At 43.7% G+C, this 288,358-nt stretch overlaps 2 protein-coding genes across 4 annotated transcripts in view; both read left to right on the plus strand.

The window, feature by feature from the left end:
* Window positions 1-56,074: 56,074 nt before the first annotated feature.
* On the plus strand, window positions 56,075-232,671 carry LOC119650403 (uncharacterized protein DDB_G0271670). 3 transcript variants are annotated; one of them, XM_038053188.1, is made up of 3 exons: window positions 56,075-56,137; window positions 57,746-58,506; window positions 229,433-232,671. In XM_038053188.1, the coding sequence occupies exons 2-3, from the start codon at window positions 58,086-58,088 to the stop codon at window positions 230,971-230,973; spliced, it is 1,962 nt and encodes a 653-aa protein (XP_037909116.1). In that variant the 5' UTR covers window positions 56,075-56,137; window positions 57,746-58,085; the 3' UTR covers window positions 230,974-232,671. The 3 variants fall into 3 exon arrangements, with proteins under 3 accessions (XP_037909116.1, XP_037909114.1, XP_037909115.1); XM_038053186.1 differs by lacking the exon at window positions 56,075-56,137 and adding an exon at window positions 56,165-56,330; XM_038053187.1 differs by lacking the exon at window positions 56,075-56,137 and adding an exon at window positions 56,386-56,564.
* A 47,578-nt stretch (window positions 232,672-280,249) lies between these two features.
* LOC119648299 (UDP-glucosyltransferase 2-like) overlaps window positions 280,250-288,358 on the plus strand; it is a 10,774-nt gene continuing 2,665 nt past the window's right edge. Inside the window, exon 1 of the mRNA XM_038049957.1 lies at window positions 280,250-280,406. Within this exon, the coding sequence (XP_037905885.1) occupies window positions 280,294-280,406 (113 nt within the window). The 5' untranslated portion in view covers window positions 280,250-280,293. The remainder of the gene's footprint in view (window positions 280,407-288,358) is intronic.

A 288,358-nucleotide genomic window follows, 5' to 3' on the forward strand; every position in this document is an offset into this window, starting at 1 on the left:
AAAAGTGTAACAAGTCTCGATCTCAGGACCGATCCATCCAAAAAATCTGAAAAAAATCACACTGGTGCATCCGCACACAGACCTCAAAATGCTTCCGGTATTCCGACTTGTTTTTTATCAAACCGTTGGTAGTTCGACGCCCGCATAGACTGTTCTGGAATATCTTAGCTCCCTTAGAGATTTTGTTGACTTGATGCGGTTGTGATCCTGAAATTGACGATCGGTTTTGGGTTTTGCACCTCGCGCTTATTAAGAAATCATTCCCAGGTTACAATTCGCCGTAAGTTTTCTGGTCGGCATCTAAACTCAACTTTCTGTCAACTTCATATTTCCACTTTCGTAGGTTGACATGTATTTATGGCAAAAAAAAGTGAAGAATGTGCTTATTTATCATTTCACGTTACTCAATTCAAGTAGTTTTGAAAAGACCGTAAAAGCGATAAGTCTGATGGCCCAAAGTCAGTCGATTATGCTGGTTGACGACATTCCATCCAAGATCGATGAAAAGACGAACCCAAGGAGTTTGCTTAACTCGGAGAAAAGGGAAAACCCGAGTTGCATTCACTGGTCGGCAATTATGATTGCCGGCACTCCATGTCGTAGAATCCACTCTCGACAGAGGGTCTCGGCGTAAAATCGTACAGAAATGCCATTGAAAGGTATCGCTTCAGACTACACCCGAATTTGCCGATGATTGTGATTTGCGAATACCTGAAACCATACATCTCGCTAAAGGCCGAGGTATGGATTGTGTGTCAAGATGGATTATGTGAAAGCACTTGGTGCACCGAAGGAACACGTCTACCTCTTTTCCCACATACTTCGATAAAGCTTAGGTGCCTAAGATGGCGAGAGGACACTCTGAAGAGAAAAGGTTGCAACCTGAACACCATCCAGATATGCAAAAAAAGTGAGGTTTCTTAACATAGAGTCGATGAATCTCTAAAAAGATTGCGCCGCATTGCACAGTTCAAAAGTCATCCCAGTGAATCCGAAAAGTCTGATAGTTGAGATTTGGTGATATGCCTTCACTAAGCTGAAATTCAAGAAAATATGACAGTCTCTGATAGAGTACACAAAACCGTGAACAAGTGAAATGTGGTGTCGGTCTGGAATCGTCTGAGCATTCAGACGTTTGTAGTTGCCACAAGGTCTCTATTCACAATTGCGTTTAGACATCATATGAAGTGGCGAAAAGCAAATGCTGTCTGAAAGTCTGCAAAACTTCGAACTCTATCCGCAAAATTGCAAGCTTCTCTGGTGGTAATGAACGTACCTTCAGAGAGATAGGGGAGTCCGTAGTGTTGCTGTGCTGCCGAACATCATACTTAACTGGCCTAGAGAGACTACGTTCAGTAGTGATTTTGTGGTATTTTGGAAAAAATATGCGAATCCTTCCCAATTATCAAAAGAAAGTTGTGGAATCGGCTGTGTAGATCCACTAGAAGTCCATAGTGGTACAGGAAGTCTGCGCCTAAAGTGGGAGTGCTCATACACGCTATCATGAAGTGCCAAGAAAACCGTTCGTCGAAAGCCTTGACTTACATCTGCTTGCCCGTAGCCATAACTGTGGATCGACGAGGAATTTTCTCCCGCGTATTTTAAAGATCATGGTGTTAGTCGATTATGCCGACATGTGGCAAGAACCGATACTTCAGCGCCTGTATGATTAGGCAGTGGCGCCAGTTCAAGGGGTCGTAAATCATTAGGTGACGAAATATTGCACTTCGGTTAATCGTCGACAGAGCCCTCAGCGAAACTAACCTTTTAGGGAAAAACTATAGGGGTGGTATGTTTAGTGACCTTTTCCTAAAAACCTTCGGTGGTATGTACACGCCCCGGTACTTCTCAAAGTTTCTGACAACATACTACCAAATGGCTTTTTACAAGGAGCGGATCTAGATCTAGACCTAGACAATCTAGTCTCACCACCAGAACACAAATCACCAGCCGTCTTTGGTGGCGCTGCAGAAAACGTTCAACTAGTTTACCTAGTCTGATGGCTCACGCAACACCTCTTCAACCACGGGTCGCTCGTGAACTTCTTACATCTTAGAAGGGGTGGCGGCCAATGCATCCAGGGATCCCGAATTCGCACGTACGACAATTGCCTACGTGCTCTCGGGAGCCTCTATAACCACAAATACTGTAACAGCTTGGTGCTGACTTTTGGCTTGGCATTACCAAGCATTAGCTTAGTTATTTCCCTATCTGATACACGTTTAATGAACTTCTTCTTCAGCCGTGTCCAAGAGCCGTATTTTACCACGTCGGAGACCAGCTCAATCGTCTCCTCATCAATCATGACGAACGCATGGTTAAACCATGTGTCATCCATGGTGATGCCAGCGAACGCAAATTGGAGATCAAGTTGCAGGAACCTTGCTGCCTGGTCCTTCTGCCAAAATGGTGGCCTCCATGCTACCACGGCATTTATTCATGCTGTTGAGGGTCCTGCCTCCGCTTTGTTCGCTTTGTGTACCGAAGCGATGACTGCAAAGTACTGTGCGTATGAAAACAGTTTTTTGTTTTCTCCTGTGGCGTTTTTTTATTTCCATATCTACTTAAAATATGCTGGTGGTGAAGGCCGGTGCTAGGTTAATGGCAGAATCTGTCAGAACTTCACCGCAACATCGAACACGTTAGCAGAATGGTGTACTTCCGTATAAGGAACCCGTAAGGTATTTAGCTCAATGCCGGTAGCCGACAATATTGTGGAAACTGCAACCACTTTTTCGAGACACCAAATTCCTTTAGTTTCACGAACCAGTGATTACTAGTTCATCATCTCCTCCACGTTTTCGTTCAATTCTACCATTATGGGGTAATCCAACACCAGTAACCTATGCAGGACGACACATATTGTCAACTGTCAGCACATCATGCTTGTTATGCAGTACATGGCGATCAATTAGAACTTGCTGGTCCCAGGATATCCTGTACCCAACCACGCTTTCTGCACTGGTCATTCTCCACCCACTCTTTCATTAAAGGCTCTTATAAGCTTGGGTGGTGACCACGAGTCCTGAATGGCACACATGAATCCCTCTGCTTCGACGAGGAGCTCCCCAGCACACAGTTAACTATTTGACAAAAACAAATCGGCAAACGGCTACCAGAGAGGATTTATATGTTTATCGTACATTGCCTTCGACTTTGATTTATCAATATCCTCTTGGTCTAACTTCACACCATTCAGAGGATTGAAAAATCGACCCTTCAAATTAAGTGGAATCAATCCAATATCTCCTCAGAAACAGCCTGTGAAAATAAACGCGTAGCGCGTCGACTTGGCGATGATGTTGTGTCATGATGTCAACTAGGCTTCTGCCTCCGATGTCACGAGGCAGGTTCATTCGCTCCACCGTGAAATTCAGATGATGAATTCGGAATTTGGACATAGTAGTCCGTATCCACCGCTGGATGTTTTCCAGATTGGTCTTCGTTCACGGCAATATTCCAAATGTGAAAGCCACCGAAGGGCTAGCAAATATACTCAGCGTGCTTATTTTATTCTTCTCCAACAGATGCGATTCCAGTACGAGCAGAGCCTCCCCGAGATCACCAGGTCAAGTATGAGTTCCTTGCAGAATTCTTAGGAATTTGTATGCCTGATCCAAGTTCCATCCGAATATCACCGCTGAAGATGTTTACTATTCGTGACAGACTTCTTACGAGTCCTCCCGGAAAATACCTCTCCATTTACCAATGGGCCTCTGAGGTGTTAGTGCCGCACTGACAACGTTATTGTCGCCAAAAACTTAATAGTTTCGGGTCAATGTGCTTCTGCGTAATAAATATAGCAACTAGCGAGATTTCTTTGCTCTCTAGTCGCTTGTCCTACAACTACCGAGTCGGTAATGAGTTGCTCTTTGGAAATAAATCCAACTCGGCAGACCTTCTGCTCCGCATTACGATGGAACTTGCAGGTGATCGTAGCCATCCGGTCAAGAAGACTGACACCAGGCTCCTCCTCCACGTGGTGAGCAATTAAGGAGGGTAAAGGAGTACTTCACTACAGATCCCAATTACATAGCATCCCTTTAAGTTCCGCCTCTTGTAGATAATGTCGTAAATCACATTAATATAAGAATTTGCCTGCTCCTCTAAATAGAAGCATTCTGTTCGTTGCCAACGGCTGAAACTGATGCATCATCATCATCAACGGCGCAACAATCGGTATCCGGTCTAGGCCTGCCTTAATAAGGAACTCCAGATATCCCGGTGTTGTGCCGAGGTTCACCAATTCTATATCCCTAAAAGATGTCTGGCGTCCTGACCTACACCAACGCTCCATCTTAGGCAGGGTCTGCCCAGTCTTCTTTTTCTACCATAGATATTGCTCTTGTAGACTTTCCGGGCTGGAACATCCTCATCCATTCGGATTAAGTGATCCGCCCACCATAACCTATTGAGCCGGATTTTATTCAAGCTTCTTGCATGGAGGATATAAATTAAAATAATCGAAAGTTTGATAGAAAGAGAATAGGCTTGCTTCTCCTTCTATTTCCTTCAGATCGATTGTGGCATTGTATAGTGTTTAAACCGATGGATGACATGAAGACGAAGTGTATCTGGAATGCTCTACGAAGGCAAGGCATTTCATAGTAACTAATAACTATTATCAGAGGCACAAAGCATCACCATCAACGGCGCAACAGTCTGTCTCTAGTGGAGGCCAGCCTTAGTAACTCAAAACAAATGGCAGACCGACTCCCTAATAGTTTCGTTATTGCTCCACATGAGTGGCTTGACACGTTTTCTTTTGCTATCATAGATACAACCCTTCCAGTTTTTCCGGGCTCGATCGTCCCTACGCTTACAGATTGGGTGACCAAACTACCGCATCCTATCCACAACCAAACACTTGGTACAGTTGATCACCGCTCCTGGTGACTTATACTTATACTACTTTTTCTTCTACACTTGATGGTGGAAGCATTTGTCCCTTATCTTCATTTGGTGAAACCGCCAACTTGCCGATATTCAGGTTGCTTAGCAGTTTACCAAAGTACTCAATTCGTCGCTCTAACATGGCCATACGGTCGGAAATCCGACTTCCTTCTTTGACTCGACAATGTAAGCGTCAAGGTATATATGGTTATATCCTTCTTTCTTGTCGGTAAAACTGGTGCGGTTGCTCCCTATATTCATTGAGTTAACAGACCTATTGGTTTTCCCTGGCCTTCCTTGTTCTGTCTGTAAAGTACACGCTGCATGGACCTTACGGCAAGTAGGTGGAGGCTTCGTCCCTCTCCGCATCCCTAACTTCTCCAGGTGATAGTTTAGTCGACAGTGATCAGCGAATGTTTCCACTATAATCGGGAGGTCTTCTTGGTCAGGTTTAAACAGTCTTTTAAGCGCTTGTGTTCGTATTCCCACATGAGCAACCCAAGCTAGTAGATTCGCCCAGTATAGTTCCCTCAGCTTTTTATCTTAAATTTTTCAATATCGTAGCCATGAGCCCGTTTCCGATTTCGCAGAATGTAGAAGAAGAATGTAGTCTATGTAGAAGCGTCGCCGCTCCCTTCCCGCCCAGTTTGTCCGCTTCCTCATTGCCTTCTAAGTGCACATAGTCAAGAACCAAGAGTATTCAGGTCTAATTGAACCGACATGTTCAGTCACTCAAGGTAATCTCTCACCAGTTTGCAGTTCACGTGGTTGGACCTCAGTGCCCTGATCGAAAAGCAATGATCTGCTCCCAATTATTCCTTTGGAACAGTATTTTTTTTTTTGGGGGGGGGGTAGTATGGGCGAATGGGAAGAGAACGGCCACTCGTCTAGAGGGCGGAGCCGTTTTTCACGGGCACAAACCCCCCTTGGCTCGTTTCTCTTACGCTTGGATATAGCTTGACGCTCCTTAGCAAGAAAGGCAACAGAGATCACTCCCGCGATCACCATCACGGTCAGTTCAGAAACAATTCGGTACGCAAACGCCACCCACAAAGCTCCCCGTCTCTGTACCTGCCCGAGATGGTTACGATAACTCTTTGCCAACGGTGTCAGCCCATAACTCTGCACCGTAGATCAGGACAGACTGCCTTGAACTCACCAGGAGACGCCGCCTGCACCTCCAATGGTTCCTCAGAGAGTCCTTCAATATCAGCAAGAGATAGTTCGGCATGTAGAAAGTATTGTCTAGTGTGCCTAGAATGACTTTCCATCTAACGGAATTAAAGGCATTTCTGACGTCAAGCGTTACGAGAAGTACCATTCGTCGAGCTGGGCGGCCATGTGCCTCCGCTCGTTGAATGGCATCCACGACAGCATCAGCTGTGAATCTCTCTACTCTAAAACCAAATTGCCGTATCGCTTCAGCGATTCTACTTCTGATGAGCTTTTCGAGCACTTTTCCAGCAGTGTACAGCATACATAGTGGGCGATATGAAGGCGGCAACTCGGAGTCGCCTCGGAGTTCCTCGCCACCTTCCAGCGAGCAAGGAAAGTGTCCTCTTTCAGGCAAGCGTTGAATGCGCCGAGTAGTAGGTCTGACCGGTGTTGGAATACCAATTTGTATATCTCTGCTGGAATACCATCGGGTACTGGCACCTTGTTGCTTTTCATAGATAGGACTGCCTGTTCCAACTCTTTTATAGAGAAAAGTGGACAGTTCTCTGCGCTCTCCTCGCCGACGTTATCATCCCATACGTGGTGCGCAGAGAATAGTGCCCTTACAATGCGGTCCATCTACTTGGCCATAAGTGAACAGGGTTTCCGCAGAGCCCCGATTTTTCGGGTTACCAGTTTGTAACCGAGTCCCCAAAGGTCCCCATCCACCTCATCGACCAGATCCTGCCAGCAGCGAGCTTCGCTCTTATTTATTGCGCTGCGGAGTCTCCTTTCAGCTCATTTGTACTCTGTCATTATGGTACATATCTCCTCCCAGTCGCTTAGACTTTGTGTTAAGCGGCGAAGTCTGTAACACTCCTCCCGGAGCTCTGCGATTTCCATCGCCCACCAATACATAGAAGGTTTGTCCTCCTGGGCATGGACGCTCCGCAGGCCGTCAGTATCAGGTTCATAACGGAATTTACGACAGTGTCGGCTGCATCGTCACCACCTCCAGGAGTATCATTCAGTGCGGCACCACGTGTTCCAAGAGTTTCGATAAACATCCTGGTGTTCACTTTCGCGACGTTCCATGTACAGAAAGATCGCCGGGAAGGTGTACACCGAGAGTTTGTGTCCACTACATTGAAAGCAATGTATTAATGGTCGCTTGCCTAGAAGTCACCAGTGACTCCGTCGCGAATGTTATATCTGGAATGCTTCACTCGTAGCCCGGGTGCCGGAACGTTGAGGTGGATCCGGTGTTAAGAACTACCAGTCTTGTTTTTGCGGCCATTTCCAGAATTCGTTTCCCTCCCTAAAATTAAAGTCACCCCCGACCAGGATCCATCTGTCCCTAAGATGGCATCCTTCAAATCATCAAGCCTGCGTCGAAAGTCCGGCATCGTCTCATTCGGCGTAAGATTGGTACTAAAAAACGTTAGGTCTGAACACCGAATGCAGACAAAGCCGTCCCCTCGGCCTTGGGTAAGAACCCTAAACAGAGCGCCGTCTCGAAACCAGATGGCAACGGTACCTGATATGTCAGGGTGCCATGAAAGTGGATCCTTGTTCTGGTAGAGAACACGTGGTTTTCAGGTTGAAAACCAGAACTTTTTCTCCCAAAAGCCTCTTGACTACTTCACAGAACATAAGTTTATTTATTGTCTTCGGGCCTAGTTCGACTAGGACTCCACCACCCTTCGTTTTACGACTGCAAAACACTTCTGCTCCGCTATCTTCGGGTTTAATCTTGTAACGAATTTCACTGAGGACTTCCGCAAAAGCCTTGCCTTCCGTCGGCTTAATAAGCAGAGCAGATGGTCTAGTCCTCCTTCGTCCCCACCTTTTCTCTGGTGCTCCGTCCTTCGTGTTCGCCTTAATTTTAGACGGAGGTTTTTCTGATGGCGCGACGTATTGTTGTCTCTTGTTCATCTTCGTCTTCTTCTTTTGAGCCCTGGAGAGTACCTGAGCGAAGTCTCCTTCAGATGTCTCTTCCCCTGGCTTTTCCCCCAATTCGCTCTGCAATGGGCTGTATGCGATGCGTTTGGTACTCGTAGAGTTCTCGCCGAGAGGCGCGGTTGTTTCTGCTTCCTACGGATTTTCTCTTACTCTCGATGTCCGCCTATAATATGAAATCCTTGCCGACGTTTTTCCGGAAGAGCGTCGCAGATTGTATATGCTTCACGACTGCCGCGTATTTCTTAATAAGCCTTTCCTCTTCAGCTTGCGCCAGAGTAGTCAACATCTCTCCCACTCGGCTTATATTCGAAACCATTTGGTTAGTTTTGGCAGTTTCCACGGTGCCTCTTTCCGCCATTATAACATTGCGTTGTATGGTCTGGATTCCTGTCTCCGCATCACTTTGCGAGTCCTTCTCTCCGTCTGCACGTCCTGATATCTCATCGGGTATTTCAGCCCTTGTTGCGTCCTTCGCTGGGCGCTGGGGGGAGCAGCGGATTTTCGTGCTACGAATAAATGCAGCCAGGTTACTTTCCACTTCTACTATCTCCTCCTTTGATTTGTTTTTTTTTCTCCATTTAAGTTGTTTACTAACGATTCGTGTGCAAGGGAGCGGGCCACAATAATCAGAAACGGGTATACTCTCGGGGACAAAGCCCCTACCCCAGTTCCCTGAAGCCTAACCTACGATTGGCTGATCTCAGAACTCATGGATGGATCAGCGCTCGCTCGGGGCAACACGGTCTACTAATACCGGTTCAATGCACACTATTCGACCACCTCGGGATCGCCATTCCCCGTATCGCAAGCGGGGGAGCGGGAATGAGGACGGTATACTGTATACAACTACCGACTCAAAGCGAATATTAATGTCTTGCGAGGATGCAGCTCTTACTGCTAGAAAGAGTTTCCTCCAAAACTGTCCGCACTCCTCGGTATCTTAACCGGATAGATTGGTGTCGTCATACAAAACCCATCCATTGGCTTCGATAGCCTTGGCTATAAGTGCAGCCTTAGCCATTACTGGCTGCGCATTCTTTGCAGCCCTTTGGCCGGAAAAATTTGGATCTTAGAAAAACCGCTGCGCCCTTAGTCGCAGATGTAACGGACGATGCTTTCCAAAAAACTTGGCACAATCCGGGGGTTGCGGTTTACCCGGAGGCGATTTGTTCCAAGTCGGTTTGCCAGGAGGCTGTTTCCTGCCCGAAGTAATGTGCTTACTCGTTAGCAAGACATTAATCTCAGCAGGTGTACGTACGATAATATATAATGGAGTGCGAGCGGAGGGACAATTGACCACATATCAACGGGTACTTCTGGTGACATAGGTTTAAATACATATTGAATCGATGGTTGCTCTTCATCAATATTTGGAGATCAATGAGGATTCACAAAAGTAGATTCGGGAATACTTGTTGATAAATCTAATTAATTTAAAGTCATTTATTTTACACGGAAATATTCTATAATTCCAAACTAAAAAGGGGTAAACATCTTGAAAAGAAGTTTTCGAATGCCTAGATGTCCTTAACAATTGAAACTGCCTTACACATTACTTCAAAAGGGGATCAACCCTTCCGTGCTCCAATTAATCATATTCTTATAGCCGGTAGCGTTCTTAATCGACCTTTTCATTTGTTGCACGCAATTTGAGCAAACACAAATTCCGCATTCGAGCCCAAGTCGAAATCGAAAAAAAACACCCACCTTCTAGCAGAGAAAGCGACAACAACACCCGAACAGGGAGAACTACTGAATTAAAAATGACCGAAAACATTAAATGATTGCGTTCAGGTGCCTATTTATTCATTCACGTGCCACATGAACTTCTTAGGTGGCTGCAAGAGTATGTTGGCCCCCAACTACCCCAAACACAACAAGTCTCCCTGTTGCTTGTTAAATTCGTCTTCATGAAATGCTAAAAGAACTGTCGTTGACAACGATATGAGCAGTAACAATTCTTACGTCCTTGCGTCAGAAAATTGTTGAATATTCAAATAAAAACGGAAATTGGTTTCGAAGGCACGTACCTACAGCGGTCCCCATAAAAATTACATTAAAGAAATATTTTGGCGATTGCGTGCTAAATATAAAATAAAGGAGCAAGAAAAGGAACTATGAAATAATAATAGCAAACGCGTCAAAGGACACGAGAACGCAGGCATAAGGAGCGCTACTCCGTCGCCTGGTGTCAATTTAGTTGGTCGAATCCAAGGATCACTGAGTGCCTTTACGTCTAATTGAGTAATTTGTGTTAGACGCTGATGAACCTTTAATTGCAGCACAATTTTCAGTTAATATTCGTAATATCCTGTGCATACGGTATGAAGTCCGACGGGTGGGAAAACGATACCGTCGATAGTCGGAGAATGATTTTATTGGAATGAAATTATCTGTCTGTTAATGGCGAACAAGGTTGACAGCGATGCCACTGCTTTTCAGGGTGTCAAGGTAATAAAATATGTGGAAGGTCCTAGACTGACATTCAGGGTTGCTTAGTAACGAAAGGCTTCTTCCGAAAATCTAGAAAAAGTTTGGGAGAAAACATGATTAACGCGGATTGTATGAAAAAGTGAAGCTGGTGTTGTCCCCAAGCTTTACTACCGCCAGGACTTCGGTTAGAAAACTCAGAAAGGCTCACTGAAATCGGTAACCCCAAAATTAGCTATTTGATCAAGCATTAGCACATACTGCAAGAAGCGTTTGGTTAATTGCTTTTACGAACTTGCCCACCAGCCATGGCCAAGACTATGGTGACCCATGAGCCTTAATTATCAGCAATTTATATCCCATTACCGCGTAATCCACTGCTCGAAATTTCGGATAATATCGCGCTGGGAAATTAACGTCACAAAAAACCCCGCAACTACTCGGCCGGACTTTACGATTTCCCAATGTCTCGGCCATTGTAGTGGTGCGTTGTGCGTCGTTCGCTTTTAATTAATCACAAAATTATGTCCTGGAATTTTCGCAAAATGTAGCCGCAAGCCTGTTTTTGTTTTTTCGAAAATCTCGAAAAATCCTCGATGAAGAGAAGCCCTCGAGTAGGCAAATGTTATATTTAATCTAATCGCTCCATTTTCCGCCTTACAGGATCTTCCTGACTTTAATTTATTGCATCGGATTTTATTAATGAAGTACTGCTACCAAGCTTATGGCTTATGTAATGATTACGAAGGACGAGGTGGCTGTTCAGGGGGCGATACGAAACGTTTGATACCTGTTTTTGGAGGTTTTGCTATTTAGAGCACAATTTGGGGGTAAGGAGCAACACATAAATTTTAATAGTTGGAAATTTTAGTTCCTTCCGCCGTTAGGCCAAAAATTGTCCGACCACTTATGTCCTGCTAGAAGTATGGGAGTTAAGGAGGGTCTTCCTGTTTTGATAAATCTTGAATTTGAATAGTATCCTGCTTACTTTCGGCTCCGACATAATTTAAAATCAATAAATTACTTGATAAATCCAAAGCCTGACTTCCTTTTTCTTGGCTTATCAAATGACTAATCGAACCTGCCTCATTTCGAAAAATGCTCAATTTTCCCCAGTTGCAGGTATCCTTAAGCAATCACCAACATACTCATCGTGCGACGAGTGAAAAGTTGCATGTAACTGGAGAAAGGTTTCACCTACAAAATTAAAGGATATACGAGTGAATAATGTATGACTCCCGAAGCGTTCAAATTGGGTGGGTGGACTTAGGCTTAGCGTTTTGAGGTAGTCGTATCCGCATCCGTTCACTTTGTAATATGGAGTACGCCAGAGATGGGAGAAGACGAAACGTTTCCTCAATGTCCGGGGCCACAATTCCCCGAAAATATATCTACAAGCGCGCGTATAGTAAGTATATCCTAAGCCCTTTCGGTTCGTAAGCCAACGGAGGGAACTGGTTGCATTTCGCAAATCGCACCTACCTTGCAGGTATAAATCAATTGTGTAACATCTGTGCTATAAATTTTCTGTCATTTTCTGCAGGCATAGTTGAATTTCTGTCCAAAAAGGACTTTTGAAATAATTTCTCTTCGTTTCGTTGTACGCCGGGACTAGTGTGTGACGTTGGCTGTAATGAAGCCTTTTTGGATTTGGTTCAAAATTTTATTGCTTTGTTGAGAAGTCGCCAGAATATCTAAAAGGATGAAATTTTATTAAGTCTGAATAAATCACTTCATAAGCAGGAATGGTTGGTTGTTATCGTAAGGATATTCGATATCAATGTAGCATGTAGTTGGAAAATTCAGCTCTTTCGGATTTTGGTAAAAGGCCCGGTGATGGATGACTACATAGATCTGTCCATTGAATTGTTCAGCTATAAAATTTAAAACTATTTAGGACTTTCATGACCTAAAGCTGAGGCGAAAGTTAAGAGTCTAATATTTTAACATTCACTTTGTATTCAATAAACTTATGTTTCAGCCCTTCGTTGAGCGGTCCCTCAACGCAAGGGATTCGCGCCCATTAAAAACCACCACCACTCTTTCCAGCCCAGACCCCGTGGAACCACCGTTTAGATATTACTTCGCAAAGTGGCTTTGCCTTTAGGAATTCACGCTTCTCGTCCTTTGAGCTTTCCTCATTCAGTTCAGTTCCTTCCATATTTTTACGATCGAGGAAACCGAAAACCATCAGTCAGTTCTCCTTCAACTCCAGCATCTAGATAACCATACTCTCAGGCCTTTTAAGCGCTTCATTCTGGTTAGTTCTCTTCATCACGAACCTGTTATGTAAAGAAACATCACATCTGGATCCTCTGTTATATCACTGCATACATGCTAATTCAATGAATCATCCAGCCGAAAACACGTTGCCTATAGTAGCCACTGTGTCCTGTGAGGAACTGGGTAATGTGGTAGTTGGTCTCTCAGTGTTTAGTCATACCCTAATGTCGGAAATAAGCCGACAGAATCTGCAACCGCCTCCACACCACACACATAGGTGACGCGTAAAGCATATGACTCTGATAACAAGCAATTTTCAATAATGTTTCGGCCTACCAATATTCGGCAACGTTTTTGCAAGTGTGCGCTGGTAATAACTGCGTCTTGACATGCATACCCTAGGTACTCCCTTTAGTTTAGTCCACCTTTACAGAATTTTCTTTCTTTCTACGAGCCATTTTTAAGATCGCTTCCGTCTTCTCTTACCGTCTCCGTTGCTAAGATCTCCACTTCCTCTGGGTGTTTTACAACAGGAACAGGTTATAAGCAAAGTGGACAGTCATAGCCTCTTCTGGATGGAAAGCACGAACGCTCCATTATTCGTGACAATCTACAGGGTAAAAATCAGTCGCGAGCACTGTAGTACCTCACTGTAAAAATGTGTTCTTAAAGGTCCTTATCTGTCCCGCAACAGCGCTCTTTTCGGAACCCAATTCGCCTTTGATATTGTTATAGATTGCCCGGTGATCAAAGAGTAACATAGGGTCCCAGGGCGAAACGTGGATTGGTACCTACGATGGAGCATAAAACCTGGGAAATGCCTGCTGAATCAACACCAACAGCTATACTACCAACCCCTATCTCCACCTCTACATGGTGACCGCTGGGAACTCTTCCTTAACGAAAAATTGCAGACGGAGAAGAATCAAGGGGAGTCTCCACCGCCTAAAAACGGAACAAATTGTACAAACTGGTCCTCCAGGTTGGGGGTTGGGTAGGGCTGACAACTCTACACGGAAAATAACCTGTTACGAAGCCACAACAGGAGCCACGGATAGGACGGATTTTAAAACGACGGACCCGGCAACGACAAAGGAATAACGATTTGCGCATTTTCTCATGGAACGTGCGCTCCCTGTACAGAGATGAAGCTGATAAGCAGCTAGCCGATACCCTGTCCCAATATAGGGCTGATGTAACAGCGTTGGAAGAGATGCGATGGACAGGGACCGGTTTCCTAGAGCAGAGCCACTACACCATATATTATAACGGTCATCCAGTAAACCATGTGCTCGGAGTAGGTTTCTTGGTCAGCCAAAAAATGAAACCTGCTGTTATCGGCTTTGAAAGCACTCTGCGCTTGCGAGGCAAGTTTAGAAATATAAGCCTCATAAACGTTCACGCCCCTACAGAGGAGACTGCAGAGTCGGAGAAGGATACCTTCTACGAGGCAGTAGAAAGAACCCTCGAAGCCTGTCCCAGATATGATATCAAAATCATACTTGGGGATTTTAACAGCCAAGTAGGGAAGGAGCCCGTATTCAGGCGATACGTTGGCTCCCATAGCTTACACGATAAAACAAATGATAACGGACTGCGGACTATTCAATTAGCAGGGTCATACGAAATGGTTGTTGGAAGTACCTGGTTTGCGCGGAAAGCGGTCCACAAACATACGTGGGCCTCTTCAGACGGGACCACTTTCAGCCAAATTGACCACGTGTTGATCGAACGCCGCCACCTCTCAGCCTTGATGAATGTCAGAACATATAGGGGGGCCAATATAGACTCGGATCACTATCTCGTTGGCATGGTGCTCCGAGCTCGAATAACAATACCACCTAGAATCCCTTCTGACAATCAGGTGAGAGTGAACACTGAAGCCATCCACAACACAACCCTCCGCGACACCTAAAACCAGAACGGCTGGTTTGACGATGAATGTAAGCTAGCAACGGAACGGAAAAATGCCGCATACCGAGCAATGTTGCATTCTCAAAGAACGCGGGCACGCGCAGAGACTTATCACGAACTCCGTCGAGCGGAGAAGCGACTTCACAGACGGAAAAAGGAAGCCTGGGAAAACCAACAACTCTGTGAACTAGAAAAGTACAGGGAGCAACCGCATCAGGCGCGGAAGTTTTACCAACAAGTCAGCAGGATGAAGCCTTATACACCTCGATGCTCATCCTGCCGAGACAAAGAGGGAAATCTGATTTCCGACAGAATGGGCATATTAGAGCGACGAGTTGAGTACTTTGATGAGCTACTGAACAACCTGAACATCGGCGAGTTTGAGGTCTCCCCAACTGAAGACAAATACTGCCACCACCAAGTGTAGAAAAAACAGTCTGTGCAATTCATCGGCTTAAAAATCATAAGTCGCCAGGAGACGATGGAATTACAGCCGAATTGGTTAAATATGGAGGTGACCAACTGCACCGAGTGATTCATCACCTTGTGCTCAGGGTGTGGGATAGCGAATCAATGTTTGACGACTGGCAGAGAGGCATTATCTGTCTCATATATAAAAAGGCGATATAATACAGTGCGGCAATTATAGAGGTATCACGTTTCTGAGTACCATCTATAAGATATTCTCCACTATCTTGCTAGGCCGGAAGCCCCATAGGCCCACAACATCATTGGCCCATAAGAAAGAGGCTTCTCTACCGGGAAATGCTGAACTCACATTAACTTGCCGGTCGTGATGTAGTAAGCGAATTCTCCAAAGCTTATTTAAGTCTATCACACCAAGTCTCCACGGGGACTCATCTGAAACGGCATCGGCCACGAAACTTCACCAGAGGTATATTGGTACCATAGGAGCCGAGATAGCACTCTGAATTTACATATCTCAGAAGAATTGCTGGGGCATGTACTTTCAACCCGCTTTTTTGCAGTTGGCCCTTTGTGGGAGTTGCGTGGGGGTTGTTGGTTACATCCAAGCGGACAAGGGACCATCGGGCCTCAAATGTGGAGTTGCGTTTACAGCTCGGGTGTTGTATTCCTTCATCATTATCATCAATTCCGAGACTTCTAACTCATCGTACAGTTCATACAACTCATGGTTGTACTGGATGCGCCATTCCCCATGGTCACGTACCGCTTCGAAAATTCACCGAAATACTTTCCTTTGAATGTGCTTAGCAAATTTTCAGAGGCAGGGATTAGGGTCCAGGTTTTACACCCATAGCAAACGCTAGTCGTATGATGATTTTTTATACACGGAGGTGTGTGTTTCAGTGCACGATATAATGAATATAGGAAGGACCAAGAAGAAAGTCTTATTCGCCAGCCGTATCCATCGCTTGACCTCGTCAGTCTCATTGGCATCCTTTGGCAGGTTGCTAACCAGATAGATAAACCTGTCTACGAGTTCGGTGTTGAGGTTCCCAACGTTGATGTTTGAATGAGCTGGGATCCTACTTCTTGATTCCATCATTACTTTCGTTTTATCCTCATTTATGCGTTGTCCAACTCCTTTCACAGCAAGAGTATGCAAAAGTGCCTCTGTGTCGGTCAGTTTTCGGATCATGATGTTGATGCCATCTGGGTACGATAGCAATTATGTCGCCTTAATGAGTAGCGTCCCGCTGGTGTTGGTATTCATTGCTCGGATACCGTGTTCGAGTACTAGATTGGAAAGCGTCGGCGCCATTCCGTCGCCCTGCTCCAAAGCGGTACGTGTTTCGACAGGATCAGTCAACCTGTTCTGGATATTGACCTGTGAGATAGAGTTGGTCATAGTCCTCTTCGTCAGTTGAACTGGTTTATTTGGCATACCAAATTGCAGCATTATGTTGTACAGTACTCCATGATCTTTACTGTCGTATGCCTTCTTGAAGTCGATAAAGATTTGGTACATGTAAACGTTATATTTACAGCACTTTTGGTAGATAAGTTTAACGGTAAAAAGCTGGTCGGTTGTGGAACGACTCGACCTGAAACTGCCTTGGCAATCGCCAATAAGTCGCATATGGTCTTAGTCCATTCTCCAGAATTTTCTTCAGTATTTTATAGGACGAACGGACTAGTGAAATGGCTCTGTAGTTTGCACAACGCAATCTATCTTCCTTTTTGTGGATGGGACAGATGATGCTCCTGCGCAAATCATCTTGCATTTCCTCGTGCTCCCAAATTCGCAGCAGTACTTGGTGTGTCGTATTTAGTAGTTCCACCGGATTTTAACTTTGCTTTGTTAGATTTCAGTGATCGCACGGCGAAATCAACTTCTTCTGATGCCGGAAGATGTGTGTAGGATCACCAATACCGCCATCGTTTTGGGCTACTTCGAATTGATGAGCCAGAAAAAACGAATCCTGATGCGAATTGCGCACAACCATAGGTTGGAAGTCGGTGATGGACGGCCTGAGCTGTTTGCTCACTATAAATGCAACTCCAAACTCCTTGTAACCCGATGGTTTGCCACTTTTGAAAATTGTGTGCGAATTCATATTGCTTATTTCGTTAACAATGTTTCCTGGATTGCAATCATGCTTAGTTTGTAAATCGTCAACTGTTGAAAGAGTTTGTTCTGGGAACGTATATGCCAGGGTCCGAAAGAGTAGTTCGTTAGACGTTTGCTTGGTTGCCGTCGACTATCCGTCCAATCCGAGACAAATGTTCAAGGTTTCTTGACATGAACTAGTTTGATATGGATGGGTTGTCGGCTTAAAGGCCTATCCGTATTTGAAAGATATCAGAGTTCACTCAACTATGTTGGTGATCTGCCTACGTAGTTCGTGACAACCTACTCACCTGAAACGGTTGATTATAACTTATCCATTCAGGCTACCGCTTTCTCTCCCTCCTCCTTTCTCAATCGTGCCTTTGGACAGGCTACGGTGGAGCTTGTCGTACTCCTTAGTTCGGGAGAGATTTAAGTAAGTCTTGCATCCACCAGTGTGAGCCATGTAGTCAGTATAGACTAGTACTGTTATTCTTGTCACAGGGTGGCTTTGAGTGTGGTCATAAAGTCAATCTTAGCTCTAAGCAATGGATACTCACGCAAACCCACTAGGACGTAACCGCTTTCTTCTAATTCATGTGGTTACCACATTCCTATGTGTTGCGTGTGTGTGTGTGTATGGTGAGGGAGAAGCTACAGCTTCTGAGCACTCAGGTCGTGTTGGCCCATTGTACTCGCCTCCCCCGTCTAACGGAATATTCCCATGTGATGCTACACGTCGCAATTAGAGAACATCGGCACCAAAGATCTGATGCCTGATACGTCCATAGGCGGGGCAATCACATAGGAAATGCTCCGTGGATTCCGCTTCCTCATAACAGTAGGGACACGTATCGTCTTGAGTAATTCCTATTCTGAACATATGCCCAGCTAGTGAATTATGGCCTGTCAGAATGCGCACAAGACACCTGCAAGCCCTCCTCCTCCTTCGACAGAATAAACTTTCCGGCACGTATGTTCGGTTCTGGCAGGAAAAGTTTGATATGTCGAGCAGCATTGAGGCTCAGCCACCTGTCATTATGGGAAACTTGTTCCCAGTTTTTGAAAACAGACTTAGCCAATGCTACCGATACTCCAATTGTTGGCTCCGGTCCCGGCATAGGGGAGATTGACCCCCCTTTCGCTAAAGCATCCGAGATTTCATTTCCCTCTACGCCAAAGGGACCAGGTACCCAGAGTAGTTCCACCGTATTGAATCTAGACATAACGTTCAAACGGTTTCTGCATTCCTGAACGATTTTTGAGCTGATCAAAGGACTGCTCAATGCCCTCAATGCTGCTTGGCTATCACTGCAGATTCCGATTTGCCTGCTCTTCAACCGCTCGCCAATCACCCAGTTTGCCGCCCTTAGGATCGCATAAACTTCGGCTTGGAAACCCGTTGCATATTGTCCCATAGGAAAAGCCCACTTCTCGTTTTTATTCGAGAGGTAGACTCCGGCTTTAGAACCCTCGTCTGTTTTAGAGCCAACGGTGTAGAAGACTTTCGTATATCCCGCCACGCTTTCCTCTGGGTCTTCCCAGTCGTCTCTACGCTTCAGGGTAACTTCATATCTTCTACAAAATAGATGTATGGGAACACGAGAATCGGATGGCATTGTAAGAACTGGATTCAGTCCTCCCAGTAACTTTTCCAATGCGCTGTGCCCCCCGCATCCGTTGTTTCCCCATAGATCTAATAGAATTATTCTATGAGCTGGTCTCACTGCAGTGCTTTGAATAAATATATGCAGTGGCTGCAAATTGAGTAGTGCATTCAGAGCTGCGCCGGTTGTGGTGCTCATGGCACTAGTGATACCCAGACACACAGTTCTTTGCAGTGCGGCTAGTTTACGGTGAAAACCTTTTTGTCTCACCTTAACCCACCACACTATGGATGCATATACGAACATCGGCCTAATGATGGCAACGTATATCCACATTACCACATGAGGTCTGAGTCCCCATGTCGTGGCAAAGATCCGTCTGCACAGCCCATAAGCTGTGAGAGCTCGTTTCATCTTTACCTCTACATGTTTGTTCCAAAGAAATTTTTTATCTAGAGTGACTCCCAGATATTTCAGTTCTTCGGAGAGTTGAAGGGTAGTACCCCTCATCTCAGTGGAGCAAAGTCCATCCAGCTGTCTATGAAATCAACGGCACCTTGTATATTTCTACACAGTACCAAGATCCCTATCAACATCAAGCACAGTCACGTCATCAGCATAAGCTTGAGCGTGTATTGGCAAATTTTGCAGTTCGTATATTAGTGAGTCGATCAGCATACTGCATAAAAGTGGCCAAAGCACACCTCCTTGGGGGCAGCTCTTCGTTGCTTCTGCAGTTAGGTAGCGATCGACACCCACCTCAGCGCACAGCAATCTCTGCGATAGCATACCATGGATCCACTTAATTAAAGCATCATCAACATGCTCTGGCGGCATTACAAAGTTTTTGAAAAAGCGCACAGTCAAAAGCCCCTTCAATGTCCACGAACACGGGTATTCACCATTCAAAATTGCACCCGCTATCTTTGTCAATGAAGAATTAAGAGCAGACTCACAGGACTTTCCAAGTTGGCTGCGTGTTGATTTTCACTAAGTGGGTGTGACCTAAGTGCGTTTCCACGAATGAGACGCTCCACCAGTCTCTCAAAACCTTTCAGCAAGAATAAAGTCAAGCTGATCTATCTGAAGTTCTTTGAATTAGAATAGTCATCTTTCCCAGGTTTCGGTATGAAAACTACCTTAACCGGTTGCCAAGAGGAAGGCACGTAGCCTAGAGCAATACATCCTAGAAAAATATTTCTTAGAGGTCGCTCTACATGCTCCGTACCCTCTTTTAGCATTGCCGGATAGATGTCATCCATGCCAGGTGCTTTGAAATGTTCAAAGGACAGTATGGCAGCTCTCACCTTTTCATGGGTAACAACCGCTTTCGCAGTGTTCCAGTTCCCCTTGCAACACTTGCGTGTTGAAGGGGTTGCAAGAACCGTCAACGCTCCCTATACCACTTCTCTCACCCGTTCTCCCGGGTGGTATACTTGCAGGAGGGTCTGTACTGAGTCCAGTCTCGAGCTCGTGAAAGTATCTTTGGTTTTTCTAAGAGAATCCAACTTGGCCGACTCATCCCTTTTTGATGACTTTGCGCAGCCTTGAAGTCTCCCTTTCGCCTTTCAGTTCCTCACAGTACGCTCTAAAGAAGTCTCGTTTCGAACACCTCACGAGCCTCTTATATTCACGTTATGAGTTCCTGAAATTTAACCAGTCTTCATTCTTATTACTTTAGACGGTTTAGAAGTCGCCAGGTTGATTTCCTGAGTTTTTGCAGTTCTCGGTTCCACCAAGGAACCGTTTTACCGCTTTGGTCTCGGGAAATAGGACAAGCCTCTTCATAGCACTCTAAAATTGCGCAGTTCAGAGTTTTCAATTCATCTTCTAGCGCCAAAGGAGTCCTTAGTCGCCTAGGGAAGTGTTTTTTTTGCCAAGAAGTTAATTGAACTTTGTTCAATCCCTTTTCCTAGGGCTCCGTCTTTGCATTGCAGACTGTTCGCCCGTAATAGTCAGATTGAATTCTAGATATCGTTGATCTGACAATGAGACCTCGTCCAGCACTCGCCAGTGTGTAATCAACTCTAACAATTTTGAGGTACAGATTGTTAGGTCAATTACTTCTCTTCTTCTTGGTCCCACGAACGTAGGGGCGCACCCTACGTTTGCACTCATAAGACCAGCTGAAGTGATGAAATCAAATAGCTTCTCTCCTCTTGGATTGCATTTGCTACTGCCCCAACAAATATGTTGAGCATTCGCATCGCAACCTATTAAGAGCTCGAGACCACTGGATTCTGCATACGCCACCAGAACCCTAAGCTCTTGCGTTGGTGGAGGACACAAAGAATCATAGAGTAAATAAGCGGAGGCAATTATGATGTTTTTCCTCTCACCATTTATCTGGTATTGTATGATAACCGTAGCTAAGTCCTGGGAACAATACTGTCTCAGCATAGTTGCCTCTAGCTGTCTTGACATCAGGACGCAAGCTCTCGGTCTTATGGATCGCCGTAGAAGATCCTAGCCCCCTTTACTGATCCAATGCCACAGATTCTGTTAAATCGAACCCACGATTCTTGTACCAGAAAGATGTAGGGGAAATCCTGCAGCTTTGTCATTCTCGCTGCCAACAGGTAGGAGAGAGCTTTGGCATGCTGCAGGTTGATTTGACAAATCTTTATGTTTTTCGACATAAACTTAGTCTATTGTATTATGGAAAGCAGTTAGCAGCGTAAGCGGCAGACCACGTTTGACGGGGTTGCCCTCACACTGTACCGCCAGAGACTCAATCCCTCGTGATTGATTTCTCTGAGAAAAGCCGTACTAGGAAGTACCGCAGTTCCTATGTTCTGATCCATGCAAGATCCCTTCTCATCCCGCAGAGCATTCGTCTGTTTTCCACTTAGCACCTTAATTAGTTTGCGGTGTCCGGGTTGCATAGATTCGATCACTCGAACTGGCTTCAAGTCAGTTCCGTTCACGTCTCTGGCTTCCCTTCCTTCCCCCTGTTCCTTGGAAGGTGTAGAGAAGTTACTAGCAGGTAGGATTCACTCTGAAGTCCCATCACCAATGCGAGCCCCGTATAGGGGTTCCGCCCCTGTATGCATTATCCTCCGCGCGCAGCGCCATTATGCGAGACCGCACCGAAGATGCTGCAATTTGCTCTATGTCGTGTGAGTCGAAAACCATCATTGTCCTTCGCTCTCAAAATGGAGATGATGCCCTACAGTTTCCTGATATGACTGAATTTCAGTCTATACAGGAAAAAGTGGAGCACCATATGGTGACTTCCCCGAAGCACATTCAGACTCTTTTGGTCCAGTTCGAATACCAAGTTGAAGCCCTCCACGTTTGTAGATTTGTCATTCCTGGCATTCATGAACTTTACCCTCCAGTGTCCAAAGTACTTAGAGCGTTGGCCACCGCAGATGTGTTGGTCTTACACTTCCTGCGCACATTACCGCTGACAGAAGAGTCTGGTGCGTCCAGTGTGAATCTTACCGGGGTTTCCAGTTTATCCCCACCTTCCGCCGGAGATTCCGCTTCCTTACGTCCAATTTCTCTGGATGTTATCGCGCCTAGTGGTACAGCCACGTCCATGTTCTCATTCCCAAGGTGTTTCATCTTCCTTCGTAGTACTCTCTTCTGCCGTCGGCTTGTGGCCTTTCCAGGTTCACGGTGTCCGGGCCGCTCCACATAGTGGCGTGAAACCAGTAGCGCCCACGTCACCAGCTTCCCGTTCTTCTGCTCTTCCCGGTAAGGATGAAGGAGAAGGTTCTGACTGGCAGAATTCAGCCTGTAGTCCCCCCTCCTTAGTGGCCGAAGTTTCCTTCTGCCGTGCTTTCCTCTTCCGTTTCTATAGATTTATCTATAGGCGAGTATGAATGTGGTGAGGGCTCCAAAATCCGCGCCTCGGCCGCTACATGATTGCTCATGGTCGCGGGTGGATTCGATGTCTGTGACTTCTTATCACTTGGAGAGTTTATATCCTTCGTTTCCATATTCATATTTTGGACACCCTTAGTGTAGCAGTAAACCACTACAGGCTTCCCCACTACGACAAGGTGGTGTCCAAAGGGGAGTATGTGCTGAGTACAATATTCTAATTTTGATGATCACCATCACAGCAAACAAGAGAACAGCAAATCACGTTAGTTACAAATGAAAAAGTCTGACAATACCCATCCGTGATTAAATAAAGGATTGTCCAATATAACCCTCTCCAACTCGACCCAGCTACAATTCCAATTATCCATCTGATTGAATAAAATGTATCCACCCTCTAAACGTTCGCCATAATTTTATCCAATTATTTAAGCATACATTCATGTGTCAGCACGAAGAACGTGAACAAAATTATTTCTATCCCTTGTGTAATCGTCACCTTTTCTTTCACTTCACATAAATTTACCTCTTGTGTCCTGCATGTCCTCTTTCACAAGTTCTCCAAGAACCTTAATTATGGCCTCACAAGAGTACTGATTACTACCGATTATGGCACATATTAAGCCTGATCCTATCGGATTACAACGAGCAAAATAAAAATCGATACGCTTTTGGCTCCATCTTTTTCGGGATATGCTGGTCTGTTTCCTCCTTTCGACAACATTCTGATCAAAAGGCTCGAAATTGTTCTTAGAACTGTCGGAATTTTCTCCTGTGCCGTGTTAGTGATGCTTGACCAGGAGTGGTGGGCGGTTGCGTAGGGTGGAAATGGGTTCTTTTGTGGCAGAGATTTTATTCAAGCACCCTCACTTCTGCTATATTTTCAAAATATTTGGATGGAATAATGGAAAATCTTTTTGAGAGATTCGCACTTTTTCGACCCAAGAAAAATTTTTTAATGGTTTTTCTTGCATTCGGAAAAAGTCTGAATTGCTCAGAAACGCACTTGGCCTATGCGGAAAAGGTATAATCGGTACGCCATTACCTTGCGAACACACTTACGCTTGCACGTAGTAATTTCATCCCATATGTGTCGCCTAATCTCCATCCTTGAACTAAATCACGTTTTCTCGAAGCAAAAGTAGACTTTATGCGTGCTACGTGTTAGTCAACAAGTAAAGGTATTATTGCCACAAAGTGAAATGAGAAAGGCCTATGGGTAGTTGAGGGTTAACGGTAACGGGTGGAAAATCGAGCCCAAGGGGGAAGAGGACCAGGCAAACACATCCGAAAAGAAACACCGAATCCTGTTGGAACCAACAAGTGGTCAGACAAGCCCCGTTTCCATTAGAACGTTTTAAGGTCGCACTTGAGGGGGTTTGTTATCCGGAATTTTACTTAGGTGACAGCCGACCAAACTAAAAGGATAACTATAGTTTGTAGACCTATAAACTGTTTGCCACTGTTGCTACTGTTCGGTTCGGCCCCTCGTTTTGTTTGATGAAAATCGGATCCGGGAATTTTTTTCTCCATTTCTGGTTAACATTGACTTTGTAAGCAGAAAAGTTTTTTTGTGAATGCTCCTTGGATCTTCCGTTTCCTTCGGTACCCTTTTTTCTCATTCTTATTCCGACTCACGGTGCTCCAAGGGTGCAAAGCTCTTCCGAAAAAGAAACATGTCCTATTTCACTTCTCTTCGAGAAGGGAAAAAATATTCTCATAGGATTATCAAGAATTGCTATAAATTACTCGACTACCCTCCGATTTTTTGTTGTTGGGTCAACGAATGTCACTATTGGGAGCTTAATTTCGAAAGGCAGCATTTTTTTGCCTACAGACGCCTTCCGGTTCGGTTTCGGATACATGCTGTAAAGATTAGTTTTGGGGTGGTCCAGAGTATAACAGGTGCGATATATATTCATTTCAGTGTAATAGGCAAGGAAACGTGGCACAATCTTGAGTGTAAACGTTTGAGAAATCCTGTGTTTAAGTGGGACAATTTATTGCGTTTGCCCCCAAAAGAATTAATAGAAAGCATGGATTTGTTTTAGCAAAAAGTTTGTATAGGAATCGATGTCGGAATTCATTTATTTCGAGTAAGTGGGATTTATCTCGGGCGCAGATTCAAAGTATGTGGGATAACTCGATGGAGTTCGTATATCACCTCTATAATCAGCACTTCAAAAGAAACAGCAGGCTGAAGATATTTCCTGTATTAAGCCCCGGCAAGCACGCAGACATTTCCTGTCAAAGATCCTTATTTTCTTCATTTGACTAGCACTCAAATTAAACCAGATAGTACATCCGTAGCTGAGCACCGGTCTAACCAAAGTAAGATAGCAAATAATCTTAACCTTCCGCTAAGATGTGGAGCATAAAAGAGTCTTCGAAGAGACATGAATGCCTTGCAAGCGCTTTCTAGCGCGACTTTAACGTGCTCATTAAATTGGAGACACTCGTCAAGACGCACACCCAGGTATCTAACTTACTTCTTATGAGGAATACGCTCAGAACTATCCTCGTTCGCAACAATGTCGAAATCTTTCCAATTCGTTTTCAAGTTCCTACTGGCCAAGGAATTTCGAAACAGGATCGTTTCACACTTTTACGCATTAATTTTCATCCGCCAACCGTTCGTGAAGAAGTTAATATCATTGAACATCCTCTGAAGCTCAATTTGCACCTCAGTTACCTTCTTGTGTGCCGTGTAGGCTATCAGATCGTCAGCAAAGGCAACCAACGACCTTTTAGGAGGTTTATTAAACTCGGAAGAGTTGAGTAATTCACCGGCAAGTACTGCAAAAAGTTTAGGCGCAGTCACTGTTCCTTGCTGTAATCCATTCAAAACATGACATTCTCTACTAGTAGTGAGATTTCCGTCCGTAATGACAAAGCACCTGCCATACAGCATACTACACACCATCGCTACGAAGTGGCTGGGAAACTCATTCTTCAGGAGTCTGAAAATCAGTGCATCCAACCAGGCGGTATCAAAGGCCTTCTCCATGGCTATAAGGTAAGCGCCTACGCACTCACCGTTGTTAATCCGCCAGCAAATATCAGACGTTACCTTCGTTATTGCATGTATTGTCGAATGTCCTGATCAAAATCCGAATTGCGCATTCGACAATAATTCCTTCTTCCTGAATTACCCGTTCAAGGCTTTCAATACCAAAAGGTCAAACACCTTGCTGATGTTAGGCAGCAAACTGATTGGGCGGTAGCTCTTAGGACTGGATGAATCCTTCCCTCTTTTTAAAATCGAGAACACTCGGGCTTTCTTCCATTTTCCTGGAAAGAAGGAATTGTTCAATAAATTATTGAACAAAATGCAATAAATACGAATGGCAATGTCTGGTAAATGCCTGAGGACCACGTTGGGAATGCCATCCATACCGGATGATCTCTTATTGTTTACTCTTCTAAATATGGAAGTTAACTCCACACATGAGAAAAAGTAATCAAGCAGATTATCACTCCGTATGAGATCAGCCTGCAACGCAGAGTTAAACTGAAGAACTGTGGTGCGTTTCGGCTGTATTTGAAATTGTGGACATCTCGTTCTACAATTTGCGAATGTTGCGTTGGCTCTAAGTCCGTTCTGGGCCAATGAACCGATTCAAAGTGCTCCCCTACAAGTTCGAGTTTCAGAGTATCATCCATCACGACGTAATTGCCTTGCGCATCAGCAGTTACACTATTTGTGTTTATACCTGAGTCAATAATGTGTTGTATCTCGCTGCCACCGATTTTAATTCTCGGCACAGTTACTCGTGACTTCTTCAGGAATAACGTATTTATCTAGTAAACATGGAATCTGAATCGCTTGGTAAAATACCCCCGCCCCCCCCGCCATTGGTTCATTTACGTAATATTGACGGATAAGATTCCGCGCGATCTTTAGAAGTGATTTGAACTCAACCCATATGGGATGATGATAGTCCCCATATCTCCGATAGATTTTGTTGATGGGAGTGAGCAGAAGGCTTTTCACTTTTTTCAACCGTTTTATGGCTGCAGTTTCACATCCTTCCATATTATTACGAGGTTTAATCTTAGGGATGACTTGTTCAATTGTATCCAAGTTCTCCAAATTGAGAAGATACTGAAGAATTTCCTCGTTGCTCAAGTTCCTGTCACCTGGCGCAATTGTACTATCGTTTTCCCAATCAAGAGGTGGGCATTCCTCTCGATAGCCCCGAATAAACCTGTCTTGGAATTTCTTCCAATCTGTTTGTTTAAAGTTCAGCCTGTGGACGCCACTGTCCATCGGTAGGTAGATAGGAATGGCCCAGGTTGAACTCTCTGACCCACATATCTGGTATTGCTCTAACCAAGATTTGAGGAATACCCTTCTGGGATTGTTTGTGGCGTTTAGCCACGAGGTATGCTTAGCGTTCAAGTCGCCAGCTATAATATAATAATTATGCAGCCTGTTCAGTTCGAGTATCGTAAACAGAGAATGGAATTCCTCCTTGAACTTGGCTCGATTGTTTCCCACTGCATAGACTGACAGAATGTATAAATTCCTTCCTCTAGGCAGTGAAAACAGAATACAAGAGACTTCGATACATTCAAAGGTTTCAAATCCAGACCCAATTAATATGCCTGAAACGATAATGGCGACCCACAAGTATTCCGGTACGACCTCCCTCATCACAATTTCGTCTATCGTTCCTCAAGACTTCCAAATCCTTGAATGTTAACGAATGCCTCGGACTGAGGTGGGTTTATGAAATCAAGACAATGTCAGGCTGTTGCCTGGCACCGAAATCAAGGAGCTCCTCTCTTCGGTGGATTCCTACAATGTAATGGGATTTTGACACCTGCTGCCTTGTGACCTTAACATTGCGGTATGCGGGCATCCACGGTACGAAGTCGGATGCCCTCCGCTTCCGCAGTTGACATAGAAAGTTTTTTCCTTGCCCTTTGCTTCAGTCAGCGAACATTCGGCTGGGGTATGGCCTTTCCCGCACTTTATACATCTTAAGGTCATTTAACAGTTCACTGCCGGGTGACCATAGCGCTGGTATCTTCGGCACTGGACTATTTCGCCCCTCATCAGGCGCTCAAAACGAATGGTGCGGATCAGATCGCTTCCCCGTCTGTTTGGGCTTATCTGCACGAGGAAATGCGGCAGGATTCGTTTTTCCGAAACGGATCTCCTCGTACTAAAGCGTGACACTGAGAGGAACTTGACCTCCCGTCTCTCGGAGCATTTTGAACACCTCATCGGGCTCTTCTTCCGCATCCAAGCCTTTCAGGAAGAAGGCTTCCACCTTCTCTTACTTTGGAGTGTCGGTGAAATAAGGAGCCTTCACTCTCTCGAGGACCTCCCGTGCTTTCTTGTAATCTGCTATTTTGTTACATTTGACTTGGACTCTCTCGCCCCCCGTCTTTTTAATAATAAAATTCGAGAGCCCCGCGCTCCCATTAAGTAGAGTGGCTATATCTGTACCACCTAATTCATAAACATTAATGGGGGCACCTCTTTTCTTTATTTCAGGTGCTACTTGTGGTCCCCATTGGACCATTTTTTAAATTTTCAATCGTACTTGTATTATTTTTTACATTAGTTAAAATTTTTTCGTCAATTTTGTTTTTCTTTTTTAATTTTTTAAAAACATAGAGCAAAAACTCACCCAGTTTCCCTCTTCACTACTACAACTAGCCTGGTTAGCACCCCCTTCTGGAACATTTCCATCGCCACCGTTGTCGCTGTCTCTCGTATCGTCAGCTTGATTGTTTTCTATGTCGTCCATGCGGACAGATTCGCTGCCGAAAACTTGTTCGCCCTCAAAGCAGCCCAGCTCTTCCATGGCTGCAGAAGTATTTGAAGAAAGCTTCACTTTTTCCTGGCTACCTTTGGAGACGGCGGGCCCGCCTCCCCAGCTATTGGCTGCTCCGTAAGCCTTCCATTTTTCTGGATCAATAATGTCATTTGATTTTTCACATCTTCGAGTGTCTTCGCCAGCTCGCCATTTCTTCTTTCAAGATTGGCTATCCTTACTTTGGCTCTTTTGAAGTCTGGATCCTCCTCGTTACGGACTCCACGACCGATCCGAGTGTCCTAAGCCTTACGATGGGGAGCTGGTCTGGTCCGCCATCTTTCGGCGGCTCGCCGCACATTCCCATCAACAACACACAAGCCAAAAAAACGATTTTTTTCTCAAAATTGTTTTGTTGGCAAGGTAAGAGTTGTGGGGTATATCAGGAGCGAGCCCCTGGTCAGGTAGTGTGCATTGCGCTGAAATTAGTAGACTGCATCTGTGAGTTTCGGGAGTATGTTAGGCCTCAGATAACTGGAGTAAGAGTTTAATTCTTGAGTGTACACTCATTGCTGACTACTGTTCCTTTACACACAATAGTCAGGAATGAGTGTACGCTCTAGTCCAAATCTCTACTCCAATTCTCTCAGGCCTGACTTACTCCCGAAACTCACAAACGCAGTCTACTAATACCATGGAGAATAGAATACCACATACAAAAAGTGGTAAAGGGGGCCAACTAGCAGCTCAGATAACTCTCCAGAGCCGAAAGGGAAAGGCTTGTGCTGTCTGGAACGTTCCTCCAGGAAAACGCCAGCAAAAGCTTGAACAGCGGGGGCATGAACAGCAGCGAAAGACATGCAACTACAAAACGAACTAAAGAAGAAGGAAACCACCATTGAAAAGGACTTCATCCAGGTAGTCTTTAGGATACAAAAAGGCAAGGCAAAGAGGGACTAGAAGAAAGGAGAGGATGGAAGAAACTTATGATGGAGTAACAAAAGGAGAAGCGAAGAGCGAAGCAGGACTAGATCGACAGATCCGCTCATTAAATGCGCTATGTGTAAGATCTATACGAAAGTGCTCGGTGAAATCTACCACAAGATCAAACTCGAGGCAGTAAAGCTAAAACGCCTTCCATACGGAAAACCAAGACTGGAAAAATTCTGGTCAAATTAGGAATACAACTGACAAATGTACCTTCTATGATATGGTGTGATTTGTAATGAACTTAAAGGAAATAGGATGATCAAACGATAATCCTGATTGGGCGGAGACGACCCAGGGGGAAGAGCTATCACAGAAACCTAAAAGATGGGCGAAATTGACGGTGAAGGTCCGCTCGCAAAGACTGAAGCTCCATCAAAGTACTCGGTTAACACATGCAACTCTGTGTTAACCAGGCTTGCGAATGTGGGGGGATGGTGCTTTGAACTCATTGATCCCTAACGTGTCATTAGTACAAAATTAACGTGTCTATACCGATGCGTGGATCCGCACCGGATCTGAAAATATACAACAAAAAAAGGAATTCGTGACGGTCTAACGAAAAAAACCAGAACGCGAGCTAAACCTGGAAAATAAAACAAAAGTGGCTCGACCGCGCGCGTAGAGCCAGAAGTCCCCGGACCCGAGTGCCGCGTGCGAGAGGGGAGATCCACGACGGATCACAGTCACGTATTGAGGTGCGGCCCCTGAGGTTCCCTTCCATCCTTGATATCCTCAGGCCAATATTTTAAGGATGTCCCTAGTAAGATTTTGCGGGCTCATGGAGGAAGAGAAACGGAGGAAGTCCTCCAATCAAAAAAAAAAAAAAATAGCTCAAATTCATTGTATCCCATATTATAATTTTTTTCTTATATAAACAAGAAAGATAAAATCAAAGAAAAAATACAAAGGGAAATGAAATAAAAGCAAAAAACTTCCACGTTTTTTTCACTCCGACGTGACGTGTATCTGTTGTAGTTTTGTTTTTTTTTCTGTTTGATAAGAAAATGGCTTGGCTCAAAAGGAACAAACAAAACATATATATACAGAAAGGCTACTGAATTTAAGGCAAAGAAAATATATCGCAATACTTTTGTTTTTCTTTTCTTAGTTCTCTTTAAAGAGGCCTCCTAGCGGCCAATCGCGAGGGGGGAAATTTCTCGCACCCACTCCGACCAGAAATTCTCCGAGGCTATAAATGCAACCTTCTACGGATGTTGCACATTCAATGGGGAAGGTCTCCCGCAGCTCTAAACTAAAACTTCATCACAAAATCACTATACGATTGTTCCAGCCAGAAACTGATGAAATTCAGGTTAGCGGCAGCAAAGCAAGCTCCTCTTTGACAAACGTTTCACCGTTTGTTAATCACGTCCTCTTGGCAGACTATGTTTAATGGGGTTTTCTATCTTGTCGCCTCACGCCCATGCACAAATTTAGCAAAACACGATTAACGTCTTTACAATATCGAAACTATGCACCGCTATCTCATCAAATTGCTTTTCCGAATTCGAGCGTTTTCCAATTCTCGTCTTTTAAAAAAAATTACTGGGATCCACCATACTTAACGCCCCAAGTTAAAATTCGGAAGACCAATAAATCACTTCCAACGTACTCGATTCGACAACTCCATTCTCAACAGCTCCAGCAAAAACAATCATATTTTTAAATCCCACCGACAGTTAATCAGCTGTCCACCCACGAGCCGGTCCCGATGCCGCAACGCTCGCCTTGAACTCGATTGAACTCTCAGAGTTCATGTTGCAGCAACACGCGCGTGTGCCTACAGAGGCGGCAAATCATTCCCCTCTGCCAAGATCAATTCGCCTGAATGCATTCAATAATGTGCAATCTGCGGCGAAAATTGTGCACATTATGGAATGCATTATTTGAGCAAATTAATTGAGAAAAAGGCGAATGAGATTCCGATCCAGCCGCGAAGCCGCGGTCACTATAGATTGCTAACTTCGTCTTATAGAAAGGGCCGAAATGGAAGAAGACATCGACCGTGAACCCCGAAACAACCAATAGCCGGTTAGGCATCATCTTTGGGAATCGTCGAGGCCCAAAAACTCCCTGAACACCGCGAGGAAACTCGTTAGCGTTCAAAGAAAAACAGTGTTAGTTGGGTAAAATGTAGGACATAAGTACACTCAGAGTGCTACAGATTTTTGGACTATGGACGTACCTCTGGAATCTGCCGATGATTTGACAGGAGAACAACATACCCTAAAAATCGGCACACAAAGCAAGGACTTTCAGTGAAAAGGAGATTGTATGATTGGTGAAGGTGATAACTTGAAAATCCTAGGATGTAGCTTACATGATCCGCATCCTACAAAGTCGCTCACGTGTTGCTAGTTTAGTACAGAGATGATTGGCGACTTTGAGTTCATCAGTTTTGGCATTACGTCCTTGAGCAGACGCAACAAACCAGTAGCGTTGAGTCCCGACTTGATGTCGAGAACAGAATCGTTCGGGAGTCTCACATTCTCCCCGTATACCATCTCCGCGGGACATGCAGCAAATTCTTCGCTATTGACGACGGTGGCGGGGATCTTAACCTCTGCAACACATGACAAAGCGTCAGGAACTACGTTTTCTTTTCGAGACACGTGTTGAATTTCGGAAAGGAAATGGTTGATAAAGCTTAAGTGCGAAAATTGACGGGGGGACGGTTCATCGGGCTTTTGTTTTAAAGCAAAAGTGATTGGCCAATTTTCAAGAACAATGTGAACGACCTGCCTTCAAGGGATTGCCAGAAGTATTTAATTGCGAGATACACGGCGAGTAAGTCACGATCATAGATGCTGTAGTTCCCTTGAGTGGGATTGAGCTGTTTGGAGGAGAACCTCAATGGCTGCTAGATTCGAATCACTTTTTTGTGAAGAGCAATACCTATGACAATCTGTGAAACATCAGCGAATACAGCTAGGGGTGGGTTTTGCTAAGCGAATGCCAGAAGTGTAGCATCGACCAGCTGTTGCTTGGTGATCTCAAATGCCTAGACAGCCTATGGGGACCACACAGTCAGACAGTCAGGGAGTCTTAGATTTTTGGCTCAATCCAAAAGGCGTTAAGGATCGATTGATGGTGGACGGCAAGGGGGGCAAGAAACGACGATAGAAGTTTAACATGGCCAAGAACCTTCTAAGTTCCTTAACGGTTTTTGGAAGCGGGAAGCTGGAAATTACTTGCGTCTTGACTAGCTTCAATTGGATGTTTTCAAGGGTAATCAGGTGGTTGAGGAATCTCATCTGCGATTGTAGAAATTTTCACTTTTCAAAGCTGAGTATGCCAAGGTTGAGAAAACACGGCAGCGTGGTTATGCGCAAAATCGTTAATGAGTTGATAAGATAGCGGTTTGGAATGTTCTGAGCATTCAGACGTCTTTAGTCGCCACAAGGTTTCCATCCGCCATTGGATTTAGGAACCATATGAAGTGGCAACGAGCGCAATGCTGACCACATTGCCTCCTAGTGCACCGTTACGGTCTTGAATGAAGTGCTCTAACACACTTCAAGGCCCTGATCCAATATGGATTGTTGCGCCAACGATTATTATTATTATTATGAAGTGGCAAATAAGAACAATTATCTGAGGGTATGCCAATACCCTGCTTAAGGAGTCCTTCGAACTCTTTCCGTACAACTGCGAGCTTCTGCAGTGCCAATTGCTGGACTTTCGAGAAAAGTGGGAAGCCGGTAATGTTGATGTGGTGCTGAAGATTATGCTTACCGAGCTCAGGGAGGCTCTACTCGGTAGTGATGTTGCGGTATTTTTCAAGAAGTGGGTGAATACGAGCGTCGGCAATGTTTTCAAAAAAAAGCAAGGGAAGTTGTGGTGTCATAGAGTGACCCATTATGAATATCCACTGGCAAACCATAGTGGCTTAGGAAATTTGCGCCTTAGATGGGAATGCTGATGTCTGAGATTATGAAGCGCCAAGGAAACGTTCGTCGTCCTTATCTTAAATCTATTTGCCTGTAGCCATACGTATGGATCGAAGAAGAATTTGCTGCCACGGGTTTAAACGATTGCGATGTTAACTTGTGATGGCGGAGTACGGAGAGATCCGAAACTTCAGCGCCTGTGTCGACTAGGTAGTTGCGCCGGCAACTAAGCCACCTGATGCCGGTGTTGAGATAGCTGCATTTGCAAAACAGCGACGGTGAAGTTAACACCGATGATACGTCGAGTGATATCAAGTCCGATGCCGCCGTCGGCAAAAACAGTGCTTTCTAGGTATTCAAACTGACCGAGGAGTCAAATCACGATACAAATCCCACTGCCGCCAACGAGATTTGAACCGCGACCTTCTGTACGACAGCCTTGTGCTCTAACCACCCAGCTATCCGGACAAATATAACCTTCTTCCAGCTAAGTATTCACTCCACAGGGCAACGAAACCGGATCTAGCGCCGTTAATGCGTCGAAGAACATCCACCGTCCACAGAAACCGCGCTTCTTTGATATACAAATTGATCAAAGCATTCGATTATCTGGCCATTGATGCACATAGGAAAAGTATGATGGCCCGTCAGATTGAGAACCTTGGTTTTGTTCGTGTTTATTATCAGTCCAATTCTACTAGAATCACTTTCCAAATCCAGAGCCAATTGGACAAGATGCATGCCCCGATAAGAGAGTAAATAGATGTCATCAGCGTAGTCGAGGTGTTTGAGGAAAGATGTCATTGTCCATTGAATTCCTCGACGTTCTCCGGACATGGCAGCATGAAGAATACCACCGATAACAAGAAGAAATAATTTCGGTGACAGAATGCAACTGATAATAATTATTAGTTTCCCTGAAATACCCTTGCTACGTAGAGCACTCCGGATGCATTCTCTAGACGCACTATCGAAAGCTTTCTCGAAATCAATGAAGAGCCGGTGCAGCGAAGATCTTTACTGCTTCAAAATAATCAGTGGGTTGTTGATGTTGTCAATGCAGGAGAATCCGGAGCGAAAACCAGCCTACCCTCGGTCCATCAAGCCTTGGAGATGGTCTTTGATGCATTCCAGAATTATTTTAGCAATTATCTTTATAACGGCAGGGAGCACTTAGATACCCCTCAAATTGTCACACTCAAAACGGGTACCTTTCTTAGGGATCTTGACGATTATCCCCTTCTTCCACTCTCTGGAAAAAACTTCGGATGTTAAAGATTCTTGTACGAGTGGAAGCAGCAGACCAGCAGTAACTGCTATAAATGACTCTGTGGGGAGACCGTCAAGCCTGATGGCTTTACTCCACTTGAGTGTATTGATGGCTGAAATGATTTCTCTTTCATCCGTATCCGCATATTACGGTGACTAGCCATTTCACCCACAAGAGGAGGAACTTCCTGGGATGTGATACGGCTAAAAACCGTGGTGGTGTGAAATTCAACATAAACGTCCTTCACATAATTCGCCTATAATTCCTGTAGTTTAAAGTAGCACATTAATGCAGTAGCATATAAATTTATGCCGTAGATGTGACCATTTCTGGACTCTCTCTGACTTCGTTTTTGAATATTTTGAGCTTCTGAGCCCGCACTGTATTATTCTCTCACGTAAATTCTTTACTTGAGGATGTAAGCCGTGGAACTTGCTCTCACTGTGAAGAGATGAGTTGACAAAAACTGTAAAACAGAATAAAGAAACAGAGTATCTAACGTTTTAGATAGAATCCTGTGACATCTTTCCACTTGAAGACATTTCCCGGAAAGAACTAGGTAGATTTCTTTGAGAACTTTTGAAACGGCCTGCCTTAAGCGACATTTTCCACCTTCCTGAATCAACCAAACCCAAGTTCGTGGCGACTTGTATTATATACAGGAATATTTCCTCGTCAATTATTCGCCTTTCTATTTTATTGCTGATATCAACAAGTCAACTCGAACTCGACACTTAATGATTTCCAAAAAACTCCTGACAGTCCTTTCGTTTTTTCCGTGGGTAGCGTGAGTCAGTGAGTTACGGGTAGGCGCGTCAATTTTAGTTTATATGACTCAAGTCGATTTCAATCGCCGTCGGTTAATTGTTTTTTGATGACAGGCAAAAGAAAAATTAGTAATTGCCTGACTTTACGAGGGAGTCCTTTCTTTTCCTTCGATTCTTCCTTGCATTTATTCTTGTGTGTGCCTCCCTGTCTACAGCTGGATCCTTCCTATCGTCAAGCTTAGTCGAAAGTAATTCCAAATGCTTGATGAAGTTCAAATTCTAAGAGTAAATAAGTTTTCTATGTAAATAATTTGTCCTTATATACAGGAGCATTTTTTGGAGGTTTATTGGCAATAAAGGTGTAATTATGAATGTAACGACGACTCGTAAATGGAATGAAGTTAACAATTACAGCATAAATTAGTAATATCCATGTTATAGTTGTAAGGAAATGTTTATGGAAAATAATTAAGGGTTACTTTAAGGCAATGAAGTGGGAACTCATGTTTGATGCTCAATAAAGACGTCCCTCCAGGGGTGGTTGGCTTTTATTGATGACGCTAACAGAAGCGTGTAATTTTGGGACGAAGGACGAGCTAGGTTATACTTCAAACTTTGGTCAGACTGATGAATTCGTCCCCATTTGGATTATCATTTCGGCGAATCGATACCTCTTGTAGAATCACTGGGAATTTGAGTACTAATTATATCGCGTCACCGCACCCGATGCGAAGCTGCAGCTCCTCGCTTCCCTATTACATGCTGTCAAGTTCAGTATTCAACCCCAAATGTGAAAATACCCAGAATTTTCTTCATATCCACTGTTCCGAAACGTTGGTTCCGCGGATATTAACCGCACGCAGAGTCCCTGAAAACACAGGATACCATTCCGTGGATAGAACGTATCCAAAGTTTGTCTTCCCGATTCGGAGAATTCCAATTGCCAAGCTTGTGTGCAGCGTGAGATGATCGATGCATTTTGCATACTTCTATATTTTATCACACTTAAATCTTGGAGGAAAAACCGAAGAAAAATCGGTGAAGGAAAAAAACAAGTGAAAAATTTACTGCGACGGATAAAAGTGGTAAAACCATCTTTCCGGCAACAGCGGGAATGGCGTTTGCGGAAGCATAAAATGAAACAGCGTGGTGCAGCGCAATACCGCGCGCAACGTTCCAATGCACAATTGCAGCTCTTTATGGAATCCTTTTTCGGTTGGTTCGCAGCGAAATTTATTACCACTTTACTTCCAATAAATTCAACATGAGATATTTTTTCGATCGACGACGGTTTAGCGCTATTCCATTTGCAGGCATATAGGGAGCCAGCTTTACGGGGGTAGAGTGCCAGCAGTACTTAAATGCAAATGGAGTTTTCTTGCTGCAGAGATGGCGAAAACGAACACAAAATTTACGCGGTAAGTAAAACGCTTTGATAGTAATTTGATTTTGGCTATAAGTTAACCCAATGTGGGGCGGGAAGAAAGGCATATCGCTTATGTAATAGATATTAGGGGACGCGTTCTACTTTATGAAGAATTATTTAGCTATTAACCTATTTTGGAGGGGATGAGGGAAAATCCTACTGAAGACGAAGCCATTGTTTGCAAATATCTTATATCGATGACAGGTTAAACTTTAACAGAAGATTCCAAACATTGTACACCATAGCAGAAAGGACTATTGAAGAGACCAGGTCATATAGAGAAAGTAACTAAATAATCCAGCATAAAGCAACCTCCACTTTTACTTCTTTCTGTTTTTCGACTGTGTTCGGGTCCAACGGTACGGCTATATTGATTTTGAAACACGCTTGTTCTTCCTTGAGAAGCAGGACTAGTCTATGTGCGCAATAATGTCGCTTTACAATTGCTTCATTTGATTATTTCCAGAAGCGCTTTGCTCCAACGTGCGGGTTGGTGTAAGCTTCTTATAGGCGAAGGTCATAGGAAGAAGTTATTGGATGAGTGCGTGAGATTCGCAGCATCAAAGCAACTCCTACTCCGTGCCCATATTAGGTTACCGTATTACTTCGCAGGAAGTAGCACGTTCAAATCACATATTCATCGCACTTACTGAAGTCTGAACTGTTCCACCACTATTCTTGCTTCAATTTGCTCCCGACTTCAAAATATCCTCCACAGGGCTATCAGGTTAAATAACAACGTCGAGAATACCTTTTATCTACGAATCACAAACAGCGAAAAAAAAACGCGCTCCTGGTTCTCAAGTCTAACAGCCAATTCAGGGCAGTCAGGAGGCTCCTCCAATCCGAAGCCATGTACATACCTCCTACAATCATCGTATCCCGGAAGGAATTCTGTCAGGTGTTAATTCAATTCTGCTTGTTTTCACTCGACCTATCTATCAATACACAGTATCAAAGCTTAGGTCCAACGGGTTTTTCATGTATAGCTTCTTCGTAGTGGCTTTTCGAATGTTTGGGGCCAAGTGGGATGGATTTGTCATCCTCGTCTGGTTGAATTAGTTGGACACATTCTTCAGAAGATCCAAGAGGTCAATTCCAGCAAAGACCCATACCGTCTCACCTGATGCTGGCCTTAATCCAGCCCTAGTGGCTGTGAACTACTTGTGTCCGTTTGTTCAAAATTCTAGCCAATTGTCCCCGAAGGGACACTGATGCTCATCTCCTACGCCGAAGCTTATACCCAATACGTTCACAGATCTCCGTCATTCCCTTTAGGTAACTTCGGCGATCGAGAAGACCATTCGAACCTACTTCAAAGATATTGACATTGTATAAAACAAAACCTCATTAAAATCTGTCTATCACACGCCTTTTTCTCGTAAGCGGTTACACTGATTGAGACCAAATTTGGTGAAAAAATGGGAACTGTGAACGCTATGTTGAATTCAAGGGGCAATCCGCATTCAAAGGGTGGTGTAAATTTTTATTTCACGAAATATAGTCATATGGTGTATCAAATGAAAAGTCTCGGTTATTACTTTCCGAAACCTGTCTTAGTTTTGACATTTGTTGGAAAGGTGGGGACTACGGGGGGGGGGGGGGGGGGGGGGGTCGAAAGAGATAACATCTTTTACGGACCCGTTCTTAGAATCTACCCAATCCAAAAGTCAGAAAAAATCCAGGAGGCTGCCATTATATGGTTTCTAGATTAGGAAATATCCTTCATACCGATATCTATTCAAAGAAATAATAATAATAATAATCGTTGGTACAACAATCCGATTGGATCAGGGCATTAAAGTGTGTTAGAGCACTTCATTCAAGACCGTAACGGTACAGGATTACAGTGCCCTGCAGGAGGCAATGTGGTATTCGACGTCAAATCACGATACAAATCCCACTGTTTCCAGTGAGATCTCAACCGCGGCCTTCCGTACGACAGCCTTGTGCTCTAATCACTCGGCTATCCGGGCACAAGAAAGTTAATAATATATACTATAATTTTTAGCAATTGACTACGAAACATGCCTTAAGTTCATCCTAGAACCACGAAATTGCAGCAATGTAGGCTATAATATAGACCATGTTCCTACCAAGTTTCGTGAAAATCGAACTATTATTAACAAAGTTATAATAGACCAAAGTTGTCCTTTCTGCACAAATTCAAGACTATTACGCTAAAGTGCACATTCTCTCATAATATATGCATATATTACGTGCTAGGTACTAATGGGACAAATGTCCCCTGAAATGTTCCTATATATGAAATGCACCAAACCTTTTATACCTGGGAAGTCCAGCTTCCGGTTTCGCGACTTTTTAAGATTTTGTTTGCAAAACAAAACCTTATTAAAATCGGTTCAATGTCTGTCTATGTGTTTTTTTTTATACGTTAGAAGGTGGAAAGGTTCAAAACCTACCGCTGGCTTCTGCCATACGGTTATGTGAGACTTTTACTCACTAAAACCACCTCCTTCCACTTCGCTTACCCCGCGGGACTGCCATTTCGGTATTACATCGCGTGGCAAAATCAGTTATGAACTGCGTCTTCTGTCGTTATTTGTAACTTTCCTCCGAAACTCCTCCCTCCTCAGCAGATTGTGGATCGCCTTCATTAATTTTTTCACAGCCCTCAAGATGTTTCAGAGGCTGGCATGTAGTCCGCGATATTCTCGGGTGTCAACCGTGCCTCGGCGTCAATTTCCGCCTCCGCGGGCAGTTAAAAACAACATGCTCTGCACCTTCGGAATCATCACGAATGTTGGGCAATACGGGGAGTCGTATGCACAGTATCATCCGTGTTCGCTTAGGAATTGAGTTAGGTGGTAACTAGCCTCACCGTGCCTTCGCTTGATCCAGTTAGAAACATCTGGAATAATCCTGTGTGTCCAGCGTCCTTTAGGTGAATCAGCCCATCTTTTTTGCCATTCCAAAATAGATTTACTTCGTGCCAATTGCCGACGATAGGTATAGGACTCGCCGATTGCATACGATGGGTCATAGAGGCGTCAAACAAAACCTTTCATACCTGAAGTGCCGAGCTTCCGGTTTCCAGACTTGTTTTTGTTTACAGGATGATCCCAACATCGAGATCTGATGATTCCACCAGTCGATTAGTTTACTGCTGTAACGAAAACGTCGTCGTGGTATTGTAGCGCCTCACGCCTTGGTTACATTTTGTCTCAGCTTTTCATTGCTGCTCCCATCGGGTCACGGCTTCCTTCTAGAGCCACCTGGAATTTTCCAAGCTCAAAAAGGTCGGTAGATTATACAATATATATATATATTAGGTATTAAGTATTATGCGTACAGTATTCACTCACTAGCTAGACTATTCCTCTCCCCGCTCGACGGAAAGGTTATGGTCATACACATATCCGCAGACCGGATACTCATTAGTAAAAGAAAATCCTAGTCTACTCAATCTACCACAGATTTTACTCAAATGAACTCATGGCTTTTGTTACACAAATATGAGCAGTTCTGCAACTTCGGCATCCTTGTTGACAGTAGATCAGAGGAGGCTTTGGCAAGCTCCAGGTTAATTTGACTAACATTTATGTTTCTAGACATAAACGTTGTTTGACGTGAAAACGCCACTAACTGAAGATTCCGCTGCGTCCAGTGTAGATTTCACCGGGGTTATCAGCTTGTCCTTATCTTTCCCGAAAATTCCCTCTTGTGTCCGATTTCTTTGGATATTTTTGCACTAAGTCCGCCCATGTCCTCATTTGCTTGAAAGTTTCCCTTCCTTCGTAGTACCCTCCGCCATTGTTAGCTGGAAATCTTTTGAAATTCACGGCGTCCAGGCTGCATGGATCCGTTTCCACATATCGGTATCAGGGCAATTGCATCCACAAAAGCACCTTTTTTTTCTTTCGGTTTTCCTGGTAAGGGCTAAAGAGAAAGCAAGATTTTGCCTGAAGTCCCCTCTGCTTTGTGGCTGAAACTTTCTTCTATCGAGCCTTCCTTTCGCGTTTTCTGGAAGAATTACGCGACAGGTCGACCGTTGTCAGATTTCCAGTTTCCTTCATTAAGGGAGTAGCTGTACTTTCTTTCTGCCTGACCGCGCAGCAGACACTCGGTGCAGACTTTCCACTGAAGTGGAGAACATGTCATCCACAGAATTACACTTTCAAAATCGTGTTTTGGCCGCGACCTGATTGCTCAAAACTACGGATGAATTCGGACTCTGTGACTCATTGCCAGTTGGGGAATAACAGTCTGTTGCTACAATCTCCACCTGTTTTGCACACTCTTAGTGACCTAAAAACTTCTCCATCATGCTAGCACTTGATTTTGGTTTTCTCCCTAGTTCAAGAATCTTGGGCAGTAGAGGAATATATGTTCTGGTTCCTCAGGGACCTCGTCGCATTCTGGAAATTTGGACAAAATGGTTAAACCTGTGGATTCAGTTGCAATATTCCTCTTATTTTTTTCTTCACCCTTTGTCTCGTTCATAAGCGCGGTCGGCTCGTTTTGATCGCTTTCGCCATTTAGCGCTATCAAATGCCCGATCTGGATGCAATCTCGAGGTTTTTAAATCCCCATCCAACGTATCAAGCCAGGGCTATTTCGTTTTTTCATTCAGACCCTTTTGGTCGTTTACCATCGACTTCGAGGTTCAGACCAATCTTGGCAAGTGAATTCTCAATAGCGCGAATTACGTGATCATACCATCGAAAACGCATCTCTCGCAATTTTTCCACGATCGGTGCAACCCCATAGCGACCGCGAAGGTCCTCATTTCGGATGTGATCAAAACGTGTCACGCCACTAGTCCAACACAACATTTTCGTCTCCATTACCAGGAGACGATTGTCTTTTATAGTCGGCCAACACTCGGAACCATAGAGGGCGACAGGATGAATGACATTGCGGTAAATTGTAGATTTGAGACGTTCGTTGATACGTTGATCACAAAGAACACCAGTTGTAGAACGCCACTTCATCCAGATTGCGTTAATGCGTGAAGCAATTTCATAACGTTCGGAAACTAGTTGCGAATAAAATGTTGGAGTCACTGTCGTTTGCGTTCTTTCCAGTTCTCGTGATGCGTTAAATTCAAATAGTTGCGCAAATTACGTCAGACCACCACAATGTTGCACATGTTGTTTACCGCTAAGCTTCTAAGAACGATATTACGTCACTTGCAAGTATGAATCCAGTGCTTTTTAACCGAGCCTGAACAGCACTAATTGCTTCGCATGAACATAACTCAGCATCCTCAAGATGCTTTACAGCCATAATCACCGCTATGACGTCGGCGTAACACCTATCCTAACTGTCAGATTGGGTACATCATTGTTATGATATTCCACTGCAGTGGATGCAAGACGGGGTCCTAGAGGCTACCCGTAGAAACAACTTACTCCTTAAGTCCATCATCGGTATCAGTTTAGAGCCACTTAATTAAAGCATTAATAAAACTTAATCCGTATGGATGAAGATGATCCCACCCGGAAAGTCTATAAGGGCAATATCTATGGTAGGAAAAGAAGACGAGGCAGACCCTGCCTAAGATGGAGCGATGGCGTGGGCCAGGACGCCAGACAGCTTTTAGGGATATCGAATTGGTGGACCTCGGCGCAAAACCGGGATGTCTGGAGTTCCTTATTAAGGCAGGCCTAGACCGGATACCGGTTGTTGCGCCGTTGATGATGATGATGATAATTAAAGCATCATCACCACCATGCGCTCTGGCGGCATCACAAAAACTTTTTGGAAAGGCGTACAGTCAAAAGCCCCTTCAATGCCCACGAACACCGCCATCGCGTACTCACCATTCAAATTTACACCCTCTATCTTTATAACTAAAGAATGAAGAACATACTCCCAGGACTTTCCACGCTGGTAAGCATGTTGGTTTTCATTAAATGGGTGCGACCTAAGTGCGTTCCTACGAATCAATCTCTCCAAACCTTTCAGCAAAAATGAAGTCAAGCTGATCTATCTGAAATTCTTTGGATTAGAATAGTTATCTTTCCCAGGTTTCAGTATGAAGACTACCTTAACCTTTTCCCAAAAGGAAGGCACGTAGTCCAGAGCAAGACATCCTAGAAAAATATTTCTTAGAGGTTGCTCTAAGTGCTCCATTTCCTTCTTTAGCAGTGCTGGATAGATGCCATCCATGCCAGGTGGGTAATAACCGCTTTCGCAACTTTCCAAGTTCCTTTGCAGCACTTGCGTGTTGAAGGGGTTGCAAGAACCGTCAACCCTCCCCATGCCACTTCTCTCACGCGTTCTCGCGGGTGGTGTACTTCCAAGAGGGTCTGTACTGAATCCAGTCTGGAGTTCATGAAAGTACCGTCGGGTTTTCTAAGAGAGTCCAACTTGGCCGACTCATCCCTTTTAAGGACTCTGCGCAGCCTTGAAGTCTCTCTTTCGCCTTTCAGTTGCTCACAGTACGCTCTAAAGGATTCTCGTTTGGAACACCTAACGAGCCTCTTATATTCACGTTGTGAATTCCTACAATTTAACCAGTCTTCGTTCTTATTACTTTTGCAAGCATGGTTGAGAAGCCGCCTGGGTGATTTCCAGTTCCCGGTTCCACCAAGGAACCGTTTTACCGCTTTGGCCTCGGGAAATAGGAAAAGCCTCTTCATTGCACTCTAAAAGTGTGGACTTCAGAGTTTCATCCGCCAGTATGTAATCAACTCTAACACTTTTAAGGCACAGATTATTTGGTCAATTACTTCGCTTCTTCTCGGTTCCATGAAATGAAGTGATGAAATCAAATAGCTTCTATCCTCTTGGATTGAATCTGCTACTGCCTCAACAAATATATAGAGCATTCGCATCGCAACCTATTAAGAGTTCGAGACCACTTAATTCTACATACGCTACCAGATCCCTAAGCTCTTCCGTCGCTGGAGGATAACAAAAATCATAGGGTAAATAAGCGGAAGAAACTATGATTTTTGCTCTCGCCATTTATCTGATATTGTACGATGACCGTAGCTAAGTCCTGGGAACAGAACTGTCTCAGCATAGTTGCCTCTAACCGTCTTGAAATTAGGACACAAATTCTGTTAAATCGAACCCACGGCTATTGCACCCGAAAAATGTAGGGGAAGTGCTGCAGCTTTGTCAGCCTCGCTGCCAACAGATAGGAGGAGGCTTTGACATGCTGTAGGTTAATTTGACCAATCTTTATGTTTTTCGACATAAACTTAGTCTGATGTGGTATGGAAAACAGTTAGAAGCGTATGCCGCGGTCCGCCTGTGGCGGCAATTCCTCCACACTGTACCGCTACAGACTCGATCGCCTCGTGTTTAATTTCTCTAAGAAAAGCCGCACTTGGGAGTACAGCAGTTCCCATATCCTCATCCATGAAAAATCTCATCTCATCCCGCACTGTATTCGTCTGTCTTCCACTTAGCACCTTGATTGGTTTACAGTGTCCAGTTTACATATATAGATCTGATCATTCGAGTTGACATCAAGTCAGTTCCGTTCACACCTTCCTTCCGCCTGTTCCTTGGAAGGTGTAGGAGAAGTTACTAGCAGGCAGGATTTACTCTGTAGTCATCAGTGCGAACCTCCATATGGGGTTCCAGCGAATGTATGCACTATCCACCGCACGCGGCTCCATTGTGAGAGAGCGCACCGAAGATGCTGCTACTTTGAGGCAGCTCCGTCAGTGCACTCCAAATGGAGAAGCCCATCGCAAAAACCTTGATTGATAAAGCGTGGCTTCGTTCCAGGCTCCAGCATTTTTTTTCCACAGACATTCCCGGAGGATGCTAAATTGTCCTCTGACATTTTGCCACCCTTGGAGGAAACTCGCACGGCAGCAGTTAGTACAGAAATTACAACTTGCGCTGCGTCCTCTTCTTTCCCGCCTTCGTGTCCGTATTCCTATGGGAGGGACCAGCTTCATTGAGATCTCCCTCGCTGATTTGATCACCTCCCGGCATACCGTGGATATAAGCCCTGCTAGTGTGGAGCCGAATAGAGCGTTGGCCACAACAGATGTGGTGGTCTTACGCTTCTTGCGCGCATTACCGCTGACAGAATAGTTTAGTGTATCTAGTATGGATCTCACCGGGGTTACCAGTTTATCCCCACCTTCTGCCGGAGTTTCCGCTTCCTAGCGTCTGATTTCCCTAGACATTACCGCACCTAGTGGTACAGTCACGACCATATTCTTATTCCTAAGGTGCTTCATCTTCCTTCCCAATGCCCTCTTCTGTCGCCCGCCTGGGGCCATTCCACTAAATGCAAACTTTCCACTGAGTCGGAAAGCATGCCTTCTACAGATTTATCTATAGGCGGGTATGAATGTCGTGAGAGGTCCAAAATTCGCGCCCCGGATATTAAATGATTGAGGGAGTGGCAAATTATTGTTTTTTTTTTTGCAAAGTCAAACTTTTTGACACTATTCACGAAAAAGGCTATAGCTCTTTATATGGATAATATTTTGTTTCCTGAGAAGGCCCAAAAGTCAAGGGTCAGTAGCCATTTCTGCCTTTATGAATAACCTCGAATAGAATAGATTCTACTCTCCCATTCTTCCTATTCACTAATATCAAAAATACATTCTGAATTCAAAGTATTCATAGAACATGCTTAATTAATTACTTGAAATTATGAAGGTAGAACTGAATGAACTTCGTTGCATAAATAACGTTTAATAAAAACTTGAGATGTTTTTCGCAAACTAACTTTCAATCAAATTAACCGGACAAGACCGCCAACTTGCAACAGTAAAAGGGCTTAGTACTCACCATCACAAAGCGTACAAACTCCCAAACTTGCCCAAGCTCATCCACATCGAACATTTCTATTTACTAAAACAAATTCATTTTGAATTTACTTCAGTTCCTCCTCCCTGCAGCCTGGGACTTCTACAGTTCGCATTTACCACATTATCCTGAGTATAATGGAAGCAATAGCAAAGCCAGAATCCCTAGCAATAGTTCATTCCCATATTCTGTTTGTTTTGCTACACTTGCCGTGTAGACGTTTAGTAAGGACGAAAAACTGGAGCAACCAATCTTTAAGGATATGCTGGTAACAGTGCTTTAAGGAAGCCGCATATTCTCGCTATTATGTATTCTCTTTTAATGCATTTGCTTATATGTTTATGCGCATTTAGAAAGTGTTTAATGAAATATCCTTTTCATGGTCCGCATTTCTGTTATCGAGGAAGGTAAGAACATAAGAGTCTTCTATCGCTAGCACCTTTTGAACTCGGCTATATAAGTAAATCTGATTTATTAACCGCAAAACCAGAAAGAAGAAAAGAAATCAGACGAATGCAGATCGTTTTTTTTTGTCGGAGCGTGTGTGATTCGCACCCACTAAAACAACCCCCGGTCTCCAGCTCCAACCCGGAAGGACTACCATTTAGGCATTACTTGGCAAGGTAGGTTTGCTCTTAAACACTCGTCCTTTCGCCTTTCCAGACTCTCTTTCAGCATCTCCTCGTGTATTTTCATGATTACGAATCATAAGCCAGGTCTTTTTTGACCTCAGCATCTCCGCAACTAAATTCTCCGGGCTCACGCTCCTACCCAACACTTGGTTTAGGTTCCTCCTCTCCACTACGAACCATAGGCAGTGAAATACCACATGCCCTGGATTCTCCTTTATACCACCGCATCTAGGACAATTCGGAGAATCAAGTAACCCAAAGCGGTGCAGATACTGCAGTAACCACTGTGCCCCATGAGTAACTGGGTAATGTGGTAGTTGGTCTCCCCATATTTCCAATCAAGCCACACCCTAATGCATTGCCAGAGATTATGCGACTCTGAACTTGTCCCATTACCATGTTCCGTGTGCCCCTCTATACATGATACAGCACTCTCATCTCCTGTGTCAGAATGTCGGAAGGGATCATGCCGGCTACCACCAATACTACCTCATTTGATTTGGTTGCAAAACTTCACCTGCTTCCGTCTCTGGGAGTTTACAAGCGCCTGTGCCCACACAGGTGACGAGTAAAACAGGATGGATCGCACCACCCCAGCTAGAAGCAAGCTCCGACTTTATCTGGCTGCCATTTGGCATGCATATTCTAGGTACGCCTTAAAGCTAAATTTGATGTCAATTATAACCTCCAGGTATTAGATAACCGGCTTTGATATGACCGTATATCCGCCGACTTCAATTTTCACAGTGTTCTTTTTCCTGCGGTTCGTTATTAGGGCCACTTTCACAAACACAATGTACTCTTTGGAGCCATCATCCATCCCATACTAAAGACTCCTTTCGGAGAGGTATTTTTTCGCCAAATTCGTTAAATATTCGGGAATACCAATGTCAGCCAACGCTCCACTAATTTTGCTCCAATTTGCTGAACTGAATGCGTTTTTGATATCCAGCAGCCGCCAGAAATCAGTACGTCTTTTGCCAGGTTCGCTACCATTTTTATTATATCCACCGAAGAGTGGGCACACCACAAACCAAACTGGCGCTCTGACAAACCATTGCTATTTTCGACGAGGGGTAGGAGCCTATTGTAGATAACTCTTTCTACCATCTTCCCCCATCTTCCAGCAGGCAGATAGAATCTCCAGGTAGCTTGGCAGATTTCGGAAGCAACACCAACTTTTGCTTCCATCACCCATCGGGTGATTTAGGTGGCTTTGTCTTTAGCCGTACCATTGAGAGATATATCGCGAAAAACGTATCCTCTTCAATAGCTTTCACCGTCCAGCCAAGCAAACCACCTGGCATTCTGCGAGAACTTTCTTCCGAACTTGTTCCGCCTTTTCATGCAGGTTGTCTGGTCGTCGCTGCGAGTATAATCCTCCCTGACATGCCAAGCGACTCTACTGGTTAAAGCGGCACTCATGTATGTCAGGCCCACTATAGACCCCAGGTCCCTTCCCCTGAAGATTTACGAGGCTCCAACATTCACGAGTGCCACATCTAACTTTGCGCATGCTTCGAGGAGAACACGTCTCTCACATTCGTAGTCCGGCTGCTTCATTCAAGAACCCATGCATTAAAATCACCTGCTATTATGGTCGGCCAATGCCCACGTACATCCAAAACCAGGACGCTAGCATCTGCTCATACTTCCGGATCCGACTTTGAAGGTCTGGTCAATCTTTTCTCAGTTTCACCGGCAGCTCAGTTGTAGTCCTCATGTGTTCTACCTTTTCAGGAATTAAGTCCTTTTTTTCTTTTTGGGACTTGCTGGCCTATTGAGTCATTCAGCTTTTCGCGCAACCTCTTCCCCGGTTTCTCCCCTATCGTATTTTGAACAGACGTTGCTTGAATCACTTTCATTAGATCGCCAAACATTCCTTCATCGGCACGAAAGGACACGCCTGATGGGAGATTTTGCAACTCCACTCACATCCATATATACAATATATACAATTAAAAAAGCCCACGAATCCTCTTCCCGCCCAACAGGACCTAGGGCGATCAACTTAAGGATGGGCTGAAGGCAATATCCAAAGGCCCGCATTGCAGCGATGATGCATTTCAACACAAAGGGTGTACGACCATACGAAGATGTCTTGCTACATCCCCGAATGTCGCAAATACTTCAAGCAGTGATGGCGTTGTTCTATACTACAGAGGCTTAGATCTTAAATGGAAGACAGTAGAAATCGAGACTGAAGCCGAGTAGGCCAGAATCTTACCGGACAGGACTCTTTAGACTATACCATAAGTTGCAAGGATTGTCGCTTTATGCATTTCCATGTATAGCCAGGCTCTTGGATGGAGCATTCCTAGCGGTTTATGTAAATTTTTCGGGACTAATTCCGTCGTTGAAGTTACCACGGGACTACTTCGATATTTTGTAGTCTCCAAGTCTGCATCATATCGTCCGCCAATGGGCCATACTTTCGGATTTTTTCTAGCTGTTTTTCAACAGTTATCCGGTGCAATGGTACGGCTACATCGATTATGAAGCACGCTCGTTCTTCCTTGAGAAGTAGAACTACATCGGATCTTTTGTGATTAAAACTGTGGTCAATGGCAATAGTGTGATGCCACAGTAGTTTGGCCCGTTCATTTCCCGAGGTTCCCTGCGGAGTATACTTATAATAAGGACTACCATCCTGGCACTAAGTTATACTTCAACGCAAGATTTTGATGGAGAATCTTGCAGACGGAGTTATGGGAAGTGGTGTACGCGGTACTGCTCCATATCCTGCACGCTGATGTTATGTGCTGGATGGTCTCCTCTTCACAGTTGCATAACCTTCAACTGGAGTTGGTGATTGAGGAGTCATGAAGGATGTGCCATTCATATTTTTTTGTTGGGAGCGAAGAATCATGAATTGAAGTGAGGCATTCCTCACTGGGTCTCATAAAATAGTACATCATTAGTCAACCATTTGTTGCAGACTTCGATGTTTCTGTTGCCACATGTCGATCTTCTGAAGTAACATTCGATATGGCATCCCATGCTTTTCAAGTTCAAAGGAGACATTGTGTTATCTGCCATGACGGTAGTCTGATGTAATTGGCTGGAGAATTTTTCTCGAAGAAAAACTCACTAAGAGAATTGTAAATAATCTGCAAATTGTCAGCAAATTGGCTTCCACCAGCTTCAGCTAGATCAGCAATCGATGCCGCCAAACTGTTTTAACCAAAAATGCGGAAAGGGTAGTATTAGCAAGTATAATATTATACAATATAGAATATTAGGCGGTGACGGTCCTCGATCTACAAAGTACCTTTAGCTCGTCTAGTTGAAGCGTATATTAGTAAGAAGCTCTCTGGCGACGATTAGTGTACCTAGTTACCTGGCAGCAGATTATCGAAAGTTACCTAACAGGAAGAACGATTATAACAGAAACGGTGGACCTAACGAATACATTATTTCCAATGACCCTGCTCTGGGACCATTATTGTGGAATATCATGTGTAATGATATCCTGAAAGTTCCAGTTGCTAGGGAGACCACGATAGTTGGTTGTGCCAACGATGTAGTGATTGTATTTGCCAACCTGCAACATACAAATATCTAACGTCAATATTGCCTATCATAGATGATGCGAACTATTGCGGACCGGTAATGACCCCCTCAACTGCCAGTTTGGGGAAAGAAACTGCATATCGCATGCAACACGCAAAAGGTGAGTACGGTAAACATGAAGAGTGAATTCAAACTTAGGAGCCGTCTCAGATGGGGTTGATGCACATTAATGATAGGCCTAATTTTTGCTCTGATTCGCACGTGAAATATGTCAAAAGGGACGAATCGTGGAGCAGGTGGGCAACGATAGAAACAGGCGGAAATAGGTGCGATCTATGATGTCAGGCAGTTTCTCACGGGATGTGGCGGATACCGTAAATATCTGTACATCTTTAAACTAGACAGCTCACCTAACTGATCCAGTTGCCATGCAATTCCAGAAGAACTCAAGCATGTCTTCTTCGATTATCCTTGATTCGTAGAGTAATGGAAGAGTCTAAATAATCGAGGCTCAGTGTCAAGGAGTGCAGCGACGCATAAGAAAGTGCTATGTCGGAGGAGGAGGGTGATACTCCTATAGTGGAGAGGAGCTGCAAACAATAATGGATAAACCTCCACCCTGCGAAATTCGCATCTGCAGTAATTGCAAGAACAAGTTGCAAGGAGCACATTGGAATAGTGCCGGTTCGGAAACTCTGGGTGTACCGGAGGCAGAATCGCGGTCTGCAAGGAGGAAACATGCAAACTTGGGACTCATTTTGTGAAAAACCATGAGCCTGCATAATTCTTAAACGTAATTTAAAATATATGTGTTTTTCCAAGTTCCTGGCCGGGGACCTGGTGGCTGTGCAAGTCCCACTGGAAGCCGGGAGGAGCACTTAAGAGGCAGTTGTGGCATCGGGCTTGTTCCAAGGAAACGACATCTTGGTTCCACCGAAGCTAGTCGCTAGACAGGTGAAGTACTGTGAGAGGAGGGCGGTACCACTTCTCCTCAGTTGCGACGCTAATGCCCATCACGGAGTCTGGGGAAGCAGCGGCACCAATCGAAGAGGTGAGTATATTCTTGAATTTATTTTTAGCAATAAATTAGAAATATATAACAACAACACCCCAACATTTGTGATCAGCACTAGACAAGAGGCACTAGACAAAACTCTAGGAAATACTCTTGTGGCACAGCGGGGTTCTTCTGAAGGACTGGGGACCAGATTTGTAGTATCTGGAATCTGCACCGTTGGATTGGTTTTGAAGTTCGGGGTCACCAATTGTCGTTCTACCTTGTTAGGTAAAGCCACACATCATTTTGAATGTCTATTGAAAACTCTTCCGTTTCACTAACTTCAAACATGTTAGCCACTACATAGCACTTTGGAGAGATAGAGGCGGGACATAATCTTTTTTTCATTTTCTTAAACTGACATTTTCCCCACTTCAATATTCATTTTTTTTTTCACAAAGAAACTGACATTTTTCAATTTATCAATATTCATATTTTTCAATTCAAAAATTAATTAATCATAGCCTAATTAATTTCGAATGTTGATAACCCGGTACGCCACACTCTAATGAAAGGGCTAGTGGGGAATAGGAGGGCGTCGGATGAGCCCTCTGTGTCAGATCACAAAGTAATCAGATTTAAAATTGACGGTAACTCCGAAATAAAACAAGGAAGCCCAGGCGAATGGAGGTACAACAAGGCCCACCTTCAGGGGGGGGGGGGGGTGACCTCACGAGCGAACTGAAATTACAAAAGACGTCCTTGGCGCAAAGGAAGCCAGCTGTCCGACTAAGACAGTTAAGTCAATCAAGGGGGCGGTGGCATAAGGAACGAACTGAAATTACAAACAAAGACGTCCTTGACCCAAATGAAGCCTGAAGCTGTCCGGCTAAGATAGTTAAGTCAATCAAGGGATTTACCCTGATGGAACAGGAACTTAGCCAGAATGAGAACAGGGATATGAAAACTCTTCAACCGGGAAAAAGGACTAACTGCGTATAACATCGCGATCAGGGAAGCAAAACGGAACAATTTCATCCTCCAATTCTGTGAAAAACCACAGAAGCAAGTAAGATTTACACAGCTGTGGCCTAGACAGGGCAATATCTTTCGCCCGTTTGTCGGGACGGAACATTTACCGAGATTGATGAGGGCAGAGTATACCAGCTTCTCAGAACTCATTTCCGGGGTCCTATTACACATCGGCAACACTCTTCCTGATACCCCAACAATGAATAAAAGCGGAAGAAAGAAGAGCTGGAAACGAGCAAAAGTGTTATGCTGGGAAATGGGAACCCTTAAACCACTGAAATCACCCGGAGTAGGTGGCATATTCCCAGTCCAGATAGGCCTAGAAATCATCTCAGAGTCCCTTCTGAGGGTGGTGAGGGGCAGCATAGCCCTGGGATATACACCAAAGGCATGGAAACGGGCAAAAGTGGTTTTAGTTCCGAAAGGGAGTACAAAGGATCGTTTTCATCATACAATTTTCAGACCAATTCATCAAACATCGTTCATATTCAAAACGGTGAAGAAGGAAAGGGACAGCTATATTAGAACATTTAAAACGTAATCCCTTACATCAGTATCATTAGGCTTACCGGGCAGGACGGTCAACCAAAACTACTCTGCATCAGCTGACAAATGTATTATGGAATGCCATAGAAGCAAAAGAAATAGCATTGTGTGCGTTTTTGGATATCGAAGGAGCATTTGATAACACATCGCACGCAGAGATACAAGATGCCCTGAGCGGTGAGGAAGTGCAAAACACCCTGGCTTTCTGCATGTGCAAAATGCTAGATAAATAAAAATAGCGACAGGTACAAATTGTCTTGCCGTGAATGCTACTCAAAGTTGTCCACATGGCGGGGTACTATCGCCACTTATGTGGAGTATGATAGTGGACGAAATCGTGGATTGCTAACAAATACTGGAATACAGGTCCAGAGTTACGCGGACGACATTGTTTTAATGTGTCAGGGCAAATATGAGGATACTCTATGTGATAGAATCCAAACTGGATTAAGGGTTACTAGTGTCGGGTGCAAGAAGTTGGGACTGCGAATCAATTCAGTCAAAACTACCATAGTACCGTTCACTAGGAAACGTAGCCTTGATCACCTGCAAGCTATAAGGTTACAAGACATGGAGGTGAAACGAAAAACAGAGGTCAAATATTTGGGAATTACGCTAAACCAAAAACTACTCTGGAAGATACATGTCGGAAGCACTTGCCGGAAAGTTACAAAGGCTTTGATGACTTGTAGGTCCATAGCAGGAAAAAAAATGGGGTTGAAGCCCGAAGATACTACTTTGGATATACACTGCAATAGTAAGGACAATGATTACTTATGGGGCGGTAATCTGGGCAGAAAGAAATGAACTCAGCACGCAAGGCAGGGAGTTACACAAAGTTCAAAGATTGGATTGCGTGTGTATCAGTGCAGTAATGAGGACATGCCCAACGGCATCCCTAGACGTCCTTCTAAATTAACCTCTCTCCATTTCCGCATATAGATACAGGCAAGGAGAGCAATCTTTTGGATGGTCATGAGTATCAGTCAGGTCGAAAGCTTCCTAAAATGATTGATATTCTTCTTTTTCTCTAGGCGGTACCCCGAATTATTGATACCAAGGGATAACATGAAAACGGGGTTTCATTTCGATAAGAAGTTTGAAACACGTTGGAGTAGCAAGGGAAACTGGGCGAAGTGGCTATGACATACAGCTTAAACCAGCAGCTGATTATTTGGTACACTGACGGATCCCTCACAACAGAGGGAGCGGGTGCTGGGCTCATTGGTCCAAGAAAAATGTACTTGGAGCCAATGTGTAAGCACGCTAGCATATTCCAGGCGGAAATATACGCCGTAAGCAAATGTGCCTACTTTAACCTCCAAAGGACAGCAAGGGCAGAACATTGCTATTCTTATTGGCAAACAAGTAGCGATCAAGGCACTTCGGTCCAACCAGGTGAACTCTAAACTGGTATGGGAGTGCCTTGAGAGACTGAATACGCTTGGCTCGGTCAATAAGGTCTGTTTACTTTGGGTTCCAGGCCATGTTGGGTTGGAAGGCAAAGAGGCAGCGGACGAACTACCCAAGAGGAGAGCAGGGGCGCCCTTATACGGGCCAGAACTGTGGAATCGGAAATGGGTTCATGGCTATAACATTTTAAAAATGAAGAAGAACAGTTGAGGGAACTATATTGGACAGGCCTACCAGGAATGCAGCAATCCAGGATGTTTATTGGGAGATACGAATCCAAGCGCGAATCATAGTGGGAATTCCCACTGGTCACTGTCGACTAAACTATCACCTAGGCAAGCTAGGTATGTCTAGGGACTCTACCTGCGAGTTCTGTGTGAAGTTGATGAAACCTCCAGACACGCTCTGGGACAATGTCTAGAACTTTTGTAAAGTAGATGGAGGCATCTGGGAGAATAGTTAATACTAGATGAAAAGTTGAAATGTTTGGAAGTAGGAAATACACTAAAATTCTTAACGATTATAGGCATGCTTGAGATACAGTGATTAATAGGTACACTATAACCAGTAAAAGGGGCACAATAGTCCTTTATGAAAGCACAATAGTTATAAGAGTGATATCCTAGCCGATGTGTGAGGCCAAATAAAAGCAACAAGATCATTCTCGAGACCATTCCCTGTCATGGGTCCTTTTTAACCTTGTCCTAGCAAAAGTGATCCGCGAAGCAGATGTTAATGCAAGAGGCGTCATCTAGAAGTCCAGCAAAATATTGACCTATGCTGACGATATTGATATTATGGGGAGAATACCCCGAGATGTACAAACTGCCTTCATCCATCGAGTAGGCAAGCGGTACGAAATCTGGAGCTATACAACCATGAAGGCATTAGGAAGCACATGATGGCAACGTTGTCAGCACCAAAGAACAGAGAAGTGTCAACATTAAATCGCACTGGTCAAATAAGAACGATAAAGATAGGAAACTACGACTTTGACGTTGATAATTTCTCCTATCTAGTGTCGAAAATCACAACCGATAACAGCTACGATGATGAAATCCGCGCACGGTTTTTGGCAGCCAATAGAGCATATTTTAGCTCACAAAAACTGTTCCGCTCGAAAAGTCTCACTATAGGGTCAAAACTCTCACTGTACAAGACAATGATCTGGCCAGTCCTCATGTATTTCTCAGAGACTTGGGTTTTTGACAAAAAAATTCTGAACTCTTAGCAGCGTTCGAGAGAATAATCTTCCGAAGAATTTTTTACCCCTACATGAAGATGGACGATTCCATAGCCTACATAAATACGAAATTTATGAGTGATTCCACGACTTCTGGTTGTAGATAAAATCCGATTCAACAGGTTGCGGTGGACGGGTCACCTAATCCATATGGGTAAAGATGATCCAGCCCGCAAAGTCTGTATCTATGGTAGCAAAAGAAGACGAGGCAGACCCTGCCTCAGATGGAACGATGGCGTAGTCCAGGAAGGCATACAGCTTTTAGGAATATCGAATTGGTGGAACTCGGCGTAGAGCGGGAATATCCGGAGTTCCTTACTAAGGCATACCGATACCGGATACCGGTTGTTCCGCCGTTGATGACTGTATCCAAAAATGTTGCTGCACTTGCACCATCCGTTTGAGGTTGAGGTTTGAAGTTTAGGCTGGAGAAGTTTTCATTGTGAAACAAATGAAAATGAAAATATAAACCTTCAATTTTTTTTTCATCTGTTTTTGTGGAAAGGGGAATCGGTTTCTTTAAAAATATAAGGGATCCAGTAAAATTTTGAATATTTATGGTTGGGAATCTTTTAGGTCGACAACGTACTCCCATATGTGTGTACTCGTATATGACATGATGCTAAGTAGCAATCCGCAGTATAGTGAAGGACATTCTCTCCAAAGTCCCAAGGATAATAAAAAGTAAAGAAAAACATCAAAACCAAAATCCACATTTCTCGGGAAACACTACAGTAGACACTCTTGATAGAATGCAATTTTATATGCCTCTCCTCTATCCTGAGCCTGCATTATTCAGAAGACCTCTCCAGAGAACGATACAATTACACCGGGAAGCGGAATAGTGGTGTCTGCTGATGGACGGGGTGGTTGGGCGCGAACCGGGTTAATGAGCAGTACCACGGCGTACACAGCATTGAGTCGAATGTAGCCAAGGGGGTGGCAAAAGTCCGATAGAAAGGTGAATTGAATTCTCTATTTCATGTGAATGTGAAAATAGTGTGCCGAAGAAATGCGAACTTCCGTGTCGGCCACCCTCGGCCGCTTTATGATCCCGCTAGCAGAGCGCATGTCCTGATGTCCGGGTATGAATCAACAGAACAAGAAAATCCACCCCACACGGCAATGCGCCCAATGTTTTCCACGTTTTTCACGTTAAAGAGGGTGCAACAGGGTCCGAGATTTGGGTTGGGGTGGTGTATATGTTGTTTTTTCGTTCGGTGTCCCGATTTTCGTCGCCATGTGCAATTGTGTACGGGCATCGCGACGCCAGTAGAAGGGAGTGGTACGTCAAATCTGACGCACATCACCTGCTTTATTTATACTCATATTTTCCTCTATTACGCTTGTGTGTGCATCTTTTTAAATAAATAGATTGAATATCCTTTCGTTTGATTTTCCTGTGAAATCCAGTCTGTCTCGTTCGGTTCTAATCGGATCCGTTTTATTTGCATTGCAGCAATTTGACTGCATTAGAATTTCCCGGATCGGTCGAGATGTTTAGCTGAAAACGGCGTGAAAATCTCGAAGTATCTATTATAGTGTGTAGTTTCTATGCGAGTTTAATGTTCATGTGTTAGTTCTCGTTGAAACAGTGTAGCGCCCTGGCGCTTGACGACCATTCTGCCATGTATCTTCTTCTTCTTCCGATTCCGGGTTCCCGGATAAAATTTCCGGGTCGAGCGTTTAAGTCGCGAAAGTGTTTTAATTCTCAAACAGATTAATGTGACTCGAATTCAGGACGATCTTGAAGATATCCCCGGGAATATCCTTTCGTAGGAGCGGAACTAGCTTGGCGTTTGGTTGGTTGTCAGGTGGATAAAAGCGCGCGTTCGATATATCCTGCACAGGATTTCTTGGAAGCCTGCGAACTCCTTGCATGAGGAATAGATTCCGCTCTTTGAATAATGCGGCTCATAGGGAATTTTTAATTATTATCAGCTCCGTAGAATTGCAGCAATGCACAAATACAGATGAGTTTGTTGCTTTCCGCTTTTCGATGCGTTGAGTGTAGTGGCAGCAGCAGGACAGGGAAGCGACATACATGTGCGCGTGAAGTTTTCAATGACGAGGGTTGATGCCATGCCACACTTGTTTCATATTTTTGCATTACATTTTGCCTTTGCGTGCTTCAGTGAAGGTGTAGGTGTGCGTAGTGCAGCCCTTGGGGTTGTTTGCTATAAACGCGATACATCACAGTATGGCTGCCTCTGAACTTCCTGTGCAATAATAAGTTTTAGTTCGCAAATCGGAGCCTTTACCGGAAAGTTCGCTGTTCTGCTTGTGTCCTAGTCTGTGCTTTGCTTCTACTCAGATTGTCAAGGAGAGTTTCGGTTTCAGTGACTTTTACTCGAGTTCTAATGATTCGCAAAGTGGAGCGTTTCCCTCCCCTGTTCTGTCGCTGAAGGTGTTCTAACCTCGTACTGACAAGAAAACTCGACCTGACTTGCTTAAGAATTCTGGGTGCCTAGACCTAATAAACTATTCAACCGGCATGAATTGACAAACAACCACTTGTTTCACCATCATCGTTTGCTCTTATTACTTCGTCCTCCCCACACGTTCACCCCAAAACACAATCATACACAACTTTACATCATTTCGGTTACCTGTTTCATTCTTTCGGCACGACATTCATCGAGTTTCCGTGAGCGAACAAGGAGAATCAACCATCATCCACCCACGCTGTCCTTCCCACCCCCGGCCGCCACCATGTAGCTACTTCATTCATTTCTCTGCCATTATAGCCGCGCTGTTCCTCACATTCTGCCGCCATACCTGACAACCAGCCACTCAGCCAACTACTTGTTGCTCCGCAAGCATTTCTTAACGCGGTCACCGGAAAAAAAACATGCTTTACTCTCTCGGCCGGACAGCCAAAGCGGATTAATTAAACTAGATATTTATGAGGTGAAATGCTAATATTATATCTCCTTCAAACCAATTTCCATTCCAGCGACTTGGCCAACTGGCAAACACATGTTGCGTAACTTTCCCTCAACCAGTAACAAAATCTTAAAAGAATCAATACAACGAAAGCAATATAAAGTCTCTGTGAGAAATATTAAAGGAAAATATTTTTAAAATAATTTAAAAAACGTAAAAATCATATTTATAAAATCGGCGGAAAAAATGCCAAAAAAAAGTATTTATTATCATTTAAATTGAAAATGTATGAAATTAAATGCATTTAAAATACTCGGAAATCAAATTAAACTCCCTCGATTGGTTCCGGAGAATTTTCTAATTTTTCCGGTGATTTCAAACCGAATAATAAATAAACTAACGCAACAAAAATGCCGCGTGAGAACTTTGTTGAACGCAAGCAACAAATTCAGGAACGATCGCCTAAATACCAACACCAATATACTAACAATAATCCTTGTCACCAGAATCAACAATTGCACGTCACCCCTATCGCTAGTAGTACATCTAATTGCATCCAAAACGGTAGTGTCGCGAAACAAAGCGCCATTGTTGTGGAAACGTGTAAAAGCAACGGTGCTAGTGTGAATGGGGTTTTATGTGGGAGGCTTGAATGGACAGCGGCGCAATCGCTGGTGAAGCTGAATTCCAAGGATAAGGAGAATGCAACTCAGCTAATCAATGTGAATGCTACGAACTCAAATTTAACTAACTCCAACACAAGTACCGCTTCTTCCAGCCTGGGGCCTGTCAGTCCAACCGAAGGGACCGTCGCACCTTTGTATTATATCGGTAAGTTTGAATTGCTTACTCTTTGTAAAATGTTTCCTTTAAATTGTAAAAGCTCATTTGCCAACTGATATAGAAATATAGAAAAGGACTACCATACATTGTTCCCTTCAACTGTACCCCGTCTAATTAGAAATATTCACTTAGCTGGTATCATCAACAGACCTTCCAGCATTTCTTTGTTTCTCCTATGAGTCGATTTCCTTCAATTTCGTCCTGGATTGCCTTATTAGCTTCTGGCTCCTGGCGCATTCATTGTCTGTGACCGACCCCCTATAGTTTCCTTAACTTTATACTCACTGCTGACAGAAAGGTCATACCACTCATTACTGGAACAAATCCACCAGTCAGCTTCGTTTTTCACGGATTCACTAGGAAGTCTTATTTATCATCGCTATTCGCCATTGAATGTAGACAGAGATTTCCTGAACGTATATCGTCCGGTTTTCACCTTGAAAATAAGCATCTACATGCTCCGGGCTATGAATAGTCATAAATTTTTGATTCGTTTGAGGTAAAGTAAAACATTTGTTCAACAGTACACTTAATATCACCGCCTTCCTCAAATACTTTTGATATTTCACCTATCATACGCAAGCATGCTTTTGTGGAGTTCATAGGGGTTAAAACTCCTACACACTTGAAAGAAGTAAGTTTAATTTACAGGACTTCTCAAGCAACTTTATTAATTTGTGCTCAACATATGTTTCCAAATAAGTATCTGGTTGACCATCACGTCTGGGAACGATCGTTGCTGATTTCGGAAATGTATTTCTACTTCTTCCCCTACAACTTCACAAAAAGCCTGCACTTCAGCTCTACTACTGTGACTATACAACGCTAGGGGGACCAATTAATCAAATAGAGTTGTTGCACTTTCTCAATCTGTGACCTACCCACTGGCATTTTCAGGTATGAAGTCTGTACGAGAACTTAGATTGCGTCGGTTCAGACTATACTGATGATAAGGTATAGACAAATGCCGTCGAAACCTCCTTGTAACAGTGTCGGTCACGTTTCACGTGCTTCTCCAATATAGCAACACAGAGAGGACATTAGCGGGGAACTAACTCAACTTGATATTGCATTTCCAGTAACTTGGCAAAAACAACAACAGCATTCCTAATTGATTAAGTGAATTGAGTATCAAAGATATCCAAATTGACCAGTGTCTTAAATGCTTTCCTTACTAATGTAGACAGTAAAAGCGCCATGGCTGCCAGACCAGGAATCTTGATTTTGATGGTATTTATCTACAATCCCACTTTCCCTGCTTGCTTCTCTAAATCCAGAGCCATTTCACCAAAGTCGCCGAAGTTCTGCACATTTTTCAACTGGAGCAACATTGAGAACACCACTAATAACGAGAAAAAAATATAGTGACGATTTGAGCACTTGTTTGTCCTTTTAGTAACAGGTCCTTGAAATACTTAGAATGCCACTGAACACCATTGTCGCTGTCCTTAAATCGATGAAATCCATATAATTGCCACTCCCACAGTATGGGATGGATGAAGATCACTCCACCTACGAATCTTTAAGATATTCTCAAATGACGTCAAGTTACTGGATTTCATCATCATCAACATTTACTTTCAAGGCCTCTGAGAAAACCCATGGAAAAGCTCTTACTTTTCATCCCATTTCATCATTATCAACAGCGAAATAACCGGTATTCGATCCAGGCCTGCCTTAGTCAGAGGCTCCAGATATCCCAGTTTTGCACCGAGGTCCACCAATTCGATATCCCTAAAAGCTGCCGGGTGCTCTGGCCTATACCATCGCTCCATCCAAGGCCTGACTTGCCTCGTATTTTTTTTCTACCATAGAAATTGCCCTTACAGACTTTACGGGGGGGATCATCCTCATCCATACGGACCGAGTGAGTCGCCCACCGCAACCTATTGAACCGGGGTAAAAAATTCTTCGGAGGATTCTTCTCTCGAACACGGCCAAGAGTTTCCCATTTTTTCGCTAATAACCCAGCTTTCCAAGAAATACATGAGGACTGGCAAGGTCATAATCTTGTACAGTAAGAGCTTTGACCCTATGGTGAGACGTTTCGAGCGGGACAGTTTTTGTAAGCTGAAATATGCTCTGTTGGCTGCAAACAACCGTGCGCGGATTTCATCCTTATAGCTGTTATCGGTTGTGTAGATAAGAGAAATTTTCAACGGTTTCAAGTTGATAGTCATTTATCTTTATTGATCTCATTTGCCCAGTGTGATTCGATGTTGCTCGTTCTTTGGGTTTTGGCTGCTGACATTGCCACTATGTATTTCGTCTTGCCGTCATTAATATGCAGCCCAAAATCGCGCACCGCCTGCTCAATCTGGATGAAGGTAGACCGTACATCTCGGGTTGTTCCTCCCATAATGTCAGTATCCTCAGCATAGGCCAGCAGTTGGGTGAACTTAAAAAGGAAGGTGCCTCTCGCATTTACATCTGCATCGCGAATCACTTTCCCCTGGGCCAGGTTGAAGAGGACTCATGATAGGGCATCCCCTTGTCTTAGACCGTTGTTGATGTTGAAAGGTCGCGAAAGTAATCTTCCTGCTTTTATTTGACCTGGTACGTTGGTCAGAGTCCGCTTTGTCAGTCTTATAAATTTCGTCGGGATACCGAATCCTCTCATGATCATGTACAGTTACACCCTGGCTATGCTGTCATAGGCGGCTTTAAAGTTGATGAAAAAATGGTGCAACTGATGTCCATATTCCAGTAGTTTTCTATTTCTTGTCGAGCGAAAATCTGATCTGTTGCTGATTTGCCTGAAGTGAAGCCTCTTTGGTATGGGCCAATGATGTTCTGGGCGTATGGGGTGATCAGGCCTAGCAAGATAGAGGAGAATATATTATAGATGGTACTCAGCAGCGTGATACCTCTATAATTGCTGAACTGCGTGATATCCGCATTTTTATGTACGTATGTGCCTGGTGGTGACAGCATTTATCCATCGTCTTCAGTTGGCGAGACCTCCAACTCGCCGATATTTTGTTTCTTGAGTAGTTCATTATAATGCTTAACCCATCGCTCCAATATGCCCATCTTGTCGGAAATCAAATTTCCCTCTTTGTCTCGGCAGGATGAACATCAAAGTGTCTAAGGATTATCCTGCTGACTTGTTGGTAAAACTTGCGCGCGGTTGCTCCCTATACTTTCCGAGTTCACAGACTTGTTGGTTCTCCCAAGCTGCCCACATCCTTTGAGAATGCAACATTACCCGGTATACGGTATTCTTCCGTTGCTAATTTACATTCATCGTCAAACGAGCCGTTCCGACTCTTTTGGCGGCTGGGACCAAGTATGTTTTTGGCCGTATTTATAACAGCGTTCTTTAGGTGATTGTGAAGATAATTTGTTGATGCTTCATCTCCAATACATCTGTCAGCTGCGGCTATTGCGGGATACAGTTCCCCATTATAGGTGTTACGGAGGGCTGTGTTGTGAATGGCTTCAGTATTCCCTCTCATCTGCTAATCGGAGGGGATTGTAGGTGGTATCGTCATTCCAACCCAAAGCACTATGCCAATGAAGTAGTAATGCAAGTCTATATTGGACCCCCTACTTGTTATGACATTCATCAAGGCTGACAGGTGGCGGGGTTCCGCGCAAACCACGTACTTTCAGCAACCATTTCGTTCGCAGTCCGTTATCTTTAGTATCCCTATGTAAACTAGGGGGCCGTCGTTTCGCCTGAATACGGATTCCATCCTTAATTGACTGTTGAAATCTGAAAATATGATTTTGATATCATATTTGGGACAGGCTTCGAGTGTTCGCTCAACTGCTTCGTATAGGCTATCCTTCTCCGACTCTGCAGTCTTCTCTGTAGGGGCGTGAACGTTTATGAGGCTTATATTTGTAAATTTGTCTTACAAAAGCAGAGTGCATAGCTTTTCGCTTATATTTTCAAAGCTGATAACAGCAGGTTTCATTTTATGGTTAACTAAGAAACCTACTCCAAAAACATGGTTTACTAGACGGCCGCTATAATATATGGTGTAGTGGCTTTTCTTCAGGAAACCGCAGACGCTTGCAACGTTGTTACATCAGTCTTATATTGGGGCAGAGTATCGGCTAGCTGCTGACCAGCATTCGGTCTGTACTGAGAACTCACGTTCCATGAGAAAATCCGCAAATCGTTATTCCGTTGTCGTTGCCGGGTTCCTCATTTTAAATTCCATCTTTTCCGAGGCTCCTCCTCTGGCTTCGTAACATCGATTTTCCGTGTAGGGCTGTCAGCGCTACTCAACCCCAAACCTGGAGGGTCAGCTGGTACAATTTGTACCGTTCTTAATTCCGGGAGACTCTCCTAAATTCTTCTCCAGCTGCCGTTTTTCGTTAAGAAAGAACCCCCAGCGATCACCACGTGGAGCTGGAAATAGGGTTTGGTAGTAGAGCTGCTAGTGTTGCTTCCGCAACCATTTCTCAGGTGTTGTGCTCCATCGTGCTGATTCCAATGCTCCAATCCATGATTCGTCCTGGGACCTATAATACATTTTGGCCGCCTCTTTGGTATAGGTCAATTATATTCTAGGCTTATGGGACTATCCAATCTAGCGAGATAGCGAAGAACGTCTTATAGATGATACTCAGCAACGTCATACCTATATAATTGCGGCACTGAATGATATCTTCCTTTTAATGTATTGGACAGATAATGCCTCCATGCCAATCGTCAGGCATTGATTCAAATATTACCTTCACACCGTACCAGGTAATTGAAATATAAGACGTTTTGTGTCAATAGCTTTAATTACTATCAGCTCCCAAGTTGTTATTTGTGATGCTGCCTTCACTGACATTATTTGTCATTTCCTCCTCATTCTTTTTGTATTTCCTCCTCCATTTGACAATAATCACCTTCAACTTCGAAGCTGCCTGGGGAGAGTTGGCTTCCCCGCAAAGCGCTTCCATAATTATCATTTAACCGACGTTATGCTTTTCTGCAGGTGGACCTCGGCTCAAAACCACGATGTCCGGAGTTCCTTATTAATGCAGGCCTAAACTCAATACTGTTGTTGTGCCGTTGATGATGATGATGACGCCTTTTTTCAGGATTTTCTGGCGCTCTTTCCATTGGTTCCAGTCAGCAAATGAATCAGTCTTCAGAGCTCGATTGACGACTGGTTCTCCATTTTGCCAAATCCGATTGTCAAAATTGAGATTTGCCCGTATTTGGCACACTGAGTGCCTAGCTCTCACTACGAATTCTCCACTCATAATAGTTGTGATCATTTGGACTGTTTTCTTAATTCGAGCAATAGATTTGATGCGATTTCAAGGGACCCAATCTATAATTAACGGACTCTCTTATGCAAACTTTCTCCTCGCTATAATCGAAATAGGCAGACGACTAAACAATCTCCTTATCTTTCTGTCGACTTTTTGTTGTTAGTGCGACCGTTGTGGTGTCGCCATCAGATAGTATGTTAATCAAAAATAGACCGTAGATTTCTTGGAACCGCAATGCAGAAGCGGGTCTTAGGAGATTATTCTGGAGACGATAATAAAACTTTCTGATCTGCTACTCACTATTGTCTTATTAGGAGAAATCGCACCGCGTCTTTAAAGAACTATTGTGCCCCTTTTTCTGGAAATTGTGTACCTTTTAACTATAGCCTATAACCGCTAGGGATTTATATATTGTATTTCCAACTCCAAGTCTATCAACTTTGCATCTGGTATTAAGTATTCTCTCGACCTACTTGACGCAAGTCCCAGACCCTGTCCCAGAACGTGTAAAAAGGTTACAACACAATCATCATCGAACCTGCAGGCAGTGTCCATAAATATCCCTAGCTTCCCTAGGTGATAATTTAGTCGGCAGTGACCAGTAAAAATTCCCACTATGGTTCGGAAGTTCTTCTTGGTCCTTTGGACGCTTGGATTCGTATCCTCCAATAAGCACCCTGGACTGGTCCATTCCTAGTACACTCGCCCAGTATAGTTAATTCAGGTGTTTCTCTTCACTTTTTAATGTCATAGTCATGAACCCGTTTTCAATTCCACAGAAGGGTTCTTGCCCATGTAAAGTGCTAGTGCTTCAAGTAAATTTTTTCCTTTGACCAATGACCCCGCCACTCGCTCCCTCTGCTGTGAGGTTTCCGTCAGTGTACCAAATAATCAGTTGCCGGTTTAAGCCGTACGTCACAGCCACGCTCTCCCAGTTTGCCTTGTTACTCCAGCTTCTTATCGACATGAAACCTCGATGGCATATTATGCGATGTGTTGTTCGATATCCAAAAACGCACACAGTGTTATTTCATTTGTTTCTATGGCATTCCGTAATACATCTGTCAGCTGGTACCCAGCAGTTTTGGTTGACCATCCTGCCCGGTAAACGTGTTGACGCTGATGGCGGGAATCACGCTTTAGAATGTTACTTCTAATATAATTGTCTATGACCTTCTCTACAGTTTCGAGCACGAACGATGTTAGGCCAATTAGTATGGAAGATTTAGAGTGAAAAGGATCCTTTTCACTCGCATTCGGAATAAAGACTACTTTTGTCCGCCTCCATGCCCTTGGCATATATCCCAGAGCTAGAAGAGATTCTAAGATGATTTCTAAACCTCTCGGGATTAGTGCTGGGAAGGTGCCACCTAAAAGGTCTAAAAGTTCCCACTGCCCAGGTTACCCTAGCTACCGAACATACCTTTTTTGCTAGTTTTCAATGTTGAATCTGATTATTCTGTATCAGACATAAGGGGCTCATCCGACACCCTCCAATTCATAGTATTTCCTCAAGTTATGTCTAACACATCTTGTATACTGCTAGTCACGAATGTTGTAGTATTCCCTATTTTTTATATATATGTAACTTATTGCTAAGAATAAATTCAAGAAGGTACTCACCTCTTCGATTGATTTCGCTGCTTGCCCAGACTTTGTGATGGGCGTAGATATGCAGCCGAGGAGAAGTGGTAGAACGCTCCTCTCATAGTACTTCACCAGTCTAGCAACTAGCTCTGGGGGGATTCGGATGTCGTCTTCTGGGAAGTATCCCAATGCCACCACTGCCCCTCGAGTGCTCCCCCGGCTTCCGGTGAGACGTAGGTCCCCGAAATTATCTGCATGGTTCCTCCTTGCAGACTGCAAATCGACCCCTGGAATCTACCCTTGGTACACCCAGGACTCCTGAGCCAGCACCATTCCAATGTTCGCCTTGCAATTTGCCCTTGTAATTACCGCAGATGCAGCTTTCGCATGGTAGAGGGGGAGGGGGCTATTTTGGCGCTGGCCAAAGATAACGTTATGGGTTGGAGCTCTTCTCCACTGTCGGAATACCACCCTCCTCCTGTGACATGGCGCTTTCCTGCGCGTCGCTATCCACCCTAAACTCTCGAAAATCTAGCTCTAGGTCGTCCAGCTTCTGCTCTTCACTGGCCAGCATATCTATTTTCCTGATAAATCCAGTTCTTTCGGCTTCTATGGCTTCCCAGATTCCTTCGGCTTTTCACTAAGCACTTGTACAGGTATGTTGCCAAATCTATGATATGCCAATTCCAATTCCAATTCCTTCTGATGATTGCATTCAGGGATCAGTCATCAATCCCGATTCTCTGATTATGGAAACTTTTGTACTCTCTTTTCTGACTGATTGCGCCATAGATACTAAGGCAGGTTTTCCAATGAAGTGGAGAGCATATCTGCTAAGACTTCCAAAATCCGTGCTTCGCCAGCGACTTGACTGCTCAAAGTCGCGGGTGGGTAAGAAGTGTTTGGCTCCTTACCGTTCGCATGGTCAATATCCGCAGCATCTATATTAATGGTTTAGACCCTCTTCATATAGTAGTAAACTACTACAGGCTACCCCGCTTCGACAAAAGGGTATCCATTTAGTTTGACGGCTTGAAACTCTCTGGCCTTAGTAATAGATGTGGATGCGATTCGGAAGCCAAGGCAAGCAACGATCAAATGATTACCCGTTTGAAAAGGGCAACCGGCCTTACATTAAGTTCTGTACTGGAACAATGTACAATTTCATTTGCAGCACGACGATTTCCCAATGTTCATCAATGTTTTCCGCCGAGGTCCCCAAGATTTCAGTTGTTAAGTCAAAAAGCTCCGCCACTGTCAGAAAACACCCGGGTGGGAATAAAACTAAGTGACAGAAAAAGTTCCTCCTCTTCGTGCGACTGAAAAACCTTGAAAACTTCCTCTCCGCACCTAATGCTGAGCTGCAGCCCGGGGCCATTATCATATTATTGACACTACACTGGAAAAGATTGTAAACATTCCTATAGTGGAATGGCAAATCTGCAGATTAGTTCTCTAGCTAGTATTCTTTTCTAGAATAGCAGGGCGTTATACACAGAGTGGATGTGTTTGAAGCGGAGGTGTCAATTGCAGGACTTACCTTTCTTCGTTGGATTCTAAGCATGTCAATATTCCCACGTTCCATAATCACTGAGTCGCGGGGATCTGAAGATAGGACTTTTCTCCACCCATGCCACAAACTCACCTTAAAGGTCTGACTGTTGATAGTCGCCATGAACTTGGAATGATAACCGTTTAGATAGAACTGTGTCTAGTTCTTGGGATGAAAACGGTGGTCATCCACTAGAGGTGACCATAAGACTCCACGGCAGTTATTGCATAAAATATCGATTCTCTTACCATCCTTCTTTTTGTCAATAATACTAAGGCAATCGAGCCTGTGAATCCATACACCACAATGGTCTCCATTATGGATGTGTACATGAAATCAACCCATTGATTGCCCTCTGTAAGTATGTTTCCCAGTTGATAAGTTTGATTGCTAGGGTGCCTCGAGTGAATGTTCCTTTTGACAAAAGTAACTCTATGGTGAATGTTTAGCAAAAAGCTATGAAGAAGCCGTCGTAAACCTAGCTAAACAGGCTTACAATATTTTTCAGAACTTTCCAGGCCTATTTGAACCGAAATTCTATCTTCAGTTGGCGTGGTTTACAAGGCTCCATTTAATAGCGTAATTAGGTATCATCTAACTACTAAGTATGGCTAACGCCACAACAACTATATACGAACAAGGAATGTCTGGCGGCATACACATGTTCACAAGTGCGTATATTGGCTACTCTTAAATGCAAACCAGCTACGGAGAAACAAAACACTCTCCCATGGATCAACGTCGCTATAGGAATGATACTTATAAAATAAACCAATCATGTAGGATTGGCCACTTTTACATTGTGATTGGGAAAGCTATTCCCAACAGTTTTAAGGACAGGACAAAAAAATGAAGCTGAAGGAATAAGTTCTGCTGAAAACTTGTGTGGAAATTAAAAGGATACTCACCGATGCGGTGATCGAGTTGGTTGCAGATGAGCTTCACAATCTCGTTACCCCAGTTTTGAATCGTGGTTGTCTTGGGTGTCTGTGTTCGTGTTCATTCGTAAGTATATAATGAGTCTGACAGACGTAAGAACTGCAATAGTAACCAAACCCATGTCTCCATCAAAAGTTAGTCAGCACATGAAAATAACACTTGCAGGATGCTCAGTACGCTAATCAGTTGGACCCTCAAGCATTTTTTAAGAAAATCCGTGTTCTAAAATCCTTTTAAAGGATATGAAACTGGGTGCTACTATCGGGAGCAGAGCTATTTAAATTACTTAGTGTGTCACGGGAGATACGTTGCCACCACTCCCAGAACGCTCTCCAGTGGGAAATCCAACCCCTGGACGGCATTTCAACGTTGTGGGCCACACGTTCCATGCAAAATAGGCAAGTAGAGTCAATCAGTGGTTTAGAGGGACTACAGCACTTAAACATTGAGTGCTAAGAAGCACCTGCAAGATTACTTGAGAATGAATATGTAGGAGGAGAAGAAATTTGAAAAAAAACTGGTTAACTTTGCGGTGGCGGGCATAATCGATTAGAACGTAGCTCACAAGGACTAAATGAAGGTGGTTTCGGATGACTACAGACTTTCCATCTTCCCAAAAATAACTTATTCAGTAGCCCAACTTACCCCGACTCCCTCCCTGCCCCGCAGAACTACCATAAGGTATTACATCACGGGGCGGAGTCAGCTCACTCTAGCTTAATCCCATTTCCTCTATACGCGGCGCACGTGACCGCGCTTTTCTCCTTTCCTCTGCCTTTCGCAATTTATCTTGAATAGGTGCGATCATGAAGTTGACCGCATCCCAATTCTCTTGATGTGCTAGCAGATTTTCTGGTACCAGCACCTCTCCTGTAGTCTCCTCTAGGTTCCTCCTTTCTTCCACAAATCTCGGACAGTGGAAGAATACATGCTCTGGGTCCTCTGGGACTCCATCGCAATTTGGACAGTCGGGTGAGGTCTCCAATTTAAACCTGTGAAGGTATTGGAGATATCCTCCATGTCCCGTGAGAAACTGGGTGAGATTATAATTAACCTCACCGTGTCGTCTCTCCAACCATTCCTTGATGGCAGGAATGAGCCTGTGAGTCCATCGACCCTCTCCCGAACGTTCTCACCGCTCTTGCCATCTATTTATGGATCTCTTCCTCTCAGCCTTCTTCGTCTGCAATAAGGGAGAGATTGGCTTCGCATGGTATATATTCGCCATCTCATCAGCCAAGATATCAATCGGCATCATTCCAGAGATGACAAATGCTGCATCATCTGAGACAGTCCTGAAGGCAGAGCATACCCTCAGAGCTGTCCTCCTGTAGACTGCATTCAGTTTGCTAGTATTAACTGACATCCGCAACGCCTCACTCCAAACTGGGGTCGCATAGAGCATGATTGAGGTCACCGTCCTGGCTATAAGGAACCTAGAGGTATGCCGTGGCCCTCCCACGTTCGGCATCATCCTCGCCAGGGCCATACTAGCAGTGGATGATTTATAACAAACATACTGTACGTGTTGCTTATAGCTGAGCTGAGTATTTGATGGTCGGCTTGGAAGAGATGATATCATTCCCGATTCTAACACAGGTGTAATTTCTTTTCTGGCGCTTCGTGATGAGGACCGCTTCCGTTTTTTCCTCCGCAAGTGTCAAACTAGAGCTCTCCAACCAGCATTTGATAGCACTGATTGCCTCGCTTGAGTAAAACTCAGCAACTTCGACATGCTTTGCGACAACAACCAGTGCTATGTCGTCAGCGTAACCCACCACTGTGGCTTCCTCCGGAAGGGGAAGATTAAGTACATCGTTGTACATGATGTTCCACAGTAGTGCGCGTAATATGGAGCCCTACGGGACACTCGCAAAAACAACGTACTCCTGGGGTCCGTCATCGGTGTCATACCAGAGCCTCCTTTCAGTTAAGTAACTATCGACAATACCAGCGAGATAGGCGGGAATACCAACCTTCGCTAGGGATTTGCGTATTAGATTCCAATTGGCCGAATTGAATGCATTTTTCACGTCCAGGGTTACTACCACGCAATATTTACTGGTACTACCCTTTCCGTGGATTGCATCTTCGGCCAAGCCAGTAATCAATTTGATGGCATCAATGGTTGATTTGGTTTTTCGGAACCCATACTGCCGATTTGAAAGCCCCTTGGCTCTCAACAACCGGGAGTAATCTATTATAGATTACCCGTTCTAACATTTTCCCCACCGTCCCCAAAAGATATATGGGTCGGTATGACGATGGTTCACCTGGAGGTTTACCAGACTTAGGCAGAAGTACCAACTTCTGTCGCTTCCATGCCTCTGGTAATATTCCCTTGGACATGCACGCTTCGAACAACTCAGTGAACATGTCCGGCCTGGATTTCACGCAATCTTAAGGGCCTTATTCGGTACTCCGTCCAGGCCGGGTGCTTTACTATCTCCTTTTCTACCGCAGATCTCCAGCAGCTCGTCTCTGGTGACTGGCGGGATTGCCGTCACATTCAAAGGTGGTTGGAATGTGTCGTTGCTCTCCTCTTGCTAGGGGAATAACCCCTGGATGATTTTCAGCAAGAGGCTGGGACACGTGATCTGCGGAGATGAACGGCCTCTGAATCGTCCCATCACAATCTGTCTGTCTGTCTGCCTGATTGTCCGTCACACGCATTTTTCTCGGAGACGGTTGTAGCGATTGGCACCAAATTGGGTAGGAAGGAGGGAACTGTGAACGCTCACGCATATAGTGAGTTACATCCTTTTATGTTGAATTTAAGGAGGGACCCCCTACATGCAAAAGGGGGGTGTAATTTTTTTTTTATCAAATATAGTCATGTGTGGTATCATTTAAATCAACTAATCAATTAAAGGTCTCGGTTAGTACTTTTCGAAGCCGGTCTTAGTTTCGACATTTGTTGAAAAGGTGGGGAGTGCGGGGGGATGAAAGTGATAATTTCTTTAACGAATCCATTCTGAGAAACTACTCAACCGAAAAATCTGAAAAAAATCAGGGGGCTACCACTATATAGTGCCTAGGCTCCGAAATACCCTCCATACCGATACCTGTTCAAATAAAGTTAATAATAGTACATTACTATAATTTTTGCATAATTGACAGGAAAACCCATCTTAAGTTCACCCTAGAAGCGATGTAGGCTGCAGTATAAAGCATGGTCTTGCCAAATTTGGTGAAAAAACGCACTGTTAGTAACAAAGTTATGCTAGGTTAAACTGTCACTTCTCTGCAAATTCAAGGCTATGAATGTCTATATGGCTTGAAAGTGGAAATTTTCACATAATATATGCACATTTTATGTGCTACATGCTAATGGGCCAATGCACATTCAAATCTCTTTATAGAAGAAATACACAAAACCTTTCATACCTCAAGCTTCCGGCTTCCCGACTTGTTCGTCTACTAGAATTAGAGCATGTAAAAATACTGGGGACTCTTAATAAGAAACAAAGTCCACCCAGTGCTCAAAACTGCTACTTTTTTCACAAAAGAGACTACCCCGATTAGTAAAACAATTATCGCATGTCAGTTTTATGTCATAAAATGCATCCAAATGCAACTCCAAATAAGCTGTTCATTGCTATTGATTTCAGATAATCTTTTCGGTGAGTAGTGACAGTGCAATCGTATTGAACCCATATATGAAATATTTATGCCTGTGTCACCCGCATTTGTGCATTTTGAAAGCTTTCATACATGACAGAGGTCTGATCATTAAATATGAAATCACAAGTACATAAGCTGGCATTTACTGTACGAGTACATACGTATGTAAATATAATACAAATGTGAGTAAGAACGCATCTCTCTGAGCAACATGTAAATATGTGGTTACCAAATTTCTGTTCAAGAAGAAAAACAGGAAGTTCGTATATTACAGGAAATTAATGTTTATCGATTCCATTCATAAATGGTGTTCGAGTTAAATGGGGAGCATCAGCATTGTATTCGCTTTTATTCTGGTGGAAATATATGTGCGAAATTGAAGGGAGGAAATCGGCCCTTAAGAAATTGGGTTACAAGGAATTGTACTATTTGATATGCAAAAAATATCCAAGAATGGGAGTTAGTTCTCAGCCCCTCTTCCAACAATTTTGACATGAATCGGCTTTTTGTCCAACAGGAAGTAACCTTACCGACAAGAGGACACTAGATTTTTTCTAGAGCAAAGGGTCTGTAAATTTAAAAACTTGGGGCACGAATAGCCCTCGGCAATCAAGAAATCTGACATAATCAACAAGTGCTGAGTAGCACTATTATTCCAACAAATAACCTCGCTTATTTACGAACTTCAAAGTGCAGTTGCTCCTTGTCGCCTAGAGGTAAACGCGGCAGACCCTGCCTCAGATAGAGCGATGTTCTAGCCAGAACGCCAGAATGCCTTTCATCATCAACGGCGCAACAACCGGTATCCGGTCTAGGATTGCCTTAATAAGGAACTCCAGACATCCCGCTTTTGCGCCGAGGTCCACCAATTCGATATCCCTAAAAGCTGTCTGGCGTCCTGACCTACGCCATCGCTCCATCTTATGCAGGGTCTGCCTCGTCTTCTTTTTCTACCACACATATTGCCCTTATAGACTTTCCGGGTGGGATCATCCTCACCCATACGGATTAAGTGACCCGCCCACCGTAACCCATTGAGCCGGATTTTATCCACAACCGCACGGTCATGGCATAGATTTCGTCATTGTGTAGGCTACGGAATCGTCCATTCTCATGTAGGGGGCCAAAAATTCTTCGGAGGATTCTTCTCTTGAACGCGGCCAAGAGTTCGCAATTTTTCTTGCTAAGAACCCAAGTTTCCGAGGAATACATGAGGACTGGCAAAATCATAGTCTTGTACAGTAAGAGCTTTGACCCTATGGTGAGACGTTTCGAGCGGAACAGTCTTTGTAAGCTGAAATAGGCTCTGTTGGCTGACAACAACCGTGCGTGAATTTCATCATCGTAGCTGTTATCGGTTGTGATTTTCGACCCTAGATAGAAGAAATTGTCAATGGTCTCAAGTTCTATTCTCCTATCGTTACTCTTCTTCTTGTTTGACCAGTGCGATTTGATGTTGTTGGTTGATTCGTCTTCGGTGCTGACGTTGCCACTATATATTTTGTCTTGCCTTCATTGAAGTGCAGCCCAAGATCTCGCGCTTATTACCACCTGCTCGATCTGGATGAAGGCAGTTTGTACATCTCGGGTGGTTCTTCCCATGATGTCGATATCGTCAGCATAGGCCAGTAGTTGCGTGGACTTGAAGAGGATCGTACCTCTTGCATTTATCTCAGCATCACGGATCACTTTCTCGAGGGCCAGGTTAAAGAGGACGCATGATAGCGCATCCCCCTGTCGTAGACAGTTGTTAATGTCGAATGGTCTTGAGAGTGATCCTGCTGCTTTTATCTGGCCTCGCACATTGGTCAGGGTCAGCCTAGTCACTCTTATTAATTTCGTCGGGATACCGAATTCTCTCATGGCCGTGTACAGTTTTATCCTGGCTATGCTATCATAGTGGACTTTAGATGGTGCAACTGTTCTGGATATTCCAACAGTTTTTCCATCGCTTGCCGCACAGAGAAAATCTGATCTGTCGCTGATTTGCCTGGAGTGAAGCCTCTTTGGTATGGGCCAATGATGTTCTAGGCGTATGGGGCTATCCGGCCTAGCAAGATAGAGGAGAATATCTTATAGATGGTACTCAGCAACGTGATACCTCTATAATTGCTGCACTGTGTGATATCTCCCTTTTTATGTATGAGACAGATAATGCCTCGTTGCCAATCGTCAGGCATTGATTCGCTGTCCCATACCTTGAGCACAAGTTGATGAACCACTTGGTGTAACTGGTCGCCTCCATATTTAACCAATTCGGCTGTAATTCCATCGGCTCCTGGCGACTTATGATTTTTTAGCCGGTGAATTGCACGGACTGTTTCTCCTAAACTTGGTGGTGGCAGTATTTGTCCGTCGTCTTCAGTTGGCGGGACCTCCAACTCGCCGATGTTCTGGTGGTTCAGTAGCTCATCAAAGTACTCAACCCATCGCTCCAATATGCCCATTCTGTCGGAAATCAGATTTCCCTCTTTCCCTCGGCAGGATGAACATCGAGGTGTATAAGGCTTCATCCTGCTGATTTGTTGGTAAAACTTGCGCGCCTGGTGCGGTTGCTCCCAAGCTTCCTTTTTCCGTCTGTGGAGTCGCTTCTCCGCACGACGGAGTTCCTGATAATCAGTCAGAATGCCTTTAGGGATATTAAATTGGTGGACCTCTCCGCAAAACTAGGAGTTCCTTATAAGGGCTGGTCTAGACAGGATACCTGTTATCACGCCGTTAATAGTGATGAATATCTTCTGACTTTTGAGGCTTCAAGAACTTCTTCCTATAGACCTATGTTCGTGATCAAGATATGAAATGTCATGTTATGATATTCGGTCCATTTGTATTAGGTTGTTGCATATGAAATTGCCGATTTGGCAATCAAGTGAAGTTAGTTGCGATTTTGCTGTATCAAACCACCACCAGTTGGCGCTGTTGGTGTCGGATAATGAAGTATAAATACTCCTACATTTAATCGAGGAGTCATTTCAATTTTCACCATCGTTGTGATAACAGTGAATGAAAAGGAAAAAAGGATGGAAAAGAGCCAAGAACATATACTTTTTCTGTTTAAGTTCAAACTCGATCACAAAGCAGCAGAGGCGACCAGGAGCATTAACAGTGCATTTGGAGCTGATACGGTAAGCGAACGAACTACACGGCGGTGGTTCGGAAAATGCCGGTCAGGCGACGTAAACCTTCAAAGTGAGCCAAGTGGACATCCAGGACCATCGATTGATAACGACGAGCTGCGTGTGCTAGGCAAATCCGACACATGTGAGTCTGTGAGAGCCATTGCAGAGAAACTGGGCGTACACTATTCGACAGTTTCTCGCCACTTGCAGCAACTTGGAAAGGTGAAAAAGCTCGCCAAATGGGTACCGTAAGCCCTTATGGAGCAAAACATGGCGCTTCGAATGGACATTTGCAGTTCTTTACTCTCCCGCAACAGAAACAACTCCTTTTTGCACAGAATAGTCACATCTGATGAAAAGTGGATATTATACGACAATCGTCGCCGATCAGCGCAATGACTAGATGCTGATGAGCCACCGAAGCATATGCTGAAACCGAACCTCCACCCGAAGAAGGTAATCCACTATTCTTTTTTGGCACCTGGAGAAACGATAAATGCATAGAAATGCTGTGCCTAACTCGAGGAAATGCACCAAAAATTGAGTATTCAACGGCCGAGATTGGTCAACAGAGATGGTGTGATACTCTTCACTGCAAAGTACGACCTTATGTATCCAGAACAATGATTCAAAAGTTGAACGAATTACAGTATGAGACTCTGCCTCATCCACCAGATTCACCGGACCTTTCGCCAACCTGCTACCACTTTTTTAAGCATTTGGATCATTTTTTGGCGGAAAAACAATTTAAGAACGAAGAGGCTGTCAAAATTTCTTTCGACGAATTGATCAACACCCGACAGTTGGACTTCTACGAAACTGGCATACATGTTCTTGGATTTTGTTGAGAAACGAATTTTGAATCAACTGGCGCCTATTTTGATTAAATAAATAAATTTTTGTAAGCTTTACAGTCGCTTCAAACTTTAGTACCAAAGCGGCTATTTCATTTGCAACAACCTAATACTTTCGTAATGTCACTGGATGTCGGTGTCCATGTTTTGATGTCGCCTACAAAAATATACAAAGTTGTCGCGTCGGCCCGTGTCGTGCCTTTGTTAATAGAAAATGGCATTAGCCTGAGGAAACTGGATACTTATATATGAAATTACGAGCTATCTCCTCCTCTTTTCCTGATATCGGCTAAAGATAACCGAGCTTACCACCTTCAGCCTCTCAAAGCGACAGTTTAAAATGCAATGCCTTGTTGGGAAAATCCTTCTAGGATCTCCGCTTACCTTTTCTAGGTGGACAGTTGTCACTAGTCGGCAGAAGTTTAAATTGTCAATTCTCTTCTTGAATTTTTCTTCATTTAATTTTATAGTTACGTATTAACTTGACCCCTAGAAATTCTGTAAGAGGCAATGTTAGAATGTATAAAATGAGTGGTAGTAATGCTGGAACCGAAACAGAAAAGAGGTAGAGATTTTCGTCAGGAAGCTTACGTCTTCATGTCATAATACGAATACATATACATAATTGGCTATGTATGCCAACCAAAGGAGCGCCCCGTCATCAGGGAAATACTTCTAAATATATCAGGAAGTTTGCAGAAAAATTCTTTCATTTGTCTGTTATTTTCCAAGGCATTTTATATTTTCCAAACAGCAGGAACATCAAGAGCAGGCAAATTCCTCATGAAATGAAGGCAAATGTGATAGTACTTTAATGTGGTGCAATTAAAAGTTCGTCACTTGAAGGTTTCGCATGTCAATCAGTCAAATAGCTAGATATCCTTGAGTATGAGGTGTATAAAGAAGACAGAGTTTATCCCCGGAATTTTTCGAAATAATTGTGGTGAAAGAATGGAAGATTCGTGAAGTGGATGTGATATCGAGTCGAACACAAGGGTTGGCGTTGTTATTGTCATACATCCTTGTTAAATATGCTCCAAAAAAGTTTCCTTCAACTCGAAATCTTCTGAAAAGAAGATATATACATGCTACAACAAAGCCAGGACGAATAAGCTGCCCCTTCTCTCTTATAGCTGGTTGAATCAACACTACTACAGAAATTCACAAGAAATTATATGCCTATCTAAGAAGCATATCTTCATCCAACGAAAGAAATAAATTTTCAACAGCAACCAGGGCCCAATATAGTAACGCAAACTCTGATCCTAGTTCTAGTTCTACACTGCACTGGGAATAATGAGTTGGCATCCACTTGATGACGCAACGAACCACTTGGGAGACTCTCTTGTGGTCCACGGGCCCCTCGTTTTCAGCTAAACACCTAAGTTTTTTTTTAAAAAACAAAAGGTTGACTAACGGCTTCGTCCAGGGCAGAGGCAACTCATCAGACGCCGCCTCACTTCTGCTCTGGGAGCAGCGTGGCCGAAAGTGGCGATAAGTGGTAATCGCTTCATTTATATATAATCGCATCCAAGAGTCCGTGGACCCCAAGAGAGGAAGTAAGTTGCTTCCCAAGTGGTCCGGTCCGTCATCAAGTGTATGTGGACTCAGAACTCCTCGCATCCGCAACAAAAAAATCACTTGGGCCTAGTTTAGGTCTGAACATACGACGGATTTCATTTCAATATAATTCGTACTCATGTTATGTTTACGATTACCATCTGTCGCCACTTTCTATCACGTTGCTCCCAGGGCAGAGGTGGGGCAGCGTCTGATGAGTTTCCTCTGCCCTGGACGAGACCGTCAGTCAACCTTTTGTTTTTTGTAATTCATATCTGAAAATGAAACAAGTCGGAAACCGCATATATATATCACGTCAAGTATATGCGCTGAATATGCCTGATACTCAATTCGATGGGATACCGCCATTTTCTTTCTGAAGGAGTAGTAATTTGGCCACGTTGACTTGTTGTTCTTCTTTTTCTTCAGCCTTTGTCGCGTTCACAAGGGGGGTCGTCCCATCGTGATCGGTTTCGCAATTTTGTTCTATCAAATCCCTGACCTGGATGCAATATCGAGGCTTTTAAATCCCCATCCAGTTCACCATCGACTTCGATGTTCAGACCAATCCCGGCGGGTGAATTCTCGTTAGCGTGAATTACGTGACCATACCATCGAAGACACGACTCTCGCAATTTTTCCACGATCGGTTCAACCCCATATCAATCGAGGATATCCTGTCACACCACTAGTCCAACGCATTACCGCAACACATCGTTCATTGGCTTTTATAGTCGGCCAACACTTAGAACTATAGGCAGCGACTGGACGGACGACATTGCGGTAAATTTTAGATTTGAGACGTTCGTTGTGGAACGGCATTTCATCCAGGTTGCGTGAATGCGTGAAGCAATTTCTACATTTACCGACACTATTGACACGAGATATTGTATTTAAATCGCGCACTTCTGGGCAGGTCACTGCAGCTGACGGTTATTGTGCCTGTTGTTGCTCGAGATCATTTTTAAGGTTTTGTGTAAACACAAAACCTTATTAAAATCGGTTTACTGTCTGTCTGTTTTTTTTTCATTGTTGGAAGGTGGAAAGGTTCAAAACCTACTGCTGGCTCCTGCCAAACAGTTATGTGAGACTTCTACTCACTAAAACCACCTCCTTCTTCTTCCACTCTCCCCACGGGACCGCTATAAGCATTGTATCGTGGGGCTGGATCAGTTCTTAACTGCGGCGCATTATTGTTCGCTCCCTTTCTTGCTTTCTTCGCAGTTCTGCAGGCCTTAGCTGTTCATGAATCATTTTCAGCTCAATTACCACTTGATTCCAAGCCTTCGTTGATTCCAACATAAACTCCACTATATTTCCAGGTGTTAAGCGCCTGTCTGCGATCACCTCCAGCCTAGTTCGGTGTGCTGTAAACCTTGGGCACTCAAACACAACATGCTCCGCATTCTCAGCCACGTTACCACATCTTGGGCACCATGGTGACTCGTCGTGTCCAAATCGATAAAGATAAGCCCGATAACCTCCATGTCCACTTAAAAACTGTGTTAGCTCGTAGCTTAGTTCCCCGTGATTCCTTTCCATCCATCTTCGAATGTGTGGAATGATGCGGTAGGTCCAACGGCCAGTTTGTGCCTCGTTCCATCTCTTTTGCCATTTTGCGATTGATTCTCGCCGTGCTAGTTGCCGTCGAAGTACAATAGACTAACCGATTGCATACATATTGTCGTAGAGACGCCGACCTTCATCCGCCAAGATGTCTATGGGGATTGTCCCTGCCAGTACATATGCTGCTTCTCCTGATGTCGTTCGATAAGCACTGCATACCCGGAGTGCACTTAGTCGATACGTCATTCCTAGTTTTCCACAGTTTGATTTGTTTTCCAGAACGGTTGCCCAAACTGGAGCTGCGTAGAGTAGCACGGAACTAACTACCCTTGAAATAAGACGACGCCGACATTGTCTTGGTCCACCAATGTTCGGTAGTATCCTCGAGATCGTTACAGCGATGGAAGATGCTTTAGTTGCAACGCACTCAATGTGTTTTTTAAAGTTGAGCCTTTTGTCAATCTGTCTGTCTGTCCGTTTGTCTGTCCGTCTGTCTGTACGTCTGTCTGTACGTCTGTCTGTCTGTCTTTTTTTTTTTTTTTTTTTTTAGGAGGAGGTGGAAATCTTCAAAAGACACTGGTCTGGACACACCAGCGTGTGGGATTTTTACCCACTAAAACAACCCCCGACTCCCTCCCTGCCCCGCGGAACCACCATCAGGTATTACATCACGGGGCGGAGTCAGCTCACTCTAGCTTAATCCCATTTCTTCTATACGCGGCGCACGTGACCGCGTTTTTCTCCTTTCCTCTGCCTTTCGTATCCCAATTCCCTTGATGTGCTAGCATTTTCGGCACCAGATTTTCTGGTACCAGCACCTCTCCTAGAGTCTCCTCTAGGTTCCTCCTTTCTTCCACAAATCTCGGACAGTGGAAGAATACATGCTCTGGGTCCTCTGGGACTCCATCGCAATTTGGACAGTCGGGTGAGGTCTCCAATTTAAACCTGTGAAGGTATTGGAGATATCCTCCATGTCCCGTGAGAAACTGGGTGAGATTATAATTAACCTCACCGTGTCGTCTCTCCAACCACTCCTTGATGGCAGGAATGAGCCTGTGAGTCCACCGACCCTTTCCCGAGCGTTCCCACCGCTTTTGCCATCTATTTATGGACCTCTCCCTCTCAGCCTTCTTCGTCTGCAATAAGGGAGAGATTGGCTTCGCATGGTATATATTCGCCATCTCATCTGCCAAGATGTCAATGGGCATCATTCCAGAGATGTCGAATGCTGCGTCATCTGAGACAGTCCTGAAGGCACAGCATACCCTCAGAGCTGTCCTCCTGTAGACTGCATTCAGTTTGCTAGTGTTAACTGACATCCGCAACGCCTCGCTCCAAACTGGAGTCGCATAGAGCATGATTGAGGTCACCACCCTGGCTATAAGCAACCTAGAGGTATGCCGTGGCCCTCCCACGTTCGGCATCATCCTCGCCAGGGCCATACTGGCAGTGGATGATTTATCACAAGCATACTGTACGTGTTGCTTGTAATTGAGCTTCCTGTCTATCACCACCCCCAAGTATTTGATGGCCGGCTTGGAAGTGATGATATGATTCCCGACTCTAACACAGGCGTAATTTCTCTTCCGGCGCTTCGTGATGAGGACCGCTTCCGTTTTTTCCTCCGCAAGCGCCAGACCAGAGCTCTCCAACCAGCATTTGACAGCACTGATTGCCTCGCTTGAGTATAACTCAGCATCTTCGAGATGCTTTGCGACAACAACCAGTGCAATGTCGTCAGCGTAACCCACCACTGTGGCTTCCTCCGGAAGGGGAAGATTAAGTACATCGTTGTACATGATGTTCCACAGTAGTGGGCCCAATACGGAGCCCTGCGGGACACCCGCGGAAACGACGTACTCCTGCGGTCCGTCATCAGTGTCGTACCAGAGCCTCCTTTCAGTTAAATAACTATCGACAATTGCGGCGAGGTAGGCGGGAATACCAACCTTCGCTAGGGATTTCCGGATTAGATTCCAATTGGCCGAATTGAATGCATTTTTGACATCCAGGGTTACTACCACGCAATATTTGCTGGTACTACCCTTTCCATGGATTGCATCTTCGGCCATGCCAGTAACCAATTTGATGGCATCAATGGTTGATCTGGCTATACGGAATCCATACTGCCGATTTGAAAGGCCGCCTTGGCTTTCAACTACTGGGAGTAATCTATTATAGATTACCCGCTCTAGCATTTTCCCGACCGTGTCCAAAAGACATATGGGTCGGTATGAGGATGGTTCACCTGGTGGTTTACCAGGCTTAGGCAGAAGCACCAACTTCTGCCGCTTCCATACCGCTGGAAATATTCCCTCGGACATGCACGCTTCGAACAACTCAGCAATCATGTCCGGCCTGGATTTCACGGCAAGCTTAAGGGCCTTATTCGGTACTCCGTCCAGACCCGGTGCTTTATTGTCTTCTATTCTGCCGCAGATCTCCAGGAGCTCGTCTCTGGTGACTGGCGGGATTGCCATCACATTCAGAGGTGGTTGGAATGTGTCGGTGTTCTCCTCTTGCTGGGGGAATAACCACTCGATGATTTTCAACAAGAGGGCGGGGCACGTGATCTGCGGAGACGAACGGCCTCTAAATCGTCCCATCACGATTCCATAAGCTCTCCCCCACGGATTTACGTCCGCTTCTGAGCAGAGCTCCCTAAAGCATTTCCTCTTGCTTCGCTGCGGGCTGCCTTGTAGGCGCACTCTTTCTGCCCTTGATCGACTCTACCTACCGCCCTCTGAGCCGCTCTTCTCGTTCGGTGGCAGGCTGATCGAAGGCCGGTCAGTTCATCATTCCACCAGTAGTTTGGTCTTCTACGGGGGAATGCGCACCTCCTAGGCATGGACGCGTCAGATGCTTTGGCGATGAATTGAGCCAGATGGACAGCTCTTTCCGTAGAGGCGCCTGCTATATCAGGTTGGTCCAACCACACCTCTAAGAAGCTCTGCTCATCCAAAGATTTTGCAGACCAGCCTGAAATCTTTTTCGGTTTCGGGCATGATAGCTCTTTGCCCTGAGGTTCGACACATGTCTCAAAGAAAACTGCCTGGTGATCGCTGTGGGTGTAGCGTTCGCTGACGCACCAGGACATACCACGCGCCAGCGAAGGGCTGACAAAGGTCAGGTCTACAACCGAGCCTGATCCCCCTTTCTGGAAGGTGTTTACAGCACCTTCGTTAGCCAAAACTATGTCCATCTGCGCAAAAGCTTCTAATAAACTGCGCCCCCTAGCATTTGATTCCCTACTACCCCACTCTAGGGCCCAAGCATTGAAATCACCAGCAATCACCTTTGGACTTCGTCCCTTCGCGTCGAGAACAAGATTATCAAGCATTTGCTCGAATTCAGACAGTGTCAAACTTGACGGGGCGTAGCAGCTGTATACATACACACCACTTATTTTCGCCCACACGAAGCCACTGCCTGCCTGACTTGCAGTACATTGTATGGCCTGTCGACCGCAAGCCCATATCGCCGCTCCACCAGTCGAATCTTTGACCCATATGCCACCATGACGGTGTCTATACCGTTCGCTTATGATGGCGATTTCCATCTCAGATTCGAACGTGGCCTGCTCAAGTAAATCCTGAGCGACCCTGCAATGATTCAGGTTTATTTGAATAAACCTCATTTTCTCACTGCAGTGGCGCCTTCCTAAATTCTGGACATTTACCACTCCCGGCAATATGCCGATTATCCTGTCCCTCTTTTACTTCGCACAATAGGCACTTGGGGTCCCTATTGCACTCTCTGGCAATATGGCCTTTCTCCCCACACCTTTTGCATCGATCGGATCGATCAATGCTGCTGGTGCATGCCTTCGCGAAGTGTCCAAACATGAGGCATTTAAAGCACCTCTTCAGTGAAATTTGTTCTCTTAAACGGCAGACAACCCATCCAATCCGAACCCTTCCGGCAGCCAATAACATCTGTGCTGCCTCCACTGGTACTCGTATTGTGGCTGTTTGAGTACTACCATAGGCTTTTCGTAAGCCCACAATAGACTCCTCGGTGAGTTCTTTCAACTTGAATTGCTCCTTCAGAGCAATACAAATTTCTTCTTTCGATGTTACTTCATCGAGATCCTTACATTGAAGGTAGATCTCATGTTTTTGGGCACGCACTGCGGCTTTCTCCCCAAGTGAGTTTTTCACTTGAGTGCGAAAGTCATCAGTTTTGCCCACGCTGGATCTTTTCAGCTCGAACATGAGATCCCCTTTCTGGGTTCTTCGGATTCGGTTTACATTTCCGCTCAGATCTTTTAGGTCGGGATCCGCTTTGACTTTTTTGAGTATCTCCGCGTAGGACAAATCGCCCTTACTGGAGATAACAATTACATCTGGACGAGTTCGCAATTTTGCCTTTTGTTCCGCTTTTTTGTTGGTAACTTTAGTCCATCCATCGTTTTCGCTGGTCTTAGGGTTCGCAACGCTGGTCGAGTTTCCTAGATTCGCTGTACGGTTTCCTCCTTCTGACCTGTTGGTGTTGGTTTTCCGGATGTCCTGTCCGCCTTTTTTTCTCTTAGGCGCCTGCTGATTACTTAAAGGATCCCCCTCTTTTTCACGTACTCGCTTATTTCGCTGGGATTCGATGGTAGTACGGTTAGGCGTCACTTGGGTCGCTTGTGATACTGTTGGCACAGCGGGTTCGGCGTGTTCTTATTATTCTTTTCCTCCATCTGTGATCTATTATAGAGAACTCTAATAGCCCTCACCATATTCTGTCTGTCTGTCCGTCACACGCATTTTTCTCGGAGACGGTTATAGCGATTGACACCAAATTTGGTAGAAAGGTGGGAACTGTGAACGCTCACGCATACAGTGAATTACATCCTTTTACGTCGGTCGGGGGTGTCTTCAAAAGACACTGGTCTGGACACACCAGCGTGTGGGATTTTTACCCACTAAAATCACCCCCGACTCCCACCCTGCCCCGCGGAACCACCATAAGGTATTACATTACGGGACGGAGTCATCTCATTCTACCTTAGTCATATTTCTTGTATACGCGGTGCTTGCGACCGCCCTGTTCTCCTCTCCTCTGCCTTTTGCAGTTTGGTTTGGATAGATGCGATCATGGAGTTCACCGCATCCCAATTTTCTTGATGTCCTACCTGTGGCACCAGATTCTCTGGTACCAGCACCTCTCTTAGAGATCCTCTGGATTACTCCTTCCCTCCGTAAATCTCGGACAGTGGAAGCATATATTTGGACAGTCTGTTTGTCTGTCTGTCCGTCTGTCTATCCGTCTGTCTGTCTGTCCGTTTTACGCAGTTTTCTCGGAGATGGTTACAGCGATTGACACTAAATTTGGTAAAAAGGTGGGAACTGTGAACGCTCACACATACAGTGAGTTACATCCTTTTTCATTGAGTTTAAGAGGGGGTCCCCATACATGCAAATGGGAAGCCGGCCTCAGTTTTGACATTTGTTGGAAAAGTGGGGAGTGCGGGGGGTTGAAAGTGGTCATTTCTTTAAGGGGACCATTCTCAGAAACTACTTAACCGCAAAAATCTGAAAAAAATCAGAAGGCTGCCACTATATGGTGCCTGGGCTCCGAAATACCTTCCATACCGATATCTCTTCAAATAAAGTCAATAATAGTATATTAGTATATTTTTTTATAATTGGCTGGAAACTCCCCTTAAGTTCATCCTAGCACCACGAAATGTTGCAGTAGCATAGGCTATAATGTAGAAAATGATCTTATCAAGTTTGGTGGAAATCGCACCATTACTAACAAAGTTACAATATTCCAAAGTTGTTGCTTCTTTGAAAATTGAAGACTATGAATGTCAATATCACCCGAAAGTGGAACTCTCACTTAATATACGGATATATTATATTACGTGTTCCGCACTAAGAAATACACAAAACCTTTCGTACCTGAAGCGTCCAGCTTCCGGTTTTCCGACTTATTTGTTTTTTTTTTCGAAACACAATCTGACTTTTTTCAGACGTTTGTATGAGTATGTTCCGGACAATATCTCCTTTCTCATTTCTTCTAAAAACGTCCGGTGAAGGCGTTGTCTCTTTAAGTAAGCTCACTTCGGTTAAAAGAATCGAAGTTCGTACTATGAATTTCTTGAGATAAAAGGTTAGAAAAGAATTGTAAGAGCCATTGACATTGAGGAAAAAGCGTCAAAATCGGGGAGTCATGCATAGTAAGCCGAATTTAAGGGAATTAATAAAAAACATTGATTACGGGAGCTGGGTAGTTAATCTAGGATCACATAAGTTGGGAAAATGGCAGAAAATAAAAAAATAATATGAAAATTACAACAAAAAAATAACAAACTAGAAGGAAAATATTCGGGGTCACTAGTTTTGCGAGGAAAAAGGGCGACAATGTAGTGTATAGTGGGGTTCAGAAGTCTTCAACTAGTAGAAACGCCACCTTCCCCCCACCCTCCCTAGTGAGTGTATTCAAAATGTTTCCTTTTGGGGCGCTTCCTTTAATTTTCTTGCGGGCTCACTTGGGCTCTCTAACAACGCTGCCGTGGAAATGGGTATCAAAAACATCGACCTCATGTGCTTTTATAATATGAAAACTTGCCACTGCTAAGGTCTCACATAATAGAAATGATTCCTTGCATCTCCTACGAGAGTAAGGTGACAGAAACAGAGAAACAGAGGTCAAATATTTTGGAATTACGCTGGACCAAAAATTACTCTGGAAGACATATGTCGGACACACTTGTCGGAAAGCCACGAGGGCTCTAAAGACTTGCAGATCCATAGCAGGAAAAAAATGGGGTTGCAGCCCGAAGATACTACTTTGGATATATACTGCAATAGTAAGGCCAATGATTACCTATTGGCAGAAAGAATCGAACTCAGCACATAAGTCAGAGAATTACATAAGCTCCAAAGGCTGGCTTGCGTGTGTATCAGTGGAGCAATGAGGACATGCCCAACGGCATCCCTGGAGGTCCTTCTGGGATTAACCCCTCTCCATCTGCACATACAGATGCAGACAAGGAGGGTAATATTCAGAATGGCCGGTAGTATGAGTGGGGCGGGGAGCTGCCTAGATCGAAGGAAGATCGATATTTTTTCTAGGCAGTATCCCGAATTACTGATACTGAGGGATAACATGACAACGAGGTTTCACTTCGATAAGAAGTTCGAAGCAGGTTGGAGTAACAAGGTAAACTGGGACAGCGTGGCTACGACATACGGCTTAAACCAGCAACTGATTACTTGGTACACTGACGGATCCCTCACAGCACAGGGAGCGGGTGCCGGTGTCATTGGTCCAGGGAAAATGTGCTTTGAGCCATGCAATGGGCAGGTACACTAGCATATTCTAGGCGGAAATATACGCCATAGACAAATGTGCCTCCTTAATTCTGCAAAGGAACTATAAGGGGCAGAACATAGCTATTCTCACCGATAGCCAAGCAGTGACCAAGGCACTTAAGTCCAACCAGGTGAACTCTAAACTGGTATGGGAATGCCTTGAGAGACTGAATATACTCGGCTCGTCCAACAAGGTCTGGATACTTTGGTTTCCAGGCCATGCTGGGTTGGAAGGCAACGAGGCAGCGGACGAACTAGCCAAGAAGGAAACAGGGACGCCTTTACACGGGCCAGAACCCTTCTATGGAATCGGAAACGGTTTCATGGCTATGAATCTAAGAAATGAAGAGGAACGGTTCAGGAAACTGTACTGGGCGGGCCTGGTCGGGATGGAGCACTCCAGGGTGCTTATTGGGGGATACGAACCCATACGCACAAAGGATTGCTTAAACCTCACAAAAAAGAACTTTTTTATCCTAACGGTTATAGGCCTGCTTGAGATACTATGATCAATAGGTACACTATACTAGTAAAAGGAGCACAATAGTTCTTCAAGGACGTGGTGCGACTTTCCGTTAACTGAATAATAATAAGGTGACAGTAGTATTTATTCTCCTAAGAATCACATGAATGCAGCCCTGAATGGGAGAACTGAAAAATATTTTCATTTACGACTGTTGAGTGATATAAGTAGAGCAATTGACGGACGATCGGAAGATGCAATATAAGATTAGTTGTGCAACTCGTAACAAGAAACGATGCTATGGGTCTCAGAAAGCTCGCTGAGTGGAAGAGCATGCCTCAGTCAGACATTATGCATTCCACAGTTGAATATATACTTCAATCTTTCTGCTGTCGAAAGGTCTTTATGCATATTTCCGAAAGAAACAGAAAACTATAATCTCAAGGTCCTGCATACTGCGAAAGTATCCTGAATGAAAAAAAATGAAAATTGCAGTCACCTCCTGCCGTTCTGTGCGACAACATTAAAAGCAATTATGATAAAAGCTGGCAATACTAAGGAATCTCTACATTCATTTCTGTTACATCAGCCACCGACAATATACCCGTTTCGAGCATGCATGTTTGTTCAATTGGCTAAAATGTTTTCCGCGTTAGACACCATCACCAAACTGGCGGAAGCCAGGAGGGCAACTTCCCAAGTGCCTCCGTGAGGCACGCGGACGGATGGGAAGCTTTGTTGTTGACTGGCATTACACGAGTCCTTTTAGGGAGCAGCTTAACTGACTGTCATAAAATTTGAACGAAGGATTTTTCGTTTTCCTTTTGATTCCTCGCTGAAACCAACCCTCCCAGGCTCCCTGCCACCGACAACTCCTTACATGGTTGAATGAAATGATTTCAGTACCTGTTGGTGCCAGGAATGTCAACTTTCACGTATGTGCGATTAGCAATCAAGGAAAGAAGGCAAAGTGCCGAGAAAAACGAAACGAAACAACTTTTCTGCCGGAATGGAAAACGCTTGAATGGCTGGCGAAAGGAAAAATTTCGCGAGAATGGAATGGAGCAGAAGGAATCGGGGACAACGCATATCGTGATGGTAGCACAAGTATCAAATGATGCAGCCCAAGAATGGAAGGACTTCTCGCCTTCCGAGGAATTTCCCTTTTGCATTTTTTTTCCTGCGAAACATTCTAACGGAAAATCGAAGGCAAAACAATTTTTTTTTTGTAAATAGGTTGGAAATAAGGTGCTTGGAAATCGACGAAAGGTAGGAGTGAAGAGAGAGTCAATATTTGTACAATTCTTCGCTAAATGGTTTACTTAAGATTGTAAAGCTTTGCTTATTTGCTTTGCTCGTTTATTTTCATTTTTCTGGTTTCGAATGGTAAAGACTACACTCGAGGAGCTTCGCGTACACAAGGATTAATAAGAAAAGACGTCTAAGCTGCGCTCTGTGTTGCGAAAGGAACTGAATGAACTCAACGTATTGTTGCTTTGTTATTATTGTCGAATGTCTGAAAACAGGATTTCTGATTTCGATGCTGATGTTATTTTGAATACATGGAACCGGAAGGGGAGGGGGCAAATCGATTGTAGAGCAACAGAATAGAAATAAAAGCTAAAAATAGGAAAGCTTATGCTGACGAAGGATCTAAATATGGTTTTGTTTCTATGAAAAGGAGAGAAGGGATAAAGGTTGACACCACCCAAGAGATCGAAATCCACTATCAAAAAGCGGAGGGAAGAGGAGAAATAAAACTCCCATTAAAACGTTTTCAAACTAGGGGTGAAATTATCAGGTAGGAAGCCTACGGTGTGCCAAGGAGCCGTTCGATGTGAATTGTAGCATTTGAAGATTGAAGATTCCATACTATCATCAAGGATAAGTGCTAGACTGCCAGTTGTCTAGGCTTGCGTAGCACCCAGTATTCTTATTGAAAAATGCAAAAGCCAGTTTGTAGGCAATCCAGCGACCAACAAATCCAACTTAAATTGCCGGGCTTAATTAAGGGCAGTAGTTGAAAGTAGTTCTACCAACTTAAGTTAGCTACTCATCAAGTTGGAAACTCCATTAAAAGGTAATTACTCCAAACCACGTTATTGATAAGAACTTATCTATAAAGAAGGAGGTACTTCTGGCGAGACTAGCAGACAAAGGGCAGAGAAGATGGAATTCCTTCTATGGGTATCCCCACCTATAACAGCATCATCATCATCACCATCAACGGCGCAACAACCGGTATCCGATCTAGGCCTGCCTTAATATGGAACTCCAGACAACCCGGTTTTGCGCCGAGGTCCACCAATTCGATCCCTAGAAGCTGTCGGGCGTCCAGGCCTACGCCATCTATCCATCTCATGCAAGATTCATTCTCTACCATAGATATTGCCCTTATGGACTTTCCGGGCTGGATCATCCTCATCCATGCGGATTATGTGACCTGCCCACCATAACCTATTGAGCCGGATTTTATCCACAACCGGACGGTCATGGTATCGCTCATAGATTTCGTCGGTATGTAGGCTACAGAATCGTCCATCCTCATGTAAGAGGCCAAAAATTCTTCAGAGGATTCTTCTCTCCAACGCGGCAAGAGTTCGCAATTCTGCAATTTTTCTTGCTAAGAACCCAAGTTTCCGAGGAATACATGAGGACTGGCAAGATCATAGTCTTGTACAGTAAGAGCTTTGACCCTACGGTGAGACGTTTCGAGCGGAACAGTCTTTGTAAGCTGAAATAGGCTCTGTTGGCTGACAACGCTAATTTCATCATCGTAGCTGTTATCGGTTATGATTTTCGACCCTAGATAGGAGAAATTGTCAACGGTCTCAAAGTTGTATTCTCCTATCCTTATTCTTCCTGTTTGACTCGTACGGTTTGATGTTGTTAGTTGATTCGTCTTCGGTGCTGACGTTGCCACCATGCATTTTGTCTTGCCTTCATTGATGTGCAGCCCAAGATCTCGCAGCAATCGCCGCCTGCTCGATCTGGATGAAGGCAGTTTGTACGTCTCGGGTGGTTCTTTCCATGATGTCAATATCGTCAGCATAGGCCAGTAGTTGGGCGGACTTGAAGAGGATCGTACCTCTTGCATTTACCTCAGCATCACGGATCACTTCCACGAGGGCCAGGTTAAAGAGGACGCATGATAGGGCATCCCCTTGTCGTAGCCCGTTGTTGATGTCCAATGCTCTTGAGAGTGATCCTGCTGCTTTTATCTGGCCTCGCACATTGGTCAGGGTCAGCCTAGTCAGTCTTATAAGTCTCGTCGGGATACCGAATTCTCTCATGGCCGGGTACAGTTTTACCCTGGCTTTGCTATCATAGGCGGCTTTAAAGTCGATGAATAGATGGTGCAACTGTTGTCCATATTCCAACAGTTTTTCCAACGCTTGCCGCAGAGAGAAAATCGGATCTGTTACTGATTTGCCTGGAGTGAAGCCTCTTTCGTATGGGCCAATGATGTTCTAGGCGTATGGGGCTATCCGGCCTAGCAAGATGGCGGAGAATATCTTATAGATGGTCCTCAGCAATGTGATACCTCTATAATTGCTGCACTGTGTGATATCTCCCTTTTTACCTATGAGACAGATAATCCCTCGTTGCCAATCGTCAGGCATTGATTCGTTGTCCCATACCTTGAGCACAAGTTGATGAATCACTTGATGTAACTGGTAATTATGTCCGCACCAAATACGCTTTCTCTGCTGCTGTGTCTTTGTCAATCTATATATACTCCCATATAAGGCAGTGATTACCGTACTTGCTTATCAATGGTATCGATTTCAAGTATGTCTTTGTGGCATGAGAGCGAGGTCTCATCAGATACATGCCCGCACACTAAAAGAGAGCCGTAGGGAAGGAAATGTCCATTATCTATTACCTGTTAACGAGGGTGGCCCTACTGTGTATTATGAAATCTTGTCTAATAATAAATTCATGAAAGCTCTCATGCTTCACGTTGTTCTTGTACTAACCGAAGCTTCCTTAAGTGCCTTTGTGTTAACGTTACGTTGAAGCTGTGTGCCTTGCAATAGTTGACCAGGCCCAGCAGTTCCGTCTTGGGTGAAATCATCTGCAGGTCATAGGGGAAATATGCTACTAAATAGTTTGATTCTGGCTATCTTCGTTTTTACTGAGGTTCCTATATTTGCCATATGTCCACAGCATTGATTAGTTCGCTAATTGTCATCGTCGCATACCGCCATAAATTACCTTTATATTGCCATGAGGATTCGTCGGCTGGCTAATCAATTTTATGAACTTGGACATAAGTCAGCGTAATATTTCCACTCCCTGCGTTCCAGTGTCTTCAAACTTCCATTATCGATGAGTAACACAGAGGTCACATCTTGCCCATTGTGACTAGAACTGATTTCGTTCTCTTCCTCAATTTCTAAGCGGACATTTCGGTCTTCGATTATTTGGGTAGGTTTTAGACAAGACCCTTTTATCTTAATAGCCTCGTGTAGTAAGACCCAGTGAAGGGTTGACTCCTCAAATAGCACAGCCTTTCGCACTGTGTTGCTTCGTTGGGCGTTCAGCTTTTATTTTGCGGTCTTTCCAAGCATCGCGGTCATCTTCAAAAGGGCTACTGTTTCCTTGACTTCTTCTCATATTTCGTTGATCAACCGAATCTTACCTCTGCAACATTTTCGTTCCACAGGTCGTTTAGAGGAAGTTTTGGAACTGCCATTCGACTATATCTCGGATTCCGACCTTCCTCTTTTCATGTGCCTCAAAAATCCGTTGCCAGCAGCGATGTTCGGCTACGAATGGGATTACATATGCGGTTGGATAGGCCCTCCTCTTTATTTTTCCTGTTCTCTAGCGCTATTTCATCCCTCAAATTAATTAAGTTTCTTGCCCTATCTAAAAGGTTAGATATTGTCTTCTATTTGTAGTTATGCCTAAAATTGATAGACCAGTAGCTTACTCCAAACTGCAATTTTATTTTATTATGTATATATATATTTCGGGAGCAGCTTACCCCCTTCATCAGTAGAAAGCTACTTACTTATAATAGCTTTGTACTGATGAAATTGGATAAGTTGCCCTGCTCCAACCAGTTGATGAGAGTTGAAATTTCGACGCACCCAGGGTCGCGCATGGGTTTGTGGATGTTCCGGTTCCTTCGACTTCCGTAAGTTAACGTGCTGCTCTCAAGTTGATTTCTCCCTGCTTCTTTTCCTGGCTGTTTTTTTCTTGTTAAATGATCCAGATCGGGTCCAGCGAATACCTTGGCAACTCTTGAAGTAAGGGCGACATCGCGAAGTTTCATTCGCGCATTTATTTCTGTCATTGCTTGTCCACGCTCAAGCACACCGACCTAAGATGCATTATCTTTATAATAACATAGAGTCCTTTCTGAAAGGTGGTTCTGTATGAGTCTAATCGACGGCGGCTGGGACTGTAACTTCCGATATTCGTGACAAAACGTCTACAACGACGCTGTCAACGGGCTGTCCTCGAGGGAGAAACAGAAAAGAGGTACGCGGCGAGTAGCTCACGTTGGCGCTGTAAGCTGGGTTTAACCGTTTAGAAAAGAAGCTCTGCAGTTGGCAGGTTACGTTCACCCGTTAAGAGAGAGAGAGACTTTTGTTTCAGGCCCAGACAAGTAAGCGTTAAAGATCGCTTAATAGTGAGCAGCTTTGAGCAGAAAACGAGGGTAGAAGTTTAGCATGCCCAAGAACTGTCGCAGATCCTTCACCGTGGCCCGCAGGGCAAAGTTTTTGATCGCTTTAACCTTATCTAGTTCTGGTTAAATTCCGTCAGAGGTGTTCATGTGTTCACTAGCTCACTTGCTTTTGCAGGAATTAGCACTTTTCAATGGTTAGAACGAACCTAGCCTCAAGAAAACATTGAAAAATGCACTGGAGATGGTCCAAACGCTCAGATTCGGAAGAAAAGGCGAACAACATATGATACATAAATACGAAACAGAAATTTAAGCTTCGTAGGAGAGAGTGGATGAATCTCTGGAACGATTTGGAGTTATACATAAGGAAATTTCATGTCATTAAATCAGAGTAACGGTCTGACGAAGCGAAAACATAGGAGTATTCTGTATATTAAGGGTAGTTTGAAGTAAGGCAGGGTGTCTTTTGTTGGTACTTGAGGAATGATCCTGTAAACTTCTGAGACAAGAAATCTCCGAAATAAACAACGATTTCTAAAGAGTCACTTAAAGGTTGCATAAAAGCTTGTGGAATAGCTGCAAAATTGTCAGGGAGAAATAAATTACTACCAAATGCCATTCATTGCAGAACTGAATCATTGCGGGGAATATTTGCAAAGCTCTGGACGCGCTAATATAAGGTGCTGCCTGCTCTGTCTATACCAAACTATGTCCTTAGAATTGTTCGATTGATCCTTCTCCAGACTCCCCGAAACATCCCAACAGAGACAGCATTTCTTTTAATTTCTGATGAGTCAATATTTAGGCTCGCTACAAATTTTTCAATATTCACAGTCAAATCAAACATTCCTCCGGAAACCTGAAATAACATTTTCTATATTAAAGGAGGGATATTCCTGTTTTTGTGTCTCTCCTGTCTGATTTAAATATAGAAAACCAACAGAGATATTTCCAAAACCGGCTTCACTCCGCACACCGCCAACAGACCATTTGTTGCTTAATCTCCTAAATTTCAGGAAATCTCATCGCCTTTAAACGCAACTTTTGCCATTCAAGTCCGAAACGTAATTCATTCACTACATCAATTTAATTTACCGTAAATAAAAGTTGTATAGTCCCTCATTTTGGAGCACTCATGGCAATTATCCCAAAACAATTCCCAGCCGTAGAGCCACCCGTAGCAGCTTCTCTCTTCCCATGCACCCACTGAGTGTCTATGTTCGTAAAACTTTTAATTAGCATTAGCACAATTACACTCGGTAAAAGTAGCTGCAGGAGCCTTGGTAAAATGTATCTGAAACTATGCAATAAATAAAATCTCCCTAAGAGATGAAAATCCCGGAGCATTTCTTCAAGGACCACCGTATCTTCCGGAAAGCTTAAATGGCGAGAGGCGAGAGAAAGTAGACAAACACAAGTCCCAATGCCCTGTGAATTCACCGAGTGTACAAACAAGACGACCAACCCCTCGGTGCTCTCAACGAACTATGGAAAACTGGCGGAAAACTGAACCGCAAATAGCCGAAAAGACCATGATTTCGGCAGAGAGCCTAACAGTTCTCGGAAAGGCTCAACTCATTTCCTTAAGCGCCTTTTGAGTCCATTTTAGTCTTTCGGTGTTTTGTTTTTATTTGAAACGACAGCCGACGAGACTTAACTGATTGCCTTCAAGCTCGAACCCACGTTCGACCTCGAGACTACGTCCAGAAATAATGACTCGCAGGAAGGACATAAAAATTAACAAGGAAAATAAGGAGCAACAGCACTTAATTTCCTTTCAGTGTCTATGTGGCAAAATGGTAGCATCATAAAAGATTGCAGGAAATATTGGGTTTTTTTTTAGAAAAAGCTGCGTAGAGTGATGCTGGAAATTGGAAGACCGGAAATGGTTGATAGCGAGAGTAGTGTAGAGCTGCCAATGTGCACATGCAGTAAACGCTCTTTTTCATTAGAAATTACTTTAGAAATAGCACAAGCTGCTCCATTTTCTTTTTTGAAAATTTGGAGAACGATAAAGATTCAGTCTGGTAAAAGGGTGGAGTGACGTCTCCATAAATTTATAGATGATGTCACTGACACAGGCCAGATTTATCAGGTGCAAATTAAATATGAAAAACCAACGGCGATTAGTTTGAGAAGCTAGAAAACTAGCCGTTTAATTTACTTTACGCATTCCCCTGAAGGCAGTACGGTAAGTGTCCAACATTAAGGACAATCAAGATTATGAGGTCCTAAAAGCTAGAACGTTAATAAGGATCGAACTCCTAGGCACGCTTTGGCCGCATTCACTTTCTAGACAAACTCATGACAAGCTAATAGTTAGTCCACCAAACTGGCCTAAACAACTTTACAAAATGACCAGGTGAAGTCAAAGAGGTCATCCGATTTCATTGAATTGCGTATCTCGTAAAACCCTGCCTTGTCTGAATTACCACTGATGCAAGCAAAAATCCTTCTTGCCACTATGACGAACAGCTAAAAAGGTGGAAGAAACACTTCACCTCGGATCTTAACCGTATCACATCGGATGAGGTTCCTCCTCTTGTGGATGAAATGACTAAGTACTCCATAAAATAAGCCCACTGTCCTAAGATTGCCGATGAGTGGGTCACCCCAAAAGCCCTTCGGGCAGAACAGCAGAGGAAGTGTATGGGCATCGTGAGAAGTCACGGGGAGGCTGAATCCCATTTCAAGTACTCGTAACCATGAGCGATGGCGAATAGGGATAATTTACGTGTTATACCCTACTAAGGAGTAAATGACAACCACATAGGGTGCTAGCTTAGTTGCCAAGGTGTTAGCAGGCATGAGATTGTAGCGGCAGATCGAAGGCAAGAACCATCGACTGCATTGCTGGGGGTGAAGTCACCTCCGCCGGCGCACTGAACTACCGCCGACACAGTTGAAGGCCTGGCACGAGACTGGCCTGCGTGCTTCCTCCGTCTTCTGGTCCCGACTGCCAACGTGTGGGGACATAGTATACATGCAAACAGCAGCACATGATTGTTTAGTATTTTTTTCCCTTCTTGATCGCAAAAGCGAGCTACTTTCGTACGGTGTTTGTAAATTTAATCAGTAAAATAAAGAGGAATTATATTTTCTATTTCTATATTTTCATTAGCAATTTGGTCACGTCGGCCAAAAGTTGTGTTCATGCAGATAGCAAGGCAACAACCTAACCGACGTGGTGACTTCTTTAAAATCGTCAGAAAAAATGTTCATCTGCGCAAACGACATTCTTACCATTGTATTCGAGGACATTGCCGATCATTGCATTCGCGCACTCCTCCGAAAATACAGCAGCATCACTTCAAAAAAAGCTTTCTCCTAGTCAGTAAAGTACGAGGAGCAGCACCTTCTCAAAGGTGCGGCCTATATCATCACAGAAGCTAACTGTTGCAAAGAAAAAGTTCGAAGATCTCATGAAATAGGAAGACAATTCCCGATCGATACCCCATTGAACTCATCCATGATTTTACGCATTTCACTGGCAAACTGCCGTGGATCTGGCCAAGACGTTCCACCGAATCCCTGTAGCTTTTAAAGGTATACTGAAAACGGCTATTTGGATAGCTTACGGACTCTTCGAGTTTACCAGGATAACATTTGGCTTGTGCAACGCGGCGGAGATATTTCAGAGATTCATCCACTCTGTCCTACGAAATTTAAACTTTTGTTTTTGTTTGTTTCGGATGATGTTTCGGTCGCCTTTTCTTCCTGAAGAACATTTGGACTATCTTAAGTGCATTTTTCAGGACCATCTCTAGTGCATTTTTGAACGTCTCGAGGCCGAGCTTGTTCTAAACGTTCAAAAATGCAAATTTCTACAAAAGCAGGCGAAATTTTTCGGCCACATGATCAACTCTGACGGACCTCAACCAGACCCAAATCAGGTAGAAGCGATCAAAAAATTTCCCCTACCAGCCGTAGTGAAGGATCTGCGAAGATTCTTAGGCATGTTAAACTTCTCTCGTCGTTTCCTACCCAATACCGCTCATCAATAGTCGATTCTCAAAGCTTACTTGCCTGAGCGCAAAAACAAAGACTGCTGCGAGGTTGCGTGGTCTATTGAGGCTGTCCATGCATTTGAAACTGCCAACACAAACACCTTGTTAATGTTCCACTACTGCCATTTACTCAGTCAAAAGCACCCCTAGCCGTGTTCGTCGATGTCTCAGACATAGCGGTAGGCGCGGCTCTTCACCAACGGATGAATCAAACTTGGCAACCGTTGAGAATATTGAGGAAATATTCCACACAGTACATGATTTTGCGCACCCAGACAGCAGTGCGGGAACCGGTTGGTCACTGGAATATACTGCTAGCCCTCCATGTACGAGGACGCAAACTCTTGGGCCAGACAGACGTGTCAGAAGTGTAACATCAACGAGCACGTAAAAAAGGAAGCGCTTCAACAGCATCCACCTCGACATTTTAGCTGAATGTTATTTTAATAGTCATAAAATTATTTTTTTAAATTTCATTTTTATTGTTGAGTTGAATCTAATAAAGTGCCAAGCATTTAGGCTCGGACGATCCTACCTACCTAAAAACTAAATGGGCGCTGGTGGTAGCAGCCGGTGGTAGGTCAATAGAAGAACCCGTCGAGAACTCCCCGCACCATCGTGTACGTATGCAGGATGATATACTTCCGCATGGTTTGAACCAGACTGTGCAAAAGTCCCAGGACATCATTTATTACTTGTTCTGAATATTAATCTAAATGTTATTGTTAAATTACAATGTATACTAATTAATCATTATTAGAGAGGAGTCTTTTTCCTCCTCGGTCCCCTTCTGTACGCGAACAGACATTGAAAAACAATTTTCGCTGTCAAAAATTATTTTTCGATATTAGGATCACCACTATTCACACTTGCGTGCATCCAACTCGCCAGTTGCGCGTTCTGGCACAACACTCCACTCCCAGCTGAAGCCAAAGGGAGTTCCCCGAGTTGCATGGATCCATCAACTCGGCTGCCCGAAGTCAAAACGGACGCGTCGCCCTGGTTGCGTTTTCTTACTGGACGAAAAACTCTAGTCGAGCCAAGGAGATCCGTTCGACCGTGCCCCCGACGTTCAAGCTATAATGATGACGGCCTTGCTCGAGGAGGTCGAAGGCGCCCTCGTAAGTTGGTTGCAGCAGCTTCCGAGGATCGTCCGGCACGTCAACCACTGTTCTCGACTGGTTGGCGGGTGGTAGTGGCTACAGCAACAGACTCGTGGCATTAAGTCCCGACTTGATGTAGAGAACTGTGTCGCGGGGGAGTTTCAGGTTCTCCCCGTATACCAGCTCCGCGGGACTAGTAGCAAATTCTTCTCAATTGGATATCCGGAGGCTAAGTAGAATAAGTGACAGGACCTACGACCAAGAAGGGTCGTCTTGAAGCATTATAGCGGCCTTCAGCGTCCTTTGCTCCCTTTCGAGCATTGGACCGCAGGTGGTACGCAGTTGTCCGGTAGCGTTTAAAGCCGAGCAGTTTGCCAAACCCTGAGAAAAGGGAGGATTCAAACTGCATTCCCTGGTCGGTGATTATAATTGCCGACACACCAAAGTGTGTACAAGATTATGCAGTAATCTCTATCAGGGGTTTCGCCTCAGGCCACCAGGTACACCTATCGATGATTGTGAGGCAATACCGGGAACCGTGCGAGTCCCGCAAAAGGCTAATGATGGCAAGTTGAACTGTGTAGAAACGCTTGGTGGACCGAGCAACACTCCTACCTCTTTCCTCATATGCTTTGTAGTTTTGCATTTCTGGCATGTGATACACTGTCTGGTCCAAGAATTAATATCCTTGTTCATTGACGCCAGAAATTCTCTGCGATGACAAACCAATTCGTTGTCCGAATACCTGGGTGCTCCGAGATCGTGAACGGCGTGAAATACTTCTTTTCTGAAAGCTTGGCCCCTTGTCTAAGGTGTAGCAGTATATACTCGTTATTCAGCCGAAGATAGAAAACCCTCTAAATGTGTATTTGTAGTTGGTTTTCTAGCTCTGAAGGATTGCGTCGTCCCTGTTCTCCTCGGCGATTGCCGGAAAGACAACGGTACCCCCATATGATAAAGCGTGAGCAACCACGTTATCTTTTCAAGACACGTGTTGAATGGCGGAAATGTACTGGCTGATAAAGCTCAAGTGCCGAAGTTGGCAAGGGAACATTTTGCAGGCTTTTTTTTCAGAGCAAAACTGAGTGGCTTATAGTCCGTGAACGATGAATACGGCTAGGGGTGCACCTTGCTGAGGGAACGCCAGAAGTGTAGCATCAACCAGCTGTTGTTTGGTAGTCTCAAACGCCCAGACAACCTCTTTGAACCACACAATCAAACGGGAGTCTTTAGTTTTCAACCCAGACAAGAAAATGTCAAAGATCGATTGAGGGTGGCTGCCTTGGCCAGGAAATGACGATAGAAGTTTGACATATTAAACAGCCCAAGAACCTTCTCAGACCCTTAGTAGTTTTCGGGAGCGGGAAGCTCGAAATCACTTGCACCTTGACTGGATCCGGTTGGATGCCTTCAAAGATAATCAGATGCATTTTGTCAGCTTTACCCAGAAAAAGATGTATATTGACTCTGCTTCAGATATATCCACGAACGCCGTTACTGGATCTGGTGTACCTCAATCTTGGAAAAATTTCTTCAACGACGAAGCAACCTACAAATGTGAAATATCACTATAGATAAATGGGGTGACTCTAAAGCAAACAGGTTGTATTGAGAAAGAGGAACAATCAATCGAAGTCAAAGCTCAGTGTCCGGTTTTATTGGGAATTACCTCTTTCCTGTTCTACAGACAGGCGCAGTGCAGATGGTACCAGAGAAAGAATTGAAGTTTGGGTAAAATACTCGTTTACGCGATTAAATTTCTAGAAACTCCGCATTTAAAAACAAAAAATTGAAAGCACACTCGCGAAACCAACAAAAAACCTAAAACGCTGACACAAATCCTCCATTATCAAAACTGTGCCTGTTGCTTGTTTCCTGTATTTTTCCTCATGCTTACCTCTTTAATGTCAAGGACCTCATCATGCTTTTATGATGTGCTTTTCATACTGTGCGAAATGTAGCGCAGTTTCTCTCAGCATTCAGTTCGTTTCCTTGTAAAACTGTTGCTTTCGTAAATATACACTTAATGAACCTTCCATCAGCCTCCTACCCCCACCACTGTCCGTACTCTCCCGCCATCACCACCATCACGTTCATTAAGACTTCCGAAAGTGTACAGCAATAATTTGAACAGAAGGAAATACAATTTACTGAGAGGATGCTATCAAGAGCCTTGCGGATAGAATCGCGGGCGGGGAGGGAGGAGTTGGAAAGGAGGGTGAGAGTGGATGGGAATATAAAAGATGAAGCGAGCATCCGGATACCAACTAGTCCTAAATTTCATTGTAGAATTGCGTAAAAGGCTCTAAATGGCAATGAGAATTTTCTTAGTTAGGAGATCCTTTGCCGTCTTTATGCCATTTCGAACTGTTTTCTTATTCACAATGTGTTCCACACCTTTGAATAGGAAATTAACCTCAGTTCTATGTATAGATGTTGTTCTCACGGGTATTTCTGGAGCTTTGGTGTCATGCTAATGCACAGCATCCGAAGAAAGTAGTTCGGTTTGATTTATTCGAAGGAAGTGTGAGGGTTTGAAAATGTCTCACTTAATTTCCTAAATATTTCGGTCTGCAGAAAAGTATTGACTGCTTTGGTCAGCAATGAGGGTATCATGGAAAAGGATACGTTCTTAGCATAAGTAAATACCTTAGATAGTTGCTCAGCTCAGCTTTAATTACAAATATTTTCCACTCGTGCTGTATACCATTGACACTAAACACCCCGAGAAACTTACAAGCCACACGCTCCCCACTCCTCTGAGCAACCCGAGTCAAAGGAGCCTGAAATATATATATGAGCGCCCGAGGTGTGATTCCTGAAGGCGGTTAAAGTGTACAGCAGTGATGTTAATGTAATGAGATTTCGCTGTCTAGTGAAGAAAGGTTTTCTTAATGCGATTAAAAGCAGAGGAAAACTCAAGAGACAGTTTTCCTGTTGCTATTTCCAAGTGCTCCTCCATCATAATTGGTAGAAGGGTTTTTCGCTCGATTCTGTCTCATTTATGTCCGACTTGCCGAAGCAGCTCATGGAGTTCGAGAGGAATGAAAAAGTTTCATCGCAAGGAAGACATCACAGTTTATTTTTTTCTTCCTGACTTGGCATTAGTTTAAAAATTTAATGCCATAAGGAAAAATGAAGTCGTAAAATGAGAGACTGGTAAAGGCGAATTTACTCTGATACCTCCGAATAGGAAGCAAAATATTCTAATGGTTTGCTTTGTTTGAAGTTTTTTGAAAAAATTGAAGCCTTGATAAGGAAGAAATAGTAAGACCAATGCAGTGCTCGGAGAAATATTGGTTCATCCCCTGCGGTGCGAAACTGTTGTCGCCTCCACGAAAATAAGCCAAACCAACTACTTCTTTTCCATTCTCCTTAGTGGAAACACTTCCGCATCCACCTTCGCTCCATTAGATACCGCACCTCCAAAGACATTCTAATAAATTCAATTACACTCAGGACAGAGATATCAGGACATCCCACGAGCATATAACAGTAGCACTGAATAATTCTAAATAATGATACGTCCTCCTGAATTATAAACACATCCTGGTTTTTTGCTGCAACTTTCACCTCATTCAAATTTTTGCGGACAAATGAAGAGAGCAACAGACATATAATCTCCCAGGTGTGATATTCATGACATGGCGTCCTTGTTGCCGAGTGCCTGCCACTCGGACTCATCCACTGAACCATTCATATCTATTCCCGAACACACAATTTTTGTCTGCCGCAACACACAACCATTCTGTAAAGCTCATTTTCCTTGATTTCAACTTGTTCACGAGGAGTGTACACAGCCATTATAGTAGTGGCAAATGGGGGTGAAGTAGCACGGACAGCAGTGATCATAAATATGCATGAACGACTGAAAAGTATTAGCTCAAAAGAGCCGTAGTCGTCTTTTCGACCTGAGCATTTTTTCTTCGTCCTTTTCTACTCTTTATTATTCTATTCCACAATCTAGAAAAAAACTTTCGAAATTCCCCAGTATCCCAATTTACAATCTTTGCCGACACTACCGAAGCTGTCTAGTCGGGGGTGGAAGCAACAGGACTCGAATGGACCAGGTGAACGGCGAGTAATAGGAGAGAGGCGACTCATCGCCTCATCCTGGATTTGGATTATGAAGAGCTAACCATAAAAGGACTAAAACCATACATTGCAGAGATGGTCCGCTTGTACTTCTAGTCAACATGGGATGGATGGGTTGGCTCTTTTTGCATATTCCCGCACTCAGTGCTCCCAACTCGCACATTTGAATAAGGTATAACGGTTTTAATTAAATTATTTAATTCTGTTGAATGAGTTTTCATGCTGACCAGTCATGGTCGGGAAATATTTTGTTTTTCCATTTGGCTTTCCATGAATGGCGGAGCGGCTTCCGTATGTCGGCAGTATTTTTGTCGAACGGGATGGTTTGGTACCTGTTCTGAATCAATCAGTGACCAAATAAGTTTCAAGTAATCTGTTCAAATGGGCCAGGTAAATATTGGATTTAAAATCTGTGAAATATTTAATGAAAACGATATTTACATCTACTTTGACAATTTTACACTGGAGAATTTTTCATCCAAATTTCGGTAAACTATTCAATGACAATTCTCCCATAAACTTCCATGATATGGACACTTATGAAGCTGAATTTCAGCAGAGTTTGCTAGCAAACAGATCCTTTGGAAAATTTTACGCGGATTGCTGATGATATGTTTGGTTATACCAAAATATTTCCGGTGCAAGCACTTAATATATATTACTCCTAACACTCCCATGATTAGGGCAGAAATAACAAAGGTCCACCAAAATGCCTAAATAGACATTCTTTTCTCAGATGAAGAGACCCATCATCGGCAAATGGTGATGCTGATATAGGAGCCTATAAAAGGTGAAATCCCTTTTATAGTACTGTTGACACTGAGCCTCATTCAAGGGGGCCATGTATACCCGAATACTTAGATATGAGGTGCTACTGTATCTTAGGTTCTAGCTCCTACTAATTCTCGTTATCCTAGATTGCTCGAACAATTTGGCATGCAAAACGTATCAGTCTTGCTCAATGCGAATGCTACTGAACCATTTATATTTTCGATTACAAGAAGATGCGCCTAATAGAAATTTACTGAGAATACAATTTCTCCCATTAATTTAGTTTAGTGGGCCTTTGTTGGGCCCATTGCCCTATCCCAGGAGATCGCCTTTTCAACGGCCTCTTACCTAATGGTGTTCATAGGCTTTCGCAGATCCGAAAACATTCTCCAGAGACAGAGAATGCACAAACTCTTCGTTGAAGACAACTTTATCAAGTTATTTTATTCTGAGGTCTGGCAACTGCATATGAATTGCAGAACCGTCACTTCATCCTCTTCACATTAGCTGCATATAGCCGATACCTTTTGTGTCCCACTTCTTAATAGACAGCACAAATATTCAAATTTCTGCACTGGACTACCTGAATCCTTACAATTTAACCTTTCGAAGTGGACTTGACAGTGGATGGCTGAATGTCAAATGCTGTTTCTGGCCCCACCATTGTGAATCCAGATCCTTAGCGAGCCAGTCTGTCAGCTACCTCATTACCAGCCATGTTTGAGTGCCCTGGTACCCACCTCAGGAATCTTTCGTTCAGTCGGCCAAGTTTCAGCAGCACCTGATTACAACTCCATACCAACTCGTTGATATTTCGTTCCTGTCTAGTGCAAAAAATGGTACCCCACTGTCGGAACAGATTCAAAAGGTACGACCCCTTCACTTTTGTCTTAAACATTCTTCTGCTACCAGTAAAATGGCGTATATCTCCCCTTGGAATATGACCGTCACTTTTTTGAAAGATTGAGCTAGTTCTATAATCGGATTTCTCGAGAACGCCTCTGCACCCGATAGGTCTTCCATGACTGACCGGTGAAGATTGTTAAGTCTACAATCCGAAAAGACTCATAGCCATTTACCGACGATACTTTCTTTTTTCTGATTACGACAGAGTATGTTACTTTAAAGACGAAACTGGGGACCACATGATCGGCCGGCATCAGAGCCACCGTATCATTGGCCGCCTTTCCTCGCGCCAATGATATCAAGCCTTTATACGTCGTTAACTGCTTTCCGTATACGGTTAAAGTCCCCAGGTCTTACCTATAGCAATCCTGCAGCATCAGAGAAATTTTCAGGATTTCTGGTATTATACCTGGATATAATGTTTTCACGTTAGCCGAAGTTCAAAATTTTCTCTCTGCGGCAAGCGCTGGAAAAACTGTTGGAATATGGACATCAGTTGCACCATCTTTTCATCGACTTTATGGTCGCTTATGACAGCACAGCCAGAGTGAAACTATTCATGGTCATCAGAGATATCCACACGGATTTGATAAGTGTGACTAGCTTGACCTTGGCCAATGTGGGAGGCCCCATAAAGGCAGCAGGATCACCCTCGAGACCATTCAATATCAACAACGGTCTAAGACAAGAGGGTGTCCAATGATGCGTCTTCTTTAACCTGGCCCTGGAGGGAGTGTTTCGCGATGCGAATCACCCAACTACTGGCCTAGGTTGACGATATTGACATCATGGGAAGAACAACTCGAGATGTACAATGTACCTTCATCCAGATCGAGCAGGCGACGCGAGATCTTGGGCTGCACATCAATGAAGGCAAGACAAAGTATGTGGTGGCAACGTCAGCATCAAAAACTAACCAACCAATAGCATCAGACCGCACTGGTAAAACGGGTAGAATAAAGATAGGAGACTACAACTTTGAGACCGTTGATAATTTCTATTATCTAGGGTTCAAAATCACAAACGATAACAGCTATAACGATGAAATCGGCGCACAGTTGTTGGCAGCCAACAGAGCCTATTTCAGCTTACAAAAACTCGAAACGTCTCACCATAGAGGTTCAAAGCTTTTACTGTACAAGACAATCACCTTGCTAGTCCTATTCCTCAAATACCTGAGTTCTTAGCAAGAAAAAATGCAAACTCTTGGCCACGTTCGAGAAAAGAATCCTCAGAAGAATTTTTGGTCCCCCACATGAAGATGGACGGTTCCGTAGCCTACATAACGACAAAATCTATGAGCAATACCCCGACCGTTTGGTCATGGATAAAATCCGGCTCAACAAGTTGCGGCGGGCGGGTCACTTAATCCGTATCCGGATGATAATGATTCAGCCCGAAAAGTCTTCAAGGACAATATCTATGGTAGAAAAAGAAGACGAGGCAGACCCTGCCTGAGATGGAGTCAACCAGCTTTTAAGGATATCGAATTGGTGAACCTCGGCGTAAAACCGGGGTGTCTGGAGTTCCTTATTAAGGCAGGCCTAGACCGGATACCATTAGTTGCGCCGTTGATAATGATGATGAGGGTCGAAATGTACTCCTAAATATTCGGCTGTTTGCACCACGTGGATTTCCACCTCTGCTAAGGTGGATAGCGTTTGGCTGTTGCACATGACGCTCGAAGTAAACACAGCTAGTCCAGTCTTGCTAGCGTTCGCCGTTAGTCCATTATAGAGGCGCCAAAGGTGGATTACATACAGTGTTGCCTTCAAGCAGTCACATACTGTTCCCGTAAATTTGCCGATAACTATTACGGTTAAAAGTCCCGCAAATATCCGTACGAAGACCTTTGTGTCCTCAGGAGACATAGCAAGGTGCCCATGAGCAAGAGCCATAACAGAGGAGAGAAAACCCCTCCATGTTGCCCATAGTGAAGTTGCCAGCTAGGAATGTATGTATCCTTGAAGAACCGACCTAGTATTCTTTCTAGTCCTTTTAGCAAAAACAAAGTTAGACCGTATAGATTCCGAATATATATACCTAAGGCATCCCTTCTCTCTATTACTACAGCAGCAATAATACCATCCAAACCCGCAGACCTGTATCTATGGAACGGGATACACGCCCATTTCAGGGGTTCCAGTGATACAGCTTTGCATACGGGAATCAAATTATTCGATTGAGTCCTGTATATACCTGACGTCCCCGGGATTAAATTTTGGATGCTGCCTGAGAAGTACACTTGAAGCAAATGATTTGCCGTTTCTTCATCGCTTCCTATATACGTCACACTCCGTAAGCGTAGATAGGAGGCATATACATGTTTTCCAGCAATTGATCCTGGGACTGATAAATGCAACTGTCACTGTACAATGCTACGAACTTATTTGATAGATGTACACCTCATCTACAATCCAGATGAAGATACCGCGGGCTGCACGTCGCTTTTGATGGTTTAAGGAGCCGGCACTAGAAATGTGACGATCCCAAGCTCGTAGTAGAGCCGGCTGCCCTTTATCCCCGAATCTTCGGTTCAAGAGCTCAGAAAGTAAGGAAAGTTGCTGGTCTATCCGCTCTTTCTTCTCCTTTGCTACCTAACTGCATGGAGGTGTTGAGGTTATTGTGGACACCATGTTGTTCCAAAATTCCAACACCATTACGCTCCTCTTTTGGAAGCCAGAGGAAACAATTTTTAAGTGATGACAGCTCGGGATTTTATGCTTGAAGCTGCTGAAAACGCAAAATATCCTGTTTTGTGGTTTTAATTTTTGCATAGTTCGTTGCCACGATCTTTGTTTCATCAGAGAAAACAAGTCCATCTTGGGGGGCCCCTTTTTGCTGAGACAAGACTAATAGAAATTGGGGGATACCCAAAGTTCATTACTTATGGCCACATCTTAACCTCTGTGATCATTCAGCCCTTGCCACGGTAATCACACCTTGGTTTGGGGTTTTCATTATCGCTCAGTTTCAGGTATCACCTCACTAGAGACTCCTCCTTACTAAACTCCTTCGCCACGACAAGGTGGATAACTGTTGGGGGCGAATTTCTCTCACTACTTCAGATAGTTGGAAATTTAGAGTGCAAAAAGTGGATATAAAAAATAATAATTTGCTGTCAATCTGTCAAAGTTAGAGGTGTTTTTCTAAGAAAAACCGAGTGACACTTCGCATATCAATTCACAGACAAATTTTGAAAATCCGCCGTGAACAAAGAAAGTTGTGTTGCATTTTTAAATTGAATATGACCAATATGCTCCTTGCCTATTAATTACCCTGAGCTCTAACAGTATGCCCCCAATGTCGACAATAATATGACAGTAAAAACGGCGGAAGTCTACAAACTGTTCGCCTTTGTTATTATAATCGCCTAGACAATGGCACTGCGTCACATGTCTGAAGGGTTGTCAGAGGCCACCTTACGTTCCAATCATCTACCACGACTTTCAGAAATCGGCTCCCAGTTCATAGGAGAGCATCTGTGTGGTGTTCTTCTCTTCTTATCCACTGCTCTTTCCTTCACTCGCAAGAATTGGAAAACTAGTCTTGAATGTTTACTTCGCAAGGCGGCGAAAAGAGTCAACTGCCTGCGACATGGCAGGCAACGACGAATGCCCAGTGTTTAGAAGAACTTGGAACTTGGGAGAAGTGGTTGTCAAAATATTGATATTTGCAAGACCAATAAAAAACACTAGCGAATAGAAAAGCAAGTGTTATTTCAAATCCCTGAATGCATATTTGGAGTTGGTCCTCATCCTCTGTAGAACTGCCTCATTCTTCTGTGCCTCGGCGATTGTCGACTTATGGTCCGTGAACAATATGAACGGCCTGCCTTGAAAGATATACCGTTGAGCGGGATTCAGCTGTTTGGAGAAGAAGCTCAACGGCTGCCAGATTTGATTCACTTTTTGGTGAAGAGCAGCACCTACGGCAACGTCTGAGGCATCGACGAATACGGCTAGGGGTGCGTCTTGCTGAGGGAATGCCAGAAGTGTAGCATCTACGGCGTCAGACGGGAGTCTTTTGTTTTCGGCCCAGACAAGAAGGCCTTAAGGACCGATTGATGGTGGGCGACCTTGCGCAAGAAACGACGATAGAAGTTGAACATGCCCAAGAACTTTCTGAAATCTTTCACAGTTTCTGGAAGCGGGAAGCTAGAAATCGCTTGCCCCTTGAATGCCTTCAAGGGTAATCAGGTGGCTGAGGAATCTCACCTGCGATTGTAAAAATTTGAACTTTTCAACGTTGAGTACCAAGACGGTTTGAAGGAGTCGTTGAAAAATGCACTCGAGGTTCTCTAAATGCTCGGACTTAGAGGAAGACGCGGCCAGAACATCATCCAAATATACGAAATAGAAGTTGAGGTTTCGTAGCACAGATTAGATGAATTTTGCAAGCCCAAAAGTCATCCTAGTGAATATTGCCGTTTTCGGAATATCTTCGGGAGTTACAAGGATTTAATGATATGTCTCGACTAAGTCCAAGGTCGAGAAGATACGGCAGCGATAGAGTGTGTAAAGTCATGGATGGGATAGTGGTCTTGAATGGTCTGAGCATTTAGACGTCGATAGTCGCTTCAAAGTCTCCACCAACAACTTTTTGAAGGTCTGTGGTGCTGAACATCATGATTAACGGGTTCAGAAAGACTGCGCTTGGTAGGGATGTTGCGATATTTTTGAAGAAGTGCATGAATACGTGCACCGTCAACGTCTTCAAAAACAATGGAAAGAGTACTGGGTGAGCAGAATCAGATTTTTTCTTATGGCCTAAGGAAAGTTGTGGGGTCATTGAAGGACTTGCTAGGTATATCCACTATCAAACCATAGTGGCCCAAGACATCTGCGTCTAAGATGGGAATAGTGATGTTCACGATTATGAAGGGCCAAGAGAACATTCGTTGAAGTCCTAAACTCAAGTATGCCTGCCTGTAGCCCTACGTGCGGATCAACGAAGAATTTGCTGCTGCAAGTTTCAAACGAAATGCAGAAAGAACCGAAACTTCAGCGCTTGTATCGACTAGTTGTGCCAGCTCAAGTGATCGTAAATTGTGAGGCGATGTAGTGCTGCATTTCAAGTAGCAGTCAACAGAACTCCCGGCGAGTCTGATTTGTTTAGTGAGATATTACAGGACTGGTACACTTTATAGTCTTTTCAGCGAACTTACGACGGTGCCAGCATGACTCGACGACCTACTAGCCGATCTAACAGATCTAAACCTTGATCGAGACCCACTCCCCGAACGTAAACCACCAGCAACCTTTGCCAACCCAAAGACGGTGGGTGTTAATGCTGCCACCATCTGCTGCAGCTCAGCCACCTGATGTAAGTTGTCGCGGGACACCTCACCTACTATGGGTCGCACGTGGACCTCATTAATGAGTCCTCTGCAGCCACCAAGATTGTAGCAGCTCGGCGTCGACTTTGTCACCACCCAACCGCTTCATTTCATGCGGCAGTTGGCTTGTTGGAGATGCACCTGAGCTTAATGAAAATGTTGATGTTGTTATGATTGTACGTGGATTTGTTGTTGCTAGGCATGTGGAGATCCTTGTTGATAACGACCACCGAAAGACGTCGAGATTCTAACAATGGTGTAGTTGTGTTGCTGCATGGTTTTGATGTTTTTTACTTAGTACTCGCTGCGCTGTTGATGTTGCTTTTAGTTTAGAATTAGATTTTTGCGAACTACAAAGAACAAGGGCTGTGTTCTGCTCGAGTGTTTCTCGAATCTAAAGACCTACATTTTCCCAATAGTGAATTCAACATATGTACATATAAACAACAAGAATCATCTTTATTTTATTATTAATGAAATTAATAAAAACTATACTCACAGTGACGACCAGTTAATCTTCCGCAAGATCGGATAGCTTATTCGGACGCAAAGGAAGCTCGAAATCCCAATTGGTTCGTGAAAATATTTGAGAAGAATTCTGCGCAATGACGAGGTCATTTAGGTTCCCCTATAGATGCTACCCCAAGAGAGCCCCACTGATTTGAGGTTTGCATGGTAGAAAGAATTTTCTTCGCCAGCTGGAACTGCCAGAAACTATTTTGCTACCAAACCTCAATAAGCAACTGGTAGACTCTTCGTCATGCCACCATATCTGCCTTAGGAGTGATGTTCTCTTTATATTCACTTTCTAGGTATGGAGGAGGAGGTATTTAAATTCTCATTCACACTTTCCACCGATTACTTGCCTCACCGATGGAACGAAATTATTTTCAGGAGTGCGTCTCCTGATGAATCTGGAAAACTAAGAGTATCCGCTGCCTTGGTCCTTATTACGAAGTACGTTTTTCGGTATTCTATAAAATTTCAGACTTTCCCCCATGTCAAACGCCCAACTGAAACTGATTTGAGGACTGGCTCAACCTTTTATCCGCTAACTCTGCTGGGTTTCCACGTTCCTTCTGATTTGTTCAATGTATACTTCTCTTAAGTTTGCACAAGAAGTTTCGTATACCCCAGAGTTGATGGATTAGGCCCTTTGTTCGATTCCGGAAGGGTTTGGTTTTATTCCAAAATATCTTTCCCCAGTTTTCATTTCAACGGAAGGCAAATTTGGATGAATTCCAAAGCTATTCTCAGTCTGGGCTGTTGATGTTTTGACTTCTCCCCGTATGTTAGGCATGTTGATCAGATGGTGGAAGTAGCGGTAGATAGATCAGGGGGGGGGGGGGGGGGGGTTGCTAAAGTATATTTCAACGAACCGAGAATTATGGCACATAAGTGTGGTTAATGTTTTGCTTGCGAACTCTTGGCCGCGTTCGCGAGAAGAATCCTCTGAAGAATTTTTGGCCCCCTACATGAGGATGGACGATTCCGTAGCCTACACAATGACGAAATCTATGAGCGATACCATGACCGTCCGGTTGTGGATAAAATTCGGCTCAATAGGTTATAGTGGGCGGGTCACTTAATCCGTATGGATGAGGATGATCCAACCCGGAAAGTCTATAAGGGCAATATCTATGGTAGAAAAAGAAGACGAGGCAGACCCTGCCTAAGATGGAGCGATGGCGTAGGCCAGGACGCCAGACAGCTTTTAGGGATATCGAATTGATGGACCTCGGCGCAAAACCGGGATGTCTGAAGTTCCTTATTAAGGGAGACCTAGACCGGATACCGATTGTTGCGCCGTTGATGATGATGAAGTGTGGTTGATGTATCCTGGCTCATTAAAGAGAGAACGACAGCCACATACGAGCATATAGTAGTATGCCACCACTAATGGTAGTCCTCCCGGACTAAGCAGACAAATTCAATGCCTTTCCGTTAATTAAAGGGACGAAGAATGGACCGAAGTTATTGGAGAAAAAGAGGTAATGACGCACTGGAGGAAATTGTTTTCTCCGTTTTTTTACAAACTGGATCATTTTGCTTGGGAAACGGGGTCCAAAACAACAAAAAGTAAGTGGCTAATATGAAGGAACACCTAACCCCAGGAATTTTCAATTTTAAGTTGATAATGTTGGTTTCTCCCCTTCTTACCGCTGTCTAAAACCAGGATTTCATTTTCCATTTCAACTCAGGCGACGGAAATATGAACATTCTGTTTTTTGTAGGAACATTAGATACGGTGATGTGATAGGTGTAATTTCGCATTAAATTTATTCTGATACAATTCTTTTAGAAAAATGAAAGGGGAAAACCGAAAGCATAGCGAAAATCTATTAATTCAGGCGAGAAGAAGACAAAGCAAAAGAAACAAATTTAAGGTTACAATTGCCGACACTTAATGAATGGTTGCGGTGACTTGGCTGTTGGAAATGGTTTACTAATGGACGTCTAAATGCTCCTTAACTAATTGCCATATAGAATATCGTTCGGCGAATTTCTAGGATGCATGCAATACATTCCACCCCACACATACTAAAACACTTTACACCAACAAATTGTGAGAGTTTTTCCTTTCCCATTTCACCAGGCAACATCCGGTGCATTCACTTAATGAGCAAGTAATTACGAAATTATGTTGTGCTGATGTAGTACATGTTGATGTTAAGTTTCCGTGTAATATCCCTATGGGTTGGTAGCGGCAAAGGTGCTACAGAACTATCTGAATGAATCTTTGTTCCGCTCCCGTTACCATCAATCATGTCTGCACGAGGGTGTCCATGGAGGGCTTTCTTCTGTATCTAATTCCGATAAGTATCTACTTAAATCCTAATCAGGACCTTTTGCAGTATTCTCAAAGGTAATTTTCTGCAACTGTTTTGGGATAAGGTAGAGTGGAGAGGAAGGGGGGAGGGGTGACTCCTGGCTGAAATAGAATTATGGGAACTGTTTTGAAACTATATTCACGCAGACTTACGGTAACATAAAGAGTAATTCCCGCTTTGTACAAAATCTGCTGAAAGAGGATGCAACTCATGGGCCAGGAACCCCTAAATTCCGTGATAATTTGTGTTACGCTGCCTATTAGTTACATTGAGGCAGCTTAATTCAGATATTCAGTAGGTAAACACGGATAACGTTAGTTTATCAGCTAAGTACATACATGTATATACTGTTCCCTAGAAATGGTTTCGAAAGAATCTGAATTCGTCGAAGGAATTAGTCCTTGAGCCTTAGCCAAGTTACGGTTGCGTTCATCAAGTCAGAGACAAACACATCAGCCACTGCCTTACCTGCGTTACAGCATCGCCGGGAGCGGCTACGATATGTTGTTGTTTCCGAACACGAAAATTCAAAAACCCGACGAGCGTGCCAATTTTAAACACCAAAAACAGTCGGTTTGAACCGAGGCAATAACTCTATTTTTGCTTTAAGATCGAGTGGTCCCGAATCTGCAATTTTAAATTTTCGAGATTTTCCGCCCACTTCCCAGCTGCAAATTGCTGGCCTCATTTATGGTCTAAGGCATATCAATTATCACGAGATTCGCTTGGGGTTATGAGCCAAAAGCGGATCTAAATGGGTTAATAATTAAAACATTCGACCCATATTTGTGTGGTACAAAACCTTATTAAAATTTTATGTGAAAGGAATCCTTATTAAAATGGACTCAATGTCCCTCTGTCCACCTGTCTGTCCTTTTTTCGGGGAGGTGGAAATCTTCTAAGGGCACTGGTACGCATGTGCTAGCGTGTTGGATTTTTACCCACTAAAACCACTCCTAAATCCTGTCCTCTTCCCCGCGGAACCACCACAAAGTATTTCGTCACCGGGTGGGCATGGCTCTCCCTTTGCCTATCGATTGCATTCTCAACCACGCCTTTCTAGCCTCCTTTGCCTCTCTCAACCTGCACTGAATCCGCCCTACCATGTCGTTCACTGCATTCCAGTTCTCCTGGCACGTAAGCATTTTCCAACTATATTTTCCGGTGCTACTGTTCCTCCCAATGTCTCATCTAGACCCCCCTTACGAATCTAGGAGAATGGTAGAAAACATGGTCCGGGTCCTTGAAAATGCCGTTGCAGCTGGGACAGTTGGGTGAGCTGTCCAGTGTGAACCTATAGAGGTATTTACGGTAACCGCCATGTTCTGCGAGAAACTTCGTTAGTTTATAGTTTATCTCACCATGAATTCTCTTTGTCCACGTTTTGATACTGAGAGTCAATCTGTGGGTCCATCGTCTCTCTCCCCCCCCCCCCTCACCGTTGTTGCCACCTGCTTAACGATTCCTCTCTGTATCCTCCGCAAGTTTATACCAGTGATTGCTTCGGATAAATATACCACACATCCGCCAGATGTTTTGCAGCAACAGGCTCCGCTATGTCATCGGCGTAACCCATTATTGTGACCTCGCTAGCAACTGGAACGTTGAGGAGGTCATTATACATGATGTTCGACAATAGCAGGCCTAGAAAAGAACCTGGTGGAACACCCGGGGAGACAAGAAATTCTTTTGTTCCATTGCCCGTTTCGTTAAATAGCTGCCGAATAGCGCAGTTAAGTAACTGGGTACACCAATCGCCGCCAATAACCTCCTTATATTATTGTGTAAGTCAAGGATGATCACAGCACAATATTTACTAGTGCCACCCCTTCCATGCAACGCAAGTTCAGTTGAGCCAGTGACCAGTTTGATGGCGTCGACAGTTGAATTGTCGACCTGATAGGCCTCCCAGACTCTCTAGGGCCGAGAACATTCTGTTGTAGATTATTGACTCCAGCATTTGCCCCATAGACATATAGGTCTGTGGGAAAATGATTCACCAGAAGGCTTACCAGGTTTAGGCAAAAACATTAACCTTTGTCTTTTCCATGTCTCCGGAAAGATCCCATGCACCAAGCATACTTCAGACAACTCTAAGAATATGCCTGGCCTCGACCTAATGGCCAGCTTAAGGGCTTTGTCTGATATGCCGTCGAGGCCCGGCGCAAATCTTCAGTATATTTTTAGTCGTTACTTCGGGGTATTACAGGCAAATCTAGATATGTCTATAGACTGTAACCGCTTGTGCTCTCCAGAGGAAACAAACCTTGAGCGGTTTTCAATAGGAGATCGGGATCTGTAATTTGCGGGTTTGCTTGACCTCTGAATCTCCTAATCACAACCCTGTAGCCGCTTCTCCATGAGTCTATATCCGCCTCTGCACAAAGTTATTTGAAGATGTCCCTCTTGCTTCGCTGTCTAGCCAGCTTCAGCTTTCTATGTGCTGCCTGTCATGAAATTTGTTGAGAACATGTGTTCAGTCTGTCCGTTTACATGCAACAATTGGAATCATTTTGCATTGCGAATGGAGGGGAGTGTAAATTGTTTTTCACGTGGGGTATCAAATGAAAGAGTCCGACTACAACGGAAATAATCTTATTTTTTGCAGATGGGAGAAACACACCGGAGTAACGGCTTAAAATGTGTGCTCCAAAAAGTGAAACTGGCCTCGTTCTCAGAACCTACCCAACCGAGCAAACGAAAAAAAATCACAGTGATGCAACTATGCAAAATCGAGGCCTCAAAATACACCCATCCTGACGGTTGCTGATCATAGATCTTGGCCGAATGGCTCTGGATTTGAAAAGAGAGGCAAGTAGAGTTGGACTGAAGACAAATACCAACAAAACCAAAGTTCTCAGTCTGATGGGTCATCGCATTCTTTCTATTTGCAATAATAGGCAGAGCATCGAAGGCTTCGATCAATTTGTATATAGAGAACGCTGAAGAAAGCTGAAAGAAGGCTGATTGTTAACCGGCGCGTTAATAGCGCCAGATCCGCTGTCGCTGCCCTGTCTAAAATCTGCAAATACAGTTACTTGAACACTAAGATTGAGACTCTACTGTGCTAGTGTTCTTTCTGCGTTGCTATATGGGATAAAGCACATAGAAAATAAACTCCGCTATTCCCCGAAAGCTCAAAGCGTCCGTGTCTGCGTCGCATCATCGGAGTTCGATGGTCTGGCACTACCTCAAACGAAGAATTTGGTTGGCGCAGAGGCCTACCACTCGTACGCCTTGTGGTCGGAAGACGGAACTGGCAGTCGATAGGTTACACTTTAAGGAGGGGCGACAAATGCATTGCTGTTTGCGCCATGCGATGGAATCCCCTCTCCTAAGGTGGCGGAAGAGTGGATCACCGCAAGACCATTTGACGCAGAACAGTAGAGAAGTACGAGCGTCTCGGGAAGTCCGATTCGTGGGTGGAGCTGAAACGCATTTCAAGTAACGCCGAACGATGGCGCGTAGGTGTCTTTGCCACGCTATACCCCATCAAGGGGTGAATGGCACATTCATAAAGGCATGAAGGCTAATGAAGTTAATAATATGTGTTTTGTTGTGTAAGTCGAGTTTTATACAAGGAAGCAAGTTCCAATAGAAAATGGCAATACCATTCTTCCTTTTTCTTTCTCGGGTTCATTGCTCTGTAGCAGTTCCGTTACATTTCCCTGAGAAGAGAGTGCTGGAAACGACCAAGCAAACGCATCACTTCAATCCGCGAAAAAACCCGCGTTTGCCCTTCCAACTTTTGCATTGTAATCACCCATTACCATTTCGTATCCCGGGAGTCGTATGTCCTTTCGTGAATAGAATATAATTTATCTTTAATGCCGTAGTCCTTATCCTCAGTAAATGCCGGAAGATTAAAGAAACTGAAATTGCCAATGAGACTTCATCCTTCACACAAACCTACAATGCTGAACAAAACAGACCTTAGGCGGTTGTTTAGATTGTATAAAGGAGACCTTCTTCTATAAGTGTAGCCTTTCTCGACATCGAGATGATTACAAGTTCCTTTTTCTTTGTTTGTTTATTACTAATAGAAACTGATCGCCTAACGTAGCTTTCAGAACAGAACAGAATGGTCATATGGAGGTTTACTGAGTTGCATACCAACGTGTCCAGTATTTTCTTAGCTATTTATACCTGCAGTTTCCAAACGATCGGTTCGCAGATTGGACATGTTGAACAGTTTTCATAATACATATTTAGTACTCGCCTCCGCGGTTAAAAGGGATGGTAACTGAAAGCAAAGTTGTAACACAAAAGGTGAAAATTCTTCTCTTCCCAGGGACCAATTTTTATAACTGTGGGATAAACTTACTCAATTTCCCCAAAAATATGGTAATATAGTATTATTACCTTAATTTGAACGGATATCGATAAGGAGAGCATTTTGAGGCCTGGGCATCATATAGGGGCAGCTTCATGATTTTTTTCTGATTTTTCAGTTGGATAGTTTCTAAGAATGGGTCCGCCAAAGAAATCATCACTTTCCACCCCTCCCATTCCCCGCCTTTCTAACAAATCTCAAAACTACTCAAAAAGCGGCTTCGAAAAGTACTGATCGAGACCTTTCATTTGATACCCCACATGACTATATTCGGTGAAAAAAATGTGTATACCCCCCTTTTACATGTATTGGGACCCCCCCCCCCCCTTAATCTCAGAATATTACTGATTGCATGTCTGGGCGTCCACAGTTCCCACCTTCTCACTACATTTCGTGTCAATCGGTATAGCCGTTTCTGAGAAAAGTACGTGCGACAGACAGGCAGACAGACAGACAGACGGACGAAGGCTGGCAAGTTCACTATTCCACCAATAATTGGGTCTTCTAGTGGAGATGCATGCCTACAGGGAAGCTTGCAAGAACCTCAAGCACGCCATCCAGCGGAGTAAGAGGGAATGTTTTAAGGAGCTCTATTTGGAAGCGGACATAAATCCGTGGAGTAGCGCATATAAAATCGTGACAGGGCGATTCAAACGCCGATCATCTCCGCAGATCACGTGTCCAATCCTCTTGTTGAAAATAATCCAGGGGTTATTTCCCCAACATGAGGGGGTAATAACACTTTCCAGCGTCCCCTGATTATGATGCCGATGCCACCAGTCACCAGGGACGAGCTGCTGGAGATCTGCAGTCGAATAGGCGACAGCAAAGCCCCGGGTCTGGACGGCATACCGAATAAGGCCCTCAAACTTTCCGTCAAATGTAGGCCGGATATGTTCGCGGAGCTGTTCGAAACGTGCATGTCCGAGGGTATCTTTCCAGCACCGTGGGAGCGGCAGAAGCTAGTGCAGCTGCCTAAGGCTGGCAAATCACCAGAGGAACCGTCCTCCTATTGACCCATATGTCTTCTAGACACTATGGAGGAAATGATGGAGCGGGTCATTTATAATAGACTACTCCCAGTCGTCGAGAGCCAAGCGGGCCTTTCAGATGGGCAGTATGGGTTCCGTAAAGCCAGATCAACCATTGATGCCATCAAAACGGTTACTGGCTCGGCCGAAAATGCAATTCACGGAAGGGGTTGTACCAGCAAATATTGTGTTGTGGTCACCCTGGATTTGAGGAATGCATCCAATTCGGCCAATTTGAACGTTATACGAAAGTTTCTGGCGACGATTGGTGTTCCCACCTACCTCGCCGCTATTATGGATTGCTATCTGCGTGAGCGAACACTCTGGTATAATACCGATGATGGACCCAAGAAGTACGTTGTCTCCGCGGGTGTACCACAACGCTCTGCTCTGGGCCCACTACTGTGGAACATCATGTATAATGATGTGTTTAACCTTCCGGTTCCGGAGGAGACCACGGTGGTGGATTACGCCGATGATATAGCACTGGTTGTGGTCGCAAAGCATCTCGAGGATGCTGAGTTCTACTGAAGCGAAGCAATCAGTGTTGTTAAAGCTTGGTTAGAGAGTGCTGGACTGACACTCGCTGAGGAAAAGATGGAAGCGGTCCTCATCACTAAGCACCGCAAAAGAAATTACGCCTGCATTAAAATCGGGAATCATATCATCACTTCCAAGCCGGCCATCAAATACCTGGGGGTGATAATAGACGGAAAACTCAATTTTAAGTAGAACAGAGAGCATACTTGCAAAAAAAGCATCCACCCTGAGTATGGCTCTCGCAAGGATAATGCCAAACGTAGGAGGACCGCGACATACTTGCAGGCTGCTCATAGCCAGGGTGGTGAGTTCCATCTTGCTGCATGCAGTCCCAGTTTGGGGAAACGCGCTGCAGGTTTTAGGCGATGCATATAAACTGAGTACGGTTTACAGAAGAACAGCCTTAAGGGTGTGTTCTGCCTCCAGGACCGTCTCAGACGATGCAGCGTCCGTCATCTCGAGAATGATGACGATTGACGTCCTGGCAATCGAAATGGTAAACATTTACAACACCAGCTACATCTCTCCTTTATCGCAGTGGGTAAAAATCCCACACTCTGGCGTGCCCAGGCCAGAGTCTTTTGAAGATTTCCACCTCCTTAAAAAAAAGATAGACGGACAGACAGACATTGAACCGATTTTAATCAGGTTTTGCTTTGCAAACAAAACCTTAAAAATAACCGCAAAGCAGCATTAACGAAATTTTGCTTCATCATGAGAATGCGAGACCTCATACTGTAGTCTAGTTTCTGGATAGATCCCCCGCCACAGCCCGGAACTAGTGTTAACCAGTGTGATATTTAGGAGTAAAATGTATAGCAACGGAAGTAACTGATGTACGCCGCCTCCCCCCTTTCCCGCTCTCCCCCTCTCTTTGAAGAAAAACGTGTTGATTTAGAAGATTAAATACCTATATTTTTTATCTACAGCCTTCATTACTTTTTGAACGGCCCTCGTATGTTAGATGACTTTTGTCCTGACCTCTCAATCACTCCACATATATTAATGTATATTTCCTATTGGTTGTTTTATGACTCAACCATAAAGAACCGGAGCCTTCTACAGAATTAGGTAGAATGCCATGTTGAAGGTCTAGATACTACACAACCTTCTTTCCTTCAAGAACACTTCCTCAGATTGCATGATAAACGCAAAAATTGCTATTTGAAAATTTTCTTTAATGGCGTGAAAATCCATAGTGAGTCTGTCCCTAATGAGACTTTTGCGTTGCCATAATGACCATCTTCTCGACTCATCATGCACGTGTCTTAATCTATTTTATTCAAATTGCATTAACGGGAAGAACTAATGGAGAAGTGTCGATAGAAGATAGTGGAAGGATTGGAGAGGACTAGACATTTACGTATTTTCAGTCCTTTGGATGGCTGAAGCGAGCACTGTGTTCACAGACCTAATGACTTCATGATTGCTTGATGAACCCATTAGAATCTCGCTGGTAATTATAGTTTACCAATTGAAGGCTACATTTTTTCAAGGCAGACAAGAGCCCTTGTTTTGCTGTTTTTTATGGAAACTCGGAACATTATCAGGGAATTATATGTTTCTGGAAAACGAAACTCCATATTTGCTGAAGGTAAAGTTTACGAGTAGCATAGAAAGAAATATAACAAAATGTAAGATTAAATGAGTTGACTGTGTCCCAAATAGTTCAAAATGGTCGCATTTGGTTAAAAGGAGCACTTACATCAATTTTGTATTCAAATCAATCCGATGTCCCTAGATGCTTTAGGAATTGCGAACAACAATCAATGGTTACGCCACGCTATTAACATAGTATGCTGGTCTACCTAGCCCAGGTAAAGGAGGAAGGTTTGAGGCAACGTACTTAGTACTATCCTCAGTAAGACACAAAAAAATGCTGATATCAGGGAAAGAGATAAATAGAGTATAGTTGGAGTTATTCCACTCTGCTAAATCCTACCTGCTCTCTCTTGGAGACAGGTCCCGCGACAGTCCGACCATGAAAATTCATACAATGTCGTCAGAAACAAGATGACCGGATTAAATCACAAGCCTCGGAAAAATGCTAGGGCGTCCACCTCAGTCGACGCGGCAGGTCGGGCCCGGGTCCTGTCGAGAAATCGGGAATGGTTCTTGACGCATGGACGACGTGAGGACATAAGGAAGTAGCCAAATGTTGGCACCCTAACTGAAAAGAGCGACGAACTCGCAAGAACCTTTCGGAAAAGGCGCGCTTTGCAAGATGCCCGATGCCAAAAGCTGCGACATTGAACGCGAACGCGGTAAAAATGGCTAAAAACTTCTATATTTTGGTAGCCCACGCACTCAATATGGTGTTGGCGTTGCCATCTCAGAAGGTTTCTCTGATGCCATTAAGAAAATCGAACGATTTGATGATCGGCTGATGAAGCTCACCATTATATCAGATGATCGCACCATTCACTTTTGCACGAGTACGCACCATAGACAGGTCAACCTAATGCTGAGAAAGATGCCTTCTGGCAGCATCTCGATGAGAAGGCTTGTAACGTGCCTGCTGACGACTATATCATCATGGCCGGCGATCTTAATGGCCATGTGGGTGAAAAGGCAAACGGTAACAGAAGCCATGGGGGAAAGGAGTTCGAGCACGCAATGAGGGTGGCGAGCGTGCAATAGATTTGGCGGACACTCACGACCTTGTACTTATGAATACATGGTTAATCAAACGATTGTCTCATCTTCCTATATTTTATAGTGGGAACAGTAAAACGCAAATCGACTATATTCTCATAAGACGTCGACATTTTATCACCGTCACTGATTGCAAAGTCGTTCCCTATCAGACCATCGCACCTCAACATCGGCCGTTGATTGCCGTCCTGCGAATTAAGCCACCGATAAAACAGCATGGGGAAAGCATTGGCCAGTCGTTCATTAAATCGTGGCGATTTCGTAAAAAGAAAGAAGAAATAGCCTCACTTATGCGATTACCAACCATTACGAGTGTGGAAGAATCGTGGAATCAAATGAAGGACACGATCCGCAAAGCGGCTTCGGCCAAGACCCTCGAGGCCATCAAGCCGGGTAAGCGGTACATCAACCGAGATATTTGGCTTTGCAATGACGATGTTGAAGGTCACTGAAAAGAAACGCCTCCGCCACAAATTTCTCGACGATAAAAGCGGAAGCAAAGAGAGCAGTCGCTGTCATCCGAACGGACCATTACAAAAATCTTTACGATAAACTGGACACTCTGGATGGAGAGAGAGATCTGTATCGACTTGCCAGAAGCCCAAATGAACACACACAGGATATCGAACACTTCTGTTGCGATAATGACAAGAACGGTACTTTGCTTACCAACCGTCGAGCCGCGACGGACAGATGGCGAGAATACATACAGATTTCATCATCATCATCAACGGGGCAACAACCGGTATCCGGTCTAGGCCTGCTTTAATAAGGAACTCCAGACATCCCGGTTTTGCGCCGAGGTCCACCAATTCGATATCCCTAAAAGCTGTCTGGCGTCCTAACCTACGCCATCGCTCCATCTCAGGCAGGGTCTGCCTCGTCTTCTTTTTCTACCATAGATATTGCCCTTATAGACTTTCCGGGTGGGATCATCCTCATCCATACGGATTAAGTGACCCGCCCACCGTAACCTATTCAGCCGATGTTTATCCAAAACCGGACGGTCATGGTATCGCTCATAGATTTCGTCATTGTGTAGGCTACGCAATCGTCCATCCTCATGTAGGGGGACGATTCTTCTCTCGAACGCGGCCAAGAGTTCACAATTTTTCTTGCTAAGAACCCAAGTTTCCGAGGAATACATGAGGACTGGCAAGATCATAGTCTTGTACAGTAAGAGCTTTGACCCTATGGTGAGACGTTTCGAACGGAACAGTCTTTGTAAGCTGAAATAGGCTCTGTTGGCTGAAAACAACCGTGCGCGGATTTCATCATCGTAGCTGTTATCGGTTATGATTTTCGACCCTAGATAGGAGAAATTGTCAACGGTCTTAAAGTTGTATTCTCCTATCCTTTTTCTTCTTCGTGTTTGTGTTTGACCAGTGCGGTTTGATGTTGTTGGTTGATTTGTCCTCGGTACTGACATTGCCACCATATATTTTGTCTTGCCTTCATTGATGTGCATCCCAAGATCTCGCGCCGCCTGCTCGATCTGGATGAAGGCAATTTGTACGTCTCGGGTGGTTCTTCCCATGATGTCGATATCGCCAGCATAGGCCAGTAGTTGGGTGGACTTGAAGAGGATCGTACCTCTTGCATTTACCTCAGCATCACGGATCATTTTCTCGAGGGCCAGGTTAAAGAGGACGCATGATAGTGCATCCCCTTGTCGTAGACCGTTGTTGATGTCGAATGTTCTTGAGAGTGATCCTGCTGCTTTTATCTGGCCTCGCACATTGGTCAGGGTCAGCCTAGTCAGTCTTACTAATTTCGTCGGGATACCAAATTCTCTCATGGTCGTGTACAGTTTTACCCTGGTTATGCTATCATAGGTGGCTTTAAAGTCGATGAACAGATGGTGCAACTGTTGTCCATATTCCAACAGTTTTTCCATCGCTTGCCGCAGAGAGAAAATCTGAGCAGATTTCAGCGGATGAATTTGCTCATGCTACACTTCCACAATCATTGCCGACATTTGGAGCAATTCCACCTGTCAGCGCAACTGAAATCGAGGAGGCAATAAAACGAATGAAATCAGGGAAAGCAACAGGACCTGCCGACATCGCATCTGAGCTCTGGAAAGCGAAGAGCTGGGACCCAACACTGTGGATCAGTGAATTCTTTAATCGGATTATTCAGGAAGGAAGAACACCATCTGACTGGTAAGAAAGTACCACAGTTCCAATATGGAAAAAGAAAGGTAGTCCAGCAGAATGTTCAAATTACCGTCCGATCCAAATACTTTCCCATACCATGAAGATTTTTGAAGATGTCGTCCTTTCTGTCGCTCTCTATGGTAATGAGTGTTGGCCGACTATGAAAGACAATGAACGGTGTCTTGCGGTAATGCAGACGAAAATGTTGCGTTGGACGAGTGGCGTTACACGTTTTGATCACATCCGAAATGAGGATGGATATCCGCGATCGTTATGGGGTTTCACCGATCGTGAAAAGATTGCGAGAGAGGCGCTTTGATGGTATGGGCACGTAATTCCCGCTAACGAGGATTTACTTGCCAAGATTGGTCTGAACATCGAAGTCGATGGTAAAAGACCAAAAGGCAGGCCGAAATAACGATGGCTTGATACGCTCGATGGAGATTTAAAAGCCTCGAGATGGCATCCAGATCGAGAATTTGATTGAGCTAAATGGTGAAATCGATCACGACGAGCCGACCCCGCTTGTGAACGGGACAAAGACTGAAGAAAAAAAGGAGATAACAAAATCCCTCTTAGTTTTGAATGGTCCTCTACACCTAGTTATTAGCCAAATAGTGCTCGTTTTAGGTTAAATCCGAAGTGATAGTTCCATAAGATTCATTCCAATCCAGATTCCATCCGATAGAGTATAAAATCTGTACCATTTGACCAGTGTTTCTGAAGTGCAAAAGCAAATAGGATCTAATACAAAAAAAATATTCATATTTGGTAGATTTAACACTTAATATATTCGTATTCCTTTCATTTCAGGTGAGTCACAATCAGTTTAAATCTATGAGAGAAAATCAGTAAGTCCATTGAATTTTGATAAAATAGTAGTTGTTGGAATGCATTTGCCAAACTTCTGTTTGCCTCGGCCGGCTTAGGCCTAAATTTTCCAAGACGGGTTTTGTACTGTTTATAATTCACAAACATGTCGTGTTTTTGAATTGATATAAGTGTCCAAATGCTACCTTGCAACCACTTCGTTCACGCTGCTCCCAAGCAGAGATGGGGCAGCATCTGATGAGTTTCCTCTGCCCTGCAAGAAACTGCAAGTCATATACATTAGCCAAGTTGTATAAAGTCTATATATAATTAAATTGAGTTAAACTCCCTAAAACTCCATTAGAACCTAAACTATTCATATGCTTTTTAAATTATAAGAAAATTTCATGTTCTTATGGATTTAGTTGTTTTTTGAAACAGGTGATCCACTTTTTGTGTGTGATCCACAAAATGGGGAGGCTACAATTCTGTTCTAACCTACCGAAGTTAAATTGTGACCGCTATTTTCGATCATAGTCTCCCATCATAAAAAGCCAGAGAATCTTCATACTTTATAACTATGTAATCTGCTTCAGTAATAAATTATCACTCCCTTTATGGAGTAAACATCTTAAATTGTAAAAGGCGCTGGTAAAAGTTGTCCAAGAATAATGGCTAAATAAGAGAGATCCGAACAAACAAACACGATTAAATTCACCTTTGAAAAGTCTGATCTTCAGGAGCAAGGAGTATTCAATATGCACCTCTACATGGAGTATTACAAAAATTACTACCGTACATTGCTGAGAACTAGGAAATTTTGAAATTATCCGCCGTGGCTAACCTGACCACCCTAATACTCTCCATCCCTCGACTAACTCTAATAAATAAACCATATCCAATATCCTATAATCCACCTTCACGATCTCCCCCTTCCATAAAAAAAAATATCACAGAATAGTTCTTATTGCGGAGAAAATTAAGTTAAAGTTAAGGATGGCACTACACTTTGGTGGCTAATACCAGAACCATTCATTATGAAATCTGCAAAATACCGCAACTCAAATTGACAAAACATATGTTTTAGGTAAAAACTGCGGTAAGCTACTCTCCATGCAAAAATAACTATTGAATCCCAAAGGAAAGAAGGAAGGTAGCAAATCTCTTTGACCCCTTTTTTGTTAAAAAAAGACAATCTCAAAGAGTCTTGTTATACTGATAACCCAACCAACAAGCATCATCACTGGCGTAATAGCCGGTATCTGGTCTAGGCCTGCCTTAATTCCACCAATTCGAAACCCCTTAAACCTGTTTGACGTCCAGGTCTACGACATTGCTTCATCGCAGGTAGGTTCTGCCCCGTCTTCTTCTTCAACTATAGATATTGCCCTTATACTATAGACTTTCCGGGCTAGATCATCCTCATCCATAAAGATTAAATGACCCGCCCACCGCAAATTATTGGGGCGAATTTTATCCACAACTAGACGGTCGTGGTATCGCTCACAGATTTCGTCGTTATGTAGCTAAGTGGCCGTCCATCCTGATATAGGGGGCCCAAAATTCTTCGGAGGATTCATCTATCAACCGCGGTCAAGAGTTCGTAATTTTTCCTGCTAAGAACCCAAGTCTCCGCGGAATACATGAGAACTGGTAAGATCATTGTCTTATACAGTAAAAGCTAAGGTCTCGCGCTAATCACTGCCTGCTCGATCTGGATGAAGGCAGTTTGTACGTCTCGGGTCGTTCTCCCCATGATGTATATGTCATCAGCATAGACCAGCAGTTGGGTGGACGTAAAGAGGATGGTGCCTCTTGCATTTAGTTCAGCATCATGGATCACTTTTTCCAGGTTAAAGAGGATGCATGATAGGGCAGCCCCTTGTCTTACACCGTTGTTGATGTCCAATGGTCTTGAGAGTGATCCTGCTGCTTTTATCTGGCCTCGCACATTGGTCAGGGTCAGCCTAGTCAGTCTTATCAATTTTGTCGAAATACCGAGTTTTCCTACGGCCGTGTATAGTTTTACCCTGGCTGTGCTGTCATAGGCGGCTTTAAAGTCGATGAAAAGATGAGACAACTGACAACCATATTACAAAAGTTGCAAAAGCAGAGAGAATATCTGATCTGTTGCTGATTTTCCTGAAGTAAAGGTTCTTTTGTATTTACCAATGCAAGACAGCGGAGAATATCTTATAGATGGTACTCAGCAACGTGATACCTCTATAATTGCTGTACTGTGTGATATTTCCCTTTTTATGTATGAGACAGATAATGCCTCGTTGCCAATCGTCAGGCATTGATTCGCTGTCCCATACTTTGAGCACAAGTTGGTGAACACTTGGTGTAACTGGTCGCCTCCATATTTAACCAATTCGGCTGTAATTCCATCGGCTCCTGGCGACTTGTGATTTTTTAGCCAATGAAATGCACAGACTGTTTCTCCTAAACTTGGTGGTGGTAGTATTTGTCCGTCGTCTTCAGTTGGCGGCACTTTCAACTCGCCGATGTTCTGGTTGTTCAGTAGCTCACCAAATTATTCAACCCATCGCTCCAGTATGCCCATTCTGTCGGACATCAGATTTCCCTCTTTGTCTCGGCAGGATGAGCATCGAGGTGTATAAGGCTTCATCCTGCTGACTTCTTGGTAAAACTTCCGCCTACTGTGCCTGGTGCGGTTGCTCCCTGTACTTTTCTAGTTCACAGACACAGAGTATGTTTGTGGCCGTGTTAATTATAACGTTCTTCAGATGATTGTGAAGATCATTTGTCGATGCTTCATCTCCAGGACCTCTGTTAACAGCCGTCATTACGGCATCCATTTCTTCGTTCATAGATGTCAAGAGAAGTTGTGTCGTGGATGGCCTCAGTGTTAACTTTCACTTGATTGTCAGAGGCCGTCGAGTTGTTTTTCGAGCCGGAAGCATCATGCCAACGAGATACTTATCCGAGTCTATACTGGCATCCCTACATCTTCTGATATTCATCAAGGTTAAGAGGTGGCGGCGTTTGATTATCACGTAGACAATTGAAAGAAAGTGGTCCTATCTGGAGAGGTCCATGTTTGCTTGCGAACCACTTTCCACGCACACCAGGTACTTTTAACAACCATTCCGTGAGACACTGCTAATTCGGTAATCCACAGTCCGTTATGATTGATATCCTTATGTAAGCCATGGGAACCGACGGGTCGTCTGAGTACGGGCTCCGTCCCTACTTGGCTGTTAAAATCTTCAAACATGCTTCAATATCCTACCTGGAAAAGGCTTCGTGGGTTCATTCTACTGCCTCATCGAAAGTATCTATCTCCTACTCTGCAGTGTCCACTGAAGGAGCGTGAACATTAGCGTGGTTTATATTTCCAGATTTGTCTCGCAACCACAGAAGGCTATGTGCTCGCCTATGACAAGAGGTTTCATCTTTTGCCTGACTAAGAGAACTACTTCAGCCACATGGTTTACTGGATGGCCCCTATAATATATGGTGTAGTGGCTCTTTCCCAGGAAATGGTCCCTCTCCAGCGCACCAATTGTAACGCTGTTAAATCAGCTTTATATTTAGACAGAGAATCAGCTAGCTGCTAGGGTAGCGATCTACACAGAAAGCGTACATTTTATAGTAAATCCAGCCCGATGCTCCTTGTGGCTTTTGTGGTGATTTGTCCCGTTCTTAGGCGCGAGAGACTCACCTTATCCTCCTCCATTTGCAGATTTGAATTAAAAAGGAACTCCCAGCGGTTACCACGTGGAGGTGGAGGGTAGAGCTGTTGGTGTTGATTGAGGAGGTTTTTCTTAGACTTTATGCTCCATCGTGGGTACCAATCCTCGTTTCACCCTGTGACCTACACTACTCCTTGACCAGCAATATGTATATGGAGGCTTATTGTAGGACATCCTTTCACTCGGTTAGTAGATCAGAATTCATGTTCGGTCATCAAACGAAAAAAACTAAATGACCTGCTCATATGACACAAAATTTCGTTCAAGTGACCAGCCGGTCGAGGTTGATAATTAAAAATTTTCTCATCGCTTTCGATACGCCCCCTAATCTGCATACGTGGGTTACTAATTTTCCCTCTTTAGTTTTTAGAGTATCTTGATCGTCTTCTTTTGGGTCGCTTAGATAATCCTATGCTTTTTTTCAGAGCTATCTGTAACTCTCGGTCCCGTTAACAGAATTCATTTGCCTTGGTCTACAATGCTCGTTTGAAGAGGTTCTTTGTCCATTAGAAATTCAATGCCCCTGTTGATGAAGGATGTGATATTCTTTCACTCATACTAGATACGTTCCGACAACAGCAGATGGTGGAACTGACGGAATTGGGTTGTGGGCACTAGCCCACGTTCAGGATGTGCATTTCCGATTTTATCACAGCAGATTAGATCTTAGTTTTTGTTTGCTATTTGGACAGCCTTAATGTGTCGATAGCTAATTTTCCCTCATCGTAGGAGATACATATGCGCAGAAGTCCACACAATTTTGTTTTCTCACTGTTGGCTTATAATTAGTTTGACTGTTGTCCCGCCACCTAGGACTTTAATAAAAGCAGCTTGGATCGTTCCGCTGATATAACGTAAATCTGCCTGCTGGAAGTCCAGGCGACCCCTACCAACAATCCATGGTTCCTAGATAAAATATATAAATGTTTTGCAGCAGTTAATTCGACAACTTACCAGGGTAGTAGCGAAGTTGTAATTCTCCTGTCGACTCCTTTGTGGAGTACAGGGATTCTTACAGTATCAATGAAACTGTGTTTTACTCTCATTTCCATTACAGTTAATACGGGGCAATATGACGTGGATGACCGAAGTTATGAGATCGAGAGCTTAACGCTAAGCCATCGCGACCACCGCACCTGTCAGTAGAGGATTTAATTAATTGTGTAGGACTCTATACCACATTTCAATATTGAAAGAAGATGCACTGGAATGAACGGCTCCACCTTTAGCATTGAGAAGAAACAACTGGAACGCGAATGTCCGAAATACATAGAAGAGTTGTTGATAAAACTGCTCGCTTATCCACCTTGAACTGGTCTACAACCTCATTGCTCATCATCTAAATAGAGAACTTTATTTGCAAATTATGGAAAACTTGACGCAAATTTTTATGAAAAGCTAGGCAGAGGGAAGACTGCTGAAGCAACAACTGATTGATCAAAGGAGTTATCGGATGTAGTTGCAACCATAGAACTATAGGTGCTAGGCGCTTTATAATTTCAACTAGCTTTCATCATCATCATCCTCAACGGCGCAACAAACGGTATCCGGTCTAGGCCTGCCTTAATAAGGAACTCCAGACATCCCGGTTTTGCGCCGAGGTCCACCAATTCGATATCCTTAAAAGCTGTCTGGCGTCCTGACCTACGCCATCGCTCCATCTTAGGCAGGGTCTGCCTCGTCTTCTTTTCCTACCGTAGATATGGCCCTTATAGAGTTTCCGGGTGGGATCATCTTCATCCATACGGATTAAGTGACCCGCCCACCGTAACCTATTGAGCCGGATTTTATCCACAACCGGACGGTCATGGTATCGCTCATAGATTTCGTCATTGTGTAGGCTATGGAATCGTCCATCCTCATGTAGGGGGCCAAAAATTCTTCAGAGGATTCTTCTTTCGAACGCGGCCGAAAGTTTGCAATTTTTCTTGCTAAGAATCCAAGTTTCCAAGGAATACATGAGGACTGGCAAGATCATAGTCTTGTACAGTAAGAACTTTGACCCTATGGTGAGACGTTTCTAGCGAAACAGTCTTTGTAAGCTGAAATAGGCTCTGTTGGCTGACAACAACCATGCACGGATTTCATCATCGTAGTTGTTATCAGTTGTGATTTTCGACCCTAGATAGGATAAATTGTCAACGGTCTCAAAGTTGTATTCTCCTATCCTTATTCTTCCTGTTTGACCAGTGTGGTTTGATGTTGTTGGTTGATTTGCCTTCGCTGCTGACGTTGTCACCATATATTTTGTCTTGCCTTCATTGATGTACAGCCCAAGATCTCGCGCTAATCACTGCCTGCTCGATCTGGATGAAGGCAGTTTGTACGTCTCGGGTGGTTCTTCCCATGATGTCGATATCGTCAGCATAGGCCAGTAGTTGGGTGGACTTGAAGAGGATCGTACCTCTTGCATTTACCTCAGCATCACGGATCACTCTCGAGGGCAAGGTTAGAGAAAACGCATGATAGCGCATCCCCTTGTCGTAGACCGTTGTTGATCTCGAATGGTATTGAGAGTGATCCTGCTGCTTTTATCTGGCCTCGCACATTGGTCAGGGTCAGTCTAGTCAGTCTTATTAATTTCGTCGGGATACCGAATTCTCTCAGGGCCGTCTACAGTTTTACCCTGGTTATGCTAACATAGGCGGCTTTAAAGTCGATGAACAGATGCTGCAACTGTTGTCCATATTCCAACAGTTTTTCCATCGCTTGCCGCAGAAAGAAAATCTAGCTTTGGCTCCGCAAAAAGGGTCGATTGGCTTTTCTTGCCTGTTATTTAACGCCACCTATTGAACATAGGGAAAAACGATTGCCTCCGGGCAAAATCATTCTCTTGCATTTAAGAAAACTGCTTTCAGGTAAAAACCCTCAAAGTAAATCTTTCACTAAGAAAGATGCACCAAATTACACCAGGGCTCATCGAGAAACCATGTCCCTAAGGTTCTGCTGCCAATAGAAAACCAAAACGGCAACGGTATTCTGTCTGGTTGACTAAATTTGAGCCAAAGTAGTATTACTCGTGCTATATGTGCCAGAGCCCTTTGTACTGCTGATCCGTCTGACAGATTAATACGGTGAGACGATCGCTGCTATTCTAAGAGTTGTGGTTTTCCCATAAGCGGTGCGTCCAGAGGCAGTTCGGCAGCAGTTTTCCTGTGCAATTTCCAGGAAATATCATCCGTACTAGCAGTAGGGTGCTTCTCGTCCGTCTTTTAATTTGTCCAACGTAGACCTGATCTATCACTATCGAGATTGAAATTGTATCTTTAAATTTAATTAACTGAGTGATTCGACCTTTACAGATCCTCACAGGACTAATTAAAACTGAAAGCACTTGATACCATCAGATCAGTGCTTCCCATAACATCCTAGTTCCCATGCCCATTTGAACCTTCAGCACGGTAATCACTTCTCTACCAAAAGACAGTCCTCCCAGCCCCCGTTCATTGTACGAAGGTAAGAAGTCGTCGGATGGGACTATGACAAATCGAACCTACTGAACTATGTAGTTGTCATAGAATTTGAGGAAATTCCTGTAAATATAGCAGGTAAAGAGAAAATATTTGGCCATTGTCGAGCTAGATATCGAAATGCTTCTTTCCATTTATCAGTTGCAATCACACTTTTGTGAGTGTATGCTATGTACCTCCCCCTAAGATTCCTTTTCTTTCTAATTTAAGGTTGGTTTAAGGTTAGTTGGATGTTATGGCAAACTTGCAGGTAATGTAACAGTTTCCTCGGCAAATAGACTATACTTCCCTCACCTACTCTTTAAGAAGAATTAACAAAGTCAAATTCGGCAACAATCGCAATTCGATACAGGGAGTTATTTTCTACATTATTATTATCTATCATAAATATTGTTCAATTGGGTTTGTTCTACACAAGTTGTTGCTGGGTAACCAGCTCTACCAACTCGTCTACTATATTTTTCCTGAGTAAACAGACACAGGACTGATTTTCCTAATCGCGTTCAGTAGACAGTTTTTCATTTGAATAAAGTCAGCGAGCAAGTTTCCAGTGGAGAACTGTTTTTGAGACGCAGAACGCTAACTCCCTTGTATTGTGCTGGGCTTAATGAATACTTCAAAGGACAAAAATGTTGACTGTCTGTCTGTTACGCGTTAATTACCTGTTCAAACAACAAAAAAGATGGTAATCCCAGAACAGACACTGGACAAACGAATCCGATTCAAACGGAAGAGTGTGCATTTCCCCCAAATCTGAATATTCATTAATGCGTCTGCCAGTTTAGCACAATCCAATTCAAGGGAAGATGTTGCATGTTTCGCATGGGCAAGGAAATTGAATAGAATCCTGAAAACATCCTTTGAAAAAGGCATAAATAATTCTTTCCAGGTTTCTCGTCAGGTACAAAGGAGAAAGCAGAAACAGGCGAAAGCTTAGGGAGCATCTAGTCTGTTTTATTTAGGAGGCTCTTCATCCCTAACAAACAAGGGTTGGGGTCGTATGAAGTCTGTTGGAAACCTCACTGTCAACCATCATTTGGTCGAAGCTCGAAATAGTGAAATTGTTAAGGAAATTCGCAAATAACTATTATTGGGTGAATTACGAGCGGAGCACCATCCTCGCGATCCGAGGACAGAATAGGAAATCGCAAAATTTCCCAGCTAATTTCCATTCAACAGGGCCATCATCAAAACTAACCGCTTATCTTCTATATCATTTAAATGCATTGCACATATGGCTTTTATGGGCACGGATAAGAAATTTTGCATTTAAAATAGTTGCATGTATGAAACGTAGAAGGGATAGATTCGCCGCCTGCATGCACATGCGAATCCGTATATTCTGCGAGTGCACATTTCTATATTATGCAGGTTCACATGGCGGACTGCCCTGAACTTCCAATGCGAAATCTCATTGTGTATATCAAATGCGAACTATGCATGCATTCAGCCTGCGAACAAGCGACCATCCATAACTTTGTGGAATTTCCCTTCTTTTCGGGGTGGGCTAATCCATGTTGGAATTCTGCAGCAGCACATTCTAGGTCCAATAAAGAAAAATATTTTCAAAGAATTTTTATCGCACAAGCTATGTGCAAGTAGTGGAAGACTTAGAAACGCATACATTTGCAGAAAAACCACATTGGGTTCATTCTGTTTCCATAAAAGAAATAATGGCGGTAGGAAAACGGAAGAAGGAATTGTGACCGCAAAGCTGGAAGATGGTCCAGACAGTTTTCGATTTAAAAATGCATGCAAACACTTGGTGCTGGAAGTTTGAATACTCGAAATGTTGCTTACGTTTGGAAGGAGTATATATCCTGATTTGTCCTATTCCAATTCCATACACCTTCCTGATAAACAAGGAGGATCAATACTGAACCTTATCAGGTATCACACTTCTGCACTAAAAAGATGTTCGTTCTATAATGGTCCAAAAGTGTGGGTTCAACATTTGCCAAGTAACACTGTAAAAGCTAACTCGAGTTGGTATTTAGATTCTTCTTCTGGACGAATGCTGCATTACCAACAGGATTGCAACAATGTGGAAATATATGGTTGAACCATGTGACATTTATCCCACCCGAAACCGACCATCCTTTGGAAAATTACCAGACCAGATCTTCTGCAGCACATTTGGTAGGAAAATAGTGGAATTAGATTCTACTATCGGCAAAGCAGCTCCAGAATTTTTTAAAATTTTCTATAAGGTACAATTACCTTCTTGTTAATTTAAGTCAACAATGGGTTTGGAACTAAATGGATCTACCTGAAAATACATCCTGGAGAGTGGAAAGATTTTAAAGTCAATCGTGCTAGTCCAATGGAAACTAGAACAAGAAAACTTAATCAATGCTCGTCAACTGCTCAAGATGTCAGTTTGACAGGATGGAATAAAACCGGTGAATTTGTATTATTCTCTGCTAGACCAACATCATCTGATAACTCCGAACAGTTTGGTGACGTTGGGAATTCCGCTCTTCCTTATACAGGGTGGAACGCCACAGACAGATGGATGTAAAAGTGGGAGCATTCCTCATGTATCAGATGTGAGTGGTGGGAAAGCTGGTATCATTCAACAGAGAAGGAAGGGAGGTTTCTTGTGACCCTCCTCAGTCGCTAACATGGAGTGGTCTGTACGGCAGCGCACATAGTGTGCGAAAGCCTATTGTGAAAACCCACATTTAATAATCTGCGTACAGCATGCCTTCCGTTAGAGGCCCAATATAGCCCGCGTCGCCGATCGAAATCGATTTTTTTTTTGGGTGAATGCATTCAAGACTACTGGAAATGTGCCATCAATCAGAAGGGTTCATCAGAACACCATCACTACCCCAGAAAACATTGTCAGGGTTAAGGCCGCCATTGAGCAATGGCGTCCCATTCATCGAATAGTTAAAGAACATCTTAATATATGTATCCTTGTAAAATGGTGGTCGTCCATGAATTGCTGTCACGTGATTATGAAGCCAGACATCTTGCTTGTGAAAATATACTTGCTGCAGTTCCGCAAGACGCCGTCATTTGCTTTTCCGACGAGGCACATTTGCATCTCAGTGGATATGTCAATAAACAAAACATTTGCTATTGGAGTATGGCAAACACCAGAAAAGTCAACCAGAAGTCCCTACACTCCGACAGGGTTGCAGTATGGTGTGCCCATTCAAGTAGTGAGATCATTGGCCCTTATTTTTTTGAAGAAGATAACCGAGCCATTGGGGCAATTTTTTCCTCATCTGAATCGGATGAGTTTGAATTGGAGGGCTTCTGGTTTCAGCAGGATGGGGTCACAGCCCACACAGAAGGAACTGTCATGGACTTTTAGAAAGCAATGTAACTCGATCGCCTAATCTCCTTAAGGGAAATTTAAACTGGCAGCTCTCCTAATTTGGCCCCTTACGATTCTTTTTGCCGTGGGAATACCAGAAATCCAAAGTTTACAATGACGGCTTTAAGACTGCGGAAGCCCTCAAAAACGATATCTGGGCCAAAGACTGTACGAGCACTCCAGAAAAAGACTGCTGCAGAGTATATGTGGGGGGGCGGAACATATTTGTGTTAAAACTTTGTAAATTTAAATTTCTATTATTATAAAAAAATAAAAATAGAAAATCTGAAAAATGTTCAGTTATGTAAGTTTGTAATTTATTCAGTTTCATAATCTATCTGTCTGTGGCACCTCACTCTGTACATTAGATGAATCCAATCTCTTGTAACGATTCGATGTGGACCTTAACTGTGTAAAAATAATACCCAACGGCTTACAAATTTAAAGTTGGACCCACGTTGAGCACCGTGTTGATGCGGGCAAAGTCTTCTTGAATTCAGTGGTTGCATCATTATTATCATCATTTTTTTATTGGAGGTGAAATGCACTTACTCACAAAGTGCCAGACTCCTGTCTCAGATAGAGTTCCGCCTGAAAGACCCCCTAGTGCCTCTAGGACTCTAACCCGGATCCGTTTGACCCATTAGCTTAGGCCATGCTTATTCATTATAGGAGCACATTCCCGTGGTTCAGGGAGTGTCCAGGGAAACTTGACACCCTTCCCTCGAAAGGTGATGGCGATGAAGCTGCCACCTTCTGCAGACGAAAAACGAGTGGCAGACATTATCCGCCACACCCTTGCAATAAAAGCAGTCGGGGGACCATGATATTTCAATTGTGTGTACATAAGGCTATAAATACCCGTATCCATCGAACAGCTGGGCTACGTAATAGTCAACCCCGTTGCGCTTTTGATTGAACCACTGCCACAAGTCTTTGATGAGATGCGCGGTCAAGCTACCCCTGAATTCGCAGTGCTGGCTCCCTCATAAGCGGCGGATTTATTATTTCTCTAGTCTTTGATTAGGTGTATAAGCCTCCGCAGAGCAGCATGGAGAGTGACTGGTATAGCTCCAACTATCACCCTCACTGCTAACTCCGAGTCACTACGATAGGTGAACACAATTTGTAGAGCCCCTTGCCTTTGCACCGTAAGGAGGAGGCACTGAACCGTATTCATCAGTAAACAACAGTCTCTGACATTGGATATCATCACGCAAATTACAAACATTCTTGCCGCAGCATTGCCAGTGGTGTTGCGAATCTGCTCCTAGAAACTCGTCTTCGTGTCTATCATGATGCCGAGGTATTTCACTGTCGATAAGAGCATGGTTTCACCAACCTGAATAGGAAGGATTGTGGGAACATACTCATTAGACAAGACTCTCACTACTCCAGAGCTAGGTAAAATCCATGTTTAGCCATCCATCTGCTAACTCACTGTATCACCAATTTCAGTGTACGCTAGTCTTGCTCAACCATGCGTACGGTAATTAATGCCGAAACGTCATCCGCATATCCGATCAGATGCGATTAATCGAGTATCTCGAGTCAAAGAAGACTATCCTATAAGGCGTTCCAAAGGTCAGGACCGAGGATAGATCCCTGAGCCGCCTTTGATGCGGCCATTATGTTGCGCTGTCCTTTCCGGGTTTCATAAAGCTGGGCACGGTCCTTTAAATAGTATATAGTTCAGTATCCGGAAAAGGCAGCCTAGAGTATGGGTATGATTTTCCAGCGCCTTAAGCATGTGGAACCAATTTGCAAAATTGAAGGCGTTTTTTACGTCTAGGGTCACAAAGGGGCACCATTCGTCGATAATGGCGACTTGAACCACGTCCCGCTCTAGAAAGATTTGACTTGGAAGATACTTTTCCTTTATTGGCTAATAGTACTTTGAAATGTACACAAATACAGAAATAATAACGGAAAAAAACTTCAAAGCCAAGTGTTTCACATTAAATTTGGGGTTACTAACTACGTCCGAATTCGAACCATAATGTTTTGGTGAGTAGTCTCCGGCAGCGCGTATTGCGTTAGTCAGTCTTGCCCTGATGGGCTTCTTAAGCAGCTTCAGCACTTCGCTGGGAAAACCATCCGGTTCTGGTCGTTCTTTGTCCTTCATGGATAGAACCATCTCCTCTAGTTCCTTTTTAGTGAAAAGTGGACAGCGGACAGCGGCAACCAGCCTATCCACCTTCGATCAAACTTTCAGGTTGTTCTTTTTGAAGCTTAGATTAGTTTACCACCGACCGATAAGCACGCAATTTCTTCCCCACTTATCGCCCTTTTCCAGAACATTAACGACCATCCTCATCTTGCTGGGGTTTACGATTAACTGGAATTAGCATTTCTACAGAGATTGCAGGAGCTGCAGGGAAAACGTTCACGTTCGAGCGGATTTATGGCGATGGTATGCACTTTCGTTCCTGTTTAGAAGAGGGGTCCGTATCCGCATAATAAGATGGTTATCCATATCATCCACAACAGGTGGAACTTCACTGTATGTTGTACGGTTAAAAATCGTACAGAAGTGCCCCTTGTACGGTTTCAGTTGCTTACCGTCGTGCATGAGAAACCCAATCCGACGTTGCCAATCAAACAAAACGCTTATGATCATCTGCGATCTCTTTCGTTATCCGGTATACGGTAAAGAAATCGTTGCTATTTTCAGCAGCTTCTGATTCTCTCATCAAAGCAAAAATGGAAATCTTTTTTCACCACGAACACGGCGTTGCATTTCTTGTAATACTTCACAGTAACGTAGCGGACGGGTTGTTCGGAAAGTTTGCTTACGGCTTGTAATAATTTGGGGGACCGGCAATCAAGTAAGAGCTGTAGTGTTACGCAGGTGAAGAGAGGTCGTTAGATAATGATAAGGCCTGTGTCAATACTTCTTTTATTGTGCACTTCCCGAAGCCGACGTTTTAATCGGGATTTAGCCCATCTCACGTTATAGCAGGTCCTGTGCTCCAACAGTGTACCGTTAACGACGAGGTGGTGAACGATGTAGAAATCTAAACACCTTTCACCACCTGCCCGAGCAAGGTGTTGTCAGAATCCACCTTGGAATTCAGACCACCCATCCCCATCCCAGCGTCACCTTTAGAAAGAATGCTGGCTCGGGACTAGTAGCCTGTAAATGGCGACTAAAGCTCTCTCCTCAAGTAGTTGTAGGGGTAGATGGGCAGGTATCATCTGAATGACCCTAGGCGCAAAAGAATTTAAAGGGGATCCTGAGTTTCGTATCAAAAATCATTTCCCCGCCTAATACGGGGAGCGAGTAGCACTAAGAGCAGAGGTTAAACCAAGATATTCCCTGTTTCCACGTTGTGCCCCTGTTCCCTGCTTCCATGTTCTACCAAGCCACACCATGATCGTTTGTTGATCTTTTAATGGAGTTGCTTCTGGTCATCTAGTTAAACTATTCAAGATGATAAAGGTGACACTGGGACCCTTGGCGGAGAGAGAGAGATTGCTAAGGTCTAAGCAATTGGGTCAGTAAATATTAGCACGGTTACAAAACCAACCAACCAAACAATGCGCACCTATTAATTATAGTGTCTCAAGCCAGCCCATAACCGTTAGTAATTCTCTGCTTCCAAATCTTTCCACTTTGCATCTGGTATTAAGTGTTCTCCCAGGTGCCTCAACCTACTTTGCACAAGTACCGGACGCTGTCCCAGAACGTGTATAGATGTTTCATCACACTCCACACAAAACCTGCAGGCAGTGTTCGTAGATATCTCTAGCCTCACTAGTTCCGTAGTTTAGCCTACAGTGACCAGTGAGAATTTCCATTATGATTCGGGGGGTCTTTTGGTAATGTTTAAACAATCCTTTGTGCATTTGAGTCGGTATCCCCCAATGAACACCCTGGACTGCTTTGTTCCTGGCAGACCCGCCGAGTATAGTTCGCTCAACTGCTCATCTTCATTTTTTAATGTCATAACCATTAACTCGTTTCCAATTTCACACAAGGGTTCTGGCCCATGTAAAGGCATCTCCGCTCCCTTCCTGGCTAGTTCTTCGACTTCTTTATTGCCTTCCAACCCAACATGGCCTTGTTGAGCGAGCCGAGCGTATTCAGTCTCTCATGACATTCTCATAACAGTTTAGAGTTAATCAGAATAGCAATGTTCGGTTCGCTGTGTTCCTTTGGGGATTAAAGGAGGCACATATGTCTATGGCGTATATTCCCGCCTGGAATATGCTAGTGTGTTTACCCATTGACTCCAAGTAAAACTTTCTTGCACCAATGATCTCGGCCCCCGCTCCCTCTGCTGTGAGGGATCTATCAATGTACCATGTAATTAGTTGCTGGTAAGCTGTATGTCACATCTACACTCTCCCAGTATGCCTTGTTACTCCAACGTGTTTTAAACTTCTTACTGAAGTGAAATTTCACTGTCATGTTATCCCTTGGTATCAATAATTCGGGGTTTCGCCTAGAGAGAGTTTCAATCTTCCTTCGGCAGCTCTCCGCCCCACTGATACTCCCGGCCATCCTGAAGATTGTCATCCTTGCCTGCTGGGTTAACCCCAGCAGGAATTCGAGGGATGCCGTTGGACATGTCCTCATTGTCCCACTGATGGACATGGAAGCCAGGCTTTGGAGTTTGTGTAACTTCTTCTTTCTGCGCAGATTACCGTCTCATAGGTAATCATTAGCCTGGCGTGGTGCAATCCCACTTTTTTCCTGCTTTGGACCTGTAAGTCATCAGAGCTCTTGTAGCTTTTCGACATGCGCGTTCTTGAGTAATTTTTGGTCTAATGTAATTACTAAATATTTGTCCTCGGTTTCTGGTTTCACCTCCATGTCATATTACCTTATAGCTCTCAGGTGACCAAACTCATGTTTCCTAGTGAATGGTACTATGATGGTTTTGGCTGGATAGATACGCAGTCCCACCTTCCTGCACCAGGCGCTAGTAACCCTTAATCCAGTTTGGGGTGGACTACTTTGAGTAGTATTCATTACAATAGTATTTGTACCGGCCGGTACTTTTATTTGCCCTTCCAGAAAGCCAGGGTGTTTCCTACTCCCTTGCGGATGTGTTATCGAATGCTCCTTCGATATTAAAAAACGCATACAGTGCTATTTTTTTCATTTCTACGGCGTCCGGTAGTACATTGGTTAGCTAATGCAGACCAGTTTCCTTCTTCAAACAAACAGAAGATATTGTCCCGTCTTTGGCTACAGCTTTGTAATGCCTGGTTGCTTAGATGATTTGTTCGATCCCTTAAGAGAATTCCCTGAAGCTGTTCCGGTTTGCTTCCTTGACCGCGCGTATTTTTGTACCTCTGCCAGTCACCGATTTTTTTCGCCCAGTTGAAAACTTTTCTTTCCTCTGTTCTCAATCTGGCAAGTTTCTAGGGTACATGGCTTGATGACTTAACTGTCTTAGCCGGTCACCTGGCCTGATATGCATCAATCGCGACTGTAATGAGGTTTCCCACTTGATGATACCAACATTATGGTACCAATTCAAAAATAGCTACCAGTTTCGTCGCAGGGCAAATTAAACTCTTCAAATTTTGCCTTATTCTTGCCTGACAAAACACAGTGACCGAAAAAGTGTTACCCTTCATCAGCGTGGTAACGTCTGCTATACAAGGACAGTCGTGCAAGAGCTCATCAGTCATTGAAGACAACTCGTCCAAGTAGTGGAAGAGGAGATCGAACTATCTGACCCTGATAATGTCCAACCTCTGATCCAACCTCTTTATTAGCTAAGGTTACTGGAAAAAGTTGGCTCATAAAGATATTAAGTGTTGAATTTGGCAAGTTATAACCCGAGCACCTGAAAGTTAGGGAAGTTGCTTGATGATTTCTCTTGAAGCTAATATCAGCGCCCTCCGATTACTCATATCTAAAATACCATTCTTAAGCTAACAGCTAACTAGACTTGGTTGGAAACGTATTTGAAATTGTCTTCGTTCTTGTATATATTAGAATACCTGCAGAGGATTTTTGGAATATGGAATTGTCAAACCAAAAAACGAACCTGAATATCAGTAAAGGTCGCATTTGCAATATAACAGTTCAATTACTTTTTGGGCATTGGGGCGCCGTATTTTAGGATAGGGATTGCAGGCCTCGTTTACTCAGTTGAGTCTCTTCGAAATGTGGGATACATGGGACAGGCGAGAGGTCATTGTCGCCCCTAAGTAGGAGTCATCATACATCGTGGCAATAGGTCCCTCAATTTCGGCATCAACTTCATGTTCCCGTGAAATGCAATCGTCTCACATTTCTGGTGGGTAAAATATGATTTCCAAGGTCTAAAAGGAATTCAAATGAGATTGAGAAGGAAATGTTTTTAATAAAAGTATAAAGGATCAGGACTTTCGCGTATTATAGGAATTTGATCCGAATAAAGTTAGGGCTCAGTTTAGGTAGGTCAATGATGAACTGGAAAAACAGCGCGGTCGAAAGGACTGAAATTGAACCTGCTGGGCATGTATATTGGGATGAGAGATACTGCTGTTGTTGACCTGGAATTTCCGCTCGGATAGAAGTCGAGGTGCTCAACTTTCAGCTTAAAAACTAGTCTGTCTGGCAATACGGAGTCGAAAACTTTTCTTAGGTCTAGGAGACAGACTATGGTTGCGAACTTTCGGTGGATACCCAGTAGAATGTCAGTTTTGTCGACTAGAAGCGCATAGTTATCGGGATTTTTTGGGATTCCTTTACTAACCTCATGATTGATATTTTGATTTAGTATTAATTTAAAATGGCACGTCCCTCAAAAGACCATCTACTAACACTTCAATTGACTTTACCTTGAATTTACTACTTCCAAGTTCAATGCATCAATTAAAACAGCATTAAGTGTCCATTTTACACTTCAAATCCCATCAGTGCACACCTGTCCTTTCTATTCATCGTCTGATAATGGCCCACTCCAAATTTCAATTCAATATGATACAAATTTTAATTATTTCGAAAGCAATTGAAGAGAAATCAAATTTCAATCACAGCTTAACCGTTTCATTCATCAAAAATCAAGGGTCTGCTCATCAAGGTAAATTTATTATTGATCATCAGGAGCCAACTTATTTTCACATCATTCATCCATTCTGGATCTAATAAATTTTAACATTTGACCGTCCCATCTTCCCGCCGTGCTCGTCGGCACCCTGTCCGACCTACAGTCGGTCCATCCCTTGAATACCTCTCAGCTCGATTTCAGGTTCTTTTTGCAACCCCCTTGCCATCGGCCCGACCGTACTGGCACCCAGCGTTATACACCGCAGAGTAATAGAAACTTTGAGAGTACTCTGCATTGTTTGCAGTGAAAAGTTTTTCAATGAATAATTAATGGCCAGCTTTAATCGAACTCTCATTAGAGAAATCAGCGAAGCTTTTCCTTTTTCGAAATTTATTATTTCGAACAAGCTGGAAGTCATGAATAGAATTGTATTAACACAATTGCATACACAGCGTACACATTGAAGTATAAACCTATACACGGCCTGCACCCCGGCCCTGCCACCCCCGAGCGCAAACATAACCGACAAGGGGGTCAAAAAAGGAGCCGGAACGGCTCTTATGTGAGAGGACGAGACGTTGATTACTCTAAATAGTAAATTTTCAGGAAAGTTTCTTTAGAAAATCCTTTTTATTTTGCAGCGGCAGCAAAAGTTCCCAGAGAAACTCGTTACGGTCTTTCGCTCTGGTTACCAGCACAATCATTTTGCAGCCGACAGAGTGCCACCGTCATTTTCACCCCTAAAAGTTCGCAGCGTTTCACCGCACCCCATCGTCTGCTCCTCGGAAAGAGTTCTCTTCTCCTTAGGAGCCATATATAAAGTTTAAAACCATAACAAGAGCTAATTACGACTTAAGCGTAATTGTGGATTCAATGACGATAAATGGAATATGGAGTAGAGACAAAGAAAACGGGAATTAGATGGAGTTTTAATGGGTTCACTGCTATTTTTCCTCGCTTGCTCCACGGACGGTAATTAATGGCGGATAAGACATCAAATCTTTTAACAGCAGTCTGGCTGTGCATTAGAACGTATTGTTTGTTGTGAACTTTAGAATGGGGCTTCCAATGAGGAAGGATTTGTCGGCGATTTTCCAGGATGAGAATCATTCGCTAGAAGCGTTAAGTTCTAATTATATTCCGCTGAATGGATGGGTTTACCAATGCGTAATTCTAGTTTGCTAATGAATGTCTTCCTCCATATGCGTAGTTTTTATGAGGACACACAGTGCGATGCTGTCACTTTTTACCAGAATCTGGAGATTTACTTAACTTTGAATGGAAATACTTAATGGGTTTTATTGTATGAGCTTTTGGTAGAAGCAATAATTAATCCTTCACGTTTTACAATGGATATAATTTGCTTAGAGCCTTAAGAGGGATAGTCCACTTCATACTAAAAGGAGGAATCTCTTAGCAGAAGATTTGAAATATTATACTTTCTGTCCATGAGAACTGATTCCCAGTTTGGTTGAAGAAGAATAAAGATCGCCGTAGTTTAGATGGTTGGGACTCAAACAGTGACTTAACCTATAAACCAACGAGTAAACAACTCCTATACAGCATTTCCTACATACCGATTTGTTATGCATCTGACGATAGTCGAGGTAACCTTTGGAAAGCAGCGAGTTGGAATCCAACGTAAGATGCATGAGTAGATTCCCTCCCTGATAGTTGGCAGCAGGACGAACGATTATGTAGAGCAGAGCCCCACCTCGCCATTTCCCTCTATGGTCCTACGATCGGAATCCAGAGGAAGGTCATTTTGGAAGTGCCGCCCAGTCTATTCACCGCATCCCTGCACTTCCCTACCAGCCTAGAGAATTGTACCACTGACCCGACACTGCCCTGGTTAGAAAGCCCACAATAAAATTACTCTGAAGCTCTGCTTTCATATGATACAATTCATTGGTAATGCCTAGAGTTCTCGAGGTACTTCATCTAGGATGTTTCTATGACTGTAGGGATTCGCTTTTCAACTTCGAGACTTACAGAGTCTGACTGCACTGCACGCCATAGCGTACTCAACGTGAAGGTCCAAGGGAAGGATTGCGGGGTCCTAAGTCCATATCCACTTGATATCGGACCGGACCAAATGAGGAGCAACTTACTCCCTCTTTTTTTTGGTCAACGGACCTCTCATTTAGGGTTTGGACCCAAACGACATGACTGTGAATTATATTGAGCGTAAATCCGCCTATACTTTGAGTCGAAGCTTGGCCAGGGCTGAACATATTTTTTTAAGGATTTCGGGGTCCTCCTGTTTATAATTTAATTCATTTTATCCTCAATAATTACTGATTTGAAAATCTCACACGATTGGGGTCGCATGCCTTTCAAGGACAGTTTTGACTCACAGTCCTCCTCACTGACGGTGAAGTACGCTTCCGTCTAGGAGACTTCCAATCTGTTAAGAAGGGTCAGGGTCTCGCCGTCTCCTTGGTGCTTTCAATGTTCTGACAATAGTTCAGCCTGGTACTATTGACGGCTGATTTGCATCTCTCCAGGAAGTCATTGTATGGTTTCAAGTATCTGTACTCGTTGCAGATTTTGAGTGGCGTTGAAAGACACGCAATATGTTCCCGTTCCTTGAAACCATTTTTAGCATCAGCGACCAGGCCTCCATTATCCTTGATATGTAACTCCCCAATAGAATCGTGAATCTATCGTCTTTATCCGTACTTGATTTCCATTGCACTAACGCAGCGCGGGTCATTAATACCCAAGACTCAAACTATCCCAAATCTAGTTTCCTAAATAATAAAGTAATTCAGGAAGTATTTGCCGAGACTGTGTCAAACCGCCCCCTTAACTTTCGAAACCTCATCTCCCTCCCGAATGAATTTCTCTAGGATATATTCTACAAGATACTTATTTCTTCAAATTGACAAAGTTACCAACCGCAGTAATATCCTGCCCCAAGGCATGCCCCCTGCTCAGAAATTGAAAGTCCTTGCAAAATATTTTCTCTGAGCCCACCACTCCCCACACAAATCATCAACACATGAATCACCTCCCCTAAATCTAGACAACCAACCAATCCAGTGCATTTCAACACCCACTTTCTATAATCAGCCATACTGGTTTTATCTCAACAACGAATTTCATGAAGCCCAAAATGGTCGCAACATCTACTAAGCAGAATAAGAACAAAAGGTCAAATAGCTTGACAAAACAACCATTATCCACAAAAAATGCTCCGTAACCACTAGCCTCTTTTGTACTTTCTAATTAGCCATTGCCTACCAAGGGCCCACTTTCCAGTGAGCTGGAGATGTGCTCAAATTAACCCTGGCCGCAAAAGAGTTATCATCACCTTCCTAGTGAAAGCTACATGCCTATCTCGATCCTCTCCACCTACCCGAAAATCGTTTAGCGTATCATCAAATTGGTGATCGATGAGTACTGTGATATGAACAATATCATTTCACAGTTCGCCAAGCTAAGCCTTCTTAATTCTCAGAAATAACCGTAAAACCAATATCTTCCTGAGGAATAACCGTAACAACCTGTGATTTTGATATGAGCTTTCAGCTGGGATGAACACCTGAACATTCACTCGCACCTTTGCAAGCTAATTTTTAGCGGTCTAGATAGTAAAAATTCATGAATAATTTTTCTCTCTCTGGACTATGCTTGCTGGAATCTCACAATAACCTGTCTAATTTGCAATCCACATCTTGCTCTTCATCATCATTAACGGCGTAACAACCGGTATCGGGCCGGTTTTGCGCCGAGGTCCTCCAATTCGATATCCTTACAGGCTGTCTGGCACCCTGACCAACGCCATCCTTCCATCTCGCAATTCTTCTTGCTAAGAATCCAAGTTTCCCAGGAATACGTCCTCATGTATATGGTAAGATCATTGTCTTGTACAGTAAGAGCTTTGACCCTTTGGTGAGACGTTTCGAGCGGAAGAGTTTTTGTAGGGTGAAATAGGCTCTGATGGCTGCCAACGACTGTGCGCCGATTTCATCATCGTATCTGTTATTGGTTGTGATTTTTGACCCTTGCTAGGAGAAATTATCAACGGTCTCAAAGTTGTAGTCTCCTATCTTTATTCTTCTCGTTTGACCAGTGTGGTTTGATGTTCTTGCTCTTCCTACTCTAAAAAGCCGGTGAGCTCGTAGTTCACACCTTCACGAGAAACAAGAAAGTTTTGAATAAGCTTAATCGATATTTTCCAAGTGGAAACTAGCCCAAAATACTCAAAGGTATCAAACGATTGTCTTCCGGAGGAATGGATTGAGGATGACTTCGAAATTGTCTCCAACGTCAAGAGCCTGTCCCTTAACATCAATTCAATTCCGGCTGCTATCGGTAAACAAATCGTCTATTTAGGTATCATCATAACTCCTAACTTTTCCAACTTCCCTTACATTAAGAAAGCATTAAACGGTCTACATACTGCGAGGAAGAAGTTTCTGCCTTCTAAAATTTATGTTGACTTAGTTTTTTTCCAAAACTCTCCGTTCCTCGGTCAAATTCTTAATACGTAAGTCCAGAAGCGAATATATTACCGGTGTTGAAGAGCCATCGGAGCGTGGAAACCTCAAACCTTTCTGGTCATAACCGCAACACCCGCTGTACTGCCCAGCTAGCTACTTTTCTTCAATCAAGGTTCCCTCTCCTACCTCCTCTCACCTCCCACTAGTGGATGAAATCCTGTCTCGCATCGCCAACCATTCCCCTTCTTACTTCTCTTCTTGTCGAGTACCTCATTGGTGAACTTGATGCTAATATCGGCTGGTATTCTAAATCTCTTTTTTTGCTTAAAAGTGGTCAGTTTATCGCCCTTCCCCTATTCCTAATTTTCAACAAAAGCCTCGGGCGGAATCATTTTTCCAGCTTGTGGAAAGAACCTCTCATCATTCCCCCAACCCCCCATCCGCCCCAAAAAGGGCAATTGTATGCTTGCCAAGAATTACCGTCCCATTTCGCCCCTCCCTTTCTGTTCCAAAATCCTGGAAACATTTGTCAGCGACTGATTGTCCGTCCACTTTGACCGTCACATAGTGAAAGAGTAACACGGCTTTGTTAAGCGCAGCTCCACAGCCTCCAATTTGCTCCACTTTATCAAATTTGCCGCTAAATGTTTAAATTCACGACAGGAAGTGCACACTAGTCACACTGATTTTGCCTTCGACAGTCTAAATCACAAGATACTTCTATCCAAATTCTCGTCTCTAAGCGTTCCCATACCACTTGTTTTATGACTTGCCTTTTATCTTTCCAAACGATCCTACAGCGTCTCTTTTGATGGCTGCACATCACGCTCCTTCTCCTCCTCATCTGGCGTCCCGCAGGGATCAATTTTGGGTCCTAAATTATTCTTATTTTTTATCAACGAGCTCCTCCCTCCTCCTTACTTGTCTTGCTTTATGCCGACGACCTTAAGCTATTTCCGTTATATCATTGCCTATGGCTGTGTTTCCCATCAATCTAACCTAGACACTCTGGTTCGTTGGTGCTCTGTTAGTGGTTTAGCGCTACTCACTTAAATCCTTACCAAATTCGTTCTCCTACTCTCTTAACGGATACTCCATTTCATAACTAAATTTCACTCAAAACCTCGGAGTCACTTTCGGCAATAAGCTCCGCTTGGACACCCAATACATCGAAGTCACCAATCGAGCAGAACAATTGTCAGGTTTTATACTTCGTGCCTCTTTTGATTTTGACTCCATCCTTCAACCCTCCTTAGTTCTCTTTAATTCTCTCGCGAAGAATAGCCTCGTGTACGGCTCCGTGATGTGAAACGTAAATTCTCTGTCGACTACCCTTCAAGCCTCCGCTTTTTGAACTTCCTCTTCCTAGAGCAGCGTAAATCCTATCTGGATTTAAGCACTTTTTTAAACTTTCCTCGAATCTGATGGACGGCTCCGCCTCTAACGGCATCACGTGCCTTTCGCAGAGTTCGAAGTCTACTGCCATTCCCCGATTGCTAGACTTTGACGAAGTTACAACGCACAACAACTTGGTCTTTTAAACTTCTCTTCTTTAAGTAGTTTCAAGCATAGGATAAGATTATTGCTTTCTCCTCCTCCTAAGGGCAATGAGTAATTGAAGTTTACTCTGTTTATTATCCGTCAAATTGTGCAGAGTCGGAGAAGGATACCTTCTACAAGAGAGTGGGACAAACGCTCGTAGTCTGCCCCATGTACGATATCTAAATCATATTTCATTTCATCCATATGGCAACACAGAACGAACACTAGCACAGTATAGGCTCAACTTGAACTTGGTGTTGAGACAGCTGCATTTCCAGATTTAATACAAAGCAGCGATAGGGGATCTAGCGATGTTAGTGCATCGAGCGATATCAGTTCGCAGCCACTGACGGCCAAAAACACGCTAACTAAATATGCAAATTGATCGACGTCTTCGATGCTCTGCCCATTAATACAGATAGGGCGCGTTGCTAAATGTATTTTCCGTGCCAACAGCAAGATAGCTCTCCCACTTTCGGGAGGAAGCTGGATCATACAAGCCGTCGATGTTGAAGTTGGAGGGTCGCATTTCTCCAACCATGCGAAAATGGCGAACACAACACGCAGCGAGGCTGATGTCAGCATCCCTCTTGTTACGCACATGCAGGAGACAACTCCTAAGTCTACAGCTGATCGTAAACTGGTCAACCTGTTTGCTCGTACGAAACCTAACTGAACTCTGTGCTCGAACAATGTGCCACCAATGTCGAGGCAGTGGAAACTGCAGAAATCCACAAACCTTCCACCATTATCATTACAGTCTCTAAGACCGTGCTCCCCAGACCAGTCTGCCGGAAGAATCGAGTACCGCTTTTCGTAAGGCTCTTCGCCAGCAGTTTAAGAATTCTGTAGATGACTGGAATGGACTTCAATTGATGACAGCTATTATAAAGCTGAACGTTAACTAGCGAGCAGGTTAGAAAATTCCTTAACGGAGGACAAATTGGTAGAGTTGCTACCTCGTGCGCTGAGAACCGACGTTAAGAGGCAACTTCTCTATTTTCCGGCTAGTACGGTTCACGGACTTCATAAGTTAGTACAACAAAGCGAAGTTTTACAGGGGCGTCTCTCAAACAGGCTCACTAACTATTTGCACAGTTGAAGTGGTCCGACTATTTTGAAATGACAAACCCGGATTTGACGCCACCATTTATTGTTTCTAGGGGGAATGGATTTTCGGAGTAACAGACCGAGTGACGAAAACGCCTAACTGCTCAACCCTTTGCTAACGTCAATATTAGCGGCGGATAATGCGCAACCATCATCTCTACTACTCTGCTGTTCTCATAAGTCGGCCCAGTAATGATTAACAACGGTCGGCACAAGTGGCAGAAATGTCTCTGTGTGAATAAAACATAAATATTAAATGGGTGTTCACTTTTGTAATCATTTTCAGGGCGGATATCCCTCTTCGGCATATGAAGAGGTGTGCATTGCACCGGCATATTTAAAAACATCGATAGTAGAAGTACTTATCCAGATTCGCTACAATTCCTCCGCGCATAGATCCTGTGTTGGCTAGATACGCGGTGTTGGTCACACTACAACGCTCTTTTGCTGAGTATCTGCGAATTGAAATTTACGAGAAAATTTTCCTCTACTTAAAAATCACTTCGCTCCAGTCCTCATTAATATTTTTAGAGTATGGTGTCTACAATTACTGCAGTGAGTAGATAATACCTGTTTGCCTATCATCAAGCATTGATTCGCTTTCCCAAATTTTGGTCATAATCCAGATACCATCGCTCGAAATTTATATTCCTGCGTCCTTTTTCTGAAAAATCACGACCTTCCAATTTTCTTATCTTCACTCCTCGATATATGGGCCCATTGGCCTACTGCGATACAGAATCCCGCCCGATTTTCGCTGTAGATATAATCTGCTTCTGAATGTAAATCTCTCATATTTCTTTAGGAGCTTGTATTTAACAACGTTCAATACACAATTTCAAAAAAGTACTCCTATTATAATTCAGGGATATTAGAAATTATACTGATTTCCGCCCGTAACTATTTTCTTTCTGCACAAAACTCGTTCTTTTTACAATGACTGCCAACTATCTTCTTAACTCTTTTTTTCTTATTATTATTTTCTATCTGACGTTTCTCGCCACCTACTCTGCTCCTCACTCTTGTAGCGAGGTCTGAACTGAGTGGAGCGCCGGTGACGTCATCTGTCTGCTGGTATTCGCGACATTCGAAATAAATTTCGAATGCCGCGAATCCTGCCGCGCCACATTTCCTTGGTAGCGGTAGGTATATGTCACCAAATATGGCTGATGATCGCTCACGCTAATTAGGAAGACCAAGGGTTATCTGAACCTAACCTGGGGAAAAAATTGAAAGTTTATTTAACAACTACTTACAAATGCAGTAAAGAGGAAAGGGAAAACCTGGCGCCTCACAGCTTTAATCGGTGGTGTCCTATTGAGCAAAACGCGACTGTGGACTGCAATATACCGTGTGTACCAAGTTGATACATAGATATTTGATTGTCATGGGTGTTTATGTTCCTCTTTGTGATATCCTGCTGCGGTTGGCTTATCACCCTCACAGCCTAAAGTGCAATAATAATGACATTGAACGAAAACGAAATGATGAGCTTGAATGCTACTCATTCAAAATTTATTTACTTTTCTGCAATGAACCATAAATCCTAGCATGCAAATCTTACCCCAATGAAATCATTTCACCTAAAATTTCTTCAAAATATTCTTCTGAATATACTTCTTTCTCCCTATCGTTAAGAGTTTCTTGCTTTTTCAATACCCGCCCAAAAAGATATGAAAAATTAATCCATTCATCGCAACTTACAAACCTTAAAAAAGCATCACTATCAAACAAATTGAATTACATTCATAAACCCATTACAAAAGTCAAAGCATTACAAAAATTGAAAGGAATCCCTTTTCAAGATACAAAAAAAGTCCAGCAACAACACAACAAGGAAACCCTTCAAATATCCATATCCGAACATGCAAACCTGAATGATTTCACATAGCCGACAGTCGGCCCGTTCGACTTGTACCAGCTTCAACAGTTCCCCGTAAAAAAAGTTAATTCCCTAAAACCCATTTCAACTTCACGAATACCCATCTGAAATTTTATTTTTTTAAAGCGAAAACAGGAACCTTCACTTCTGACACAGCAGCACTTAAAAGGCTAAACAGTTTGCCTTTGCCTTTCATCCCTTATACGAGCATTGCCACACGGACCTCGCAATAAGCTACGGCAGAGTATGCCGAAAAAAAGGGAATTCTTTCTCCCTTTCAGCGGAAAAAAACTTTGACCCAAAAACTTTTCGGTGCTTAGCAATGAAAAATCAGTCCGAAAACAAGCAGGCAACAACTATGGCGCTATTCAACAGAGCAGCACCATGTTGCATACTTGCAACTGCAGACATGGCATCAGTCCGTTCAGCACCCTGCGGGCCCCTGTTGGGCGTTCAGTTCCTATGCACTTGTCCCGTTCCTCTTTCAGGCCGGCAGCTAGACCTCTCTGGAGGTTATATTTCTAGCATTAGTGATAGCATAACGCCGGCTAGCCAGAAGTAAAAATCAAGCTCGGCTCCACTCGACTTTCACAACTACCGCAGAAAATCGCATAAAATTCAAAGCAGCCAGTCAACAACAGAAGCGACGAGGAAAGGAAGGGTTGGGGCAATCGGGTTACCAGGTGCCTAGGATCCTTCTCGCGGGACTTTTTCCCTGAATCCATTATATTTTCTAAATGAACGCCACGAAGAAGCCCAAGTGCCTTAGGCTGTTTTTTGAACTCGGTAAAGGAGGCAAGCATCCCTGGGATAAACCAGGATGTCCAAATTCTTAAAGACGCTATCAAGAGGAGCACAAGCTTCCATAACCATTTTCCACCCGAAAACAAGTTATCCTTGCAACCGTCAAGGCAACACTACCTCCTCTGAAAATTCCCTTGTACTCTAAAAGCAAACCAACATATTGAGCCAGAAAACCAGTCAGACAACATCCCTCCGGCTGAAGCCAGCACCTCATTCTCTACACTTTATTTTTGGCTGTCGGTTCTCCCGAATTTCTGCCCTCAACGCTCCCCGAAAATATGTACATACATTCATCCGCATAAACACATGTATCCCCGTCACAGCGTTTGGTTTTATCCTCAAGGAGCCTGTTGCTCCCAAGCACTCCACACCGCCGCTTTCCAAACAAGTGGCAAACGGGAGTGCGGAACGCTACAGGCCACATGTAGAATAAATAAGACTTGGGCAACATCCTGCCGTGGATCAGACCATGGACCGTCCACCGGGTAGAGTGCCCTATAACCCACAGAGAATTGAGAAGAATCGAAGCACAACGATGGGGGTGGTTAGCGGCGGATGCTAGGACTAGTTACGCCATGCTTTATGCAAGCATTACATTGATGTTGCTGATGCCAAGTCTAGTCTCTCATGAATTTATACTGCAGTTTCGTGGCGGCTAGTGGCATCCCCTTTCACGTTTAAGGTATGTTCACTTGTAGTCTGTCGCTGAACTCCCTGAACTTGTTTCACAATCCAAATCTTACCTCATGTCGGCAAAATTCAGGATACTAAATGCAGAAGGAAGTTTATATATTAAACAATTTTAATGAGAAATTCACGTGTTCGGGGATATGAATCGGCTCTGAGATTTAAATATTTAAGACGATAACAGGATAAGGAAAATTCAGAATATATGGCGGTGGTGCTCCTCCGGCCAGAAATCGAAAGGCGGAAGTAAGTACGTTAAATCATTGAACCAGAAATTAGTGAAGCATTACAATATCTTAAGGAAGGAGTGCGGTTGCATGAGGATCAGAGGAGTTTGATTTTGAAGGCAAGTTTTAATTTGCTACGTTGCGTCAATCTCTGGGGATCGAAGCTTCTTCAGGATCCCTTTGACCCGTGGAAGAAATAGGACAGCAAAATTGCTACAAATACATGATTGTCTTGAAACCGCAGAGCTAAAGCTTGCCTCCCGCCTGGGTATGTAATTCAACTCAGCCTAGTCTTACCGATTATTTTTCGAAAGGGGGAGGTGTTCATTGGAGTACTTGGATGGCGAGTATCTCAGATCCTAATATCGTACGACAACTATACGACAAACGTGAGCTTGACAGAATCTAAGCGATTCACGCCCAGTAAAATTAATCCTCGTTTTCGTCTCAACTCCACTTGCGTGGGAATAGTCTCACTGTAAGGATGCAATTTTAAAGCGCCTCCATCGTCTTTATCTTTTGTCCTGTTCGGTAGCAGGGTCACCTCAACAGGGAAGGATTCGATCGTATACCAATTGCATCCTGAAATAAATTTTACTGACTTCCAGTCTCTACAGGTATTTCTCTTAACTTTAACTTTGAACAATAGATGGCAGCATTTTCCAAGTCCCTCTTGAACTTCGGACGAAGGAGCATAACATGTTATCTGCCCTCATATGCATACCATACTGGGAGTCCTTGGGTGTTGTACAATGACGACGACACTTATTGTTAATAATAGTCACTATTAATTCCAGGCAACAAATCTCACAATTAAGAAATGGCTTCCCTGTGTGGTGATTGTCAAAAATTCTCTCAAAAGAGGTGTATTACCTGCCTGTCCTAAAGGCTACTAAGCGGGATACAATTTGGTAGCTTACCAAGGAGATGTTATTTTTGTTTTGGATGAAACCCAAGTTGTGAGATTGAGAGACCTGTAATAGCCAAAAATTTATTTTGTGAAATATGTGAACGCTCCTTGTCAACTTAAGTGTGGGACTCAGTAATACTGGTCCACACTAAGGTGCACCTCTTGGTGACTATATGAGAGGAATTAAAAGTGTGTAGTTTTCAGAAATGCCAGCCTACAAGAAAGTTAGTTAGTGTTTCATTGACTGATACCGAGTATTTTTGGGAATCACCGGGGGTATCGGCTGAATTGTCAGATGGACGTTTTACGAACCCGTTTTGGATAAACTAATTGCGTATTTGTCAATATTGGACCTGCTTTAGAATATGATGTTCAAAGTATTGTTGACGGGTCTTCTCTACCGAACAGCTGCTGTACTTAATTGTTTAACAAATAGGGGAATTATAGGAATTCAACTCTTCTGTTGTTGAGATTGCTCTACAGATTGTGGAACTGGCGCTTGATCGCCTTTTGGGACCTCTCTCCGGGGGCAGGCAGTAGCCGATAGTTTCGTAGTGTGCGTCAAAGATGACGTTCCCTTCGGTATTATCCGTCCTTGCGAAAGCGGGTGTTGGTCGTCATTGGAACGGTAAACTTTCTGGAGTTAAAGACCAATGCTCCAGAAGAACCATTCGGAGTCGCCTTCAAAGTCTCTTGCCCTGTAAAATCCCCCAAAGCGACATTCTCACCGTGATGGAATGAATATCTGTCTAAACTCAGGAACCTGATCAAGGAGGTCTTTAACTTCCGCTACAGGCGTAGTTACTGACAGCCATTCAAGGACTAGCTGAAGAGGCACGAGTCGTCTATAAAGACTGTGAAGAAGCGGTCCTGACTTGACCATTATCAGCAAAATGGAAGCACCAACGAATCTGCGAGATCCTTAAAAAATCGGAAGGCTATTGTATGGAATCTTCTGTGGAAACCCTGGAGCTACTAGTCCATACGCACTTCTCCAGCAGCGAAGACGATTGTAACTCTGAGCTTTACAGCTCTAATCGCGTGAGATTATCAAATCAATAATTACCAAGGATAACATCAGGTGGGCTTCTCCGTCCATAAATCTTCGGTCTCAAATGGCATAATGCCAGTCATGCTACAGAAACAGTAAGAAAAAGTTGCGTCATGGCATTTCATAGAGCACCCCTGTAGATGCCCGCACCCGAATTTCGTAACGAACATGGGTAGCCTTACCTATTGCTGTCCCCCCCCCCCCCAGCTGTCGTACGGAAGGTCATGGTTCAAATCCCACTGGTGGCAGTGGGATTTGTATCATGATTTGACATCGGATACCAGTCCTTTATGAGTGAAATCATAGAGAGTGCGTTGGAGAAGGTTGCTGCCTACAAGATGCAGACTCTTCGCAAATCAAATTAAAACGGAACGGATGCTAGTGACCAGTAAAGCAAGAATACCCCAATTCCACTTCCAATGACCAAATGAACAAAAATTAACACTTTCCCTCAAAGTAAAATATCAGAGTTTAATCTAAGTTAAATTGGAGGCTGAACGTCTCCTGGTTCTCCTTATAAGGAAGTAGGATTTTCGGCTGAGGAAGTTTCTTTGAATATACACAGCCGTGGTTCACCTCATCCTAATGTGCGATTCTATTGTGTGGTGACTGACGCTGAGCAAGAAGTACAGTGGAACGAACATAATAGGATTCAAAGAACCGCGTGTACAGATGCTACTGCAGCTCAGCATTCTTGCTGATGTCATTAATGTCACCTCCTCACACTGGACCTCCATATTAAATACACTGCGTGCAGTGCGGTCAGAATACGTGAGTCCGAATGTTGGACAGCGAAGCCCAACGACTATAGTAACATTCTCACCTTGGGAACCATAGGAATTCTGGGCAATTTATGGCGGATTGCACCGCATGCAAGCCGAGTCGTACTCTCTTCGAGAATTCATCAGTATACTTGCAATACTATAAGCCAGCGGATGACTGGGATATGATCCGAACTCCTAATGTAATATAATCATTTGGATTGACAGCCAGGCAACCGTATAGGCTTTTTACTTAATGGTGACATTCCGCAGACTGATCCGTTGAACACTCAAGACATCACGCCCAAACACACCCGCCTCTGGGTTCCCAGTTATAAGAGTCTAGAGGGAAATCAAGGTGCAGGCGGACTAGCCAGGCGGGGTTCTGCCGTTGCCAGTGCTTCGATGGGCACAGTCTGTGTCCCGCTGGCAACTGTCTCTTCGGACTACTCAACAGCCGTTGATTTCAGATGGCGAAGGTAGACTATATGCGATAAATCAAGAAGGATTTGGCCTTGCTATACCAAGACCTGATCGAGGGAACTTTTGAGCCAGACGTGCGCAAATGCGTTCAGGTTTACACAACCTGCGGGAGGCCTGGCTTCTGAGGGACTCTATTGCCAGACTCGGAATACCGTGCAGTACACACGGGTTCGATGTCAGATGTATATTGTTGTTCCTCGTTGGATTGCATGTCGAAGAATTCGTCTGGGAGTTGTAATGGCTGATCGAATAAATGCCTCAGTGGTGGTTTCCAGGCTATGCGGCTACCTAGTATCACGGCAGGGTTTCGTTCAGTAGCTATTGTGACAAGGCATCACTGTTTTGTCTTGACGATAAAAATGCCTTACCATTAGCTGCATGATGGTATGCTATGGCTCGGATTTGTGCTGTGTCGTTCAGGTTACTGAAATGGTGAAGATATATACATCGATCCGCACATCATGAAGTAATGTGACCTTTTGATATGGGGAATGGTCCTGCCTCCAGCCAACGTTAATGGCGGTGCAACCGTGATCACGTAGCAGCTTTGCTCTTGCAATAAAGCATAATGATATTACCAGATGTAGGTGCTTGTATCGGAATGATCGTGACGCGAAGGTCCCAACTGGCATCGTTTAGTTTAGATTGTTGCAACTTCATGTTCAATTCCCCCAGTGAGGTTTGATTGACGGCCAAAATTACTATTGTGGCACTAATTTAACGGAGACGTTTGGTTCGGAATGAGATAAGTAGTGTACGCTTTTAAACGTGGTTTTTGGAAGTATACAATAATGTTAGAAGATACAGTATATCCTCACACCTTATAGCAGGCATCCGGAACTGCTTCGGTCGAAGTTCTGGATCTTTTTGCTGCAGCATTGTGGACTGAAATAAAGCTAGCATTTGCATAATTAATTAATCATTTCTCCTCTTTAAGCTCTCAATGAACGACAATTTGCCCATGTCACCTTAGTAGATTATAACTGCCCAATATAATCTAGATAACGAAATTGAGCACTGTTTCCTTTTATGGGAGGCGAAAGCTGGCAGTTGATAGTGAAATCCCTTACTTCAACGAAACGGCGACTGTGTTTAATGACATAGAATATAGCCAGTTGTTTTCGGTTATGCAACCCATATTTATGTTCCACGAGACTGAGGAACCCAGTGGTTCTTAGCTGTAACTGATCCATTGTTGTAAGGCTGCTCCAAACGCGAAATCAAATGTATCGCCAAAGATAGCTAAAGGTGCGTTGAATTTCGGTTATGCAAGCAGCATAATTTGCTCAAGTGCGTTTTTGGAAGCTTAGGCAAAATGTCAGATATGGTGAACTGAGCAATTATCGACGCATGTCCAGCTGTTGAGTAGGCGATAATCTCAATAGGGGTATCTACTAATTCATTTTCTTTAGGCACCATCCTAGATGGGCAATACCTTCAGCTGGATAATGGTACTGAATTTTTTTCACGGTGTTCAGTTTCCACGACGCTAATCGTCTAGGTTCTACTGAACCTAGTTTTGGTATTGTGTCAATGTGACGCTTAGTTGGTTGAAGGGTTACTCGCACGACTCCGTCCGGAGGAAATTCCAGAAGGATGGCTTCATATGGGGTTCTTTCTGTAACTGTTCTTATGATCGGTATGGTCCATTCTGTCACTTCTTCGCGGTAGATAAGCTGACGTGAAATTATTAACTAGCCTAGCCATCAAGGTCGATGAGAAACGACCCCAGTCGGGTAACGAATATGACTTGACTAACTAGATAGTGGAGCTCACGGCTTCACTGGGAGCAAACTTATAACCAAAAAAAGTGGCGAGTCCAATCTACACAGGCCAATCTGGTTACCGAATGCACCAAAGGCTAAAGAAGAGTTCAGACAATAACCCTTAACAGCTGAAAAAAAAAGTCTGCAGTGAGCTAAAAATATGCTCTCAATATGAGGTTTAGAAATGTCCACTGTTATGAATCTCGAAGCAAAATTCTGTCAAAACTGGCTTCAGAATGGGACCTTGATTACTACCAACATCCTTAGGGACGAAGACTTTCACACCTGGAACCATGAAAAATTGGGGCCTAAAAAAATTGAACCGCGTCATCATGGAATTTGTAATATAAGTATTTCTCTTGTTTATTCCTTTGTAAACTATGTGGCATCCACACAGTATCCGGGTTCAATGAGACTTTGCTTCATTTCCATTATCAAGTGATAGGGCTGCAGTAGTGGTTTGTTTTTGTTTTTTTTATGCGTGGAGGTGGAAATCTTGAAAAGACGTTGCTACACCAGCTTGCAGCAGAATGGGGGATTTTCACCCACTAAAACCACACCCGCCTTCCCCACCCATAACCACGTGGGGCTACCGTGAAATATTAGTTTGCATGGAGAGCTCTGCTTTACACCAGCATGACTAAGTCACGCGTCCGCTGCGCTTTCCGGGCTCGATCCAGTTTCTGCAGCTGTTCCTGTATCGAAGTTACGCACTGTTGTGTTTATCCAACTTCAATTTCCACCCATCCTAATGATCGATTTTGAAAAGATCTCATGATTATCAACTCGGAGTTTGACAGTATTGTTTTCCCTGCGATTGGTAATAAAGACCACCTCCATCTTATCTTCTGTGGGGTCTAAGATCACCGTTTGGAGCCATGCTTTGATGGTATGAATGGCTTCATTTCCATACAGCTGCATGTCCTGGAGGTGTTTCGCAACGACTACAAACGACAGGTCGTCTGAAAAACCAATGAACGTTGCTCCCTTTGACACATGAAATACGAGCACTCCTTCATACATTATGTTCCACAGCAGGGGCCCCAATACGAGGGGAACACTTGCTGTCATAACATTTTCCTTCGACCCATGCTGTCCGTCTCATACTTTCTCTTCGAGAGGTAACGCTTATTCGAACTACAGGTGGTTTTTAGGGCTTCGATAGCAGAACCAGCCTATGCCTTTTCCACTGGACGGGAAATACCCCTTCCACCGTGCGCAATTGAAAGGTGCGTATGAATCATGTGGTCTTGATTTTAGTAGCCAACTTGAGGGCTTTGTTCGGAATCCCGTCCAATCCAGGGGCCTTATTATCCCCAATGCGCGCACGTAGTTCCTGTGAAGACGTCTTGTTGAACCGTTGGTTGAGGTTCACTTTATTGCTGTTGTGGGAAAAGGATTGCGATTATTTTGAACAGGAGCCGCAGACACGTCACTTTGAGTGATATTTGTAAACGAACTTGTTCATTCCAACCTTGTACGTAGTGCCCCACGGGTTCGTATTTGCCTGGTGGTACAACTGCTTGTAGCAATTCCGCTTGCTTTCCAATGTAGTCTTTTTAAGATTATTTCGAAGATCGCGGTATTCTTTCTCTGACTGTCGTCTTGTCCTTTGGGAAAGCCTCTCTCGCTCACAGACACTATACCCTCAATAGAGCGATTTCTTAGTTGTACCAGTAGTTTGGTTTCCTACTAGGTGGAACTCCTACCCCGGCATTGTAGAATGGCATGCCTCATTTACCTGGCATGCCGTCGTTCCCTTTTGAGTCATGATTTCCTTCTGAAGCCGCGAGAAACGTCGGTACTTTGAAAGCTCCATTGGACCACGCAGCAATCCTGGTTTTTCCACTTCTGTTGCTCACTCCACTGCCGCCTTCTCCATTTCTAATGTCAAGAAAAATGACGTGGTGATTATTGTGAGTACAGTGTTTACTTACCCGCAAGACCATCCCTCTCGCCAACGAGGTACTGAGGTAAGACTTAGTCTAACCTTTAGCCTCGGAATATGGGCACGCTTCCAACATTTCAAGCAGGATTCGACTCCTGGTGTCCAACACCAAGCGATCTAGCATATCCTCATATTGCGCTAATGTTGCACTAGGAGGATCGTAACAGCAGTAGATATGAACCTGGTTGACTTTTTTGCTGCCAAAGCCGAATCCCGGGAATGCCATTGTCTCTTGAATGGCTTGTGGTCCGCATGCCCATATCGCCGCGTTTCCAGTTGAGTCTTTCATCCACGTAGCATTATCGTAATTTCGGTTATGTCCACAGATTACCGCCACGTCCACATTCGATTCTCGAATGGGTTGCGAGAACAAGTCTTAAACTGGATTTGTTCAGCTCCAGCAACAGATCTCTCTTCTGCGTATGCCTGATGCTACTCACACTGTTCCCCAGGCCTGTCAATTCTAGATCGGCTATGACTTTCTGAAGGATATCAACGTAAGATATATCTCCTTTCATAATGATAATGATTATTATCCTTTTACCAGTTTTTGCCACCCATCTTTATACATTATTCGGTTTTACAAGCCGTAGGCTCTTTCCCTTTTGTCAGAGTTGGGGTCGCAATCGAAGAAGCACCCGGAAATTTCGCCACCTCAACTTTCTTCGGCAAAAAGGCTTTTTTCTTTTAGCTGCTTACTGGGTATCAAGGCGTTCACTTATTCCGTCCCTACTCCGTTTGCCTGCGCTCTCACCTACCTTATGTTAAGGAGGCGCCACCTGCGTAGCCTGTCTGATAATAATAATAATAATCGTTGGCGCAACAATCCATATTGGATCAAGGCCTTGAAGTGTGTTAGAGCACTTCATTCAAGACCGTAACGGTACACCACAGTACACTGTGGGAGGCAATGTGGTCAGCATTGCGCTCGCCCGAGATCATTACCCTGATTTGACTCAGGTACTCATTCACAGCTGAGTCGACTGGTGTCCGACATCCAATCACGATAACAAATAACTCTGCCCCCAGCGAGATTTGAACCGCGACCTTCTGCTACGACAGCCCAGCGCTCTAACCACTTGAGCCATCCGGACAGCCTGTCTGATGCTTGTGCATTTTTCTCGTCTACCGCCAAATATAGGACAACTTTCTCGTCCTCCATATTTGGATTAGTTTCGGGGTATCCTTCCTATAGCCAATTTTTATCTACGGGTGGACGTTTGTTCCTGAGTTACCCGGCCTGGGCATAAGCACAACTCCTGATGCGTACATGTACCTTTCCATAACGCATCCACCGACCGTTCCCTCATTTGTAAGAAGGGACGCGCCTCATGGGAGATTTGGCAACTCCACGGCAGCGGTATAGCACGAAATAGGAACATAAACTTCTAAGATGACAGGGATGCAAACCCCAGGTAGTTTGAATGAGAGGCTGATGTTCAACCATCACGATCGTCGCACCGTTCCTATAATGCTGCCAAGCTTGTTGGAAATCAGCTTCAGCTCCTGGTTTTCAGCTTATATAGAGATCTCGGGACTCCCAGGTATATCTTTTCGATTTTAGGCCTGTTTTGAAGCATTTAAAATAATTAAGTCTAGTTCTGGAAAAGTGATTCAAAGATTATAACTTGATTTTTGCAGGCTGCAGTTCCGCCAATTCCTATTTATTATCATACCCTTGGATGACTAAGGAATGAGACGGTACAACTTGAAAGTTTAAGCTTGAAAGGCTTAAAATTTTTTGAAACTTTGATGGCGAGAATTGTTTCTTAAATGAAGCAGTGAACAGTCCATTTTTTTCCTTTTTCCTCCTTCTAACATTTACTAATTAAATTATTTGTCATAAAAATCTCAACGGATTTCTTAGAGGTAGCTTACAAATAGGTTAAAAAAACGAAAAATTCAGGACCACCCCAGTGTTATCCCTTTAAATTGATGTTTTCCAAGGTATACCCATGTAACGGGCCATTTAATTGAAACTAAACGACAATTAAAACAAGAGAATTACAACACTATTTCCTTGAGATATCCCCACAACAGTTCACATTAGTGCGGGAAGGTAATTATATCATAAACATTTCTTCAAAGCCCTTAAGCCTTGCCTCGCCATAATTTGCCGAACAGTGGCCCATTCTGCCATGTTAACTTGTTAGTATCACACTTTCGCATTTATCCTGACTCCTGTCTGCAGTCCTCCCCCGCCAAGCTAGAGGAAAGCATTATGCCAGCAGAAGGCTACCCCCCGCCCCCGCTACATCATGAACCTCGCTCCCGAGCGAATTTTCACAATTATATGCCAAACCATTAAAATAACATCGAGCAAGACGGCAAAGTTGAGAGACTTGCAGAATTTTATAAAAAAATATCTGCTAACACGTATTTAATGAAATTTATTTGAGCAATAAAAAGCATTTTTTCAAGAGGATCTCGGTTTGCTTCGTTTAACTCCGCACCCATCCCCAGTTCGCAGGGTAAATTTTTCCCACGTGCTCCTGGAATGGCGCTTCTCATGAAGAGAAGGACCGACTCCGGAAATGTACACAATATTCATCATTTTAATGTCTTTTTCTTTTTGCGAGCACCTATTTTTGGATTGCGGATGCTGGGAGAGGACTTTTGATAAAATTCGGCATACGTGTCACTATTTTTATTATCCTGCAGTTACAGCTAAAGCTAACGGAGGAGCAGTTGGTTGCGTTTGGGCTTATCTTTAGGGAATAAAATGTGGTTGGTATGGGGAAGTTAGTATTGTTTTTTAGGCTACCCACTTTTCTTAGGTAAATGTGAACTATTTCGATAGCAATTGAGATTTTCGAATCCTGGAAGAAGATACTGTATTTAAATAAAAAGATATTTTTTGGAGTGCCGTAATAGTAAGGCTTTCGTAGATAGATTTAGACTATGACGCTCGACATCCATACATTGTCGGGTTGATACTAAATGCACTCCTAGAGAATTGGGGCTTAAACTTGATGTCTCCCATTCATCGACACCCTCCCCCCCTTCTGACTTCACCCCACTCAGAGTGTTGAAAGACCGATCCTTAAGTTAAGTGGAGTGAGCCCGCAAAATGCCTTACAAACAGCCGCATGCAAGAGTGTCGCCTGTCGTTTCTGTAAAAATAAGCGCATAGCGAATCGACTTGGCGATGATGTTGTAGCAAACGCCAACGACGTCTCGGCCCCCGATATCAGAAACTAAGTTAATCCGCTCCATGGCAGAGTTTGGATGATGCATTCGGAATTTGGACATAGTAGTTCGTATCCGGCGCTGGACGCTTTCCAGATCGGTTTCCGTATATTCAATGCGCTTATTTTATTCTTCCTCGAGAAACACGATTTCAGTACCAACTTATACGTCGCAGGAATTTGGACAGGAGAGCATCCTTCAGATCATCAACTCGAGCATGGATTCCTTGCAGAAATCCGAGGTATTTGTAGGAGTCTGATTTGGTCATAGCTTCGATGTGGTGATCAATGCTATGTCCGGCATGCGGCTTGGAATGACCTTTGCATATGGCTTGAATTTGACACTTGTTTTATCAAAATTCCATCTGAATATCACGACTTCTAAGGTGGTCGTCAGAAACAACATATAGTTTGATATCATCTAATTGCTTTAAGTGTGTCAGCTCGCACTTAGGACGTAGCCCATATTTTATCGTAAAACCATGCCCTCTGGCCTGATTCAATAGGGGTTTCGACATAATGCAAAACCAAAAGGGACTCAACTAATCCTCCTGGAAAGTGTCTCTCCGCAAAAGGATGGCTCTGAGGTATTGTTAACCTCAGATGAGCGCAATGATAAGGTTGTAGGCCACGTTTCCATGACGGTTCCCAAAAACTTTCGGATGCGATACAGACATAGGACATCGGTTTGCGGACGCTGTCGAATGCCTTGACATAATCAATATAGCAACAGAAGGGCTTTCTTTGGTCTCTAGTCGCTTGTCCTACAATTACCAAGTCGATTCGACAGCCTTCCGCTCCTCAGATAGAATGTGGTTGGTGTCGAGGTGCGCATCGACCCTTCCATTCCGACTTCCGATATTAATATTATCATCTCCTGTGTGGTCTAGTTCTATTCCCAATGCCCGTTTTTAAGGTTTTGTGTTTATTAGAATCGGTTAACTGTCTGTCTGTGCGTCTTTTTTTTCCGATGGAAGGTGGAAAGCTTCAAAAGCTACCACAGGCTCCTGCCACACGGTTATGTGGGACTCTTACCCACTAAAACCACCTCCTTCTCCTTCCACTCTCCCCGCGGGACTCCCATTTGGTATTACATCGCTGGATCAAAATTTATTCTGCGCTCATGTTAATATTCGTGTTTCTCTCGCGTTCATTCTTTCGGATGACTCGCTTCCTGCCTAAGCTTCTTTCCGATAGCTGCAATCACCTTTTCGACTTCGGTCCATATCCCCTTTGCTTTCACCATAAGTTCCATGATATTTTCGGGTGTAAAGTGCTCCCCGGTTGTAGCTTTTAATGTAGCCCTTTGGGTTTCGAATCTGGGGCAGTGAAAAAAGACGTGTTCTGCGTCCTCTGGAATGTTTGCACACTGTGGGCAATATGGCGAATCATCGCGCCCAAATCGATACAGATATACTCGATAGCCTCCGTGTCCGCTCAAGAATTGGGTTAGGTCGAAACCTACTTCGCCTACTTCGATCCATTTCCGGATATCCCATATGATTTTGTGAGTCCAACGGCCTTTTTCTAATTCGTCCCACTTTTCTTGCCATTCCGCGACAATTTCAGTTCTTGCGAACTGTCGCCGACGGGCAGGAGACTCTCCGGTGAGGTACGTTCGGTCGTAAGGTCGTTGTATTTCTTTCGCCAGAATCTGAATCGGGACCATTCCTGCTATCACGCAAGCTGCTTCATTATATATTGTTCTGTAAGCGCAACATGTTCGGAGTACACTTATGCGATACGCAGCTCCAATCTTTCTCTTATGCTATATTTTCCAGTGCATCTGCCCATACTGGGGCTGCATACAGTAGGATCGAAGTGGCCACCCTCGAAATAAGGGGTCGACGGCTCGGCCTTGGGGCACCTATATTTGGTAGCATTCTCGCAACCAGCGCTCTGATGTTATATGCTTTGGCTGCTACACCCTCCACATGCAATTTGAAATTTAACCTCAGGTCAATTATTACACCTAAGTACTTTAGCGCAGGCTTGGAATGAATTGTTTGCGTTCCAACTTTGATCTTCATGGAAATGCACTTTCACCGCTCGGTATAAGTACTACTTCCATCTTATGCTCTGCGAGCTGCAGACCAGCATTCTCTAACCAGGATTTAATCTCATAGATTGCTTCATGTGCGTAAAGCTCGACTTCTTCGAGAAGGCGTGCAACAACCGTCACACCAATATCGTCTGCGAAACCAATGGAGGCCACACCAGTAGGAAGGTCTAACGTCGGTACCCCATTATATATGATAATCCACAAGAGAGGGCCTAGGACAGGCCCTTGTGGAACCCCGCATGTCGTTTAGTATGATTTCATTCCTTCATCTGATTCGCGGCACAGAATCCCATCGATTAGGAAGTCGGCAACGATATGCACCAGGTACTTCACCAGGCCTAAGTCGATTAGGTACTCAAGTAACTTGCTCGATCTAGCGGAATTGAAGGCATTCTTCACATCAAATGTAATCACTGCACAACATTTGCCCTCGTCAAGTGCAGTCTTAGCTGTATTAGCTACTAGGACAAGTACATCCGTTGTAGACCTACCCTTTCGAAAACCGAACTGATTTTCGGAGAGACCGCCATCCTTTTCTTCAATTCGAATTAATCTGTTATAGATTACTCGTTCGAATAGTTTGCCAGTATTATTTAGGAGTCATATCGGCCTGTAGAACGAAGCCTCACCCAAAGGTTTGTTTGGCTTGGGGACTAGAATTAATTTCTGCTTCTTCCATTGTATAGGAAATGCTCCTTCTTTAAGGCATGTGGTGAACGCCTCGGCAAACATATTTGGAGCTATTTTGACTGCTGCCTTGAGAGCTTTAGTGGAGATGCTATCCAAACCAGGTGCTTTATTTCCAACAATTTTATCCGCAGCTTCGAGGACCTCCTTTTCGCTTACCATGGGAAATTCGGCGGTGTCTATCTCGACAGTGGAAAGGTTAGCGATATTCATATTCTGTGGGAAAAGATCCGTTACAATTTCATCAAGCGAAGTAGGTGAAGAGATCGGCGGGGAGCGTTTGCCTTTAACTTTTAATATAATAATAATAATCGTTGGCACAACAATCCATGTTGGATCAGGGCCTTGAAGTGTGTTAGAGCACTTCATTCAAGACCGTAACGGTACACTAGGAGGCAATGTGGTCAGCATTGCGCTCGCCCGAGATTATTACCCTGATTTGACTCGGGTACTCATTCACAGCTGAGTCGACTGGTGTCCGACGTCAAATCACGATACAAGTTCCACTGCCACCAGTGAGATTTGAACCGCGACCTTCCGTACGACAGCCTCGCGCTCTAACCACTCAGCTATTCGGACACAGTATTATTATTAACTTTTAATATTATGGTTTTATAGGCGCCACCCCAGGGGCTCGTGTCAGCTTCATTACACAGTTGTTTAAAGTGTTCGCTTTTACTTTTCATGATGGCCACATGTAATTTCTTCCGAGCGTTTTTATATTCTTCATGTAATTGCTCGTATCCAGATCGGTTTCTATTTCGCTAACTGCGCCTTCTATGCTCGAGGCAGGCCATGTGGCATTCTCCGATTTCAGAATTCCACCAAAAGTTCGGAACTCGCTTCTGGGATACAACATACCTTGGCACGGATGCGTCATATGCTCGTCGCAACTTTTCGCCATTCTGTAAAACTTTATTTTCTGCGCTTCCTTCAGGCGCTGTATTTTGCTGCAGAAATTCTTCGAAAATTTCCTCGTCAAACTTATTAGCTGCCCATCTTTCAGATCGTCCGAGACCATTTCATTCGTTTACCATGCCTGATTTAAAAAATGATGGCCTGGTGGTCGCTATGTGCATATTCGTCACTGATATACCACTGCAGATCCTTAGCTAAAACATCGCTAACAAAAGTGACATGTATCACGGACCCCATTTCTATCTTATGGGGGTTAGCAACTACAAGATTTAAACGAGAAAGCGCTTCGAGTAATATACGTCCTCTTGCGTTCGTTTCTCGGCTATCCCATTCTTCAGCCCATGCGTTGAAATCTCCAGCCACTTAGGGCTATGGATGTATGCATCTGTTGCTAGCCTCTCCACCGAAGAATGGAACCCCTCTGTTGAAGGCTTGCAGCCGCATAAAAGCTGTAAATAGATATTCCGCCTATTTTTGCTCTAGTGAAGTCATTTTGGAGGATCCTCGTGGTTCCTTCTATGGCCCGATTTACGCATGTCCATATCGCTGCCTTTCCGCTCTTATCCGCGACCCATACTACACTGTCTAGATTTTTGTACTGCTCGCAGATAATAGCAACGTCAATTTTGTTTTCCAATTTCGTCTGGGAGAGCAGGTCCTGAGCCGCTTGGCAATGGTTCAGGTTTAGCTGTAGGAAACTCATTTGCACATAGTGTCGATCGCCTTCCTATACACCGCACATGTGCTGCTGCCTGTGATGTGGGCGCTGTCTGTCTGTCCGTCTGTCTGTCTGCCTGTCTGTCTGTCCGTCACACGCATTTTTCTCGGAGACGGTTATAACGATTGACACAAAATGTGGTAGAAAGGTAGGGACTGTGAACGCTCACACATAGTGAGTTACATCCTTTTACGTTGAATTTAAGGGGGGTCCCCATACATGCAAAAGGGGAGTATAAAATTTTGTTCAGCAAATATAGGCATATGGGGTATGAAATTGAAGGTCTCGATTAGTACTTTTCGAGTCCGGTCTTAGTTTTGACATTTGTTGGAAAGGTGGGGAGTGCGGGGGGTTGAAAGTGATCATTTCTTTAAGGGGCCATTCTCAGAAACTACCAAACCGAAAAATCTGAAAAAAAATCAGGAATCTACCACTATATGGTACCTGGGCTCCGAAATAGCGTCCATACCGATATCTGTTCAAATAAAGTTAATAATAGTATATTACTATAATTTTTTGTAATTGGCTGTAAATCCCCTTAAATTCATCCTAGCACCACGAAATGCTGTGATATAGGCTATAATGTGGAGCATGATCTTACCAAATTTGGTGGAAATCGCACTATTACTAACAAAGTTACAATACGTCAAAGTTGTCGCTTCTTTGAAAATTGAAGACTATGAATGTCAATATCACCCGAAAGTGGATACTCTCACATAATATATTACGTGCTACGTACTAAGAAATACACAAAACCTTTCGTACCTGAAGCGTCCAGCTTCCGGTTTTCCGACTTGTTAGTTTTATAAAGAGTGGCTTTGAATTAATACCAGCGCTTCAAACTCTCCATTATTTGTAGGCTTGACTTCTGTTGTTACCCGGAATGATGTCGTCAATTCTTCGTTTAAATATTCTCGTTCCTTCTGCCTTAATATTTCATTAGCTGCTCATCAGACATTTTCGTAGTTTTATTGGGTGAAAAATTCGTCTTTCCTTCATTAATGTGCAACCCAGGATATCGCGCTGCTTGCTTGATCTAGATGAAGGTGGTTAGTATACCTCAGGGTATTCTCCCCATGATGTCGATATCGTGAACATAGCCCAGAATTTGGATGGAATTAAAGAGAATAGTGCCTCTCATATTTACCTCTGCATCACATCCAATTTTTTTTTTTGACCAGGTTAAAAAGAGTCCCCGATAAGGCATCTCTCTGTCTTAGACCTTTGTGGATGTCAACTGGTCTAGAGTCTGATCCTGGTGTCTTTATCTCGCTTCATACATCAGGGTCACCTTAGTTAGTTTTTTTTTAAATTTCGTTGGTGATGGTGCTACTAACTGCCATACTCCAAAAGTTTTTCCTTCGCTTTTTATGTATGGGACAGATAATGCTTCATCGCCAGTCACCAGGCATTGATTCGCTACCCTACACAGTGAGATAAGTTGATGAATCGCTTGGTGTAATTGATCGCCTCCATATTTAACCAATGCGGCTGTTATTCCATAGGCTTCTGGCGACTTATGACTTTTAAACAGATGGGGTTGCACGGAGTGTTTCTTCACGTTTGTTGGTGGCAGTATTTGTCCGGCGTCTTCAGTTGGCAGCACATATATTCTGATTGTTGAGCAGTTCATCAATATACTCAATCAATCATTCCAGTATTTCCATCATCATCATTAACGGCGCAACAACCGGTATCCGGTCTAGGCCTCCCTTAATAAGGAACTCTAGACATTCCAGTTTCGCGCCGAGGTCCACCAATTCGATGTTCCTAAAATCTTTCTCGCAATCTGGCCTACACCAGCGCCCCATCTCAGGCAGTTGATGTTCCACTCTGCTCTGGTTGGAAAGTCCTCAGCAAAGCTTCATGTTAAGTTCAGCTTGCGTGTGGCATAGTTTGTGGTGAATGCCTAGATTTCCCAAGGGGCTTCACCTAGGATAACAATATGGCCGTAATGCTTCACTGTCCAGCAACCGAACTCTCGTAATCTGACGCCGCTGGCCGCTGGCCGCTACAAAGTATTTAATGTGGATATCTAGGAGGAAGAGATACAGGCGTACATTGAGAGCATCTGCCGGGGAGGACTGCAAGGCCCCGGTAGCACACGCGCAAGCAATTTTTGAATCCTACTAAGCTTTGCTCTATTGTACTTTTTGCTCAAAGCCTGCCACCACACAATAGAGCCATACGTTAGGATGGGACGCACTACAGCTGTGTTCATCCAAAGAAACATCCTTCTTTGCAAAGGTTTTCGTGCATAGAAGGTTATACAAACCTTTTAATCCTCAGTTCTATCTTCAATCTCCAATCTAGCTTTGAATTCAGGATTACACCCTTTATATTGGAGGAACGAACCAATATTTGTTTATTCAGCCGCGGTTGGTGGAATTCACCGCTCCATCCACAGGCACACTTTTCCCAAAGCTCTTTCCATGATGTCACTCATAATGGACAGAAACATCCCTGACACTAAAATCACCAAATCATTAGCGTACACTATCCAATATTCCTAACATTCCATCCATTACTATTAAACAGAGCGTCGGGGGATCGCCACCCTGGGGTGTTCCGAAGTTTATAGCGCGCGTAAGATACCCCTCCAATCCAATACTGGCCAAAGCTTCCTTCATGGCGTTGGTACTAAAATTGTTGAAGGGCTCTCTACGACCAAGAAGGCAGCTAGGGTATACCGCTTGTTCTGCAGTGACGGTTCAGCCGTGCCAATTATCTCGTGGAGAGTGGTTTCTGTAAATTTGCCTTTAAGGTAGGCATGTTTGGACTTAACGAATAGCTTTCTCTTCATAATCGCCCTTAAGTGGATGTCCACGCGCTCTAGGGTCTTCAACGCGAAAGCGGTGAGGCTGATTGGTCGAAAGTCCTTCGCGGACTCATGAGCGCGCCTGCCCGCTTTCGGTAGGAAAACCACTAGTACGCGTCTCCAGGACTGTGGTATGTATCCACAAGAGATGCAGCTCCGGTAAATCTCAACAAGTCACGGCACAACCCTTTCCTGCTGCTTTTGTAGCATGGCTGGCATTAAGCCATCTGGACCCGGAGGTTTATATGCGGAGAAGCTGTTTATAGACCAGCCGATCTTATTTTCGGTAATTACCAATTTGTTAGTCTCGCACGGCTGGGTTGGCTGCAAACCCTCCAAACAAGGCCCTGACTCACAGTCCTCCTCGCTGGCGGGAAAGTGTGTCTGAACGAACTCCAAGATTTCTCCAGAAGATTCCGTCCTGGAACCTTTCGACTTTTTAGGAAAATACAGCATCTTACTATGCTTTGCGGATTCGGTGGTGCTTTCAATGTTCTGACAATGGTTCAACCAAGACACGATGGCTGACTTGTACTTCTTCAAGCGGTTCTTGTTTGGCTGCCAATATTTACGCCTGGTCAGTTCTCTGAGGCTGGACAGACCCTCATTCCACCACGGCGGTAGTATCTTTTTGGTGTGTTTAGCAGGGAACGAGACTTTAAAGGCGGCATCAAATGCCTTTTCCAGAGCCCCAACCTTTAACTCCAGTTCGTCTGTCGTGCCATTCTTGCCAATTTGCGCCCCGGAGAGGTTGTTCTTTATAACTTGACCAAACTTCCTCCAGTCGATTCTCCTGGGATCTCTAAATGTTTTGGAGACCTTTGCGGTGAGATCTAAACTGAAAAAGATGTAACTATGATCTGAGTAGGATCTCTGGTCAGACATTCCCCAATTCCCCACCCTCCTCTTGTCGATTAGTAGGGTGATATCAAGAACCTCCTCCCAACCAATAGAATTCTTCTAGCTGGGAAAATGAAAGGTTGGTATATTGTCCGTATTACACGCTTATGTATTTGTATTAATAATAAAATCAAAGAAAGACTCACCTCCTTCATTGATTTCTGAGATGCCGCAAAGCGTATGCCTTGCATTCACATTACTGCGTATCTACAATTGGCCTTCTTTGCCGCTGGAACTCAGGTCCGGACACAGAAAAGCGTGCAGACTCTTTCTCGCGAAGATATGGTACATGCCCTAGGTCTGTCCTGATCAGCGTCTCCTGGGCTATGGAATAAATCATAATATTTGCTTTGGAGCATTTTGATGGTTCGGTCACCTCCGATCCAAGGCTACTGTACTAGTGTAACATCGATGTCTTCCTCTGAGAGAAAGCCAAGCAGATTAGCTGAAGTGAATTGCGAGTGCTGCAGATTTATCTGCAATTTTCTCAGCATGATCTGCCAGCATGGGGGTCCACCAGTCCCCGCCGGACCGTCGATCCTCATCTCCTCCAACAGTTCATTGGCGGAATCGATTGGATCTCGGTCGCCGTCCGATTTTGTGAGCGGAACACTTTCACCTTTGCGTTCCCGGCTCCGAATCGCACTTTATAATCTATCTTTTTCTGCCCTTCCTGCCACTCTCTCTCTCTTTTCGAGCGCTTGTCTTAACAATATCATTCTAACTTCAAATAGTTCTACCTAATTTTCGACCTCTTTCGATGTGACCTGCAAACGGATATTCAAGAACTTCTGTCTTTGCAGGGACAATACGAACTCATCTCTCCTTCGCATTCCAAGTCGTCTGGCCACTTACCATGCATTCATCTCGCAGTCCTTATCATTCATTCATGAACGATTAAAGCTTAAGGATGGATTCGACGGACTCGTCCCCGTCTCTTTGAAAGATATCGTCTGTGTGATATGCAAATATTCCAAACTCAAAATCGTATCCTTTTGTCGAATGCAAATTAACAGCTCGAAATTAGTTTTGATTAGAACCAATTAGAAATCTGAAGACGAAGGAGCAATACGCCACGTACTATCATTAGCATACAGAGTTTAGTCAGTTATCGTCATCAATTTAGTTTTCCAGGCAGATGAGGGTAATAATTCCAAATTGGATATATTGAGAAAGTCTCTTTATAGGTGCAATATCGATTATCGTTTTCCGGTTTTAAAGTCAGATTAGCTTCCAATTCGATGGAGATGTCGATTCAATAGGAAGTTATTTTCAATTGAGTGGGGATGATAGAAGGTAGGGCGCTGTCAGTTAGCGTAATGGTTGCTGTACATATTTAATGGGTAGCCAGTAGATTGGGGTTCCGATGGAACCATTTCACTTTGTTGGCTTATAGCCGGAACTGATTCATTATACTGAGAAGGCTCAAGTCATTTGACAGGCTCTGAGTATGTCGAATATCACTCAAATCCTTTGATTGAGCTTTATGTTAGGCGAAATCGGAGTCTAAGTGTTCCTGAAATAGTTTTGCACGCTATTTCCTATAGTCTCCAAGTACTGGAAAGATTGGTGGTTGCAAGACCTAGTTGCTATCCCTGTAGTTTCTATGATTTTCATTTCAATCTATGGTATTTAGATAGATAGTAGACCTGCCGTTATATTCCAGCTGCGTCACAAGCATAATTGTCCTCAGAATGAATAATTTTCGATATTGAAAAATGGGCCAACGCCCTCAAATTATTATTATGGTCCATTTATACGATCCTAGCACCAAAATTGTATCCCCTTTCCTTTCCGCTGAGATAATAAGCAAATGCACTTCTGTACAGGCAATAATAGCCAATGGTGAATTGCATTAAGAGGTAACTTCACGCATTAGCGAAACCTGGATGAAGTGGCGTAAACACTTGCTGTTCCTTGTGATCGATGTATCAATGACCTTCTCAAATTCAAAATTGTCCGCAGTCTCGTCCGCTCTGTCGCCCCTCTATGGTTCTGAGTGTCGGTCGACTATAAAATTCAATGAAGGACGCCACACGGTAATGAAGACAAAGATGATACATTGCACGCCATAATCACCACCGCTCAACCTTTTAGACTTGTTTACCAGCCTACCTTGGCAGTAAGGGTTTCTCCTTACTCCACACGGGCGAATAAGACAAAAAATCTCCTTACGTCTGGCATCACGTTCAAGAGGGACAGGTCCACTCTTTACTGATTCCAATGGATAACTCTAGGGCATGCTTCTATGACTTCTTCCGATGGAGATGTGTAGAAGAAACTTCTTATAGGCGAGGCAGTTGTTGAGGAAAATATGGTAGTCCTCGAGGTACTAGTTGAGCCTGGCTTTTGCCATGAAGTTTACTAGCTTGGAGCTAAATCTGTCTGCAGTTGTTTAAATAGTTCTGGGTCTTTCTTTTCTTTAGAATCGGGACCAGACTAGACCTCAAAATAATCCTCCAGAAGGGTCTGGTTGAGTCACATTTCATTCAGAAGGAAGCCGCAGGGTTTAGACATTGGAAGTAAGTATTGATCCGTGCGAGGGGCAGACTGTTTTTTTTTATTAAAAAGGATATAATAAAACTCCAAGGTGGTGAAAGGTTTTGTGTTAGACGGGAAATGTCGGGACCATTATTGTAATGGTTTTGCACGAGGTTCAGGAAATGGAGGCTCTTCGTGTCCTCCCAGGAATCTAGGCGCTCCTTGGATCAAGGAGTGGTTTGAGTCGGTTAATTTGTCTCCAAAACATTTTGGGGAGTTATGTTCAGAAATGTTCATCCATGTCTCGTGTAACGAAGTTCTCTTCGCCTCCTTCACTGCGCGGATCTAGTTGTCTCTTGCCACGATGATAGTTTGGGGATAGCCAGGCGAGGTTGACAGCAGAAAGGCAATGAAAGCCAAGGTAACCATCGATGTCCCTCCTGGGAGCATCTATTGACGATAGTTTCCTGACGTTGGTTCAAGATTGGGTTTACTTTAATGTCGTTAGATATCGCGGAAGAAGAATCGAATCGATCGATGTTACTAATAGACGCGCTAATCATTCCCGCGGGAGCAGTGTCTAGCAAACTTAAGACAGCAGCGCTGTTTGTAGATTCATTTTGCGAAGTGTTATGTTGAATCCATTGCTAAGATATTGACGCCACTGCTTACACCATTTAGGCACTTGATCGTTGCGGAGTTTGCGGTTGCTGATGGTGTTGGCTTCGCCTGGCTGCCTTGGATCGTTTCTTTTCACTTGCTTATATCGGTCCATGTGCCTATAGGCAACCGAGTTTTCGTATTTCGGTTGGACATAGACAGTGAGCGTGAAGGGGAATGAAAGACCATTGGGATTCATCGAAGTCCAATTACATGGTTTCGTACATTTGACGGCTTGGGAATTGAACCCCCAGTTTTGGAACTGCGCTGTGTATATGACCTGGACCGAGAACGCTAAGAATTCCGCCTGGATCAATTCAAGGAGTCAGCAAGTTGGCTTAATATTTGCTGAACTAGCTGCGTTAAACGTGTTGCTGCTGCTGGTGTTGTATAGCTAACATTGAATCAGCGAGGCATGATGTCGAAAGAAGTGCGACGTAGACCTCGTCAGCTGCGGTTTGTAATGGCTGGTCATCATAATCACTTGAAAGTAGATGGAAGGCATCTTGTCCAGATTTATGCTTCAGCAATGATTGTCCTCATATCCGTAGAGTATTTGATTTTTCGAAAGCGGATATGCTTGCTGAAGACAATGGCGACTCCACCATAACCCCCCATTCTGCACTCGGCTATTATATTCTATTCAGAGATCCGGTTTTGAGAGAATTTAAGCTTAACTAAAAAGTTTTTTGAAGCGATATGACGTCAGTGTTATTAGAATTGACATAGAATTCTAGAGACGTTTAACTTTTCAGCAGACTATGGTTGCTATATATTAAAGGATCCTTACCATTGGCCAACATGATGTCACTGTTGAGGTTATCATAACCATTTAGAATATCTTGGCTTTGTAATGTGTGGAATACTAGGATAAAGCCTGTGGCCCAGGAGGGGCTGCTGGACTTGCTCGTTCTTTTGGGTTTTGGGTAATTTAATCGCTATGACTTGGGAAAAGCTTTTAGTATAGCGTTACACTTGGTTGGCATCGACATGAGAATTCTTCAAACGTTTTCGATCCACGGACTCGAGGATCAGAAAGTTGGAATCAAGTGATTCATCTCGGTTAAGATTCATAAAGGAGTTGAAGAAAGTTTTGCTGGATTCTCCCATGGTACTGTTTTGAATGGCCATTAGCTGAACTAATATCAACATTTTTGTTTAAGGAAGCCGTAAGCCGTTTTTGTCATTCTTTCAATTAATCCCAAATTTTCTTGTCATTTTGGGCATGCGCAATCCTTAACGCTACGGTCTGACCAAACTTCCTTGGCAGACGCCCACACTCAAGCAATGCTTTTGGTTTTGCGATGAACTATTTAACAGAAATCCGGGTGACTGAGCGTTTCAGAAGCTCAATTCCAGAAAAGGTCAGTTTCACATGGAAGGATTGTATTCTTGTGGGCTCGTGAGGTTCCTCCTATTATACCTATGATTGTGGCCAGTTTAACATTCGAGATAGCATCCCCGACGATCTCCTCCTCCCTAAAAACGAGTAGGACTCGGAGGAATTTTTGCGGTATGAAGGGTTTTTGAAAGAGCGCATGAACTTTAAAAATTCGAACAAAACTACTTGATTTCTTGTCCCTGTTAAAAATCACTTTCACCCTCGCAAACCTTTTTTATTGAAGCTCCTAATTAATTCGACTCTTTTATCATCTCCAGCATTACTTTATCTATCAGTACAAGATAGCTTCTCTTTGGAGTTTCGAGGTCATAAAGCATCACGTCCGTTTGGTAATTCCCGGATTCCGGAAAGTCATCTTACAGCGCTGGGTATTCGCTTTCTTGCGCCAAGGTGGGGTTGAGCTTGGACTGCTTTTGAGTGAGGAACATGAATTTATGCCTGATTGATCTACGATCCTTCCTATTGACCATCTTGCTCTTGGGCTTCACATCTATGAAGTCAGATTCATGCCCGAATCACTCTGGCTTCATCAGTTTTCATACCATACGCCCCACTCACTTTGGAGGACCTCCAGACGGGATGCCTCTCCCGTTCCCCGTGGCGCTGGGCTAAAAACGCGCGTACTGCATTGGTCGGGGTTTGCGTGAGCTGCAATCTGGGGCAGAAGGGAAACCAGAAGACATATTAGGAAACCGAAAAAGAAAAGCCAAAACCTAAAAAGCACAACTCACTCTGGCAGAAAAGTGACAACAATAGGAAGAGACAATAAATTGCTTCAAAGGTATAATGGGACAGACCTAGAGAAATGCGCAGCGAAACCAGGTTTGACGAAAACAAAATAAACCTGGCCAGTATTTTTTAAAAAGGTACGAAGAGAATCTGAAAAGACAAGATGTCCTTAGAGATTTTATCTTTTCAGAGTTTCTTCAGCAAGACGCCCCGCATGCGCAAGCATATACCGCTGATCCCACTTGGCAACAGAAAAACCTACGAATATGAACAGATAGGCACACGGTTGTTCCAACGACTTTTTCAGGCGCAATAACAACCTTGATATTTTGAAATGATCCGAATGATCACAGAGCCTTTAGTACTGATTCTTGCTGAAATATATCCCAGCAGCCAATGGGGAATCTAACCCTTCCAAATTGACATAAAAATACAATTTAACTGCCACCGTTAGGTCCTATAAGAGTGCACCCCCTATCACGTATATTACATTACGAAGTGACGAGTTCTCAGAGCGTGCATAACAGCAATGCACTTAGAGTAGTTTATGCCATTTAGATTGTCCAATCTCTGCATACAAATTTTGATGCTCTTGCCCGCACGACATTATCTTAAAGCGTTGGTTACGGTCCGCCTAAAACCTTCCGCTCCTGCATTTGCAACGCGACGCCATTAAACCCCATCTTCGTAAAAACTCTATATTCGGGGATGTGTTACCCCTATAGGTGAGGAGATCGAGATTTTGGCCGTACGATGTGAGGGAATCCTGGTGACATGCCAACCTCAGCATACACCTTTAACTGTTTTATATTGCACATTAGACTAAGCAGCATGCCAAAGCCTTCTCAGATCTAATGGAATTGAGGCTGACAAAACTGCGGCACTCCCCTTACATTTTCCTTGTTCAAGAGCCATGATCGAATCTGGGCCTTCGCGTACTGAGAAGAAGTGAAGTAATTGACTAAGCAATCTGCACTTCAAAGGTGTTAGAGTTGATTACATACTGGCAGATGCCAGAGGAAGTCTCACTGTCAAATCGTCGGTACCTAGAATTGAGTGTGAACACTGCAGGCGAATATTTTGTAATACAAAGACAGGATCCTTGAAATACAGATTGGACAAAGTTCTATGAACTTCTACAAAGTGCAGCTCTCCAAGAGCCTAAAAAGTGCTTTGGAACTGGAAGATGAATAGGAAACTCCAAATCGCACAATTCTGGAGTGCTATGAAGAAGCTTGCCCTATTTCTCGAGGCAAAAGGGGTAAAACGTTGCACTGGTGGAACCGAGAACTGTGAAAACTCAGGAAATCAACCAAATGACTTCTGAATCGAACTTGTAAAAGCAACAAAAATGAAGACCGTTTAAACTTCCTGAATATAAGTGTCCCAAATTACCTACATGCTTCCCCCTTGCAGACCGCGAATCTTCCCCCGGTACACCCAGGGCTCCTGAGGCAGCACTATTCTAATGTTCTCCTTGTAACCTGGCCTTGAAATTACCGTAGATGCAGCTTTCGCATGATGGAGGTTTATCTGGGCTATCTTAGTGTTGCGTGCGTATTGGTATGCCAGGTGCCTTCGGCGGCAATCCACTCAGCATGCTCAATATGCTGGGCGGATAACCTCCAAAATCCACCCTTGTATTCTTTCGTTTGCGTCAACGAAAACTATCTAAACGCTGTTGGGATTCGCTGAGTGATCTGAAAAAACTCCGCTGATTACTCGCGTATGTTGCATTCTGGACACGTCTGGAGTTCTTTCGCCATATCGTCGTAAGCGACTGCATATGACAGAAAGTTTCTGCTTTAGTGTGCCCAGAATTTCAACTACGGGTGTTTCACTGGAGATGGCATAGCTCCTATAAACCCTCTGAACTTTATTCTTCATACGCCTGCTGGCATTGTCAAAACTGATTTGAATCAGCCTAGCAATCTCCTGCCTTTGTGAGTCCCGCCGACATACCAGACGAATTTTCCATGATGGATCACTTCGGTCACTCAAACCAATAACATGAAAGCGAATCATTGATTTGAAATAGATTTCTCGGAGTTGCTGCAGCTTCTTAGAGCCTGGAAATACCTGGTCTATTCAAAGGATCCATTTCCGAAAATTTCATGCACACTCTTTGCGAAGCGGAAATCTCAGCTGCAGAAGAGTGCTTCGGCGAGTACTGAAACTGTTGTGCGGCGTGGTGTTGTTGATACCGCCGCCTCTGCCCCCATCGACTCTTGGTCACCAGTTTCCGCGATGATCTCAAGTCCAACACGTTCCCTGATGATGGTCGGTATTGTGTTGCTGCGAGTTATAAAGCGGTTCTGGTCTACGACTCGCTGCACAGTCACGTGCGCGAACTGCGGGAAACGCTCGACGAATCTCTCGTACAACAAGGGGCGGTAAGATGTTATACCCGGCTCACCGTTATTTCGTAGTAGGAGCGGATGATGAACAGGTTCATTTCTTCAGTCAACTTCATCCGCTGCCTACGCGAACTCGTTGAAGTGGTCACCAAAGATTGTGGCATAACAGCTGCAGCAGACGGAACGGCGCCTAGACGTCGAACCGCTCCGCGACTAGCAGTTTGGACGCCGTGCTGTCCATTACCGGAGCTCGACCCAGTCACCAAGTCAAAGGACTCCCGCCGATTATCCGTACCGGACTTTAAATTTCTCCTTTTTCCCATTTTTGGGATTGCATTTTACACCTAAGCGCAAGGTGTTGCCACAGCTTCCTCAGTGAGTAATCTGCAACACTGTAAAGCTCCTGCACTTTCCCCATTTACCTAGTATATCGTCCTCAGCACATGTTGACAGTTCTGCTCTTTCCAAACCTGGCAGCTATGGTCGTATGGTCTGCCTTCCGTCGCGAAGTCTGGTCGAAAGCGTATCCGCGTGAACAAAATTTTTGCAGTCTATCCCTTGCACATCTGCCTGACGACAAGGTCTTCAATAGTTTCCTGCTCCTCAAGAGTGAGTATTTGCTTGGGAAACATTTTTGGCAGCATGGCCATTCGAATGGCCCTGACCACACTGACATAGCTAATGGCAGCTACCCGATTCTTGCCTTCACCCCTGTCCTCCTCGGGTTATCTCCACTCTTGGGTTCAGGTTTGTTTTTTTAGGAAGCATTCCCTTCATACGGCCTAACGTCCGCTGCTCCCCGCTTTCTTCGCTCCGATTAAGATAGCTTAGGTCTGTCTTGAGCCTTCTTTAGGACCTTTTCTGGTTTCAGACCTTTCTTCAGATAACGCAGGTACTATTTAACACCCGCACCACTGAGATCTGTCTCCTTCCTGATGTCTGATATATTGATCCCAGACGTGCATTTAGTTTTTCCTGCTTTCTCAGCAGTAGTCTTTGTTGGTTGTTAGCCTCGCAGTCTACCAATGTTGACTACGGATCTATTGCTTGACGTCCTAACTTCTCCCTTCTCGGGTGTAATCACCTGACTCTCAGTATTTCGGAGATTTGTCTTCACTTACCGTTAACCAGTTTTTGTGCGGTATGGGGCCCCGTTTGTTTTGTTGCAGTTTACTTTATTTTTGTAAGGTTACTCATTAAATTCCCATTAGTATGGGGGTTAGGTATCCCGCCGTGACATAGACCCTCGTAACACGGTAAGGTCAAACTTACTCACTGACGCGACCAAAATCAGTGAGGCTCCGTTCGAACACAGTCAGTTACTCTCGATTGGAAACTATCCAATGGGCACGGTTCGCATAACCCCCTTGGATTGGGGGAGGTGTTTTTCGACTCCCCAGTTTAGATCCGTTGCGTTTTGTTACTAGTAAGGTCACCTCGTACAGGGTGAGACAATGACAACTCACTAACGGTCTTGGTAAATGAGGGGCTTGGCACCTGGAAAGCCACACATCACCATAGAGAAAAGACAGCTCACTCTCAGAGAAATAGGTTTGCCCCAAGGAGCTATATTCCACGTCAGTTTGTCCTGCAGTGCATTGCTTGACCCCTGGACATACATATGTTCAGAATCGAAATTGTACAAGATGAACATGTCCCTCCTGTAATGAGGAAGTTAAATCCACGGAGTATTTTTTATATGAATGCCCGCCTTTGGACGCATCAAACATCCGATTTTTGAGCCCAACCCACTAGTTCGCAATTTTGGAAGCAGGGATTTTTTTGGCTGTTTGCAACAAAGGAGTACACTTGATCCAAGCTGAACCTATTAGTTTTCAACCGGATATAATCTCGTATTAAGACCACAATCGTCGGTAAACTGAGAAACTGCTATAGTAACTTCCCCTCTTGACGCTACTTTAACTGCACAAGAATTGAATCCTTGCGATGCAATTGTTCATACAATTTAACTTACAAAACTATTGAAATAAATCTTCATAAAGTAACAAATCGTTTGCGTTTTACCAGTGGAAGAAAATCTCCACACTAAACTTTAAAATAATTTTGTGATTTATAACTTTGTTATTTTCGTTAGTTGTTGTCCGAAGAAAAATGGCAAGCTATCATTAAGACGGTCGTGACACATTATTCTTTCGTTTCGAAATCATTCCTTTTTCTTACCGCTCTCTAAAACATATCGTTACCATCTGCAAGCTTTTTACGAATAAAAATTACTTCCATTAGGAGGCCTCCACTCGTTGCACAAGGATAAAGGTTCGGATCCAGTGTAGAGTGAAAATAGAGTGGAGCATGTAATATTGTGTATATGCGAATACATTTACCATTACGTAGGGCCGGGGTGGTTGGGGGTGAAAGGGGAACCGGAAACCCGGAGAAAGTTTCAAATGATTCGGGGCATGGGCCATACGAAATTATTCTCATTGCATGAAAAAGTGAGCCATGGCCAGGCCGGCGGGAAGCAAGGACGAAATGGAGGCATACGAAAACGAAAAACGACCAATAAAGTAGCAACCTGTTAGGAGTTGCTCGGAAAGTGGGTTCATGGATTAAATGTGTCTACACAATTTGTTTCACTCCAGTTCATTTCTCTTCTATTTTTCTCGGATACATTTCTTTTCCTGGAAATTGAGGCTGTTGTAACGTCAACACCCACCACTTGTTGTTCACTGGATTAAGACGGGCTGCCAGAGTGTCCTTTGTATTTCTAAGGGCAAGACCAGATTTTTGGAGAAGAGACTTCCGAGAAAGGTAGACACCTTCCTTGAGTTTGAAGTGAAATAATTAATCGAGGTCAAACTTCCTTGAAGACAGATAGATTTTGGTGGTCCTTGGTGTCTTCAATTTCGTTCGAAAAAATTTCCATGGAGCAAATGCCTGCAATAGAAATTCCAATCCCAGAGTTGTTTTCTGTACATCAACTGGCAGCACTACTAATCCTTACATTAAATTCCCGGATTCCCGGAGAACGTCCTTGAGCTCCGTAAGTTCCACTCAAGGAACACCACAGATAATGCCAATGTTGATTATCCGAAAATCCCAAAACGAGATTCATTTGCATTTCATCCCCACCCATTTGCCTACATACTAGCACTCATTACGGAACCTACGTGCGATCTGTTCGACATTCTCAGCAACAAACGCACACAACCAATAAACATTTCCCCAAACAAATCTGACTTGACTAGTGTTCAATTACCAACAGAAGAATGCTCTTAATCCGACGAGATAATAGGTCAGTGATAAGGACGACACACTAAACTTTCCCAAAATATTGCTCATTTTCCTTCGCTTCATCTTCAAACTCGGCAAGAACAACAATGTCTTGAAAGCAAAAATGAGATGAAAATCCTTGAAAATAAGAAAGTTCTTATCAGCAGGCAACTAAATGGGGTTTATAAAGTCTCTCATTAGGCGAACAGGACGAACTGAGAGATACCTAGGTTATGTTATTCTTAAAATAGTAGAGGACAAAAGGAAAGCATGTTTATCCGCCACCACTGCTGCCCGACTCACCCCAACCGCCGCCTTACTTCGCAGGAGTATTATCCTTATCAGGTCGATGCTGACCTCTACGGGTGGTATTGTTGTTTATTTTTATCTTTACTTCAACGAGAAGAAGAATAATCCCATCAGAATTTTTTTCCATTTCTTTGTTATCTTTATTAGCTCGAGTACAGAATGTACGTAGTTATGTTGAATAACGGCAGCGAGTGGGGGGGGAGGAGGGCGGCATTGTGTTGTGCGTGTTCCAGATATGAATAAAAGGATTTACTCAAGATATGAATGTACCCAGAAAATGTGAATTTTACTTGTTACGCCTACAATGTGTGTATTCTGTATCTTATGAAGGGGGTGGGAATTCTGAAGATGTTATAAAGGTTTGCGGGATTTCCATGTAGGCCGGGTTTTTATTAGGAGCTTGGAACTGTTCTAATCAAAGCGGGAAAATACGCACAGATAACAAGTTCAAGGGAAGACTATCCTAGACTCTTGATGTAAGAGCGTCTTAGACTATCTGAAAGTGGAAATTGCTTCCTATAGCACTAACGTGGATAGGAGAGTGGGTAGTCCAAATGCTGAGATTGAACTAGATTTATTCGCTGGAATCTGAAAGGTATAAAACTACAACAACTAAACCCAGACTTGAAGGTTAAAAAAATGGCTTTAAATGGGATTTTTCTTTAAGGAAGTGAGGATGTCCTAAGTCCACCTGACTGGCGCATCGGACCAGTTGGGAAGCAACATGCTTCCATGGCTGGCAAGCGCTTAAGGTGCCCTTGACGAAACCACGAGTCATATAATTTTTGCAGTTTGAGTGATTGCCCAAGAATGAGGGGTCTATGGACTACAACCGTGGAAGTATGTTGCTTTCCAACTAGTCCGATCCGCTATCAAGTGGGTGATAATCTTACATGAAGAGTTACGGATTCTATTTCGCTCCACGGCACCTTCAACGGGATAATATCCGCAACCTCCTCATCAAGTCACAAATCATCCCTTTTGCATCGTCCCCATCACCGATGAAGCTCAGCTTCCTGCCGCTGCGTAATACTCTGGTACTTCATCTTTGTCGGTCGCCAGATGGTCTGCACCAAAACAGTTGTTTATCTCTCGGCTAGCGTTCCTTACTTCTACGGACGAGGTACATTAAGAGCAAAGTTTGGCTCACTTTCTTCATAGTCCTCTGACCTGACAAAATGCAGCAACCACGATAGGTCATTTTTGAGGCTAGTTATCCTCACTAATTGAACTCAATCGGCGATCTTTCTTTTTAGCCTGAAGGTAAATTTCAGAACAGAACGTATGCTTCTCTGATCAATGTGACTGGATTCGTATTTATTATCCGCTTGTTTTATCAAAATGTAAGGGGTTTAAGAAGCAAGCTTAGGGGTTTGCTCAACGACATCATGCCACCCGTATCGCTGAAACCTAGCTAGACGATAAAGTATTAAATTCCACGCTCTCCGAAGGGTACTCTATTTTCCAATGGGACTGGGCTGCATTACGTAAGTCCACTGGCGGTAGAGTTCTAATTACAATAAGAGACCCACTATGAGCCGAACTCGGTTTCTCCTCCTCTGATGTTTCCTCATGATTCCCTTGCCCTTGTATATACGTCCCCAGTGCTTGTCCTCTCACTTGTATACACTGTTTGACAGTTTGTCGGAACTCCTTACTGTTAAGTACCGCTTGTTCCTTGCAGTGATTTAACCTTCGAATAATCAATTAGCCTATTCATGTTAGCTTTCCAATTCGTTGAAACAACCTCTCCTACTCTCCCCTTCTCATCATCATCATCATCAACGGCGCAACAACCGGTATCCGGTCTAGGCCTGCCTTAATAAGGAACTCCAGGCATCCCGGTTTTGCGCCGAGGTCCACCAATTCGATATCCCTAAAAGCTGTCTGGCGTCCTGGCCCACGCCATCGCTCCATCTTAGGCAGGGTCTGCCTCGTCTTCTTTTCCTACCATAGATATTGCCCTTATAGACTTTCCGGGTGGGATCATCTTCATCCATACGGATCTTTTATGAAATCTTGTTGTATTCTGCAATTCAACACCACCAAAACTCCTCTTTATCTCTTCCTTTCCAACTACCACCAGCGCAATCTCTCCTCACTTCCTTGCGCATCCCCGAATGTCAAAATTGAGGCTCAAAACCCTTCCCCCATCCTTAAATCTAAAATGGAGCTCGTTCGTTTTAACTGCAAAACTGCGTGTAAATCAGCTAAATTCTACTCTTAAAAGACCAACTTTGATAGTCGCAACTCAGCCTTAGCTTGAATCAACTTGAATCACATGCTATCTAACTGAACGTGTAACTAAGCTCTTAACAATTATTTCAATATCCTGTCCGGCCTTCTCTCCTGTTATTTCCCTTTTTTCTCCTACTTATCTGCGTTCTTACCCAACTTGGGTCGCCACGGAGACCCATAAAAACAGCAGCCTAAGAATGACGCCGACCTTCCTCATTTTTAGGTTAGCACTCCACTGTAAAGTGTATGATTAAAAAATCGCGTAAGAAATGCGAGGCATCATTGCTCGCAGTAACTTCAAATTGTTTTGGTCCCATATTCGCTATTCTCGTGATCCCTAATTAATTTTTCCCTTTCTCCATCAATTTCGCTGACTCCACTGCCACAATCCTGATACTTACTCTGTTCTGGCTTCCCTTCCGTGTTTATCTCCTTGTTCACTGCACCCTGTATCCCTCTTCTGGGTACAAACTTCTCCGAACCTCTTGCCATTCCTTTTCTTACCACTTCTTTAATTGAGTTACTCTTTTGTAATGTTGACACGAATGTCGGACCTGGCTCTGATGAGCTTCCTAACATCTCCCTTGGAAAATGTCAGCAATACATTTCCCTCCCTCGGTATACGATCTTCTACAAAAGTCTCGAAGAATGCTACGTCAACGACTAACTAACAACGCAAAGAGCAACAGCGCAACATCCTTTCGTAAAACATCGATCTACTGCTTCAAACATTCTGGTTCTTGTCAACTTTTGTGCTAAATATCTTAATTCATTGCAGGAGATAAATTTCCAGCCTTTCATACCATTGGCCACAATATTCTCTTCTTCAAGCTCTCTCTATTTAACTTCCCTTCGTGAATCATCTCTTCGCTCTCCTCCTATCTATCATACATTTCCTGCAGAGTTTCTTTTCATGATTACTTATCCCGATCCTTCTCTCCTTCCTCTTGGGTTCCCCAAGGCTCTATACTCGGGTGACATTATTCCTATTTTTTATTAATGACCTCTCCTCAACCTTAACTGCTTTACGCAAAGGACTTTAAATTATGGGCCTCTGTACCATCTCCACTGGACTTGTACTCCAACCTAGATACTCTGGTCCGCTGGTGCTCGGTTAACAAACTGCTAGCTGGATGTCCCATTCGCTTAAATCCTTCCCAACATCCTTTTCCAAGTTTCTTGGTTGATTATCCCGATCATTTTTGACCTTTTTCGAACACCGAACGACCGACGCGTGGAATCCACTGTCGACTGAGGGTCTCGGAACAAGATTGAAAAGAAATGTTTTTCAGAGTTATTGCCTCAGCCCACCGCGCGAGCCTATCGATGAGATATACCTCATACCTTGCGAGTTTCGCAAATAATCAATCAAATCAAGATTAATTGTGGGGAAGTGCTTGGTGGATGGGGGGAACAGGCCTACGCCATTCTGTAGTCTTGCACTTTTGGTAAGCCATTAGGCGGCTTATAGACGCCCGAAATACTTTACGATGACTAGCCAATTCGTTGCCTCGAAACCTGAGAGCATAATAATAATAATTCCTTATCGAAACCTCGGCCTCGTTCCTTGGCGGGGATTATGATTTCGGCCATACGTAACAAAGCGTCAGTAACTGCTCCTTTCCAGGCACGTATTAAATGTCAGTTGCTTGGAGAAGAAACTACACGACTACTATAATTCAGTTTACCTTTTGCTGAAAGGCATCACCTACGGCGATTTTCCAGTTATCGGGAAATACGGCTAGGGATATACCGCTTGCACTTTTACTGGATCTTGTTGGATGCCTTCAGGGGTAATCAGGTGGCCGAGGAACCCCACTTACGGTTGTAAGAATTTGCATTTCATAACATTAAATAATAGACCGGCCTCAAGGAGTCGTTGAAATATGCATTCGAGGTACGTAAAGGTTAGTGAAAGATACAACCAACACCCAAATATTCGAAACAAAAGTCGAGGTTTCGTAGCACAGAGTGGATAAATCTCTGAGAGGTTTACGCGGCACTCCAAAAGTCATCGTACTAGATTCGAACAGTCCGAAAGGTGCTCATATTATCGTTTTCGAAATGTCTTCGGGAGCTCCAAGGATTTAATGATATACCTTAACAAACTCTGCGATAGAGTACGGAAAATTGTGGATGAGTGGCATGGGGTATCGATCTAGAATCGTCTGGGTCTTTAAACGCCTGTAGTCACCACAAGGTCTCCATTTGCTATTCGGTTTAGGTAGCACGGGAATTGATGCTGTCTAAAAGTTGTCGAAGGTCAAGAAATACTCTCCTGAAAAAGTTGTTCAAACTCTTTGCGCGCAACTGCGAGCATCCGCGGTGGTAATGGCCGCACCCTAGAAAAGGTAGCAGTATTGCATCATGCTTAAGGGACTCAGAAACTACGCTCGGTAGTTGTGTTGCGACATTTTTGAAGAAGTGTGCGAATACGTGCGGCGGCAAGGTTTCCAGAAATGACGGAAAGGGTGTTGCAGGTTGAGATATTTCCAGATGACCTAAAGGAAGTTGTGAGGTCAATGAGGGATATACTGTGTACAAGATTTCAGCGCCTGTATCGATAAGGTAGTAACGTCGTCTTAAGAGGTGGTAAATTGTAAGAAAAGGATCCCCCTATTTTTTTTTTTTGAAAAAGTGCAGGGTCTGATCCATTTCGTGGCCTTTTCTGCGACGTACAGTGGTGCGAGCATACGCCGGTACTCGCTGAGGGTCCTGACGGCCCAAATCTAGACTATAATCTGGTCCTACTCCCCGAGCGCAAAGCACTGACTGCCTCTGCTATTTAAGAAACAGTGGCTATCAGTGCCGCCATCGCCTCGTTTGGCGTGTAAAGGGGCACTTCGCTAACCACTTGTTGCGAGTGGACCTCGTAGATTTTGTATATGGTGGCGACCAACGTCTCCAGATGACTCGAATCCGCACATGCTCTCTGTGTGCTCTCCGAAACTCTACAACCACAAAAGCTATAGCAGCTCGGTGTCGACTTTGTTACCATCCTACTGCCTCGCATCCTGGTAGAACGGTGGCACTCGTACTGCTCCGGTAGAATGTACGCTTTTTTTCCAATTCGAGCAAGAATCCCAACGATATGTATAAGCTAGGTATTCTGTGCATAAGAGAAGAAAGTTAATGTGACTTTGGAAAGTACTCCTCTCCGTCTTCCCACATGATCCTCCTGCACTGGCCTCATCCACATCCTTCGGTTAATTTTAGAACAATACGCAGAATTTAGATCTTCGCTGCATCTACTCTTTATCGCTTTCGAGAAAGTTTTCGATAGCGTGAACAGGGAGTCTATCTGGGGTGTTTTACTCAGGAGGGATATTCCAGAGAAACTATTAGCTATTATCAGACCGAAATATGATGGCGCCAAATGTCAAGTGTAGAAACGAGACAAAATCTGGGAAAATTTTGAGATCCAAAACGGTTTGTATATCTTCAAAGGGTGGTTTCTGCCGACGGTGGTACCGAACTGGATGCTGCCCAACGTATTAATAGGGCTAGATCCGCTTTCGCTGCCCTCAACAAAATGTAATAGTACAGTTATCTCAACACTACGATTCATTTGAGACTATTCTGTGCTAGTGTTCTTTCTGTGTTTTTATATGGCAGTAGCACATGGAAAGTGAACTCCACTGCCCCTCAACACCTGCTTGCGTCGTGTCGGTGCACAGCCCTGGCACTTGGACGCACTGTAATCGGAAGACAGAAGTGGCAGTGGATAGGTCACGCTTTAAGGAGGGGCGACAATTGCATTGCGAGCTACGCCAGGCAGTGGGATTCACACTAGCAACATGGCCGACGAATCATTCGCCCAAGGACAAGGAGCGTCGCGGGAAGTCGTGCGGGTTGCTGAAAGGTATTTCAGGTAACCGCGAGCGATGGCTCGTAGGTGCGGTTGACGCACTATACCCCACGAAGAGGCGAATCGCAACCATATATATATATGTATTACAAATGTAGTAATAATAATTAGATCCCCACTTACAGTGTATATTCTGCCAAGTAGTAATTTTAGATGAAAAAGGGACCTTATTCTTCAATCTAGGGGAATTTTATTCTCGGTATACCTGAAAGCGAGTCTAATTGTTTTAAGATTCCAGATACACCGGGCTGATGTTTCGTTATCCATAACAACTGGGATTCGAACCGAGGGCGACGAGATTACAAGGTTGGCGCTCTATCGCACCACCTCAATTTGCTGTACTACCATAAACACGGCGAATCTGAGATAATGTCTTCTAAGGCAAACCATTCCACAGATATTCGAAGCGCAATCCTATAGCCAATTTAGTCTTTGAGGCTATTGTGTATATCAAACAAAACTGTCGGAAATACATCAACTCAACTTGCATTACTGTCAAACATAATAGCCGCGGTGGGACAAGCTGATTGACTGGTCTTCTAAAAGTTCAATAAATAAGACTATCTCATGGTTTGTCACCGTTATTGAGACACAAACATAATATGTCTGCCAAATTTATATTTCGGGCCGACGTTGTAGTAACGACTTCACTCACTGGCTGCTGATGACCAGATAAACATTTTTGTTTTTTTTTTGGCGCGTCGCATGCCTGTTGGTATCTAACTATCAGTATCTCATTTCGAGAAAGAGGCTCGCAAAATTAAGTTGATTCTCATCAGACGATATATCATAATATATTGTCATTCCTGGATCCAGCGTGAATTCAGATAGAGAACTGGACGTAATTCCAAGATTCCTTATAGTTTTTGTAAAAAGCACGGCTGGCTTTCGAATGAGGAGAGGAATCTGAAGTTGGCCAGTTTATTTTCCTTGCGTCGCTTACCGGATGCTCAATTGAATCATCTTTAACCCCTTCCCCTAACTACCAAGGCATCCATTCCCTCTATTACTAGAGCAGGAATAATACCACCCGGACTTGCAGACTTGCATCTACGGAACTAGTTAAATACCCATTTCACTTGTTGCCGTGGAACTACTTTGCATGCCAGAGCCCCAGTTGAGAGCTTTATCTATCTGTAGGCCCCGAGATGGCATTTTGGATGCTATCTGGGAAGTGCACTTCAAGCAAATGGTTTGCCATTTCCTCATCGCTTTCTGTGTACCTCCCTTTCAGTAAACGTAGATAACCCAACTGCTGACTACGGTTTTTAACAAGGATCCGGTTTAGCTTTGAGACCGCCATAAGCGAGTTGGTCTCTTCGTCGTCATGATGATCTTTTGGCCGACTTTATGCTTTTCTTTAGAGCTTTTCGAGCCTTTTTCTACCGAATCCAGCAAGCGGCTGAATCAGACTTTAGAGCTCGGCTAAGGAGGAACCTTGTCGTTCCCCTCTATTTGGCCAAATCCGAGTTGCACAATGGTGTTTTACTCTTCTTTGCCACCAAGAGTGGGCAGCTCTCTTCGAAAGTTTCTCTCGTGCTGGTTGTCATCATTTGGGTTGTTTTCTCAATTCCAGCAATTGATTTGATTCTTTTCCCATGGATCGTAACTCGGGCGCTCAGTCCTGTTTTGTTCGTCGCCAAATCTGTCTTACGTGGATTCCGAAATAGTAGATGGAGGTGGAGGTGGATCCATGGCCATCATGAAATCAATGCGTTTGCGATCCAAGAGAGTGATGTCGTTTGATACTCTCCACTCTTCGATAAGAGCCGCAATGTCAGGGGATCCCACCGTGATATCGATGACCTCCTGCCTGATTACGTTGAAGAAAGTCCGTTCATTACCCAAATGGGGGGAGGAGCTTTGTCTACTTCATGAGGAAAATAAGCAGAGCGCCATAGAATCTCCGAATCAGGGAGATACCCTATTGGCTTTTTATTATCAGTTTAATCGTTGTGATGTCGCCGTCACATAGGTCGTTAACTAAGACAACTTGGAGGTCTTTTGAAACCACCATGTACGAGCGGGGTCTATCACTTCAACTGGCATACAACAAGTCAGCACGTCGGTAGCTTAAGCTACAAATTTCCCCATCAACAACCCATGGTTCTTGTATGAGGTATATACATGTCGTGCAACCTTTGATTCGACGACTGATAGGTGTAGTCGCCGCTTTACAATGCTGCAAATTTATCTGAGAGATATGGCACATCCACTTCGATGGTTTTAGGAGCGGACACTTGAAATGTGACGGTCCTAAGCCCGGGGTAGAGCCGGTACCGGTTTGTTGCCGAATTTTCTTGATATCCGATTCAGGAGCGCGAGCGTGATGAAAGTTCCCGGCTTATCGGTTCTTCCCCCCGCCTTGCTACCTAGTAGAATCCAGGTGGATGTGTTGAGGTTATTCTGCACTCTAAGTTGTTTCAGAACCTCAGCACCATTACGAGCATTCTAAACGATGGTAGCTCGGAAACCTACTTCAGGGTCAATCGCGCACCCTCCCAGACATTGGTGAAGGAGAAGCCGCACTGTTTAAGCCACTCGTTTGTGCTTTTGTTGGCAAAGTTTATCCGCAACATTTTTCAGTATACACCTACCGACTCAACGCGAATTATAATCGCTTGCACGGATGCAGTCCTTGCAGCTAGGAGGAGTTTCCTCTTAAGCTGCTCGCACTGCTCTGTATCGTAACCGGATGAATTGGTGTTGTCATATCTAACCATCCATCGGATTTGGAAGCCTTGGCTGCAAATGAAGACATAACCGGCCAGGCCTTCATTGCAACGTCAGAAGACGGCTGCCGCTTCTGTTTACTCTTAGCCGCATATTCCACAGACGATCCTTTCCCTTCAACATTGGCACAACCCGGCGGTTGTATTTTACCCGAAGTTGATGTGCCTGGAGGCGGTTTGCTCGGAGGCAGTTTGCCCGAAGGCGGTCTGCCCGAAGGCGGTTTGCCCGAAAGCTTTTTACCCGGAGGCATTGTTTCCTGCCCGAAGACAGATGGTTACCCGTAGGTGTGATTTTACCCTCAGCAGATGGCGCCAGTTAAATCCCGGGGTCAGCAATGGCGACAGAAGGAGGCTGCTTCGGCTAATCCATTAAGGACTGGGTCCCCCTAGTTGCTGTTTTTAGTTGCTCCATAGTTGGTTGCCATGCTACCGGGGAAAATAAGTTGATCTCGACAGAACTCCTTTTTGCCGAGACAAGGCTAGTCGGCTGGTACCCAGAGTTCACCGTTTATGGCCATATCTTAACCCCTGTGACAATTCAGCCCTCGCCACGGTAGTCACACCTTGGCTTGGAGTTTTGATTACCGCTTATCTTCAAGTGTCACATCTAGTTTCCCGGACGATCCTCCTTACTGAGCTCCCTCACCACGACAAGGTAGGTAATCGTTGAGGGACTCAGGGCCTTGAAGTTTGTTAGAGCATTTCTTTCAAGATCGCAAGGGTACACTACAGTACACTGCAAGAAGAGTTGTGGTCAGCAATGCGCTCGCCTGAGATTACCACCCTGATTTGACTGAGGTACTCATTAACAGCTGCGTCGGCTGGTATCCGCCATGCAGTCACGATAACAAATCCATCTGCGACCTGTGAAGACAAGGAATACATTAGTAAACCAAAATGAAAAAGGCTTGGGATTTTCGTTGTAACTTTGAGTATTTTTTTCAAATTTCTTCTCCCAATTTCGAATTTGTAAATGACTTCAGCAAAAACTGTTCGATATAATCTAGCCTCCTAAGTTATCTTGGTGGATTCTGTAAAGAATTTACCTCATGTCATGGCGAATCGGTCTACGTGGTCGAAACCAAAAAATATACTGGTTCAAATACGCTGAATAGTTGCCCCTTGAACAGCGTTTTGAGATCGGTGGTTCTGATTTTGGCATCTATAAAGTTTAAAGGGGCTTTCAACCTTACTTGCTTTGCCCTGGAAAAAGCGCTTTAGCTTCTTGTAATCCTAGAAATTTATCAAAATTATGTTCTTAAATGTTTGATACCTCTTAGCCTCCGTGTTACTTTGGAACAGAGAACTTGGTCTGGTTGGTCCTGCAGTTCTATTAATATCAAGTGCTTATCCAACTTGTTAGAAGCAGGAAGCAATGTCCGTAAAGAACGGTACGAGTTAACGAATCCTAGTGACCACTGGCTGTTGACATGTTGCTGTATACCAACCTTGAATTATTGAGACTAGAACCTCCGTGAGTAATCAAGCCAACGATTGGCTTCTGCAGAGTTCCGATTGTGACGCCTCAAGCTTTCGTTTCTATTTTCTCCAGCAAGATCACAAAATAAAAGAGGGTCCTAGGAGTCTTACGCTGTCGCCGCTGATCATATCGGAGATGCCAAAACTGTGGTAACATAACTTACGGGGCACAGTAACGGAACGGATAAGCCAAGCAGCATCATAGGTGAATTTCTACCACAAAATCAACGAGTCACGACCCTCGTTTCTCTAACTTAATCTCCCAAGAAATTCTATGTCTTCTAGTGGAAGAACAAACGGTCGCTTTGAAGGAAAGCATACCGAGTTAGAGGAACGTTTTCTCGAGAATTCCGTTGAGCTGCCATTCATACATCCAGTAACAAAAGGAGGTACTCTTTGCAGCAGGAGCTGAATTACCACCCAGAGCTTGAGGCGCTAATCAATCTCGTCTCTTGATCGACCATACCAATAAATGAACCCCAAACATTTGATTATGGTGTGGTCTCATGTCCTGAAAGAGGAATCCATATTACATGTCATGATTTCTCAATTCTCTGAAACACGTATACAAATTTCCATAGGATGGAAACAGAGTTCATTTTCCAACTTTCCCAAATCGACATATCGACCGAGAGCCATAAAGTTGTCAATTTGTTTGACAAAGCAAACATAAAAGCCCCCGAAAGAGGCTGCCGGATGCAACAAACGTGCTTGTTTGAACCTACCCCCTACCCCCCTAGTGCAGATACATAGGCTCATACATCACAATCCTTTTTTCAGGAAAAACGACATAGTTGATTTGTTCACGTCCAACATGAAACATTAATTAAGTTAGCGTTGGTTTTTCCTCCCTGTTGGCAATTTAATTGAAATTGTGTTCCGTTTCCTGATGAATAAATTAACTTAGCTCCGTGTATCAAATGTAATGAGAAGCACTTGTCGTTGTGACATTATCATTGCATCAATTAAATACAGTCAAGGATATGTGAATGTATACTGGGAATAATTAAGGTTTTCTTCGTTGCGGAAGTAATTTGAAGAATGTGATTTGATAGGTTCGATTTTGCATTGTGAAAATTGCTATGCACAATGGTGGGGTGTAGTTTGGACTTATTCGATATTTTAGGCAGGAATTCAAAAGATGTTCCGAGGGGTGTATAGAATCTTCGGCTGTTAGCCTATACTTTTCTGGAAACATAGACTCATCAAATGATATTGTAGCCCGAATATCATACATTACTGTACGGTTTGTGCGCTGTCCTAAAATACCTGCAATCCCTTTCAGATAACGACTTCCCATGATGCATTAAAGTCTTCAAATCCTTAAAATTGCACTGGCACTGTAAACTTTCATTCAATTCACGACCCCAGCTGGTTGTCAATCCCTGGGAACTACAACTTGTTGCTAGCAAATCATAGTCCTTCCTGGCCGCTGCTAATAAGCACTTCATTTTACATTTATCAAGGAATTCATAATAGTTGCGTATGGAAATTATTTTCCGCTCTATAATTTTCATAATTAAAGGATTGGCGCTAATCAAGCCTTCACCCGCTGAGGGTGACTGCCTACGACATCCTCTACTTACGTGTGACGATAGTACGTAATCCTATGGCAGCAAGCAGCTACGTGGTTTGCAGGCATGCACTTACCTCATTCGCAAGTGCATCTTTGAAACCGTTGCAGGTTGCACTCAATGCAACATTGATGGCCATTTCGCGAGTGCTACACTAGTTGGATATTTATCGATTGACACACGCATATTAGATACGGTCCCGGCGTGCGTTACGTGATGTTCACCCCCAGGATTTCTTTCGCTTTCCTCGTATTTTTTTAATTAATTACACACCTGCTTTGCACGCCAGATTGAAGTGGAAGTGCAATATGAATTCTCTTAATTAAGAGTAATGTACCCTGAATTAATGATGGCAAGTGGGGGGTGGGACCAAGGTGAAAGTTGTGTGAAGAGTTGTGATAGCTTCTGCTGTAGTTATTGTCTCAGTCGTTATAATTCATACACCCTCCGACAGACGATGCATATAAATTTACGTATTTCATTTGCGTCGAGAGGATCTCGTTTTTTCTCCATCACAGATAGGCAAATATCCGTAGTATCTGCATATGAGTTCGTCACAGGGTGCAGCAAAACTGACTAAGGAGGGAAGGATTCGCATTTCAAATGATATTTCATTCAGTCCCTGCGAATCTTCTTCCCAACTCAGCTAACTAATGGCTGGCTGCTAACCTATTTTAGCTGAAACTAAATGCATATCGCAGTCCATATTCGGAACACTCTACACCCGTAATTGGCCATCTCAAACGGTCTAATTCGAGCAGTGAGTTGCTTTTCACCTTATATGCGGTACCACATACTACCCCGCAGTTAGTTATAATTCTCCGTGACATAGCACAGTAACTGCGGCCATTCCGTGAAAGATTCCTGGATATGATGAGAATTGTGAATTATGTGAATATAACCATTAAGTTCGTTAAGGAGAGACGTTCGCTACCGTTTCTGTTTGCCAGGATATTCTGCAAGGTGCAAAGATGAAAGGCAGAAGTGTGAGACTTGCCGTTTAGATCATTTGGGGGAATGTGCTTTACAGCCCCACGTAGCATATATGATGACGGTTAAATGAATTGTCGCGCGGTAGCGACAGAACACAGGATATCACATCCGGCAGTTTGGAGAGTGCATAAAATAACAACGAATGACTTTCCGTAATGAATTCACTACCCCCACCCAGCTCGTCTGAGTTGAATTTGTTTGCGTAGGTAGAGCAGAGTCAGCTCGGCGCTGCTGGTCGTTGCCTTGACTTTCTAAAGCACGAATAGCGAATAGTATGTTTTGCTACATTTGGCAGTAAAACCCCCTAAAGAATTACCCCTGTTGCGGCAATGACTTGGCAGCATACGAATTGCGATATTATCCAAATGATATACCAATTCTAATCAACTTTAGGGTTTTGTGTAACGTTCACCGAACGCTTACATTCATCTACCACCCCGATTTCAGCCTTTCTCTGTGTAGTTATGTCCTTGACACGAACTCCGCTCCGGTCGACTACTGAATTAGATTCTGTTCCATAATAAATAATCTACGACAATAGCTACTTAGATGCCACCTCCCCTGGCTTTGCTTTCTTCATTCGGCCAGGGGTTGATCGGGATTGGGAAATGTGGGCGATATATTTTCTACAGGAATTGCCTACAAGAGCTCTGTGGGGAATTCTGGGTCACATATCAGAGAGTGGCAGCAATTTAAAATTGTTCCATGGCTTTGGGTGTAGTGTTTTAAATTTGTTTCGTGACATGAACCGAATGTTTGATTGGATTTCGGATAGGTGGTTACTGTACATACATATCTAATTGGATAGTTTTAATTAGAAGCTTGGTATTCTCAGAAAGAAACCCCAATTAGAGGCCGATACTGCCTTTTATCTCCTTGTTGGGTGCAGTGGGGTTAGGAAAACTAATTTCATTGAGCATATGGAAAGGAAACAAAATAAAATATAAACAAAACGGTTCAGTTTTACTAATCAATTATTTAAGGAATAAATGCTCCGTAATCACTCCTGCCTGATTTTCTCCTTATTGGGGCTAAGTAAGAGTTCCATTACGTCAATATGCAACGAGCAGACTTGTCGGAGAGGAAGAAAAACGCAAAATGAAAACAGGTGATTATACTGAGTGTTAGTACTCAAATCCTGTGTCCTCTTTGCTGATGTCGATGGGCGACGTGAGCCTAGCTCTACCAAAGTAATAGTTGTGGCATACTTCAGGAGCCACCACTCTCGGGTCGGGCAGTGTGAATTGAGCAGGTAATGGTAGACCACATTGCCCGAGGGAGCGCTGATCCATCTGTGATTCCGTGCAGAGAGAGCGTAGATCGGGGCTCAAGGAGGTGGGGTATAGACAAACTCCCTTGCATACGATGCACGGGTAAAACTTTTATAGGTACAAAAAGTTATGAACCTGAGAATATAGGAATAGAGAAGGAAATAGCTGCGTTTGTGCGCAGCGAAGTCAACTGCTTTTGCGAAAGTCGATTGCTTTTGCCAAAATCGAAGAGTAAAGGGTTATGAGAAAATGCACAACAGTTGTGAAGCACATGGGGCTTGAAACGTTCTAAGCAAAGCCGTGGAACTTATGGAACTGGAGGAACTAATTGATCGCATTTCCTTCTGCACGCGATCATGCAGAGCAACAAAAAATGGGCTAAAATCAAAAGTCACCCCGCGTCTTGCTGTGAGCACCGTAAATGTAAAACGATTCCCAGATAGCTCGTTGCAGAGAAAAAGCGAAAGGAGGAAAGCGAATCTGAAGGAAGTTTCAACCAGGTAATCTCCGGGGCTCAAAAGGGGATTTGCCAAAAAGAATAAGAATTAACCCATTGGCTATAGCTAAAGCGGTCACAAATAGTGGAGCACCAGAAGAAAAGGCGGGAAGATGAAGTGCCCCCTATCCTTATTATCCCGACGGAAGGCAAGACTTTCGCGAAAGTTACAGGATCAAGCCTGAAGATAGCGAAGCGAAAGTGTCCTCCATTCGGAAAATGATTGGTGGTGCAGTTTTCGTCGAATTAGTTCCAAAAGCAACACACCAAGGTACGTTGTGTGAAGTGAGGAAGTGGAGGATTTTTGTTAGAGAAAGCTTTGGTTTCTAGCCTAGAATCTACATTTTCTCTAGAAATCCAAGATCTTGACTGCCACAAAGAAAAGACCGTAGTAGATGAAGCCATCGAGCCCGGAACTCTGGAGGTAACGAATGTTCGAATTGGTATTTATATGGCTGCCCTTCATCCCTCTGTGGGGAATAGCGTGTCAACCATATCTACGCGTCATCGCTCGCGATTAACTGGAATGTCTTCAGCAACCCCCACAATTTCCTAAGACGCTCGTACTTATCCTCTACTATTCTGCGCTATACGCGCTTGCGGCGACCCACTAGTCGGCCATCTTGGGAGACTGGATTCCCCTACATGGCGTAGCCAGTAATGCAACTGCCGCCCGTCCATAATGTGTGACCTATCCACTGCCGCTTCCGTCTTCCAAACACAGGGCGTACAGGGGGCAGGCCTGTGCGCTGAACAAGTTCTTCGGTTGAGATAGTGTTAGGTCAGCGTACTCCGATGATGCGGCACAGACAGGTATTGACGAAAGCTTGAAACTTTTGGGTAACATTCGAGTTCACCCTCCATGTGCTACCCCATATAACAACACTGAAAAAACGCTAGCACAGAACAGTCTTAACTTGATTTTGGTATTGAGATATCTGCATTTCCAGAGTTTAAACAGGGTAGTGAAAGCAAATCTAGCACTGTTAGTGTCTTGGGCGTGATCTAGTTCGGTGCCACCGTCGGAAGAAACCACGCTTCTTAGATATAAAAATTTATAGACACTTTCGATGTTCTGCCCATTGATGCAGATTGAGTGCGATGACTTATCGGGCTGATGACCTTGGTTTTGTTGATGTTTATCTTTAGTCCAACTTTGCATGTCTATCCTTCCAAATTCAAAGCCTTTTGGCCAAGACCCAGTGGGAAAGCAAAGATAAGCCATTAGCGTAGTCGACGTGTTTGGGGAAATATGTTATAGTTCATTGAATTCCTCCACGTCGTCCAGGCAAGGCTGCATCAAGAACGTCATCGATAACAAGAAAAAGTAATACCGGTGACAGGATACAACCCTGGCGGAACCCGCTTTCGACCTCAAAACCCTCCGTGATTTTACCATGGTGCAGCACATGACTTTTATGTCGCTCTGATAACACCCATTAATTAGTAGTCAGAGCAGGTGTAGCGAAGATCTAAATTCCGCGCACTATTCCAAAGTGATCCGTGTTGATGTGGTCAACGCAGGAGCATCCGGAGCGGAAACCATCTTCGTTCCATAATTATTTTAGTAATTATCTTCGCGACGTCAAGATGCATGCAGACACCCCTCCAATTATCACAGTAAAAATGGGTCTCCTTCTTCGGAATCTTAACGATCATCCCCGTCTTTCACTTTATGAGAAAGGTTTAGGATCCCAAGATCCCACTGTGCTATGCCACATATCGATCAACAAGTAGATAATCGAGTCAAAACTAATAGCTAAATACCTTGAATTGACACTAGACTCAAAAATGAGCTTTTTCGAGCAAATCAAAGTAGCAGCGGACAAGGCTGCAACTGGAGTTTTGGGGTCCTACTTCTAGCAGGCAATGTCTTCTAACGAGTGCAGCGCAGTTTGTTCTGGGCTGATGTTCTTGGGAAGGAGGTATACCGTAAGGACCTTACGTAAGTGAAGAGACAGGGAGCATTGTGAGTGACATCCGCCATTTCACTGTCACTGGAGTGATGTCCGTTGCCATCCTTACTAAGGGAGCATAAAGCCATATACTAACACAAGGGAAAGACTCAATGGGGGTGGCCGTGAAGAACGGCAACTTACACTAAATGGCAAGTCTCTTGGCAAAATGAGGCAAGAAGCAGATGAACTGCGTGACTCAATGGCAAATTAGGTGCGTGTCTGAATCGAATGCGTTATTAGACACAATCCTGAGTGTATAATTCGCAGGGGTTCAGGATGACGCCGGTCACATCTTTTTCTTGTGGAAGGTGGGATAGAATTCGTCAGCAAATTTAATCAAGCCCAGGGGAACTCTCTGCAGATAACATAACTGGAGGAATTCTGAACAATGCAGACAGATGGAGTCGTGTTGTGCATTACGTTCAAGATTTCCTAGTTGCAAAGAAGTAAGGGAGATCGGATGGAGTTCTTTCAACTAACAGTTCCTTTCCTCTCCTCTCTTCCCGTTGGTGAAAAGACTTCTCTGACTCCCCTTCCCAAGGCGGGAGGGCTACTCCGAAGTACCAGGTTATTTCTCTGACGACGGGGAGGTGTTTAGTTGGTAGTCCATGGTGTAACACTGCGTTAGTCCAACACTCTGTGCATTCACCTATCCTATCTCCAAAAAAACACGGAATATCACTACAGTGTAGTCAGCATCGCCAAAAACGATCGCAAGCCTGTTCAAGGAAGAAAGAAGGATGACTCACTATGATCTACGTGACATCTCAGGTGAGGCCTTATTTCTTGTAACCACTATTAACTTAGTGCATCCTATACCCCTTTGAGACAGTAACTCATTTTTCAAGTGAGAATTAAGAATTCAAAAGGTGACTGCGGGTTATCCTCGCAGCAGACAATCATCAACTTATCAGCTGTGATCTTCGACTGAATGGTGGGACTTTGACTCCTAGTCCTTTTACTCTACTCTGAAAAGCATGACCAAAGTAAGTGTGAACCGTCCCAAGGTTTAACGGTTACTAATAGTCTCTCAAGCCAACCATGCTGAAGGGAGCGTTTGCCCGCTTTATCAGCAGTTGAGAGGAGGCCCTTAACATCACTTCACTAACTAAAACAATGCATCTTCCTCGGATCACAGCTGGATACTTTTCAGTCTGAATCTTTCTGTAGAGGTTTGCTGCCCTTTCAAAAATCCAGGAGAATTGACTGGAGAAAGTTTGGTCAAGTTATCAAAATCAAATTGACCGATGCTGCCATTGGTCATTTCTGAACGACACTTGAACTAGAATCGAAGGTGGGGGCTCGAATGAAAGCATTCAAAATCGATTACAGAGTCTTGCGCCCGAGAGAATATAGTAAACCAAAATTGCCACTACGGTAGAACAAAGATATCGCCAATTAATGGAAGCTGACCAGAGAGATTTTCGACATATGTTTCTGACTCCAGCATATGTCGAAAACCTCGGCTCACATACAAGGACTGCCTGCAGATGCGCCAAGAAGTGGACCTATTATTACATGGTAAGTGCAAGCGCTCTTGTAAGACGCAGTCTCTGGCCAACGAACATAGGAGAATATCCTTTCTTGAAAAGCTGGACAGCTCCTGGATGCAACTTTCAGGAGGGACTCTGGAGCTGCTAGGCCTACTTGAGGAGGACTGTGAATTAGAACCCTTCTTGGAGGTCAAGCAGCGAGAGCTATTTAGGGATATCGAATCTAACAAGAAGAAAATCAGCGCGGCTATAAACAGCTTCTCCGCACACATATCCCCGGGCCGAGACAATATAATGCCAGCCATGCTCCGGAAACAGCAAGAAGGGTTATTGCGAGCTTTATAGAAATTTATTATAGCCTCATTTCGTTCACACCTTTACGAGGTGGTTAGCACGATTAAGCAGTCTTAACACTATAAGTAATATATTTTAGCTGCCATCTTGGATATTAAGGGAGCATTCAGTAGGGTGAATACCAAAGCCATCAAGAAGGCTCTAACCACAATAAAATTGGAAAGTTGTCCTGTGCGATGAGTAGTATCTATGCTAAAACAACAACAAAATAACTCAATCTGATCTGAGAGGTTCCTAGCTGTGGCACGTGGTTGATAGTGAGGGATGAGATTCTTCGAATAATGTGTAAGAGGTGGTCGACAACTAGGCCATATTTGTATCAGAGATGTCCCTTATTATAGAAATGACGCTCCGAATGCGGGCTGATCCTGCATCCTAAGTTAAATTGGGGACTTAATGTATAACTGGGAGTTAGGAAGGCATATATAACCTTCTATGCATACAAGAAGATTTGTCGGAGGAAATAGAATCTCCGACCTAAAGTGGGGTCCGGCCCATCCTAATGTACGGTTTCATTGTGTTGTGGTGCCGAACAAAAAATGCAGCAAAGCCCAGTTTAATAGGATCGGAAGCGTAGATGCTACTAGGGCTCTATAGTACTGTCGGGAAGATGTCTCTAATATACTCCTATGCCTCATCGCCAGTATTGTACCATGCTGTCAGACTCCGGGAATTCGGATGCGGTTAATAGCATCCTAGACAAAGTACCTCAGAAGCTTCGCGCATTCGAAACGGTTTACAAGAAACGGTCTACTGAAGTCGCCTTTCCAAAGGAATTCTGTTGTGGGGTTTTCACCCAGCGGAGAGTTTAAGATCAGTGATATTTGGCGGGTTACAATCAACGGTAGCACATGGATTCAAGGCGTGAGAATTCAATGCCAATGTATTTCAAGCGGGTCATATTGTAGGCCAAGCGATGGTTACATATGATCCTAGCCTCAAATGTAACATAAAAATTCTGACTGACAGCCAAGCAGCCATTAAGGCCTTGTACTCAATGATGTCATCCTCCAGGCTGGTAAGATAGTGAAGATATGCGCTGCACATTTTGGCTGATGCTCTCAATGTTACCATTTCTAGTCATAGGAGCATAGAGGGGAATCAGCGGACTAACAGACAAGCAAAGTGGCCGACAGTCTCTCGCTGCCTGAGCCCTGAATGCAACTAAGAAGGCAGAAATATACTTACACTACTTAACAACTGCTGGCTTCTTATGGCGAAGGCTCACCACCTGTTCTAAGTCAAGTAAAATCTAAAATCCGTGGTATGCGCTGTGCATTGGCCTATAGAGAATCATGCTGCCAGACTCAGCAGAAGTTTCAGAGAGATTGGAGCAAGCCTTAGGTACTTCCTTTGCTCCTTCAGACACAAGGTAAATAATCCTTTGAGGGCCTCAAAGTGAACTCTAACTGCATGATGGAGGCGTTAATATCTATCATAAATGCTTTAGGCTGACTCCCACAGCAATTGCACTCTTAAGCATGTAAACAGCGCACAACAGTTTTAATTGGATTTCTCGAAACCACTTGTACCTACCTATCTAGCTTTATACCTGAAAGTCACTGAGAAGCCTATCCTAACTCAAAGCATATAAGTGCTTTATTGACCTGAAACCTGAAATATTCTGAATAAACTCATCCTACCTCGTCCCAGGTGATGAAAGGAAAGGTAGAAGCTATTAGCATACCCGTATACGGTTCTCAATATCGCATAAGGCGTCGATTATGCTCACGTGGCATAATTGCTCGTTGTATTTAAGCTCCTTACAGCAGGTTTACAAACGGCTACACTTGTCATCAAATGTTGTCAAGGAGTCCTGGAGCTTCTTAGTTTTTCTCCGTCTATACCCCTTCTTCCCTATGAACTTCGAGTCGAACGGACGTGCACACGGACTTTTTATCGCGAATATTCTGCAGTTTCCTTTTACCTTATTCTCTGAGCCTTTCCCTGAGTAACCTGGTGCTGTGCGTTGTGTCAATATCTCGCGCAAGTGAAATGGCTAATTCTCGCGCTTCTTGTGTGCTTCTTGTGACTTAAAATTTTGTTCCGACAACAATATTTTGCATCCAATTTTGCGATCTTTGTTACTAATTACTGCTTCTCTGTTGTCGAGGAGACAGAAAGTGCTACGTGGTACTGTGACAATACGCTTGCCTATTAGTGCGCGTAATTTTAATTTCAATTGAACTTCATATTACCATCGATAAACTATTCTGACTACATTCCCGTGGCTTTGTGTTCAATCATCTCTTATTAAATTTATTATGGCAACTTCCTCGCCGATTTATGGTACTCTGTGTGCCATTTGTAAGGAGCCGGAATCTATTCGCTCCAAATTTTTAGACTGCAATGGGTACTGTGGTGCGACCTTCCACGCCAAATGTTTGGGTATTCCCTCTGCGTTTATAGATATGCGGGCTAAATTTTCACCTAACGTTACCTATCGTTGTAACGCCTGCTGCGGTACCACGCTATCGGATGCAATTCAGTTGCTGCATCAACATACGGCGACTTTGTCGTGGATTCAACATGTAGTTTCAAAATCGCCGACAATTCTGCCCCCGCAAGCTGCTGCTTCATCGAGCACCAGCGTAGTCTCAGCTCCTGAGATGCCGCTGACTGGCTCTGCTTATACCTCGCCGGCGACTGCAGCCAACAAAACTGGCGTCATACCTAAGCCACCCCTGTCAACTAATCCTAATTCTCTGCCCCTATCTGCCACGCACTATTCCAGTGTGTCCATAAAAGATGGTATCAACCCGATGACGTCCGCTAGCCAACTGAAAAATCGTCCTCCACCCGCGGGACAAGTTCTCTACGCAGCATCGGATGCGCTACGAAGTTGTGGCGTTCATCCTACAGTCGCTGCCTAAGCACCACCGCACGCTTCCCCCTGTGTATCATCGACGCCCGCCACGGCTGAACCGCAGGCATTTCCGACCGCATGTCGTCCGAGCGGCCCCCAATTGAACGTCGCCTCGCCACCGAAACAGGTGCTCGTATCAAGGCTAGCGTACTTCACTACGCCCGACGAAATTCTGGCCTATATCAGAAGCAAAACCAACTCAACTTTGCCACCTCTTTAGTGCATGAAGCTGACGAAGGATGGCTCTCCTGACCGAGTGATAGCTTCCTTCAAGTGACATATCCGCAAGACTTCGATGCTATCGTCCAATCTTCTTTCTGGTCACGGGGGGCGCGCTAGCCTGCCTCGCCGAACTTGAATGATTCCAATAACTATACGCTATTTTATCAAAATGTAAGTGGTCTAAGGACCAAGCTGTCGGATTTCACACTGTCTGCCTTAGCATTCCAACATCATGTCATCTGCATTTCTGAAACCTGGCTGGATGACAGGATTTTAAATTCTGAGCTCCTTGAAGGTTACTCTGTCTTTTGTTGTGACAGAGACTGCGTTGCGCTTGGCAAGACAACTGGCGGAGGTGCCCTAGTAGCTGTTAAGTCCCTCTCCGTGCCGAAATCATCTTTTCCTCCTCCTCCTACAATTCTGTTACCATACGTGTCCTTCCGCCAAACGTATGTCCTTTTATCATATCGTGTGTATATTTTCCCCGCCTAAGCCCGCCTTCTCTGTGCGAGGATTTCTTCAACAGATTATCAGAGGCCCTAATCGTTTTGTTTCCCTCTTTTCCTTTCATCCTCTGTGGCGAGTTTAATCTTCCTATACTCTCCTGGCCCATTACTCCTGGCCTTCCCTCCCTCCCTAATAACTCGACCCACCCTTCCCCTCCTCTATCCACTTTCATGTACACCTGTGGCGCCCTCCAATTTAAACTTTCTAGAAACCACTTAGATCGCACTCTTGACCTTGTCCTCTCTAACCTTCCTGTACGTTGTCTTTACCAATCCCTTCATGCTCCATCTTACGTTCCCCTTACGTCCATCATCCTGCTCTCGAGTTCGATGTTCAGATATCCCGACTCCACTCTCTTGTCGCTCGCAAGCCTACCAAGTTCAACTTTCGTAAGGCGAACTTCGAAGGTCTGAACTCAGCCCTAGCGTCAATCAACTGGCTCCCCTTCTTCTCTCCATTTACGTGTGACCAAGCACTCAACACTTTCTACACCATTTTATCTGATCTTCTTTTTTTCCTTGTTACGTTCCCTCCTCACCTAAGTGCTTATGCTCTTACCCCGTCTGGTTCATCACTGAAATTCACAAAAAAAAAACTACGTCAAAAACAGACTGCGAGAAAGAATTTCCTGTCTTCTAGAAACGTTGCTGACTTAGTTTTTTTTCAAATCCCTTCGTTCCTCGATCAAATCCTTAATACGTAAGTCCAGAAACGAATATTTGTCCAGCGTGGAAGACTCCGTAAAGCGTGGAAACCTGAAACTTTCTGGTCCCATATTCGCAACTCCCACTTCCCTGCCGAGTTACCCCCTCCATCCATTAAATTTTCTGGCTTCTCAGCTAACTCCCCACAACTATCTTGTGATTTACTTTGCCGCTACTTTTCGTCAGTCTATGTTCCCCCCACTTCCTCCGAATCCCTCCCGATAGTGGATGTAGCCTGCCCCGCATCGCCTACCATTCCCCTTCTTACCCCTATCCTTGTCGAATACCTCATTAGCAAACTTGATATCAATGTCGGACCTGGCTACAATGATCTTCCAAACTTTTTGCTCAAAACTGGTAAGTCCATCTCCCTTCCCCTATCTCTTATTTTCAGCAAAAGCCTCGAAGAGAATCATTTTCCTAGCGTGTGGAAAGAGGCTCTCATTATCCCCGTTCAGAAATGTGGCGATCGTTCGCTTGCCGAGAATTACCGTCCCATTTCGCTCCTGGAGAGATATATCAGCGATTGGTTGTCCGCCAACTTTGCCCAACACATAGTGAAACAGCAACACGGCTTCGTTAAACGTAGGTCCACTGCCTCCAACCTGCTAGACTTTACCAACTTTGTCGCCAAATGTCTAAATTCACGGCAAGAAGTGCATACCATTTACACTGACTTCGCGAAAGCCTTCGACACTGTAAATCACAAGATACTTCTATCCAAACTCTCGTCCCTAAACGTTCCCATACCACTTGTTTTATGGCTTGCCTCTTACCTTTCCAACCGATCCTGCCGTGTCTCTTTTGACGGCTGTACTTCCCGCTCCTTCTCCCCCTCTTCTGGCGTCCCACAGGGATCTATTCTGGTTCCTTTGCTATTTTTATTTTTTATTAACGACCCCCCTCCCCTCCTTACTTGTCCCTGTTTGCTCTATGCAGACGACCTTAAGCTGTTTTCCGTTATATCGTCGCCTATTGAGTGTGTTTCCCTTCAGTCTAACCTGGACACTCTGGTTCGTTGGTGCTCGACTAATGGTTTAGCGCTAAACGTCAGAAAGTGTCACTCTATGTGCTACTTCCTAAAATCCTCACTCACTTCTTTCTCCTGCTCGCTTAACGGACGTTCTTTATCCTGCTTAAATTCCACTCAAGACCTCAGAGTCACTTTCGACAATAAGCCCCGCTTTGACACCCATTGACTCGATGTCATCAATCGAGCAGCAAAATTGTCAGGCTTTATACTTCGCTCCCCTCTGATTTTGACTCTATCCAACCCTCTTTAGCTCTATTCAATTCCCTCGTGAGGAATATCCTCGAGTATTGCTCCGTGATCTGGTCACCCTCTCGTAACTGTGATTATCTTGCCCTTGAAAATGTGCAACGTAAATTCACCCGTTCCCTCTTCTTTAAGAAAAGCTTCCCTCGTGTGGATTACTCCTCCCGCCTCCGCTTTCTGAACCTTCCCTTTCTACAACAGCCGCTGACGAGATCACCTGCCGTCCTGCGTCTAATAACACACGTAGCGCAGACATTTTCAACGTGCCATTCGCAGAGCTCGAAGTCTACTTTCACTCCCCGATTCCCAGGCTTTGCCGAAATTATAATGCAAAACAGCTTGGTCCTTTTAACTTCCCTACTTTAAGTAGTTTTAAACGTAGGATAAGTTTTTTGCTTTTTCCTCCTCCTGAGGACAATAATTAATTGGAATTTTCTCTGTTTGTTGTCTATTAATTAAATAAATATGATTGGATGGATCTCGACCACTGAGATTCTAGAGATATTATGAAAAGGACGCTGGATTTAATCTCACCTATCCATCTCACCACTCGTGAATACGTAATAAAGGGTCCCATTTTTAGCTAACAAAACTCAATTTTAAACCAAATTCCGGGCGTCTTATTTCCGGAACCATTTAAAGACTGCAGGTTGCTTACAATAAAATTATTTTTTTAATTGATCAAATATGCAAAGATTACAATAATTATTCCTCTAACGAGAAACCACTACATTGTGGTTGCTATTGTATCGTCCAATTTGGATTTGGAAGGAATCTCCCCGAAAATAACCCAGACCACTTTCAATTCAACCGAACGCTTTCTAACTCATAATAAAAGGGATAATAATGACTCCATAGAAGGTATCCGCTCGACCGATAGTAGCACCAGTTTAAGGCCAGGATCTCAGGGTTCGGTCGGGATTCACTTTTGTGGCTCCAGGAATAACAGTTGCAACGTATGCTTGTCGTAATGGCTTGAGGGTTGCCGGGATGGAATTGGATTTAGACTGAGATGGGCAACAGAGTGATGTGTTACTACGTGAAATATTTTTTCTGTTCAGCTGTGGAATGCAAATGCGGAGGAAATACCTTTTGGAGGTTCATTACGCATTAACCATTGAGCAGAGCAATTGCAACAAAATGAGTTGGGACAAGATATCACTTTCGAAATTAACCCCATTCGAACAGGTAACCCCTGAAAATAATAGCCTTATCGAAATTACCCTGTGGTGTGGGGGTTGATTTTCATGAGGTAGCCCGTTAAAATAACAATTTTGCACGGTAGCCTAATCACACCGATAATAACATTAAAACGACGACCAAAACTCCATTACTCCGGCGTTGAACCTTTGTGCCATTAATACGATAAATTTGTATTATGTGGAATCGAGTGCATCCGATTTTGGTGCAGTATGGCAGCGGCTATAGGAATAGAAGCACAGATCGGCTGGAAAGTGTGAGGATTTTAATGGCGTTAGATGGGAGCTAGAAAAAGGATGGACGGTGTCTGGAAAATTCGCACCGGATATTTAGGCAACAGCAGCAAGCGAAGCAAAATGCTGCAACGCTTGCATACTTGTATCCGTGCAGGTATACACATGGGCAATCTGCAAAACGAAAATTGCCTCACACGCGAGGGATGTTATCAAATTGGTAGTACTACGGTCGACTGGACTATCTTTATGCTCCGCCTGGCTCCGGTCCGATTCACTTCATGTCGCTCCGGAAGCGAAATTATATCTATCCCCCGTGCTAACTAGTTTATTCGATCATAACGTGCATTTATGATTTCACTTAACAGCCACAATATCGGGTGGTTGTTTTCGCACCTCGTCGCTCCTCCCGCTCACCTTGGGGGTGGCTTGTTCCCTCTTGAAATATGGGATACTCCGCTGCGAGGATAACATGCGGAAGCGGGCGAAAGGCTTTTGAATCTACCCCAACCCCGAGCAGAACGCATTCAACAGCGATGCATTTAGAAAATTTATTTAGATCTATGGCGGCGGAATATTAATGATTTATATCCTGGCGCGAGCGGCAAACTGTGTGCCGTGATTGAAATGCAGGTTTCAACCCCTTCGCGCCCCCGGTCGATAGCGGTACAAATTATCTTTATCTGGTCCCTAGGACGACGACAGGTACGAAAAGCGAAACCAAACGTTCTGAATCGAAATTAGCTTTAGCGTCCAATTATTGGCCAGACATCGGATGGAAAGTTGCCCATCTATGTTTTCCTAACTTGTTGAATTTCGCGCGGGTTAAATTGAATATTGCCGCAGGCATTAAAATGTAAATACACATTATTGCTATTTGCGTAGGATTTTGCAATTGAAATTTTAATTTAAGTACAATTATTGTTGTCATTGCGTCGGCCATTGTTGAGGTGTTGATTTGCATGCTAATCAGAAATTATTTAAACGTGTCGGGGGAGTGAGAGCAGCTTTGGGCGGTATTAGAATTTCCCGCGGAGTGCTTCGAATTTGTGGCTATTTTGTGTGGTATAATTCTAATATTCTGAATACTGAATGCAAGTTAAATTTTCAAGTAGACCATTTTACTCGGGTTGTAGGAGCCTTCCAGCAGCAAAATCACTTTGGTAGTGCCTCATACACCTGACGTTGCTAAGCAAACCTCGCTGAAGGAGTGATTAAATGGATCCCTTACATGGCCGTTAACTGTTGCTCACGTTTTCCCCCCATTAGCGGCTCCTTGGATGTGGGATTTTAAAGAAAACCTATTTAGTACGGAAGAGTAACAAAAGAGGTAAGGTCGTTGATGGAGAATAAAAATAGTAGTGGATTGAAAATGGATCCTTGCGTTAGACTAGAAGAAGGTAATCGATAGGGTTGAATTCGTTTTCTTTTTCTTCAGCTTCAGCTTCAGAAGTTCAGAAACAGGGTTGGTTCGTCGTGGTCGGTTGCGCCATTTTGCTCGGCCGTGGGCTTGGTCTGGATGCAGTCGTGAGGCTTCTAAATTCCCGTCCAACATATCAAGCTACTGTAGCTTCGGCCGGCCTTTTGGTCTTTTCCCGTCGACTTCGATATTTAGACCAATTTTGGCAATTACGAACTACGTGACCGTACCATAGCAAACGCCTCTCTCGCAGTTTTTCCACGGTCGCCATATCGATCGCGAATATCCTCATTTCGAATATGATCAAGACGTCTTATGTCTCTCTCTATTCCAACGCAACATCTTCGTCTCAGTTGCCGCGAACCGCCATTCATTGCCTTTTATAGTCGGCCAACACTCAGGGCTGAATTCAAAACTTGGAAACTAGCCATTCCAAATTTGGGATTTTCCGTCTTGCCCACAACACGGTACTTGAGAATTGCGACGTGCACATGGAATTCATGTGCAAAATCATGAACATTATAACGTAAGGAGGAGCATCCGGAGATTGCGGGTAGCAACGCACACCAGGTTGGAGAGGGCAAGACTAAGAGTAGTGGCTAGGAACGGATGAATGGCTAGGAACGTTAAATCAAATGAGCAGAAATTAAAGTTAGTACAGACCATGAAAGAGAAATAAACGTAACTGGAGTTACAATATCCGTTTATCTATGGAAAACTACTCAAAGTGAGAGAAGCAAAGACAGGGAATATATATATATAAGAAATAATGAAAGAACTTGCTTTGCTTGGAGAAATATATAGGGGAATACAGTCTTAAGGGGAAGAGTGAAAACAAAAGATGGGCAGCAGGAAAGAGAGGCAGTTAGAATGATTATGCTAGTTGGTCCATTTAAAACCACACGATCTCGATCACAGTTAGGTTTCAAAAATACAGATTATGCCGTGTTGATAAACCAGAGCAGAAAGATTAAATATTTATTTAACTTTGCCTGCAAGGTAGCTGGGCTGCATGGAAATTTCCCCGTGATTTGTTTGTTGGACACCAAACTTTGAAAGAAGCTATTACACGGAAAAGGCGCCAGAGATGAGAAGGTTTTAGTCCTGATATAATCGAGAATCTCGTGGAAACAGGCAAAGTAAGTTGAGCTGGGTACCAAAAGTTGGGGGTGAAGCGACTTGCAGAAGCGGGCTGGTGGAGTACACAGGAGAAGAGCGCGGAATGTTTGCAGGTATAGCTTTCGGTGACAATCATTGGGATGTTAGTGGAGAAGCGCGTTGGAGTTAGTTAAATTTGTATGTTCATATATTTTTCGCAGAGCGTTAATGGAAGTATCGAAGCTTACATTCTGTAGTTGCCCTTTGGAAATATGGGTACTACTATTTTGATAAGGTCTATGAAAGAGGCTCTTGTAAGTTATACCCTACGAGTTTACGTCGGCCTTCTGACATAAATGTTTGGGGTGCTGATTTCCCCAATCTTACATACGGCAAATAAAATATTATTTGAAACTTCCGTGATTACTATTATTGGCACTTTATTCATCTACACACACAAAATTGTACATGTTCACACTTCTATTTATATTAGGATTATCTAGTTTTTTTTTGTCAATTCAATTGTTACTTTACTGTTTTTAGGTCTTAAGCTGGTCAACGGATCGGGCTCGAGTGTTTTTAATGAGAATATTGCCAAATGACTGTTTCTGACATTTGTCACCCCAGTTTCATTCAGATTGGTGCGTAGGTTCGTGCCTCCGGTGTGCGCCACATCACTCCGCCCTCAGCTGAAACCCCGCAGATTCAGCGGAGCAAACTGACCACGCGATCCCACCAATAAGGGTCACTGGGCGAATCTAACGTTTTGCGGGCGCTTTCGAAGCGGTCGCCGGCTTGTCGAAGGGCAAGGATACTCACTTGGGTCGAGTTTGAACGAGTGCTCGCCTCGTTCTAGAACTCTAAAGGGGCCCTCAAATGGTGGTTGCAGCGACCTCCAAGGAGCTTACAGCCTTAGAAGAACCTGTTTATTTGTTCTCATGGTACACCACCTCCGTGGCGCTGCCCGTGAATTCCTCTCGTTGCGCTATATGGAGGCCGAGGAAGACGACAATCAAGGACGGCAAGGGATCGTCGCGAGCCATTAAGGCGGCCTTCAGGTCCGATGAAGTCGACATGGATGGTGTGGAAGCGCTTAGTTAACCTAGGGAATACACCTACTTCCTTCCGTACGTGCCTGTTGATCATGCACTTTTGGCACGCGATGCACTGCCTGGCCCAAGAGTTTACATCCTTTTTCATGGACAGCCGGAAGTATTTTTCGGTGACTAACTGGTTCGTCGTTCTGATGCCTGGTTGCGCATGATCGTGTATTGCGTGCAATACTTCCCTGCGAAAATCGGCCGGAATGGATCCGCCTGGGTCCCATATCTGAGGTCTCGCAGAGTAAATGAAAGTTTGAGCCGAAAATAGGAAACTCCTTGAACTTGTATTTGAAGTTTGCCTTTAGGATCTGAAGCTCCGCCGCGTCCTTTTGTGCCTAAGCGATTGCCGTATAATCGACCAAGGCGATGATTGTGACCTCCGAGATTCGAGACAAGGACAAGGAGGATCTTCAACAATACTGTTTTTTCCAGACATGTGTTGGATATCAGAAGTAAACTGGCTTATATAACTCAAGTGCCGGTTCTGGGATCAGAATTGTCTCATCATCGCTACCTCTAACAATTTTAACATCAGAACGCAAGGCCTCGGTCTCGAGGATCTTTCATCGAAGAAGATCCTGATCCCCTTGACTGATCCAATATTACAGATTCTGTTAAAACGAACCCATGGCCATTGAACCAGAAATATAAACACATTCCTGCAACTTCGCCAGCCTTGCCGCCAGTAGATAGGAAGAAGCTTTGGCATGCTGCAGATAAATTTGCCTAACTCTTATTTTTGTAGCCATAAGTGAGGTCTAACATGAAAACTGCCACTAACTGAAAAGTTTGCTGCGTTCAGTGTTGATCTCACATGGGTTAGCTTGTCCTCACCTCCCGCCGAAAGTTCCGTTTTCTCGCATCCAATTTCTCCAGATATTGCCGTATTTGGTGACTTCGCTTTCTTTTGCAGTGCGGCGTTAGATCACCCGCGAGCATATTACCAGCTTCCCTTTCTTTCGTTTTTTCCAGGTACAGGCGGAGAAGAAGGTTCAGACAGGCAAGCCTGTAGCTCCTTTTCCTTTGCGGTTGAAGTTTGTCTCTACCGAGCCTTCCTCTCCCGTATTTAAGAAGAGTTAGGCAACAGCGTCACCGGCAGGCCGGCCATAGTCAGGTTTCCAGTTCCTGACATTAAGGGAGTTGCTGTACCATCCTTTTTGGGTGACCGTGCCGTAGACACTGGATGCAGGTTTTCCACTGAAGTGGAGAGCCTAATTTCCACAGATTTCTCTGTGGGAGAACATTAATTAGGTGAGGCTTCCAAACTCTGTGCCTTCTCACCACTTGAATTACAATTCTTTGTTTCCACCTTCGTGTTTAGTAGTAAACTACTACAAGCTCCCCCACCACGACAATGTGGTATCCGAGGGGAAGTCTCGTGGACTTAATTCCACGGTCTTCTTAAAACATGTATTGATTTGGTGACTACAATCCGAGCCCCGCTGAGACAAGCCCAGCGGTACAAGTCCATACTGGGTGCACGGCTCAATAGCCATGCAGATGGAGGCAGGGCCTACCTAAACCCTAAAGAGATGGCACCCGTGTTAAAACGAAACACTACGTTTGAAGCCCGAAGGTATCTTCTCCGCTTAAACGTAACTACAACCCCAATGGAATTTGCACTACGGACCCAACCACTACAACCGAACTACCATGGATTCTCCAGAGATATGTAAATTCAGAGAGCTATATCCGTTCCCATGCTGGTAGCACACCCCTAGTAAGGTTTTGTAACCGAAGCCACTTCAGATGAGGTTTCGTGCAGGTTCGGGTCCGATCGCCTATATAAGCCTTGGAGCATTCGGCAACTACATCAAGCTGAACTCCGGGTTCAGCCAATGGGGCTTTAGTTCAGTTTCAGTTGACGAAATCAATTCGTTTTTGACATCTAACGTTAACATAATGCAGCACCAGCCAGAATTCACTGCGCCTCTTACCAGGCACACCATCATAATTATTACGTCTTGAGCAGATTGGGCGCATCGAAACCAATACTGGCATATCGGCAAGCCACTGAGGTTACCGACGGTGTGAAGCAATCCGTTGAATACGACTTTCCCCACATTCTTCTTATTTTGTCCCACAAGTTGTTCGGGCGATATAATTCAGAGCATTCGGATGCTTATTTGGCTTTTGGAAGCACACCAACTTTTGTTTTTCGCACTGAATAATGAATGCAGTACAGTCTACAATATTTTGTCGGCACTTGCTTCCAAATTTGCAACCTTATTGTCGACGATCCTTCGACATTTTCTTCCTTGGTAACGGGAAAGATCGCAAACTCTTTATTAACATTTCGCTCCTTTTGTGGTGAGGAAACATAGTGGCAACAATTTCCATCGGGAGATATGGGCAAGTTGCTTGCAGTGTTTTTGGCCCCAGATTCATTATATTGCCGCCTTAGAAGTTCCACTCCAAGGGTTTCGTACCGCTATTTACGTACAGTTGTTTGAAGCAGTTCTTTTCGCTTTCCCCGGCAGCCTTTTTTAGGTCGCTTTGGGTTGGATGATTTTCCGAACTGTCCCAGATGCGATGGCATACCGGAGGATCCAGAGCATGTGATGTTTCACTGCCCACGATTGGCGATGGAAAGAAGGAGCTTAAACCAGGTGCTGGGCAGGAGCGGGACCCCGGAGAGCTTGGTTACTGAGATGCTGGAATCCGAGGAGAAGTGGCTTGCGGTTGGCTCCGCAATCATCCAAATGCAGGAGGAGTTGCAGAAGGAACCAAGAAGGAGGAAAGCTGCAAATAGGAGAAGGATGAGTGCCTAAGAGCAAACCTACCCCGCGAAGTAATACCTCAATGGTGGTCCCGCGGGGCTGGGGCTGGAGAGACCGGGGGTGGTTTTTAGTGGATGTGAATCCCACATGCGTCCGCTGTTGTTCCGCCGTTCGAGCGGCGGAGCTGCGGCGGACGTGTCTTTCTAAGATTTTCCACCTCCGTGTACGCACAAAAAAAAAATCCATATAGATTACCTGGTGTTGGCTATCAGTATTGCCTCACTAACGATCTAGAACAGCCCTTCTGGCTAAAGTAGTGCCTAAGTATGTCAGATACACAACAGGCATCAAAAAGGATTATTAGAAATACAGGATAATGGGGAGTTGTATAAGCGAAATGATCGGATGCTAATACCTTAGGGGTTTGTTGTTGTAAAACTAAATTAGGATCTTTATACTTGGACTTGGTGTTAACGAGGGAGGGGAGAGGATCACGCTCCCTAAGTGCTGGTGGTAAATCAGCTCTGTTGCTGGTCTCCAGTGGATACTATTTCGGGCCAATGATGCAGAAGATGTTCTATTTTGGCAAACATAAAGTAAAATGAAAAAAAATTTCAACATTTCACTATCGGTCTTCCCAATTAAAAGCATTCCACGTGTTTCCACTGATTGCGCGAGGTCAAATAACTCACTGAAACCACGCCAGAATGAAGCAATTCGTGGTTAAATAAAAGGCGCGGGTAACCATTGCCATAAAAATAAATGAAAGAACTATATTCGGCTGAAAAGGACATGCATGGGGAAATGTTAATACAGCCGAAGTAGAGGTCCCTTATCTTGTTAATTTTTTTTCTTCTCAAATATGTTTAGAAAGGACGCACGCAATTTAATAGCTGAATCCCGAAGCCCTTTCGGGTCCTCGCATTCAAAGCTCTCTCAATTCACATTGTATGCATAAAGGACACACCGCCATAAAACTCGAAACGGGAAAAGAATTACGAGTCAACTGGTCCTACAAGCATCGAAAACTAGCTTCAGTTTTCATCAACGAGTGGGTGATTTTTTTCTTGCTCCTTTTCTTCCCAGAGAACTTAACTTGCTTTTTATGATGGCATCTGCATGTATAGAGGAGACCTTTTCCGTTTTGTCAAAAGGAGTGGCAAGTATGTATGTATATGTATTGCATATACACGAGGATGTTAAAATGGCAGAAAAGGGAGGCTATAATTCAAGTGCTTGAGCTGAAAAGAAATTCCGTAGTTGAACTCCGGGAGATCCCGAAAAAATGTAGCTTCCTTGGTACACATACGACGAGGGTATGCAATATTTATGTGATGCGTTTCTCGACAACTTAATTTTCTTTTCCATCGAGAGAGCGTTGCTCGTGTGAAAGAATGGCTGAGGGATTTTCATTTCATCTTGTCGTTCATTTCGGCTCCTTGCCCGCTCCTTATTTTCTGTATAATATTCACTCCATTCAATTGGCACTTACTGATGACTAGCCATATACAAACACAGGGGTCTTACCATCATTTCATGAATAGATTTTTTTAAGGATGCACAGGGTGAAGGATAGTTTAGTAAGCCTCAATAACACCGAGTAAAGGATCCTTGAAAGAACCGATCCTTTTACTGTGAAACGATGTGCTTCTGAGAGTGTCTTAAGATTGATATATTCAAAAAATGCATTTGGGGTTTATTTATATAGACGCAATCGAGGTGATCTGAAAGCCGTTCCTTAGTGAACACTAAAAGCATTACGGATCGTTCTTTATGGAGTCACATGAAATATTCAAACAGCGCTTCCTTTTGCAAAGTCAGTCCCGTGCTTAATCAAATGAATCGTACGCACTTTAATGTAACAGGTTGCAGGAAACAAGCCGTCTCAGAATCGAAATAGTACCAAAACTTGTAAGACACTCCGTCAGGTACGAAGTGCTTCCTCACAATATCCTAGCGAAATACTTAAGCACGTCCTGTACACACTTCTTGAGAACAACACCCAAATTGAATGATTATGTCCTTGGAACAAGTCTGCAAGTCTTGAAAGAATAAAGGGAACAAAATCCTGTCTCCTCCTATGAGAAAAAAGAAAGGACTCCAAGAGGGTGGGAAGGAGTAACTCAAACGACTCAGGATATCATGAAACTTTTAGGAACTCCAGTCTCAATGCCTTCTCAGGTGAGAACTTCCACCACACAAAACACTTGAAATCGCGTAAGAAAGAGCAGAGGTAGTTGCCTGTTGCGTGAGTTCTGTGTCGTAAAAATAAATCCTCGTAAGCAATTAAAGTTTAACTGGCAGAGAAAAGGAGCCAGGACGAAGGGCTCGGTAGAAGGTGTTCCTGGGATACCAAATACGAGCAACATACAGGCATACGTGCTCGTAAGTTCTCATTTAATTCGAACTGAATAATGTTGCGTTATTTGCATTCCTCTGTATCATTCGTTCATTATGTCGCAACAGCTTAGGGGCTCTTCTCATCAGACCCCTGCAGGTATGGATGACGATGGCGCGGAGCACTTGTAGCGTAAAAGTGTTATGGTGAAAGTTGGAAGGTCGTAAATCAACGGTGTTTATATTTTCACCTTAAGCTGTTTCCGCAATTTCGCAGAAGAATTATTGCAACGCTAATTGCGTGGCAACTGAATTGAATAATGGCTGAAATGACGATGCGCCGACGGCATGTTGGGAATCCATGTTGAGAATGCTTTTATGTGGTTAATATATTGCGCGTGTAATGCCTAATACCATTTGCGCTTCAGGAAGGACTGTGAAGAAATTGCAGGGATATAACGTATGTTCGCTTTAATCGTGGGGTTTAATTCTGCGTAGGAGTGACGAATTTCATTGAGCACAGCAGGAGATTTCACACCTCGCCAAACTGGGAAGGTTTTCTTAAAGGATTTCAAGCTTTTTGCAACATCAGGTAATGGATTGAATGCTCGTCAAGAAATTCTCCAGTTTTTAAATTCTGTTAGTGAAGTGTGGATATGAAAGTTAGCATGAGGGAGTGCCACAACCACAACAGAAAATGCTCTCTTTCTGAAGGCGTCCCTCATAGTTGAGCCCCATCTGCCGATAATTCCAGCATTGCCGGTGATTGAAGGTGACAATTTCGAGAGACCAATTTGGAAAGGTGGTGCTTCATTGCGGTCACTGTAGCCAATCGTCGAGCTAGCAATCGATCCTGCTGACTATAGACTTTTTAGCCAATTCATGTAACCCCCTCAAAGTGAGAATGTGAATGCAGAAAAGAGCTCACGGTAAATTCACTCTCATCCTCCTCCGCAAAGCCGGTTACTGACGTCTGAACGTTATTTTCTGGACGTTGCGTTACTAGTTTAGCAACTATTCATGATTCTGCAGGGTCCCAACTTTCAGAAGCTTCGCTCAGTCTCTTATTTTATTTCCCGGCTAAGCTCCGCTTACACTTTGCTTTCATTACATTTTGTCAAGTGGAGTTTTCCTTCCTATGCATCGGTTGCCTTCGCAGAATTCTCAGAAATGGGGCGGAGTTAGCCTACCTAAGCTAGGTCTACTTCCGTCTAGCCGCGGCGATTGTAACCGCGCCTTCCCAATCTCTTTCGCTTTTCGCAGAATACCCCGGATTGATGCACCTATCATTTTCCGGACAAAGTTTTCCGTTGATAGTATTTTACCTAGAGTTTCTTTTTTTATCTACGAAAGAGATTTTGATTTCCTCAAGGTCTTTCTTCAGCCAATCCCTGATGTTAGAGATCAACCTATGTGTCCAAGGACCCTTGTTTGAGTGATTCCATCGCAGTTGCCATCTAATCATAGATCTCTCCCTCTCGGTTTTTTCGCTTCCGATAAAGGAAAAACGGACTTGGTTTTATATATGTTTCATCTTATCTGCCGAGATGTCAATCGGCACTATTCCTAAGATGACGAACTCCGCATCATCTGAGGCAGTCCCGAAGGCAGAATACACCTTTAGTCCTGTTCTTTCGTAGACTGCAATGAGTTTATGTGGTTATATAAGATAGGCAGCGCTGATTCCCAAAGAAGGACCCCATACAGCAAGATGGAAGTCATCACCTTGGCAACAAATAGCCTGCAAGTATGCCGCGGACCTCCTACATTCAGCGACATTCTTTGTGTCTATCATCACTTCCAAGTATTTGATGGCAGGCTTGGAAGTGACGATTTGATTCCCAATTCTAATACGAGCGAAATTCCTCTTCCGGTGCTTGGTGATGAGGACTGCTTCTATTTTTTCCTTCGCGAGTGCCAGCCCAACGCTATCGGAGCAAGCTTTAGTAGCAGCGAAGCAATTTCGCATAATTACAACTCAGTATTTTCGAGATGGTCTGCAACCTCAACCAGTGCAATGCCATTGGCTAAGCCAACCACCGTGCCCTCCTCTGTAACCGGAATGTTAAGGATAGCATTGTACACGAATTGAATGCATTTCTTCACGTCCATGGTTACTACCACGCAATATTTGCTGGTACCACCCTTTCCATGAATCGTATTTTTGGCCAAATCAGTAACCAGATCTGGCTTTACGGAACGCATACTTTCGATCTAAGAGGCCTCCTTGTCTCTCAACGACCGGGAGCAATCTATTATATATTATATTATCCGGTGTAGCGTCTTTCCCATAGGGTCTATAGGCGGATGGCTCACCTGGATACTTACCAACCCTAGGTAAGTGTATCAACTTCTAGTGCTTCCATGCTATAGGAAATATCATCACGGATATGCATGCTTCGAACAACTCGCCGAACACGTCCGGTCTAGATTTCACAACAAGCTTAAAGGTCATATTCGGTATTCCGTCCAGACACGTTGTCAACTATTATGCTGCAGATCTCCAACAGCTCGTTTGTGGTTATTCCTTGAATTGCTGTCACATCAAGGATTCTCCGAATAGTGCCATCGCCTCACTCGTGTTAGGTTATTCACCTTGGATGATTTTCAACAAGAGAGTAGGACATGAGATGACCAGCCTATGAATCATATGTTCCAGCATGGGTTTACATCTGCCTTTGAAGAAAGCTTTTGAAAACATTCCATTTTGCTCTGCTGGGTAGCCAGCGTGGTTTTCCGGATGAGCCTGATGTCCCTCTCGGCTTTGAGTATGTTACTTGCCCACTGTGAGGCTGTCAGTGCATGGCTAACAAAGGTCAGGTCTATGATTGAAGTAGACCTCCCTCTCCGAAAGGTAATTACATTACAATCGTTTGCCAGAAGAATATCTAATTGGGGAAAAGCCTTTCATAAACTTCAGCCCCGTGCGTTGTTCTCTCTGCCTTACCATTACAGGGTCCATGCATTAAAATCACCGGCGGCCACCTTCGGACTCTGTTCCCTTGCGTCGGCTGTCCAACACATCTTCAAACTCAGACAATATCAGGCGTGGCACTTGTACACGCATGCGTAACTTATTTTTGCCCATACAAAACCACAAGCCGACTGACTCCTGGTGCATTATATAGCTTGCCTACCACAACCCCATATCGCCTTCCTCAATTCCGGACATTTACCATTTCCGGAAATATGTTGGTTATCCCGTGCCTTCTTTTCTTTGCATAATAGCATTTGGGGTTCCTATTGACCATACATATATGGTTGCCATTTACCACTTATTAGGATATTGCACGTCAACCACACCTACGCTTCGCTGAAATGCGGTACAGCTCACCACCACAGCTACCTGAGAACCCGCGATCTCCCTCTATTGCAAACAGTAATCAGCGATGTAAAGGTGTTTGAGGAAAGATGTCATTGTCCATTGAATTCCTCCAAGTTCTCCGGACAAGGCAGCATGAAGAACGTCTCCGATAACGAGATGGTGACAGGATGCAACCCTGGCGGACTCCGCTGTCGACCTCATAATCCTATCAGCCTATTGTTTGTCGATCAAGCATTCGAGATGTTCTTTGATACGCTCTTGGATTATTTTAACTGTAAATTTTCAACGGTAAGGAGCATGCATAATCCCCCCCCGCACTGTCTCACTCAAAACAGGTACCCTTGGTAATCATCCTCTTCTTCCACCCTCTAGAAAAACTCTGGGATTCCCAAAATTTCAGTGAGAATGGAAGTAGCAGACCTGGAGTAACTGCAGGTGCAACGATGACTAACTATACCGGGAGACTGTCAAGCCCAGCGGCTTTACCCCATTTGAGTGCATTGATGGCCAAAATGATTTCTCTTATGAATGGCGGAACACGGTAACTAGCTATTTCATCTACAAAAGGAGTAACTTCACCGGGTATAATACGGCTAAGAGCCATGATGAAGTGTTCTTTCCATATATTCGGTTTCTTATCGTCGTGAATGAGAATTCGACTGTTAATGTTCTTCACAGGACCATCGAAAGATGTGCCACCACATGCAAATTATTTTGTGATGCGGTATACAATTCTGAAATCATTACATTCTGCGGCATCTTCCACTTTCTTGACCAGCGCGATAGAAAATTCCTTCTCGTCACAGCGCACTCGCAATGATTCTTTTCTGGATTTCGCTCGTTATCGGAGGTCAAGTCCGTCACGCGCGCCATACAGCGGTCAATAAAGCATTCAAACCCTTCCGCTGATCGATCCGTTTCCACGATTCCCCAGTCATTAGATATTATGACGCCCATTCGGGACGTAGCCGACGACCTAAGTAGCAGCCGAAAACGGACAATTTTTCAATGCGGCGTAATGCTCATCGATGATCTCAGACCGGTTACTAAGTATACCCGCCATCCAATAAGCAAGATAGCTCCCCACTGTCGAACCATTGTTATATTATACAAGCGATCGATATTAAACATAAGGGGTCGCAGTTCTGCAACCCTGGAAGGAGAGGCGGACGTAAACGCACGCGGACGTAGGTGACCATCAAATGGTGATCCCTTTCGAGGCCGCTGTCAATGTCTGTCTTGTTACGCACATCCAGGAGACAATTCCTAAATCTACTACTGATCGCGAAGTGGTCGCCCCAATAACGAGGCGGTGGAAATTCACGAACCCCTCACCATTACAATTGCGGTCGCCAAGATCGTGTTTCCCCATGACATGTCCGAGGAAGGCGTTGTCAGATCCCACCTTAGCATTCTGATCACCCATTACGATCACAATGTCATCTTTAGAAAGTCTCCCCTATACTCTGATTAATTGCTCGCATCGGAAGTCTAACCTGGACCAAAATCTTGTAGTTAAAAGTCTGTCAACTCCAAGGTCAAGAGAACGCTGCTTCCGGTTGCTGTCAGAAGCAACCCTACACCAGATTCGCGTCTGCTTTCCAGAGTACAAAAGTACATTTCCGCAAGAGAGAGGGAAGTACTCTCAAGGGTCCCACGATATTAATTCGCTTAGGCCCAAAATGTCCAGCTCATATCGCTGAAATTTCTGCTCAAGTAGGAGAAAGCGAACATTTTGAGAACCCTTACTACCGTTGTCGAGGAGCGTGCGCACATTCCAGAAATAAATCATAGTCCCTTTTCAATAGCCAAAGGGGCTGTTGACGTTTGTCCGGTAACAGGAAAGTTCAAAAATTTGCAGGTTGGTAGCCCACAAATATTTATTCCTTTTAGTCGCCTCCAACGACAAGCAGGGAAGGCTTTGGGTGGTTTCTTAAGCCCGAATTCACAGGGCATTGAATAGATCACTGAAAATAAAAAGAAAATGTCGTCGTCGAAATTTTACATCCCATTTCGTCCCTTGGCCTTCAGAATGTCCTTCCACCAACCTTTTCGATCCATCGAACGCACCCTCCAATTTCAATAGAATCTGCCCAGCGGTTTCGAGGTTCTTTCACTGGTGTTAGCCTTCCGTTCTCCCTTCGAATATCCTTAGGGAATTGCCAGAATGCTCTAAGCTGCTTCACGTTGATTGGTTGTAGGTATGACTGTATCGCTCTGGCTTTGACTGGCAAGGGAGGTGTTCCCTCCTTTGAGACAATATATTCTAAGAAACTGACCTCGTGCTTACCAAAAATATATTTGCTTGCATTCATGACTACTGCATATTGTTTCAACCTTTGGAACAAATTTCTTAAGTGGCTGGCCTGCTCCTCACGTGAAGATGAAGCGAATAATATGTCACCGATGTAGGCGTAGCAGAAGTTTAAACCTCTAACGCCTCATCGATAAATCGTTGGAACGTTAGCGCTGCCTTTGGTAGGCCGAATGTCATAAATGGAAATTCATAAAGGTCGAACGGCAGTCGTTGGTATGCCTTCTTCAACTACCGGCATCTGGTTAAATGTTCTTTCCAGATCTATTGTTGAAAAGACACTATTACCATAGAGTGTTTGGGTGAGATCTTGGATATCCCAAACTGGGTACTTGTCGGCGCAATTCCGAGCGTTAAGTGCGCAATAATCTCCGGTTTCCACTCGTCATTCTTTTTAGGCACCATATGCAAGTGTGCGCCCACGGACTATTTGATGGATGCGCCATCCTAGATGGATCATGATGTTGGATTCCTTTTGCGGGATGTTCACCATGTGTAGATTTAATCGTTAGGGTTTTAAAGCAACTGATAGTTCTGGCGGCGGTTATGGCTAAATGATGCTTAGTTTGTTGACACGCAATTTTTCCAGTTCCGTCCAGGCGAGTTATTTCCGGAAGCTCATGTAGGATATCATTATAAGGAGTTCCTTCAGTAATTGTTCTGATGTTCGGGATTGTCAGGTAAGGTGAGTTATTGAATCACGAACACAACGGTACTGAAAATCTGAAAGGAGTCTGTAATATACTAAGAAATCTGCTCCAGGTAGGGGATTAGAAACATCCGCTAAAACAAAGCTCCACGGGAAATCCCGTCGAAAGCCGAGGTTGACTGCGAAGTTAACGATTCCTTATGTGGCAATTGGTGTCCTATTGTCAGCCGAAACTCAAACCGCATCTTTCTACATGCTTCTTGAGCACAAATAAACGCATATATCGTCTCCTGTGTCTTTGAGGAACTGTGCTCTCGTCTTTTTGTCGAGCATAGACCACTTTTAACAACGCCCAGTTACATGGTTTTACACATTTGGTAACTTCGGTACTAAATCTCCAATGATACCAGGATATACCTTGAGGATGAAGAATTTCAGATGATTCCCCTACTGAAAACGAGGATGTTGTTATATCTGATATTGCTTTCGCGATACCTGACGGAATTGTGGCATAGATCTTATCAGCTACGTCGGCTGCAATTTGTAGTGGCTGACCCCATGCATCATCGCCATAATCGTTTGAAGAGCAGGTGGCAAGCATTTTAATCATGGACTTCGCCTCAGCGGCTCTGTAGTACCGCCGAGACACTGCAGGCGGCAGAGAAACTGGGAGGGTTTCTCGTTATCCATGGATGTGTCCTTCACGAGCTGTCTCATTTGCTCCTCTCAAGTTCGTGGGGATTGAAGTTTGGAAAACTTCATGTCTAGTTTACCACGGTTGCAGTCATACCCTTGTCTGCAGGTATATTGCGTGTTCTCAGAATTCTCGGTTCCACTACTATTGCGTTCACCTTCAACCCGGCAATTTTCCTTTTTCAACTGGGGGTCACCACTTTATGAATTACCAGATTTGAAGAAATTCAATCAGAGTCGTGTTTTGATTTTAAATAGTTCAAGCTTTTAGGAGGCTAACTTTCCACCGAGTGACTGCTTTACTAAACACTCTAGCAAATAGGTAACTTTTAGGAAGCAGAACACTTCGGTAGAAAAAAAAGATAATTGAATTAATTCAGGCAGTTCCCGACTTTCCTACTCCAGGCAAGTGTCTGGAGGTGATTAGCACCGCAACAATCATTTTAGGTACCCAAGTGTCGTCCATACGTTGAACGTGGGCAACTCTTCACTTCCAAGGTTTTATTAATTTGGGGACTTCAGGGTCATCAAATATTTGGTACAACTCATGGTTGTATCTAATTCATCATTGGCCGTCCTCTTGTTTAGCCTCTATTATTTCCCTCAGGACCCTTCTCTTGAAAGTATTGACCAGCTCTTTGGAAGCAAAAATCCTTGTTTTAATCCGTAACTAGCACAGGTCTTATTTCATTTTTTATACTCGAAGTTTTGCTATCCTGTGTATGCAGCTGGCTCTTAAACTCAGCAGGACTGAGAAGAAAGCTCTATTTGCGAGCTGGATTCGTCAACTTCATTTTCATTTTTGGCCAGCTGCACACCGAACTATATAAAGTGCCCACATTTTTTTGTAGACAAGAAAAAGTATTAGTATCAAAATGCTACTTTATTTCTGTCAAATTCCTTTGAAATTTTATCCCAATACAGCATGTGCCTTTCAAGGTGGTCAGATGCCTCTTTAATAATACCAATCAGTTTCTTCCGAGTGCCCTTCCTGTCATTTCAGATACACTACCGGCTTATAATGTCGAAAACTATGGAGCAGCTTCTTAAACTTTGCATATTAAGCGTTGGCGCAACAATCAAATTGGATCAGGGGCTTGAAATGTGTTAGAGCACTTCATTCAACTTCGTAACAGTACGCTACAGTAGACTGTAGAAGGCAATGTGCTCAGCACTGTGCTCGTCCGAGACTATCACTCTGGTTGACCCTGATTTGACTCAGGTACTCATTTACAACTGATTCGACTGGCATCCAGTCACGATAATAAATCCCTCTGCCAACGGTGAGAATTAAATCGCGACCTTCCGCTTCGACAGCTCAGCGATCTAACTACTTGAGCCACCAGGGCAGGATCCACAATGATCCGAAGAGTGTTTATGTGGTCGATACAAGAGGAAGTAGAGTGGAAGGTAGCCTGCTTTCTGCCAATCAAACTTTCGAAGTGTTCTTCAAGCAGGAAGTACCCAAGTATTGCTGAAGACGGGAGCACTTTCCATTCGCTACGAAACATTTCAAATTCCCGGGATTTGCGAATAAGTGGAAGCACCAATTCTGCAGAAGGGTGCATAACGTTTGGGTGCGAACGTTCTGACGTAGCACGTTTCGACACAGAACGTTTCGATGCCGCTTTAACTGCACCCATTCAGTGACGAGTCCTAGAACTGCATCTTCACCCCTTCAGTGACGAGTCCTCGGACTAAACAGAATCTTAGAACTGCAATTAAACATGAATTTTATTAAATTAATCCCACCTTTTCGCTTTCAATCTTGAATGAAACCCGTACTTTAAAAAGCCCGATTGCTCCTGGGCAGCATGAAATTGAAACACTAATCATTGAATTTCTTCAAGGAGAAAATCTGCAGAATACTGCCTGCCTTCAAATCAAGATCCTCCTTGCATGAATTTGCCTTCCGAAATCCAGAACTCGCAGAAATATTCACAATCCCCGCCATTCTCATTTCCACCGCATCGCATCCACAATAGCGTTAAAGCAAGACATCCCGAAAATCTATTACTTCTCTCATTTAACCCCACACAAAACGATACAAACAGCAAAGGGATGTGAACCCCGACATGTGCAAGTGCATTTTAATATTCGCTAAAAGTTATAAAGCTAATAAAAGGAAACACACAAAACTTAATCTTCTTTCCCAACTTGCAACTCCTTGAGCTAATCTGAAGACAAAAATTTAAAATGCAGAAACGTAACGTAATGTCGTGAACGTGGAGAGTACGACGACGGTGAAAAGGAAGCCGTTTCCTTGTCGTTTCTACGTATCAAGTCGCAATGCAAAGATTTTGCATTTATGAGAAGCCAAAGAAAATCCTCTTCTTCGGGTTCTTTGCTAGGAACACAATGCAATTGTCGCTGCGAATTTAAAGTTTCAAGTCGAGCAATTCGGTGTCATGCGGGTAGGACGTTTTCTTGAAACGTCTCAAATTTCACCCCCGAATATCCTAAGTGGCAGCAGTTTGCCGGGATGAAGTTGAAACTTTCTTTTCGTCCGGGACGGAGGAGCCGACGAACGTATGGTGAGGATTTTCATAAGAAATGTTAATATAGTGCTAACTGTAATCTTATGGAAGCAGCCAAGTGCTATGATAACACACTACAAGGAAAAGCGGAGACGGGACCATGTGGAAATGCAACAGTTGACACGGAAACTTTCAATTAGATACTGAAGGAAATATTGTCTGATAATGTGTGATATGTCTCTGACTATACGGTACATGCCAGTAAGAGATATTATCTATAATTTAAAATATTCAAATTATTTTCAGAAGGATATAAGGCAGCCCATACAATATTGAAAACGTTCCATGTTAGGTTAGATGTTAGGGTTACTTGTTGGATCACACAAGACAGCAGTTTAGAAGAATACCAAGATTTTTTTCTCAATTATCCCTTATTTAAAGGAAAGTTAAAGGAAAGAATTAAAGGACCTCAATCTTTTGTCCCAGTGAATTCTATGCCAACACCTAATCGTTGAAAGTATGCAAACATTTACTACTTTAACGTTTTTTAGTACCATGCAATTTTGAACATGTTTCAAACTTAGTATGCTGTGAATCCTCTAGATTTTAAGAGATCCTAACGCTCTCTCAAAATTCGTAAAATTGTTGCAAGAGGAATTGTCAAAATTCGAACCTGCGGTGAGCCTGAAACTGTTGCCAAGTTTTTGTACAAAATTTTGAGCACTGAGAACCGGCTTCACGAAACTTCTCTGCGTGAACATAGTATCTTGTCTAAGCACTAAAAACCACTCCCAGCTCAAGCAAACAAATAAATATTTCTCGGATATTCATCTCTAGGCATTGGTATCGGCAATTACGTCAAATCATAAAGAACCTGTTTGTACGTCATTTTCCTTGCCTTCCTGGAGGCATAGCCTCCTCTTGTGACGTGGCAAAATTCCAAACCACAAGATGAATCAAACAATAATCAGAGGTCCAATTAACTACTTGTAGCAGAAAACTTGACCTGGAGGGAGCTTCTTGGCCCAAAGGCCTTGTTGGCGTTTGGGGAGATGCACTGGTTGTTTACTTTTAGGAATTTGAACGGAATTGTTGCTAAGGGAAAAGTTCTTGGTATCATATGCCATTTCCGGGTTCATCTTTATCCTGTTACCCCGAGAGATGCCGGTCAGAAAATTTTGAGCATTGATCCAGCCAGTTTCTTCTGGGTAAAGTATCGGCAAAGCTCATTCGAATTCATATTCAATATACTGATCATCTCACCCCTTTCAACTCCACGAAGGCTATTGTATGCGGTTAGGTTTACCTGAATATGAATTCCGCCTTCGTAGTTGAAAGGGGTGAGATGATCAGTTTATTGAAGAGTCTGGGTTAGATTGTAGTGGCGAGCCGGCTTAGAGATTACGCTACGGATGCTAAGGATTAGTGCACTCAGCTGAGTAACCTGTCCCGTCAGCAAACTGGAAATCTAAGGTAGGGTCATCGCTATCACAGTGTATGGTTGCCCTTCACCCTCTGGTGGGGTACAGCGCGGCAATCACACATACACGCCTTCACCCACGGTTATCTGGAATGCTTTTCAGCACCCCCATGACTTCCCGAGACTCATCTCCTACTGTTCTGCGCCAAGTGCCGTTGGGGCGACCCATTCACCGGCATTTTGCGATAGTGGTTTCTGCCACACAACGTAGCCAGCAAAGCAATTGTCGCTCCTCCTTAATGTGTGACTTAAACACTGCCACTTCTGTCTTCCGATCACATCGCATACTAGTGGCAGCCCTTTGCGCCGACCAAGTTCTTCGTTTGAGATAGTATCAGGCCAGCGTACTCCGATCAATTCTGTGTCACTGTCAGCAGAAATCATGCTTCCTAGATATACAAATTGATCGACACCTTTGATGCTCTGGTCATTAACGTAGATAGGGAGAGTGCGATGATCCATCAGACTGAGAAACTTAGTTTTGTTGATGTTTATCTTCAGTCCGACTTCTCTTATTCTCTTCCGAAATCGAGAGAGGGCAAACAGATGAGAGATGTCATCAGCGTAGTCGACGTATTTGGGGAAAGACACCATCGCCTATTGAATTCCTTCACGTCCTCCGGACAAGGCATGAAGAACATAACAAGAAGAAATAACATCGGTGATAGAATAAAACCCTGACGGACTTCGCTCTGGGCCTACAAAGCCTCCAAGATTTTAGTTCGATGCAACACGCGATATTTTGCGCCATCATATCTCGCTCTGCTATTAGCTTCTCCGTAATGCTCCTGGGCAGAGCAATCCAGATACACCCGCTGCCCACTCAATCGAAAGCTTTCTCAAAATCAATGAAAATGAAAACCGGAGTCATTTTTGAGTGCACTTTTCGGGTCACCACTGTATAGTTACTTCACTTTTCTTTTATGTTTCTTATTTATATTATATTATGTTAATAAAGATTAAAAATATATCCGTCTTTAAGCCACTGTATATTAAAATGCACTGCAAATATGTAACTAGAGTAATATAGCACCCTGCAGCGATTACGGCAAGAAGAGCAAGTAGAGCTTCACCCCGGCCTCGTGCTGCCCCGCCAGATGTGTCACCGATGGTTTAGTCTATGGCGGAGGGTGCGTTCGATGCGACGCACTGCCGGCGATGCAGTGCGTGGTTCGGGTCGGTTAAGTTTCCTCACGTCGTTTATTTCCCTCAATATCTCGTCTTTATTCATTGACAAATGATGTCCTTGCTCTTTTGCATGTTTGTCAATCCTGGACTTTATGTATGGATTGTCCCTCTTTCTTACAAACTCGGCCTCTCTTGTATGTTCCATTATCCGGGCATGCGCCATAAAGGCAGATTACCGATCAGCAAAAAAGGGGCTGCGCAGTGTGATAAATAAACGCAAAGTTCGCCTTTGGCAGAACGTGGTCAACGAGGTGAAAGCTTGTCATCCGGAAAATCGGAGTTCTGCGGAAGCCCTGCATACTAAGTACCAACCAGATGGACCGCATTGTACGGGCATTATTTCCCAGACAACCCGTATGGATTGATGTTAATAGGGCAAAAAGCGTCGAGGATTGCCCCCTTTTGGCGATGGAAAAGCTCAAAGAAGCGATTTTCATCATGGAAGGGAGAAAGGCCTCAGCTCCTGGTTGTATCCCGGCGGAAGTTTGCAGTCGACCAGACTTGCTGCTCGGGGCGTTCAATGTTTGCTTGAAGGGGGACATTTTTCCTTGTCACTGGACGTGCTATAACGAGGCTTGCGCTAATCAGCAAGGGAAAAGGAGACTACCGTCTGCTTACCGACCGCGGTGTATGCTTGACACCAAGAAAGTGTACGAAAAGCGGCGCCGGGGACTTATATCTAATGCAGTTCGGGTTTAGGGCAGGGAGATCCATGGTGGACGCTGTTATGGAGATCATGAATGTTGTACATCGAGCCGAGCAACACAGTTGCCGATCTCGACGGACAGTGCTCCTCATAATGCTTGATGTCCGTAATCCGTTTAATTTCGTAAGATGGACAGATATGCTAAACACATAAGAAAACCCATTCCAGGTGCCAAGCTATCGCTCGGGGATATTGAGGGATTATCTGAAACATCGCTTCCTACTCTATTAGCGCTGGGGGGCCAGAGGGGAATGGAAAACACGTCAGGAGTAGCACAGGGATCCATTCTAGAGCCAGACCCTCTGGAACGATTCCTACGATAGTCTGCTGGGACTTGATAAGCCGGAAAAGTCGCGCGATTATGCATACGATGTTGCAGGACTTTTTGTCGGGCGCACTGTTGAACAGGCGCAAAGCAAACTTGGCATATTGATGGGACGGGTGAGCGGTTGGATGAGGGCTCATGGTTTCAGCTTTTCGCTGGAACCAGATCAAACCAGACCAGAAAGAGTATGCCTTGCACTGGCTCCGCAGTCAACAGTTTGGCCTTCTTTGCTGTGATGGTAGACATCAAATATGGAACAACTTGACCCTCTTCCATACAGGTCTCCTGCACTGACATCGATATTTTCCTCGCGGAAAAAGACCAGCAGATTAGATTCGCCGCGGCGCACTTTGAGGTTTGCGTATTTATTTCAGCTTTCCTTAACACTCTTGTCCTCCAGGACACTAGAGTCCAGTTGTATACTGTTCCGGGATTGAATAAAGTGTCCTATTATACTTCAAAGCACTGATCCAATTGTATTGTCGCGCCGATAATTATTATTAAAATTTCGTTGGTGGCGTCGACTGGATCTAGGCTTTACGGAGCGGAACATTTTTATCTTTGCATTCCTGAATCCGAACTGCACTTTGTAGTCCGCCGTTTTCAGTGCCTTCTGACGATCACCATTTATTTTGAGTAAGAAAAGTTGACTGTTCATCTGGAATTCCTTCTCCTTGATTAGCATCCAATCATCCATGCATCCAAGGGTCTTGAAGACGGAAGGATTGAATCCACATGGATCTATAATAAACTCGTCGTATGGCACAACCTTGTGCTTTCCGCCCTCTCAGGTGACGCTGATCTTTGCGTCACACTAACCGAGGAAATTCCTCGACAATGTCATCACGTGTTACCTACGGACCACCAAGGAGGGATTAAAGCGGGTATTACATCCCTTCTGTTTTCCCTTCCTGCCCAGGAGGAGCTTGATGACAATCTCCGACACCCCGGCCTTAAAACAAGTTCACACCTCAAGTGCCAGTTTGCCGCTAGTGGAATCACCATTTGTCACCACTCCCGTAAGTGTCAGTGCATATCTCATCGCCCGGCCGTTCCCATTTCACTGTTTACAGAGGTTGTTTGGTGTCCGCTTTGTTGTTCGACCCCATTTTGAGGTCGATTGTGTTTAACGGCGATTGTTTTTGTATTCGTCTACATTCCTCTGATATTTAGTGGAGACCCCTCTTGTTGGGTTTGGCACAGCAAATTTAAGACATGCACCGATTGCCCTCGATGGTTGTTATCCGTTGACTGCTCGTCTTTCAATGATGTGCCTGGCACAATCAACCCTCATTCTTCTGGTAGCATCAGTTTGTATTTGTTGAGTCCATTTCTTTCTCCCGGTAATAATCTGCGAAAATGTTCACCCCGGCTAGTCCAACCACCGAGGTAAAGGTCTCACTTGAAACTGATGATGCACAAGGTATTCAGAGTTCGCATATTAGAGACCAAACTCCCCATTGGTCATGCAGCCCTCGACGTATGCTATTGCACCCTCTGCGAGAAGGTTGTGTGAATACTTGCTGAATTATGCAATTTTACCCTTAGGCGTAATCAGTCCAGGCCGAACATAAAATAGAGTTATCGTTGACTGATCTATGAGTCAACTAAAAATGATAATGAAGTCGTAGTAAGCGCAAGTTATGAAAATAGCCCTTATTTCCCCTGATACCTAGCTGTCAGGAATATTTTCGTTAAATACCTCTCATGCTTATTAAATGCGACTGAGAAATATTAGCCAACCGTTGATGGTTGGCGTAACTAGTGCCGATATTTTGTGCAAATACAAACATTATTCTGGGCTTTAGTCATGCAAATTAACCTAAATGGACCTACAAGCTAACATTGCAATCTCTTTGCATTTCTTCTGTTTGTCTTTTCCCATCTCATCAGCCCCAATAAGCATTATGCAAATGAAGAAAAGCAATGTATTCAATACTGAATGATAATAATTTTCTTTTTCTTTCCATTGCCGATGTCTTACACATTTTCGTTTATCTTTCTTTCCAGAATGTTGTTCATTACCCGATGACGAGACAATGGCAGACACGCGAAATCACTCAACCACTACCATATCAACAGTCCCCGTACTAGCTCATACCACAGATTCCATAGTGTCACTAGCACCGGGGGCACAACCACGGCCTGGAGTACCATCCATGGGGTTGGGAGCAGCAGTAACAACAGCGGCAATAATAACAACTACAGGCAATTCAATACCGGCAATAGGATCCAACCAAACTCCTTCCACTCCTCTTTTATCCACATCGCCGCCACCTCTTTTGCCCCTGTTGAAATCAACGCGGAAAGCATTCAAATCTGAAGGAATTTCGGAACAAGTGATTTTTTATGCTCCGCCTGCAAATTATTCAGAGAAGCGAGAAAAAACGTTGGAAATTTCATCGTCGACAACGACTCCTGCGATAGCATCGTCGGCGTTATTGTCGACGTCGTCAACTACGACTGGCTCCTCGTTATCAGCAGCATCGACCATCAACTCCACTTCCGCCGCCAGTGTCTTTCGTGAAAGAAGCGTCGAAGAAACGGAGGCCGCACATGACCTGCTATCCTTATCGCAAAGCCTTCCACCGCTTCCAGCTCCTTGTGTAGTAACCATCCTGCAGCAACAGGAAGAACCAACTCCATATAGTAATGTTTCGACCAATTCTACTCGTGTCATGCAAGAAATTACCAATTCACACAAGTCAACAAATAGCTCTGGACACTACATTACGAATTGCCATAACGGAAATCAGGAAAGCGAGACCAAATCCACGGTCCACCTAAAGAGTGGCCGTTTCAATTCTTATGAGAACACCACAGACCATTGCTCACCGCTAACGCCTCCCACGTCCGAGCACTCTTCTGATATCGAAGTTGACCATTCTTCGTCCTCGTCATCATCAGAATCATCTCATAATACTCACCATCGACTATCGCACGATGAACTCTGGAACCCCGAACTGGTGAAGATCAAAAAGGAAAAGGTCTATATAGTGGATGGCCGAACCAAAGTCGGAAAGACCCAAGAGGAAAGGACTGGAAGCACTCGCCCTACTAAATCTCGGAAGGGAACCTACAAGTGTTCAGACTGCGGTCGACAGTATGCAACTTCCAGTAACCTTTCGCGTCACAAGCAGACTCATCGAAGCCTTGATTCACAGTCAGCCAAAAAGTGCAACACATGCGGGAAGGCCTACGTCTCAATGCCTGCACTGGCTATGCATCTTCTGACGCATAAGCTGGCACATAGTTGCGGGATTTGCGGAAAGTTGTTTTCTCGGCCGTGGCTCCTGCAAGGTCACTTACGCTCCCATACGGGGGAAAAGCCTTATGTTTGCGTTCATTGCAGTAAGCCATTCGCCGATCGGTCGAACCTTCGTGCCCATATGCAAACCCATTCGTCTGATAAGAACTTTGAATGTGAACGATGTCATAAGACCTTTGCCCTGAAGTCGTATCTGAATAAGCACCTGGAGTCGGCATGCATCAAGGATAGGGAATCAATACCCAGCAGCGACGACAACGAGGAAGACATTGTGGTAACGTAACTTAAGATTGGATTTTAAGCATTGACTCTAGGAATTATTCTCCGAAAAGGTTGTTTCATTCTATTAGCTTTTAGAAGGAGCATGTAGGATACATTTTAGGGAGGTGGTGAGAGGGGGAGCTTTGCTGTTACACTTTACTTCTTGGAAAGATTATATGATAGTATGGTCAAGACTTCAGTAATTTACTGTGAAGATAAACTCACTGAAACTGGGGCTAAGATGGCAAATTCCAAAATTTTAATTTTTTGGAGCTGAATTTATTTAAAAGTCATTGATGTTAACCCGATCTGTCGTTCCTTCTTGATCAACTTTCCACCCATGACATAAAAACGGCAAAGTTCACCCCTTCAACTGGCAAGTAGACATTTTAAACATAAAAGCAATACCAAACCTTACATTTAGTCTTTCGTTTACATTTTCTTTTCATCTATTATTGAGGAGTACTCATTGGAATGAGAAAGATTACTAAAAATATAAAAGAGATTACCAAAAAAAGAAATGATAACTCGAATCTAGTCATCACTAGCTCTTACATAAAAGAGCAGTCGGGACTTCTTCTAGTAATTTTGAAATTTTTAGCTGAATGATTATAGGGGACAGATAAAGATATGTATCGATATCTTCACTTACTTCCTTCATTTTTACCAAAATTTTAAGGAAAAGCATCCCCGCATAGATAAGATCGTTCAGGATTTTGCGTATCAACGCTGATCTGGTTTATTTTTGAACCATGAAGTTATTGTAATATTTCTCCAAGCTAATTTCATTTTGAAAGAAAAGTACTCGTAGATTTCTCTATAAATTATAAATATATAAATTAATAGATATAAATATTTATTTTGCATACCAATACGTATTACTCGAATACAAACAAAAACTGAAGAAAAAACTCCAAATATTTATTTATCTCTAACACTTAGGTAAATTAGGTGGACTTATGCAACGAATATTTAGCACGTAAGAGAGTAGATTACAGAATATATTATTGTCAGTAAATAAGAAAACATTCGTAAAGTTCATTCAAAGGTTATAATCAAAATAATGATATAAAAGTGTATTTTACGTGAGGATAATAGCGAAAAATATTTGAAATTATTATATATATTATATTACGGCAGTTTTTAGAGGTTATATTCCCGAATCGTAGGAATGTATATATATACACAACACATATTTTAAATGTAAGATACTTGAAAACATAGAAGGACTCATTTTTTAGACAAACTAAGAAACTTTTGCGATGACACCTTATTTAGCTGCTGCTTACAATGAAGATTTCTGTTCAAGAGTTGAGAATGTTCGAAGCAACAAAATCGTTCGTGAAAAATTAGTCGACAAACCCAAAAACGCAGTTCGGCTAAAAGCCGGCAAATTCGGGGAAAAAAATTAGTTTTCCATCAGCCAGCGTCTGTGCGAGACTAGGTACGAGGGAGCTTTATTATGGTACGGGAAAATAGAGGGAAAAAGAGGAGAAAAGGTTTGAACATTCAATCGTACAAGATTTATTTGACTCAAAAACTCAAACTATGTAAATCATTCATTTTAAATTTGAATCATTTGAACTTTACTTAAAAATTTCTACCCAAAATCTACCAATCTTAAAACCCCCGAAAACCTTGAATTCTATTTAGTAATTGAACATTTATACACCCTCTCTTTTCTTCAAATTAACTTCGTAACGCTATGCACTTTTGCATGGTGGCGCACAATTATATGCTTTTTCTCTAACAGATCAGACTGTGGTGCTTTTTTTGGCTGGAAGAAATTTTGAAAGCAAAAAGGGTCGGAAACATGGTTGACGAAGAAAAGAAAATTTTACATTATTTTGGTCGGCATTTTGCGATAATTCCTCAAAAAAAGGGGGGGGGGGGGCATTAAAAAATTGCAACTATTGGCCTGTGTAGCGGAACATGATATGAAAAATTAGATATCTGAGTGACATTATTTGTCGGTAGAATTTGGGAAACCTTTGCGCAGATTTTTTATAAGCATCTGCGAGTGAATGGACGCCTATGGTCAAGAAGAACCAAATCTTTGAGATTGTTTTTGGAAGAAACTGCATCTTCTCCAGCCGATTGGCCCTCCTCACCAAAACTATGATGCAGAATTCTTTAATATGTGTTGCTTATCCTTCCCGATTATAATGCACTTTTGTTTTCATGATAATCGCAAGCAAAATTGTTGACTTCACAACGATAGTAATAATGTTAAATTTGACAACTTATATGTGAGATTTAGAGGACCACGGCTTCCTTCATGGTTATAAAGTGTATTTCGGTTTCACAATTTAGGTGCTTACTTAAAGTCAAATTGTTTCTACGCGTCTGTTAATTTGATAGTATCGTATGTATTTCCGGCAATGTTTGCCGGTCGAGTCAATATTTTTTTAACCTAGCATATCATGCTGAATATTGAAGTATTGGAAACGACTCCTTCTTCACGTTACCGGCATTAGATAAAACAGAAGCTTGCAGGGCCATGTTGACCGGACACTTTAATGGAACTGCATCTAGGCGTTGGTTAACCTCAATTTTCGCCCTTTTTATTAAGTTGTTTTTTTTTTTTAAAGATGCAAAACACACAATCCGTAGATCGTGCCTTTCCAATCTTGTGCAGATAGGACTGACCTCCATGCCCACTTTAAAATTGTGTAAGGAAATAGTCAGTCTCACCATCCATCCGATTCAGCCACGCACCTAAGTTGCCGATGAGCCGCGCAGTTCATCTACCTCTAGTTTCAATTTGCCAAGAGAGTTGCCATACGTCTAGAGTGCGTTGCCCTTCTTCACGAGCAACCACCTCCTTTAGCTCATCTCCCTTGCGCTTGTATATGACTTGACGCTCCTTAGCAAGAAGGGCAACGGGAATCACTCCCGGGATCATCATCACGACTGGTTCAAAGACAATACGGTACGCAGACGCCACCCACAAAGCTCCCCGTCTCTGTACTTGCGCGAGACGCTTACGATATACCTCCTTGCTTAGAGCGTCAGCCCATACCTCTGCACCGTAGAGCAGGGCAGCCTACGTTGAAGTCATCAGGACACGTCACCTATTAGATGTAGGACCCCCAATATTTGCCATCAGCCTACTTAACGTCAAAGCTCCATCTGCAGCTGTTTTGATTTGTTAAAAAAGGCCCATTTTTGAGTCAAGAATCAGTTCGAGGTACTTACTTCACCACTTGTTCTGACTCGATTATCGACTCGCCGAAAGATATAAAACGCAGGGTCGGGATTTTCGTTTTAGTCAAGATGATGACTTCGGGTTTTCCCAGTGCAAGGTTGGAACCATGAGTTGTCCGCCGCGCCATCCATTATCTGCATAACCCACCAAGCGCGACTCTTCTGGCAAGTCAAGTTTAAGTAGGCTATCATAGGTAGCGCTCTAGAGGTTCGGCCCTAGGATGGATCTTTGTGCTACTCCCGACGAAACCTCTATCCTGGTCTGACCCTCTAGCGTTCCATAGAGAAGGAAGCGATTCCTCGGATAGTGCCTCAATATCGGTAAGAGATAGGACGTGGCAAGTATTATCTAGTGTGCCTAGAAAGTCTTTCCATCTTAGGAAATTAAAGGCATTTCTGACATCAAGCATTACGAGGAGCAACAACCCTTCGAGTTCTGCGGCTATGTGCCTCGTCGAACGGCATCCACGGCTTAATTGACAGCATCAACTGTGGTTCTCTCTGCTCTAAAACCAAACTGCCGAGGAGATAAATCTTCCGGCAGAGCGTGTCGCTTCAGCGAATTTACTTCGGATGAGCTTTTTGAGCACTTTTCCAGCAGTGTCAAGCATACATGAAGACGGCAACTCGAGGGTCGTCTTTCCCTTTGTTGATCAGCGCAAGCCTCACCACTTTCCAACGAGCAAACGTTGAATGCGCCGAACAGTAGGTGTGGCCGGTGTTGGAATACCAGTTTGTTCACCTCTGCTGGACTACCGTCGGGTCCTGGCGCCTTCTTGCTTTTCATAAAAAAGAATTGCCTGTTCCAACTCTTTTATAGAGTCCCAGAGTGGACGATCCTCTGTGCTCTCCATGCCGACGTCATTATCCCAAACAGGTTACACGAGGAATAGTGCCCTGACAATGCGGTCAATCTTAAGTGAACAGGGTTTCCGCAGAGCCCTCATTTTTCGGGTTACCAGTTTGTAACCGCATTCCCACGGGTCCTCATTCACTTCGTGGAGCAGATCCTGCCAGCAGCGAGCTTTGCTCTTATTTATTGCGCTGCGGAGTCTCCTTTTGGCTGATATGTGTTCCGTCATTATGGTACATGTCTCCTCACGTCGCTTAGACGTTGTGTTAAGCGGCGGTGCCTGTGACATTCCTTCCGGAGCTCTACGATTTTCACCGTCTACCAATACGTAGAAGGTTTGCCACGTCTCGACGCCATCCTTATCATCGAGGCTCCACAGGACGTCGTTAACAGGTTGATAACTGAATTTACGGCAGTGTCGACTGCAGCGCCACCACGCCAAAAGTACCCTCTAGCGCGGCCCCACCTGTTTTAAGGGTTTCGACAAACCTGCCGGTGTTCACTTCCGCGACGTCCCATGCACAGAAAGAACGCCGGGGTGGCATACACCGAGAGTTTTGGTCCACCACTTCGAAGGCTATGTATTGATGGTCGCTTGCCGAGAAGTCTTTCAGAACTCGTCACCCGTCCACCAGCGACACCAGCGACTCCAACGCCAGGTTACGTCTTAAATGCTTCCCTCGTAACCTGGGCGCCGAAATATTGGGGTGGATCCGGTGCTTAGAACTACCAGTCCTGTTGTCCGCCACCATTTCGAAAATTAGTTTCCTTCTGGAGTTTGTGTGAGGCATGGCCCATTCAAGTGCCCAGGCATTGAAGTCACCCCCGACCAGGATCCGCCCATCTGTCCCTAAGATAGCGACCTCTGAAGCATCAAACCTGTGTCAAAAGTCCGACATCGTCTCATTCTGCGTAAGATAGACACAAAAAAACGTACGTACGTATAAGATGTTCAATAGAAGTCTGATAACTAAGTTAGGATGTAGAAACGTAGATCCATTTACATTATCCACTCAGAATAAACTGAATCATGCTGAGTAATATCACAGATTGATTCATCCACTGTAGTGATAAATTGTTCACTCCTTTTCCCGCGATACTAAGATCAGTTGAATAAATCCCTTGCTGATAATTGCCCCATATAAAATCCCAAAATCCCATGCATTCGTTGCAGCTAAAATGAAATATCTGTAGCTGTCCTGAAACTGCTGCCAGTTCATTTATTTATATTTTTCCATTTCTCTCTTCCCACTCCCTCGATTACAAATTGTATCATTAAACTGCATTGGCGGTAAATAACAACTTCAGGACGTACATCACAGGTTCCTCGGCTGTGTCCTCCGAGCCCGCACATGATCCTGTAACAGAAGAAATTCCTTCATTGTGTCTATGGCAGCCACTTGTTTCATGCGGTGCCCGATAGAATGGGGGCGAGTGGGAAAATATTGTGCATTGCACTTAAGAACACGAGTCCTGGTAAATTGTTCATGTTGTGCATGTTTCGAAAATCTACTTAGAACATTGTGCAACAAATCTCGTCCTTGTACTCGCGGAAGAGGATACACTTACTGCAGCGTCTCGAAGAAAATGGAATTCGAATTGTTTCGGTTCGACTGCAATAATTTGTCTGCCGGGAGAGGAAAATTCATTCCCGAACAGAAAGGCTGCAATCGTATTTATGGAAGAGAAAAACAGCACTTTTAAGTTTTATCACGTGTTTGGGAAAGGAAAATCTCTGGTGGAAATAACGATGCAGTCAATAGACCTGTCCCAAATACTAGGTACATTAGAATTGTGAAAAGGACCAGCGGCAACAACTCCATGTGAGCCGAATTGAATCAAATGAAGAACGTTTGACCATCTGACTTCATGTAGCCTTACTGAGGAACATCCTTTTTAATGTTTTTAGGGGGAAAAATAAGAAGGAAGCTATCCAACCGCAATGCACCCTTGAAACCTGATCTAGTTCACGAAGTCCACAGATTCAAAAAGAGCAAACTGCACAAAACTAAGTACTACTCGAAATGTTTTATTGCTCATACTTAAGGATTGTTAATGGCCCCAGTTTAGTCGCACAACAGCCCCCCACCAGCTATTACCAGATATATAAATGTCCTGGAAACACAACCCTGCAACTCAACCTCTTTTGTGTACCGCAAATGCTGAGGACCTCTCGCTGTTTCCACTCCCACAGCTCGACGCTGTGCTGCTCAGTGGGAATCACGTCACTTTAGCAGGCTCCTATCCTTGCTTCGCCACCCCTATATCTGTGACATTCCACCGAGTATAAAATAACAGATAACAAATCTTTCAATATCGAGTTATTCGATTTCTTTATAGATCAGCGATGGCTTATAGACAATCGAATGTACCGTCCTATCAAGAGTTAGGGATTGAACAGTTTTCCAGGAAGCGAAGGGTGAAGATGGCCCTGTTCGTACACAAGGGTGGTGCTAGTTGAAAAAGTGGAAAATACACAGTGGCTGTATATCGTGTATTGAATCTTTCTTCTTTGCTGTACAAAGACAATCCATCTAATTTCGGGATGTCTGTATCCGGGCGAGGGTGGGTTGAATATCATGACATGGCGCTGTTGGACAACAAGCGCCAAGTCCCTAGATTGAGCATGATACTGAGAAAAATGTGAGGAATTCAACTTTATTGTACCATTGTCTCGGTTGTATCGGGGCGAATCGAGTCTGGAGTGGAAAAGACAAAAATCTGGAGAGAAAATCGAAAACAATTTTATGCTTGCATTCAGGGAAATAATGTTATAAATAATGTTTGTTGCCATCATGATTAAGTTGTTTTTGGTTTGTGTTTTCAAACAATTTATATTGTGGGTATGTGCATGCGAGATGCTTGTGGATTAGTTTTAGGGTTGGTGTTGTTGGAGCATGTTAGAGCTGTTTGAATTTGTTCATGTAATTTTTAACGGGAGGTTTTTGAGGGAGGAAAATTACCCGTGCTTAAGTTACATACTAGAGAGTAAGGCCACTTGCTGGACAGTACAGTGCGCTACCATCTGTAGGGTGTATTGCAACAGTTCTGTATGCATTTAGCATCCACGCTCGATAGTTATGGTAAAATTTTAATGAATTTTGACTTACATTCAGAGAGAGCCTTTATTGAGAGGTTCAATTTATAACCATACACTTGCAGAGGCTATTTGACTTCTACTAAAACGTCCCTATTCCGCCAAAAAAACTGAAATTAAGGTTTGGAAGTTACCTGTAAGATACTGCTACGTGAACAATCAAGTGAGCTAACATAATTCACAAGATCACGGGCGCACAAACGACCCCTATATGGAATAGTTATGAACCGAACCTGTACTTCCCTGCTTATAATTTTCGATACTGGATTTCAACTCTCAACAAAATCAAAACACTCTGCTACAATTATTTTCCGCCATGTAGATTCTAGGGAGAACTATCACTTTGATATTACCTTCAAAATGCATAGCAATGAAAGCAATGGAATCTTTGCCCTATTTACTTCCTGACCTATCCACTGCCATTTTCATAATACAATCAATTCCTTTCTGGTAAATCAGCTGTACTTATGCGTCATCGTTAACAATTTAGTGAAACATGCTTCAGCCCCCATCGGAACAACAAGCTCGCACTTCTTCTACACTGTTCTAGTCTGCATTGTTCTGTATCTTGGGAGAATATGGCCCTGCCTTAAAGTGTGACCTATCCACTGCTGCTTACGGTTTCTGATAAGCACTTCCGCGAATGGAGTTCTTCACACATGCGCGGAAGAATTTCCTCGTTTAAAATTGTATCCACCCAGAGAACACTGATGGCCCCACACTTCAAAAATACTTTATACAAATTAATCAAGGCTTTCGATGCTTCCTCCATTAATATGGACAGAGAGGGACCATTGATTAGTCGGGCTAAAATCCTTGGTTTTGACAATTTTCAACTTAAGTTCGACCACAGTTGTCTCTTTTTCAAAATCCTAAGCCATATGGCCAAGATTCATTTCTCGGTGGAAGGCATTCATCAATGGCCGCTCCGAGGAGTCCCATTAGCGCTGTGGTGCGCCGTTTTGATGCCACAAACTCCTAAACCCGTGACTGCCATTATGAGAGCAGGAAGGCAGAGTCCAGCTGGCTCAGATCTTCAAAGCCAACCAATAGCATTTACAAAAGAAAGCAGTTTTCCCAGCTACAAATCTCTCTGAGGTCCTCTAAGAATGGTTTACCCAGTGCACTTAGCATGACTCGAGCTAGAACTGGACAATCGCAGAGGAAGTGCCTGAGGGTTTCCCCCCTTTTTCCGCAACTTCGGCAATGCGAATTGTAGAGCATGTTGAGCCTGGCGCAATGGTCCCCCATGGGCCAGTCCCCCATGCAGACCGCCGTAATACTGTATGCTTGTCAACGCGCCCGGGACAGCAGTTCTGGTGATCGGGTTTTGTTATAAGCGGGGCAAGTCCTTGACTTGGCACAGGTGGTTAGCCTTCGCCATCTAAGTCCCGTGGCTGCTAAGCAGTGTGAGTAGACTCGGCCCTTTTCAGTCGCCAGTGAGGCACCGACTGTATCCGCTGAGGGACTGCCACGAGCAGAACCCCGCCTCGCCAATCCGTCAGCCCACTCATTCTCATCTGTGTTCCTACGACCGGGAACCCAGATAAGGCTGGCCTTGTGCATGCAACCCAAACTGTTCAGCGTGTTTCTGCACTGCCCCACCAGTCTGGAAGATATCGTCGCTTAGTACAAGACCTTAATGGCTGCTTAGCTGTCGGTCAGAATGGTTATGTTACCCTTGGGGCTCGGATCATGCTCAAGCCATCGACAGACTTCCAGTATTGTCATTTTTTTCCGCTTGGAATACACTGGTTTAAACCTGGGAGACCATACAATTCGGATAAACTGTGCGTACTCAAGAAAACCTCCGCACCGACTTCACAGACTATCTATGATCTCTCGGAGAAGAATACTGTGTCGGAGCCTTGCAACATGCAGCTGGTCTTCCATGCTGCCCTGGTTGGAAAGCTAAGCTAAGTTTCTCGTGAAGTTCAGCTTGTGTGTGGCATAGTCCGTTGTATTTCATCTAGAATGTTATGATGTCTATGGCTTCACTGTCCAGCATTCGGACTCACGTAGTCTGACGCCATTGCATCTTGCGAACCACAGGCACACCTTTCCCAACGCTCCTTCCATGATGTCGCTCAGAATGGACGGAAACACCCCTGGCACTAATATCACCAAGTCGTCGACATATGCCTTCACCTTCACCCCGTTGCTGAACAATATTCGCACCATTTCGTCCATCACTGGACTGGATAATCCTGGTACATAGGGGGATATAAACCGATGCACAAATACCCCTCCACTCCAATTCTGATCAAGGCTTTCTTCAAGGCGTCGGTACTAACGTTGTTAAATGCCCCTCTATATTCAAGAAGGCAGCCAGGGTATACTGCTTGTACTGAAAGCTCAACCGTGCCAATCACCTCGTGGAAAGCGATTTCCGTCGATTAGCCTTTGATATAGGCATCCTGTGACTTTGAAAAAGATATTGTCTTTATAATCGCTCATAAGTGGATATCCAGGACGCGCTCTAGGGTCTTCAACACGGAAGGAATGTGGCTGATTGGTCGAAAGTTCTTCGTGAACTCATTGCCGCGCCTGCCCACTTTCAGTATGAAAACCACCAAACGTCTCAAAGACTGTGGTACGTATTCTAAAGAGAGATAGCCCCGGTAAATCTCAACAAGCCACGGAACAACTCTTTTCTGCTTCTTCTGTAGCATAACTGGCATTATGCCATCTGGACCCAGAGATTTATATGTGGAGAAGTTGTTTATAGCCCAGGCGATCCTCGGTTATTATCGATTTGATAGTCTCGCACGGCTGGAGTGGCCGCAAACCACCCAAGCAAGACTCTGACTCACAGTTCTCTTCGCTAGCGGGAAAGTGTGTCTGAAAGCAGCTTCAAGATTTCACCAGAAGATTCCGGCTAAGAGCCTTTTGACGAAAGGAAGGAAGGACGAAGAAAGGATGGGCTCCTATGTTGCTTAGACAGAATCTTACTGATCCTTGCGGATTTGCTGGCGCTTTCGATGTTCTTACAAAAATCCAACCAAGACCGCCTCTTGGTAGTCCTGATGGCCAACTTGTATTTCTCCGAGCAGTCTTTGTATGGCTCCCAATATTTATGCCTGTAGCAGATTATTGAAGATTTCCCTGGTCAGCTTCCCAAGGCTGGAGAGATATTCATTGCACCACGGTGGCAGTGTCTTCTAGCAGTATTTAGCAGGGCACGAGACTTTAAAGAGGGTATGGAATACTTTTATCAAGCCTCGACCTTTGACACCAATTCGTCTGTCGTTCCAATGTTGCCAATTTGCACACCACCGGAGAGTTTGTCTTTAATTACTTGACCAAACGTTCTCCAGTCGTTTCTCCTGAGCTCTCTGAAGGGTTTGGAGACCTCTGCGGTGAGATCAAGACTGACAAGTATCCAACTGGTATCCATTGCTGGTTAGTAGGGTTAGAGGGGCCTCCTCCCAACCGTCACAGTTCTCCGAGGTGGGGAATTGGACGTTTGGTGTACTGCCCCTGTTACATGCCGATAAGTTTGTATTAATGATAAAATCAAAGAATGACTCCCCTATCTTGTTGATTTCCGAGCACTCTCGTCGCAGCCTATCAACTGGTTGGCCTTCTTTGTTGCTATGGTGGCCGTGAAGTGTTCTAGTTCTTCTAGCGGAGCTAATTGGTCATGCGCCGTAAGCCGAGAAAATGTACACGTTCTCTACCCCCGCATGCTCCAGGGCTGTGGGCCAAGTGGGAAGAATCAAATTATTACAGAGGCTGTGTTCTTCTGACCCCGCGTTTAGTTATCATCTTAAAGAGCCTCACTTCTATGATATTTCGAACCTTTAGCGTTCATGGGGAATTTCTCATTCACAAGAACTACATATATATAAGTTCTAACTACAGTAAAATCCTGATCATTTGTACCGACGAGGGACCGGCGATTTGGTATGAAATATCCGGATTGTCAATTATCGGGAGTGCAAAATAAAGAAAATTAACTCTGGAGACCGGCAAATGTACGAATTAGCCGGAAATACGAATTATCAATGTACACATCATAGGAATTTCACTGTTCCTGATTTGTTGGCCTCGTGATGCCGTGGTATCAGTTATTCGCGACGCTCTCAATTTTCCTGTATCTTACATAAAAGTTTTGCTTCTTTTACTAGGGAAGCCGGGGTATGGTTTACAATTCGCCTTACCAGATGTCTTGCTCTCTAGAAATACCTACTTGCATTTTCTGTGAAATTTTGCGTGGATGGCTTTTTGGTGCTAATACTTAATTAGGCCCCGTGGGCATTTTATTAGTATTTAGATTTCGGGCGGTTAAGGCTTCCGTCTGTCTTGCGATGTTCAGTCGACATCTAGATACTTCATGTACAGGGGTAGCCGGTACCCACTATACCCTCCTTACGATTCTGATGCTGAATTCTAGATTCTGTGCATTTCATGCACCCAGATGAAACTTCTCTCCTGGTCTAAAGGCAACAGTTTTCTCTCTGATGCCTCTTTCGTCAGTTTTTGATTTTTTTCTGTAGTCCCAGGAATGAGCTAGGAACGGAATGCCCATTCTGGCAAAATCGTCAAACCAAAAGAATAAATTGAAGCCGTAGATGCCTTGAGCACTCGAAGTTTGCACGCCAATATCTTTTAACTTGTGGGATCACTTCGACACCTTTCACAGTGGCAGAAAGAAAAGCTCTCGAACTATTGCTTATTCCAATTCTTATCTCTCCCTAAAACGTGGCCAGCAGGCATGCGAATTAATATCAGTTGGATTAGATTTCTTATATTCAATCCTGCACACCTTCCTAAGAGGGACGTGGACTTCTGTTACTGATTTTATCATTTATGCATGAAAAATCATAAACTCCTGGTATTTGAAACGCCCTCAGCACCACCCTTTATAGAGAAGCATTTTAGGTTCGACCATTCAGCTTGAACACTGCCAAGGCAATTTCCAATTAGTGCATTTAAAACCAGCTTTTAAATCCTAGTGTCTGCGAACTGCTATCGATTTGTGACTGTAGGCAATTTGTCAGTTCCAGCGTGATCCGTCCTAATCAAACTAAATAAATTCCTTAAACTGGCACGGTGATGAAATGTTGCTGGGACAGTGCCTTCCAAAGAAATGTTATGAATATACAGGAACAGAGATTGCCTTCCACCTGAAACCTTTCGAGCTAGCAATACCACCCTGCTTATCCAGTATATTTGTAATATGTCTGAAGTCATAGACAAATGGGGTATTCCAACATAGAACTTCTCCTCCTTGTAGATTTGTACTTTAGATTTTCCATACTTGTCCGAGCCAATAAACCGTATTATCAAACGTTCCCCAGTAGCATCATGAGGAGGTATTCTTTTCGCCCAATAATTCGTTTCTTTTCGCCCATTGATTCGTTGACATCGACAATACTGGCTGAAAATCAGTTGGCCCCCGCAATCGAGCTATTTATAGGGTGGGGGGATATAAAAGTAGGCAGGATCAAATACAATCTTAATCCGATACAGACATAATTTTTGAAGTAGAACTTTCTCGAACTGGAGCTTTCGATCCAAAAAGACTACATACTGGAGATTCGTCTTCTAGCTCATTGCTTGAAGTTGTATAGTGAAAGAAAAGCATTGCACCATTGTTCGACGTTTTTCAATATTTTACAAAAAGGAAAATTTCGTGCATTTACGAACACTCTGGTGTTAGTGCCGTGCATGTGATGCAAGAGATGGGAAAGAATATAGGAGAAAACTATTAAGGCGCCATCAACACACGCGGCCAATTAGCAACCTCATACCTAACCTACGTATTTGCAATAACATTCCGTACCGCCTAGAAACTCGACTTGCTCCTCCTGTATGTAGTCTTGTTGATTCAACCTGCACTGTGCTCGCTATTCTGAACTACAAAAGCCTTTCAATAATGATGAACTACCTTTTCGGTCATGGCGTCCTGTGAAATAAACTCTTAATGGTACCTCATAATCCAGCCGATTTCTATTAAGTATATATGTTAGACTTATATTTTGTACATAATTCCGCGAATTTCTCTGATTCACATTGCACCAATAGTTTAAACATACTCGCAAGTTGTATCCCTTTAAAGTAAATTTCAGGACGTTTATCAATTTAAAGCTCGGTCCATAATCTCCCCTTCCCCTATTTGCATTATCCATCCTAAAATATTTTAGTACACCGAACAAATTTGTGGTCTATTTAAAAGATAATTAGCATCAATCAATTATCTTAGTTATGCTTTTACGGACAAAAACTATGTTTCACAATGTTTCACGCTTATTAAATAAATGGTTCCAAAAAATCCTCCCTCCATTTACTCAACGATAATAGCAATAATAATTGCACTCTTCCAATAAAAACCTTTAAAACCACAAAATTATGATTGAAGCATTACACATATACATGCACACAATTCAGGGTGCGTGTAATTCCAGGGATAATCATGTGTGAAATGTAAACATGAAAAGATAAATTGCACAGCATTTTAATGAAAATTATAAACATGAACGCATGTAATGATTCTAGATAAATGGAATTGTCTATTTGCCATTCAAATTTTCACTTTTTACGACCGTTTTTCGTTTTTTAATGAATAAGCCTTTTTTGTATTATCGAAACTTAATTAGTTGCTCGATTGAAAAGGCGTTGGAGCGGAAAATATTTTACTTTAATATGAATTATTTCTAGGCAATAATTTAAAACCATTATAATGATGGGAAATGTTCTGTCCTACCAGAAATCCTTATGACATAAATGAATACCTACAGCTTTCAAACCTATTCAGGTTCGTGAAAGCACGAAAGTAGTGCACCTCAGCCAACTTCTACGCCCCTAGCCTCGGAGGTCTCTTCTAAAAAGCCTATAGATGACACAAGCTGCAGCACACTTCAGGTGGTAGCACTTCATATAGAGTCTGGGTTCCTCCTTTCTTCCACGAAACTCGGAAATTGGAACAATACTTGCGTTGGGTCCTTGGGAACTCTATCGCAATTTGAACAATTAGGTGAGTTGTCCAATTTAAACCTATGCCAGTATTGACCATATCCTCCTTGGCCGATGAGAAACTCTCCCCATGTCTTCTCTCCAGCCACTCTCGGATGGAAGGGATCAACCGGTAAGTCGACCCTTTTCTGACTGGTCTCATCGCTCTTGCTATCTGCTTATGAACCTCTCCCTTTCGGTTTGTTTTTCACCTGTAATAATGATGTTATTATGTTTGTCATCTCGTCAGCAGCATTCCCCGGACGACAAACGCTGCTTTATCTGGGACGGTCCTGAAGGGATAAAACACTGTTAAAGTTGTTATTCTATATACCGCATTTAGTTGTGCGTGGTTGTAACATGCAACGCTATTCCCTGAACTGGGACTCCATATTGCGCGGTAGAACTGGAAGTATGCCGCGGCCCTCCCACGTTCGGCATCATTCTCAGTACTCTCTAACCAAACCTTAAAGGGATTATTTCGCTAGAGTATAACTCAGCATTTTCGAGATGCTTTGCGACCACAACCAGTGCTATGTCGTCGGCGTAACCACTGGAATATGAAGGTTAAGTGCATCATTGTTCATGATGTTCCACAATGGTGGCCACAGTAGGGAGTCTTATGGAACATCTGAGGAACCACGTACTCTTTGGGTGCATTATCGGTGTCATGCCAAGCCGTCCGTTCTCGCAAGTAGCTTTCGACAATAGCAGTGAGATAGGTGGGGGGCACCAATCGTCGCCAGAGATTTTCCAATTGGCCAAGTTGAGTGCATTCCTCACGTTCAGGGTCACCACCACGCAATATTTGCTGGTGCAACCCCTACCGTCAATAGCATTTTCGGCTAAGCTGGTAACCATTTTGATGGCATCAATGGTTCATCTGGCTGCACGGAACCCGTATTGTCGATCTGAAAGGCCTCCTTGACTCTCGAGGACGGCGAATAATCAATTATAAATTACACGCTCCATTATTTTTCCAATAGTGTCGAGAAGACATATGTATGCGTTTATAGGAGAATGGTTCCAGTGGTGATTTGCCAACCTTTAGGCAACGGTGCCAGCTTCTGCCACTTTCATGATGCAAGAAAGCTCCACTCAGACATGTATGTTTCCAACAACTCCGCGAACATATCAGGTTTACATTTCACGGCAAGTTTGAGGGCGCTATTTGGTATGGCGTCCATCTCCAGTAGCTCGTCTCTAACTGTCGGATTAAGTGTCACATTTAGAGGTCACCGGAAGTTGTCAGCACCCTCTTCTTGCTGGGGAAATAACCCCTGGATGATTTTTAAAAAGATGGTGGGGCACGTGGGAATAAACGACCTAAGAAAAGTATTGTCACGATTTAATAGGTGCAACCCCGTGGCTTAATGTTCGCCTTCGAACAAAGCCCCTTGAAATATTATTTCTTGCTCTGCAACATGACGAGCTTTAGGTTCTTGCGGCCTTTCCTACCAGCGTGTTCCTTTTGCCTTTGATCAGTCCTACCTATTGCCTTTCTGAGCCGTTCGTCTGGCTCGGTGGCAAATCAATTGAAGGCTTGTGTGTTCATTATTCCACCAGGAATTGGGTCTTCTAGTGGGGAATCAGTACTTCTTAGGCATGGACGCGTCACATGCTTTGGCGATATATTGTATGCCATGGAGAACTCTATCCGTGAAAGTGCCTGCCTTGCTAGGTTCATCTAGCCACACTTCCATGAATGTTTGTTCATACATTGTTTTTGGTGGTGTTCACTGTACATGAAGTCTTCGCTAACTTGCCAGGACATATGACGTTCCAACGCAGGGCTTAGCAAAATCGGATCTACAAGTGAAAGTGTTTATCTAACCTTCGTTGGGAAGAACTATATTCAACTAAGTAAATGCTACTAATAAGCACCGCCCCTTGCGTTAGTTTCTTTGCCGCTCCACTCGATGCTCACGCATTAAAGTCATCGGCTATCACATTTGAACTTCGTCCTCTTGCGTCAAGAAGAGATCATCTGACAGGTCTTGAAATTAAAACAGTGTGAGGCTTGGATGTAAGTTTTTTCATTTGCTAAAACGACGTGTCCACAAACACCACAAACAATCCACGATTTCTGCGAGAGAAACTATGGCGCAGTTTCTCGGATCCTATCGGCTAGCGGACGTCAAAACAATCGCGGCGCTCACGCTTCCTTCAAGTGGCGTCTGTCTCCTGGAACAAAATTCTTTAGCCTGTCCAAAGAGATTGTCTCGGGGTTGCCATCGAGGTCCAGACTGAATGCATGTTGTCCATGCTCGAGAACCTTATAGGGGCCCTCATATGATGGCTGCAGCGATTTATGGGTGGCATCAGTCCTCACCAGAACGTGTGCAGACTTTAAGCTCCCTAGACGGCTGGTTGTACGTGACGAGTTGGCGAAGGCGGCCTCAGTTTGTGAACGGCCTCCCGTAATAAACGCAAGAAACCGATCCCTTCAAGCCCGTCTCTCTTGTCGAGCACCAGTTCGCCGGGGAGTCATGTTATGCAAAAGCCTTGGTGTATTCAATATAGCGGCTAGTCTACTTTGGGCTCTAGTTTCCTGCCCTCCAACCATAGAATCGATAACGACTTACTCTTGCTCCTCGGACAAAATATTGTTAATTAATGTATGAATGAATTTATACCGTTCAAATTTCACTGGCAACAGAGGAATTGGTATTCTAATTGGATGTCGGATACCAGTCGACTTAGCTGTGTTTGAGTACTGTAATCATATCAGTGTAAAAATCAGGGGCGAATGCAATCCTGGTCGCATTTCCTCCGACCATAAGGTTTCAAGGCCCAGATCCAATTTGAATTTGTAGAGAATGAGTAAGCAAAGTAATTGGTCTTTTGTCTCCTGGATCCTGCAGTGTGTCTCCTTTAAGGACAGAAAAGTATTCCCCGCAGTCCGGAAGTATGGAAATTTCTCCGGTAGACTAATGACCTTGCTTATGCCACCCAAACGACTATATAGTACTGGTAAACATCTTTGTACCAACAATTTTGCACTCGACCCGGACGAGGGTCATTCCAACTCTTTGAAATGTTGTTGGATCAGTAACATCCGCGAAATTCATTCAAAATCCGCTGGGTGGATATTGCGAAAATTGCACTGTCTGAACGCAATGTTGAAATTCTTTAAGAGGCCTGAAAATGCTTCGTTGGTTCTTCGTTTGCGTTGCGTTCAGAACAGCCATGTGTATACGACAGGAATTTTCTCCTTGAGTGTGAGGGAGGGGAGGGGATAGCTTAGATCCGATAATGCCATTTCACAGCCCGTTTGCAGGCATTTCCAGTGCTAATATTGACATTTCCAGCGCTGATTTAAATCTCAGCCTAGCTTAGTTTGTTTCAAACGAATTTTCCAATAACCCATAACAGGAGTCCTTTGGTCGTGATTTGCATTCTCAACATGATATTCTTAGAACCGCCCTCCTTGCTGCTTTTGGTTTTTCGTTACCACGTGACATTTTACTGTACAGTAACGTGCGTATATTGCGGGAAATGCTCGACAAAACTTTAATGCAACTAGGGACCTGCCCCCATAGTTGTTAGTTCGTAGTTGGAGCGGGTGATAAAGAGGTTGATTTCTTCATTCATTTCATTCGTTTCATACGCGAACCTGCTGAAGTTATTGCCACAGGCGGAGTCTAAACGTCTAACTGCTTCGCCATTAGCGGTTTCGACGCCGTGCTGTTCATTATCGGGACTTGAAGTCAAATAACTCGCGCTGATTATCCTTACCGGACCTTTGGCTTTTCCTTCTCCCCAATTGATGAACTAACATTTTGTGCCTAACTGCTAAGTATGCTGAAAGCATGTAGTAACCTGGAAGACTACAAAGTTCCTACACTTTCCTCACCTATTTTATGAGACGCGCGGTAGCCTATAGTCATTCAAACTGACGCTATCTATCGCTTCTCCTTTTACAACTGGACTTGGACTTCCTGAGAGAGTAAGTCGATCCCTACTCGCGGCTATACGCGTTTACGTCGGCCCGTATCAGCACAATCCAAACACCGAACCCTTCAGTCCGTGAATCATTCATCGGTCGAAACGTCATCACATCATTTTATTTTTGGGCAAACCGTGTGAATTTATAGAAATTGTTGAACTTTTCTGCGTCGAATACAGACTATGCCAGCTTATCATCTAGGGTTGCAATTTAAAGACTCAGTTACCATTATTAAAGACCAGGTCCAGATGTGCATCCGGAAAGCTGGTGGCGGATGTGAAAAGGGGTATAATCTATGATTTCGGTTTGGTTAACGTTGAATTGCCGATGTTGTTTATCGTCGTCACTTCAAGCAGAGTAAAGTGATGCCGCGAAACTGAATCTCAATTTTGTCAAGGCTTGAATTATTCGAAAGCGGGTCGCCATACTTTATGGACGGGATATGCTGAAATAGGGTGCTGTAGCTTACGTCTCATTGACACCTGAAACAAACAATTTTGTCTGGGGAAAGCTCCCCTGTGCCAGTATAAAATTGCTGATGAAAGTCGAGAAAAAGGTGTATTCACCGTCGTCTGCCACTCCATTGCAGAACACACAATCAGGAGATCGCGCCTTCCCAATCCTGTGCAGGCAAGACTGAAAACCTCCATGCCCGCTTGGAAATTGGGTAAGGAAGTAATCATTCTCACCATGCTGCGGTTCAGACACGGGTCTAAATTGGCGATGAACTGGGCAGTCCATCCGCCTCTTGGCTCATTTTGCGAAGAGAATTGCCACTCGATAAGGGTGCGTTGATGTTCTTCATGGGCAACTACCTCTCTTAAGTTTTTAGCCTTCCGGCTGTAGATAGCTTTACACTCCTTGATAAAGAGGGCAACGGGTATCACTTCCGCGATCACCGATCACAGCCAGTTCTGAGACAGTGCGATAAGCATACGCCACTCGCAAAGCTCCCCGTCTCTGCACTTGAGCAAAGCGTTTACGAAGCACCTCCTTGAGAAGGGCATCAACCCATACCTCTGCGCCATAGAGCAGAATGGACTGCGTTGCTCCCATTAGAAGGCATCTCCTAGTAGATATAGCCCTGGCCGCTGCTACTTTCATTTCGTCGAAGAAGCTCATTTGCCCTGATTTTGACTCTATAGTCAACTCGCCGATCGATATGGGACGCAGGGTCGGAATTCTCTCTCTGGTCAAGATGACTACTTCGGTTTTTTCCATAATATGGAGATAAGTCCCCGGCAGCGTGGATCGCTTCAGTCAGTCTACTCTTGATGAGCTTCTCGAGCACTTCCCCTTCGAACCCTCTCATTGTGAAAAGGACACAATCCTAGATGCTTTCCGCGCTATTTGCATCAACCCGTACGAAATCTCTGGGGAATAATTCCCGTACAATACCGTCGATCTGGTCGGTATTTAGTATGCAGGACTTCAGCAGAGCCCCGATTTTCCGGATGACAAGTTTACAGCCAAGTCGCCATGGGTCCTCATTCACTTCATTGTCCAGGTTCTGCCAGCCGCGAGCTTTGCTTTTATTTATAGCGCTGCACCTTTATGACGCATGCCTTCTCGTTGGCATGTAAACGTTGTGCCAAACAGCGGAGCTTATGACACTCCCTTCATAGGTAGGCAATTTCTGCCGTCCACCAGTAGATAGGAGACTTGGAAGCTACTGCTAGCTTTGTACTGATGAAGGGAGTAAATTGTTCCCGAAATATATATAAACATAATAAAATAAAATTGTAGTTTGGAGTAAGCTACTGGTCTATCAACTGGTGAGCAGTTGCACTCCGGTGCATGCCAATTTTTTAAATGCGTACCCTGCCATTCGAGCCCTAAGCTTTTCTAGTTTCACCCTGAAGATTGGACATCGTGCCGAGCAGGGAGTGTTTGTGACGCTCTCACCAGACGCGCCACGATCCCTGTAGAGAACGCAACTTTCACTTTCATTGCAGGTCCTCGCTTGGTGACCTACTTAGCCGCATGCTGCTCTTCTGCCCGGTCCCTTGCAAGCTACAGACCCGTGTCCATAATTCAGACACCTGTAACACTTGGTGGGGACTATCCGCATTCGTACCCTGCATACTATCCATCTAATTTTGATTTTACCGCTGTTAAGTAGTTTCCTCGCATATTGCTCGAGGACTTCCACCACGACAAGTTTTTGGTCTCCAGCGTTTAAAGAAGTGATACATATCCGTGCATTGGTTACTTCTCGATATTCACGTTTTATCGCCTCCTCCACTTCTATCTTTTCTGCCTTCTCCCCCAATAACCGATTGACCGCTAGGCAGAACGTACTCTTGCTAGTCGTCTTCGGGCACCGTTCACCAAACGTCCTTTTCCGTATGAAAGATACCTCTGCCCCGTTATCTTTTGGTTTCATCCTGTAGCGGATTTCACTAAGGACTTCCGCCAATGTCTTGCCTTCCGTCGGCTTAATGAGCAGAGCCGACGGTCTAGTCTTTCTTCGTTTGCTTGTCTTTTCTGCTACTGGCTTTTGGCTTGCAACCTCCTTGGACCCTGGCGGCGTAATCAGTTCTTTCCATTTATCCTTCATCGCCTTCTTTTTTGGGCCATTGAAACTATTTTGATAAAGTCTCCTTCAGACACGTCGTCCTCTTTCCGCTTCTTCCTCAGTTCGCTTTGAAGTGGGCTATCCGCAGTCCATTTGGCGCAAGCAGCGTTCAGCGGGAAAGCGGCTGTTTCTGCTTTCTAATCGCCTTCTGCTGCTCTCTACGTTAGCCTGTAGGAGGAGATCCAATCCAATAGTTCCATTAGCCCGTTTTTGATGCCTTCTTCCTCTGGAGGAAGGTTGCCGACCCCATACGCTTCATCACTGCTGCGCATTTCCTAATGACCCTTTCTTCGGCTCTTGCTAGGGCAGTCGACTGCACTTGCACTCGGTTCGTGTCCAAATCTACCCGCTCAGGACTAGTGATTCTGACTAGGCTTTTTTCCAAACAGGGGCACTACAGTATTGGAGTTGTCGTCCCCGCACCGTCAGTCGCGCAACTTGGTAGGGCCTCCTCTTTATTTGGGTTTCCCGGTGTCTCATCGCTGCCTCTTTCGCTGCTCGCTGCAATGAACGACACTTTTTGTGCTGCGCATAAATCCAATCAGCTCTTCCTCCTTCCCTGCTATTTCGTCGATATTTTTATGGTTTTGGTTTATTCTCCATGGAAAACTCACCCGCGCATCGTATGCAAGGGAGCAAGCCGCAATAGCCAGGAACAGGTATACCCTCGGAGACACAGTCCCTACCCCAGTTCCCTGGTGCCTGACCTACGCTTAGCTGATCCCGGAATTCACGGACGAATCAGCGCTTACTCGGGGCAACGCGGCCTACTAACACTGGGTGAATGCACACTACCCGATAAGTGTCCGAAGGGCTGGCTCCTGATACACGTCACAGCTACCACTTCCGCAGAGATAGGCTCACATCACCTCATCGACGTCGACAGAGAGCTCTCGACCACTTCCCCAGTGTGTCCGGACGTGTACTGGTAATTTGCGGTTCGCTCTTCACCGAGAGGCTTTCGCCACTCTACTTCTTAGGACGCAGGTGTCCTGGGGGTGGGGGGGTCTAGGACTATTTTCTCGGGCACCTCGGGGACGTCAAACCCTCTGACCCTGTGACGACCCCTGAGAGAGTCCACAAAGGAGTCGATAGGATATACATTAAACGAAAATAATTAGGTGGATGCCCAATGGTCAATGCAGCAGTGAACAGGAAGCATCTCTTTTCAGTAGGTAGGTTACCTAGAGTTTGTGCTGTACCAGTTTCCTTTAGGTTTCTCTCTTCGCGTTCGTAAATTCCTAATGCGTACTCTTCAATTCCATTGCAGTTTTGGCGAACGCAGACATACTGACGATACCATCCAACCCTGATAGATTATAATTGCCCTTGCCCACTCCTTCATGGTTTCCACCAGCCCTTCCCTGCTATCGATGTATAGATCTCTTCCTTTTGGGGTTCATTATCTGCATCAAAGAAGGGATAGACTTATCGTTCCATACACCCACCATTTCGTTTCAAAGATGTCAATCGGCGTCAGTCCTGATATGACGAAGGGTGCATCACCTCAGATGGTGTAGAAGGCTGAGGGTTACCTTGGGTAAGCTCAGGCTCACCATTCCCATAACAAGTATAACACGGCCCTCTTATAAAAAACAAAGGCGTAAGACAAAGTAGGCTCGCATTCGAATTGAAATTCATATCACCACTTACAAACTTGTCGAATGCAGTGGTCTCCAGCGAAACTAGAAGATTACAAGGTAATTCTACATGATGTTCTACAGCACTGGGCTCCATACAGACCTGTGTGGAACAGCTGCGGAAATAGCGTACTCCTGGAGTCCGACATCAGGGTCATACCAGAGCCTTGTCCCTTGTCAAGGATTTCGGTGTTAGGCTTTAATAGTGCGCATTGAATGCCTTTCTCACATGAGAATTAAAGTTGTATATTACATTAAAAAATCGATGCGACATTAATGGGCCGAATCATAGCGCGGTGATCATATCCGTTCGAAGTAATTGTGATGCAGTCCGACTATAATTAACTTAAATGTTGCTTCGAATTGACACAGCTCAACTAATAGTCATACTCAAATTTCACTTTAAACTTCCTATTAACTTTTTCTAATAAAACAAAAAAATTCTTCAAACTATAAAGAATATTAAAATATTTATACTTTTTTCCATTGTTTGGCTTATAAAATGATCACGGAGTTTTCCCAAAAAAATTAGATACATATCAACATGACAATACTAACATTAATATAATAATATACCATTAAAATAATAAAAGAAAATGGTTGGATGAGGAAAAGTAAATGCCAGAAAGTCACTAAATAATTTTAATCATTCTTTCAACACTTGAAACAAATACATAATGCAAGAAATGATGAAAAGCTATGATTTCTTAAAAATTTACTCTGAAAACTTTATGTCAATAATATGTTTTTGAAAATTATTTATTCCACATAATCTAAGAAGAAAACCGTTTCTTTAAATTGTATTTATAATTTATATTTATTTTTAGAAGTTTTATATGAATATCAAATTATTCAATATCAGCCAAAAGTATATGTTATTTTTTGTGATACAAATTTGCATTAATTTGCACTTTTTTAACTAATTGTTACCCGTCCTATTTATTGTTATACATTCCTTATTTTATTTATTCAGTTTATATTTATTTTACAATTGTTATTTTTTAAATAATTCACTTTTTATTTATTTATTCATCACACATTTCCTCTTCTTAAAACGTCCTGGTGCTATCCACCGTTTTGTTCTAAAGTAGTTTTTATTTAATATCTTTACATCTCTATTCCATTCTATTTCTATATGCATGCTTAATTCTTCTGCAAGGCTGCTATTTTCAACTTACATACACAATATACTCATAGAATATCACGTAGTCAATTTCCCCCTAACGTGCAGCAATTATTTGTTCAAAACAAAGACAAAAATAAAAGAATAAAGAATTGACAAAAGCAATCTGTCCTACATAACAATACGCATCTTGTCGAATATAAATAAAATAAATAAAATATAGGAAAATGCAGATCAAATACAATATTTGCTGTTTTGGAATACAAAATTTTTAATATTGAACAGAAAAACAAGCGAAACAATTTCGAATTTAGAATGAACAACGAAAACTACCATTGCAGAATTATCAGTTTCAAATAAAATTGTATTAACATTTTTAATTCAAATGGTCAAATTTTAAAGCTTGTATTTAGTACCTTGATAATAGGAGGTTTTCTCACTATTTTAAAAATATTTTTTTTAATTATTCGATAAACTTTTCGAATGGTAATCTTAAATTTGGAAAAAAATCCTTTAAAAGCAATACATTATAAAAACAGCTACTGCTTCTAGGCGAAGGTAAATTATATAAGCTAATCTTTGACCAATTCATTTTTTATGGTAGATCCACAAAAACACCCCTTAATTTCATTTTACCAAGAGCGAGTGAAAAATAAAAGCAATAAACAATTTCGAATAAAAATCAGAGACCTAAAGAGAGTATCTTAAAAGTGAAAACTACAAAGAGTTCATATTTGATATTTACGAAAATGTGAATAAAGAAATAAACTCCAAACACGTAGTGGAAAAGCAAGAATGAAAGGAGAAAATATCAAGGAGTGGGGTTGTCTTAGTAATGCTCTAGCTTTTAACGGAATACTAAATTAAAAAAAAAATTCATAAAAAGTAAATATAATAAAAATTGTAAAATAAGAAGACCAATTCCAGTAGAACACTTAATTTGCTATTAAAAATTTTTACAAAATTATTTAACAAAAAATATATAAAATTACCTAAAATCTAAAAAGAAACGGAATATATATTTTTATTAATATTTGTATAGAGTTTTACGAATATAATGCAAAAGAAAAAGAAAAATTAATAAAAAAAAGTCGATAAATTACATATATATATTTAAAAAATTCATCAATTATTATAATTGTAGACAGAGAACAGAAACCTTGCTATTGCATGTAGAAACAAGTATAAAATACATAAAGACTGGCGAAAACAATTTACTGAGCAGTCATGATACTCATATAAATCTTAAAACCCTTAGCAAAAAAATGTAGACAGATTAGTGAATCAAATCTCCAAATAACAATGATAATAAAAAAATATAAAACCAAAAATACAAACAGAGCAGTGAAAAGTTTTTTGTCAAGCATATTCACAGACATATACGTAAAAACCAAATTTCAAGAGTAAACGACGTATACATTTTACATTCTTTTGAAATAGCATTGAATCTCAGAAATTCAAGCAGAGGAAAAGTAAAAGAAATTAAATGACTTTTACTCTACATGACATATTATATAAATTATATAACTGTTTTAGAAATTTTATGAACAAATTCCAAATAGCAATAGATGATTCAAGTAAGAATAAACTTTTCGAAATAGCGTAATGTGCATAATTGTCTCTCATTCATGGTACATGCATATATAATGGTCACCCATTATATAATACAATATAAAACATAGAAGCAGTCATTGTATATCGAATATATACGATTACCAAAATTATATTATGAATTATTAAATACTTTTACGTATAGATTTATGTGAAAATATACATGCAAAAAAAAAAACAAATGAATAATTTGACAAAAATATTTAGAACAAAAGCAAAGAAATATTTCGAAGAGGGGAGAAAATTAAAAAGAATGCAAGAGAAATGTTTATGGAGTAAACATATATTATATATAAATCTAATTATTATAGAGCCTTATAAGCAATAAATGCATATTTTTCTTGTCGAAAACTGCAATAAAATTTAAGTGGTTGTCTTATTTGCAGGAGTTTTATTGAAAGTTCATGTCCTTCGGGTTGCTATTACGTCTACGCTGGAAGTTCCAATTCCAGCGATCTAAAGGAATTAAGGTAAGCCAAGGTTTCAACAGCCAGGCCATGCGAATATAGCTCGGTTATGAAATCTAGGTCATCAGTCCGACGAAAGACTCTTCAGATGTTTCCATATTGGGATACAATCTGTTCATTCCTTCCATTATATATGGGTTCAGTAAAATATCTGTGGGACATCACAATAGATTTCTAACAAAGAACATCAACTCTCTCCAGCTTTTTGGGACTTTTCATTTTTCCTTAACTGCTCCGCGCCAAATGTCTAGATCGAATATGACCTTATCCTTAATGGAAAATAGTCTGCATCCTATAGTAGCAAACAACAGAATTGCAACCATATCTCAATACATGGTGAAAATCTGCAACATACAATAGGGCGCTTTTTCTTTCGAAAGTATTCCGGCCCCAGAGGACGCACTAGAGAGAAGCATTAAAAAACTTGAAACTTTCGAAGTCGGAAACCATAAGCTGGCCACCTCGGATATTACATGTTTTGCTACCCATTTACACCAAGTAAATTAAATGATTCGCCTTAACGCCTTTATCTTTTTCTTTAGCTTTTGTCCCGTTCTCAAATGGCTCGTCGTGATCGGTTTCGCCATTTGGCTCTATCAAATGTCTGGTTTAGATGCAATCTCAAGGCTTCTAAATCCCCATCCTGTGTATCAAACCTTTTGGTCGTTTACCATTGACTTCAATGTTTAGACCAATCTTGGCAAGTGAATTCTCGTTAGCACGAATTATGGAACCATACCATCGAAGACGCCTCTCTCGCAATTTTTCCACGATCGGTGCAACCTCATATCAATCACGGATATCCCCATTTCGGATATGATCAAAACGTGTGACGCCACTCGTCCAACGCAACATCTTCGTCTCCATTACCGCAAGACACCGTTCATTGTCTTTTATAGTTGGCCAACACTCAGAACCATAGAGAGCGACAAGACAGACGATATTGCAGTAAATTTTAGATTTGAGACGTTCGTTGATACTTCGACCACAAAGAACTCCAGTTGTGGAACGCCACACTTCATCCAGGTTGCGTTAATGCGTGAAGCAATTTCATAAAACAGTTCTCCATTGGCTGATAGCATTGACCGGAGATATTTAAATCGCTCAGTTCAGATTTTTGTTTTAACAAAACCTTATTCAGACCAGTTTACTTCTCAGAAAAGGGCTCTACCGACTGACGCACAATTTGGAAAGGTGGGACCTATGAACCCCCTTCCCCGGATGCAGTAAATAACTTCGTTTAACTCTGACAGAAATACAAAGGAAGCATACAAATCCCCCCATACCAAGAATGTTAAATTTCCCGTTTTGCGATTTGTTCTATGGGTTAACTCCATTTTTGTGCGGAAAAATTGGTTGTTTTCAGGGGCATTTTGTAAGAAAACTACGTGGCTTCGAACAATCATCTTCATACTTATCGTAAGAGGCGACTGAAAGGGATAGAAATTTGTGGGCTAGCAATCTACAAATTTCAAACTTAATTGCTACCGAAACATCAACAACACCTCAGATGAGGGCTGACCTGACGGCACGACCTTTGGCTATCGGAAACGGACTATGATTGGTTCCTGGAATGTGCGCACGCTTCTCAACAACGGTAGCGAGAGTCTCCCTTTCTCCAACTCGAGCGGCAATTCCAGCGGTATAAACTGGACATTGTGGGCCTAAGCGAAGTAAGATGGTGGGACTCTGGAGAGTACTCCTCTCCCCTTTGGGCCAATGTGCTTTTATACTTTGGAAAGCCAAGTGGTGGCAGACGCGAGTCCGGTGTCGGGTTGCTTCCGACGGTTATCACAAACTGCGCCCTCTGACCTGGGAGCCGGTTTCTGAGAGACTTCTAACTGCAAGATTTCGGTCTAGGCTAAGGAGCTCCACAATTTTACAATGCTACGAACCAACGAAGACTTCCGATGTAGTGGAGAAGCAAGCTTTCAACGAGCAACTAAAACCGGTACACAGAAAGCTTCGCAAAAGTGACATTGTGACCATGATGGGTGATCTGAACGCCAAGGTGGGATCTGATAACACTTTCCTTGGGAATGTGCTGGGGAAACACGATCTTCACGACCGTAATAGTAATAGTGGAAGGGTCTTTAATTTCTGTAGCTTCCACTGCTTCGTAAATGGCGGCACATTGTTCGAGCAAAGAGCCCGCAATAAGGGAGTTTCAACTGACCGACGCCATAGAAGCAATTAGATCGACCAGGCCGCGATCAGCAGTATATTTAAGGGCCCTCGAAAGATATCACCATCTGATGGTTGCTTACGTTTACTTGCGTCTTGCACCCGCAACTTTTCCTAGGGTTAAAGAACGCTACCCCCCCCCCCCCCCCCTTCAGCATCGACTGCTTGTAAGACCCAACTGTCGCTCGAAAGTGGGAGTGCCATCTTAGTGATCGGTTATCTTGAGTAACGCGCCTGAGAATATCGATGAGCCTTGGGCCGCCATCAAAAATGCTCTTTTCTTGGGTGCAGCGCAGGTTGTCGGCTACGTCTCGGAGGGCGTCATAAGGTCTGGCTGGCTCTCTACTAACCGCTGTGATAGTCGATGTGACGCGTTCGAACTCCGATACCGAGCGAAATCCCGAGAAATTTTCTGTTGCGCTGGTCAGGGAAACAGAAGATGCCGCAGATCGTAATGATTTCTGAACTGTATATCGGTTTTTTTCCAATACAAGGCTGAAGCGTTCAGCAGATGTAGAGCCGCTTACTAGTCGGATCGACAAGTGCCGCAACATCATCTAAACTGACTAGCTGCGACTCTTCTGACATGTCAAGTCTTAGCAGACAATCTTTCGTGAATCGATTCATTTGTTACCCCCGACATGATCTGCATACTAACCTTCCAGAATCTCATAAAGCTAGAAGTGGGATCTCTGATAATCACTCAATATCATCAAGAAGTATCTGGGTAGTGGTTAGAGCACAAGGCTGTCGCACGGAAGGTCGCGGTTCAAATCTCACCGGTGGCAGTGGGATTTGTATCATAATTTCGAGTCGACTCAGCTGCAAATGGGTACCCGATTCAAATCAGGGTAATAATCTCGGACGAACGCAATGCTGACCACATTGCCTCCTACAGTGTACTGTAGTGTACCGTTACGTTCTTGAATGAAGTGCTCTAACAAACTTTAAGGCCCTGATCCAATATGGATTGTTGCGCCAACGATTATTATTATTATTATCACCAAGAAGTATCCCAGTACATGAAATTAATGTTCTAGTGTACCAAGCATATCTACTCATTTTATGGAATTGAAGGCATTTCTGACGCCTGTTGTGTATCACCCCCTCCAACATCTTCCAAGTAGTGTCTAAAAGACATATAGAGCGATATAAAGAAGGAGCGCTAGGTGGTTTTTGGGGCGTAGGTAGCAGAATCAACCTCTGCGTTTTCCACTGGGCGGGAAAGACGCCTTCCGCCATGCACGATTCAAATGTGTTTATGATGTTTGGATGTTTATGATTTTAGCAGCCAGCTTCAGGACTTTGTTGGATATCCCATCCAATTCCGGAGCCTTATTGTCTCCAATTCGCCCACACGTAGTTCCTCCTCGATCACCCCTAGGATTGAGAAAACGTCCTTTTGAACCATTGGATGAGGTTCACTTTCTTCCTGTTGAGAGAAAACGGTTGCGATTATTTTGAACAAGAGTCACGAATTTTGTTCATTACAACCTTGTAAGCCGCGCCCCACGGGTTCGTATTTCCCTCTGATTTCTTGATTCCGCCAGTACTTTGTTTTCTTGCTGTGGTGGAACTTGCGTCGCGGCATTATAGAGTCGTATGCTTCAATTACCCGCTGACATAGCTGCCTCACTTTTTCCAGCGCCATTCCCTTCGGGTCATGATCTCCTTTTAAATACACCAGGAAAATTTCTTCCTCGAAAGATCCAGTGGACTACCCAGCTATACTGGTTTTTCCGTTTCTGTTGCTCACTCGACGGTCGCTTCCCACGTTCCTGATGTCGAGAAAGATGGCCTGGTGGTTACTGTGGATGTATTATTTACTCACCCGCCAGACCATCCCTTCGCCAACGAGGTGCTGTGGTACGTCAGATCGACGACCGAGTCTAGCTCTCTGCCTCGGAAGGTGCACACGCATCCAGCATTGGCTAGTACGGTGTCCAGATCTACGAAGGTTTCAAGCTGGATTTGGCCCCTAGTGTTCGTACTCGACTTCCCCAGTCTAGGGCCCACGCATTGAAATCGTCGGCAATGATTTTTGGGCCGTGGTCTCTAGCATCCAACACCGAGCCATCTAGCATCTCCTTCTATTGCGCTAATGCTGTACTAGGAGGATCATAACAGCTGTACGTATTTGCCTTTACAATACCCCCCCCCCCCCCGCCCGTCCGTATGCCCATATCGCCCCGTCTCCAGAGGACTCTTTCACCCGCGTTACACTACCGTAGTTTCGGTAAGGTTGACATATTACCACCACGTCTACATTCGACTGCCGAATGGTTTGCTTAGCAAATCTTGACTGCCTCATAGTGGTTGGGGTTAATTTGTATCGACCTCATTTTGCCCTACGATTCAGCTCCCTCCCGTATGCCGGCACCTGCCAACACCTGCAGCGCGCCGGCCTTCCACTCCATTTTTCTCTTTGCAGAACATGTATCGCCAATACAGTATTTGATAAGATAGCTCTCATCTCCACATTTCCTGCACGTTCTTGACTGCCAACTGGCCGAAATCGAGGCATCTGAAGCATCTTTTGAGGGATACTTGCCCCTTAAGTCGGCACCCGACCCAGCCGATTTTTACCTTGCTCGCGGTAATCAGTTTAAACGCCGATTCAACCGGCGAGCTAATGATAGCGGTCTGTGTGCCTTCTTCGTTCTCTATATCAAGCTTCAATCTTAACGGAGTAGAAGCTAAGATTGATTTGTTCCCTTAGCGCAGCACAGATATCTTCTTGTGATGTAACTTCGTCTAGGTCTTTACACTCAATTACTATTTGTTGCTTTCGAGCTTTTACTTACTACTTACTGTTTAGCTCCAGCATCAGATCCACCTTCTGTGTACTCCTGGTATGACTCACACTACCGCCCAGGTCTGTCAATTGCGGATTGGCTTTGACTTTCCGAAGGATATCGGCATAGGGCATGTTTCCTTTCTTGGAAATAATGATTATTTGCGGACGATTTTTTTTCCTTCTGCCACTTTTTGTGGCCCACCTTAAACTTTCTCCGGAGTAGCTTTCTTCAACGAAGAGACCTTTTTCTTCTACGCCGCTTCCTGGGCACCAAATGGTTCACTTATTCCGTCCCTACTCCGTTTACCCGCGTTCGAACCTACCTTATGTTGAGAAGACGTCACTTTATCACATGGCGCTTGGGCGTTTTTCTTCTCCGCCGCTCGAATATAGGGCAACTTAATGTTGCGTATCAGAGCCCTGATATTTTAGTGGATATTCCGCCTCTCCTTGATGAACTCACTAAGTTTATTTATGCGTTTCCCGAGGGATACAAACGCTGTTGTAGTTTGCTATCTTTCACGCTCGTCTTTTATAGCGTCGGTAAAAAAACCAATCCGGGGACTATCCAAGTTCCTTTCCGAGTCCCGCGACGAATCCTGACTATCTAAGGGTAATATTGTCCTGAGTGGTGACCTCCCAAGTTTGAGCTTTTGCGAAAAGGATCCAGTGTAGATATCATTTCCACTCCACTAAAATCTTTTCTAGCATTAGATGCCAAAGTAGCCAAGTTGCGCACTATTGAGATGCTATGGTCGGGGGGTGGCTATCGACGGTCGAGAGCTCGCCTGCCCTCTCTCAAAAACCGCCGGTACTAGGTCTCCGAAGCCCTGCACCGTAAAAAAAATCCTTTCTCGTCCTCCATACTTGATTTTATTTCTGGGTCTCCTTCTCATAGCCAATTTGTATTCACGGGTGTTCTCCAGACGCACGCATGTACATACCCACAACACATCCACCGAGCGTTCCCTTATCAGCACGAAGGGAAGCACCTGATGGGAAATTTGGCAACTCCACACAGTATGAGGCAGTCGTCGCCAGCCACCAGATATTGAGTAATTGACCCAAACCTTGACTATAAGTTGACGAACCGCTGGCTGTAGTTGGTTGTCCCTATAGCCATAGCAATGATGAAGTTCTTTACGTGGTTATAAAGGTCATCAGTGAAGAATTTATCTCGAGGACTTCTGTTAGCTGCAGTTTTCGCGGCATCCATTTCCTTCTTATATGTGTTACGAAATACTTAGTTATCGATGGCTTCACTGTTCACCCTTATCTGATTGGCGAGAGAGGATTGGGACTGGAGGGCTATGCCAAAGAGGTCATGATCCGAGACTATATTGCACCTCAACCCTATATCCTTTGGCATTCCTTAAGGGTTTAAGGTGGCGACATTCGGCCCCGTCTGAAGAGGCCTACGTTTGTTTGTAGCTCTACGAGGAACAAGGTACTTCCCAGTAGTTTTTCGTATGACATTACTAGTTGAATATTCTGCTGTTCATAGTCATAAGAGGCGCTAACGTATCCCCTGAATACAAGCTGCGTCCCTACTAGGCTGCTAAAATCTCCAAGCATAACTTTGAACTCAAGCCTGGGGAAGGCTTCGTGGGTTTGTTCTACTGCCTCTTAGAAGAGTGGCTGGCCAGGAAACCTACTCACAGCACAGAGTTTACTGGTTCTGTATAGGGAGACTTTCCATGAATAAATGTGCGAACCGTTTGTCCGTTATCGTTGTCAGGTTCGCCATTGCGAAATTCATCCATTCCGAGGTTCTTTTTGTGGCTTCATAGCAGTATAGGGTTGTCAATCCTACCCAACCCTAAAGTTAGAGGACCAGTTGGTACAGCTTGTCCCGCTTTTAATCGGGGACGATTCGCCTTCATCATCCTCCATACGCAGTTTTTAATGAAGGAGGAACTCCCAGTGATTACCACTTAGAAATGTAGATAGGCTTTGGTTGGTGCAGATAGCGCTGTTGGTGTTGACTACCCTTAGTTTCCTCAAACTTATTCTGTTTGACACCCTCGCCTCTCCCACCTTCCACCTATTGGAGTGACCATTCTGTCCGAATGAACCGCTGAATTTTGAATTTACAGGAAGAGGGTTGAATCTGCTCCAGAAAGCACTAACGGAAATAATTCTCACACCAGCAGCACTTCGTGAACCATTTGGGTTCATTTCGGGTCGTATGAAAACGTTCAGCTCTGAGTTCATCAAATATCTAGGAAATAACATATAAACACCCAACATGGAATTATTTAAACTAAAATTCCAAGCCTTAATGCCCCGGCATTCATAAAACATTCCATAAAAGGTTCCATTAAAATTTTAATCAGAATGAACAGGAATAATATCTTTCATCTCCAATAGACCGCATAATAGTACTCCTTGATATCGTAGAAAAGCGTATTTCATTCATTACTGAATTTGAGACCGCCACAATTGAAAAGATTCATCAGCAACCATTTATTGTCTTTCATCGGTCGTTGTCAGTGCTCGTTCGTCATTTTCGGGATGCATCATCATTCGATTTGTACATCTTGAAATTAGGGAAACTGAGACGGTTTGCAGTATCGATAGGGAGGCCTCGTTTTTGCATCTCTGGTTACAGAATGAGTTAGATTCAGCCTAGGCCAAGCGATCCCTGTCTAATGAATGCGGAATGTATGACTTTAGGCTTCTGAATTTTTGGTTCCAATTAGGTCAGATTGCTGCTGCAAGAAGGACTGCCAGTTTCTCATAATCAGGATTAGAAAACCTTTCTTTGAATAGTTAGCAGTATCGAGATGGAATCCTTTTCCTCGATTTCTGGAGTTCATCAACCCTTCGTGCACATCGATCATGCTTGATATCCCAGCAAAGCAAATACATGCCTGCATCACAAATACAAATTTAGAATTCGTTCTGCAGTCCTTTGAGTTCCTTTTATCCTCTCTCTGGCTGTATGCGCTCAAACAGTCTCCCCAGCTCTTGACTGAATGGAACTTCCTATCTTTTCACAGAATGCACTACGATAGCAATTCCTCTAAATGGTCTTTTCCTCTAATTCCAAACGAAGACTACAACAATATATACAAGCAGGAGTATGTCCTGGTCAGAGGGTTCGGGACAGTTGGATGGCTCGTTTCGTTACTTTTGCCAACTGAAACGGCTCCGTAGCAAAACGTATGAATTCGCTGGCAACATCACATTGGCATCAACAACAACGACATGAAACTGGAATCACTACAATTCCTCGAGATGGACAATTGAACATACCAAAAAGGATGAAACTAGTTGCCAACAACAGCAGTTGCTTACACCGCACTATTTTGGTAAGCATTGAAAATGGCTTGTACATTGTGTCAGAAAGTAATCCTCGAATAGAATGGATGGCATTACGGCAATGGCATTCCCTGAACGTCTCGTGGCCGTTCGATTCATGAATGAAAAAGACGTTTCATGTGTCCACCTTGCTTTTGTGTAACTATGTAATGTCCTGGAGAACAAATGAAAGAATTAAATTATTTTCATTTAATTAAACCCAACACAATGGAGTGAATTACGGAGCATATAAACGGGTTTTTGGCTGCATCCTCGCTCAAATTGAGGGCAAACATCGTTTGGAGGCAAGACTTTGAACTGCCCGTAAAAAGCTGTTCTTTGCTCAACCGTATTTTGATTTCGAGCGAAAATCCTGAAACAATGGCGAGTGAATTCAATGAAAGATTTTCTACGTTCATACCCATTCGGCAGTGGATGAGCTTTAATCAGATTAATCCCATATTATATATGCTACATACAATTCACCCACGTCCCTGAGTGACCGCGATAATTACCAGGAGATTCGCCACAGTGAAACGGACTCCCTGGATTTTTCAATGCGGTATCTGTCAAAGTGAGGTGAATGAGGAAACCAGAAAATGGCGATAGTAATACCTTTCTCCACGGCCTTTAGCCGCTGCCGACATCGCGGTTCGGGCATTAAAATGAAAGAAACCCCCTTTCTCCCTTTTGTTGCACAGCCTATCATTATTTCGATGTTATTTCAGGACTAGAATGAATGCCCTCAACAGCACAATGATACTGCTTAGTACAGGCAAGCCTACGTTGTCCTGCGGGTATTTTTCCACGGGCACCGTAGCTGCTTGCACGGACAAAGACAGCGTTGACTCGCGGTCCTGAACGGGCGTCAGGAAGTCCAAAAGCAACAGACCAAAAATTAAATTTTCACGTATTAAAGCCTTTTTCATCCTTTTATCCCTGACTCTTTTCACTGTAACAACAACTGCAGCAGCAGGCAGACAAGCGAAATGATGTTACCAAAAAAATACCGCGTCACCATCCAATAGACCTGCTTGGTCTGGAGGAGCACCATAAGAGTGTTGGTGTTTTTATATGAAGACGAAAGGACTTGATGGTCAGTGAGTCAAAATGCAGGATATAAACTTTAGATAAACGAGGCTCCGTAGTGATTTTCTATGAGTCCCGAAATGAGGACATAGCAGGACAGAACAACATTTGATTTATGTTTGCACTTCCATATTGTTTCAGAAACAGGATGATTTGGAAACTCAAATAAAAACATCCTTTCCAGCCGGCAACCCCCAAACAATCAGAAAACGAATCTTACATTCTTCAGATGTGGTGCCAGGACCAATGCCATCCTGTCTGAAATCTACACGGCATAAGCATGAATTTCACCGGATCCACTACTATTTCCTGCCTCAATGGTCTTATCCTCTATTTTTGGGATCATGGTGGGATTCATTCCTGACAAACCGTACCGCACAAAATGGAAAACAGTCTTGTGAAGTTGGAGTTTTATGTACTATTTTACGGCAGCGGTGGTCACAGGAGGATTGGCTGGACTCGATAGGAGTCATGGCAGTTGGAAATATCGTGGCTATTGTTGCGGTTCAAGTACATCGAGCAGATCCATCGAATTATAGACAACAACCGACATGAGGAACCCAAACATGTCCAGCGACCACCGTTGTCGGCGAAATGAAATGAAATCGAAGCAGCGGTAAAAGGACAGGTGACTTTTTTTGTATTTTACCATTCGGATTGTGAGGAAAATGTCCTACAGGTCGATTTTAGATATCCATATTGAGGAGTACAACAAGTGTGGCTAAATTGAAATGGGAAATGCAGGAATGTTATGTGGGTGATGTGTTGTGGTCAGAATCTTCGTAAAATTCACTGGAAGTAGGCCTCACTTAGTATTGAGAATGGAATATCCTTGAAAGAATGGAGTAAATGGGGTGGGAGCACTATGCAGGAATCGGATAACTAATCCATAGATTAGAAGCCTAGAAAACTTTTAATTCGGAGCCAACTTATGATACTCTGTCCTGGCTTTAATGCCAATTCAATATCATGGAGACCACTCAATAATTTCGCAATATATAACCCTTCGTTATTAAAGCTCAGTCGCCGTGCCGTTACAATCTTTCGAATAACGAGATTGCCAAACTCCCTAGTTGGTCAAATGATACCAGAAACAAGTCGGGAAACCGGAAGCTGGACGCTTCAGGTCCGAAAGGTTTTGTGTATTTCTTAGTAAGTAGCACGTAATATATCCATATATTATGTGAGAGCATCCACTTTTGGGTGATATTGACATTCATAGTCTTCAATTTTCAAAGAAGCAACAAATTTGAGGCATTATAACTTTGTTAGTAATAGTGCGATTTCCACCAAACTTGGTAATATCATGCTCTATATTATAGCCTATATCACTGCAAAATTTCATGGTACTAGGATGAACTAAAGGGGGGTTTCTAACCAATTACAAAAAATTGTAGTAATATACTATTATTAACTTTGTTTAAACAGATATCGGTATGGAAGGTATTTCGGAGCCCAGGCACCATATAGTGGCAGACTCCTTATTTTTTTCAGATTTTTCGGTTTGGTAGTTTCTGAGAATGGCCCCCTTAAAGAAGTGATCACTTTCAACCCCCCGCGCTCCCCACCCTTTCAACAAATGTCAAAACCAAGATCGGCTTTGAAAAGTACTAATCGAGACCTTTAATTTGATACCCCACATGACTATATTTGATGAAAAAAAAATTTACACCCCCCTTTTGCATGTATGGGGACCCCCCCCCCCCCCCCTTAAATTCGACGTAAAAGGATGTAATTCACTGTATGCGTGAGCGTTCACAGTTCCCACCTTTCTACCAAATTTGGTGTCAATCGCTATAACCGTCTCCGAGAAAAATGCGTGTGACGGACAGACAGACAGACAGACAGACATACAGACAGACGGACAGACAGACAGACAGACAGACAGACGGTAAACCGATTTTAATAAGGTTTTGTGTTTACACAAAACCTTAAAAATGGGGCGGTTTATCAAAGAGTCAGATTTTCATTAAATGGGACATCATGGATGTGGCAAATAAACTCCTTCATATATGTTTAGTAGAAGGCGAACTAATCAACCCCAATAGTGAAATTACTATTTTTAGAGGAATTTTCTATACCATGGTCACTTTCCGAACGATTTTCCTAAAATTACGCTCCATTTTTTATCCAGATTTCTTAAAAATAAAGAAATCGGGAAACCAGAAATTATAGTAATTTACTATACTTGTATTAACTTTAATTGTCAGTATGGAAAAGTACTTTTCAGATTTTTCGAGGATGGGTCCGCGAAAGCAATGACCACTATTCAGCCTCCGCCCTCCCACTTTTTTCCCTCAATCCAGAACTGAAAAATACTAATCGAGATATTTCAATTGATACCACACATGACTATATTCGATGAAAAAAAAAATTTCACCCCCTTCTCCGCATGTATGAAACCTCCCTCCCCTCTTAAATTGGCTGCATACGTGGGCGTTCACAGTTTGCATCTTCCCACAAAATTTGGTGGTGATGGATAGCAGTTTCTAAAAAAAATGCCGTGTTACAGACAGACAGACCCTTCCACTGCCGAAGGTTCGTATCATACAGAACGCAAACGGATGCGATAGCCAATATCCGCTTATCACCTACCGTAAAAGCAACTAGGGAAAGCAGTAATATACTGTTATTATTGCACTTGTACTTGCATTGTAATTGTACTATTATTAACTTTATTTGAAAGAATATCGATATGGAGCGTATTTGGGTGGCAGCCTCTTGATTTTTTTCAGATTTTTTCGGTTGGATAATTTCAGAAAATAGATCCTTTAAAGAAATGATCACTTTCGACCTCCACACTCGCCAACTTTATAACAAATGTCAAAGCTAAGACCGTCGTCTGAAAGTACTAATGGAGACCCTTAGTTTGATACCCCACATGACTATACTTGGTGAAAAAAATTTACACCCCTTTTTGCATATTTGGGGACCCCCCTTAGATTCGACATAAGAGGATGTAACTCATTGTATCCGTGAGCGTTCACAGTTCCCAGTATTCCACCAAATTTGGTAACAATCGCTATTACCGTCCCTGAAAAAAATACGTGTGACAGACAGACAGACAGAAAAACGAATTGAATAAGGTTTTGCTTTACACAAAATCTTAGAAAGACATGCAGAGAGGCAAACCAGTGCGGAGTTTCGAGACCTCCCATCAGGTGCGTCCTTTCTTGCGGATAAGTGACGTCTCAGCAAATGCATATAAACCGATACTTATGCGCATTGGAGGTGTGCGTGTGTGAGCATGTTAATGCTCATCCCGGGTAGATGAGAGAACGCCCCCCCCTTCTGGATGAAAACGGCTATGGAAAGGACTTGTTACGTGGCCACAACAGGAGCCTCAGACTGGGCTGATAACACAACGGCGAAATCGGCAACGACAATGGAAAAACGATTTGCGCATTCTCTAATGGAACGTGCGGTCCCTGTACAGAGATGGAGCTGCCAAGTAGATAGTCGATACCCTATCCAAACATAGGGCTAATGTAACAGTGTTACAGAAGAAGAGAAGAGTCGCAACACCATATATTATAACGGCCATCCAGTAAACCATGTGCTCAGAGTAGGTTTCTTTGTTAGCCAAAATATGAAACCTGCTGTTATCGGCTTTGAAAACATAAGTGAAAGGCTATGCACTCTGCGCTTACGAGACGAATTTAGAAATATAAGTCTCATTGGCGTTCACGCCCCTACAGAAGAGAGCGCAGAGTCGGAGAAGGATACCTTCTACGAGGCAGTAGAAGGAACCCTCGAAGCCTGTCCCAGATATGATATCAAAATCATACTTGGGGATTTTAACAGCCAAGTAAGAACGGAGCCCGTATTCAGGCAATATATTGACTCCCATAGCTTGCATCAAAATACAAATGATAACGAACTGCGGATTATTCAATTAGCAGTATTACACGAAATAGTTGTTGGATGTACCCGGTTTCCGCGGAAAGCGGTCCAAAACATATGTGGGCCTCTCCAGACAGGACCACTTTCAACCAAATTGACCAAGTGCTGATTGAACGTCGCTTCCTCTCAGCTTTGATGAATATCAGAACATATAGGGGGGCCAATATAGAATCGGATCACTATCTCGTGGCATAGTGCTTAGAGCTCGAATAACAACACCATCTAGAATCCCCTTTTGACAAACAGGTGAGAGTTAACACTGAAGCCATTCACAACGCAACCCTCCGCAACACCTATAAGAGGGGAATGGATGCCGCAATAACCGCAACATAAATCCTGGAGATGAAGCATCAACAAATGATTTTCACAATCACCTGAAGAACGTTATCATAAATACGACCGCAAACATACTTGGCCCAGCCCCCAAAAAAGACGGAACGACTGGTTTGACGATGAATGCAAGCTAGTAACAGAACGAAAGAATGCCGCCTACCGAGTAATGTTAAGACTTATCAAGAACTCCGGCGAGCGGAGAAGCGACTTCACAGACGGAGAAAGGAAGCCTGGGAGAACCACCAAGTGCGAAGTCGTGTCAACTAGAAAAGTACAGGAAGCAACCGCACCAGGCGTGCACGTTTTACCAACAAGTCAACAGGATGAAGCCTTGCACACCACGATGCTCATCCTGCCGAGACAAAGAGGGAAATCTAATTTCCGACAGAATGGGAATATTTGAGCAATGGATTGAGTACTTTGAAGAACTACTGAACAACCAGAACAGCGGCAAGTTGGAGGTCTCGCCAACTGAAAACGATGGAAAATACTGCCTCCACCAAGTGTAGAAGAGATAGTCCGTGCAATTCATCAGCTTAAAAATCATAAGCCGCCAGGACCCGATGGAATTACAGCCGATTTGGTTAATTATGCGCTCAATAAAAGGGAGATATCACACAGTGCAGCAATTGTAGAGGTATGACGTTGCTGAGTACCATCTATAAGATATTCTCCACTATCTTGCTTGTCCGGATAGCTCCATACACCCAGAACATCATTGGCCCATACCAAAGAACCTGTACTCCAGGCAAATCAGCAACAGATCAGATTTTCTCCTTACGGTAAGCGATGGGAAAACTGTTGGAATTTGGGCATCAGTCGCACCATCTTTTCATCGACTTTAAAGCCGCCTATGACAGCATTGCCAAGGTAAAACTGTACACGGCCATGAGAGTATTGGGCATTCCACGAAATTGATAAGACTGATTAGGCTGACCCTGACGAATGGGTCAGACCAGATAAAAGTAGCGGGATCACTCTCAAGACTATTCGACATCAACAACGATCTACGACAAGAGGATGCATTCTCTTTAACCTGGCCCTCGAGAAAGTGATCCGTGATGCTGAGATAAATGTGAGGGGTACGATCCTCTTTAAGTCCACGCAACTACTGGCCTATGCTGGCGATATCGACATCATGGGAAAAACGATCCGAGTCGTACAAACTGGTTTCATCCAGATCGAGCAGGGGGCGATTGGCGCGGTGTCTTGAGCTGCACATCAATGCAGGCAAGACCAAATATATGGTAACAACGTCAGCACCAAAAACCAACCAACCAACAACATCAAACCGCCCGGGTCAAATAGGAAGAATATAGATAGGAGACTACAACTTTGAAACCGTTGATAATTCCTCCTGTCTAGGGTCGAAAATCACATCCGATAACAGCCCCAACGATGAAATCTGCGCACGGTTGTTGGCAGCCAACAGAGCCTATTTCAGGTTACAAAAACTGTTCCGCTCGAAACGTCTCACCATAGGGTCAAAGCTTAGTATGTTGTTTCAGATGCGGCTCCACCTCATAAAATTGAATGCGCTTTTGACGCTAAGAGTCACTAGTATGCAGTTTTTCCCTTCATCACAGACTTTACTAGTTAGCTTAGCATGTACCTTCGACCGAGTTCTCCGGGAGCCATATTTTCTATTTGATAAATAACCGGCGGTATAATATACACCGTCCAGGAGCCTTTGCTCATTGTATTAAAGGCACAGATAGGTCTATAGGATGTTGTTCACCTTGCCGTTTATCAGGTTTTAGGATCAGTACATGGTTTGTATTTCCACTCAGCGGGTGACAACCCTTCTTTTAGAAAATCACCTGTCGAAACATGCTTGGTACCGTTCTAATTCGCAGCTTCAGTGCCTTGTTTGGTGATTGGGATATCATCAAAATTTGAGCTCCATTACCTCAAACTCTTTTCGCTACGTCCAGCACTTTGTCTTCAATTGCTTGGTAGATGCCTTTGGCACTCATTGGTGTCATTGGGAAGGTAGGTTCTGGACGTTTCTGGCCTGAAGCATTTCACCAGTAGTTGTATTTCTAAAGGTGTAACCATCGTGGCATGAATGCTTCACATGTTCGATACATTTGGGACAACTATGACACCTCATATCTAGAAAGAGTTCCAGTAAATCCAGTCGTTCCAGTTAATCCAGTATTCCACCACAATATGTCCAGAAATGCGCCTTCATCAAGCACTTTTTGTGACCAACGTGTTCCTCACCTATTCATGTTAGGATTTACTGTTCTGGATCGATCTATCATGGATCGATTATCACTGTGATATATATCGACCAGTGGTCACTATGCGTATACTCCTTTCTGACATGCCAAGGTCACTTACGAGAGTAAGTTCACTATGGAGCCTAATTCACCACGCCTAAACGGATTTACATTTTCGTACTTCGTCAGATTGATTTTTAAGCATAAGAAGACCTTTTGTTCATTTTCTCGTTTCCCACACCACTACCCAGGCATTATAGTCGCCATCTTGGGGTTGTGCTATTTAGGGTTGCTCGCTAGCATAATAAAATACTCTCGTATTGTCATACTTGGTGCGATGTAACAGCTGTAAATGTAAAGGTCATCTATATTAACCCTAACAAAATCATATTCGCAATACTTCATTGCTTGTTGTTAGGCTTCATTTCTCTGAGGCCCACGACGCAGCCTTTCCATTTAGTACTGTTCATAGACAACAGCAATATGGGTTTCCTTTTCATATAATTGCATGCATCGGCCTGTCAGTTACGCCTGAATAGTCCGCATTTGACTGACGGCCGTAACGTAATTGGAGGCTTTGCCTGTTAGTTTGGACTATTCAAAGGGCTGGTGATCGAATGAAAAATAATTCGCCAACCTGCCAGATATGGTTGTTTAGGCTGTGAGCGAAGATTTCTTGTTTATTTAGGATGTGACCGAGAATTGTACGAGAATATTTATCGCTGGTGAACATTTTAACATAAATGCTCATACACAAAATTAACTCAAATTCTGTTCTCAAGGTCATCCACGTCCGAAGTTGAACTTGTGATGTTGCGACTTTCCAGTACCTGGATGGTGTTGGCCAGTTCAACTGGCGGCAGGGTGCATTCCAGGCTCATTCTGCGTTAACCTGCACAACCCCATACGCACTTACCCGCATATAGAGCTTTGTTAGCTGATATCGTAGGCCTCTCTGTTCTCTTCAAGCTGTTCTCCAGTTTCATTTTGCTCGTGAATGTTGTGAAAATCTCGTTCCTCCTACAACCAATTCTGACTTACTCGGCAAGTGAAGTCTCCATGTTCTTTTGGAGTTTGTCATACTCAGTTTTGTTTCGTTAATAGATCGAAAAACGGTCCTCTTTTTGGTGCTCACCTAATTCGTGCCACATTCTCATTCAGCAGTTTCAGTACGAGATTTTCTTTAACCTTCTCTAGAATATCGTCGAGGAGATGTCCTTTTTGCCGGTATTACTAGCGTATTTTGAAGGTTTTGTTGTTCTTTAACTTGAGTTTGGGTCGGTTTTGCTATTGGCTCTTCCTAATAAAGGACTGACTAATGCTTTGGTACGGAACCATCCGCTTTGAAGTCGACTCTAAGTCGTAATATGTTCTGCACATCTCTTTATGTATTGTGTCATGTTTCTATTGCACCACTGTATGTTCGAACTTATATAATCAGGCAGCAAGTTACAATCAATCGAGTGGTAATTGCTAAAGTGGAATTGGCATATAATTCGGGTGGCCCTTTAAACCATACTTTAGGTATTATTCTCCTCGACTCAATTTCTTCCTCGATTGATGACATGAAATTTTTAGTGAGTAACGGCGAGAGGGGGTTCCCCATCGCTACTCCCGAAATAGTTTTGTAGAATCTATCCCGAAATGTAAAATAGTTTTCGTTCATGCAGAGCCTGGCAAAGTTTGCATAAACACGAACTTTCCTTCTCCATTCCGGGCCAGATCCGAACTGGCTCAGCCATCTCCCGAGAGATTGCCAGACTCTGCAAGAACGAAAGCTATTTTACATTTCGGGATAGATTCTACAAAACTACTTCGGGAGTAGCGATGGGGAACCCCTCTCGCCGTTACTTACTGAAAGGTTCATGTCATCAATCGAGGAAGAAATTGAGTCGAGGAGAATAATGCCTAAAGAATGGTTTAGGTATGTAGACGACGTATTTGCGAATATTAGAAGAGACGAAATAGACATGGTCAACTCCTCTATAAACAAGATTCATCATAAAATCAAGTTTACACTAGACGTAGAAAAGGATGGGGCTCTACCCTTCCTCGATCTAAATATCATCAACTCTAGCGGGAAGCTTAAGTTCGAGATATACCGTAAACCTACAGCAACGCAGAGAACGCTAGTAAGCGAGCTCGCACCACACATTTTCCCAAAAAATGGCTGCTTATAATTGCATGAGCCACTGACTGATCACATCCTCTCTTTCAGAATACGGTTTTAATAAGTAACGACAGTATATTATAGGAATGGGTATAATCCTCAGACTATTGAGAAAATTATTGGAAGGAAGGTCAAGCAACACAATAGGCACGCCTATACAACACTATTTTGGCAGCAGAAGGAGGTAACCACCAGACGAATAAGTATCCCGTATTCCTACCTATTTAACAACATCAGGACTTCCAACTGGAAGTGGTAGGTTCGAGTCGATCGTCCACCTTGCGGAATTTACTGGGAAGCGTCAAGGATCCTTTGGCAGCGGAGGAAAAAAACCGGGATCTACCGAATAACATGCACCGAATGTAATGAAATATACATAGGACAGACTAAACGCCTGATAATGACTAGATGTAACGAAGACCTCAAAGAAGCGGTAAGTAGTATTCGGAAACAAAAGTCGTGCATAAGATCATCAGTGGCAGCGCACATAGTCGAGGAAGCCCATACCATTCAACGTGAAAATCTTGAACTCTTGCATCATACAAACCGAACGACAACCTTGGACCCTCGGGAAAGTCTAAAAATTTTGAGAGAAGACGCGACCCGGTTATTAAACATAGATTCCGGTAATTGCCCCCCAAAATTAATAAGACTCGCCGCGGTAATTAACAGGTAATTAGGTTAATAATTTAATGGTTTTTTTTTTTTTTGTTAAAAAAGTAATTTAGGTAATTAGTGTTTAAGTATAAATAGAATTGCAATTGTTGTCAGTAGCTTTCTACTGATACAGGAGGTAAGTTGCTCCCAAAATATATATACACCAGCACTACCTCCATCACATCGTCACAGAAATGGAAAGCAATACTTGTTCGTTAAGATGAAATCTTCAAACTTGACTGAAAAGCCCCACCCATTGGACGTCACCTTTATTATCCCATAAAACATACAAGGCCTAGGCAGTTTCGCCTCCGTGGATAGTCTTCTTGCAGCGACCATTTCCTGGTTATGAGCCGGGTTATTTGGTTTTTTTCTTCGCACCGATTTCTCTTTCTGCTTTATTGGTCGGATTAGTTTCGCTGGAGGTAGAGCTCTTCCGTTGATTAGATTCTGTGTTCCACGTTGAATTTAAGAGTGGGTCCGCGGACATATGAAATGTGCGTTCAATTTTTTTAACCGAATATAGCCATGCTGCAGCACATGTTTCAAATAAAAAGTATCGATTGGTACTTTTCTTAACAAGTCTTACTTTTTACATTGATTGTAAGGAAGAGTGCCAAAGTTAGAAAGGGATCAATTATCTAAAAGACTCATTCTTAGAAACTTACTGACCGAAAAATCTAAAAAAAAATATAGCATGACGTCTAACCCCTCCGACACGATTTTTGCTCAAATAAAGTTAATATTATAATGGTATATTATTATATTTTATAAATTTAGTGGAAACCCTCTTTAAATTCGTCTTAGATCCATGCCAATAATATTGCTTTTAATACGGCTCATTATACTGAAAAATTTGGTGCAAATCCTATCATTTTTAACAAAGCTATAGAAGGGTCCGGATAGCTGTGTGATAAGAGCACAAGGCTATCATACAGAAGGTCGCGGTTCAAATTTCACTGGTGGCAGTGGGATCTGTATCGTGATTTGACGTCGGATACCAGTCGAATCAGCTGTAAATGAGTACCTGAGTCAAATCAGGGTAATAATCTCGAGTGAGCGCAATGCTGACCACTGCACCCCACTTATTACAAAGGCCAATTTCAACACCGGCAACAAAGATTGCGCTGGCATAGAGGAAATATTTTTAAAATATTCTGCTATTGTTGTTCAAATTCAGATTTATTTATTGAGCAAAGAAAAGAAATACATGTGCGGTACAAAAGCAATAATAACTTAAAAGCTCAAGCGTGACTTATTAAGTATGTAATGCTAACCTACAGAAATATCCTGCCTAGCCGGTTACATGTTATAAAGTGAAAAGGTGGTGCATCTCAGTGCTCATTTGACATAACAAGTGCTTAAACCTAAGAATAATTTATAACTTACAACTAAACAAACATACTAGTACTCCGTACTGGAAAACGAAAAAAAGGGAGTTTTTAGGCACCGGTGGACAGGCTTGATCGACAGGATTGGAGTAAAGCGCAGTCCTTTCTCAATGGTGGTAGCATTCTGAGAAAGGGCTACCTTTTACTCGATTTGGACCTGTGCAAGGACAGTGACCCAAGGCGGGAGGAATGAAGAGGACTGTGGGATTGCGGGGCATGTATTGTGGAGTCTAATTGGTAGAACGAGGGACCTTAATTTAGGGAAGAAGTTAATGCTTGGAGGTATTACATATTTTCCAGTTTAATTAGTGTCTATTGTCTTAATGTGGACTAAGTAAAGAAAAATAGCAAAAGGTGATCTACACCTGCGCGGGGGTTGACTGCCAGAACATTGGACTTATGCGTTTAGCCTCTGTGAAAGTCCGGGGAGGAGCTTTGATAAAAGAAGGGGATGAAGGAGGGAGGGGAGGCGTGATGGTTGAGAGGAGAGTTACTTTCGGAGAGGAATGCCAGCCCTAACACGTAGTACCTCTGCTCGCGTAACAATGCATTGCGTTTAGCGAAATTTTTTATCAGCGGGTTAGGGTGGAACAGCCACTTTTTGAGTCTAACGCGCGACAACTTGATCAGGTGCGGAATTATGGGACAAACCTCGGAAAGGTCGTACAGAAGAGAGTTTTGGTGAAATTTTAGGTTTGGCCGTCTGTATTTGGCCGTACATTTCCTGCGTATCGTCCTTCCAAAGCGTTGGAGCGCTTCTGCTACGTTCGGTGACGTTGTTGCCGATGCTGGGAAACCATAGGTCAGGATTGGATGAGTAAGAGTTTTGTATAAAAGGGTTTTGATGGCAGGGAGCAGGGCCCGGGATGAGAGGAGGTTTTTTAAGGCAGCTAAGGTCTTAGAGGCGAGAGGATTGGATTTGAGTTTGTTGTTGAGGGAGATTCCCAGGTATTTAATGTTTGATTTTGGCTTGAGTGTGTAGTTAGCAATGCGTAAATGCAAGTTTTTGCTTTCTGGCACTGTGCGCAGTGGCACTTCCCACTGGGGTTTCTGAAGCAAATAACATCAGACTTAAGGGAATTAACGGTAAAGGACCACCGGTTGAAATAAGCGATGACCCTATTGGTTAAGATATTGGGAGAGAGGGAGGCTATTGAGGGCCTGAGACCACTCGCATATAGGATGGTGTCATCAGCGAAGAGGAGCCCTCCAGACGCGGGAGGACCATTGTCTTTGGGAGAAGAGGGCGGGAGAAGGGCTGCCTGAGTTGCCGTTGTCGTGGGGGACAAGTTTACAGGAGGGAGGGGAATATCGTGGAGGAAGATGTTAAAAAGTTTGGGGCTTAGAATAGATCCCTGAGGGACTCCTGAGTTTACCGGAAAGTCGATGGAGCGTAGTCGATCGAAGCGCACGTGGCAAGTTCTGTTGGAGATGAAGTCTGCGAGGATTCTGAATAAGGGGAGGGGGCAATTGGACTGGATTAGTTTGTAGAGCAATCCCTCTTTCCAAACTGAATCAAACGCCTTTTCGAGGTCTAAGGCGCAGGCTACGGTGCAATGCCTATTTGCCAGTTGATTGAGGATATGGTCTTGCAGGTACAAGATCGCCTGCTCGGTGGACATCAGCCGGGCATCTGGGAGAAAAGCTACCCTTCCAAGCTCAACCTTTTATCGCTGACAGCATTGGCGACCACCGAGTTCCAGATGGGGTCCACTGGCGATTTGGCTCTGAATAAGTGGCTGAAATAGTCTACGTAGGCGGATATTTTTTCGTCAGGGGAGTGACACTGGAGATCACCTATTTTTAACGGGGTTTGGAGTTGAAGTTAGTATATTTTTTTCTTCCGGCCAATCGATTAATTATTGAGAAAACTTGAGAGCCGGGTTTGAGGGATTTGAGGAGTTTCTTGTAAGATGCATTCAGTTCGGACCGAATGGCTCCATTGATTTTGCTGGACAGGTCTTTGATGATCTCGGAGAGGAGACGGTAGTCAGCGTTGCATCTGTTCCGTAATCGGTGAAATAAACGTTTCCTGCGCTGCAGTAGTCTGTTTCTATCGCGGACTAAGAGGAGGGTTGAGGAGGAAAGGCACTCGTATTTGTAGTAACCAGGTTCTTTAACTGGAGCGTGCTTGTCAATTGTAGTTTCGAAGGCAGAGTTCACTTTCCGGATGTATGTATCTAGCTCAACATTAGAGTGGATGCGCGATTTGTCCAGGGGAGGGCCCAGCACACTGTCTAAGTCGCGTTGGAAATCGTCCCAGTTTGTCAGATTGAAAGATCTGCGTTTTTGCCGATGGTAGAGTGAAGGGAGAATTTGCTGTAGATGTAAAGAGAGAGGCTGAGGGCATGATGATCCGAGGGGGCTGCTAAAGAGGAGCAGCTAGTGACACATGCTGAGAGATTGAACGAGATTATAAAGCCGTCTAGGAAAGAAGATCCACGAGGAAAGGATGGCACTCCCGCGTTAATGATGTCCGCGCAATCGAAAAGCACTTTGCCGTTTTCGTTGTTAACTGAGTCGCTCCAAGATACGTATCTCGCGTTGAGGTCACCACCGAGGATGAAGGCGTCGAAACTGATCGCGATTTCCCGGAGTTCGTCCAGAGTGGGGGTGAGGTGACGACCTGTGCCGCCCGGGAAGTAGAAAGAGCCGATTAAGACTCGGAGGACGCCACCACCCCTGACAGAAAGTCTGACTACAGCTAACAGGCAGTTTGACGCCAGTGCAGCCAATGGGATACTATTAGGCCTTTGTCCCGCTTTAACTAGTATGGTTGCGCCTCTGCCCGCGTCGTTGCGAAAGAACTGTAACCGGGAGCATGTAATTTCACGTTGGGGGCTTCCCCCAGTCTGGTTTCGTTTAGGAGAGCGAGATTAGGATTGGAATCCTCTAAGAGCTTGTGGAGAGCGAAACGTTTGTCGTTAGAAATGAGCGAATTAGTGTTGAGTGTGAGCACCTTCATTTTGGCTGTCTAGCAATTTGAAGAGGAATTGTAGGTAAGCTTCGGGTTTGTTTTCAGGAGGGAGACGTAGATAGTTTTGATAGAAGTCGGAAATTGTGCTTCACAGCGAGGAGAAAGAAATGTTGAATAGAGACCTGGCTTCCATGAAGAAGCCCCTTGGAATCTGCTATTGTTATCATGCAGGCATCCGTCTAAAGCCATCTTTCTTCTGAAAGACATTTAAGTAGAAGATTATGGGAGAAAGTCAATAAATACATATATAAAGTACTCCTAAAGTGAAACCACAAATTATAAGCCGGAAGCTCCAAACAAATAATAAATGGGTCATTAAAGGCAGACACTAACTCACTATCGAGAGCTCATGATAAGATCTTACGTAATCTCCGATCGAATTTGCGGCGAGAGCATAGATAAATATTAATAAATTTGTATTGTTGGTTGCAGGAGAGCGAGTTCAACATATTAAAAGATTACAGATTGCATAGTACAATGAATTAGCATTATTTCCAAGCAAACTATACTTACAGAATTATCGGGCCGCATTCTTATCAGCAAACAACTGTCTAGCCGCGAACTTATACAAGATGGCATTATCTATCTCATTCAGTCTTTCCGATAAGTATTTCAAAAATTTCTGTTTTTCCCAAAACTTTTGTAAAATTCCGGTTACAAATATTTAAGTTCAAATTAATCTGGAGAGACTATTAAATGCTTGATTCAATGACTTTAAGAAGATAGACCGTACCTCGCAGCAACCTATGCGCTCAGTCTTGTAAGTAATGCTGTCGAGCTAGCTAAGTTCTGTTATTCGTAGTTATAGAATTCAATTTTTTTTCTGTCGAGATGTTGAAACCCCTCGCAGTACTTCTCGTGATCAGTATTTTTGCTGTTTCGTGTGTGAATTGTTCCAATATTTTAGTTATTTTGTCATTCCCTCCTCCTAGCCACCATTTGTGGTGAGTGTCATTAAGGAATATTATTTAAAACCCCCAAAACCCCGGTGAAATTAATACGCACTATTATAGAGAGAACCAGGTGGTTGTTCATAACTATTCAAACAACGCGAAAAAAAATATCTTTGTGTAGACGTATTTTATTTTACGATCATTAGTGATGACACCTTTTTTCGGCTATGTGCAGCCAATGTGAGGGGGAGACGGCCTTGCACTTTTTATGTTGCTGCCCGGAATCCTCAGATCTTAGACGAAGACACCTTGGCAAGGTTTTCTTCAATGAAGAATCTGCACACTCTGCCTCTGGAGAATATTCTCAGATTCGTTAAAGCCTGCGAACACCGTAGCCGGGAAGCCATTGAATAGGCACGGGGATAGTATAATGGGCCTAACAATGGCCTGAGTGCTCGAAGCTGCGGCTCCCCCTTGTTAACTAAACTAAACTAAAGATAACACCTCTACCGAAATGTAGCTTTAACTTGTGCACCAATTTATAGTGTAGGTTGATATCGGTGGTATTTTAGTACAGGAATCGTTATTCTATCTGCGCGTCTATCTTTAATTTAATAGGAATAAAAAGCAAAGTTTGCCTAAGATGGAGCGATGGCGTAGGTCAGGACGCCAGACAGCTTTAAGGAATATTGAATTGGTGGACCTCGGCGCAAAACTGGGATGTCTGGAGTTCCTTATTAAGGCAGGCCTAGACCGGATACCGGTTGTTGCGCCGTTGATGATGATGATAAAGTTTCGACTTAGGACCTTACTCGCAATCCGACATTCATCATAGCCACTCGCCTCATCCAAAATCTGATAGTGATTATTTATCAACTTTAGTACATATGCATTAGAAACATATAGATCAGTCTAACCTAGAGTTAGATCATTATCTCGCATCTAATCGACCCCCTATCCAAATACTCACAACTGCCAACAGCTCTTAACTTTTACTACGGGGCGTAAGTAGTTCTTTTTTCTAGAAATTCATTTCATTTATTGAATTTAGTGAGTTTTTCAATAGTTTACAGCTGATAGATATAGTCTGGAAATATTGATGGTCCAGAACAGGTATGTGAATATCATCATCATCAACGGCGCAACAACCGGTATCGGGTCTAGGCCTGCCTTAATAAAGAACTCCAGACATCCCGATTTTGCGCCGAGGTCCACCAATTCGATATCCCTAAAATCTGTCCGGCGTCCTCACCTACGCCATTGCTCCATCTCAGGCAGGGTCTGCCTCGTCTTCCTTTCCTACCATAGATATTGCCCTTATAGACTTTCCGGGTTGGATCATCTTCATCCATACGGATTAAGTGACCCGCCCGCCGTAACCTATTGAGCCGGATTTTATCCACAACCGGACGGTCATAGTATCGCTCATAGATTTCGTCTTTATGAAGGCTACGGAATCATCCATCCTCATGTAGGCGACCAAAAATTCTTCGGAGGATTCTTCTTTCGAACGCGGCCAAGAGTTCGCAATTCTTCTTGCTAAGAACCCAAGTTTCCATGGAATACATGTGGACTGGCAAGATCATTATCTTGTACAGTAAGAGCTTTCGCGCGGATTTCATCATCGTAGCTATTATCGGTTGTGACTTTCGACCCTAGATAGGATAAATTATCAACGGTCTCAAAGTTGTATTCTCCTATCCTTATTCTTCCCGTTTGACCAGTGCGATTTGATGTTGTTGATTGGTTGGTTTTAGGTGTTGACGCTACCACCATATATTTTGTTTTCCTTCATTAATCTGCAGTCCAAGATCTGGTCTCGCCTGCTCGATTTGCATGAAGGCAGTTTGTACGTCTCGGGTGGTTCTTCCCACCCAGTAGTTGGGTGGACTCAAAGAGGATCGTACCTATTGCATTTACATCAGCATCACGGATCACTTTCTCGAGAGCCAGGTTAAAGAGGACGCATGATAGGGCATCCCCTTTTCGTAGACCGTTGTTGATGTCCAATAGTCTTGAGAGTGATCCTGCTGCTTCTATCTGGCCTCACACATTGGTCAGGGTCAGCCTAGTTAGTCTTATTAATTTCGTCGAGATACCGAATTCTCTCATAGCCGTGTACAGTTTTACCCTGGCTATACTATCATAGGCGGCTGTAAAGTCGATGAATAAATGGTGCAACTGTTGTCCATATTCCAACAGTTTTTCCATCGCTTGTCGCACAGAGAAAATCTGATCTGCTGCTGATTTGCCTGGAGTGAAGCCTCTTTGGTATGGGTCAATGATGTTCTGGGGTTATGGGGCTATCCGGCGTAGCAACACAACGGAGGATATCTTATAGATGGTACTGAGCAACGTGATACCTCTATAATTGCTGCACTGTGTGATATCTCCCTTTTTATGTATGAGACAGATATTGCCTCGTTGCCAATCGGCAGGCATTGATTCGCTGTCCCATACCTTGTGCACAAGTTGATAAACCACTTGGTGTAACTGATCGCCTCCATCTTTAACTAATTCGGCTGTAATTCCATCGGCTCCTGGCGACTTAAGATTTTTGAGCCGATGAATTGTGTGATTTTGATATCATACTTGGGACAGGCTTGGAGGGTCCGCTCAACTGCTTTGTAGAGGGTATCCTTATCCGGCTGCGCAGTCTCCTCTGTAGGGGCGTGAGCGTTTATGAGGCTTATGTTTCCAAAGTTGCCTCGCAAACACAGAGTGCATAGCCCTTCGCTTATATTTTCAAAGACTAAGAAACCTACTCCGAGCACATGGTTTACTGGATGGCCGTTATAATCTATGGTGTAGGGGCTCTTCTCCAGGAAACCGGTCCCTATCCATCACATCTCTTGCAACGCTGTTATATCAGTCATATATTGGGACAGGGTGTCGGCTAGCTACTCAGCAGCATTCGGTTTCGCGTTGGGACATATACTACCCTTTGACCGCATGAATATAACACTGTCCAAATTTGAACGTTGCAATTGTTTATTGCTCTCATTTGACCCGACTGAGTCACATTATGATGCGCATATTTTGAGCCGTCACTCTCAATTTTTTAACGCATATTATAGTTAAATCACTCTCCACTAAAGCCTTACTTGACCCCTTATATTTAATACTTGACACTACCACGTTCTAAAGAACACGGCTTACCATCATCATCAACTCCATACATTCCGATAATATGCCGATGTCTTGGCCTACGCTATCGCACCATCTTAGGCAGGGCCTGCCTCTGCCATAGTTATGGCGCTTATAGACTTTCCGGGCTGGATCATCTTCATCCGTACGGATGAATTGACCTGTCCACCGCAACCTACTGAGCTGGACTTTATCCATAACCGCGCGCGAATGGCTCAAGTGGTTAGAGCGCTGGGCTGTCGTAGAATGAGTACTTGACCCAAATCAGACTAATAATCTTGGACAAGCGCAGAGCTGACCTCATTGCTTCCTACATTGTACCGTAGTGTTCAGTTACGACCTTGAATGAAATGCTCTAACTCACTTCAAGGCCCTAATGCATTTGAATTATTCCGCCAATTATTATTGTATTATTTATCCACAATCAGGCGGTCGTGGTATCGCTCATAAATCTCGCTATTATTTAAGCTAGCTTCAACTTGAAGTCAGTAAACTACTTCGAGGGTCCCCAGAATGTTCCGTTTCTTTAACTCGTAAACGAAGTTAGATGGTGCAACTGTGACAACTGTGGCAACTCCTTCCCCTTGCAACAACGTGCATTTGTACTCTATAACGTCATGTGATAATAATAATAATCGTTGGCGCTACAATCCATATTGGATCAGGACCTTAAAGTGTGTTAGAGCACTTCATTCAAGACCGTAACGGTACACTAGGAGGCATTGTGCTTGCCCGCGATTATTACCCTGATTTGACTCAGGTACTCATTCACAGCTGACTCAACTGATATCCGACGTCAAATCACGATATAAATTCCACTGCCACCAGTGAGATTTGAGCCGCGACCTTCCGTACGACAGCCTTGTGCTCCAACCACTCAGCTATCCGGACAACGGCATGTGATGGCAGATGCGAATCCGGTGTCAGATTATTACTGATACACTGGAAGGAGCGCTTTCTTGAACTGGAATCCGGTTTTTGACAGGATTTGAGTTGCCAAATCTAGGTCCAGATTAAAGAGCATCATAATTGTGCTGTGCTATGTATCAACGGAGATTCCCGATGTACAAGAGGAGAATGCTCTCTATAAGCGCTTGGACACTTGTACGAGTGTAATCGTGGCGAGCGATCTGATGGGGTCTGATATTACCCTGGCCAGACATGTGATAGGGAAGCACAGCCTTAGCGACCGCAACGATAATGGTGAGTGGTTTATGTATTTCTTAAGCTTCGTAATTGGTAGTACGAGTAATCAGATTGACCACTTTGAAATCAGGAGTAGATCTAAAGGTTTTTGTCTGGATGGGCGTTACATGGGAGATGTCGACATCCGCTCCTAAAGGGAGTTCCTTCCCACAGGGATGGAAAGCTGCGACCCCCAAGTTCAACATCGACTGCTTATATGATCCATCTGTTGCTTGATGATGGTAGGGTATATATCCTCCGTAACCCTTCTGATGAGCTTTGGGCCACAAAAATGCTCTTTTCTCGGGTACAGGTAGTTGAACTAGAGGGAGTGAAGATTCTATTGATAACTGCAACGGATGTCGAGGGGGGTGCGTGTCTAGCTCCAACACGTGTTAAATCCCGGAACGTACTTTGCGCCGAGGCAAAATGGAATTTGTTAAGGAAGCAGAAGCTACCAAAGATTGTATACTGTATTATAAACTGTATGCCATATCAAGAAAGAACTTGCATTTGATTGCAAATCGTTCGAGGCTCCTATGATAGACGTTAACGGTCGACTCCTTATTCACAATGACGAGCAACTGGGGAGATGTAAGGAACACTTTACAGTGGTTCTTAACCGTATCATATGGGTAATGACGGTAACATGCCGATATGAACTGCTCCTCCACTTGGAAATCTCGGGAATCCAAGAACTTTCCCAAGGGGGAAGGAGGGAACGATCGGTAATATTCCAAAGAAGGGCAAAGCGATAATTTAATGGGAAATTTCTCTCTCCCTGCCATCACAAAGATCCTGAAGAAACCAACCGCTATTAGCAAAACGAGTTTTAATGACGCAAAATTTTACGTGCTTTACCTGCTTAGGTAAAATCTCAGGGAAATCTGAATTACTAATGACAGTACGCTAGGGTTGCACTCTGTTACCCCACGCTACAATGTACCATGATATCCTTTCTCAAACACCTCAACTACGCTGGTGACATCTACTTGTCCTCTGACTGAGTAATGGCAGTCGGTCAAATCGCACTGGATTTGGTGAAACAATTTCGAAGAAAAAACTTCCGCAACTCACAGCCCAATCACCAGTGAATTTGTTGATTAGAAGACAGGAGTGGCAGTAGATTGGTCACATATCAAGGGAAAGCGACAACCCCTTAGTGGCTACGTCATGAAAAGGAATCCACTATCCCAGGATGACCGGCAAGTCGGTCGCCCTGAACACATGCCGCAAAATAGGGGAGGAGGAGTACAAGCGCCTTGGGAAATCCTAGGAAAGCTTTAATGCATTTTGACGAGCCGTAAACAATGGTGCTTTGGTATACTGTCGCACTATACCTCATGAAGGGGTAATTGGCAGCCAAATATACTTGTTCGAAGCCAGACGCATTATGTTTTGATTTCCTATATGTCGGCTCTAGTTATAAGAAGAACATGATTAACATTTCGGTTAGTCAATTGTGTTTATTTCTTCACGAGAACTTTGCTGGTTCTCCTTTGCAGTACGGCGATTCTGTTTCTGTTATTGGAGCCTTCATTTAACTTTATTATTTTAATTGTTTTCGTCTTACTTGTTTATTGAGGGCTTTGTTTTCAGTTCTTTACCAAAATGTATACATTCCAAAAAAAAATGAGTTTGTTGCCTTTGATTACATCTTATGATACCGTAGTTGATTTTTTTCCTTTGGTCCGATTGGTTGCCCTCCTTGCTTTGATGCTTATATTTTTTCAGACTTGCTGACGTTAACCTTAGACTCACAAAAGGAGAAAGAGGAAAAAACCGATAGTCTCTACTATGCTAAATTTTATCTGACCTTCTTGGTGACCAGCCCTGGTCACATTGAATAAAAAGATGAAATGCTCCTAAGCCTAAGGCAGGAAAGCCCCGGTGACTGAAATGAGCAACGGCTCGTCGCACATGAAAAATGCCAAGATGTAAGTCAACTGGTGTGAGCCAAGCAAAAACGTCTATGTACACTAAATACTAGTACCCTCTATGGAAAGAGAGAGGAATTCGTAAGAGCCCTACTGAAGGGGCACATAGATATTTGCACCCTACAGGGAATTCGACAACGTGGTGCCAGAAACTGCGAAATAAAACATGGACGCGGTAAATATGGCTATGAACTTCTCTGTTTTGGTAGCTCACTTACGCAATGAGCTGTTGGCATTGTCATCTATAAACATTTCCGTAATGCCAGGAAGTACATTTTGCTGATACTCACGACATTTTACTTGTCAATACATGGTTTATGAAACGATTGCTTCATCTCCCTAAATTTCATGACTATATCCTCATAAGGCGCAGGGAATTTATCACCGTTATTCACTGCAACGCTGTTCCCTATGAGACCACCGCATATTTATATCGGCCGTCGATTGTTGTCTTACAAAGCAAGTCACCGATAAAACAACGTGAGGAACACACTGCCCTGACCCAAATTAAGGGATAGCGATTCCGTGAGAAAAGGAAAGAAGTGATCTCAGTTACGCGTTTGCCGTCTACTACGAATGTTGAACATTGGTGGAGTCAGGCTAAAAACATCTTATGCAACCCTTGGAATGACCAAACCGGGTAGGCGTTTGATTATCCATGACACATGGCTTTGAAAAGACGATGTTCAAATAAAGGTCGGTGAGAAGAAACACCGGTATCATAAGTTGCTCGCCGATTAAACATTGACCAATTGGCAATAGCAACTGGGAAATAAAGAAACCCATCGCTCTTCCCCGAGCAGTCCACTACAAATGTCTTTCCGATAACCTGGAAACTCGGGATGGCGAGAGACATCTATATCGACTACTCGCATAGAACGCTTCTGTTGTGAGAACGGTACTTTCCTTATCGATCGACGAGCCGCGGAGGACAGATGCCGGGAATATTTAGAGAAGATTTCGATGGAAACATTTTCTCATCCTCCATTTCTACAAGTACTGCCGACATTCGAATAAATTCTACAATTTAGCGCAACAGAAGTCGAGAAGGCGATGAAACGAAAGAAATCGGAAAAAGCAACAGGATCTAACAACATCGGATTTAAGCTAAGGAAAGCGAAGAGCTGGGGCAGAAACCTGTAACCTAGTGGATTCTTCAAAGTTCTTCAATCGGGTTATTGAGGAGGGTAGAACACTGTCTGACTGACAAGAAAGCACCACCGTTTCAATATGATGAGAAGAAAGACAGTCTAACAAAATATTCAAAATACGACGGCTATCCCATACCATGAAAGCTTTTGAACGCATTTTTGATAACCGTATTCGCAACATCGTTGAAATAACCGTGAATCAAGACGAGTTTGCCAAGAACCCTGCCACTCTTCTTGGTTCTTGTTATGGACACTGTCAGATGAGACATCCATGGTCCTGTCCCCTATACACACGTTCATTCAGATGATGTTTTCATGGCGTCTCATAGCAAAGCTGATTTCCAACATGCCCAAAAGTGGAATGACCGTCTCATGTAATATATTAGATTGAATCTCAATGAAATAAAATTTTCGACGACCAATCCACCAATCGGTAACTTAGGTGAACTGGCATTCAACACCTACCGTTCTTTGTGATTGACGTAACAACGAGGGTCTCAAATCCAGAAATTACCACAGTGTCGTCCGCTGTATCGTCCTGGTTCTGAGTGCTGGCCGACTGTAAAATGCAATAAATGATGCC

This window comes from Hermetia illucens, chromosome 2 (assembly GCF_905115235.1).
Source record: "Hermetia illucens chromosome 2, iHerIll2.2.curated.20191125, whole genome shotgun sequence".
In the NCBI taxonomy this organism is placed as follows: Eukaryota; Metazoa; Arthropoda; class Insecta; order Diptera; family Stratiomyidae; genus Hermetia; species Hermetia illucens.

What these genes read in the sequence shown, in the direction of transcription:
- LOC119650403 (XM_038053188.1), top strand. Translation starts at nt 58,086, where the DNA reads ATGCCGCGTGAGAACTTTGTTGAACGCAAGCAACAAATTCAGGAACGA. An exon ending in CGCACCTTTGTATTATATCG is followed by an intron (nt 58,507 to 229,432) that starts GTAAGTTTGAAT and finishes CTTTCTTTCCAG; the next exon opens with AATGTTGTTCATTACCCGAT.